This window comes from Toxotes jaculatrix, chromosome 17 (genome assembly GCF_017976425.1).
Source record: "Toxotes jaculatrix isolate fToxJac2 chromosome 17, fToxJac2.pri, whole genome shotgun sequence".
NCBI lineage: Eukaryota > Metazoa > Chordata > Actinopteri > Toxotidae > Toxotes > Toxotes jaculatrix.
Window position 1 is genome coordinate 12,618,578 of NC_054410.1, and position 285,999 is coordinate 12,904,576.

The window sequence follows — 285,999 nt, forward strand, 5'->3', positions numbered from 1 at the left end:
ATATGTGGCAATCAAAGAACAGAACAGACCTTTATCACAGCAGTCTTGTCATAGCAGAAAAAGCACAAGTGCTATGTAATGATAACATTAATTATGGCTCTCTTCTATTCAAGTGTTTCAGTCAGCCATGACAAGCTGCATAATACCATGTTGAAAGCAGATCAGTTAAGTAATGAAGATTCAGTTGTCATTAATTTTATTATTTCCACCTGGGCTTTTCCTGCTGATTTATGTCAAATTGTTGTCTTCACACTTTAACTATATTTTGCTGATAATACTTCTATACTTTAACTGAAATTACGTTTTGAATGCAGGACTTTTACTTGTAACAGAATATTTTAGAGTGGCGTTGCCACTTTTTCTTAGGATCTGAGTACTTCTTACACCACAGTGGTACAGTTACTTGCTTTTGACCATGTGGACAGGCAGTGATAAAACAAACCACAAATAATAAAAATAATAATAATTAAATTCAATGCGAATGGACTCAAAGAATACACACAGAAACCCATGCTGAAGAAATATTAAGTGAAGAAGTGATGCAGTGCACCAGCCCAGGATGGTTACATAATTTTCTCCTTTTATTTTCATACTTACAAATATTTACATATCTCTTGTTACGTTTATGTATGGATGAACCCGTTCATCTCTATGATTCATCCTATGGCCAGACCACACCTGTGTCAGTGCTTCTGGGCATTTTATTTCCCTGGGTATAGACTTTCAGGTGACACTTTATTTAAAACTGCGTGCCCTTTCTGCAAGCCCCAGAATTGATTGGTTGTCTGTAATGCTGATTAATTAGATATTACAGTAATGTGCACATATGAGTGGGTGAGGACGCGCGATGTGGACGGAGAAACTCTACCTGACAGGTGAAAATGAGGGTAAAAATGTACTCACGAAAACTGCTGTCTGAACTGCTTGTGACGTACTCTACGGTCTCCTTTCCAAGGGGTTCTAGATTCTTCTGTTATCGATTGGTTGTCGCACCAATCACGTAAGGACAAGGGGCGCGATGCAGCCAATCAGAGACGTGTGTGGGCGGGCTTGAGGAGCATCCATCTGTCAGAGCCGCTGGGTGATGTTAGGGCCGCCTAGGAGTAGGAGAATCCGCTGTGGACATCACTGCTGCCCGGGATTACTCTGAATGAGTTTGCTATAAACAGCTTGACTTACATAACAGCTAGTAATTCAGTTAGTGCACTCTCAGGTAGCTGTCTCGTGTATTTCCAAAGCAAAGGACACGCTGAATTACATTTTATTTTGGAATAGACCGCCATTGTATAAATATATATATATATATTTTTTTCTTTTTCATAGGTTTCAAGTGCGGTCGTTGCGGAGCATAACTTGCAAGAGGTGCATTTAGGAGCGCTCATTATGTCAGTGGTAGGCATTGATCTGGGTTTTCAAAATTGTTACATCGCTGTTGCCAGGAGCGGTGGCATTGAAACCATTGCCAATGAATACAGTGACAGATGCACACCGTAAGTATAAATATTGACAGACATCGTCACCGTGTAATGTGGTCTGCTTGTGAGTTTGTTACGCAATGTTTGCGACTGGGGGCGCATTGGCTGAGCGGTGATGGGGTATAGAGGCCGCAGGGATGGTGGTGGTGGTGGTTATGGTGATGGTGGTAGTGATGAGGCCTGTAACTACTAGTTTATTCACCGTCACAGCAGGTTACCGTAGGTCAAAATGTCGCATGTAGTTTTCTGAAAGGACCCTCTCGTGTTACAGACAGTTGTCACGTCTCCTGACAGACACCACGGTGCTGCGCAGTGCGCCTCAAAGTTGACCGTGATAAGCAACTTCAAGAAGACAGGATGTTATTCAGGCCATGTAGCTGTTTATTATGTGACTATACTGTGTGCTCTAGAAGGAAATACATCGGTTTTGACATGACATGGCGATAGTGCGTCTCTTATGGCCCGTATACAAGCTACATCCTTGCTGTCTTGCAGGACCAGCATAGGATGTATCTTAATAATGACATACTTTTATTTATAGAGGATATAATGGGTCAGATTAATGGGACATTTCAGTTTCTACAGGGACATTTTGCATACAAATGCATTTGCTGCAGCATCCTGCAAACAGGGATCTGGAGCTGGGAAGGAGAAGGAGCATTGCACCTTTAAGTGATAAAGGATATTTTTGTGGCAAGGTGAATCCAGGGAGTGACTTGTCACTGCCAGCCAATGTGAAATGGATCCTTAAAACTCTGTGTGAAAAGAGGCATTCATCTTTGTCAGTGAACACAGTGATTTGCTGTTCGTCTCCTAATAGACAAATTAAATGGAGTTAAATGAGATTTGGAGGTGATGCTTTTTAATTATTTATTTTTTTGGCCAGGATGAGCCTACTTTTGAAGGTGAACTGTTCCGTTTCACTGCCCTAGTTTGTGGCTCTGCCTCAGACTCCCTTGTGAAATTTCCCTGATTGAAATCTGCCTCTCAGCGCTCGACATGTGATTCTGTCTGCAGCAGTCAGTCAATTACAGTTCTGCTTCGTCTGCCACATCTGTTAACAGGATTATTCCTGTTGTAGCCTTCCTAATTTGCTGATGTGTTTTTTGTCTTTCATCAAGGGCTTGTGTGTCTTTGGCCTCCAAAAACCGCATAATTGGAAATGCAGCCAAGAGTCAAGTAAGACCATCCTTTTTTCAGCAATCAGCAATTTTTCTCATGTCTGTAATAAAAGCAACATTACACATTAAAATTGCAAGAAATGTCTCTGTATTCCACTATTCATACAATTGACATAACATGTATAAAACATGTCTTTATGAAATGTGTTTTCTTACTACAGGTGATAACAAACTTCAAAAATACAGTTCATGGCTTCAAAAAGTTCCACGGCAGAGCATTTGATGACCCATTTGTTCAAGTGGAAAAACCCAAACTGCCTTACAGCTTACATAGACTGGCCAATGGAAACACTGGAATTAAGGTAAAGCACTGTACAAACTTCTAGCATGTTCTTTTTTTTACTGCTCTCTGTTTTCATGCCTTTCTCTCTGACCCCAACCATTTTCTGCTGTCACTGCACACCTTTGTTCTTTTACTTCAGCTGTGATGAATGGCCGAATTAAATGGCTTGAAGGTCCTAATTGTATCATGTTTACAGGTGCGTTATTTGGACGAGGACAAAGTGTTCACAGTCGAGCAGATCACAGGGATGCTGCTCAATAAGCTGAAGGAGACGTCAGAGAGCGCCCTGAAGAAGCCGGTGGTTGACTGTGTCATCTCTGTGAGTGATGGAAGACTGAAGATCATCAGCTGAATTCACAAAGTGGTTCAGTGACACATATTGACTTGTGGTCTGTCTTACAGGTCCCGAGTTTCTTCACAGATGCAGAAAGACGATCGGTGTTGGACGCAACTCAAATCGCAGGGCTGAACTGTTTGCGGCTAATTAATGACACCACTGCAGGTCAGGGTTCTTGGATAAATTGGTGAAAGTGAAATTTCTGGAATGGGTGTATGGGACTGAGGCGTAAGGATCCACAGCTTTTGTGTTCTTTTGCTGAGGTCATATCATAATTGTAAAATATGCAGGTGCACAGTTTAGACGGTACCTCAGCTTGGATTTACCCCACTGTTTCTTGTGAGCAGTGGCTTTGGCCTATGGGATCTACAAACAGGACCTTCCTACTCCAGAAGAGCGGCCTAGAAACGTGGTATTTGTGGACATGGGGCATTCATCATTCCAGGTCTCAATCACAGCTTTCAACAAAGGCAAACTCAAGGTTAACATTTGATCTTTTTTTCCATCTACTTCTATTGTCAACACCTGTAACTTCAAACTCTGAGCTCAGTGTCAATCTGATCTGTCAGGTCCTTGCCACAGCCTTTGACCCCTACCTTGGTGGGCGCAATTTCGACGAGGCGTTGGTGGATTACTTCTGCGAGGAGTTTAAGGGCAAGTACAAGCTCAACGTGAAGGACAATCCCAGGGCTCTGCTGCGGCTGCACCAGGAGTGCGAGAAGCTGAAGAAGCTCATGAGTGCCAACTCCTCCGACCTGCCTCTCAACATAGAGTGCTTCATGAATGACATTGACATTTCCAGCAGGATGAACAGGTATAAATGTCTTCGGTTCTTTTCCTCTTTAATGCTTGTATCACTATTGTGCAGATTTTTGCAAACTATTGTGTGGCATTGTAATTGCTATTTTTCCTTCACTTGTAACCTACAGGGGTCATTTTGAAGACATGTGCGCTCAGTATCTGATGAGAGTAGAAATGCCACTGAAAGCAGTCCTTGAACAATCAAGTACGTCGCTCAAGTTTGGTTGAATTTATCGGTGTGAGTGATATGTGAAAAACAAATCGACTTACTCTTGTGCGTGTCTTGTGGCAGAGCTCAGCCGGGATGATATCTATGCAGTGGAAATAGTTGGAGGCGCCACGAGAATCCCGGCTATCAAAGAGAGGATCTCCAAGTTTTTCTGCAAAGACATCAGTACCACACTCAATGCAGACGAAGCTGTAGCAAGAGGCTGTGCACTTCAGGTACAATTCTTCTAACACGAGCAGCTAATATTTTTGCTCTAATATACTGTACACACATAGTTCACAATATATAATGCAGTAAATGTGTGTTTATTTGTGTGATGTGTGTGCTGATTGTATGGGTGTAGTGTGCCATTTTGTCTCCAGCGTTTAAGGTGCGTGAATTCTCCATCACTGATGTGGTTCCCTTTCCCATTACACTTCGCTGGAAATCACCAACAGAGGATGGACAAGGGTAAAGACATTTCACCTTTCTTCATGAGCCATATAAGGCAGTAACACAACTTAAAACAAGACACTATACTTCTCTGTAGTCATTCTTGTACTTGTCTTCTCGTACTAAATCCAGCTGGGTCAGCCAGCCTTAAGATGCAGTATGTGCTGACTCTGTTGACTTCCCACAACCTGACTTTGCTTTTTCTTTTGCTGCATTTTTTTTTTCCACAGAGACTGTGAAGTGTTCACTAAGAATCATGCGGCTCCGTTTTCCAAAGTGATCACCTTCCACAAGAAGGAGCCCTTTGACCTTGAAGCCGTCTACAGTAACCCCCAAGATTTCTCATACCCAGACCACAGGATAGGTACTGGTTCCCATTCTGGCCTCTGAAAGTAAAAAACGCCTGTTAGTAACCCACTAATTAGTCCCCTGTAACTTCTGCCCACACAGAGGCAGAGCCACAGATTTTAGGATGTAAAACTATGAAGTTATCTGTGTTTTACCTGCTACACATGCCTGCAGCAAGAAAGGTGATTGATGCATGTCCCCTATGACTTACTGTGGCTGAGTCCCTATAGGGATCTACAACCTGTACCTGGTAATTAGGAATCAGGCACAGTTTCCCACAGATGGGTCCTGTCTGTGTGTGCACTTGTGTGCAGGGCATGCACTCTCAGGTGGATTACGAGTTTGTAATTTGCCATCACCAGCCTTCTGCCTGTCTGTTAAGGGAATATGTCGAGGTCCTGTAATCAAGGCATTTTAACAGACCACCCATTTTTGTTTCCATCTGTTACCAGGATGTTTTTCGGTACAGAATGTGGTTCCCCAGCCAGATGGAGACAGCTCTAAAGTAAAGGTCAAAGTGCGGGTCAATGTCCATGGCATCTTCAGTGTATCCAGCGCTTCTCTGATTGAGAAGCAGAAAGGAGAGGGAGAGGACATGCAAATTGACTCTGAGCCAATGGTGCAGAATGAAGGCAGAGCAGAGGATCAGGTATGGTGATTTTTGCCAAAGTTGCTTTAGTGATGGCAAAGTCAGTGTGTTGGTCCCACAGTTTGATCCACAGAGAAATATTTTCCTCCACATCTTCATATCCATGATTTCCAGACTGTTTCACTGCAATTTTAGTAAAAGCAGGTGTATGTGTCTTGAACACAAGTGGATTCAGAAGATAATTCCTTGACATTTATCTAAAGTACAGTAACTGTTTTGAATGCGTGTAAAGATATAATCCAAAAAATCCAAATACTGTATTATTTACATGCATTCTGGCTTGAATTAAATTAGCTGAATGTGTGTTGTGTCTCAGACCAAAATGCAGGTGGATCAGGAAGGCCAAAGCCAGGGGGATCAGCAAAATGAGGAAAACAGCTCCAGCACTAAGGTCAGCAAGGCTTGAATTTAGGGATGTGTTGCTATTTCTGAAGCCAATACCAGTATTCTGTATTTTCCTGTCTGAATCAGACCTTGTTAAACAAAAAAAGACACCTTTTCACTTTTTAGACATGCCTTTCTTGAGATGATTGTCCTTACAAAATTACTTTTATTTTGTTGCAGCTTCGCAAATTGGAAATTGCAAATTGGAATTACATAGAATCATACTCATTTGTCTGAAAAATAAGAAAATGGGCTGTAGAATTACAAAATATGTTATATTAGGCCTGCAGCTAAATAGTCTGGTTGGGTTTTCTGGTTTCCAAATCCAGGAGGGTGCCTCCGGGGAAAAGCAGGAACCAGCAGCAGGGGGAAGCAAGCCCAAAGTCAAGGTGAAGAGTATTGATCTGCCCATCATCGCCACCAACATTCGACAGCTTGACAGTGATGTCCTTAACAGCTTTGTGGAGCATGAGGTGAGTGTTACTGGTGTCCTTTAGAAAAGCTGAGTCATGGTCTGATTGAAATGCTGATTACCTGAGCATCAATGTATAGAGTGGAATTAAAACTATTGTGGTCTCTGATTGTTTCTCATGGTGGCTCATACTTGTTGTTGCTCTTTTTTCATTAGTACATAATATTACAAATCTATAACCTGTCATTTAATTGGTATCCTGGTGTAAAATACTACTACTCCCTGTCAGAAAGGTGCCAGTTAAACTCTGAGATCATTTTTGATGGCATAGGTTTGTTTTAATTGTATTATTTTATGTTAATTCTGAGATTGTTACCATGCCTTATATTTTGGCCCTTGCAGCGTCAGATGGTTATACAGGACAAACTGGTGAAAGAGCTGAACGATGCTAAAAATGCTGTTGAGGAGTATGTATACGATCTGCGGGACAAACTTTGTGGCATCTATGAAAAGTATATCACGGAGGAGGTAAGTGGCTCTTTCTTACATACCTTCATGATACCAGTCATAATACTTAGTTTTACTACTGGTGGACTATTAGCCATTAGCAAAGGCTAGTGTGATTAAGAAGATGTACCAAGCAAATGATCTCCTTGTTTAATGTTTGGCCTTAACTAACAGGACAGCAACCGGTTGACACTGATGCTGGAGGACACAGAGAACTGGCTGTATGAGGATGGAGAGGACCAACCAAAACAAGTCTATGAGGAGAAACTAGATGCTCTCAAGGTTTGGTTTTATTTATTGTAAGGGAATTTCTTGGATATATGTTTTTTAAATGACAGAAACTATTAACATTAACATAAACTGTGTTGTTTTCCAGAGGTTGGGTCAGCCCATTCAAGATCGGCACAGAGAGCACGAGGACAGACCGAGGGCTTTTGAGGAGCTGGGAAAGAAACTGCAGCTCTACATGAAGTTTGTGGATTCCTATAGGCAGAAGGTAAATCATTTTTATCTACTGATACTCTGCCTTGTAATAAAAAAAATATTTTAAAATTAGAAAGGTAACGGCACGTTTTAAAGATTGTTTTCTCAAAGTGTCACTGTACAAATCTGTTCCAGCTTTCTAAATATTTGTGTCATATTAATTGTGTCACACTTTCTGCAGTTACTTAGGTTTCATATATAGAAACATAAAGTTGAATTTACTGATGATTAATGTTGTAGTAATTAATGAAGTAGGGACCTATAAAATAAATTCCTGGTCTCTTGTCTCCTTCCCAGGATGAGCGATACCTACATTTGAGTGCAGAGGAAATGAGCACTGTGGAGAAGTGTGTGAATGAAAGCATGGGCTGGATGAACAGCAAGATGAATGCACAGAGCAAACTTACTATAACTCAAGACCCCACTGTTAAAGTAGCAGACATCATTGCCAAAATACAGGTATGTGACTGACTATTTAAGATGTAATTCTTTCTTCCTTTAGCAGCGATGATCCTTTTCCAACACACTCCACACTTATTACTCAACAGGAACTGGATAACGTATGTAACCCAGTGATCAGCAGGCCAAAGCCCACAGTGGAGGAGGCCCCTGAAGGGAATGACCAAAACAGCGGAGCTCATAATGGCCCAACAGCCAAGCAAGGAGCAGAAGGGAAGGGAGACGCAAAGGGAAGCCAGCAGACAAAGCCTGGCACAAAAGAGATGGAGGTGGACTGAGGTCAGCGTCTGAGAAGCAAACTCTGCAACCATCACCACGTTTACCATCACTGACCATTTAGACAGTAGAAACACCAACACATGGGACCATTTCTGAATCCTTACCAGCCTCTTTCATGCATTTGTTTTTTGTGCCCCCCCACCCCATTGGACTTTACCTCTTGAGGTTTTTGTTTTCACCCTTCCATCCTTATGTGTGACAGTGGTGTGCTTTATTCTCTCAAAGGTTTGACATACTTAATAAATGAAAGAATGATGCAATAGATTAAACTCGGATTCTGACGCAAAACTGTTTCCTCTGTACCGCACAGTGAAGTCCACTTTGTGTTTGCATTCCAAGTGTCTCAGAAACATCCAGTATCAGCAGTAAGTCCTCTCACTCATAGGAAATAGTAAGTGCTGTCCGAACAGTGGCTATTGCGGGACTATTAGTTTGTATGCAATAATACAAATTATATATATTTGTATTCAATGAGAATGAAATGATGTCCATGTTTAGAAACTGTAAATACTATTTTAGTAAATAAAAACAGCCAGCATATATATGTACATAAAGAACACATTCCTAGTGTTAACAATGGCAATGCTTGATACACCAGATCTCTTTAGTAAGTGATTGGTTGCCTCTTTCCTCTTTTGTTCTCTTGCTTCTTTCCATATTTAAGTCATGGGATTTAAAGATGGCAAAATAAATACGTTTGTCTGTGAGACAAAATTTCGTTACCCTGATATTTGATTTTCAGCAGCTGAACTTGAAAGAAATTGGCCTAATCTATGCTGTATCACATGTCTAAGTACTGGATGAGGCAGCTTAAAAAAAATGACATTCTTTGACACCCAGCTGGTAAAATTAAGCTTGAAGGCCTAATGTGTATGGACCCCAAAGTGTTCAAAATTAAATAAATTTATTAGACACTAAGAAATTAGCAATTGTGTGATTAACAACAGATAAAATGTTTAATGCAACCAGGAAATTATAAAATGATCCAATACATTAATAAAACTAAGCTTCTTTATTGTGATGATAATATGGCAATTCATCCAGTTTCTTTTAACAATATGAGAGTTTGTTGCTGGTCATTTTTATTTCATTTCATGTTTTATTTCACAGTGCCATTTTTTTTCCAGTGACTTTCATATCATGATGCCAATTTTCAAGTTTTTGTTTATCAAGACAAACATGGCAGAGCAAATTATGCGAATTTGACTAATATGATTAGAGGCGCAATATTTTGCCAAGCAATTATTTTGGTATTCCATTACTCATTAAGGTAATTTCTGATAGCAGAAATGTCAAACATTCTCTGGTTTGAGCACCTTGAACATTTTTCTGCTTTTTCATTGTATAGCATTATAAAATGATTATCTTTGGGTTTTGGACTGTGGGACACACCAAGCAATTCATAGACGTCACCTTGGACTCTGGGAACTCATGTTTTTGATTAGTTTTGTACATTTAATAAGACCAAATGATTAATATATATCGGTTAATATAATAGGTTAATCAATAAAATAATCATAAGATTAATAAATGAAAATAAGCATTAGTTACATGTCAAGTTGAAATAACATTTCATTAGAATGAGATGAGTTTCAAAATTCTATTGGACAATTTCACCACATCATGATTATATTAAAGATTTTGTCCATATGTGCTCATCTCATTACGTACTTCATGATATATTATTTACTTATTTAATTTTGAACACTTTGAGTCTCCCTATAATGAATGAGCAACCTGTTTCAAAAACTAAGCCTGCAAGCACACACCTGGGTGAATACTGTACATACAATACACAAAGCTTTAGAGATGTAAACTGAAACGTGCAAACTCACTAAACTAAGATAGGTATAAAAGTTTAAGCACACTTACATAACTGATTCAATACATAACTTATTCAATACAGATTTGTTAGTCCCTCGGGGGCCACGTGCGGAGCCCTTAAAGGGGGCGTGCCAAATCCGGATTGTTTTCATGTGACGTAGACGACGTGACGTAGGCACAGGACTAACGGGCGCATATATTCAAAATGGAAGAAATGGCAAAGTTTTGGAGGGCAACACAAGATCAACATTTATTCACCCTCTGAGAACTCCTGTACCGACGATCAATGCACCGTGCCGATCGAGGAACATTAACACAAACCTGCAAGCCGAAAATCAGACACGATGAGTGTTTCGATCGGAGATAAAATTGAGGTGAGCTCCTTTTTTAGGCTAACGCCCACAAGCTAACTTCAAACTTGTTAGCTAACTGAGTCTGGTATCCAGCGTTATATTTACGCTTGTTGTTAATGCTAGCTGTTAAATTAGCTGGTTAGCCGTGGGTTAAACGTCGTTTGTCGCTGCATAATAATATTATGTGTGCAAAGTTTAATACATTTAACTGAAATGTACTAAGCCTTTAACTACGATACGAACGCCATTTAATTAGCAACGTTAGCATTACATTGGTTTACGTTTCTTCTTGTTTGTTGTTGCATGTCTTGAAAATGGTCGTTTTTTTTTTAACTTAAGCATTTGCAAGTAGTATCAGTATCATTACTATAAGTGTTGGCCGTGTTATCAGCAGCCTGGGTGTCTGGGTGTGTAACCTTACCCCTCCTCTCTCGGGACAAACAATGTCGTTCCTCCTCAGTGCATCAGTTTGGTAAGCCAACATGCTGCTTGGAAACGGCTACAAGTGGTCCCCGTTAGCGGGAGGACAGCCGGGATAATTAAAGGTTTTGGTTGGCCATATGACGGCGTCAGGTGTTGGTGGCTTGTTTGACAGTTAACGTTTGCTGTGGGAGGATTTCTCCTATGCGAGGTCGTTAGTGGCCGGATTGTCTGTTTTATTGTACACACAGCATGTCGCAGGCTAGAGGGACGATGTTTGATCAAGTTATAGACTATTTCTTCCAAAACCTTTCTGCTGACCCCCAAACCAGCACAGATGAGGAGAAATGTTTATCTTATGCTCAGGAGTTCAGGATCGAGGTATCATGCTTTTTCTTTTTTTTTCTTTTTTTTTTTTTTAAAGATCTTGTCTGTTTTGGGGTCAAAACTGAATTATTTTCTTTCTTGCCTGAAATCGCAGTTACATTTCTCTGCAAGAGTAATTTATCATTTATAAAACTAGATGTTTATTTTTCTTTCCTCTTATGTAGGATTTTAAAGTCCTCACCCTCCTTGGCAAGGGGTCCTTTGCATGTGTTTACCGGGCAAAATCAGTGAAGACTGGTCTGGAGGTTGCTATCAAAACGGTAAGAATCCCTCACCCACCATTTATGTCTTTGTCAGTAATAAGAGGTAATTATAGCACGCTTTACCTATAACGTAGACAATCAGTAGGGACTGACAGCTGAAGTGTGAACTGGATTATTAGACCTTAGTTGCCTCCCATGGGATTCTTGTGGTCCCTTGACTCCCCACAAATGAGCTCTGAATAGCTCAGTGACTTTGAGGGAGATCTGACCTGACGGTTGGCTGCACCTTACCTGATGATCCGATGGGTGGCAGGTGTATAATTATCTCTGTTGTTCCCTGTCTGCAGATTGACAAAAAAGCAATGCACAAAGCTGGTATGGTCCAGCGTGTGACAAACGAGGTGGAGATTCACTGCCGATTGAAACATCCTTCAATACTTGAGGTACTTGTTAGCTGGAGTCAACAAATTTCATGTTACTTTTGGTTATTATTTCACTAAATAAACTCACCCTGTATTTTCTGAGGAATTGCTTTTAAGATTTTTTTTTATCTCTGTAAAAAGTACAATAAAAACAGACCTCACTCCATAATGTAACAAAGTTTTGGAGCATGAAAAAAAGTTTACATTTACAGTGTAATATGTGTTTGAGTTGAGTCTGTGTATATCAGCTTTGTGTTTTTGTTGTCATGGTTATTTATTGTTCTTTGTTCAGTGTTATTGTCACTCTTCCAGTTTTTTTAGTAGTCCCATGGTTTTTTTTGGGCTACGGCAGTACAGTATTTCAGACTCAAATCCAGTCACATATTTTCTAGATTTTGTGTCCTCTCACTTTGATGTAATAATGAATGTTGTATTACATGTCATGTCTTTAAGTTGTACAACTACTTTGAGGATAGCAACTATGTGTACTTGGTGTTGGAGATGTGCCACAATGGAGAGATGAGTCGTTACCTTAAAGAGCGGAAGATGTCTTTCTCTGAGGACGAAGGTCAGGAAAAAGAATTTTACTTAGAAGATTAATTATGAATTATATTGTAGTAAATGGTTCGTCAGTTTTGCAAACTCCCTGTTTTTAAAAATGGTTTGTTTTTGTTCCACAGCAAGACACTTCATGCATCAAATAGTGAAAGGAATGCTGTATTTACACACTCATGGCATCTTGCATCGAGACCTGACCTTGTCCAACCTTTTGCTGACCAGCAACATGAACATTAAGATAGCAGACTTTGGCCTGGCGACTCAGCTCAAACTCCCGAATGAAAAGCACTTCACCATGTGTGGAACACCCAACTACATCTCCCCGGAGGTGGCCACTCGCAGCGCTCATGGTCTGGAATCAGATGTCTGGTCACTGGGGTGCATGTTCTACGCCTTCCTGATGGGGCGCCCTCCGTTTGACACAGACACAGTCAAGCACACCTTGTCTAAAGTGGTTCTTGGGGAATATGAGATGCCAAGCCATGTTTCTCTAGAGGCTCAGGACCTGATCCATCAGCTCCTGCAGAAGGACCCTGCCCAGAGGCCCAGCCTCTCTGCAGTGCTGGATCACCCATTCATGACCCAGAGCCTGCTGGTCAGGACCAAGGAGCTGGGGATGGGGGATGAAGGATCCATGGACAGCGGCATCGCCACTATCTCCACAGCCTGCACCTCCTCCGCCTCAGCCAGCAGCAGCACCCGTCTCCAGAGGAGAACCAAGCACATGATTGGTTCTGCCCTGCCTAATCGCATGACTCCGATCCCATGTCTTCCGCGCCAACCCGTCAGCGCCTGTTTTGAGGACGAAGAGCAGTGGCAAAAGCAGGTCCTGCCAGACAGATTTCACAGAGAGGGCAGGAGCAGGGCGGCTCATGGTGGAGAGAGCGGACAGCCACATTCTCGATACCTGAGGAGGGCTCACTCTTCAGATCGCTCCGGCTCCTGTGCATCAGGTCAAGGGTCAAGTCATGAGCTGGGGAGATGCCACTCCGAGGAGACTTTGACAGGTGTAGGAAGACCAGTCTTCCCCATGTCCTCCACTCAGCACCCATTTTCAGAGCATGGGAGGCTCCCATCTCCTCCTGTCAAACAGTCAGCAAAGTAAGCAGTCTCTCTGCTCATTTTCTAATCACATTTTCACATTTAACCTGACACTAAGCAGATTTCATTTAACTGTTTTTCAGTTCTGGGTATTCATTATCAACGCAGACGGCACATCCACCAAGCCTGCAGTTTCAAGACCTGGAGGGAGTCACTAATTGGCTCAATAATGATGGTAAATTAAATGTTTGTGTTTTGATTATCTGTGCCTATGTGATAGATTTGAGTTAGCTAATTTTCAGCACCTTGACTGGGAAAGCTTTTAAATAACAAATGCCTGTGAATGATCCCTGCTTATTAGCAGATTTAACCTGAGATACAGGGACTAGTCCAGTGACCTTTTTAAACCTGAAGGGGTTTAAAAGTGATAAATGAACCTTTAAGCTCTCTGAACACAATTTAAAACCATCTGCTAAAACATTGCAAATTTTTTTTTTTCATTCTCAGGTTCTGGACAGAGGCCTGCAGACAGCAGCACACACAGCAGCAGTAGCAGCTTCCACAGCAGCAGAGGACCTTTAGGGGCTCACAATTCCTGGACAGACAAACCTGTGGGCCGAGGTGTGAATCCTCACCACAACCAGCACCACCTGCACCACCAGCTTTCCTCCAACCCTGACTCATACAGGGAGAACATACCTGGAGCAGAGTTCCAGCTTCCTCACGGCAGGGAGTTAAAGCTCTCTTCAGCCAAACCCAGCACAGATAAGGAGAAGAAAACACTCAGAGACGTAGTCCCGCCTCTGTGCGCATCCAGACTGAAGCCTATCAGACAGAAGACCAAAAATGCCGTTGTAAGATATTGTTGCTCATATTTTTCAATCATCTGTAAACGTTCACTGTGTGAACAGCTTAGGCATTTCGATAACATCTAATTTTATGTTTCTTTTTGTCTTTCATACAGGTGAGCATCCAGGACACAGGTGAAGTGTGTATGGAGTTGTTAAAATGCCACAGCGGTCAAGAGAGAGTCAAAGAAGTTCTTCGGATTTCTTGTGATGGTTCAATGGTGAGCTCACCATATGTCACTGAATATTTCTCTAAATCGTACTATACTAGATGTTACCTGTAGAGGGCAGCATAACATAATCCTACATTTTGACAAAATACAATCTGTATTTTAATAATTATTACTTATGTAAACTGTATCTTATTATTATTATTGTCTCTTGTAGGTGACGATATACCAGCCTAATGATGGAAAGGGCTTTCCTGTGCTGGACTGCCCTCCCGCTCCTCCGGAAGATATTCTCATTTGCAGCTATGAGGACCTTCCAGGTACTGTTACAGACACTTAACACCCAATAACACCAGCTAGCTGTAAAATTAGAAATTTTAATTGATGTTGGTTTTTTTGGTCATAGAAAAATACTGGAAGAAATACCAATACGCATCCAAGTTTGTGCAGCTTGTGAAATCCAAGACTCCTAAAGTGACCCTTTACACCAAGTATGCTAAGGTCATGCTGATGGAGAACTCTCCCAATGCAGACCTGGAGGTTTGCTTTTATGATGGTGAGTGAAAATGTTTGGTGGAACATGGGGGGGAACACGCACTGAGTCCGTGTTTAATGCTTCATAAACACGTTGCTTGTAGGAGCAAAGACCCACAAAACGTCAGAGCTGGTGCGAGTGGTGGAGAAGAGCGGGAAGTCGTACACGGTCAAGGGGGAGGTGGGGCTGAGCGGCCTGAGCCCAGAGAGCAGGCTGTATGTGGAGCTGTCCGATGAGGGCCACAGCATGTGTCTGTCGCTCGAGGCCGCCATCACAGCAGAGGAGCAGCGCAGCGCCAAGAACGTGCCTTTCTTCCCCATAACTATTGGCAGGTGAGAGGAGAATTCTGTCAATCATACGCTCCATGTTGCATTCTTCTTTTTTCCGTCACCTTTTGAAGGTTAATGTTTGTTTTACATGTTATTCTTCATAGGAGACCTGCCAACCCAGACTTGCCGGGCTTGTCGTCCCTGCCCTCCCACCCGTTGCCTCCTGATACAGCTTCGCCTCCTCAGCCTCCACAGATCACTCCTTCAGTAAGTGTCTCACCTTACTCTGCTGGATGGATGAACGGACGGCTCGGAGGCTTTAACAGCAAGACTAGACTGAGGTTTTTCAAAATTCTATTTTCAGATGATCTCCTACGATGGGTCTGATTTCACCACAGCCAGCCTGAGTAAGAAAAGCTCCCCGGTGCGACAGGACCTGGTACAAAGCACAGGAAAAGTGGTAAAGTCAATATTTGTGCCCAACGTTGGATGGGCATCACAGGTAATTGGTATATAAATGAACCTCATATTATATAATCAGCAAAGGAACTGCCTTTGTAATTTATAGAGTCTGTTTTTGTTTCTGTAGCTTACGAATGGAGAGGTGTGGGTGCAGTTCAACGACGGGTCTCAGCTGGTGGTTCAGGCTGGAGTTTCCTGCATCACCTACACATCTCCAGAGGGGAAGATCACCAGGTATGAAACATGCTGCACATATGTTCTGTCACTTGATGGGCTTATCAGCTTTATCATTAAGGCAGTGGGAACTGGGGTACATCTGATTATATTTCACAATGAAAATCTTTCCTAAACTGCAGTGCTTACTGGAGCCTCAACAGGATTTTAAGTTGAAAATGAGACCCACAATCAACAGTTACAAAAATAGAATCACAAGGGAAAAAAAACTTTCATACAATGTAAAATTATCTTGTGAGGTACAGTAACTAATAAAGGATTGCTGATAAATGTTTGCTGAAACTGAAAATGAAATGTCTACCTTTTTCGCAGGTATAAGGAGAACGAAAAGTTGCCAGACCACGTCAAGGAGAAGCTTCACTGTCTCTCCACCATCCTCGGGCTGTTGGCGAACCCAACAGCACATCACCTACAACCTCAGTAACATTTGCTGGTTAAAACAAACAAACAAACAAACACAGCCCAACATAACAGAGGCCTGGCAGGGAACTGAAGTAGCATTAGAAACCTTTACTGTCTTTTGTCTGGTGTTGTTGTAAATATACTTTTGTCCTTGTTTTTTTTTTTACATGTACAGAAGACTAAGATTATGAAAAGATATATTTTTATTTTAATAAGAAAACGTTTTGTATAGAGTCAATTGGCCTACTTAAAATGTTTATATTTGTCTGTCTTTTTTTTACTGTCTCCAATTCTATGAAATGTTTGATTCATAAATGCTGAAGCAATAAACATCTGGAGGCTGGGTGGAGAACTGCTGCACTTTGTTTTACAGTCTTCTCTTTGCACTTCATGGACTATGGAAACAGAATTAACACCCAAAACCACATATTATATGTGAAGAATATTTCAAAGAAATAAGAACAAAGACCATTTAGTTATAATTTATCGACTAAGAAAACAGCTGAATAAAATAGTCAGATGAGGTTTCATATGTTTATTTTCCCCTGTTGGTTTTGGCCATTTTAATTAAAAAAATGTCACAAAATTGTGGATTCCTCTCAATTACAGAACTGATACAAAACAACATACTGTACGGATGTAAGCCTAGGCATATATACACGTACTGTACAAGACACCCAAGAAGTAAACATTCAGGTGGAAGCTGGGAGTAGGATGACACTGTCTTGGTTGTGGAAATGATCAAGGATAGGATTTAACCATTTATTTCCCATTTAGAAGCACAATTAGGATTACAAGATAGGACACAGTATAGTGATGTACACAGATATCCGCCTTTCCAACCTAAACAGGAACCCGCCCTCAACTCTGCCCCTATTTGTAGGTGAGGAAACGCTTAGATCAAGGGAAAAGGATGTCAAAGTTTCCCCTGAACCTGTTGCAATGCCTTAACATTTTGAAGTCACTGTTGCTTCAGTCTACACTCAAATTGTGGGGAATTAAACCGGGACACTAACTGTGTTATCTCACAATATGGTGTGTCTAGTGAAAAATCTATTTCCAGAATGCCACTGGTGTTCTTTTTGTCCCAGAGAGATGCTGGTGAGATGGCTGTAGTGACGCGATTATTTCCGAAGACAAAGCGAGAAGACGGTCGGTTCTCTCGGACGCTGATGGGAAAGAAATAAAACAGCTTGGAGGAGCTCTCTGGGACAAGAGAAGAAGAAGAAGAAGAAGCAGGCTCGGGGGGAATGCAATAATCTGTATGCGCTGCAGGTTGGTGCTCGCTCCCACTAGATGCTAGAGGGAGACAACAGCATCAACCACGAGCTCCTCTGTCCCTTTGACAACCAGATCCAGCATTTTACTATTCTTCTAGTAAATGATCACTGTTTGTTCAAAAACATCACGTGCTTTCATTTCATTTATATAAAACATTTTTTCCCCATAAAATCTCAATAAAATAAAGTTGCTCTTAGTAGATGTAAGGACAAACGATATTAACAAAATTGAAGTTAAAAAAAAAAAAAAAAAAAATCTCACAGTGAACACTGGGAACAAGAGCTGGACCTCCTCCCACCACTTCCCCTCCAAATGATTTTTAACGTGACACAAAATACAGCAGCTGGAACAGACGACGGGTCGGAGTATTAAGCTCGAAGCAAACAAACCAACTGGACTGAGAGATTCATTAAACTGCATTTTGTAAGAAGTGCTGTTAGAGTGTAATCAAATCGAGACAACAAAGCTGAACAAATGCCTCAATTATTTCAAAGATGGTAGCAAAAAAGATAACACCCAATTTAGGTGAGAATTCAAACACACATTTTAACTTACTTTTAGTGGAATAATTACTTTTCCAATTAACAATTCAATGAAAAGTGACAGCAGCCCCAAGTCCGTTCTGATAGGTCAAGTAAGCCTCAGGTGAGTAGTTTGCTCACATTACAGATAAAAAAAAAAACATAGCACTGAAGACATGTGGAGAGTCTGCTTAAGGAGACTGCAAAACCATGAAGTGATGTGAGAAATCTCACAAGATCCCACTGGAATTCGGAAGAAATCATGGAATTCTCTGAAAACGTCCACAAAACACAAAGAGGAATGTGATCCTTGTCTTCCTGCAACTGGGGCGACTCACAACTGGGACTCAAAACAAGTGTGGTTTGTTTGTTGAACACCCAACAACATCCGGGATCTGACGTACAGTAAAACACTCAAAGACCTATAAACATTGGTGCAACAACAATCATTTAAAAAGGGAAAAAAAAAAAAAAAAGAACGACAACAAAAACTTGGTCACGCGTTAATGGAGATTCACTTTTCGTCTTTTTAAACCTTTGGAAAATCTTGTGTTTTCTGAAGGCGTCCTCCCTACACTTAAAGTGAATTTGATGGCACTCACTGAAAGGTAAACGGCTTACCCGTTTGTATAATCTAACCCAAAACTACCTCACGTTCATTCATGTTCGGACTCAGTGTGTCCTCTGCCGTCGGTTGGCCACAGTAACATAGCAGCCCAGGATCTGTGGGGTAGTGTTCAAATGCCCAGTCACCTCTTCTCCCCACCGCCCTCCCTCACTTTGTGCCGAGGAGTCAGTGGTATTGACCAGAATAAAAACACACATCACTGGCACGGTCCGTCGCAATGTAAGCGTACCTGTGTATGTATGTGTGCGTGTGTGTGTGTGAGATTCAAGGGATCAAACATTGCACATTTAGTGGCACATCTTTCTCCAGTCCTGATTCGGCCGTTCCCGTTAGCTACCTCATCTGGACCCTTTCATTACAGACAACTCACACGAGAGAGAAAAATAAAATCAGCTATTAGGCAAAAAAGTTCCCAAAAGTTCACATTACAGTACTGTTAAGTCTCATTAGACAAAACGAAAAATACAAAAAGGCAGAGAGAAAAAAGCTTACACCCAATCACCATCATTTTCAATAACTATATAGGAAAAGGTTTGTTTTTTGATTAGATATATTATCATCATTAACATCATAATTATTATGATTATTATTCATTATTATTGTCACCATTGTCATCCGTTTTTTTTTTTTGTTCAGGGATCAAACGGAGTCAGGGGGGCGGGGGCTGGGAATCAGTCACTGGGAGGAAGCCTTGGTGGCTATCGTGGAGACACAGTGCTGCTGGAAGTTGGGGGACATGGCCGAGTTGCAGCCCAGTCTCTGACGTGGGCCCTTCAGGCCTCCGTCGCTCTCTACGATCCAGGGGCTGCCGCTGGCATCTTTGCCCAGCATGCTGCAGCAGCCTGGGGCCGGCGGGACGGCGTTAGGTACCGTGGTGCTCACCGGCAGGCCTTTGGGCTGCTCGGTGCCGGGGGCAAAGTCGGGGTTGTGGCTCTGAAGCACGCTGCTGATGTGGTTCAGGAGGTCATTGAAAAACTCGGGGACGCCCTCATAACCTGGAAACATTTATATTTAGACAAGAGCTCTGCTACTGACTACACAGCATACTGGATGAAGAGTATTCCACTAACAGTTCACATGGGTTGCTTATAGAACTTCATATCCTGTTTACGAGTTATGAAACACAGCCTGATTAATGAGCGAGGATGTCTCCCCTCCACCACACAGTATGTTAACAATATCAGAGTTTATGTCCAGTTATCAACCCTGGACCTCCGGTTAAATTATTATGGGTCCAGTATTCCAGGTCTTCATGTCGTACAATGGCAAAAGTTTTTGGGGTTAATATTAATAGAAAATGGGGATATTGGCAGACGACTGCTCTCTGTGTTAACACAGCGACTGAGACCTGGTGCATGTTTTGAGCAGAGAGAGGAAACGGTTTGGGATTACTGAGGCATTTACTTTAAAACAACTGGTTGCATAAAAAAAAAAAAACAACATCTGTGTGACTCTTTTCATGCGACTCGTTTCCACGAAGAGTGACACCTGACAAAGGAGTCACCGTGGACAGACGTCTCTGTCAGAACTGAAACATTTATTCCACCTAGTGTTCAGTTAATACGAACAAAATGACTTCAAGTCAAATACAAACCACCCCTGTGGAAGAGATGCTTCACCTACCAGGGAATGCATTGATGTCAATGACGGCATGTTGGCCTGTTTGGTTGTTGATGATGACGTCGATGCCAAACAGGGACACGCCCAGCGCCTCCCGCAAGGACCTGGACAGCTCTCTGATGACATCATCACTGGGTGGCTGAGACACTCCCTCTACGTTCTCTCTCTGAGATAAAGACGGAAAAAAAAAATCAGCAAACAAACTCGTTCTAAAAATCTCGTGGGATTACAGCCGCTGACATTTTTTGGACGTACCGAGGTCAAGTCTGAGGACGACTCTGGCTTGGAGACATTGTGGCTGTTGAAGAAAATGGCTTTCCTGTCTGAAAAGGAGACAGAGCAAAAATAAAAAAAGTTAAGCAGGTTTTTACAGCTATGTTGCATTCACACCATCTCCCAACAGTCATCTGTTTATAGTTCCTGTCTGAGGCACTAGGTGGCAGCAAAGCTCAACAGGTTGCTCAGAGCAGCCAGGCCTAAATTAATGTCTTTATTTAGTGATTTCAGCACCTGCCGTAAAGAAACAGAAACCTAAAACTAAACCACCCTAGTGTGAAGTCTCTGAACCTTTACACCTTTCATCCATAACTGTATCTATAACAACATATAACCTGTTTGCCTCAGGCGAGGGTTTTTCTCTGAGGCAGTCATAAATGTGACAGGATTTATTGCCCTCTTTTTTTTCTTTGTTATCATTGTAATGATTAACATTAGAGAGTGTGAGAGGGAAGAAAGGGGGACGGGTGGGGGAGTGGAGGGAACAAGTAAATTCCATCACTGTCCAAATAAATATGCCCCCTCGGCTCGTAGAGGGTCGTGGTAATGAAGTGTTAGGCAGACGGGGGCCTTTCATTCCCCGGCTGGATGAACAAAACGTCAATTTAACTCTGACTGCAGCAGGAGAAGAAAGGCTGGATGGGACAGAACCTCTCTCACACCTTTATTTTTAAGTTCTTTCCAAACACTAAACCCTACCTCTCTCTGTCGTCATACCTCCCCTCGTTCATCCACACTTTTCCCCCTCTTTGTGGATACAAGTTAGAATGTAGAGCTTCGGGGTGCAGAGCACAATGATCTGAACGCTGTGAAATGTAACGCTGTGTTTTTTTTTTCTTTTTTTAGCTTTGTGTGTTTGACAGGGGCCGATGCTTTTCTGCCGTGCCGCTCAGCATTCCAGGCTGAAAGCAACTGTTCTCTCTCGCACTGTTACACAAAGCAGACTACTACACTGGTGATTGAGGCTGCTTTGCATGAGGGCCTCTACTGTATCACATGCAAATGCTGGAGTCATTTGTATCGGGCAGGGGACAACCCTGTATTCAAAGTCACATCGCGGGTGAAGCTCCTGACATGTTTATGGAGAAAAAAAAAAAAACGCCGCTCCTCTTGTTTATTTTCAACAGCATGTACCAACAGGGCAAAACTCAACCACACTCTGCTGCGCCCCTTAAAAGGGTGAATAGGTCCAATCACAGGGACTATAAAGCCATTTTATGAGATCTTTTATTGGGTAATTTGGAGAAGCCGAGCAACTTGTGCAGTCTGGCCAGTGTGGCTGTTAGCAGCCCTTGGACTTCCGCGCCTGTCTCTTTCCCCCGCCTGCTTGTCTCCCTGTCTCCTCACCTGCTGGTCCAGCAGGGAAGTTCTTCAGTGAGGGTCTCTCCACCACAGTGTAGGAGTCTCCCACCACAAACACCTTGTAGAGCACTGCGTTGTGGTTGATGAAGCTCTGGATCACGCACGGAGGCTTCACGTCCTTCAGGTCCTCTTCGCTGAAGATAATGGCCATCTGTGGACACGAAGACACAAAGCAAATGGAAAGAAAAAATAAAAAATTGAGCCACAAGTGTAGTTAAACCATAACTTCAATTCAATGCAGTGAGTGTGGAAGAATGAGGACTATTTGGCGAGCCTGAAGGGGGTATTGATTTCAGCTGACACAAGAGATAGATGAGGTACAAGACTTTATCTGATTTTGTTGTTTGAACTCGAGTTAAATGACAAACCCCGGGCAGGACAGGGGTGTTACTGCTTACACTAAGCAAACTGTGGAGGGTGTGAGTGACCTCTGAGCCCTGTGGCCTCTTACCTCGTGGGAGTTGGTGCCGTGAGCCACCCGTGTTTTGCAAACTGAGGAAGAAATAAAGGCGAGGAAAAGCAAACAGAGAGTTAACAAGGTGACCTAACTTGATGACATCCTGTAAAGCATGAGTCCGAAACCATCTGTAGGCACTCCTCAAGATCTATAACATGATTGAGGCAGAGGCAGATACATACTGAAGGGGAATGTGAGTCCTTGCCTCCTGATCTGCTCCAGCACATCTGGGCTGCACTCAGTGTTCAGGACCATGAATGGAGGAGAGCAAATCCTCTCATCTAATAAAAAGAGAAGTAAAAGAACAAAGGAGGAGATTGTTGAGTTAAGAGACAGAGAGAAAAGACCTCAAAGAAGTTATTAAAGTGTGGCCTCGTAGGAAACATTACTCTAGGGCTGCAATTATTTGTTTGTCTAGTATACAAAACTGAATCTCTGATTTGGTTTAACGATCACTGCTGGTTTTTCAGCATTTATTCCATTTGTAGTTCACTGTCAGTCTTTGCTGCTCTCTGTTAAACAGCTCTGGTAGATAGTGAGTTCACGTTAATACACACTGTCTCACCTGTTCAAAATGCCTAAAGCAACATGAACAGGCTTTTTTTTTTTCAGCTCTCAGAAAAGCAGCGCTTGAAGCTACAGTTTCTGTTATCTTGCATAGCCGTCTTAGGCGTCCTATCATAGTCTGAGCAAAAATACTTTAGACCTGTTTGACATGAAGAGCAGATGAGCCACTAACACACGCAGACGCACCTTATTTAACTTAATTGGGCCCATACGTTATATTTATATTCCATCCTTGTGATAAGTTTAGGCAACAAACACAGCAGAGGCCATCTGATGCCCAGAGGGCCAAATGACTCCTGTTCAAATAAATAAAGCAGAAAGCTGCCAGGCCCTTCTGCTCCTCCCAAACAAGACACACACAAACACACACACATATACACACACATACACACACACACACACACACACACACACACACACACACACACACACACACACACACACACACACACACACACACACACACACACACACACACACACACACACACACACACACACACAAAACAAAAATGCTGAAATACAGGAAGACACAAAATCTCATGAGGAACTACAGACAAGTCAAACCAGCAGAGGACCTTACAGAGTCAGATACATCACCTGACTGAGTGACAGGCGTGACTGAGAGGACACTAGTTGCCCAACAGCAGTTTCACAGAGCTAACTGAATATAACTGAAACCGGGACAAACATCTAGCCTCTTTCTCACCTGCCTCCACCATGTCTCCATATAATATTTGTTTACATCATGTTTGATGACATCAGGTTTTTACATCACATCCTGTAGCCGCAGGGCGGTCAGTTCCGATAAGACTGAAAATAACAAACATCCTGCAGCCCCGCCATACTTCACCATATCAGGACTCAGGACGCATATATATTAATGTTCTGCCTTCTGTAATTTCCCCTCTACAATAGGTACACGGGGGTGATAAGCCAGCTGGTTGGAGATATCACCACAGGAAGTCAGTGAGGGGGCCAAACCAAGAGCTGGCAAATTGCTAATGACAAAAACACAATAGAAACACGCCGGTCTTTGTGTGCTGTGGGCCTCAGCGGTGGCAGCGCTCTCCGCTCCCGCTAGTGCTGAGGTCAGGAGAATCTCATTTGCCTACATTAACTCCAGTGCTGAGTGTTGAACTCTGGATGTACACGGGGCCCCACAGACTTCAGCAACTCCCACAGCAGACAGACAGTGCAGATACACACAATAACTTTTGGAGGGAAAAAAAAAAACGCACGAGACCAACAGAGATTTTTAAAAGCTTGAACGTTATCACAGAAACTACTTCAGTGGCATCAAGTTGTAAACCAGGTTCCAAGAAAATCAGCAAAAACAGGCTGCAGCTGTGTGAGGAGATAAGGCAGCACATACAGTTGTCCACCATCCAGAGTCCTCTGTTACTGTAATAGTACAGAGTTTTATGGACAAAATAATTAACAGATAAACAGACAATTAACTGGCATGTTGTAACATTGTCGCAGCCCTACACTGTTCTCACCTAACTGCTGAGATTTGGACCTCACTATGTTTTACTTTATCTATATATATTTTCTCTTTTTCATTTTATTTCATTATGTATATGTCAATACTATGTACACACAGTGCTGGCTCTTATCTTATCAAACTGTACATACAGTTTATAGAACATCCAGGTTCAACAGTTTTTCTGTCAAGTGAGGCATTTTTACTGACACTTCAGTTGCTTTCTGTTTTACCTCTAAATAAAGAGGTTTGGATAATCTGACTCAGCTGCTGGCTGGTTTATAACCTGTCTGACTCTGCTGTCACAGAGGTGCCGTGTTTCCATATCTCAGCAGTGACTTTGGAGAGTACAATGTTATCACGACTGATAGAAATTATGCTCACAGCTATGAAAATAAGGCCTTACACATAACAACCTGGAATAATCCTTTAAGTATCCACCTTGTGATGTGTCCTTGAAAAAAAACATTAAATTGCCTCAAGCTCCTGGATTGCTCCACTGCAGCTGAACATGTGCTCTGACCACTAAGTACAAAACTAATTTCCTAATAGGAACACGCTAAAAAGAATGAATCCGCATCACTGAAGCAAACCAAAACAGACCTAGCATGGTTAAAATTTTTCGGTTTCGTTGAAGTTACGTGACAGCTGAGCAAAGGATACTCCTATTCTCCCTCACAGACAGACACTGGGTCTGTGCTCTATGACCTTTCCCTGTACAGCTGGGCCTATTCCAGTGTTGGCTCTGTAACCAGTCAGTTTTGGGAGCGGGAAGCCTGGAGGGTTAACTATCAGTCATCTCTGCTACAACCACGCTCGTCATACTGATGTTATTTTAACAGGACAGAAATAGCAGCCTAATGTCTTTCAGAAAACAGTCTGGCAGCGAAAAAATATTCCCATTACATCACTGAGTTCCCAAAGACTGATGGTGCTAAATTTTGTCAAACAAAAACCATCGAAAGACCTAAACCTTGTCAAATGGAAAACATTTCAAGTTCCAAGTTAGGGATTTATAATAAAGAGACCAAGAATGGTGGATAAGAGCGTGTGGCCAAGTTTGTAATAGCGTGCATGCTTGGCTTTGGTTGACAATTTAGGGATAAGGGGGTGGAGGGGAGGGTGGGGAGGATCAATCTCTGGCTCTGTCTAAACACTGCGTGCTCGCAGCAGACCCAGTGGAGCCGAGGATGATGTTTACGGGACTCCTCGATGGGATGCTTTTTAAATGTCATTATCCAGTTCCACTGCTTTTATTGTTTCTCTTCTTCTTTTATCTCATCGGGTCATCCTCTGCATTTTCTCATCTGTCCGTGCTGTTCCACTGTATTCACACATGCAAATAAATAAACTCCGATCTTACAGGCAATGACTGGTGTGCCTGAGAATGAACAAAGAAGAAATTCCTCAGCAGACCTGTTATAACACCTAAGAACCAGATCATGTATTCCCTCTGGTTTGAGGCATTAGGTGCAGGGAATAACAGAAAGCCAAGTTACATTAAGCTTCATAAAGTGCGGTGCTGTTTACGTGGAAGGCTGAACTCTCCTGTTGCTATTTAGAGCTCGTTTCCTAGAAACCCCAGCATCCTCTCTCACTGCTCTCCCTGCATCCCTCCGAGGCAAAGCAGCAGGATTTTCAATATTTTAAATTGAACTCCAAACACGGCTATGCCCTGAGAGTAATGCAATTCTCAATATCGCGCTCTAAGAGGCTTACGCTCCAATTACAATTACGGGTCGCTTATTCTGAGATGAAAAATTGGATTGCTTTCTCACGAAAGGTAAATCCCACACTCCTTTGATGAGACATCCATCATCTAATGATGTGACAAAGTACAGTCATAGCTGACGGGCAGGAATCCTGTCTGCTCATTGGCTCACTGGACTTGGATGAGTGTTTGGGTCTTAAAGTGTCACGCAGTGTTTGTCTTTCTCATGCTGCAACTATAATTAAATATTGATCACTTTCATAAATGGGACACTTGCTGTGCTGGTCCTTACAGAGGTCTGGATTAATGCTAGCACAGCGACCTCAGCGAGTCTACTTAATACACAAATAGTGCAGGAAGGTTTCCGTCTGATCCCAAGGAACGTGCCCGTATTCAGGAGAATTCTTTTATCTTAAGCTGGATGAAGCTTAAGACGTTGAGTGAGTCTTTCGTTTTATAGAAGAGTTGACTTGACAACGGTTTCTGTCTATAAAAACAGTCCAAGATATCAAAACTCATGTATACACAGGAACCAGTGGATTCCACTGAGTAACATAAACAGTTACCTTGCTCTGGCTCACATAGGAAACACAAAACCAAGCTGGACAACAGAGCAGCGCCAGAGCTCCAACAAGCAGAACTATGAATCAGTGACACTGATCCATTAGTGCTCGTGTGGCTCTTGTCTGGCTATTTTCTATTAAACATAACATTAAGATGAGCTAATTCTTGTACTTGAGTTTATATCATTTTAAACAATTCAGAGCAGAACAGCTAAATGTACTGTGACTGAGGCCAGTTAACACTGAGAGACCACTCAAGTAATAAAATAATGTTCGCTTTTCCAGAGAAAGCACCAGCACACCTCAAGTGCTTCCTCCTATTGAGTCCTATTCTGAGTCATGCAGGCTGTGAAGCATGGCAGGCTCTCCATGGCCTTTTAGTCCTGGGTTGCCTTGGCAGCTGCTCCAGGACTCCATGGTCTCTGCTGATAAGGAGGAGGAAGTGCCTGTGCCTAAGAAACCAAGGTAGACTTTCCACACTCTCACATTATTTTCTCACCTCTATTTTACTCTAACCTTAACCCAGTTCTCAGTCACTTTTTCTTTTTTTACTGACAGAAGGAAGTACATTCATCCTTGGTCACATGCTGTTTTTTTTGCCATAATCATGGTGGTATGGTCTAGGATTATAATGGCTTACACTCTACGCTTGTGTCTAAACTGACTACAATTGTCAAGGAGGTTTGGTATGCAGGTCTAAGTGTGAGCAGAGAGAACCACTTGCATTAATGGAGGAAGAGTGGGTGGGGAGAGGGGGGGGGGGGCTTCCAATAAATGCAGCTAGTAAGCCATCGTCGTCTTCAATCCAAACACACATAGCGAGACAGAGTGATGCAGCTTATACTGTTAGTTACGTAACAGCCATCATGTCTGTTTGGATAAAAAGACGTCTTCTTGTGTTTCTATTTTAAGAAACCACTGACACTGCCGACATGCTGAAACGCCTCTGATCCGCTGCGGACCCCTCGCGGAGTCATGGAGACTCAGTGAAGTAGTACTTAAAAGGTTTACGTACCCTGCCATGTATGGGGGTAAAGGAAATGTGGATGAGTCACAGGTGTGTTTACAGTGCGTGGGTAGGGAATGTGCTCCTGTCGTCACTGCATTTTTTTCAGCCCTTGGCCAGAAAGATGTTGCCCGTTGATTACCTTATGGGCTTTGCGACAGGGGAGCGTGTTGCTGGAGTGACTTGAAGGCAAGTTCTAATCCATCAGTGAGAAAGGCACAGTTCATGCCGGGTTCAGACAGGGGGGAAATGGAGAGGTCCTTATGTCGCGTGAAAGGGAGGAGAGGAATTATGATATCGGCTCTGCCGGCAAGAATTAAACATTTGCTGGGAAGCATGGAGTAACATAACTCAAGCGAGGGTCGAAAGCACTGTCATATGTTATCCATGTGTCGCCTCTGGAAGTGAAGAGGAAAGGCAGAGATCCTCCACTTAGCACAACTCTTAATAATATTAGACATGTTAAGTAAGGTAGACAGAGACACTAATGGTGTTTACTTGATTTGAACCCGTGACACACTGTGTAGTGATTCTATTCACAGAGTAAGAGCTTGATCACACTGACACAGCAAAATAAATTTGTATGTTTCCGCTTGTGACATAAGAACTACTCTAAACAGACTTATTACAACTGCTTATTTTCAAGGTAATGTACTGCCGGCAAACAATGCAGCATGTCCTCTGGAGAGAAATTATGTACAAAAACACAAAAAAACAAAAAAACACACACACATTTGAGCAAATCCAGTATTCATCGTGATTAGGTCTGGAATTTCTCTATTATAAATACCGGTCCTCGACCTCAGTGTCTTACCTTGCATACACCTCTCTATCCTGTGTATGAGCTGGTAGGACTTGCAGCGGTCCAGCAGAGTTCGGATAGCTGGAAGGGGGTCCAGCACGATGGTCTCAGGGTGGGCATCAATATAGTCCTGAAACACAGAGACACAAACGTCTTAAAAACGTTTTTCTTTACTTATTTTCTGTACATTTTCACAATGTTCACATAGAAAAAACAAACAGAGAAATAAACAACAGAATATAAGACAAAATTCTGTTGTGCTGTCATGGAAAAATGAAAAAAGGTTTATTGTCATTTCGATTCCACATTTACATGAGAATAAAAACGAAATTGGGTACTGAGAGCCTGGTAAAGTCAAGTAAAGCTATAATACATTAACACAATATCTGAAGATTTTTTTAGACTAAAGAATGAATCAACTCATCAAAAAAAAAACAACTGACAGATAAATCAATAATGGAAATAGTAAGTTGCACCCCTGTGTGTGTGTGTTAGCACAACAAACTGTAGTGTGTTCCTAATTGTGTAAAAAGGCAAACCACAGACTGAGGCTACACACCATGTGAAATCATCTGCCATGACACATGACACACACAAAAACATATACCTACTGATTAGAAATGTTAAACAAACAAAATGAAGTGAGCAAATTACAAATACAAACACTGAGTTGAAAGGCCAACATGCCCGACTCTGTGTGTGTGTGTGCGTCTGTGTAGGTTACATCACTACATCTCTGCATGGCCGGCTGCTGGGTCAGCCTGAGGTTTGCTATTTTACATAACTGCACTCCCCTCCTCTCCTCTGACTCTGTCCCTACACCACCTCCTCTGTGCAGCTCTCCACATTTCCATCTCTGCTCTGTGGATTTCTCTGCCAACCGTTCCTTCCGAGCAATTTTTACTGACTCACAGACGCTGTCAGGTGGAGCTGGCTGGCCTGCACATTACACAAACAGCCTGCCTGCTCACATCACGGCTCTTTAAAAACACCACAGCTCCGCTGTCATACACATTCACATGAAATTAAACACGCGCGGAGTGTCAGACATCAAACACACGTACAGTGGAAAAAACGCCCATTTGTGAACTGCCTCTTACTATACACACGAGTACTGATGCACACATGTAAACAAATGCTTTTGTGCTGACATGGAGGACCCATGTGTAGGATTTTCTAGGATCTATCGGGCAACGCTGATCAAAGCCAGTGGAGTGGTTATATAAGTCAGACATGCTGCTGCCAAAAAATAAATCCAAATTAATCTTCCAGGAGTTAAGAGGAATACTCTGATAATAGGACTGTCACTCGCTGATTTCTGCATCTCAGAAGAAGTGCAGTTAAACACAGACAGAAGGGAGAAGTGAGACAGAGATGATCACTGGCGAGCAGGTGTTAAGAGCGAGGAAGAGCCAGACGTATGTCAGTGTGGGTGTAAGAGAGTGGGCGTCAGGGCTGCACATTTTCTGCTCATTTTTCAGGGCAGATCTGCTTCCACAGGGAAAAGCGGTTTCTCAGAAAATATGGCCAGTAGAGGATCTAATCTGTGCCACTGGTTGGGAGCCATGCCTGTGCCGCCAAAGGCATCAAACCTGAGGGGGAAAATAATTTTTAGCACTTACACAAACCACAACCAGATGGGCGTGATTTACCACATCAGCTTGAATCTTCTAAGCTGTCGATCACACAGAATCCCACCAGACCTAATTTATGTTTGTAACAATCTATTTGGCAGCAAGGTAAGCAAAAAAATTGCTTGCACAAGTGTTTATGACTGTTAATAACTGTTTACAATTGCAATTTTACCTTCCAAATAGTAATAACAGTTGGTAAAAACTTTCAGGTAGCTGATATCAAAGATGTCAACAAAAGATATAAAGGTCAGCACATTAATTTAGTTCCTTAAATCTCAGTCTTCTACACAGATTCTTACTAATGATCTACTAAAAAAAAAAAGGATTATCACATCCATAATCATGGAGCCCTGGGGAAAAATTGTGTAAATGATATTTGTCTCAGGTCTCTTGTGCGCTCGGCTCACACCTCAGGCCACTGAATCACCAGAGCGCATCCCAGTTTGACATTTTGTTTTAAATATAGAACTATTTTAGAGAGGAAGGCTTATTCCCTCCGCCACACAAAAGTTTATTTATGATCACAGCTAGGTGTTATTAGAAATGCGCCAACGCTTATATTTCCAATGGCAATGTAATCACAGATGACAGCTGTGTTCAGGTAAATAGTCAGAACTGAGGAGGTACAGACAGGACTGAGCCACAAAACGGAGCTTTTGATTTAGCAGCTAATGTTTGAGTCAACCTGCATCTATGGTCACAGGCTTTAGCAAGTAGCTAGGTGAATGACAACCATGTCAAACTTCTGTTCCTTTGCTCAGAGAAAAGCCAGCAGAGGCAGTTTGGACACTTGGTATTAATGCTTACAGAGTGCCATCCTTTAGAGATGTAATGTACACAAGCTGACTGGGAGGAGACCTTTGGTTTGGACCAGGACACACTGGGAGCCTGGGGATCTCGTACAGAGGGCTGAAAGAGGAGAGTGGGAAAGAAGGAATTCTATGCTACTCTGTAATGATCACTGTGAACTGGATTTGTTTCAGAAAACTGGGAGAATAAGAGATCAGCTCAGAGATCAACAAAATGAGCTCTATTATTAAGAAGGACCTGGAACAATTAGGTAAAGGGTCTTCCAAAAAAGTTACCACTGTCCTAAACCACAGTGCCTTTGAATTGGGGCTGTGACATATTAATTAATTTTATTATTAATAATAAATTATTATTGATTATTATTAATAATAAAGACAAAAATGAAAATTAGAAAGAAGGTGATGACTTCTTCAAACAGCTTATTTTTACAAATTGTTGTAAATAAAACATTTACAAGCATAAAAAGCAACAAATGGTTCCATTTGAGAAGCTGGAAATGGCAAATGTTTGTCATTTTTACTTGATAACTGACTTTCTCTGAACAAATAATTGTGTCAGCACTTCTTTGTCTTTGTGAGTCTCTCGTGTGTGCTTGTGTTAGGTGAGGCTGTGGGTGTATTCGTCAAAGTTCACCTCTAATGTGCGTGAGAGAAAACTTGCTGCTGGAAAAGAACAGGATACTTTTTTTCTGTTATTATACAACACCGGACAAATAAAGTTATGATGCTGCTTGTGGATGGACACCAAGTTAAACCAGTGACAACTGGCACGTATCCTCTGCTTTCTCAAAAATGACTGAATAACATGGAGGTAAGTGGAAAAGTGTGTTGTCTTTTGTACCAACTATAGTGGAAAAAACTCATATTTCTATTTGTATATAATTCTGAAGAACAGTGGAAAAATCTTCACTGTTATAATTGTACACAATCACTACTGCTGCTGCATTCAGAAGGTGCACTTTACCCAGTGCTCTTATCTAGTTTTTTTGTCACAGTGCTTCACCAAAAAAACAAGGTGTGTGCATTTGTTTCAAAATGGCCCTGTCTACCATAAAAGTGTGCAAATGCAGCCGTGTGTTAATATTGACCAAGTTCTGCTGTTTCAGTGATTGCTCCACACTGACATCCTGTTTGTCCTCCCTAATTGAGCAGTCAGGAACATGTTGACAAAACTGTGTGATGCTGGTCATGATTACAGCTCCTCTGACTCATACAGAGAGAGAGAGAGAGGCAGAGAGAGAAACGGAGTGGGAGCTGGTGGAATAAAATTAATTTTCGCACCATCTATAGCACTGACAGATTAATAAACACACAGACAGACACATAAACACACCAATTTTCTGAAGTGTGTTCACAGTGCCACATTTGGAGCTGTGACCTGCTGTCCATGTGAGATGTTTCTCACTTCAGGAAGAATGAGAAAAAAAAAAACTTTTTAAGAACTTTCAGTGACATATCTCAGGTTTTATGAGTCACAAGCTCAAATATAGCTGCTAATGTCCTTAATGTTCCTGTAACTGAGTCATGGATCATTGGCCCATCTGTCTGACCCCTCGAACACATCTGATTCCTTGAACTGGGACATTTATAACTGTACATAGAAAACACATCCATAAATGTTTATTGCCCATAGCAGTTGAACTATGTTGTAATACTAGTGTGTAATAAACCATACCATCCAGAGTTTCTAAACTGTGTATGGAGAGCTTACTCAATACTCCATATCATTCACGCTGACAGTGGCTGGGCCATATGATCAATGAGTCATTTACATGAGGTCGAACATTACTGTTCAAAAGGTCAAGAATCAACTTCCACATAAAACCATTAAAAATGACAAGGAATGGAGCAAGTCTAACCATTTTTTTCGTGATTAGAAATGTACTGGAAGTGAATAAAGATATGTTTCATACATTTCCAAAGTTATGAGCACAAACCCCAGGCTTTTCTACAAGTGCCACATTCCTAGACTCTTCATCAAATTCTGAACTGTCAGGGGATAAGATGGAAAACAAAGATGCACACCTGTACTCTCTGAACGAGCAGCACGGCCTGTGAATCATTCTGGTCAGCCTCCAGGATGAGGTCAGTCAGTTTGTGGATGATGACATCCAGGGGACCCTGCTCCTCCAGAGGCTGGCTGAGGTCCAGCTACGGAGAAAAGAGAACAACCGTGGGTCAAGGATTAATGTGCAAACAGGGCCGTCATACACTCAGGCATTCATTTACCACATTTAGAAATGGCATACTTCAGCAGTCATCACTGAAAAGCTTTTTCTCCCCAGGCCTGCTGAGAGGTAATGATTTGATACGGAGTGGTCTCTGACTGCAAAGAACTGCCTTTTGTGACTTACTGCTTCGAAAAAAAACGGCAGTGATTCATCATTGCAATACAAAAGTGCAAGCACTCAATATAAGCCTGATTCTTGGTCAATGCCATTTTATTAACAATTAAATAAATCACTATGTCAGAGCTTCAACTGTCATGATTGTCTCTTTAGACTCTGATAGAGGAGAAGATGGGGAGAACAGTAAAACCAGCAGTATACTGTACTTCACACAAAATCTTAATCAGCATGTTCTCACAAGCAGCATGACAGGTTTTCATACTACTTTCATAAACCCTATCCAAAAAAAAAAAAAATCCTCTCAGTTTACTCAGGCTTCAAGTCTGACCTTGTTTCCATAACTGCCCCCAAAAGCCCTGCTGCCTGCAGCTGGTTAACAAATCCATATAATTTCCATTTTTTTTTACATGTGACCTTCAGGTGAAATGTTCCTGTTTTACCTACTGTTTACTCGCACCACTCCCACCTTATTTGCACGCTAAAAAAATGCAAAAAGGGAAGTCTATCATATGTGCTGGACTTCTAAATTATAGGTAACACTTATACATGCACCATTTCACTGACCAGGCAGTCTAGGTAGGCGGAAATAGTGGTGATGAAGTCTGGGATGTACAGAAACCTGCAATTACCATATGTATGAGCCTGAACCGTGGCTGCGCTTGACTGCCCTGTTATCCAAAACAATCAGTTTCATATGCAGTGGGGACTAGAAAAACTACACTATACACAGTAAACTGCAGAAATAACAAAAATGTGGCATTTCCAATGAATTTCATTTTGTTGTCAAAAAAAAAAGTACAACAGAAAAGTTCCTTTACTGCTTTTTCAGTGTTGTGGGTTTCTTTCTGAACAAGATGGATGCGAGGGTATTTTTAAGAAAAGGTTAAGTAATTTTGGGATGTCATTAATCTGCCATTGGCCTCCTCATTTATGCTGCCAGTCTTTTTCTAGATCTCTCCATCCCCTCTCATAGTTCTGCTCTAGGAAACAAACATACATTTTCTTCTCTGCTTTTTTGGTTATAAAACAGGATCAAGACTGTTCCTTCTAAGACTTCTAAGTCATCTTCTTCCTCTTTTATTTATAGCTGCAACTTTGGTGCAGCCATAGTTTATGTTGTATTTGTTTTGAATTACACCATCAGGATTTACTTCCAGTGTCATCTATTTTACTATGAGTTACAAACTATCTCCCTCTGGCCAGCTCTACAGTCTCGCTGAGCGCATTCGACGGCCTCTGAGAAAACGCCAAATTAGCATTCGTTTGAAGTTCACTGCAGCTGAAAGACTGAGTGCACTGGCCAAGTAGTTCACAAGTAGTCCAACCAGCTCTCCAAGTGAGATAAGACTTATGTGGGTCAGTGCTTGCACGCACACACACACACACACACAAATGTAGGGACATCACAGGAGATGCTAGGTTGCAGCAATGTTGATTCCTCTGCTGTCCATTTCACAAGATGCCTTGATTCTGGCTGAATGTGTTCAGACTGTAGTGACAAAAGGAGCCGAGTGAGGCCTGTCTATGACAGGCAACTTTTAAAGTTAGAAAACTTAAGACAGACAGCAGTTTTTAATATGTGGATGGACACAGTAATTGAAGAAAAAGACCACAGAGGAATAAAAATCTATTCTGAGACAATCTAATCATCAGATTTCTCTGGCTACTTGTTCTCTCATAGCAGTAATTCAACTGTGGCAGTCTTAATTTTGTTTATTATTCTAAGACAAAAACTGACAAATAATTTAACAGCACATTATGACTCCTTGACTGTGTAAAATGAAAATATTGGGCTGTAGGAGACAGTCCAAATGAAACCAGTACAAACACATCAACACTGCACCCCGAGCTGGTTGCAGGGCTGCTGCTACGTAACGTAGCCGTACACTTAACTCATTAGTGTATTAGCAGATAGGGATCACCTGACCATTACAAACAAAGGATAATTCAGAAACACCTGTGCAAATAAGCCAGAGCCTGGCAGGACCCCACTGTCCTTTGTTCTGTTCAGACAGTACGCAAACCGAGAGTGAATACAGTTTAGTCACACGGGTGTGGATCAATGCAAGAATTGTAAAACTGTACAGGGTATCAGTTGGTTTAGGGTTGGCCACGGTCCGAGCCATAATTTTCTGGTTAATGATTCTGAGATGTGTGATAGATGGATGACTAATTACAGTAGGCTTGGTCCTGCCCTGAAAAGTCAACTGCATAGAGTGGTAAATCTGTCAGCAGATTTAGACATTATATACTTTACACAGGTTTCACCACAGGGAACAAAAAATTCACTTATAGTTTAGCTCCTACTCAAGTTAAGCAAGACACTGTTTTGACAGAGATATGGTTTCCCTGTCTCAGTCTGACAGGGACTATGAGTTTTTTTTTATGTTTAGGAAGCGAAACCTATCCTACACATCGTGCAGTGTGTACCCAGCATGCCAACATGCAAAGAAATGCCACCATACTCTGTAGTGTTCCAGTCAAGCTGTATTCCCTTAAGAGCTCATTATGCTACATCAACATGGAGTTTTCCTTCTCTGTCCATTTCAACGCTGCTGGATCTCATTCTCCTCCACACTCCATTTCTCCTGCCTGTAGAAGCACGCCCTACAGCTCAAACATAACATGCCAACACGAGCTGCAAAAAAATGTATACAAGCCAATGAGACAGAACGTGTCCAGTGACTCTAGGAGGTTTGTTTGAACTGACACATAACTGGCATTGTCAAATCTATTGTAGCTGCATGAGTGTGGACATGAGCTAAGGGAGGGTTGAGGCTAAGGTTGAGCAATACAGTTGAAATCCTACATCATGGTTTATGTAACTTTATTTCACCATATTGATACAAATACTGTGGTATAATAAGTTTTCTGGAAAACCAATTGAGAAATTGACAATATATAAGATAACCAGAGGGGAATGTCTGTCTAACATACCAGAGACGTTAAAGGAATAGATATCACAGTATAAACCATACGGCAAAATTTCTATGGTATACACTACATCATCATATCATCCACACCAAGCTAAGGTGGCTCCAAAATCTGATGAGTGCACAAACTCTCTGCCACAATGCAATAAGCAACAGAGGCTGGTGTAAAAGACAATATCTTGTTAGAATCAAACAGTACGACTGTCTATATACTGTCTGACTATATACTTATATCATATCATTATATGCTATAATGATATGGTCCAGGTTCAAAAACATACTGCAGAGGTTCTGGCGATTTAGTGTCTCAGCAGTCCAGCTGGTTTATCCGGACTTGTGGTTGAGAGACACATAGACACAGAGGTGTGAGCATATGGCAGATACATGAAACAAATAAACATGCTGCTATGACCTTAATAGCACTGTGTTGGTAAGTCAACACTCATAAAATGTGTTGTCACCTGTGGATAAACCATCACTGGGTATATAACACTTGCTGCTGTGAGCAGCAGTGGTGACAGGGCCTCAGCAGTGGTGTGAGGTACAGCAGGTCGCTTAAAAACTGAGGCGGTCGCTCTTGTTTTCTGCCTAGCTAGCAGTGTCAGTGCGACAGTGCTGGACGGATGGGAATTTGCCTGTACTCCGATGAGGCACGGCTTTTAATCTCTTGCTTACACAACACAGAGGGCCCATCCACCGCCTGGCCCCTCAACAAAAACAGGACTCTACATCATGGGGGTCAACACCCACTGGCAAAGACACATCGCAGAGGATGAAGCTCTCCTTTCCCTGTGCGTAGACAGAGCGACCCTGCTTTAGAGCTTATCCAAAAACCCAGCAGTAAAGTCACTGATGTCCTGCTAAATGCTAAAAGCAGAAATGTCAGCTGACGTCTTTGCGAGTCCCTCTGGGACTGAGTGCTAGCAGTGGGCCATGGTAGTGATGGACAGCACAGAAAACATGCTGGATCCTGGAGGGAGAGGGTAGGTCAGGGCCAATATATTTTCAGCTTTGATGTAGCTTCACAGTGGGGCTAAGCTATACCCCTGGGAAATCTAAGAACGGTGATTTTGAGCAAACAGTGAGGACAGAGCTTACAGTGCACTTCAGTTTTCAACACAATTCCACTGAACTACAAAGAATACTCCACTGTTTGGAGCCGTTTTCTGTCTCTGTGCTTCTGCTTTATCCTTCAGACATCTCTTTCTCACTGCTCTCAGCTGGATCAAATCTCACCTGGCTTTCGCTTTGTTGTCAGACTAGCCCAGAGCGAGACTATGTGTAGGGCGCAGACAGACGTGATGAATGATTTATTCTGTGTGCTGTGTGGCACTTGACACCCTAGTGTAAGAGAAACATATGTCTCTGAGATAAACTGTGGCTGCTGGCTGCACCTCATATGAAGTACAAGACTAAACATGAGAGGGGATCAACACGAAGGTGAATCGCCAAGGGTCAAACTGGGAGCTCATTAGGCTAATGACTTGCAAATAAGGCAGGATTAAAATGACCATCTCCAACGATGTTTTGAAGCCCAATGGAGAAATAAAGGGACCTCTACCAGGCCTGCTGAGAAGGGCTGAGGATTGTTAGGGAGGTAAAGAAGTCATTGTGAAATTGATCATGATCAAACTGATAAATATCTCATTCATCATCACCCCTACCCTGAACTCCCAGACTGCTCAGAAACACCCACACGTGGTTTCCGAAACTTGAGAAAAATCATTTAAAATTAATAATTTATATGTAAATCATAAATACTTTGGTAAACGCACATTTTGGCTTTGTTGTAATGAGTTGCAAACCTCTGTGCTGATGCTCTCTGTGCATTTCTAATCTTTTGCTCCATCTTAACTTATGTGACTAGATGCTAACTCCCAATAATGGCCACCAATCAGCTGTCTTTGGATCGATAGATACCTTCAGAAGACAATCTCTTGTTTGTCAGCTTCCACAAATTCAATATGTGGGTGAGATACAGTAGCATGGCGGAAATTACGTTTAAATTCCTAAGCACTTACCATACAATAAAAAGGGTAACTCAATATCTTTGCTTGGACAGCCCACTCAAACGATGGCCATTTGTTGTGATGGGTTCCCTCTCTCTCAGAGTGAATATTGGCTTCCTCAAGGCCGAGCCTGGTGCGTTAATCTCATCAGCTCTGTGATACAGACAGGCTAATGTACAGAGTACTGGGAGGACGGGTTTCATGAGCTCAGGCCGAAGGGGTCAGTATTGACGAGCTGGTGCAAAATCACTCGGACGAGGGAAAAGCAGACACAAGGTGAGTGTGATAATGGGCTACTTAAAAAAAAAAAAAAAGACCTAGAGTGGAAAGCTGCTAGAGGCTAAAGGAGCAATGATAAAAAGTCAAACAAAAGAACCTTCTGTTCTCTTTCAGTCCTGTCAGTCCTGATGGGTATACATGTAGATCGTTTTCCCACACTAGAAATGGAAATATAAAATTAACTCCCTGGGGCTGCCAGATTTAGCAAAGATCTGTTCACACAGCGTGCCGTCATAAGCAGTGTCAACCATCTGTCAGCCTCTAGGTGGCTCAGTGGAACTGCAGTGTGAATTATCTACACAACATTTCCTGCAACTAACAATTATTTGCATTAATGATTAATTATTTTCTTGGGTGAAAATAGTGCAAAATGCAGATTTTCAACTATCCCAGAAACAGTCCAAAACCCACAGTGAGTTTATGATCACATAAGATAAAGAAATGCAGCAAATAAAACCAGAGAATATTTCGAATTTTTGCTTAAAAACAATTGCACTTGCTCTGTTGATCCATGAATGAACTAATTGTTTCAGCTCAGCTACACTGTTACTCCAGCTAATCTGTGGTTGTGACACACAACGAATAAGTGAATTAACTCGTATTTATTTCGTAAACAACATGAGTAATGGCTTATTCTGCTAGAAAAAAAAGGCTAGGATTAATTTATCCTTGGATATCCAAGGTTGAGTTGTTATCACCAGGATCAGCTAGTCTGTCACACCACAGGGACAAGGTTAAGCGATTAAACTGGCTGTAAGAGATAAATCTGAAGCTTTATTCTAGTCTAGCCTTCTAGAGAAGGTTAAACACACTTGATATTTATAAAACAGCAATACTCCACCCACCCTCAAGGCTTCAAAAACACAAATGAATAAAACATAAACAAAACAAGCTGAACGCTTTGTCTGCAGAGAAACATCATTTTCATTTTGAAGGATTAGTTTTAGGGTTAAACATTTTCCTTGTGATGTACCACGACGTCCAGCACCCTTCACATGCTTTATTTATTTGATGTGGAAACTTGTCTTAGGATTTAGCATGATTGGGCCTAAAATAAACCAACAACATTTCAGGACTTTAAGTGCAAGAAAATATATAGAACAACACATAATTTGCAATTAGAAATTGAATCACTGATTGCAAAATAACAGTCTAAAGGAAGGTCTGAGAGTTGCTGTGCTCAGAATTCACTGGTGCAATAGGAGAAGACAGCTTTGTACACAGACTTGTATAACAAGGCCAAAGCATTACAATGGTTTCCATTATCTGCGTTTGTGATGCAGTCATGACAATACCGGCACTGGCTGGCATCGGGTGCATCCCGGGCCGCAGAATCACCGGTGTGAACTGAAAAACACCTCTGGGTGTCTGAGTAAATTGACCTTCCTCAATTGGCAGCGACAGCCCAGCTAAAAATAAAGAGCGTTTTTGTTGAAATGTAGGAAGTAAAAGAAAAAGCTTAGTGGACAACAGGTAGTCCTGCAAAAAGATAAACTGGGAAGGCTAGAGGGCTGTTGAAGTCCCTGGGTACCCCTAGCTGAGGGTCTGCTCTCTCCCAGGAGGGCCTGAATGCACAGTGGGAAACAAAGCCCTGCTTACTTTGGGACTATTCCCAGGACATGGCTCTTTCTGGGTGTGCTGATATCGTCAGCACAGTGAAAGGAAAATAATAACCTTAGAGTGTGTGTGGGGAGGGGGGGGGGCACCTCCCATGAAGACGAGACAACATTAAGAAAGAGAAAAAGACAGGATAATTTCCTCTTCAATGGCAGAGAGCACTTTAACTGACAAGTACTTTTCAGCACTGAGCTCCCAGGACTTAGTCACAATTGTAACTATGCTGCTGTATGTGCTGTGTTTACTTACAGAGTCTAGTATACTCCGCAATATCCATTAATGACAGCAGACTACACTTCCCCGGGGCCTGCATTTACCTGAACATAACTCAGCACCTATCCTTTAGTAGAGCTAAGTAATTATTAGACAGACCATTTTTTAGCCTCATTCACATGAGGCATTAAAAGTGACTATAATTACTAATAATACGCAGCTGCTCACGCTTATTGTTTTGTTGTGTAATTTTATTTTCTAAAAAATATAACTCTTGGCATCCGCAACTGATGCCAGATAGTACAACGACTTCTGTAACTACTACCATGCATTTCAGAGATTTAGCTTCTCGCACACAAACACACGTACACTAAAAATGACTAGCCACATAAGTAGCTTCCTTTGACGTCCAACAGACTTAACAGAGCTGAGGTCAGGTGTTGAAATATCGTGCTGGGATGAGTTGCATCACTGCTTAACAATGAACATGGTCTGGTCTGGTGGACTGTGACTGATGATGCTCGCAGAGTGAAAATAGCAAGACTGTGAAGCAACTACATCAGGTATGTAGGAGGTAACAAAGTCACAGTAGTTTACAGTAGAAATCTGAAAAATGTACATGTAGAAAATGTTGGGTTTCAACTCTACCGCAAGACAGTGAATCCGAAAAAAAACATCCTCTTAGCAGGGATACAAATTTAAGATTTCCCAACTAAAACAATAAATAACTGCTCAATTTTATTTTGTTACAGTAACAGACAAAAAATGTTGTCTTCTTACCTGAACAACTTCTATTCCTCTTTTCCTGAAAAAGAAGATGAAAGTAACACTCAGTAATTTGATCAAAAATAAAGTGATCAGTCATAAACACACATTGTCATGCGCCGAAAGAACCTATAAGATACCAGACATGTTATGTAAATGTACGTCAGGCACTGTAGGTGAGGATGTCTGCTGTCTTTTCAGTGTCTAAAAACAACGTCTCAGGTATGTAGGCTCAAAGGCTTCAATGAAGCAACAGAATGTAAAGAAAGAAGTCTAACACAAAGCTAAGTGATTCAACAAGTACTGAAAGTGACTGAAAGCAAACTCTTATTTCTGGCTCTTTATTTTTTTTACCCTCACATTATGTAACTAAGCTGTGTAGAGCACTTTTTTTCCATCTGTCACTCTCACTGGATTTCTTTCCTTTATAATATGAAGGTCAGTTTTACTCTTTATGTAAATATATATCAAAATAGTTCCTCTCCAGAAGAGAATTAAACAGACACTCACAAAGCTCGTCAACAGTTTGACTGCATGGACAGTAAAGAGACATGAGCTACTGACACATAAGCCTATCTGCACCTGGACAACAAAAATAAATGAAGAATGATTTGTCTGATAAGCAAGACAGCTAAATAGGATCATCGCAGCCAAATTAACAAGTCCGTCTCCAGAGCCGGAAATATTCTACTTTTCAGAAACGGCACAGAAATACTCGTCTTTGGATAAAAAATTGGTTGCTTGGCAACCAGCAGACCCCTACAAGAGTGGAGTTGTTGGTAGAGGTGGCTATCATGATGGGTACACCACTGTTCACACGAGGAACCTCTTCTCACTGGACACATCTCCTCTCTTTACCTCTGACAGAACTGGACTATTCGATTATTAGTACTAATATTTGAATAAATTACCATTTGTGCATAAATGTGAATATGAAATGACTTGTTCTCTATTTTTTTTCTCTAGGACTCTCTCAGAGATCACAGATGATGTTTAAAACCGCTCGATTTATATTAGTCCTAACTTCTCCACTGAGAGAAAAACAAGCGCCCCAAACAGAGAGTAGAAAAGAGGGCATTTGCACATTTTTGGTCGTGCTAGCTTGTCAAGTGTCCTCTCCAGCTCAATGCCTCAAATTAGCCAAAGAGATTCAGCAAAAAAAAAAAGAAAAAAAAAAAAGAAAGCATAAGTAAAACTCAAACGGCCAAAACAACCAACTCCTAGTCGGGGGAAATTTACGATGGGGACTAAATCAGTCCAGTATTACCACCAACTCAGCCTGCCCAGGCCAGTTGTTTTTGAGGTTACAGCCCCATGGTAACAGCAGCGCAGCCATTCACTGCTTCACAACAATGTGGATATTTAATACTGCAGCTGGTGTGTTTCATGTGGTGTGAATGGGGCCTTTAGTTTCGTCCCCATCTCAGATATGGAGATCGCTTGCTCTCCTATATTGTTACAGGGCCAGTAGAATAAAAGGGGTGACGGAGAAGACCCCGTGAGAGAAGCAGGACGGGGTCAGAACTTTTTGAATAAGCTTGACACACAAGAACGTGGAGGTGTAAAGGAAAACACGATCCTCATTTTTTTAAGACTGACTGGCTTTAGGAGTGACAGATGCAATGAATGCAAGAAACTATAGTGATTATTTTAAAACACTATGAATTAATAAGATTTACTGCACAGTCTATGATTTACTGCGGCTTTCATTTGGATAACACTGGGTGGACACAGGTAAAGCAGGCCAACCAGTTGAAGCAGACTTTCCTGATTAGGGTGTTAATCTGTTGCTATCAGTTCCTTTAAAAAATTGACGCAATCCCTTCTTTGCGTGTCAATAGATTTGAGAGTGATACTCACCACAGATTTTAAATAATCACAGTCTTCTAATCACCATAGTAAATTGTCTCATTTGAATGAAAGACAACTTACAAGCAAATAATAGATGCTCAAGGAAATCTCATCACACTTGTTGTCCTAGAGAGCAGTGGCCTTGCCTTGAGAGGATGAAGTGACTACATTTTCATATTATCCAATGACCGTTTTCAAGGGCATTGCATTTTTCTATACCAGATATATGTGAGTTAGCAGGAAGCCTCTAAATTGCTGTGCAAGCTCATGGGACACAAACATGAACTCGAGTGGCTCTGACCAGCAGGAACCATTAAAGTCCAGCTGCATGAGACAGGGCAGACTTCACACTGAAGCACTCGCCGTGTCAGCTGCATGCCACATGATGAGAGATAGAAAACCTGGTCAGTCACTGTTAGAGTGCAATACTGGCACATGATTTACCTTTGATAATATAGGCTGACAAGTCTAAACCCTGCATATATCTGTCTGTAAGATGAAATCAAGTTGCATGAAATTAAATTCAAAGAACGTGCCAAGGAAGTCAGTTACAGAAATGACTGACACACCCTTCGAGTGTTGCGTCTCTAGGGAAGACACAACACCTTGTTAAAAACACGGATGAAGAGCCCCACATTGTAAGGCTATCTTAGTTGCATCTTTTCCTTCCTCTTGAAGATGACTTTTGCTTTCCAACATGCTATAATAATAGGGGAAATATGTCAGGAAAAGGAGAACTAGAAGTTTAAGTGAGTGGGCAAAAGAAGTCAGGAGGCCATTATATACGTGATATATCTACATGCACTTTGTGGCTCTTTTCCATTTGACTGTACCATTCTATTTGTACTGACCATTTGGCTTGTATTTGTTGTTGTCCTTGTAGAAAAGCTGTTAATGTGACCTGATCTTCTTGATCTTCTGTCACAAACACCACTTCTTAATACTCAGGCCCCGCCCCTCATATTAAACAGCCCACAGTCCAGCTCTGAGGGAAGAAGGGTGAGCCAGATGCAGGGACAGGGAGGGGGGGTTGCTTGGAGGTTTATAAAGCGATTAAAAATGTTTTGTGGATTACAGAATGGTAATCTGCGGTGGCTCAACCAGGTCGCTTCGTGAGGCAACGACTCTTGGAAAAGGTGAAAAAGCAATTGCCTGCTAGTCTGCTCACTGAGCACATACCTGACCTATCGAGGTACATTCTTGCTCAAATCAAATGACTGAGGACTTTAACATGTTTTCTCCGTTCTCTCTCGCTTTCAGCTGCTGTCACTTTAACATCTGTGTTTTCAGGATAACTGCAGCCCTCATAAAGCACAGGCAACCAGGCAATGTTGCAATGGGAAATGATAAGGGTGCTGTCATACCTTGGAAGGAGCCCTTCCCAAAGCCAATATACTATATAGCAGCTATTGTAAATCACTAAGGGAGAGTTCACCTTTCCTTAAGTCATGTTTGCTAAGAAAATCCACGCCCTACTTTATAACAACTTACATAACATTTCGACTCAACTGGAGATGGATAAGCTACAACAAGATAACATACAACACCCATATAGCCCCCCCCCCCACGACAGAGCTGGAGAATCAGTACAAATCCTTGCCACAGCTGAAACACACCCCTGAACAAATTCATGTTATGGCTATGTACTTGGACAAATAAAGTCTATTTTATCTAGAGACAGAAACACTAGTCTCTGTGGTGTAATGGTCACAGATTAACTTTGTATAATAAGAACACATCCTCTAATTTAGATTTGTTAACGACACAAGGGGCATTCATTTTCTCAGTCCACACACAGCTGCCTTTAAGTTTCATGCTTCAGCAAAATCAGCTAAATAATAACACCTGTTCAAGCTGCTTGTCCTGTTACACATGCACCTTAGGCCACGATCAACAGTCTTACCTACACACATTCCCTCCTCGCTCCTTGTCTCAACAAGCACTGACTCGAGACATAACAAACAAAACCTACTACACTAAAAAAAGAGGAAAAAAAAGTCAAGCTAAGAGCTAGACTTGCTGTTTATACATAATGTTTTACAAAATGTCTTTGCAATATAGCATAGAGTAAAAAAAGCAGAGCAGCTGCAGGCCTTATCAACTTAAGATACTACACAGACATAAGAAAAGAAGCCCCTGATGCTGTGTGTCAGCATGAAAGAGAAAGTTACAATGAGACTGCAAAAGGACTATTCCCTGTAAGAGGAGAAGAGGAGATTATCAGTCCCATTTGTCAGTGTCATTGACTGTACTGTCTGACAACACACCTCTTAATTCACTGTAACTGTCATAAATTGTTAATGATGTAGGCCTGCAGCGTGAATGCATGTGCAGCTGTTTCTGTTAGATGCACTGAAAAGTAAAAACCAGTTGACATGGGTGCATGAAATTGGTGTTGTAGCCACACACCTGCACAAATCAGCAAAGGCCTGAAAATTCAGCTTCTTCATCTTCTTCTCGCTGAGCCAGTAGCCGACTCTCCGGCCTTTCAGAAAGGTCTGCATCTCTGCTGTGCTCCTGTTACTTCTCTGGAGGTAACTGGTGTGACTGAAGACTCAACCTGGACAAGCGAAAACAGGAAACCACCGTTTAACGTTAGTCATGCAACGGCCAACCAGGGCAATGAGGGAAACACTCAAGTTGACGACTCGGTTTGTCACACGTTACTCAAACACACACACAAGTGTCGCTTTCTCCTTGTCTGTCTCTTGGACCTTAACGCCCTCGTGGTTAGCATGATCCTGTGTCCAAACGTGATATTACAGGGAATGTGATTCAGCATCAGCGAACCACCACACTCACACACTCGGTGTGTGCTAACCTCAACTGCTAACGTTAGCTGGCTAGCTGGGTAGTGACAGTCTGCATAGCTAACCGATGGCATGCAACTGGGAAACATAAGCTAGCCTGCTAACAAGGCTGACTAGCGTTAAATGGCTGAGCAGATTCGTACCACTTCCATTTGTCCAACGAGTTAACTAGCGACGGCTGGTTAGCTAAAAGATGAGGTAACTGACTTAACTACGAATAAAAGCTGGCAGCCAGACGCTGTGTAGAGAGCTAACTAACCTGGTAGTTCTAGCACAGTTCCCCCCTGAATGTGTGTCCTCTTCAGAAACTAGCTCGGATAGTTTCCCATTCTCGGTCCGTCCGGTGGAGGAAGAGTAGAAGTTTTCAAACAAGGTGACAGATGACAGGCACAGCTGGACTCACGTTGAGAGGTTCCTGGTGTTTTCTCCCTCAGTCTCTGAGCTGAACTGACTGCACACACCCAGGATCCTGGAGACTGGTGCTGCTTTCAGGAACTCCTCGGAAAGTACCACTCCCGAGTGATGAATTACTCGTGATTTCACTGGCAGTTGTGACTTCCTCATGGATTAACTTGCACATTATTTTATCGACTTTTCGTTACATCTGTAAAAAGACAGATAATTATGAACACAATTGTCCTTCACAACACAACTACATACGTTGTCTGTTCAATAGATCGAACCCGAAAGATATTTAATTATAAACGCATAAAAATAGCACAGATAGGCTGGAGCAAGATTTTTTTTTTTTTTTTTTTTTTTTTTTTTTTTTTGCATTTTAGCTTAAAAAATTCCTCAGACAATAAACTGATTCGCTGCTGCTTAATTTTGGTGATCGACATAAACCAGTAACAAAACATACCATGCCCTGTTCAACAGAGCATGAAGAGGATGAGGGTAATAGCCTGAAGAATATGAATATGAATCGGACATTTGGTTAATATTTACATTAATTTATTAATGGGATGTTGTTTACTGGACCACTTAAAGAAATAGGTTGTATCATTTGTTTATTTTCTCCTCTCGGGCCCCGGAGTCCCTTGTCTTGTCCCTTCACATTTACCACTTCTCTGGGCCTTTCACGGTTGCTCGGCAATATTTCCGACAGCCTTTAAAGCCCCCCGGGATGCGGTCAGAGAAGTTCAATCTCAGCCTCGAGAACATTTAAGCAAGTTATTAAATTTTTTAAGAAACCAGCTGCTGTTTGCATAATGAACTGATCTTGAACTGATCTTTTATTCGCATCTTGAGAGCTCATCATGCAATGTCGAGCAATAGTCTGCTCTCCTCTGTGCAGCGATGTGCACATATTTTCGGCGGGCTCCCACGCAGACAAACATGTCACAGTCGCGCCATCCATTGGAAAAGTAGTGTAACATACAACATTTATTGTATTTATAGATTTGTTTAATTTTCAGATTTACAGGCAACCAAGCACACAAGTACAGCTCAAGAATATTTTTTTAATAATCAGGCCTATATTATTATTTAGCCTGTAATTCGTATGTTTACGACAATCCCCATTTGTCCTGCTTTCATTAATGAAAAAATATAATCATTATTATTTGTGGAGTTCTATTTGTCAGTATATGTAAATGAATTAATTAAATAGGATTTAAAAGAAGATTCTGAACGCGTAAAAAATGGCCATGACGTTCTGGAGAACAAAACAGGACAAAACAAAACAAAACAAAAATACACAGCACCACAGACACTGCTGGAGGCTGTGTGGAGGACCGACCACCCATTTCCAGTCCTTCTCCGGACCTCTATCCACCACCAGGGCAGGTATGTAACAACCCAGAACTTGAGACTTTTTAATATCACTTCTTGTTTGGACTGAAAAAAAAATTTTTTTTCAGTTGTGTTGTTCATTAGTGTGGGTTGCTAAGTTTTTTTTCACCCAAAAAAGACAAATAGTTTTCAGCTTATTGTAAATGTTCACCATAATATATAACCACAGTAATGTAAAGTGCAACCTGTTTCTGTCAGGCATCTGACTAATTGTTAACTTCATGCCACCATGACAAGGACATGCTTTATTCAGGCACATTATATAAGTTAGTCTACTTAAAGCCAAAGTTTGATACAATCAATGTATCAGATCTATACTTCATAAATTCAATCTGTGAGAATACAGATACAGTTTTGGTTGATATGCCCTGGCCTCAGGCTTCATAATGTTACCTGTGTGAACTAAAGTCATTGCTGAAAAAAATATGATTATAACAACACGTTTTGGGTTACCAGGTTGTAAATGTCTTTGACTTGTGTTAATGTTTTCTGCCTGGTAATAATGCTGCTATAAGTGTTTTCACAGCCTGACATCCCAGAGTTGTTCTTATTAGGAGCTCATAACTGATCCAGAAATCATTAATAAATAATTCATTAACCAGTAATTAATAGTTGTAACTTGGAAACACTTTATAACCTAAGTAAATCTATGTAAACCTTTGATAAAATAAATAGTAATTGTATTTTTTGATAGCAGCAGGTAATGATATGTGTTGCTTGCGTCACTTCCTCCACGTGGTCTCGGCCCAAACTCCCGCCCGGAACAGTCGTTTGTCAACTCCTTTTTGCCGCTGAGGCTCCAGTTGCCTCTGTGTGTGTCTTTGTGTGTCCTCCTCTCTCTTCACTCACTTTTCCCCAGAATGGCAGCAAACAAAGAGGACTCCGACCTCGACGATGTTCTTGCCAACGCGGAGGAGCTGGAGAGGGCTCTGTGTGTGCTGGCTGGAAGCGACCCAGAAAACTGCTCCTACTCCCGTGTAAGAAAATCTCACTGCACCGCATCTCTGCAGCCATCGCCTTTATCCCTCTACCTCCTCACACCGTATTGTGTGCTTTTCAGTATTGAGAGCTTTGTTTGTATAGTTTTGTTGTGTGTTATTACATTTTTTTCCCAAATGGATTTTTAGTTTTTGAGGGATACTCAAGCGAAATTATAGTGAAATTATATTGTAGTCCATTTGCATGGTATCACTGCAGTATTTTTATTTACCCTGATAGCTGGAAACTTTCTATTAGAGAATATTAAAGAATGACTATAGTCCTTTAATACATGATGGCATAAATAACGTGCATGCTGCTGTGTCTTTCTGCTTTCTGTGTTTATTGTTGCAGGGCTATGTGAAGAGACAGGCTGTGTTCGCCTGCAACACCTGCACTCCCAGTGCTGCAGAGCCTGCTGGGATTTGTCTGGCCTGTGCCAATAAGTGCCACGACGGACACGATATCTTTGAACTCTATACCAAAAGGTATTTTTAAAAAAGAAAAAGTTTCTGTGTGTTGTACTGATGAAACAAATGTTATCCCACAGTTTGCTTTATTATGGAAGTCCTTGTCACAATTCACCCATTTTTTTTTTCTCTTCTGTAGAAATTTTCGCTGTGATTGTGGAAATAGCAAGTTTCGGGATTTCCAGTGTCAGTTGATTACTGTGAGTCAGCTGCTTTTAAACTGCATCAGTATCATCAGCTTGTATGCTGTGCCCATTCTGATTGTTGAAGTTATTCCACTTCTTCTTGTATTCACAGGCCAAAGACGAGGAAAACGTTAAAAATCACTACAATCACAACTTCAATGGCTTCTACTGCACATGCAACCGGCCGTACCCAGACACAGATGATCAGGTATTCCTCTTATTTTAATCTCCTGTAATTCAGATTATTTGGGTGAATTATAATGTTTATGTTTGTCTCTCATCTGTCACTACACAAAACACCCTTTTCAATTACCCAACAGGACAATGATGAGATGATTCAGTGTGTCATCTGTGAGGACTGGTTTCATAGTAGGGTGAGCACAAGTCAGGTTATTAATATGAAAGGATTTTTTTGTGCGCTTCTTTCATTTTTGATTTACATTGTAACACCACTATAAGTCTCCTGCTCTTCATGTAAGTCACTTTGTCTTTTACAGCACCTGGGCTGCACAACTGTGGAACCTGAGGAGCTGCAAGAGATGGTATGCGAAGCCTGCATGAACAAGGCTCCTTTCTTGTGGACGTATGCCACTCACTTTGCAGGTAAGTAATTCTCCTGAGCTTCTTGTCAAAGGCAGCAAAAACCAATTTGAGTGTCTGACTTTGCAAACATTCAGTAATAAATTTCAGAGAGAAATGTTTCCCCTTCAGTGCCACCTGTGATCAGTGTCAGTCGCCCTGAGGAGGAGGTAGAGGTTGATGTCAAGGAAGGAGGAGAAAAGGAAGAAGCCGCTGAGTCCAGTCAAAGTGGGGATGAGGAACCGTCCACCAGTGCTGAGCACAGAGAGGAGGAGGTAAGAAACAGTGCAAATATTATAACTTAAAGGCACATCTTAAAACATATTCAGCACTGCTTATACAGTACAAGAGTTTTCTATGATTCAGTAGTTTACTATACAGTGAGCGATAAGTTGAGAGTTTGGACACTTATGAAACTTATGAATCATCATTTTGTGTTATCACTGACAGGTGCAGAGTTGCATAACCGTAATTTTCGCGTCTATGAAATGAAGGGCTAGAGGGAAGTGATCTATTAGAAACGTATTGCATGCACCGACAGCGTTTGATTGTTCACTGTAATAATTCCCTGTGGCAGCTGTTGGGTTTTTGTTGCCAGTCTGCCACTAGATGGGGCTAGAGGGTAATGAGCAGATTATAGTCCAGAGAGCAGGCTCCGGCTCCCCTTATCGTGCTTTCCCCTCCTCTGGGTAATTAGAGGAGAAATGACCCATGAGGCACTGCTTCTCCTGCTCTGCAGACGGCTTTGGCCAGGCTTCACAGAACAGCTTACTGTAAACTGGTGATTTTCATCGCCCAATCATTTCATCGTGTCGCTCGCCTTGAGACTTCCCTGGATGAGTCTGCGGTTCTGCGTGCGACGACGCTTTACAAATCCCAGGTGTTCTCCCAGGTGTACATCCTCCCAACTCAGTAACTCACCCTGCTCTCACTGTTATTATTTGCATCTTAGGGAGTGGCAAATCGGAGTTCCCCTTGCAAACGGACCCACGAACAAATGACAGGCAGCCCCGGAAAGGCCACAACCAAAACTGTGGCCTGCAGGCTGAAAGAGCTGCAGGCCAAGGGGCTGGAGAGGCCGAGACAGGGAGCAGTGTTCTGGCCTTACGGTTGGCGCGCCGAGCTTTGCACCTGCACAGACTGCAAGGTGGGTCACAGATAATAGCTTAGGTCAGACGTGACCAAACTGTTCCACAAAGGGCTGGTGTGGCTGCAGGTTTTTGTTCCAACCAAGCAGCAGCAGCACACCAGACTTGACTCATTTAATCAACTGATCTTCTTCAGACAGTTGATTGGTCACACTGTGTGCTCTTCATTGGTTGGAACAAAAACCTGCAGCCACACCGGCCCTTTGTGGAACAGTTTGGACACCACTGGCTTAGGTTATAATGCAGGCTTTGACAAAGGGCATCAGAAAGACACATGCAAGTGTTAATCCTGGTTAATGTAATTATATGACACACTTGAGCATCTTTTTAAATGAATGTCTCTTCACACATTGGTGCACAGAGGGCCTACGTGGCTGCTAAGGTGCAGTTTCTCATGGATCAGTCTGACACCATCCTGGCCTATGAGAACAAAGGCTTGGATGAGCCTTTCGGGCAGCACCCGCTGATGGCACTGACGAGCTCAATGGACCGTGTGCAGCAGCTGGAGGTCATTTACGGTGAGCGTGGGGAGGGCAGTGGGGAAGATGTGAGGTCGGTTTTCCTCTTAGGATGTAATCGTGTACAGTGAAATTTATGGGAGAGGTGACTGATTGAGACTTGATGTGGACTCATTAATCTTGCGTTCTTCCCTCAGGTTTCAACGAGCTGGCAACTTCGATCAGCGCATTTTTAGACCAGTGTGTCGCTGAAGGAAAGGTGAGAAATGGATGTCTCAGTGCAAATATAATCTGGACACTATTTACTTAATTACCCACGGGCAGTGTGTCATTTTACATGGCAAATGTGCAGTGTTGCAGTCATGCTTGGTGGACACTGCTCCTTTTTGTGTTCTTTTTTTTTTTTTTTCTCCAAATTTCAGATCTGACTCATTCCTTCCTCATTTCTATCAGACGGTCACAGTCGAAGCTGTACATCAATTCTTTGAGGAGCTGCGGGCTAGAAAGAAACGCAAAACCAATGCAGGATACCAGTAACAAGGAGGCCATGCTGCTACCATCATATGGCAGGTTCATATGGTGCTGTGAATGAATGAGCGTGTCGTTTGGAAGGTGACCCTTTTTTCTCTGTTGAATAAAGGGCTTTTTGCTGTAACCAATGTGATCCTTAAGCTTGAACATTTAGTGCAGAGAGTACTGATTTCCACATATTGCTGTAAAATGCTACTCCTAGATCTCCTTACTAGGGTGAAGATTGTGAAATTTGGCGTTAATTTTTGTTGTTTTTATTGAATAGCAGATGCCTTAACTTTGAAGCTCATTATAAAAGTTTGTTACTTGAAACATTCATTGCTGTTGATGCACACTGATACATTTTTATGAACAAAAGAAATTTTGTTTCAGCATTATGCTTTAAAAAAAAAAAAAAAGTCTGGCTGAGTGTGTGTGTGTGTGTGTGTAAGTGGTTATGAGGGCATTTCACACGAACATGATGCTGCCGTGTACATTCTTGTGAACACGTCCGGTCATTCTGACTGTGGCTACATACCAGTGTGTTAACACTGAGGTTTAAGGTTAAGAGGTTCTTGTGGTGGCGACCAGTTACGACAAACTCGTTTGTTAAAGTGATGTGAAGGAATATCACTGTTGTGTATATGTACGTGAATTAATGTTTGTAATAAAGTTATTACATATTTCTAGTGTGCAAACAACCCAAATGAGATCCAGTGAATTCCGTAATATCAAACCAGTTTATTTTGAGGATGCACAAGTTGACCACTGTTATGCACCTTTTGAGGTGACAGTAGAAAAATAGATTCAGTGAAACTAAATGCAACTTAATATCAATCTACAAACATGTTTTCTAGGATACCATACAAGTACAATGTACCTGGTATAATTCAACACAAGCAATCACACATTTCCGATGGTTCAGTTTCAAAAGGTGCTAAATAACACTATGTACACAAAACGAGCTACATGAGATTTTAAAGAACTATTTGATGCAGGCTGGTAAGCTGGTAGAAAAGAGCTTGCATAGACATCAAAGTCACTTCTCCAATAAAAGCCCAGCCGCAGGCGGGGGAAGGCACTGACTCCTCTACAGCAAAGAGCAAAACAAGGACTTTTATTCAATGGAACATTGTCCTGGAAAATAAAACAACTACCCAACATGAACATGGGGAGGAATCTGGAGTTTTGCATTTTTTCCCCATGAAGCAACCTAGATGGAAAAATGATTTTTCTGCTTGGCAACTTCATTACTGCTAAGCAGAGACCTAATGTCCTCAGATCCTCTATGTATTCCTGTTACTTCTGAAGTAAAGGAAGATAGAGGAGGGGGGGAAAAAAACATCTCTACAAACATGGTAATCCACACCACCTACAATATTGAACAGACTGCCCTAAGTTTGTAACATTTAAGAACGAAATAGATTCTGAGACACAATCTTTATGTTTTATACCACACATTCTTAGTGAGATTTCATGACAAAGACAAATACACAGTGTTGTCCACTACAGTAAAAACACAAACCTTCAACAACCACTAAAATGTGATAGAAACCATTAAAAATTCATCAGAACATGTGGAACTAAATTCATTATATACAATTTCCATTGGAGATATGAGCCCGCAATCGCCAACTTTTCTTCAATATAAGATTCCTTTTTGTTCGAAATTCATTTGTTCCTCTTCCCTTCAGCCAATAAACAGGTGGCTCCTACAGTGCAATGATACGCTTATGTGAGGTTGTATGCCATCTGTTGGCTGTAACAGGCTTTAATGCGTGTACTTGCACGGTTGTGGAGCTACAGCTGCTGCGGCTCTTTAACTGTATATTTAACAGTATCAACAATGACTATGCAGGTCCACAATCTCCCGTGAGGTGGTGAGATGGAGGCCTGATGTATATACATGGTTTTAGCGTTTGGGTTTAGTGAAATCCACCTCTACCACCCAGATCAACTGCAGTGAATGTGTCCGTAGTGAACAGAACAGTCAAATAAGCAATTAACAGGGGTTGCGATACAATGACATCATACTAAATTGAATAAAGGTAGCTAAAACTGAATATTCCAAGCACTGATTAAGGCTTTAGATTTGATTACTTGATGCTATTGGGTTAAACAGAATAAGAGGGAGCTCTAGCACACTGACCACCACTCTCTGTGCCAAAGACTCTGGTTAATCATCTCAGACTCTGATATGTACAAACAGACCTGACTAAAGATGGGAGTGTACAGTACTGAGATTGTCTAAACACCTGTGTGTATCAAAGTTATCCTTGCTCACACACACACAAGCACGCACGCACGCGCACACACACATGCACACAACTGTTCCAGCTGCAAAACCAACAAGCCCATTCCGCGCCGCCGCCCCCCGCCGCACTCCATTTGATCACTGTACGTCAGTTGCCATGGTACCCCTATATTTTCTATTGTATCTCAGTAATGAACCCGCCTGCAATCATCCTGCCCCACCCGCCCAAAAAAACGCCAGGCCTCTGCCTCTAAGCTAGACACTGAGAGGCTGTGATAGTTTAAGCCTCACACAATTATCAGACTGGGTTACTGGAGAATGACGAGCTCTGCTGACCTGCTTCCTGTCGGATCCAATTCCTGCTTTGTGTGACCGAGCCTTGGCCTATTGCTCATCAGCACTGCAGGTCCATGGCCAGGAGGGGAAAACTAGTCAGGTGGGTTGTTATAGGCATGCTACAGGAAGAAATGGAAATACAAGTCATGGGAGGAAAGAATACAGCCAGACGTATTTACATATGATTTTATCACCATACTCTGTCCCAGGCTGTGTGCCATTGTTTGCTTGTGTAAACTGAGATTCCTATCCAGCCATTTCTCCATTCTATCCTGAAAATAATCAAGAGACGGCAGAGCTAATGAATATAGTCTTTGTTAAACCATCAGTTCATAACTGAGCTACATCTAATGTTGAGACATTCTCACGCAGGATTCACACAGCATAGAGCCAGCCTTTCTTTTACAGTCAAACTCAAGAGACCAATCCATCCCAGTAGAGCCTGAGTCATCCTCTAAACCAGCAGGACTAGGCAGGCTTGCAGAGATCAATTACAAGCATTGACAGTTAACCTACAGCTCTTACTCCTTCCATACTCTGACTGTGTGATGGATGGCACAGTGTGATAGAGGTAGGACAAAAGAACAGATCCTATAAATAGCAACCATTGACCACCCCTTGTCCCTGCTCCTGTCAAACACACACATATACGCAGGCACACATTTAGTGCTTTGCCATCCGTTTTGATGAACAGCTACTCGTCACGTTTTCCCTTTTCTTAACTCAACCCCTGGCCCTCAACTGGGGTTAAAGTGCAGATTTCTTGTAAGGGTAATCAGGCTTGCTGGGCGACCTGCGGTCTCTGGCGATCTCCTCGCTGACACTGTTCCTGTGAGGCTGCTGGAGGGGACCGGGGCCCGATGATTCTCCAGCTAGAACCATCTCTTCCGGCACGTCTCTAGGTCCCGTATGCCTCTCCTCATAGCTGTCCATGTTTCCACTGGGGGACCGTAAATGGCCTAAGCCATGAGTCAGGTCTGTCTCATTTGATCGCCCCCTTGGGATATGTCCCATTCTAGGCTGCGCCCCAGAAGGACTGGCAAGGACTCCGTCATGCCTCTGAGAGGTCATACTGAGGACATCCAGCCTTAGTGGGTCTGGGGCAGTCCGTCCCTGCAGGTGGCCCTGGGACTGAGAGTCAGAAATGTAAGGGGGTGGATAGGAGCTGGAGGGGGTGCAGTTGTGGCTGTAAAGGTCTGGTCCTGCAAAGGAGGGCAGAGGGTGAGTGGATGTTGGGGTTGCAGGTCGGCAGGAGAAGTCATACAGGTCAGGGAACTCAGCTTGAGCCTCCAGCTTGGGTTCAGGAGCATGTCTCTTGCAGGAGTGGCCATGCCCAGGACCATGGCCGTGGCTGATGCGGGCAGAAGGGCAGGGCACATGGGGCACATGGTGGCCAGAGGGGCCCATGGGGCTGTGAGGGCCATCTCTGTCCATCTCTACCATGTGCTGCTCCCTCAGGGTCATGACAGAGACACCCAGAGCAATGTCAGGCATGAACTCCCTCATGACAGGCTCCATGCTCATCTATCAGAGTATCAGGGAACAGATAACAGACAACTATGTGATTACCTGACAACTGAGAAAACAATGATCCAAGGCACAAACCATGAAACTACATTTGAATAAACAAAACAGCACAAGGACTCTAGGAAGTAACACACACACACACACACACTCACCGCTTGCTGGTCTGAAAGCAAAGCTCGGCCCATGGCCTGTGGGTTGGTGCAGTCTGGGGGCTGGGGCCTGGGCACAGAGGAGTACTCTGAGCTGCCATGCTTGGCAGCCACATGGCGCTGGATCAGGGTGCGGTTGCAGGGATAGGAGAAGGAACGGGTGGGGGTCGGCATGGGCACACGAGGTCGCCAAGCACCCTTGAGCTGAGCATGGCTGGGTGTGGCAGGGGGGTGGTATGGGGGAGGTGGAGGAGGTAGGGGTGGGTGGAAGCCCGCTATCCCTTCCAGCTCTGTGAACATGCTATCCATGGCTGGGCTGCTGTTTACCCGACAACGACCCACCTGGCGCAGAGCCAGAATTGGACTCTCATCTCCAAACCGTTCATCAGGGAAGAACTTGTATGGGTTCTGAAAAAAAAAAAAACAGAAAAAAACAAAATAGGAGCTTAAGAGATCCATATCGATTGTAGTGCTGGAAAAGCAAACAATGCTTTAAGATTTTTTACAGATTTATCTGCCTGGGCTTGTTCAAGGTCTGCATCTGCTGTGTTACTGAGCTCTGTCAGTGTCCTCAGCCTTTTCATCCCTGTTAGTGTCCCCGTTTTAGCAATCTCAATGCTCACAAAAATTCTCTGCTTTCTGCTAACCTGCAGTAGCTCAGTGGCTCCGTCTGCCAGACCAAACTCCCTCAGCACCCGCAGCTGCAGCTCATAGCTGACGGTGGCTCCTTCGCCACAGTTGAGGGCATAAGCTCTCTGGACTTGCTCTGTGTGTCTCAGCTCCTGCAGCCTCCGGATCATCTCCTTCACCACTGGCAGCTGAGGCACTGAAAGATGCAAACAATACAAACACAGACTTTCTCTTTTTCACTTGATAATAGATGTGTTTATCTAATAGAATAAGCCACAGAACAACATTGTGGTTAATGACAGTTTGGATATTCATGACTGCTATGTCTGTTGCCATTTGGTCATACCTGAACAATTTTCTTACCTGGAATTTCATTGGCCACAACTGATGGAGCTGTGGTTGAATTGCTTGCCATTTGCTGGTGGTTGATCATGTGACAGCACTGAGGCACAGCATTGTTGACCATATAGAGCGTGTCTGGGACGTTGGACATGCGCACTAGTCGCAAACGCACCAGGTCTGTCTGCTCCACCATCATTTCATCAAGTACAGACTGAGGACGGATAGACAGGAGAGGGCGAGTGAGACCAGAAATTCAAAAATAAGCAAATAAATAAATAAATGTTCTATGTGAAACTCAAGGACATGGAAAGGGTTTGCAAATTAGCTCCACATGATTGACACTTAATCTAGTAATGACTCTCTCTGGTCTGTGGATATGTTCATAAATATTCATGGCCCTGGGAAGCCCTATAAGTTATTAGGAAAGTGTGCAAATGGACATAAAATTAATTTCAAGACTAAACCACTAACTGTTAAAAATGGTGAGTATGCATTGCAACAACTGGGCATGGATGGTTTTAGCACATCTGAGCTGTGACCAGGTTCGCAAATTTTCCTAAGGGTATTAATGCTTAGCCTGTCCTCTTCACAGAACCTCTATTCTCTTTGATGATAGCTCTATTGGACAAAGATAATCCACTACCTCCTGCGCCGTGTGGAATCTCCATTAATCAGATGTGAATGAGCCTTACCTTAGCCTCTTCCACGTAAGGAGAGAAGAGGCGGGGACGCACATAGATGCCTGCGTTCTTCTGCCGTAACCAGGCATTAGCTTTTCCCCCCTCAGCGGTGGGCAGCATGTCTGAGGGAGGGGTGCTTATCAAACCCCTTTTAAGCTGTGAAGAGGGTAAAGAATGTGGATCAATGCTTTGTTTAAGCAGGTCACAATGACTAAGGTGCATACTCATACAACTGGCAGCTGAAAAAAAATAAAGGCAGACTGGGAGTACTGACCGCGTCGGCGAGGACATCACTGTTGGGAGGTAAGATGTGCTCAGTTCGGATGAAGGGCAGGAGGGGAGACAGGATCTCTTTTAGCTCCTCCACATCCAGGTCTCTCCTTTTCACCCCCCTCTTGTTTACGCTGTGAGCTGTGCCACTCAACAGGTTAGGCTCTGGGTAAATGAGGACAGGAACAGCCTTTAGCAGCTTTTTAATATAATGCATATGACTGTGACTATTTATGCAACTATGATTATGCTTTTAATGCTTTTAAGTCAACCTGCTGGCTATTTTTCCACATTGTTCAGAGAAGTTCAATTTAGCAAATTATGGATAAATACTGCATTGCCTGCTGTGTGTTTCAGCTTTATAAAGAAGGTTGCTAGTCCTTACAATATGATGACTAATAACCTTGACCATAAACCCAACAGAAGACAGTTGCCTACTAGGCCAGAGCACACAGTGACATGGCCAATCGGTATGAAGCCACTTCTGCTGACTTCATTTTGAGGCTAAAGTTTGGCTCCTTTTTGTAATGCTTTTAAGTGTATTCTGGAGGCTCTGGTGAGTGGGTAATTTCCTCAGGGCCATTAGGGGGGCTGCTCAGAGGGTAATTATAGAGTGTATTATCTTACCCCTGTCTGCCATCCTCTTAATAAGCTGCTGCTCGCCCCACTTAACAACATACTTGAGAATGTCCTGTTCACTCGCCTGTGAATGAGAACAAGGTACAGAGAGAGACAGAGAGTGAGATATAGGACAAGGTTAGATATTGTCAAGAACAAAACAAAAGCTTTTACACGAGGATAAGGTGAAAATACAGTGTGTTCAGGCTGCTTCCCCGCAAAGCTCAGGCCTGCGTGATTTGTTTGTGTAGCTGGATTACAACACTTCACCTAAACCATCTGGTCTGATGCCCAAGTAGTTTGGCAGAGCAGATGACAGCTCAGCTTTGATTAGGTTCTGGGTTTGAAAGCATTTCCCTCCAGGGAATGGTGTTATTCAACTCTGGAGACCCTGAGTGTGTGTGTATGTGTGATTAAGACAGAGGCTGTGTTAGTGCATCTGTGTGTGTACGTGTTTTCTGTATTTTCACTATACAATCTCTGGTCAGACACCTATTACTGAAACTTTACACCAGAAAATGTATCTTCCACAGTATGAAATGTAATAGAGGGTGACAACAGATTGACAGGCGATGTTCTGTTTCCTTACCTGCAGGTAGTCAGACTGAATTGCACTGAGTAGATGCTCTTTACTGAGCTCGTAGAGAACATCTGAAGTGACAACCTGACTGAACTCTTCGCAGAGGAAGTGCATGGCCTGCCTGTGGACCCACTTAGAGCCATACGGCTGAGAGCTCCACTTCAAGATGGGGACGAGTGAATCCAGAGACAAGCTTTCCACGACAATGTCCTCACAGCCTGGGAGAGACAATGAGATAGACCAGCAATTTAAAACCAATATTTAATCAGATCTCTTTAGAGGCCAAAATATATACTTGTCCAAAAACAAACCTGTAGTATAACATTTATTAATAACCCAACAAGAATTGGAATACAAGATGTAATTCTTCAGTCACTGCCAGACCATCAGTAGTTTTGACGCGTATTCGCTGACCCAGGGAGTCTACCTCTAGTCTCCCCACATCCTCCTTACTGCATTTCCTAAATCAGAGCACATACCAGAACAGCAGGCAGTGGTTTAACTCTGTAACACACCAACCCACAGAAATGCCTTTGATACCTTGATGTGTTTCAGTCTCAAGCTGCCTCCTTTTAACCGTGATAAGTAAACACAGCAGCCTGAGGAAATGTGCTCCCAGTGCACAAGCACACACACTTTGCAAATGTGTACACACTTGTGTGCATAAATCACAAATGCAATAAAAAGCCACAGAAAGCTCAGGGAATTATGTACCTGCTGCTCTGGCCATTTAAAAAAAAAAAAAAAAAAGAGCTAAGTTTTGAAATTTCAGGTCTACACTGGCACTCGAGACTCTCAGACACTTATTCTAGAAGGGATCCATTTAGGCAGAATTAAACCCCGTAACATCCACTCACATTAACATATGATTGGTTCAGTCAGGCTATCCATGCCAATCCCCAGCACGGCAGAGCTTCAATGGCTTTTACTCTTAGTCTTTGTCTGATCAATGATGTTTAATACAAAACGGACATCCGTGAAGATAAAGCCAGACTGACTGACGTCCAGTTAGAGCTGCTCTGAACTGAAATACAAGCTTGCCAACTTCCTCATTCCAGGCCATCCTGTCCATCAGCTCTTGGTTGGGGCAGTAGCAACACTCCTCTGGGAAACTCTTATCTTAAACTAGAAGATCTAAGCTGCCTCTCCACCCCCAAACCACCACTTTGAACATCCACTCTGGGAAATTGGACACCAGACTCGAGAGTGATGACTCCAGTGATGCTTTTGCTTTCGAATTTGAGGCTTCAAGCACAGCTCACACATTTTAAAGATAAAAACATCCAACCCATATAAGCAATAATATACGTGCACATACACATACAAGCATGCACGCACACACGTAAGATGCACTTCCCCTTTTGGGTGTCTTTAGTTGTAATAGCAAGTTTGAAAAATGCAAAGCAGGCACCCGCAGTGTTTTAAACGAAGGGTGGAAATCCTGCATCGTTAAGAAGACAGATGAAGTTGAAATGTGGACCCAGGCACTTTGCCTTTTTTTTATCTGCTATAAACACACTGGAAGAGGGGATGGATTCCCAACATCTGTGCCTCCGTCTCATTCGTGCCTGTCTTCTAGAAAATGCTTTAGCTAGTTTCAGTCTTTCACCTTTGCATCTTTGCCCTCTCCTAAAAGCAAGCTCACAGGCACAAAGGCATACAATTCCCCACTTGGGACCAGCGGCACAGGAAAGCAAACAGCTCTGCTCTGTGTTAGCCCATTAGAATTCACAGTGACAGCCAGTCTTTTAAAACGCAGCACTTTTATTATGAGCTGGAGATTAGACTCAGCATTATATCTAATGCTTCTCCCTTCTCTCCACAGGTGGCAAACCACATTCACTGGAGCGATGTTCTTCACTGACAAGAATATCAACACAGCAGCAGGAACAGCAACAGCCAGCTCCACACTACGCTAACTTTGGAGGACGTATGCATTTTGTCTTGCTGTTATTATTTGGAGCTCTCTGTTTATGGAGCGCACAGTCTCCAAAGCCACTTAAAACATCAACTGCACTCAATGGCCTGTAAACAAGCCTGTGGATGTAAATCATGCCTGATGATCACTCAAGGACTAGGCCTTCAGTCAACACACTCCAAACACAAGATAGGGCACTGAAAGCACTGGTCATTCAGTGAGCATGGAGGGAGAGATGGTACTACAGTGCACACACTGAAAACACACCAACTGGCTATCATCTCTCTGGTGCACTTGAAAAATTAATGAGGCTTTTAATACTGGTTGCCATTTGAGTGAGATGGAGTCATAAAGGGATACACAACTTGAGAGTTAATAAGGAAGAATGACAGAGAGCTCAACCGCTCTGCAAAAGCCTCCATGGGCCAAAACTTCACACAGCCAGAGGGCAGCAGTGGAGGAGTACACAAGGGGGAAGACAGTGTGACAGATGAGAGGGCTCTCTCCACACGAAACTCCTGACATAAGCCTCTCTGCTGCCTCCTGAAGATACATGGCAGCTACTGAAGTCTCCAGTGGTGGGATGGACTTAGACAAATTTCTCATTTCATCATCAACCCACAGATGCCAGGATTATTTGACACTTTGGAGTGTGCAAGGTTCAAAATCTGGGGAAAAAAAAAAAACCGTGGAAGAGAGATCTCAAGAAAGGGTAATAACAGGAAGTTGCAGAATAGACAAAGAGACTTGGATAAAATAACACCGGGTCAGCCTCAACCATCTCACCACATTCCACACTGAGGTTTCATGGGAACTGTTTAGAACTGTGCTACACAGTGGGAGAGGGAGGAGAGGGGATAAAAATACTCTCCAGTAGGGGCTTGTCGAAAGGGGGGATGGGAGGGAAGAGGAGGTGATGGTGTGTGGGGATGATACTATTTGCCTGCTTGCAGGCTTAAGCTGCCAAAGTGACCCTGAGAGTGACACTACTGCTTGGGGGCGTGAGATGGCGTCTAACCAGCTGTGTGTATGGTGTTAGTGTACAGTGCTATTCAAATCACTGCAAAGGTCTTAAAGAGGTGATTGATTCTTGGCTCTTTAGTCAATACAGCAATTCAGCAGCTGCAGTGAAGTAATCCTGTGCTTTTTAAAAAAAATTATACAACATCATTTATTACTGTCAAGTCTATTGTGTCCCAATAATATGTTATGTTGTTCTTATACCTTTATCTTTGGACAGGATACATTTGGTTTTCAAGCTTAAATATTCATAACCATTAAGGCTGCATGATATACTAAATTTGTAATAAAACGGCAGCCCAAAAAATCACAGTGTAAAGGTCTGTAATATCCGCTTACTGAAGGCAAAAAGCAAGGAGTTATCACTGGAGGGCTTTTACTGTGAAACAGCTTCACTGAAGTGTTTTGACTCACAACAAGTATGCTTAATAATACTGTAACGGTAATACTGTTTGGTCATGTTCATTCAAAAGAACAAATCACACTGAACTGAGTCACTTCCTGAAGCGATCTGTCCATTTCTCAGTTCAGTTGCGCTCTCAGTCAGCTGCGAGCGAACATTCAGGAATACGCTCATTCACTGAGGGAGCAGTTCAAGTCTTTGGACCTGTCCCTGCGAACGTGATTCGCTCACTCACTCAGTGAAGGCGTGTATCCTTGTAAATGTGATTTGTTCGCGCAGGGATACACTCATTCACTGAGAGACTGGTTCAAGTAATTTTGTTTGCAGGAGGAATGGGATGTCTTAAAGTATAGGTAGGTACTTTATTGATCCCAGAGGGAAATTACTGTGCTGCAATTACAATTACAGCAGAAACAAACATGCAAAACAACATCTCACAAGTAGCTTATAGAAGCAAGTTGTGCCATTCTCTCGTACTATGAGGGAACAGTGCGTGATCAGTGGTTTGTTCACTGAACGTACTGCACAGTGACAGTCAGCGGCTCAAACTGCTGGAATCAGGCCGAGCAAGTTCAAGAGTAATGCCAAACTGTAGATCAGTTAAACAAGACTTCAAAGATGTAAAAACTAAGAATTATAAACAGAGTTTGGCAAGTTTGTCAAAGCGACACCAATTCTGGTTCTGAAAGCCGGGGATCATGAGGAGTATACACCGTTTGGCTCTGTTTCAGTTCAATGACTGGGACTATGAAGTCCGAAAACTGAGTGATTTGGCAAACAAATCTTTTAAACTAATCTTTTTAATGAACTGATTCAGGACACTGCTATGCAAATCACTAATAATGTTTTGATGTCATTACACAGCACAAGGCAGTGACACTGCATGCTTAAATCATTTAAAGCATCTCATACCACACCATTTCAGTATCTGACAAATTAATTCCCATCATCGTGGCTTTATCAAAGATAAGATGGTTATGGGATCATAGTCATACATCCTCTCTCTGAATCCACACAGTCAAGACAGTGGAGTCAAAATGTAAGACTTTTTGAGTGCATTTGAAATAGTCTGCTTCAAGCATTGCACGCTGAAAAGGTTGTTATGATTGAAAAGGAGCTTTGTTACAAGTGTTGGAAACTGGACAGCACTCAGACATGCCACTCAGGAGGAAGTGAGACTGACAAAGTGACCGGCTCATGTCAAACAATGGCTGCAACCTTTGGCATGTTACTGGGGCCATTCTGAAACAGTGGCAAGAGTCAAAAGAGCACTGTCATTAGAGTAAAGATAGACCAGTGATGAAGCAGACAACCAATGATGGGGTGTTGACAGAAACTCAGATGCACTGCATGTATCAGACAGTAAGCTGTCTGCCCTTGGAGACACAGACAAACCCTCCAGCCTGCATCAATCTGCTACTGGCAGCCGCAGCTCTAACACCCATCACAGTCAGCCAAGCAGTGTAACACTAGCCTGATCTGCACAGCCATATTCTAACATAAGCATAATGCTAACATATGCATAACATTTGCATAATACAGTTTTAAACAGAGGGTAGAACATTAAGACAGAGTGTGAGACATATATATATGACTGTATGGAGAGAGAGAGATTAAAGTAGACTGGCGTCTTGCGAAGCATTACTTCACAAAAAAATCCAACTCCTATTATCGAGCCCATGGAAACAGACACTATAATTATGACAGCCCAGACTTACAAATTAACTTTGAAATTCACGACAAAGGCTATTTAACTACATTATTACAGCACATATTGAAGGGTTTTAAGCAATTTGCCATAGCTGAGACCCTAGCAGCACTGAGGCTCTTGTAGTCAGTGGACAGTTTATTAAGGAATGAAATATGACTGAATTGTGAGATGGGTTTTGCTCCATAAGTAGAGCTGACAAAGAAATAAATTTACTAAAACCTTATCAATCTCTACAGTACTCATATCACTATTTTAAATAAAAGTCTATTAAATGACAAAAGCGTCTTAAAGAATTAGGCTACAAGTTCTACCAGCAGTTCAGCAATTTTAATTTATCTTTAACTGTAATTTAAAGACAAACATATCAGAAGTGAGCCAGCATGAGAGAGGAAGTCCATGCACTGACTGTATTGAATTTTAAAGGTACCTCTAATAACACATCTTGATATAAATCAGTGGTTATATTGCCCAGCTATGCTCACAATTTGTCATGTGCTGCTGTTTGTGCGTTATAAATGTGTCTGATCATAACTTACCTTGAGCCAGCATACTGAACTCCAAGAACAGAGCGATGTGGTACAGCTCCATGGCCTCCTCGGTTCGTGTGCTGGCCCCACGGCCCCCTGACACGAGGGCTTGCACCTCACCAAGGCTGCTTGCTGAGGGGCTGCCCCGCAGCACCAACCCAAGCTCCACCACATCTGTGTACATGCAGTGGAGAATAACCTGCACATATTTCCGTGGGATGATGGACTCATCCAGAACTATTCTGGTGGGTGTCTGCAATGTGCGCTCTGTCATCTCCTCTCCTGTGCGGATACGTCTCTGCAAAAGATTCCTAAAGAACGGAGAACGTGCTGAGAGGATCGCCTTATGTGCCCTAAGGTCCTCGTCTGGGGTCCTGGGCACCCCATTGCCTGCTGAACCCCCTGCTGATGCTGCAGCCACAGCCCCTCTCTCATTACAGCTCTCTACCATCTCAGAGTCTGATGAGAAGCTGAGCAGAGCATCATAGTAACACATGTAGTCAAACAAGCCCTTCATATCTGCCTCCAGGGAGTTGGGTGTACCAAACTCCTCACTGAGCTGCACCAGTACATCCACGTTCTGAAGCCTGGTGTCCTCTGCTCCACCCACCCCAAACTCCCCAGTGTACAAGTAGTGAAGCAGGGCAGAGAACATGGGCACATCAATGCCAGCTGTCTCAACGTCCATGAGAACCTCTGCTCCATAGCCAGGGGACGAGGACAGCAGAGTCTTGAAAAAGGGGCAGCGGGCAGCCAGGATGGCCCGGTGAGCTGGGAAGCAAGTGCCTTGGAAGATGAGGTCCACATCTGTGCAGTACTTGTGCTGGTAGAGGGCAGCAAGATCCCGCTGCAAGCTGGGAGCCTCGGCACGTGCCAGGCTGGCCTGGAAGCTCAGCTCCTTGAGGGCTGCTGTGCCCTCATACTCCTCCACCAGGGCGTTTGTGTCACGGACATCCCATCCAGACAAAAGTTCGCGCATTTGCCGCGCATGATCTGCTGAGCGGCTGGACTTCCTCCTTTTGATGAACCTCCGTTTGAGGGTCGCTAGACCAAGGCTCTTCTTCTTCCTGTCAGTGGGCCGCTCATGGCCGTGCTCCAGGCTGTATAGCTTAGACTCCCAGCCATATCCCTGCTGAGAGTAGGATGAGGTCCCTGGAATGAAAACACAAGCATGTTAGCTTCACAAGAATTTTAGTTTGTGCATGAACACACAAAACTGTAACACAGAATGTAAATAAACTGTTCACATTATTCTAAAACTATGGTAATTTTGATGATATCTGCTCCCAGATATTTCATCTCTAAAATAGTCTTCCACTGAGACATGAAACCTCCTAACCTGAACACCATTTCACTCTTCAGGCCAGACTACTAGCAATACAATCTGTCTCTGGCACCTATGTGGTGTGGTCAGCTCTGTGTAAAGCATTTGGATCTAGTTCAATAGTAGAAAAAAAACAGAATCCCTTTATTTTGTTTTAGATCGCTAAAAACAAATTAGCTGAAAGAAGACTTTGTCCTGTTTTGCTCTTCTCCGTGAACTTCAGTCCATTCGCATATTTGGGTCCCATCAATTACACTGAATAGCAGTTGTCTTTGGCTTGAGAGACAGGACTCGTACGTCAGAGGAGGTTCTGCCAAGGAGATCCTCTCTGCCTGCCCTTCTCTCAGCATCCATCAGTGTGACCCAAATAGTAATCATTCTAACACTGTGAATCATCTGTGGCCCAGGCCAGCTGAACCAAGCAAGTACAGAGCCCACAGCAAACCTCAGAGGTCTCTGGGGCTGCTGAGATAATTTGGCTCCTTTAACAATACTTTAAAGTAGAAGTCTGCAAAAACCTCAGACCGAAGTCATTTTGAAACTGAAATTAACAACGTTTTTTGTTAAGGACGGATTTATTTGAATCCACGTATGAAGCAGTTCTCCAAACCCTCTGGAACTGAGGACTGCAGAGAAAGATTTAAGGACTATAAAACAGAAAGACTCCAATCACTGGTTTAGGGGTATCAAAGATGTCTCCTAACATGCCTCAGAACAGAGAGCCTCATAACAACCAATCAAGAGCACTACTTAAGTATATGTAATGCAGTATGTATTATGTATAGCGTAATATATATATATAGAAGTAACACATAAACTAATATGTCAGACTGGTCCAGTGTGCTTCACAAAGGAAACAAACAACAGTAAAAAAACAAAAACAAAAAAAAAAACAAAAACTGTGAAACACTGTGAAAAATGTCTACGAATTCAAACAGAAATATTCTAGCTGTAGTATCACTGACACTGACATCAAAGCTGCTGTTAATGCCAGTCAGTAGAAAAATGTGACAGTCTAACAAGCAGTCTACACCAAATACTGACTACTCAGTATGGCCAAGAAACATGGGTGTGAGTCATTTGTATCAGTTAATGGCCCAGTTCAAGAGCTCTAACGCACAAAAATATGCACCTCTTGCACCATTAGTTGTCATGGAAGCAGGTTAATCGAATCTAAAGTGTGAGTTTGGCCATGCTAGACCCCCATTATGTGTTTGCAGCAGGAGCGCATTGGGCCAAATTTGGTTCAGGATTATAGTTTTGACACTTCATTTCAGAAGAGAGTAGGAAAATCATGTTTTTGACTAAGAGAGTTTTTTTTTTTTTATCATATGCTAACAGAAAATACAGAATGATTTACCAGAATTGACTGGACGAACCATGCAACCAATCACAACACAAGTAATTAAGCCACAGATAAAATACCTACCTATAAAAGTCTGCTGTGTCTGTGCATTTCCCCCTATGCGTGGGGAGCATGAGTGCGGATAGCTGGATCCATTGGCACCCATCCTCACTTCTCTTCACTTGCTATCTGGGGGTCCCCCCTCTTGCTGAGTCATTCTGCTCAGACAACGTATTCCTCTCAATCCTCAGCCGTGGGCCAGGCACGGATCCTCTGCAGCGTCCTCAGAGCCCCAGGCCCAGCCTGCCATGCCTGGAGGAAGGAAGAGGAAAGAGGACAGAAAGAAGAGTAAGGGAGATGTTTAAGCCAAAGAGTGATTGCATTTAAATGTTGCTGACTAACACCTCACAGGGATTCCAACATGATGTGTTTGGACAGTCTGGACTTTGTCAAAGATAACAAGCGGCCACGGCGTCAATGTTAATGAAGCTAAACAGAGGGACATCTATTGCTATCCATTACACTGTTTCGGCAACAATGATTACAGAGCGAACAACAATCATAGCTGCCTTGGCAAATTTACAGGGCTTAAATGTAAAAATTGTGTTGAGAAGGCCTTTTTTTTCTTTTTTAGAGAGACAGTCTTCATCTGAAGACTGTGTTTTCAGGCTCCTATCTATAATCTTCAACAGCAACTTAGCTTAACAAGGACTTCCTCTGCTTAGCCCTCAGGAAACTCCAACTGGCAGTCAACAACAAATCTAATGCAGATGTACGTTGATTTTTGTAGGGAGGCACAACCCACTCTGCCTTTGCCTATCTTTTCCATTTTTGTAGTTTAAATATGTAGTCTAAAGAATAATTTGGATGTTTTTCCCAGTTCAGTGTGTGTGTATATCTATGCTGTGTATAATTACACTGTAATTTTAAAGACAATTCATTGACCAAGGCTCAATTAGAGCCAAGCAGTTAAAGTTTATGTCTAAGCTGTTCAGTTCATACCAGTACAGACATACTCAACTAAGCACTGTGTCACAGCTGTGATGACTCGAAAAATTTCAGTGAAATTCGATGCTTAACATCATTGTTTTTATGAGAAATGTCATGTTTGAATGCAATCTTAGAGCATGATGCGACACAAGGGTGGGCAATACAGTGAGATACACTGTGAGATGATACAAATTAGTCTACATACAGTTGGAGCTTTCCCTTTTCTGGTTTTACTGCGCCATTGTGGACGATGTTGCAATAGGCAGGACAGCTGGCAATACTGGAATTTTATATTAGTTCATTGCTTTAGCCAGAAATATTTCTGTCTGGTTATTTTGTCCTTTGACAGTTTCTCAGTAGGTCATACATTCCATTTAGCTTCTTCAGTGTCAGGGTCCTGCTATTGTGCATGCTGGCTCACTGTTACACTATCATGGTTTACAGCGACACTTGAACAGAATGGAGCCATTATTGGTGTATTTAGTGACAGGCTTTTCTAATAAGTCAACATATCTGCTGTGAAAAAGGCCAACTGAGCTTAAATTGACGATATCTAGATATAGTCTATCTAATGTATCTCTGTCATGTCGAAGTCTTAACAGTACAGTGAATTTTTCCATATTTCACACCCCTAATGTGACACTAGTTCTATAGGACATGAGATTTGATTATGTAGGTGGTAGTTCATTTATGTGGTTGGGTCACCAAAACAAAATTCAAAGACAGAAGAAACACTGTTCAAGATTGGGACAGGCGACCAACTGCAAATAGCTCCATATGGTCATTTTACCACTCACCCAAGTCCTGCCAGCCATGGCACCAGCCAAGGCTCTCCCAGTAGCTTTTCCGCTCTCTCCTTTGAACTGTCACTGGTTATCAACTAGCAGAAAACAGGGCACCTCATTAACTAAGCACACTGTCAACCAATCGGGCTATTAATTACAAACTGTGTATAACTGAATTCATTTCTACAAACAAATAGACTGGTGATCAAAATGATTTTGATTATTTTCCAAACCAGAAGACACAGCTGCTCCAATTTCCGTGGCACTTACATCCTGGGTAGCATTGCATAAATATACCCTTTTATAAACATTATTAAGAGACTTGGAAATGTAATTCTCATTGCTCTGGACCTTTATATGTATATATCCTCATTTCTTCTCTCTTCTGTGTGAAACCAGACAGAGAACTGGAGTGTGATGGGAGATCTGTTTTATCTCAGACTGCTAGTTTTTCCTGCCTACCATACTAATAAATCATTGTGTCTGTCCCTGTAGAGCAGCACTCCAAAGCCTCCCAAGGGTTCAGTGGAAAACCACAGCCTTTTACTCCACACACTCAAATAGTCACCAAGAAGTCACACTGGAGCACTCCAATAAAAATGTTAGTTGATCTTTATTTCATTAGACTGCTTTAAATAAGCCCCATCTTCACAGGGAATTCATTTGGACAAAATTAGAAATTGAATTTGAATATGTAGGAGAGGAGGAAGCCCTTGAGATATATACTGTCTTGTTTACAAAAGGGGGTGGAGGGGTAGGGGGTCCTCAAAGGAGCACAGCAGAGGCAGAATAAAACAAAGCAACCAACACATCAATTGAACAATATGCTGACTCCCAGCTAGGAAGACTCCCAGCTTCAAATCATTCAAAAGAGTGAACCAAATTTAACTGCAGCTGCAGTGCAGAATTCTAAAAGCATAATTTAGGGCAGCTATTTCCTTGAGACCTGACTCACACTGTTCAATAAAAAGCATCTCTGCCATAATCTCTCTGATGCCGAACATTAAGACACTTCTCTGCAGTTAAGACTGAAACAGTGTACGGCTCTGTTGTGCTCAGGTTGGGAGCAGAGGAGGGCAGTGCCACAGACGGGGGAAGGCAGACGCCGGCCGAGCTGGACTATGCGTCCCTAATGAGAGGTGACAGGAGGCACTCCCTGCCCCCACCTATCTCCCTCTGCACACACACATTCACACACCAGCATAAGCACCGTTTCAAACGGCTCACCTTGCGTCAGTCATCTGGATTATTTTATTTTATTTAAATCAGCCTCTTGCAGAGGTTTAAAAGACGGAATCCCAGCCTGCCACAGAACATTACCATACAAAAATGCCTGGCACAAGAACAGGATCGATGTATTATTCAAATGACAGTCGGGGCACTTTATCAATCATTCATGTAGATTTCCTCATCATGGCTAGAGTAGAGGTAAGAAGCAGGTATATGGGTCTCCTTTCCGGTATGTCACCCCAAATTTGGATGTTCTCATTATTTCAGTGCAGACTTTTACAAGTCATCCCCCTAAAACTAAAGCTCGGTTAATGCAAAGCACGACGTCAACAATTTGAATCAAAGTGACAGATGTAATGAAGCTAGGATGACATGTCAAGACCAACAATCAAAAATGATGTGAAGAATTACTTAGGCAGTGTAGGACATGATTAACAAATGTCTATTTTTGCATCTCTGGTTATTCTATAGTAGTTTATTAATCTAAAAACATCCATTGTTATCCTAAAATGGTACAAAGAAACCTGGTTGCTGTGTACTTCACTGGTCCTGCTGTGAATTCTATGAATGAAATGATGAAATCATCACCTTTAGAGAGTCATCTTTGTTAGGCTCAATGACCTAATCTTCTTAAGCTGAGCATTCACCGTGACAAAGTCACAGCCAGGCCTGAATGAAAGGACAGCAACAGCAGGAACACTGTCTAAAATAACACAGTACATGCAAAGTGCTCTTAATGTGTCAAAGCTGTGAAATACACAGCGAATTTCATCAGCAGAGATTTTTTTATGAGTCCATTCCTGGCATTTTATCATCTCATGAAGTCCTGTCACACTGATGCCAGAAAAAACACAGATAATTTACTTTCTTGCCTCGCATACAGCAAACAAGAGAGACGCAGTCTTGTCCAATTACAAGCAAATTATGTCAACTAATAATGTGTTATAATTGCAGTGTGTAGTGCATTTAGGAGAATATAACAGTTTTGCTGTCACAAAATCTTTTAAATGACCTATGGGGAGAGTTGGCCATTATGTGCTTTGCTAACCAAGCTGGACCAAAATACTGCTGCAGACAGTAATTATAGACTGTTTGACTCTTTGGATATTTGATACAATCAGAGGTGCTCTAAAAGGGTAATAATAAGCAATGCTGCGGTGAGCAGAAACCAGAACTTTCTAACACAGTGACCTCTACGATATTGATGCGTCTGCACACATAACACAGTTGGATGTGCAAGTGGCACACGGACCGCAGGTGGAACACAATGAAGGATAAATTACTTTCTCTAGATTAATAATTTCATATTTTGACTGAACTGATAGCCAGAGAGACAACGTTCAGAGGCAGAGCAGACTGCCTACCTCTGCAGTATTTCTGCTAATCAGGTCAATCAGTATGACAGTGAATCAGGCCACTGGACTTATTACAGACTCTGCCAGGAGAGCTACAGGAAACTACAGGAATCAGAACAGGCTGGAAAACAGCAACAAACTGAAAAGACAGAGACAGACAGCGGAAACAAAAGTGCCCACAATGATGACTCATGGTGGGCAGCCTCTGGATTAGCCTGTGTCAACCAACAATATGAACCATGGTGCTGCATATTTGACATTTCACTGGCGATGTTGTCAGCTGATTCCCCCCCCAGGCCATGACACAAAAACAATGCAGTGAATATCACACATGTTATTTAAACATGATAAACATATTCTTCTTTTAGACATCTGAGTGAAAACATCATGATACCTAAAGTGACAAAGGCTGAATGGATGAATGCCATTCTCTAGGTCTGCTTACACAACCAACACTGAACAGGGCCATCTTTTCAATAAAGAAATGTTTGTGCACACACTAATGACTATACAAACACAGCCTGGCAGTCAATCTCCAGAGAGTGAATGGCAACTCAGGAAACAATGAGTGCTTATTTTAAGTGAGTTGTCAATGCTCCTTGTTGAGTTCTCCATCCAACTGGCCAGGGTAAACAGCATTCAGGCCAAAGTCCAGCTCATTCAGTTACTCTGTGGCAAGTACTTGCAAGCTCACAGTCTTTCACGGCAGTCATGAACTTCTGAGCATGTAACTCCAATAATTACATGTCATTATATCGCCCTAAGCACTGACACAAATACTTAACCTTGTAAATGGAGAAACCCAAATACTGAAGAGTGCAGTAAACACACCTTTTCCAAACCAAAAGAAGAAAGAAATACACAGGCTGTCTTTCAGAGGAAGACAGAGTGTACAGAATGCTGAGTCCAACCAGAATTTCAGCGGGATTACTATAGGATTATCACACTGTGTGCATATGGCTCCTCACCACTTAAATAGATGGTCCCACCAACAAATGTCACACACATTGATAGTGAACCCACTTTGAACAGCTAGACAACATATTATTTGGGTGAGCTAGGCAAATAGTACTGGAGACTGTGAATAAGAGAAGATGTCTACAAACTGCAAAAAGGATACCTGCAAATATGCAAAACTTACTGATCTTTAAATTCATAACGGATATTGTTTTTCAATTGAAAATGACTATATGGTTTTGATACACCTGGAAACTCTTATTCACAAGTAAGATACAGATTGAAATAGATGACAAGCTGTATTGTTGCCACAGCACATCCCATCAACAACTATTTGACACAGAGACAATAAACAGCAACATGTAGCCTGATCCGCAAAGTAAAAATACATCATCCCATCCTAAACTTTCTTACCGATTCGGGTCTCACAAACAGGAAAGAAGTGTTTCCTTTCGTAAAGAAATCCATCATTTGCAACGGCTTTGTTAGCCTAACGTTAACGCGGAGCTATTGTTGGTCTTTGGGCTACTGGTAGGCTACCGCTGTTCAGCGGAAGCCTGGGTTAAAAGTGCTTGTAAGAGCAAAAAACAAGTGGGCTGCTTGTCCCAGCTGATAAAAATGGGAAGTAATGTCCAAATATTTCGCTACAGCCTAGCGAGAGGAGTCACATTCACCACAGCCCTGTAATTAGTAGCATATCCTAAGAGGCTAGGGTAAGCTATCTCTGCTGTGTCGCTTTGACTTCACCCCTCGGAAACAGCAATTTACTTAGGGCAGGATGCGATGCAACTGTTGAAAGCGAGCGGTCGATGTATTTACCAGAAAGTGGAGAGCTTCGTGGCCGTTATTTTTCTTCGTATCACCCCGTAGTTTAGTCAGTACTCCGACCCAAGTTGTCCCTGGTAGAGAGAGAAAAAATGCGGCTCAACACCTTCTTTTTCCAACTCTGCTCATTACGCACGGCTCGACGTCAACGTCCACATTTGATCCCTAATATGCGACCATTCCCACTTGCATCGACTTTCCGGCAGATTTTCAGCATTTACCTCGACTATAAACTAAACAGAAAACCGTTTTTTCACTCTTGGTTCGATTCGGTATTTCTCCATAGTAGCACAACGCCTTGTTGGGTGGTTGTTATGGCCTATCCAACGCTACCCCCCTCAAGCTGGCAAGAATAACAAAATACAGCTTCCGGTTGTGACTTTCAAAATAAAACCTGAATGCGTTTCAAATTTGCACACGGGACGTTTGTGTAATGAAAAAATATGAGCGATTAAAGCAGTTTCAAAATTCATTTTAGCTTTTCTACTTTGAAAAGTAACTTCAACTGTGATCCGTTGGAAAATAATGTGCACACCCATCAAATCAGGCACGCTAATAATTTGGAAGCAAAACAACCTTCTTTCCTCTGTTCTGTTTAACTTGATAAACTCCCAATGCTTTACGCCGACTGGTCAAGAGGCCCGTCAGGTTGTGCAATAATAAATTTGCGAGTGCCCTCTAGCGATATGCTTGGGACAGTGAGGATGATGAAAGCTACGTACGTGTCAAGATGTTTTATCAACCTTCCTTTATGTTGTCCCTTGAAAGAGAATATCAGTAATTTTGTAACAGTCTAAATATCCGGTTGGAAAGGAAGATGTAGGCCTGTGTTAAAGCTAAAAACCATCAGATCTATGTACTTTGTGCAATGTTTGTACGCAGCTGGGGGAGCCCCACGACACTGTTTGAATTTGTGTTATATCTATTTTTTTTGTATGATATAACGGTTTCTCGAGGAAGCTACACGAGTAATTGCTGAGTTCATTATTTTAAAAGTTTTTTTTTTTTACTCCTAAAGGCTTAAAGGTTAAAAGTTTGGTTGCTGTTCGTTTGGCTTCCTGTTGAGGGCGACACAATACATCTAATGAAGGCCAAAACCTCTGGCATAACACAGTATAGTATAGTTTTTCTTTTCTTTCTTTCTTTTTTTAAAACCATAATCTATGGACTTATGTTTTTCCTTTCTGAAAAAGCTTTTGCACTTTTTAAGCTTTTTAAAAAGATGTTTTTCTGTTAGTGATAGCGTTGGTGCTTACTGCCAAAAAACAACAACTTCTTTCTTCATGATGAGTCATTCATACAGTTATTAAAAGTTGTTCCTTCTTAGTTAATATTATGAGATCAATCCTGATTACAAGAATTGCAAAAAGAATGGCATCTGTATTGGTCTGTGTTACTTGTAGGTTTAAAAGAGCAACATTTTGTAGAAATGCTGGCTCAGTGATTGTTGTTAGCCAAACTAAGGCCTTATCAGTCTTCATCCAGTTGCCATTCAGTTAGCTTTAAACTTCAAGGCCAGATTTCTTGACCTGATGAGAACTTGGCCAGTGTGTTTACATGAGTGTCTTTGGCCCACAGAAGTAACTCCTCCCAGGAACAGTGATGGGAATTAGATAAAAGTAGTGACTATCTGTTCACATCTCACAGGATATGAGGAGAAATTTCCACAGAAACATTTCATTACAGTAGAGGAGAGTCACTGTGTGCGCTGGACTAAGCAGAAGGATGTTTTTTGTTCTTAGGAGACCCGGACTGACCAGGTCTGCGTTGATGAAAGCCATTCAGCAGAATCACAGGTCAACCATCTACAGCAAGCCACCAAAGGAAAAGATCGGCCCAGTGGTAGGACTGATAATCTTTGCTAGTAGTTGTATAGTAGAAGTTCAATAGGCAGGCATCACATATTTTTTGAAAGCATTCTGCAACCTCAGGAACTCGATCAATGCTTTTGCCTGTGAGTAGCAACAGGGTGCTAAATTACAATTAATCAAACTTTAAAGACAATATTCAGTCTTGGGAGGTCAGTATTGTGATACTTCACTTTATTGCCCCTAATGTGAGGAATTCAAGCGAACTACATTCCCCAGCCTGCAGAGTGGGAGAGATGTTTTATTCATTTCTTATCCATAAGTCAGTGTGAAGCCCTGGCCTCTGAAAAGGGATCCTATGATGGCACTGCAACATAGCGGACAGTGTTTATGCCACGATAAATCTGCTGATCTGTCCTCAGGGACATGCACAGGGGCTTTTACAAAGCTTGGCTCACGTTAGGAATACCAGAGTGCAGAGGGAAAAAGGGAATATCATGGTAGGAAGATATAAATGGGACTGCTTATATCACCTGATGAGTCACTGAGATCAGAACCCTTTCTGGTGGACACAGGTGTTCACCCCCCCCCCCCCCCCCCCCTAAATATTATTCTTCATGCAAAATAAAATTATAATAAATAATATTCTTATGATTTAATTCTATTCCGAAGAACATAATATCTGTTAATAATGAATTTATCTTAATGTTCTCATTTACTTTCTTACAGCAATCTGTCTTTGCCATGTGTGTGTTTACTGTGGCTCTCCTGGCCCCAGCTGGATGGATCATGCATCACATCCCAGACTACCGGCAGAGATCGCCTCCACAGCCGTGACTTCTGCAAGAACTCTGAATTCATGCGGACACCCATGCACTCTTATTGTGTCACTCTCTCCAATCTGTAAAATATCAGGAAATGAAGTAAAACCTTGGTCAAGTTTAAATCATGCTGAAACTATATAAAGCTTTGATTTGATGTCTGTTATATTTTGTTTGATTTCCAAATAAACATATAAAAAAAGAAATCTAATTTGAAGGCTGACTTCAAAACTATAATGCTTTAAAAAAAAAAACTTAATATGTGCTTCAGCACACTTTGTGAAGTAGCATAAATAGCAGTAACAAGCAGAGGGGTCATTCCAGGTGCACACTGCCATTACAGGATGTTACTCCTCCTCAGCTGGAGATGTGATGGAAATACTCCAACAGATTTTGGCACAAACCATAATGGGAAGGGTCTGTCAGTGCTTCAGACCGTGAAGTCTGTTTATCTTTCAGTTCTGCGCCTAGTAAAGGGTTCAGAACTTAATGCAAAAAATGATGCTTAATGCAAAAATGATAATTTAAGCACAGGTTTACAGAATGCAGTAGGCCTATAAACACATTTTAAACTAAATAAAGGAGATTAAATGATAGTTTACTCTTTCAGGGTTTTGGGTGACAATAGATATCAATATTAGTCTAAATATGGAGAATTAGCTTATTTACTTATAGTAACCAAAAATTAGGAAACACCGCCAAAAACAAGCTAATAAAATATCTAAATTTGCCTTGTAAAAACAAACAGTACGTGAACATATGATTTTCCTCCAAGGCACGTCATGGTTATGACAATGTGACAACCATCTGTTGCATGTTCACCCTTTTTAATATGCTGCACCGAGACAAAAATGCAAAGACACATTGAGGCAAACACGCTGAGGTGCTTGGTGTTTCCCCTCCTATAATCAGCTCAAAGAGGACTGAGGGGGTTGTTGGAATTCTTGAATGACAATTTCTCAAAGCTGGATCAGTCCATTTGGAAAGGTATGCTGCGGGGAGGTGGATATCAACATTCCTCTCCGCCATGAAAGAGTAAAATTCTTAAAATTATAAAACAGCCTCACAAAATGGTTCCTCGTTTTAATTCCACTAAAAGCTCGCGAAAACGACCGCACCACCGCCACAAAAAAAACCCCCTCAGTGTATAAATCCATCGCGCAGAGTGGTACAATCAAGCCGAGCCTGGGCTGCAAGGGGGGTATATTCACTTTTTCACGACTGAGGGAAACACAACGCCGGGGAGGAAAAAAAACACACTAAAACAACTGACAGTCTGGGTTTTATGTTTCCCCAAGTGTCTGCGAAATGTCTACGAAGGCAGAGCAGTGTAAGTACGACTGTGTCTGTGTGTGTTTTTTTTTTTTTTTGCCTGTCTTGTCATGGTCTTTTTTTTCGGAAACTGGAAATGTGATTTTTGTTTTAACCAAGAAAACGAATGAGGGGAGCTGTCCTTGGTGATGAAACCGCGGTTGCCAAGGCAGGTTGCAACACGTCCTCTCACTGCAGAGGATGGCTGGAGGGCTCAGTGTGCACACAGGAAGCCACCGTATCTCCCTGTATTTCTCTGCATGTTAAAACAATTTCGTTGCTAGATCTCACAGTCGTCACGTAATTTATTTATTTATTTATTTTTGATTGACGTGGCCGGATGAGGTGCGTGCGAAAAAAAAAGCGAGGTGTAGTGCTTGGTCTCAAGGTCGACCTGACAGATTCTTTACTGGACAATATGGTGGCATTAGACTGATCAATAACGTGCTTTGATCACATCGCCCTGAAGGCTGTTGATCATTTCCTCCTCATCCTTCCGATCGCTTTTGAACAGGTGGAAACCAGGCTCCACCTTCAGGTTCTCTCCCATATCACTGAATGATCTTTGCACACTTTTAACCAGCCGTTGCTCGCGTTAAACATATGATGGACGTAAAATGTGGGGTCAAACTTGGTGTTCGTGGCTTCCATTCCAGTTGGCTAAAAGTTGTGCGTGGCTGATATCGTTTAGTAGCCAATATATGGAGGAATCAATCAGGCTAATATCAGCAATGTTGAGTAACATATTGGCAGCTGTTTACATCTCTATCTTTATATATTTATTAGGTTGCTTTTGTTATAAACATGTTTCAAAAAATATATAATCATTTATCCCTTAAGATGTTTAAAATTAGAGAAGAGAGAAGCATGCATACAATATTGTATTGCATCACAGGCTTTGGCCACACATGCCCAAAGCCTGCAGCTGTTATTTTTATTTTGGGGTTTGCCATTTACAGGTCAGGGAGGAAGCTAAACACTACAGCCCAAAGTCACAGAAAATGGGTCAGCAATCACCCACTCCAACTTATTTTAACTCTTATTTAACCAGGCAAAAACAAATAATGCATTCATACCTAATACAGTGACATAGAGGGGAGTAGTTCAACATAGTGAGCAGCAAGGATTCATTGCTGAAATGTCCATCAGTTTTATTTGTTAAGGGGTGAGTACGCATGTTCACCCTTGACCACATTTTCCCAGCTTGTCTTGGGACTTGAACTGGCAACCTTTTGTACATAAGCTTGTTTCTGTAAGCAATAGGTTGCTGACTCCCCTTGGGCGTCCTGCAACCTCACTGCTATACCAGAAAGGTCACCTGGTGAAGGCCAGAGAGCCATGGGAACAGAGACTCTTTGTCAACAAAACAACAACAGATATATATATATATACTGTAGATTCATGCATGTTTAACCGTTTGCCTGAACTTTGTGCTCAGATTAATACTTTAACAATATATGATAGTCTCACTAGTGTTGATTTCCTTGTTACTCTGCTTTTTATTTTGTCTAGTTGCCTCTAAGATACGATACTTGCAAGAGTATCACAACCGTGTGCAACACAATATTTACCCTGTGCCCTCCGGAACAGACATTGCAAACACACTGAAATACTTTTCCCAAACCCTGCTCAGGTAAGTACCCTGCTCTGGAGCCAACAGGTGAAGTAACAGACTGTAGAATGTTTGATATTTAGCTTCCTTCGTGATCAGACAAGTTTACTTACTGTAGGTTTTTCTGACACATTTTCTGAAAGGGATGACAGTGACACCATTAAATGGCTGTAAGTTAGGGAAGCAGCCAACTCCGTCTACTGCCTTGGCTGTCCTGCTTTGAGGCTGCAGCAGATTTTCTATGGAGTTAGGGTGTTGTGGTAAAGCAGCAGCAGAGATAAACGGCTCAGTGATGTTTATTGACTCAGTGGTCGACTACCAGATGAAGGCTTCCCAGGGGCGGTGTGCTGTGTCCTTCCCAGAGGGGCAGGAGGGCAGGTCCTCCAGCTCTGCAGTTGCAGGGTCAGTCTGCTCCCCAGGGTGCTGTGAAAGCCTGAGGAAGGAACAACATGTTATTTCCTTCTCCAACACAGGTCAAGTAGGCAGCCATTTTGGACACATCGAATTTAATTATGTGTCATTTCCCTTTTCTTTTTTTCCATCTCAAACTTCTTTCCATATCAAAATAGAGTGCAGTGATAGGACACTTTTTTGTGTCATATGGTTGATTTAGTCTTACTGCCCCGCTGGCTTCATAGAAAATAGTAGTCCTGCCCTAAGTTATTAACTAATTTACAAAACGGGTGGGATTACTGAAGGCTGAACTTGTGTGCCCCACTTTTATCATTATTAACAGCTTAGGGGGCAATCTATTTGAGATTGGCAGCTGGCCTCAATTCTACACTTTATGCCTCAGCCCCATAAGGATTATTCCTACGCTGAGTGATGCTCACAGAGTATCCCGAATTCTTTGTGCTTTGCTGAAGGGCACCAGCAGCTACGGTGCACGCTGTTTTAAACATGGCCTCTCCTACGTTTAGATGGATTATGACAGGGGCTGCATCTGCGGGAATCTGCATTAACTCAAGTGACGATTTTGCCTCTCAGGGGCAGTGTCATCTGAGTGTGAATACAATCACTCACTATGATGCCACTGTTAGCTCTTGCTTGATATGTTCCCGAAGCACAGCCTCTTAGCCTCTGATATGCAGAACAAATCATTCTCCCCACCATTAGAGAGGCCTGCTTTCCTCAGCAGGGACTCCAGGATTATCTATACACCTGTGCCTTCCAAAGCCCGGGGTGAAGAAAAAGAGAAAGAGGAAAATGTGAGAGGGTGAGAGAGAGTGAGAAAGTGGGCGTAGTGAGCCTTGAAAAGTAGAGCAGGCATGTGTTGTGTTCCTGGAAAGAAAAAAGTGAAACGGCCAAAGGAGGTGTTTGCTGATTCATACACCAATTTGAGGTTCAGCACAGGTCAGATGCAGAACAGAAAATAGAGAAGGGTTAAACTTTTCTATTTACTGACAATTATACGTGCCTCCTTAAAGATGAGGCATGGCTTTGTCATGTTTCTCCAAGTCAAACTGAGCTCTGTGCATCAGTGAGCTTCGCTGACTTCATGCCAAAATGTATCACTCATGAGAATGAGTGAAGGGAGCAGGGATCATCCAGCACTGTTTAGACACTGGTTCAGATGTAGCTCAGTTTTGTTTTTACCTCACACACCTGAAAACATGTTACTTCAATAAGTCTGATTGTGCTTTGAATTACTGATACACGCATAGCCAATGATTTTGTATTGACAGTGCAGGGTTTGACAGTAAATGTATGTCATGTGTCTGTACCAGTGCATTTCTACATGTGTTTTATGTGTCGTATATGTTTGTAATTTTTGTGTTGTTTGTACGTGTGTATGTGTGCACATATGTGTGTGTCTTTGTGTGTATATGTTAAATGTATGTGTGTGAGTGTGTCTGTTTATGTCTATGTTCATTGTTCAAATTAATGATGTTTTCTATATGAGAAACTGGCAGTGAAAAAGTCATACTCTGAGATAAAGTCTGTTGTTGTGTATAAGTCCTGTTTGAGTTTATGCTGTGTACTAACACAGCTTTATGAATGAATCTACACTGACTAAAATCTTACAGAGTATAACTTTGAGGGGATCAGTCGGAAAATGTTACATTCTGCTGCTGTTTACATATAAACTCAACGTTATGCATCTAATGTTGTGTAAAAAAAATCTTTATCAAATCCCCTTTCTCACTCGCCAAGAATGCTGTAACTCTACTTTTTTTGAGTGACCTTTTAAAAAAAAAAAGGAAAAAACAATACATCAGCATTTTATAATCTGGGCTCTCATGATAAATCCCAATCATTTGCCTGATAGAACAGCTTAGCTCTTTAATAATGTGCAGTAAAAAGAGCAATGCTCTCTGGCCCCCCCCTTCCCCCTCCTCCACCCTAGACGCTCCACACTCAACCCAACTAGTTTTTGCTTTTGTTTTTCCTCTCTTAAAATTGAATATGTCTACCACCTTCCCCAGGGGACAGCAAACACAATTGTCCATCCTGCATTAGCTCACAAACATAATGCTACCAGTCATCTCCCCCGATACAACCTATTCCTTTGTCATTATAGTTTCTCCTCTACCGTAGATTAGTTGTTACATTTATTTTAGAAACCTGAATCCATATGCCTGTTGGATCTCATTATTTCTCCTGATGATACTGGTACAGTATCATAACGTATGCATACGGACATTATTTCTCTGGTGCAATAAACATGTGCTGTGACCTAGGAGCACTTGATCTAACCTCACACACATGTTTATTACTGGCTGAAGCATGTTTCAAAAGTGTCACCTCTGTATTTTCCCGAACCAATTTGGTGTCACTCCCATCTTTGACAGCCCCACTAAAGACAAGGAAATTTCTTTTTAAAATAAATTCCACGGCTCATTGGCCCTTTTGCATGGTAGCCACTGACCTTGCTGATTGGATGATGGCAGCCATCGAGGGACAGTCGAGGGACTGTCCCTTTTTGGAGAAGTATGGGGTTGCCACTGAAAACATGCCATTTTTTATATTTTTGCTCCTTGTCACCAGATACGCATGAGATGCAGTGATCATTGCAGTTTGTGCTCATGTTTTTTTTGTTTTTCAAGTGCAAAGATAGATAAAACGAGATAAATTGAATTAAAGTCACTCTGAACAGACAAAGCAGGGAAAAATTGCCCGTGCCTTCAGTGATACAGTCAAATAGTGAGACACTGCATCCTATGTGGGGTTTATCTGGGTTTGTTTTTTTCTATTTACGCTGTCTCTGTAGTGCCATTTCAATGTAATGTGCTGTTTTTTTGTGTCTTTGTTGTCTCTTTTTTTCCCTTGTTCCCCTCCCCTACCCTCCCTCCCCTCCCCTCCCGCCCCGGAGCAGCATTCTGTCCCGCACAGGCAGGAAGGAGAACCAGGAAGCTTCCAATTTGGCCGTGCCCATGACCATGTGTCTTTTTCCTGTGCCATTCCCACTCACCCCATCTCTAAGACCACAAGTCAGTTCCATCAACCCTACAGTTACTCGCTCCCTCCTTTACAGCGTTCTGCGCGATGCCCCGTCAGACCGCGGGGGGCAGGGGCAGCAGAGTCGGGACGCTCAGCTCTCAGAGTACCCCTCTCTGGACTATCAGGGCCTCTATGTGACCCTCGTGACCCTGCTTGACCTGGTGCCCCTGCTGCAGCACGGTCAGCATGGTGAGTCAAGGCCCAGTGCACCACTGTTTGTCATCATCATCCCTGAGCCGTCTGGCCTGCATGAAGCCACTGCTGCTTTTTTGGCCTCTTTTGTAACGGGAAGAGAGAAGTCCTGCTGAGGATCTTGAGGGATGCATGGGGTGATTGGGAGCACGCTGGATCCTGTCAACTTAATCGTTCATAAGCCATTGGATACACCAGACATAGGCCTTCTCTTCTGTGTATCATACTTGACTGCATGTTTATGTAAAGTGGGAGAAATGTTTTACTTATGTTGTCATGTGCAAATATATAAGTTGAATGGAAAGCACACATAGGCAAATGTAATTTTTTTTTTTTCTTGGATATATTTAGTATACATCTGAGAATGACTTATTTCCACACTGTTTTTCATGGGCCCAAGTCTGCATCACAGTCAGTGCTCTTATTTTTCATGAATATTTTACCACTGTTAAAAAAAGCTCAAAAGCATGAAAACCCATCTCCTTGACTAGAATGCTCTACTTTTCCTGAGGGCAAATTTTACTTTGGTGGCTTTTAAAAGAAAGCTCACTGCCCTCAACAGAAGCTCATATTCCAAATGTTCTCTTTTTTTTTAACTGTTAAACTGTTAAATGACTGAATTATCATGTACATTTGACATCTGTGGCTGCATACAGTATGTGAATACTGTATGTACAGTTTATTGAATGAGTGTCTGTGTATCTTTGTCTTTTTTTGCCTTTTCCCTTTCTCATCAGATCTGGGACAGTCCATATTTTATACAACAACTTGCCTCCTGCCCTTTCTCAGTGATGATATTCTCAGCACTTTGCCCTATACTATGATCTCCACTTTAGCCACTTTCCCCCCTTTCCTCCACAAAGACATCATTGAGTACCTGAGCACCTCTTTCCTCCCCATGGCTATATGTAAGTATGATCTGTCACAGGATAATTAACCCAACATATTCACCTCCTGTAAAAATGAAACCCAACCTGTAATTGGTATTATGTATAGCAAATTGAACAAAACACCATGAAATTGCAGCTTCTGGGCAATTTAAGCTTTGAAAACCACCCAAACACCCTCTGAATTACATAAACCAATGCTTCAATCTCCACTGCTACCTTGAAGAGAACTGAAAGCAATCTTTCAAGTTGTTCTCATTCTTTCTTTTTCTCTCCCTTGCTTGTCTGTAGTGGGCTCCACTAGGAGGGAGGGGGGCGTCCCGGCCTATGTCAATCTGTCTGCCTCCTCTATGCTCATGATTGCAATGCAGTACACCTCAAATCCAGGTAAAACCATCATACTGGCTGCTTTTGAAGCATGCATGCAAATATGACTTGCACTGAAATGAAATGTAATAATGGCTCTCGACTTAAGCTGGTCTCTGCTTTTTTCTAGTATATCACTGTCAATTGTTGGAGTGTCTAATGAAGCACAAACAGGAAGTGTGGAAGGTAAAGCACAATGGATGAGTTTCATTCCAAATTTAGATATATTATTTTAGAAAAATGTGATTCACTGTTTGACTTTTTGAACATTGACACCACTCTCATGTCTGTATGCTACAGCCAGTAGACTGTTAGCTTAGCCTGGCATAAAGAATAGAAACAGGAGAAACACCAAGACTGCCTTTGTTCAAAGGCAAAAAAAAATCTCCTACTAGCTAAAGCTCACTAATTAACACATTATATCTTGTATGTGAAGAAAAAAACTGCGATTAAAAACCTATAAAACCGCAACTTGCTTTTACCCTTTAAGCTAGCTGTTTCCCCCTGCTCCCAGTCTTTGTGTCAAGCTAAGCTAATGGTCTGCTAGTGCTAGCTTCAGAGTTGGCATACAGACGAACTGTAAACAATAATAAATAAATTTGAATAGAAAATTCAATATACAAACGGTCATCATAGTTTTAAAAGCAATGTAGTCTCTACAAATGAATCTAATTTATCTTGGAGTGAAAATCAAATTAAATCAATCAAGATATTTGAACATTAATGAATGAAAAGAAATTAGCTTAAACTAGTTTCTTTTCATTCACTAATGTTCAAATATCTTCAAATGTTGTTGCTCTTTAATAACTGTTTATGTTTTCTCTGTATGCAGGATCTCCTTTATGTAATATCTTATGGACCATCCCAAGTAAAGCCTCCAGCTGTGCAGATGCTGTTTCACTACTGGCCCAACCTGAAGCCACCAGGAGCCATCAGTGAATACAGGGGGCTGCAGTACACAGGTCAGATAATGTCACATCTGCTGCTTTATCTGTCCTTGAACTGACTAAAGGTCTAATCTAATCCATTTTTCTCCTTCCCTACTGCCAATCTTCTGTCTCTCTTCCTCGATCAGCCTGGAATCCAATCCACTGTCAACATATTGAGTGCCACAATGCCATTAATAAACCTGCTGTCAAGGTAACTTCAGTCTTAAACATATCTGGTACATTTATGGTTGTTGGATGCATAAAAAAAGATTCCACATCCCTTTTGTCTACAATGCCTTGTAAGTTATAGAAGAAAGATTAGCAGTTTGCTCTGTATTCAAAAGCTGCCTCCCTTGAGATGTTCTTTGGGAATGCATGGGGCATGTGCCAGATTTCCTTGCCGAGTTCAACCATGTGTGACGGTGTTTTTGGTTTTGCGGGCCCCTCAGTAAATAAATCTGCATGCCCAGACAGCTGCACGAGTAGGGCAATGATATCAGCTTCTGTGGTACTTTACACCGGTCTCTGCTGCTCTGCTTTATCTGTTCCGCCTGCCTTTACTCAACTGTGCTCAAAACTGACAAATAGAGTAGGAGCAGGGGCATGGACAGGGGCCGGATTTCAATTACCAGGAGCAGGGAGGGGGTACGGGTGGAGGGGGGCTTAATTGGAAGCGGTGACCCCACGCAGCCCTTGAGGATAGGGTGGCATCAAGTGAGCACAGTAAATTACAGTGCACCATCTGAACATTGAGGCCATGAGCAATGGGGTTTAGCACAGGGCCAGGCACAGGTTGCGAGAGAGCGGAGTGCAGCATATGCACGCAGCCATGCACACAGAGGCGTGGGGAGACAGGTATAGGTGTGAAGTCATTTCTTGGTCAAAATCATGATTGTGCTACTCCTATGGAGTACTATGTGAGAGGGACATGTGGAAAATATATGATACTCTATTCTAAAAGACTGTATGAAAATCATGAAATGAAAATCTTTAAAAGGGGATTTGTGATTTTTTCTTTTTGCTGAGTTTAGTAAATTTTTTGGGAGAGTGGGAGAGAGTCTTTAGTGACTGACTGAGAGAGCACATACTGTATATTATTACTTTCCCACAGCAGTTCCCACCCTGATTTTTTTCTGCATCTGTACAGAAAACAGAACTATAGTAAGATGGCAAGTTAAAAGTGTCAGAAAAATCCAAATGTGTCATATAAAGTGGCATATTAAGTTTCAAATGTGTACTTTTGGTCATAAATGACAAAATAAATTGTACCAGTTCCACAGAGTTATATTACTAACATAATGTTAATTCCCCCTCCCCACCCCCATGTTTTATTACTGTCCTTAAATGAGTAGCAATTGTTTCTTTCCCTTTTGTTTGCATGAAAATAAAACATCAAAGTATCACAATGTTTATTGTAAATACTACATGCATATTCTGACTCTACCTCTATCACTTTTGCAGATGTGTATAGATCCTACTCTTTCTGTTGCCCTGGGAGACAAGCCCCCTCCTCTTTATATATGTGAGGAGTGCAGCCAGAGGATAGCAGGGTATGCATCTGTTTCACCTCTTTTCCTCCCCCTGCTTCAATAAGGTGCCATTCCAAACATACATCACCCACTGCCTGCCTCATTACTCCTCTCTTTAACCCAGGGGAAATACATTGCCATGGTTACGTAATTCCCTTGCGCCAATAATGAGATCATCATCACAAAACCACGCAGCCAATTGTTTCTCTTTTCTCCAGTGTGTAGCATATTATAATTGCATGGCTCCACAGTTTTGTATTTTCACTGATATAGTGAGAAGATATTTTGTGTTCCAGCTCTGTTTGGAAGTTGAGACTGCTGTATATGCACCAGGTGGACATATACGTAGGCTCTGGGTAGCACTTTACCTTTAAATCATTTATTGTTCATACATTTTGTTGACCTTTTCAGAGACCACGCTGAATGGCTCGTTGATGTACTGCTGCCCCAAGGTGAGCGCACACAACAAGAAGCAGTTTGAATATTCATTGTTTCAATCTGTCCTGCTTTCACAAAGACATACACAGTAAATAGAATATAGGATATACATAGTGTACAGATGTTCAGTACCTGCAATAAACTAAAGCAAGGTTTTTGGTACATGATACAGAGGCACAGATTTGATACAGAGACTAACACAGATAAGCATGAGCTATTGGTAATTTAAGTTGTATGTAATGTATAGAAGTTGCTTTGTGCTGTATGTAAATTTTATTTATATTTTGCAATGAAAAATATGACTAATTCAAAAAAGCTGCTTCTGTTGTCTGCAAATTCATTTTTGCTGATTTGTCTTTACAGCAGAGATATCTGCCATTTGCCAAAAGAAGGTAAGATATATATATACAGCAACATGAAACTAATCTGTCTGCTGTCTGTGATGTTCCCTGCTGCATACAGCATGATATAATACTGTACCCTACCAATTGTTCTATATTTAGAACAATTTAACCTATGCAGGCAGTTGTTGTCATTACTGATTTACTTCTGTGCTTCGTCAGAATAATGAAATTCTGCTTTAAACTGCTGAACCCAACTAAAATGTGTCACCACAAATCAAACAGTACACTTTTTCAGTGTTTTATCACTGAAAACATGAACAAATTGAATCTGTCAACCTTGGCAATATTTCATAAAATACATTAATACCTCTGATCCATAGCAAGGTCATTTATTTATGAACCTGAAATACTTTCCCCATTGCGGAGTCCATTCATTGAAGTGGCTCAGTAAAAGCCAAGTCATTTCAAATGAAGCTGCTGGGGCGTGATGTTTGTTCGCTGCTGCTGAATGCACTGCCGAGGGCACAAGTGCTCCCTGCTGGTTTCCAGGGCGACACTGGGAAAACTGAGTGTGAGATGATCTCAGGTATTCCAGTCAGGCCGAGCTGCTGACTGATGTTGTCAGGGGACAGCTGGCCTCTATCCTGGTTATAATCCACAACCTTCCTTTCTGATCAGGCTTTGTACCACCTATTCCAGAAAGCTCTTTAAACTCCCACCTGGGTTTAGACCAGATTTGTCATTATTAACTTAGACAGCACTCTTCATCTGAGAGTAGCTACTTATAAATACACCATGAAAACCAAGATGGAACATACTTTAAACAACAACAACAACATCAAAAGTGTTTTTCTTGTTGATGAAAGCTGGATGGATGAATGCGAGAACTCACCATCAGAGGACAGATATGTTAATTTGATAGGGAGCACTGCATCCCTCTAATGGCACAAGATTAGAGGCTGATCAGATTAGGATGCTTCTCTAGTGCCATGCTTTTTATTTTTAGAAACCTGAGATACCATGGGGACACACAGACTTTTTCTATTGCTGAAGATGTAGACAGATCAACTTCTCCAAAGAAATGCATATTGGAGAGGGAGATACGAATTGTGAGAGTAGTTAGCTGTTTTTGAGACCTGGAAATACATTTATTTTTAGAGGCTTGCCATGAGATATTATTGACTGGTTTACTGTGATTGTTGCATGTCCATACTTCATTGCCTGCTGCCAAGAAAAGAAAGAAAATGATCTCTCCTCCTCCTCTTCCTCCTTCTTTCTCTTATTTCTCGGCTTGTTTCTGTAGAACTGTAGCTCTCATGTTAGGAGGGCTGTGGTCACCTGCTTCTCGGCTGGCTGCTGTGGGCGCCATGGCAACCGGCCTGTCCGCTACTGCAAGCGTTGCCATGTCAACCACCACAGCAGCGAGGTGGGGGCTGCGGCGGAGACCCATCTGTACCAGACCTCGCCCCCTCCCATCAACACCCGGGAGTGCGGAGCGGAGGAGCTGGTGTGCACTGTGGAAGCTGTTATAAGGTACATTCACAGTGTTTACACTGACATATCACAACCACAGTTACAGGGCATAAGCCTGTAATGTTGTAAAACATTACAGGCTGCAAAAATGTTTTTACATGAATATGTAGACAACAATATGGCATGAAATTAGATTATTAATATATATCCAGCGTCAGGATAATTTATGTTGGTGTTTTTATTTCACTTTTGCACTGTCAGGGTCAATATGGCTCAGTTTTGTCTTCCCTTTGCATTTGTGTGTCCTCTCATCCTCTACACATCCATCCAGCCTTCTCAAGGAGGCAGAAATTCATGCAGAACAGCGTGAGTTTGAGCTGAACAGGCGTCGTCAGATGGGCCTCTCCGCCTCCCACCACTCTCTGGACAACATCGAGTTTGATAACAAGGAGGACGACCAGCACGACCAGCGCCTCCTCAGTCAGTTCGGCATCTGGTTCCTGGTGTGTAATCACAAGCTGTTGCTGTGTCTGTCAATAAAAGGGAGGGGTGAGATAAGAACGTGTACAGTACATGGCCTCTTATCACTACTCTGCTGAATTCATGGTTTCCTGACTGATTAGTTTACATCTCTGACCGTCTCTGACACGTGTGCAGGTGAGCCTGTGTACCCCGAATGAGAACACTCCTACAGAGAGTCTGGCTCGGCTGGTCAGCATGGTCTTCCAGTGGTTCCATTCCACTGCCTATATGATGGACGATGAGGTTGGAAGCCTGGTGGAAAAGCTAAAGCCTCAATTTGTCACCAAGTGGCTAAAGACTGTGTGTGAAGTGCGCTTTGACGTCATGGTCATGTGTCTGCTGCCCAAACCTGTTGAATTTGCCAGGGTAAGGTGAAAACCAAGGTAAACTAAGCAGACATGACATGGTTAAGGATGTACACAGTACTGGTACAGGCTACAAGAAAAAGACAAAATCAGGATCTCACTGATTGAAGTGTATTAGAATTATTCAGGGCAGGCCAGCTGATCTAAGCCGATCTGTGTTAACGTTTCCCCAGGTGGGAGGTTACTGGGACAAGTCATGTAGCACGGTGACCCAGCTGAAGGAGGGCCTGAACCGCATCCTGTGTCTGATACCTTACAATGTCATCAGTCAACCTCTGTGGGAGTGCTTCATGCCTGAGTGGCTGGAGGCCATCCGCACTGAGGTGCCCGACCACCAGCTCAAAGAGTTCCGGGAAGTGCTCAGGTACATCCGCCTCCTTGGAGTGTTTGCATATTAGTTTCACTCACTATTCACCAAGAAAAATAAAACTACACCTTGTCGTTTTTAGATTCTGCTAGTGGACAGATTAAACAAACATACTACTAGCTGTTGATATAGATGTAATGAAGAAAGCAGAGCTTGCTGTTTCCCTTTCTTCAAGTCTTTATACTAAGCTAAGCTACTGTTACACTAGCTACAGCAGTAGCTGTAGCTAGTGTCTTCCACCTTTACATGATTCTGGAAAATGTGTGCATAAATGAAACCGCCAGATGAAGAGGAAACAGAGTAAAGGCACTGTGAGGACAATGAAACTACATCATCACTTCATGAAACAATATTGAAAATGACAAAGATGATTGTGTAACAGTATCTGAGGATGATTTTGGTCCTGCCTCTTTGTATAAATGAATTTACATAAACATTATTCTCATCTGCCTTCTCCCTACAGCAAAATGTTTGATATTGAGCTGTGCCCCCTGCCTTTCTCCATGGAGGAAATGTTCGGCTTCATCAGCTGCAGATTCTCTGGCTATCCAGCATCTGTGCAAGAGCAGGCTCTGCTGTGGCTGCATGTAAGCACATGTACACACACACATGCTGTCTTGTGTCCAGTTCACATCCTGCGGTTCTGTCCACAGCGAGTGTGAAGTGAACAGGCTGTCATAGAGTGTGCGAGTCTGGGCACGAGCCCTGCTGAATATGGATCTGGGTCGCAGAACGACACTGAGAGAGATAGGAGGGATTTTTGCCTTTCATCCCATTTGCACTCACAGCTTGCTGCCCCATATACATGGATCAATTTCAAGTTTTCTGTCACAACTGTGATCAAGAGATTGCATTAATTCACCCTCAGTAAACAGGTCACATTCAAATCAGGCAGAGAAGTGATGCCCAGTTTGACCCAAATCATAAAGTACTTATTCCAGTCATATCTAGTGATGCTTGCAGCTTTAATGTCTTTTGCCCAGGTTTTGAGGTATCTGTCATTCAACGAACCTTATACAAATGGATGTGAATAGAATTTAGTTTTTTTTTCTGAAACATTTGAAAACTACAGTTTTCATTATTCTCCTTTAGAAAAAAAGTTCCTGATAAAATCTGTCCACAGCCTGATCTGTAAATTACTCTAAGTAACTAAGACTGACAATTCTGGAAAGGCACATTACTATTAATGTGTTTTTCAGAGGTAATTATTTAATGCTTTGATCATCATCAACAGAAATTAATACAACCAAAACAATTCGCATGGTAAGTCGAAAAATATGTTTTTTGGTGATTTTGGTAAACTGACACTGTGTGTGTTTTGTTTGGACGTAGGTGCTGTCAGAGCTGGACATTGTGGTTCCTCTTCAGCTGCTGATTGGGATGTTCTCTGATGGAGTGAACTCTTTGAAGGAGCTGGCCAATCAGAGGAAGACACGTGCCTCAGATCTGACTGGCAACACTGGGGCCCGCAGGGTGAGGAGGACTGCAATGCCAAAAATACTCCCAAAAAATGAAAGATATCAGGGCTCAATAACAATCTTCACTTGTTTTCACTTCCCTGTAAATGTCACATCACTAATAAGCCCAGTCACAGAGTATATTTAAAAAAACCCACCTCGTTCTACTCAAATTATCACCAATGTTTTCTGTTCTGTCAGACTGTCAGATCCCTGTTTAGGATTAGGATGTACACATTTCTACTCGTCTACTCTTCTGTTTTCTGCCATTCATTGGAGTCTGCTGTATGTTGCCATGGTAACTTGTAATGTCTAAATTTAGATTCCTTATAGGGCTTAATTAAACTTGGCTGTGATGTAGATTCATCATTGAGATTTATAGAAGAACAACTCTGCAGTCACGGATCATAATAACTCGGAGTAACAGAGGGACTTGACTGGAGATTAAAAGACTGTTGAGAGCATAAGTGCTTTGACTTTTAAGTGAAAGATATATATTTTACTTAATTTAATAACATGCTCTTTGCTCATAGGTGAGTGTGGTATCAGATCCAGGACGCCGTGGGCAGCACAACACCCTCAGCCCATTCCCCAGCCCCTTCAGGAGCCCGTTCCGCAGCCCCTTGCGCTGCAGCCCCTTCAAAAACCTGGGTCACGCCACTGGCCACTGTGCCCTGGATCTGGACTGTGACGATGATGACATGAACCTCGGCTGCTTCATCCTCATGTTTGACCTCATCCTAAAGCAGGTGACCTTACTGTACCAACCTGATGAAAAATCACTAAAAGATTTTTCTATCATAGATCTAGGGAGGGACTAATGGTCTGTTTCTGATGCTATTTTAATATTTATAATCTTATGAGGATTTAGTTTGTTTCTAGGTATTTCTATGGGAGCAACAAAACATCTTAACACAAACCTGCAACACGGTATCATCAAATGTTATTCAAACAATATACAACATAGTTTACTCATTCATATTGAGAAAAGTGACACATTCAGTGCAGTCACAACAATGCACTCAGGTGGGATCTTGAGATTTGTGCATCGTGCTCCACTTTTTGTTCCCCTGTTTTTACGGTTGTCTCCCCCGCTGTCCCAGATGGAGCTCCAGGATGATGGTGTGATGCTGGGTCTAGACAGCAGCCTGGGGAAGGATATCGTGGGCATTATCAACAATGTCTTCCAGGCCCCATGGGGGGGCTCACACACCTGCCAGAAGGATGAGAAGGCCCTAGAGTGCAGCCTGTGCCAATCCAGCATCCTGTGCTACCAGCTGGGCTGTGAGCTCCTGGAGAGGCTGACCCCCCGAGAAGAGATACGCCTGGTGGTGAGACACACAGCATGAATTTTTATGCACCAAATATAAATTAACCCTGTGCATTAAATGTCATGCAATAATCCTCTCCCAAACCGCAGTGCCAAAAACACCACTGTGTGCCTGGCTGAGCCAGTGTTGTGGTAGATGACATAAATCATGTTCATAAAACATGTTAATGTCTGTCTCTCTTTGTTTTTGTGAACTTAGAAATTTAATATGAAGGGAATGTTTTAAGAATGCGTCGTTCTTCTGCAGGAACCCACGGACAGTTTGGAGGAAACTTTGCTCTTACCTCAAACAGATTTTTCCCTCGGGATGGAAAATGGAAGTGAGGAAGGGGACAACCCAAGTGGCACACACACTGACAACCCCAGTAACCACTCTCCTGATAACGCATGTATGTATCAGTTCTGTGCACAATGTTAATGTCAAGAACTGAACAAAAAATCATTAAATGTGTCAGCCAAAAGAAATTATAATTTCATTCAGCTTTTACTGCCATAAGAATACCAATAATTCTGTACAGAATACTCCTAATTTGGTTTCGCTAATCTAAACTATAAGCTAAACTAACAGTTAGCCAGTTAGCTTGCCAAGAAGACAGGTTAACTGGGAAACAGTTAACCTGTCTCTGTCCAAAGCAACAAAGTCTGCCTACCAGCACCTGTATCGCTCACTAATTAAAACATTATGTCTTGTTTGTTTAATCTGAACAAAAACTCAAATAGCCGATTCCCTTTATGCTAAGCTAACTGGCTACGGTCTCCAGCTACATATTTAGTGAGTAATATCAATTTCAGGCTCATCACTGTATCCCTGTGTTTTGTACTAGTCATCTGCATCTGCTTTACTATATTTATAATAACTCATAAGTTGAACTTTTTTAACACTACAGTCTTTTTCCTTTCAGCCATGAAGAATAACACCGATAAGAAATTCTCCTATCAGCAGCTCCCTGTGTCTTTGAAGCTTATATACACCATCCTGCAGGTACTTTTCTTTCTGAATAACTGAATGAGAAAACCAAGGCACAAAGTGGATGAAAGCATTCAAGAATGTTTCTTGTGATTTATGACTGTACAAACGCCACACTGTGACTCAGTATCTTCTTTATATTCAGGAAATGTCCAAGTTTGAGGAGCCTGACATCTTGTTCAACATGCTGAACTGTCTGAAGATCCTGTGTCTCCATGGAGAGTGTTTGTACCTTGCCTCCAAGGATCACCCCCAGTTTTTGGCTTACATCCAGGAGAAGATGCTCATCCCGAGGTGTGTGCTCATAACTTCCTCTCTGTCACCGAAAATGATCATATGGGTGGAAATATCCGTTTCCAGTTGTCGATTTACCAAGCTAACTTCTTGATGGTCATTCGTGCATGTGTCTGCTTTGGTGTTTGTGTTTCAGTCTGTGGTCCATGCTGAAGTCAGAGTTTTGCCAGTTAGCCTCTCTGGCTGTGCCTCAGCTCCTCCACGCCCTCTCTTTATCCCATGGGGCCGACATCTTCTGGAACCTCATCAACTCGAACTTCAACAGCAAAGACTGGAAAATACGATTTGAAGCAGGTGAGGGACAGAGAATAGGTGGCTTACAATAATGTGTGAAATAAAATACTGCATATGATATCTGCAGTTGCTGACATCCAAATGATTGTATACGTAGCCTCATTCTAAGGTATAAACACAGCATCAAGCTCATCATGACGTGACTTAACCATCCTCAATGGGCTTTTACTTTCAGTGAAGTGGTTGTGGTTGTATGAATAAATTGTTAGAGGAAGACCCCACTTTGCTTACATAATATGCTTCCTAAACCACCTCCTGCTCACATCTCTCCCTTATGTTGCCATGGTTACCATGTGGCTCAAACAGGCAGCAAAGGGGAATTGTGGGATTAATAAGGTTTTTCTCGCCTTGTGATTGGCAGAGAGGAGCTGTATGACCTTGAGACAGAGGCAGAGGACAGGTCCTCTGACTCCATGTATGGATGTAGTGAAACAGGACAGCAACTGAACTGATGGTTGCCCTAAACACACAGTAAATATTTCTTAGAAGGTTTAAAGTTATTAGCCTATTGTGGATACAGATAGGTTAGGAAATAAAATAAATTCAGTTATTTGGTCGTCCCACCCAGTAAAATGTTGCATCATAATGTCAGGCTGAAAGGCTGTTGATCTATATCATGAACATAAGCACCTTTAATAATATTATTTCCTGTTATTAGCACTGTTGAAACATATAATTGTATAGTTGTGGTTGTAAACCATTCTTGCATGGTTTACAACTGGCTCTCCCTGCTCTGGCCTGTCTCTTCACTCCCACACTGACACCTAGTGGTCAACACTGGGTGCTACCCATCAGCACAGATATGGGACATTGTGTTGTCAGAGTGGGTGTATGTAACCACCTCCTTGCGAACACAATAACATTATATTGTAGAATCTGTATTCTTGCACTTCACCCACAGAGTAGATGCCCAGTGAGACTTGTTGTGTACCTTTCTTCATAAATTTGCACATCAGTGATACACAGTATAGTGATACATGTAATTTAGACAGATTATAAGTAAACTGTATATTGTTCATACATATATCATGTAATTTCTTATTTCTTTAGCAAACAAAACAAATAATGATACATCCATGCATTATGTGAAGGCAAATATGATGACATAGAAAGAGTATCCAAGTAATATATTAACTTATCTTCATCAGTGATCTCATTGCAGGGTCTGTTTATGATATCACGGTAATTATGGCAGGACATCTGGCAGCTCAGTTGCCTCATCTTATTGGGAAATCTGTCTCTGTTGCTGATGATGTTCCCCTTCACTGTTTATTCTCATGAAAACTACCAGTTGAGAAGGTAGCGGTGCTGTGTCGGTTCCTGGACATTGGCGCAGTGACGAAGAACCACTTGCTCAAGTATTCCCTGGCCCATGCTTTCTGCTGCTTCCTGGCTTCTGTGGAGGACGTCAACCCAGCCGTGGCCACACGAGCCAGACTGCTACTGGACACCATCAAGAGGCCAGCCCTGCAGGTGACCTGCTCACACAGTCATACAGCTCAGAGGACAAAAACGTTTGTCAGAAACAGATGTATGCCAGATGAAATGGATATACATAATATGGATCTACTATTATTGGAGAAATATTGGAGAAAAGCACATTATTGTAATTCTTAAAACCCTCATTGCTTTTTAAATCTGACCTACAGTCCAAAGGCCAAATGTTTTTCCTTAACTGTAAAGTAAGACAGGAAAAACTTGCAGATTTGAGAGACTGGAACCATAAAAAACTATTTAGACAATTAATCATTTATCAAAATAGATGCTAATTAATTTACATTCACTTGACTAACTAAGCGTCGTGTGTGTAAAATCCTGTGTGTTTATGCACCTACATGTTCTGTGTTGTGTATTTTGCAGGGCTTGTGTCTGTGCCTGGATTTCCAGTTTGACACTGTTGTGAGGGATCGACCAGTCATCCTCAGCAAACTCCTGCTGCTGCACTTCCTGAAGAAAGACATTCCTGCGCTTAGCTGGGAGTTTTTTGTCAACCGCTTTGAAACATTATCTCTGGAGGCCCAGTTACACCTGGACTGCAACAAGGAGTTCCCTTTCCCTACAAGTATGTTTTGTCTGTGTCCCCATTCAAATTTTTACACCTGCTTCTCCTCCACTGCCCTTGGCATAATATTTGTTGTAACAAAAACCTCACAGCCTAATAGTGCTCCAAATTTAGTTGTTATTATAACCTTTCCTTTTTACAGCCATCACAGCCGTACGAACCAATGTAGCCAACCTCAGTGATGCAGCATTGTGGAAGATACGAAGGGCCCGTTTCGCCAGGAATCGGCAGAAGAGTGTGCGTTCGCTCCGTGACAGTGTGAAGGGAGGCCCGGCGGAGTCTAAACGGGCATTTTCTCTCCCTGAGTCACTGAGCAACCGACTTCGTGAGTAACACAGATCAGCCAGTTTGTCTCCCTTTTGAATCTTAACCTGTGTCGCTTTCATTCAGTCTGTGGTCAAACAGTGCTTGCAAATACCTTTTGAAATTTGTTTAAGTGCCTCCTTAGAGGGAACATTAAACATGACATTACAAACACAAACCATGACTATGTATCGTTCCTGTTCAGAGAGTCACCTGACGCTGCACATTTTCTAGTACTTGTGGGTGAAACCAATAATAATTTTATTTGCAAGTGCTATTTGACCAAAGTCTGGCCCCATTTTCCTAATGTTTCTCTCCTCACTCGTTTGGACATCACTCATTCACTTCACTTGAATGTCTAAACACCACTTTGTTTTATGAAAGGAGGAACTCCCTACCATGTCATTCTTTGGCTCTGCACAGAAGGCTGTCTGAGTTTCTGGGAAGATGTTTCTTGTGTTGGCTTCAAACATGATGTGGTTGTTGGATATGTGCGATCATCCCAAATGCCTTCAATCTTGGGAACACTTGGATTTTGTACTGTTTTGAGGCCGTGTAGTTGGTGGATTTTGTGTGTGTGTTTGTGTGTGGACGTGTCGGTTGACGATGAAGCTCAGACGTGTCCTGTGCTACCTCCCCTGTGCGTTCTCCTAAATTGTGTTCTTCATATGTGGTTTTTAGCGCTAAGGCTTACGAGGCAAGAGCAGTCTGCCCCGACACTGGGAGATATGATAGAGAAAGTCCTGCCAGGTAAATAACAACCCAAATCTGAAACATACAATATTACTCTTCATAATCACATCATATTGGAGGAGATGTATCGCTATCAGTGAAGCTTATATATGGAAATATAAAATGGAATATGAAAAAGCAATGTTTGCTCTGTGATGACAGTCATTGTTTTTTCATCCTGCCTTCAGGCTTACACTAATTCTGACATTGGAAAGAGTGAAAAGAAAAAAACACTCTTGCTAACAGCTAGCAGGTCATGTTCTGTGTTTACCCTGTTTACATATTCCATGAACACGTTGCACTTGATGTATGTCACTGCATGATGATGTCTCCAACTCTCTGGACAGAGAAGTGGACAGGAGAGTTGACGCCCCCCCTCCAACTCTGTGTTGTTACTCCTCCTGCTCCTGCACCCTTCCCTCTCCCCTATCTGCAGCACGTTTCCTCCCTCACTTTAACCCTGACGCTTCAGACCCTCTTGTAGGCCAAACCCCGTCTCCCGAGGACGACACCATCATCAGAGACCTGCTTCCTGAGGACGCTGGCATAGATCACCAGACAGTTCACCAGCTGATCATGGTGCTCATGAAATTTATGGCCAAAGACCAGAGCAGCGCCGAGGCCGACATTGGCAGCGCCAAGGCTTTCAACACTGTGAAGCGTCACCTGTACGTGCTGCTGGGTTATGACCAACAAGAGGGCTGCTTCATGATCGCACCTCAGAAGATGCGCACCTCTACCTGCTTCAATGCCTTCATCGCTGGCATCTCACAAGTGACTAAAATATAAGCTTTTTATCTCTTTGATATTCTGTGTATATTCCTGGAGCTTTACTGATACTGTTTAGTGGTTTGTTCTGAGGAACCTATCTGAATAATAGGCATGCTAATGAATTGAAGTGCTCCTTCCTTCAGGTGATGGACTACAATATTAGTTTGGGGAAGCAGCTGCTCCCTCTGGTGGTCCAGGTGTTGAAGTACTGCACATGTCCACAGCTGAGACACTATTTCCAGCAGCCGCCTCGATGCTCTCTCTGGGCCCTGAGGCCACACATCAGACAGATGTGGCTCAAAGCCCTGCTAGTTATCCTGTATAAGGTACTCTTTGAATTGCCATGTGTCAGTGTGATTTCATTGCATGCAGTTTTATTCATTGAGTATCACAGATAACAGCAGTCTTGCTGTGACATATTTTCTTCTTGATGATATACATACATTATGATTTACATAGAGAATGACAGTTATGCATCATAAGCTTATAATATATTTCTGTGATCCACAGTACCCTTACAGAGACATGGATGGCAGTAAAGTGGTCCTCCATCTAATCCACATCACTATCAACACACTCAATGCCCAGTATCACAGCTGTCGTCCACATGCTACAGCAGGACCCCTCTACAGCGACAATTCCAACATGAGCCGCTACAGTGAGAAGGAAAAAGGTGATGCAAAATAACAAATTTTTCACAAGTTTTTCTCAGCAGACGTCTGTAATGGCTGTAATTTGCTGAATAGAGCACAAATGCTCAATTCACTATTTAATCTGTTGCTTGTGTGTTGCCATGACGTGATGGTGTGAATTTTTACAGCAATCCTAAGACTTTTGCTTTAAAAAAAACATTTTGAAGTGCTCCTTAACTTAGGTGGAATTATTTTACTTATACATCTTGTGAATGTAAATTAGAATAGTAGAAGAATAGTAGTAGAAGCCCACTCTATATCTAAATAACTTATAGATGACAATATTCAGATAAGATCAAAAAGATACACAGTCAGGTTGAGACATTCTACATGCAAAATAATTAACAGTGCTGATGTTAATTCTCCATATGTTTCTCCATTTTAGAAGAGGACAGTGTATTTGATGAGTCAGACGTCCATGACACTCCCACTGGTGCTGCTAACAAGGAATCACAGACCTTCTTTGCCCGCCTAAAGAGGATTGGTGGCAGCAAGTCTGTGAAGTACCAGCCGGTAGAGCTGAATGCCAAAAAAAGTAAGAAGCAGAGGCTTTCAAAGTCAAGTGTAGTATTACAGCTCATCGACTGAACCTTTTTCAGCACACCATATTTTTTTGTGATTGCAGGAGGCTTGTTGTGTTTCGCTGGGGTAAAGTCTCATTTTTCTTCTATGTACCAGGTGAAATTGAGCTGTCAGAGTACCGTGAAGCCAGCGCCCTTCAGGACAGCATTCTGCACTGTGTGAGGGAGGAGAGCACGAGGAAGAAGAGGCTGCAGGCCATGCACAAGCAGAAGTCTCTGGACATTTCCAACACGGACTCCATCCTCTTCAATCTCGATGAGCACAGACGCAAGTCCTGCATCGATCGCTGCGACATGCAGGTGCCCCCTGTGGTCCTGCCCCCGTCCTTGGCCATGTCCCACAGTAGGCATCACGGCAAAGGATCCTCGGATTGCTCTTCGTTTCGGGTGGAGGCCAGCGATCCCGTGGACAGGCGAGGCTCTCGAGGGGGCCAGTCTGACATCTCCAAACCTGTCATCCCTGAGGTCCGCCTCAGCTGCATGGAGACCTTTGAGGACAAGTTGGACCAGGGCTCCTTAGTGGGATCAGCTCAGGGAAAAGAGGACCAAGATCTCATTGACCTCTCTTCTGACTGCACCTCTATTCCGGAGAAACACTCACTGCTCTCCATGTCCGACAGCGATTCCTTGGTCTTTGAACCGTTGCCTCCTTTGAGGATTGTGGAGAGCGATGAGGAATTCGACCTAAACACTGTCATAAGCTCCAAGTTCAATGGGAGTCCAAAGGTCTCTGCTTCCCCTGCCAGCAGTAACACCCTACGACTGTCTCCGGTGGTTCAGGTGAGTGTGGAGGACTGCTCCAGTGACAAAAAGACCCCAGATTTGTTGGCGGGAGGTCGAGGCTCAGAAAAACCATTTGTAGAAAAGAAGCCAAGCCTTGTGACTCCCAGCACCTCGCTGGATCTTCCTGATCGGCTGGAAAATGTCTGCCACGAAAGCCCCATGACCCTGAAGCAGAAAAGAGACCTGCTGAGGAAGACCCCACATGTCCCTGACACCTCGTTAGATGACACATTTGTAGCCCCTGAAGAGGTGAAGACTGGGACAAGTCCCTGTAGTAGGACCATCTTCTTGGACATCCCAGAAGATAAAGCAGAGCCTCTTTCCTCACCAGAGAAAAGCAAGAGTAACAGCAACGATGAAGAAGAGTATGGTGACGATGAAGACGATGACGACATGGGTGACGACGCGGACAGCGACCTCAAACCTGACAATGCAGATGACAATGACGAGGCAGAGTTTAAAATCCAGATTGTTCCCCGACAACGGAAGCAGAGGAAGATAGCCGTGAGCGCCATCCAGAGGGAGTACCTGGACATTTCGTTTAACACGTTTGACAAGCTGGGCGGCGAGCAGTCCACAGAAACCGGTAAGGGGGAAGGGCAGATAAACAACATACTAGAAGTTAAAGTAATCAGTTCCCATTACCTGATCTTGTTGCATGAGCTCATTGAGGCAAATATCTACTTTACCGTTACCGGCTGTTCATGTTATGTGTAATTTATTTCCAAATATGTTCAGGTGACGTCTAAGATTTGAGAAGGCTTATTCAATGCTTCTCAAAAGTACAAAATAAAGATTGTTCTAAATTGGTTGAAAGTGTATATTCGAGCTATAGTTATTTTTTGGGGGCATTTATTACAAACTGTGTAGTTTATATCACAGTAAATCACTACAATATGAAAATCAATTAACAGACTTATTAAAATGAAAGTGAGGACTGCCCGCAATCTGCAATTAAATCACACTGCCGTACTATTATAATGTCACACTGACAAAAATGTATGCACACTTTGAAAAATGTATCCAGTGTTTCATAGTGTGCATTCAGTCATTTACAACATAAATGTAAAGTATGTAGGATTTGTTGTTAGGAACTAAAACTTGTTAAAACAATGATGTACTTCTTTTAGATTCTGGGATAGAAATGCACTGTAAAACATGTGCAACTGCCTCAAATCTTTACCCAACTAACCACTCCAGCCTTGTGGTGTCCTGTGGTGTGTTTTCTATGTATGTGTTCATTTTTGCCATTATACAAAACAAACACAAGCAACAAGTATTTCAAAGGAGAAAATTAATACTTGGCAGTAGTTTAAAGGAAGCTGAAGAGCAAGGCAGAATTTAACTTCATATTTGAAAACCGCAAATCAGTGATTTTCTGATTTGTAAACTGTGGTGAATTTATGTAACAAAGCACAAAATTTCACAGATCAAACTGTAAGTAAATTAGCACTAAATAGACTATAACTATTGTTAACTCCTGATGGTAGACATTTCTGCCACATTATTGTTGATTATTATTGGAAAACCACTGGCATATAACGGCATATATTCTGATGCCAGTGCCCTGCCAGTCATTCACCCATATTGCCTTGCAGATCACAAAGTTCTGTCTACTTTGGAAAAACCACGAGAATCTGCCTCAGCCCCAACGCTTGAAGCTGCTATGCCTGAAACAAGCCACCGCTCTTCAGTATCAAGTAGGATGCAAATACTTTGTTACATAATGTCTTTATGATCTTTGATATATTTTTATATATTATATACTTGTGTGCAGTCTGATAATTTACCTGTAGTTTCTGTATTTTTCCCATTTTTTAAAATTCTAAATTGGATCTGGAAATATTAAATAAATATCACACAATATAATTTCCTCTGATTTGTTAAAACCAATAAAATTTATAAGAACAGAGAAAATACCCATTCAATGATTAATAAATTATTTTCACTTTAAAGTATTGTTATAACAATTTAGTTCCCCTTCATCCTCTTTGCCCTTGTGATATAATATAAATGACACTAACCATCTCTAATCATGTGAGTGTCTTTCCAATTTCCATGTAACCATACACACACTTGTTGTTGCTAAAGTTGGAATGAGTTTAGCAGGTACTTTAACACAGGTGTTGTTCTCTGTATCTGACCTTTAGCTCAGTACCGTCAGGTGAAGCGAGGCTCTCTGGGAGCTCTGACCATGAGCCAGCTAATGAAGAGACAGCTGGAGCATCAGTCCAGCGCACCACACAACATCAGCACCTGGGAGACGGGTCAGTTGCCTCAGACTTCCATTTATTCTTACTTTTAGTATTAAATAACTGTTCAGATTTAAAGAATGCTTGGACTAATTCCATAGTATTCCCTGATTGATAAATCTTTTTCTCTCATCTTTAAAATCAGGACAGACTAATGAATAATGGCAAACTTGATAAAATACAGTTTTGGAACGTAGTCAAGAACCCTAAATATGTCTTCCTAGGAATTGTTAGATGATGACTAGTGTATTTGAATTTAGAAGTAAACTAAAAAAGATAGTTTTCAAAAACAAATCCGTGTTTTGCATGTTTTTTTTCTTATTGACCTCATTCAGCATCTGATAACTGAGTCTTACCAAAAGCCTGCTGTTCTTTCATTACCAATAATCTTCCTCCGCAGGTCCTACGAAAACCAGTCTGCTCTCTGCACCAAGCACAGTGAGCATGTTTGTCCCTGCGCCTGAAGAGTTCATTGATGAGCAGCCTACCACAATGTCTGACAGGTGACCGAATCAATCAATCAATAGCTATTAATGTCATGAAACAAGTCACCTTGATGCTCAAACCAGCCTGGTACAATTCTATGTGATGTCCCAGGTGTCGTGACTGTGCTGCAGTGCTGGAGGAATACGACGAGGAGACTCTCAGCCTCGCAGTGGTCGTTCTCTCCATGTTCATCCACCTCAGCCCTGATTTGGCTGCTCCAATGCTTCTCGACATCATGCAGTCTGTGGGCAGGTACAGCCGCTCCAGTAACCGGTCCTGCAATTTCCATCCACACAGCACTTCACCGTTAAATGAAGTTTCATAACTCGCCCATAGAACTCATGCATAATTCATCCTAGAATCCTAATCCACTGCTTTAACTTCTTTCAGGTTGGCATCCAGTGCCAATTTTTCTGGACAAGCTGAGAGGTATGAGACATTAAAGCCGTCACACTAGCGCGCTCAGATATTCACTGTGCTTATAGATGAGTTTAATAATAGATGTGAGGTGTGACTGCCTGTCCAGCTCAGACATTCTCCCTGTGATGTTTTGCAGTATGTTGATCCCAGGGAATGTAGCAGGTGTAGCCAAGCAGTTCCTGCGCTGTATGTTTCACCAGCTGGCCCCTAATGGCATCCTGCCCCAACTCTTCCAAAGTAACATCAAAGGTCTGCTCATACCACTGACTGCTAAACTCAAAACTCCTGAATTTTTACCTGTACTACTTCCATAGAGACTTACCACATGTCTCAGCTGCTCATTTCCGTGTGTTTTCACCTTGTTGTTCTATATTTTTTAGCCTATAGCAGATTCATATTTTTCTGATTATTTAATGTTTTTAATGGGTTTTTTTTTCAAATAATGGTAGGACTAAATAGGTTTCCACTGGACATACTGTCACCTTCAATTCTTTGGTGTCTATCTTTCTTTCTATGCAGATGGAAGTTTTCTGAGAACACTTGCGTCTTCGTTGATAGATTTCAATGAACTGAGTTCCGTAGCTGCCCTCAACATGCTGCTCGAGGTAGGATTTTCCTCCATGTGTCTGTGCTGAGGCATTTAACCAGCAGGAGGAGCTCTTGTCAAAGCAGTAGCTGTTGTGGCCCCAGCTACATGTAGAGCATAAGCCCATCTGAAACAACAAATCATGGGGGCATTCAAGAAAACCTGCGTTGCCCTGCACCACTGTACTAGTTTATTGTTATTCTAATGCTAAATAAATGACACAGATAAGAACCAACTGATGCACGAGCCCATCCAAGCAGTCATGTGTGTTTCAGTGTCCTAAATCCCCTGCTCAGGTCATGAGCATTGTGAGCATTGTTTAATTGATCGTTCAGGACTGAACGATCAATTAAATGGAAATGTCTTCGCTTATAGAATTTCATTATATAAGCTTGTCATGGTTTATGCCTCTGTGCCCTCAAGGGCTTGAACAACAAGAAGAGTCTGCCAGCAGGGGGCACAATGCTGCACTGCCTGGACAACATCGCCACCTTCATGGAGGCTCTCCCCATGGACTCTCCCAGCAACCTGTGGACGACCATCTGCAACCAGTTCCAGACCTTCCTCACAAAACTGCCCTCTGTGCTTCCTCTGAAGGTAGATATCCACTCTTCCGTTTACTTAGTTACGGTCTGATATGGTTTAATGTGATTATGGCTGGAGGAAAAAACATTTAGCAGTGTCCTTGTCGGGTTCAATGGGACAGAGTCTTAAAACTGTAAATGATTTGACTCTGATGCTTTTGACCTTAGAGGTTAAGTTAGAGTACACTAATAAATTTAACACAGCACACAAATTTAAAACACCAGGTCCAGGACTACGGATATTTTCAACTTTTGCACTTCGAAAGCCCACTGACAGTTTAGATTTCTCAACATTTTTTTGTGATCTGTTTGTTTCATTAGTGCCCCATGGACTCCAGCTTGAGGATTATCATTTGTCTGCTGAAAATCCCAACCACAAATGCTACCCGGGTAAGCCCAGAACAGAATTTTACACACTGATTTATCCAAATCCTGGTCCTTAATATCTAACCTTTTTTGTTCCTCTTCCATTCTACAGAGCCTCCTGGAGCCCTTCTCCAAGTTGCTGAGCTTTGTCATCCAGTATGGCATGTTCAGTCTCTCCTACCTCGTAGAACTGTGCGGACTGTGTTACAAAGCCTTCAACAAGGTACTCTAGAGTGTGTTTACATCTACGTCTTTTTGTTTAACAAACAGAGTTTCATATGTTGGAATAAAACGTGCTGACATCTGTTATTTATGCTGCCTTGAAAGAGTTAAACCTTTTAAACTAATCTGCAGTGTTAAAAATGTTGAGCTCCTTTTCGCAGGCCTCCCTCTCATCACTCTTTCCGTTCTACACCTACTTCCTTGGCTCTCTAGTCAGCCAGAAATGTGCCCATGTGTCACAGATGATTAAGTAGGCAATCAGCCAGTATTGATTAACATGATTAGTTGGTGTGCTAGTGCTGGGGATGTATGGTGTGTTTCAGAGTGGCTGTCTCAGACAGAAATGGAGCCAGGGCTGTCTGCACTGTTGGACCAGATGAATCCTCAGTCCTCCACCACTGTCAACGCTGCATGCTTTATGTTTCCTGCAGTATTGATTTTCTACACCCCCTTTAATTCCTCACCGTATAATATCCGCTTTTCAAAACCTGGAGTCACTATGAGCAATTGCTTTTGGAACCTGCCCTGTGCATTTGTTTTATGGTGAGGTTTCTGGGAAGCGCAGGGAGGATTTTTCAGCCGGTTCTGTTATCTTTGGAGGTCAGCTTTTAAGGACACAAAGTCAGGCTTTCCAGACCTACTAAAGTTTGTCACACTACACACTACACACTATTTGTCACAGTGCACTACACACCCCGTGCGACTGGGACCTCCAGCTTAAGAACAGTCTATGATTTGCTATTTACCAAATGGACATGCTCCATTAACTTTTAATTATGAGAGTGCTGCTACAGGTATGTGCATTAACAAGCCACACAGTGAGAAATGTCAGGAGCAGCTCTGCATTCTGTAGCCGTGGAGGAGCATATGCCTGCACCTAACATAAGCAAACATGACTGCATAGAGAAAGAGAGGCAAAGAGGAAGCCAGAAGATGACAGTGTGGTTTGTAAACAGGCAGCTGGGCTTTGTGTGGAAGGGATGAACAAAGAGAGCAGCCTGTCCTCAGGGAGGGAGAAGGCAGCCTGACAGCCTCATCTGAGCTGCCTGGGACTCTGGGAGGAGAGATCTGGACTGGCCTAAATCTACTCCTCAGCTTCACTATTCTCTGTCTATTCTCTGTCTCCCTGCCTCCCCTCCCTCCCCTCTCGCTGCCTGTCCTTCTCCCTCTATTCAGGCTACAGAGTTTATGCTCTCCTCGCAGCATGAGTAAGGGAGAGTGATAATAGAAAAAGGCAGTCTTGCTGCATCAGTACATTTACTCCACTCTCTATCTCCTCGCATCCAGGAGAGAGATAAGTTCTACATGTCCCGCATTGTGGTGTTAGAGCTTCTGCAGGCTCTCAAGTTCAAGTCTCCTCTGCCTGACACAAACTTGTTACTGCTGGTCCAGGTAAAAATCCTGTCTTTTATACATTCGAGTTTTACACGAGCCAAATACATCACAGTGTTCGCTCCCTAAATGCAGTACTAAAACCTGTGTCGTGGAATTTGTCAGTTCGTTTGTGCAGATATCGGTACACGGCTCGCAGAATCCACCATCATCCAAAAGCACATGATCTCTACGCTGCCGGGGGTAAGACTTTAGTCGCTTTGTGTTTGGATCGTATTAAAATCTGCCTCGTAAAACAGCAGGACATAAAGACATACCCCAGTGTGATTCCTCCTAAAGGATAAACTGTTTTTGTTCTCAACAGTGCACAACTGCAGCAATGGAATGCATGAGGCAATACATAAGTGAGCTCCTGGACTTCATTGCAGATATGCACACTCTAACCAAACTTAAGGTAAGTCTTGTTCTTTTTTTTCTACCTTTAGCCGCCTGCGTGTTTTTCAGCATGATCTCTCTCTCTTACTCCATATCTGGTATCCAGAGCCATATGAAGGCTTGCTGTCAGCCTCTGCATGAGGACACTTTCGGGGGGAACCTGAAAGTGGGCTTGGCACAAGTCGCCGCCATGGAAATCAGCAAAGGCAATCATCGTGATAACAAAGCTGTGGTCCGTTATCTTCCCTGGCTTTATCATCCTCCATCCACCATGCAACAAGGGTAAGAATGACAAAACCACAGACAAGTTTAGTAATGATTCTGTGACTTAAAGGGGCAGTTCACTTAATAATAAACACACAGTGACTCGGATTTTCTCACTTATCTCTAGTTGTATCGAACCTTAAAGATAGTTTCGGCTTTATTTTTAGACACTGGGAGATATCTGATCGGATGGAATTTGGTTTATGGTTTTTTTAGAACTGAAAAAACAGAACCATCTTTTTCCATAATAAATGTCTCATATTCTCTGAATAATTCACAGAACGTTGTTGTGAACAGTTTTCATTTGAACTACTTTAACAAAACAAATGGTCCAGAAAATAAGCAGAAATCTACCAAGCAAACCAGAAGTGTCTTGATGGCTAAACACAATACCAGTAGAGAGAAGAGAGGAAAGATTTTTTTAAATAATTTTGGTGAATCTGCCTTTTAAATACTAGCTAATGGTGAGACATTGTGTATAATCCTCAGAAATATGGTGGTAGTATTTTGGAGAATATATTGTGAGCCAATCTGTAAAACTGAATTTCACCCTTTTTTCTCTGCAGGCCTAAAGAATTCATCGAGTGCGTGTCCCACATCCGTCAGCTGTCCTGGCTTCTTTTGGGCTCCTTGACACATTTTGCCCTGCACCAGGGTTCCACCTCCTGCATGCCCATCCCTCTTGATGCTGGCTCCCACATCGCAGATCATCTTATTGTCATCCTCATTGGCTTCCCAGAACAGTCCAAGGTCTGGCAGATACAAATCTCTTCTACTGATCCCACCTAAAAACGTGTTAATATAATCTATAACCACCTCACTGGTCTTTTCTGTTCTGGTCCTGATCTCCCCAGACGTCAGTGCTGCACATGTGTTCTCTGTTCCACGCCTTCATGTTCGCCCAGCTGTGGACCATTTACTGCGAGCAGGCAGCTGCAGCTCCGTCCCTGCAGAACCAGAACCAGACAGAGTTTTCCTCCAGTGCCATCCTCACTGGCCTAGAGTTCTGGAGTCGGGTTACACCAAGCATCCTGCAGCTCATGGCCCACAATAAAGTGGTGAGTGTCTTCTCCTCTTCCTCCAGGGATATAGCTAAGGTGGGAATAGAGGCCTGGAAATGGGTTGGGCTGTTTTTATATGCGGAATTTGAAATATGAAATGAGCAGATTCATTTCCTTCGAGTTGTATATGAATTTAATTTTTGATTCTTTTCTCTCAGATGGTAGAGATGGTGTGTCTCCATGTCATTAGTCTGATGGAAGCCTTGCAGGAGTGCAACTCAACCATATTTGTCAAGGTTCGCTATAACTCTAGTTATTTTTCCATAATATATGATCACCTCAACACTCTCGCCTAACTCAACTTCTCCTTGTTCATTCCTCTCTTTAGTTAATTCCTATGTGGCTTCCCATGATTCAGTCAAACCTTAAGGTGAGGCCTTTAAAATCTTTCTTCCATTATTGACACAGATTAACAACACGCAAGTAACTATCAACTTTTCTGATGATTTCAAACTAAGATGCTGTCATCTTTCCTTCCTGCCTATGTTAGCATCTGTCTGCGGGGCTACAGTTGCGTCTCCAGGCCATTCAGAACAGGGTGAACCACCAGTGTCTGCAGGGCCAGACATCCGGAGCCCCTCCATTCGCTCTGCGCAAGTGGCTGCAGTGCACCCAGTTCAAGATGGCTCAGGTGGAGATCCAGTCGTCTGAGGCCGCCTCACAGTTCTACCCCATGTGATGGGGTCACATCGGGGTCGTCTGGGTCTTCAGACCTGCATGTACCTGTTCCGGCTGAACCAAAAAAAAACAAAAAGAAAAGGACTCTGATGTAAACTGATACTGTGGGATTCATTTGGACTGAATCATTCAGCACCTTTAGTATAATATCTATATATGTACAGTAAATCTATACTATTTTAAAGTACTAGCACTGGAACTGATAATTTATGGTTTGGTAGGGTTGTGTTGGATTATTGTATCAGGTGCCTATTCAACAGATTTGAAGGGCCAGTAGATGACTAAGAGAATTTCTATAGACCCATGTTAGTAATAGTATGAGTCTGAAAGCAAATGCTTGTTGAACCTTAGATATAATCACTCTGTGACATTCAGATTCTATTACTTTTTAAGTTGCTTGGTTGCAAGCCGAATAATAAAAGTATGTTTTTTTTCTAAACAGTGGGACACTGTCATTTCAGATGAATTGCAGACCCCTTCAAAATTCAAATGTGACATTTACTGCCCTTTGATGTCCCGACTGATGTGGAAAATGTCCGGTTTACCATAATGCAGATGGCAGAGCGATAAAATCAGCACTGTTTCTTTTTTTTTCTTACTCTTTTGGACGAGAAACTGAAGCTCAGGTGTCTCCGGGAAAATAACATGACATGCATTACCCAGCTCCCGTCTGAGATCCTTGTCAGGCTGTCAGTTATGCTGCCTCTCGCCATCAGAGCTCAAATCGATCAGAGGCCAATCTGAGTTGCAGCAGCAGCTTTGTAACTCGATAAGGTGGAGCCAGACATTGGAGGTAAACAAGACTATTTTGGTTGTGCCCCCCTCCCCGCCCCAAAGTGAAAAGCACCCCCCCACGCCCCCCACCCCTCTTTCTCCATCCCACTTCATTGGCAGCAGCGAAACAGATTGGCCCACGCATATACCAAGCAAACACAATTACCTTTGGCCTAATGTGGTTTGTTGTGATTAAGCATTGTTGTGAGGTCTAACCGCATTACCACGAAGCTCTTGTCTGAGAATAACAGATGACATGACAGCAGGGCTAGAAAGCCGAACAGCACATTAATCTTTGTTTTGATCTTCACTGCTGCAAGGATTTCATTATCAAGCTTTAAGATGAATTCAATCTGATGACATAAATGTATTCTGCATAAAGAAATGAGTTCATTGGACAAAAATATGCCAAATAAGCCAAATTTGATTTGCGTGTATGTTTTAAAAAACTCAGAAATATGCTTTTTAGCCAGTGCATGTGAAAGAGGACCCATGTTGAGCGGTGTGTGCCAAATGAGTCACTAATATAATGATACTGCACAATGTGACTAATGAACACACAGATACAGTTACACACACACACACACACTCCCTGGTGACCCCAAGCCAGCTGAATCAGGCTGCAGTGCCCCTTCTCATCAACCTCTAGTCTTGGCTCATCAAAGAGCCCCTCTCCTGCTGTGTGCCTCTGTGTGTGCGAGTGTGTATTAAAGTGATGCTGGATTCAGGTGCGTATGTGCATGTGTCCCTGCATGTGCACAGGAGTGTGTGTGTGTGTGTGTTTGTGTATGTGTTTAATCAAGTCCCCCTTGCACTGGGGTTGCATCTGTCAGCCACTGCCACCGTTGTGATCGTTTGAACTCGCAGCCCTTTTCGAAAGAACCTCTCTCATTAGCAGCAGCTTATGTAATCAGTGTCCCACAGGTATCCAGCACTTTCCCCGCCCCTGCCTGCCTGCCTGCTGCCTCCTGGAGGACCATATGGGAGCGCTGACCTGATGAGCAGGCAGCTGGAGGTACTGAGGGTAATTAACACTGACCAAAGGCCTCTCAGGCAGAGAGGGTGTGAGTGGGTCCTCAAAGATTGTGAAGGTCAGCTTTGAAAGGACTGTGTGAGCTCTCTCTCCCTCACACACACAGACACATACTGTACACACTCACAATTTGTCAGCAGGTGTATGCATTGATGGCATTCCTTGATTAAAGAGCAGACTGAGTGAGGTTGTCTCACACAGGCTGCAGCAGATCAAAATAACAGCCCAAATGTACGGCCCAAATATTTACAGCCCAAATTTGAAAGAATCTGTATATCAGCATCCTTTTCTCTCTATGGAAATACCTTCTGAGAGCCTCGTAAAGCTTGTTGAGACAGTGACAATCCCTGCCCCCCACCCCTCCCCACCTAGTGCTGTCACATTGCTTTTATTACAGTGAAATCCTCAGCGCCCTGGCTGGACAATGCATGAATGTTTAAATTGCTCAGAGTGTCCATTGGCATTACCATCAAGTGCCACATCTAAAGCAGGAAAGGCAAAGTAGTCTATGGTCCTTCATTCACATTATAATTCCCTGACATTCCTCTTCAGTGCTCTTCTGCATTAGCTTGTATAGTGCAGGTTTGTCCCCCGTGCTTGTTTCACATCATTAGCTACGGTTAATGTATAATGTGCAAATTAAAATAGAAATGGGAAAATGTCCATATCATTTAATGTAACAATGGAGCCTCTTTCACAGAGGGGTTTTGATCGATTTGTTTCTTTTAACTTCCTTTAAAATCCTATAATTTTTCTTATAGCAACAAGGGATTTCTGCAGCAACTGTGTTGCTGCAGAAATCCCTTGTCACACTCATGGCCATGATTTTTTTTTATGTGACATTATTATAGATCGCGCCCAGAGCCAAGACAATATGTGACCTATAAGTTGTCTTGTTTGCATCATTAAGCCCCATGGAGTGGAATACGCTTGATAATCGTAGTTCATTAAAGATGCACTGTGTGAGACAGACTGAGAACATGTCCTCCACTGCGGGGGGGCCCAGGAGACATGGCCAGCCCAGCTCTGCCCAAGACATGAATGGCACAACACAGCACACAGCAAACAGGATGGGCACAAGCTAAATATAGCAATCTCACTTTTATCACCTTCGCCACATATGGGCCAGTTTGTCTGCTATCACACGTCAATAGATTTATATCTGCACATACAGAATATGTCTTTAAACACAATAGACTGTAGGTATATTATTATGTACAGTTTTATTTACAACTGAAAAACTCAGCAATGAAATCAACTTATGCACATCTTTCTATCTGTTTGGTATAATGCATAAATTGTGTATGTACTATTGTTTGCCATATATACATTAATGGCTTGCTCCATCAACATGACAACACTGACATAATTCTAAATGGTAGCACATTGTTTAAGTTTTACTATGTATAAACGTATGTTCTGTTACACTGTACATGAATTAACAGTCCAGAAGGCAGATATTTAAATATCAATATTTACATTCATGCATCCATCATTTCTCTCATATAGGTACATGGTGGGGTATACTGTTAGCTAATACCTGTGCATGTTTAGATGCAAGCATGTGTTTTTCCAAATTTCCACAGTTTAGCCAATATCTATACTTAACCGACAGCCACAGAGCACAGCCCACTCTCACTGAGTACACTCATCTGCATGCACACTCACAGACAGACAGACAGACAGACAGACAGACAGACAGACAGACAGACAGACAGACAGACAGACACACACACACACACACACATACACTCAAATGCACACACATACGCACACATGCATGCACGCACAGACACGCAGATTTAATGTAAAAAAAATTAAAAACAAAAACAAAGACCAAGCAGAGCAGCGTTGAGTGATGCTCCAGTTCAGCTCAGTTGTGTTTTTCCAGCGGGGATGTGGAGGATGCCTGTGACAGCACTGAGTCACACACATCCCTGCTGAGGCCATCCTCTGTGCAACCTGATCTCTGGCTATTGGCTAAGTCTCCTGTCTCTCACCAGTCACAAGGTCAGCCCTGGGCTCATGTCCCCTGTTTCTATAGTGATGGGCTAAGCCCTTCTTGACAGATAGAAAAAGAAAAAAAAGATTGTCAAATCCAATCCACGAAACATGGAAGAAGGCATCTAGCTGACCCCAAGACTCTGAAACAACAAGATTTAACCAGATGACTTGTGATAGAGCATTTAACTTGTTGGGGGAGGGGGGGCTTGCATTGAGTTTAAAAAAATCCAAAAATGGGGACTGGCATATGATGCAGTACAGAAATAATGTTTGGAAAACACACATTCACATAGCACATCATAAAGACCCCTTACTTTTTAGCTGAGGTCTCAGGGAAACAGAGAAAAGCATATCAAACACCCAGAGACAAAACAACTGATACCAAAACTCTTTGCAGAGCAAGCGTGTTTTCTGCATCAGTGTCTCAACAAACTGACAGCAGGCTTAAAGCATCGGAGCATCACAAATGAATTATATGGTTTATAAATTATTCACTTAAAAAACAGAGCTATCAAGAAATAAAATGGATTCATCAAGATGTTCAAGAGTTTTCAAGATGTGAGTAACCTACAAGACAGTTTTTTTCTTTTAAGTAGAAAAATAAATTCAAAGGTAGATAAGTAAATAAATAGATGAATGACTGAAGTATATTACAATGAGCCTAAGCCTTCAGTGACATTTTTGGCATGGCAATCTAACCAGAACATCCCATGTTGATGCCGTTGCTCCTCTTCTTTTTAAATATGGATTTCTTTAAATTGCATAGTCAGATGAATCCACATCTCAGAGCCAGGCCCGACAGTAACATCATGCCTCTCACAAAGCATCTGTCTCAAAAATGGAGAACAAAAGATGAACAGTGTGAGGACTGGAATATAAAAAAATGTTGCATTCTCTGTAAAAACTGCATGCACGTTATTTTATTGTGTGTGAGGTGCTGTCCTGTCTGGCTGCCCATGGGACTGCAGGGCTGCTGTATTGTCTGTTGTTCCATTGCAGATGTCAACAGTGCGTGAGGTCTGGATCTGCGGCAGACTGGCAGACAGTCCCTCTCCAGTCGGCAGCCAACCAGCCTGTCAGCAACACTTGCTGTTACTAAGAGCATAATGTTCAGCCTGCTGTGCCACTTTCGACATCAGTTTCGACATTGGTTTGTGGATCTTTCTCTGTGTTTTTTTTTCCTTCCATCTTTTACAGCTCTTCTTGAGCTGAATGGTGTCTTCAGTCTGGACAACATGCCAAGCAAAGAGGGAAGGTTTACCTATTTGAAAACCTTGGGTTGAAAAAAAACCCCTGTTGCATTTTGGGTGAGAAAGGATTGTTGTATTCGGGGCAAGGTGAGAGATGTTAATGGTGATGTCGCTTCCTGTGTCAATCAGGAGACAGTCTATACCACAGTGTTGTTCGTACCCATGGCCTTTTTGTTCCGGATGCTCATGGCATACTCCCCACGACTTGTCCCGTTCTCCTCTTTTCGTAGTGGTTTCCTGTGAATAAACATTTTCATAAAGTGAGGATGAATTCCTTGTCAAGAGAGATTTGACGTTACATTTGCCCTCCGCAAAAGGCCATGTCATTAAACAGTTTCTGGACTGTTAACCTTTAGGCTGATTTGATTTCTCAAGCTGCTCTGGGTGGATACGCTGGTCTCAGCGATCCTTTCTAATAAGCTCAATGTTCAAAGGTCACTTTTGCAAGGAGACAGGAGGAAAGGATGCATTGCAACACAGGGGATAAGGCAATTACCTACTCTGACTGGTAGATGCAATCTTCCCGCTAAGTAATGAGTATGCGTGTGGCTGTCAAAACAACTTGGGAATAACATCAATACATAACCTTGTGAAATTCCCTCTCAACACTGGTTGCGCTGTAATACTCTGTCCTCTCTCAGAGTACCTTCTGGTGCAAAATAAAGCTGCAACACATGATCCCCTTGCTGCTACTGGCCTGTGAAGAGTAGTATCATTCAATGCCGCCTTTTTCATCCACTCCTCGGTGCCTTTGTGGTTATTATATTTGTCCAGTGTACTGTGGCTTCTGCACCGACCCCCTCAGCTGCTTTCCCCTGCTCGGGCTTATGTAACTCAGAGACAGATCTGAATACAGTTAGTACAGTCATTGTCCCACTCAACACTGTACAGTGCCTTCACTGGCACAGAGGACCCTTGAGTGACATCTTAGCTCAGTGTCTTCTCTCTTCTCCACTGAAAGCCCCGGCTGGCCAGTCCAACTTTGACGAACAGTCATTCTCAGTCCAGTCCAGCACAAATCGTTTTTCTTTCTCGAGCAACGTGCAGAGAGAGAATCCTTATAGTGTGAAATGAGCTGATTTCGCACTGACATAATCAGAATCACAAGCAGAAAAACGTTAAAAACTAATAATGCAATCCAATACAACAGCTCTGCAAGGAAAAAGTACAGTTCTGAAGTTCGTTACGTTTAGCTTTTGTTGAGATTATGCCAGAGAAGTGATGCTAGAAATTGTAATAGTATTTTTAAAGACAGTATGTGATTTTCATCAGAAGGAATAACATCATCCTCCTCTTATGAATGAAAAACTGAATTCATACACATGTTGCTGTGTTAGGTAACCGACATTAGGACTCTTCTCTGCTCTACTGTTACTTTACACTAAATTTTAGCAAATGTATCTTCCATTAATTGCCACTTGTGGCCAGCTTTAAGACATCTTTATGTAATGTACTTTTACTTCATCAGATACATGTATTAACATCAGTATTCCCCGTTGGTGTGTCAGTCTACTAAATGTTCAATCAGGACCTTTTCATGCACATGCACACCTTATTTATTCATAATTCCTGTGCTGTCAACTCAATTTGTCAGCTGTCTTTTTTTGGTTGATCCAGTGCACTTTAGCCAAGCTGACTTTGCCACACCTGTTAAACAACCACCTTGTTGCTGTCAGGATTTAAAACCGCTCCTGTCTCAGCTGTTTTCAGCTGTCATTTCAGTGCTGTGCATCAACTCTGTCCCTCCACCTCCTGTGTTCATCAGAGCTGCTCAGAAATCCTGCTCAGCTTGACTCCATCCAGTTTTTACAGCTGAAGACACACAAGAAAAGAACTTTCATCTGTCACTCCTCACTGGTAAACACGCTGTGTTTACCAGTCTTTAAAGGGTTTTGCCTCAATGCAAAAAAAAAAATCACAGTAGGGTCTAATAATAAACACTCTAGACATGCCTCAGCTGTAATTTTTAACCATGCAAGCAACATGGCTCTAGAAAAGTTTCAGTCTGTCCATCAGCCCACCACTTTGGTCCAGATTAAAACATATCATATAAAAACAATGACATTTTATACAGGCATTTATTTTCCCTACTGACATTAGTGGTCCCCTGACTTTTCCCCTAGCTCCACCATTAAGTTCACCTTTGTGGTTTTGAGTGAATTTTCCAAACAACTGTTGGATGGATTGCCATTAAATTTGGTACAGATATTCTCATTACCCTTGGCATGAACTCGAATAACAATGCTAACATTCTGATGCTAAGCAGGTGTAATGTTTACCATGTTCATTATATTAAGTTAACATGTTAGAGAGCTAACGTTTACTAATTAATAAATCTGGTTACTCCTTGACTTTGCATTTAGTGCCATCATTAAGTCAACATTTCAGTTTGTTTACAAGCTAATTAGCAAATGTTAACATGCTAACATGTTAACCCCAGATAACAAACAAGCAAGCTAAATATTACACCTGCTTAGCATGATCAGAATGTTAGCATGCTGTTGTTCGCATTTATCTCAAAGTACAGCATCACAGAGCTGTGGCTGTGGACTCTGAGACTTGCTACAATGTTATAAATAAAAATTCATATAAACAATACTAACTCTTCATTTATAAATTAAGCTTTACACTGTACATTGAGCTTTCTTTGGTGTTGTATAGTCTCAGACTGATAAGGATATTTGTGTTAATATTTTGGATTGTCAAGTACAATAAAGTTGATCACCAATAACTGTTGCCCAAAATAAATCCCAGGCTTTTTAGTAAACATTGCACACTCTACATTTAATTTATAGGAAGTAGTTAGGGGTTGTTGGAGGTGATGTGAGTCAATAGCTGTAGAAAAAAAGTTCTAAGACTTGCTAGGGGGCTGTCACCTGGGAGGGGTGGTATGGCTCAGGACACAAGGGATACATGCTGGCCATGTAGGACAGATGCTGCTTGCTGTGTCCCTGTGGGACCTGGGGAAAGCCTGAGAAAAGGAAACTGTTCAGCCCCGGGGTGGAAACACATTCTGCTGCAGGGTGGGTGATGCAGCTGCAGCTAAGGGAGTTGGAATATACCAAAATTTTCTCTAAGGGACAGATGGCTTTTTTTTTATAGCCAATCTAGGAATTCTTCTACTCTGAACAGAGTCAGAGAGGTTGCTATTCGTTTAACATTATGCAACGTCCCTGCAGCTTACCAATTATTTTAATTCTGAATATTTTTGACAAGACAGTATTTCATGTCATGTTGTAAAATTCTGTTTGACACTTGTGATCTCCAGCCTGCTGGAAGGTGCTTCAGCCCTGTTCATTTCTTCTAGAATGTAATCTCCACTTAGACTGACCATGTCATGCTGTTGACACATGGCAGATGGCAACACAACACTTCACAGGTTAGATGAATATTTCATATCAAAGCTGTGCAATCACAGCCCATATTCCTGTTTGAAGTTTGGGGAATGGATCATGGCGAAATTGGGACATGTGTTGAGCTGTTTACAATTACTCCAGCCATCTGGAAATTAGAGTAACATGCTATGGTTCAAAGAAAAAGTATTAAAAAACAGACTGTAGAAATCTGTCACCAGTTTTGATGGTGCTGGTAGAGTAATTTTGAAAATAAAACAGAGGAGATTAATAATGTATCAGTAACTATTGGATTTTAAACCATTTCGCCTGACAATGTTCCTTTTATTGTATCTCTGGTTGAGTATTTTGAATATAGTGAATTGCCCTTGGACAGGACCAGCTGTGATGTATTATCCGTCTTTGGACAAGCCTCCCTGAGCGGCAAGTGATTGGGAAAAGCATCTAGCTTCATTAGTCAGTTGGTCTGAGTTTTGTTTGTTTTGGCTTCTTGGATGGCTGACAGCCTGGACTGCAGCATCATGTCTTTTGCTTCGGATGGCACAGCAACACTGAAACGCAGCATGTGTCTGAATCCTCTTCTCTGTGCTTGCACACACCAGCCTCCCTGGTGCTATGGACTCTGAATAGAATTGTATGGAAGTGTTTTTTCTTTCCAGCCCCCTTTGCTTCTGACAGATGACTGGCAGACAAAGATTATAAAAAAATAACAAAAGGCCAGGAGGGCTGGGACCTGCAGAGCTAGCTTCTCTTCTGTCTGTGGTGCTCAGGCCTTGGCCCTCGGCCAGCTGATTTTCATTGGGAAAGCCCGGAGCACTGAGGGGCTGGAAGGGCTATATATAACTGGCTGTGTTTTTCTCACTGACAAACCCTCTCTCACATTGTTATTGACTAAGACGCTCAATTACTGCCTTTGCTTGCTTTGGTAGACAACATTTTATCTGTCCTTTTCGCTGTGTTGTTTCCTCTCCCTTCCTCTCAGGAACGATGGATGATTAGAGCATCCATGACAAATGTTAATGGAATCACATTTTTCCCTGGATTGCTCTTCTATTGGCTGGTAACTAATGAATGTGTAATGAGGCCAGTCTGGCTGGACCTGTGCATTTTCCCCTTCTCAGTCAGAGTGGAGGGCAGCTTGGCGTGGCACAAAGTCTGCAGTCTAGAGCCCACAGAGCTTCAGGACACGACCCGCTTGCATGTATAAAAGATGTGGCCTGTGACTGAATGACTGCGCAAATTAATTCATAAATAATGACTTGGGTTTGGGGCTAGAGCCCGTATTGCAACAACACTTTCCTACCACTGCTGCATTAAAAAAGGTGCCCCTTGGCTACACAGGGGGCTGGAGAATTGCCATAATGAATTCCTGAGCCAACTACCCATTACTTCCGCTGCCTGACTTTGCCTATTTGTTGTTTAAAGAAAGGAGAAATAGAGTTCTGCTGAGGGAAGCCATATCTGGCATGCAGGCTTGATACGGTCCCATAAATATAATAAGGTATGACAAAAAATCAATTTAAATACACATAAATAAAACATAGAAGTAGCTTCCTTATTTAGCACACACATCTGTGGCTGTTCTCATATGAATGTGTGAGAGTCAATGTTTATGCCACATTTTATAGAGTGTGTAAATATGCCAAGATGACCTATGTATGTATGTAAAGATGTTGTGTGTGTATGGATGGGTGCACACAAGTATCCTATGCGTGCCTCTCTGTGCTTGTGCAGCGCTTTGCATGATGTGTACGTGTGTATGTGTGTGGGTTTGTTAAATGTCTGGGAACATTACCGTGGATGTCAGAGTGCATGTGTGACACCGTGCTGCCTGAATGTCACACAGAGAATTGGGTCTGGGTTGTGCTGCAGGCTAAAACCTCACACAGCCTTTTCTCTAATAAGCCAAATGGGGGAAACTGTTCCCGCTGAAACAGCAGTGTCTTGGGATTCCTCCACTCGCCTCGTGCTATCATGTTTATGAATCCTGCTGCCATTCTAGGAGGGTTTAGACACTTACGCAAATTAAAAATCAGTGCAGCATCGTTATGTCAGGTCATCACGCACCTCAGTAAATTAATTTAGAATGTAGGATGTTTCTGCGTGACTCACTGTTGTGGATCTTCCTCAGTGACATTTACAACCCATTCCATTATCTAACCTCTGACCTTAGTGTGACCCAGCGGGGTGACGACAGGGTCATTGTAGCCTCTTGCGTCACTCTGACACAAAGCCAGGAGAGATAGTAAAGTCTCCCATGGGTCACATTGCATGTGATATGTTGAGTAACCTGCCTGAGACAGTTCCTGTTTCAATTGGTCATCACTTTAAAATATTTCAGAGAATCGTGGGAGTGAGATCAAACTGAAGAAAAGGGAAACGTGACATCCAACCTCTTGATGGCCTTGTAGCAGATGATGATGGCTGAGAGCAGGAAGACCACTGAGGCACAGCCCACCGTTCCAAGCACTATAATGTCCATCTCCATCCACCAGGGCCTCAACAAGGGCACCATGGGCTCTACCACTTAGAGAGACAGAGAGAAGATGTAGCAGGAGGAGAGAGAGATTTGGATACAGAAGCAGAGAACGAACAGAATGTATTTAACAATATAAATCAGAAAAATCAGACATCAAACATTTACTTTGATTTCAGTGCTGATCTCTTCAGCCACAACACTGACTTCAGTCATGTTATTAGATCCTTAGTGATTGTATTATACTATACAATAACAGAGCAGCATGGAGGTGATTTTCTCCCCCTGCTCTCCGAGTTGGGAAGTAGCCGTGTCCTCGTCTGTTCTGTAGGTCTTAGGTTCAATGTTCAAAGATATCTAACCCGACACCATGAATCATTTAAAGTCCCGTCAGCCTTCCTTACACCAGCACTCTTGTTCACACCAATTACGGTTGCAGGAACCTCCTGCTCTTTCCACATTAGATCTGTGGAGTAAGACCACTCACCAGGAATGTTATGTGCATCAGCAACTTCGAGTCTATAATGCAGAACTTGTCTCTTCTCTTTCTGCAGTGTTTGATGCCCCCCCCCACATCTATAAATCAGTTTAGTCATGTGCACATCAATCTATCTATGTGTGAATGCGGGTTTGTTCCAGTTTCATGCTCCTGAGAAAATACACTGCTCCGTATATACAACAGCAAACTCCCAACTCCTGCATGTGGCGTTATGTTGTTATGAATGAGACAAAGGGTTTACACCCTAGCAACAAATACGACTTAGTAATGCTTTAGACTGTTTTCCAACACAGCACATTTCTACAGAACAAATAACAAGGCACGGCTCTTCCCGGTACAGCACACCACATCATAAGTCACCACAAATTTAAAAGCTCCCTTCAGCCAAACTTCCATTTTAATCCTACATTTTGTCAACGGCTGTAGGATTTAATTCAGTGAGTGGTAAGGATCTACTTCATTGTGATAAAGCACACTCTTTTGAAGGGACTTCGGAAACCATTTTTAGCACACCGACGCTTACTTACAGTGCCAATTTCCCTATTTTTTTTTTAGACTTTTAGCAGATAGATAAGATCTCAGCCATTGTCCCAGTTTTTTTTAGCTATGCATATTCATTGCATTTTTAAAGACTACAGTTAAAAGCAAATTTTCAGCTCTAACCATTCTGCAAATTGGGCTACTGAAGGAATATCAAGATAATTATGCGCCTGTATAGATTAAATTGAAAACTGAAGAAAAAACTCCCTTTAAGTGAATTATTCATGGTGTCTCCACCCCCTGCAAACATGTCTGTGTAAAGTTAAAAAGGAATAAAAATTGGCCTGCTTATCATATTTATCATGGCATACTGCTGTTTGTGGAGGCACCAAACCCTGGTGGATGCAGAGCTCAGAGTTCCAGTCATGCATTAGCCATAATTGGGCATTCAAACCCCCACCTTGGTTTACAGTCAGATGGTCCTGGCAGCATTTATGCAGTGACCTTGACAACAATTACAGAAGGGTCTATAACTCTCGATTCATAGGTAGCTCACATGGTGAGTCAGGAGAAAAAGGAGGGCCATCTAAATTGACCAGAACAAAAAAAAAAAAAAAAATCTTTGGAACTGATTGATTAAAACCTTTCCACTGCTGTCTGTTGAGACTTTGAAGATTAAGTACTCCTCCCTACTCATAATATTAAGGGCTCAGGGTGAGTGATTCTAAAGAGTCACAGTAATAGCTCAGAATGGCTGCATCATCAGCAATGCCTGTCCCCATATTTCAGTGCTCTGTTCATTAAGGTGCTTGAGACGACATACAAATCATATCAACTTTCAGCGAGCGGGCTGGTGAAATATGTTCGCCTACCTGCCAGTGAATTTAGCATCTCAGAGTGGGACGAAAGAGGGAGTGTCGGGGGAAAACTGCCGCAACAGGCGCCAGATTTGCAGATACAGACGCTTGATGTATACACGGACTACCACACACAATACACACACCCTTATTGCCGGAAGCTCAACTTCAAAACGAAGTTGGAACTACTGGGCTGCTTCATTAGTCCCTTATCTATATCAAATTAAAGCTAATTTAATTAACTCATCTGTGTTTTAATCAGGGGTCCTCCGGGGGAAACCCTACCACTGAACCACTGAGCTTGGCAGCCCAGCAGGCATGGATTTCACAGGCAGCTGGGTACTCCCCAAGGTCAGACCCAGCATAAATTAGTCCTGTGTTCAGCTGTCAACATCCTGCTGGCTCTATCACACACACAGGCGCACAAATGTGCAACTGAGCAAAACTGTGCCCATGCACGGGCACTCACACACTAAATCTCAGGGGCCTGATGGTACATTTTTCCTCCTGTGCAAAAACACTTCACGTCAAAACAGTTTCTTCAGACTAGCCAGTTGCTTTGACACCTGCGTCTGGTTAGGAATGAGATCCGACTGTGAGGCAAGAGCAGACAGAGTGAGACAGGCAGACTTGGAGCGAGACAGGTGTGAAACCTGAAAGTGTGACCTGGGAGTCTTACCTGTGGTGCCCAGTAGCCGCGGAGGAGGTGGTGGAGGCGGCGGTGGAGGAAGGGGAGGGTATCTTCTACAGTGGCAAGCCAGCTGGCACTGTTCACTAACTTTCTCCGCCACAGTCCGTGAGCATGACCCCTGGAGTTCTCCCTTATGGTGAGGGAGAGAGACACAGCACAGAGAGACATTGAAATGACTGAGGCTCTGTCCTTCAGTGCTTTACTCAGAAGTACCATCAGCACGAGGCTGTGCAGCACAAATGGAGACTCTTGAACACTCAGCAGCCTCTTAGTTAGCAGCACTGTGGACATCCTCTCAGCCTTCTTTTCATATCACAGCTCCAATGTTGTTGTCACTGGCGCTGCTGTGTATGTAGTACATGCAGAATAGTATCACGTCTATGGCTGCAGCCCGCTCCCTGCAAGAAACCACCCACCAACAGAGTGGGCAGCAGGCTGCCCCGAGGAGTGTGCGTGGGTGGACTTGGAAACTCAAGCAGATCACATTACACATGAACCCTGGCAACACTGTGTGCGTGTGAACAACAGCTCACCACTATCTGTAGGCAGCAGCACGGGGCAGAGGTTAGAATACTCATCACTAACATATGCCTGCTGCAGGGATTCTGGTGGGATAACTGAATATTGTTATCATAAAAACACAGTTGGCTACTCCATGTTCCCACTACAAGAGAGAGCTGAGTGTCTGTGTGTGGTTGTGAGTGTACTTGTACGTAGATATAATTCTCATGCCTCACTGGAAACTCTGCACATGCATGTCTGTCAGTATTTCCTAAACACAGGTGTACCCTGGACTGGTGACCTCAACATCTGGTGTATACACACAGGCAACGTATTATATATTCATTATAAGTTAATGTACACATAAGTTACTTTTTAAAAAATTAACAATAATAATAATAAAATATATAAATATATATATATTCACAGTTCTTAACCACAGTCCATCAGTACATCAAACTCCAGTTACATCAATGTAACCTCTTCTCATGCGTAAACTGACAAGTGGAGCGCCTGACCATGATCCTTACCTGGCATGAGAGTAAAAACAGTGAGAGAAGGCAATGACCGAAGAAAAAAGGCCAGAAACTTAAAGTAAATGGCATTAGATCTTGGACCAGCATTCCTCTTGCGCTGTTCTCGAAGATACTAGGCAGCGTTTCCAACAAATGAATGCAGTATACATAGGCTTGAACTGTTTGGGAAATAACCATCCACCCTGTCCAGTTCAGCGGCGATATCTGTGACAGGCGTCTCCAGAAATAGTTTATGCCACAATCATTTTCCTCTTGAAATCCCGTTGTCGATAGCATAGGACAGGCGAGCCGGTGAATGAGCAGCAAATCTCGATAATTCACATCTCGAAAGTAGTTTTTGTTTCTCTTATTGGCACTCAGATAGCGACCTGAATCACGCCGCTACTCCGTGCAATGTGAGGGCGGTAGATGGCCCGTACCTTACATCGCTCCTCGGCTGCGAGCATGAGTGCAAATGGGCCACTCAAGCCATCGAAGTTGAAGAAAAAAAAAAAAAAAACGAACAGAGAGAGATCCTCAGGAATATCGTGCGGTAGGATTCCTCACAATGGGATCACACATCCCCTCAACTTATCTAGGCTGAACACTGTATGGGCGAGTCCCGAGGGCAGAGCCGAGGGTTAAACTGATGCATCCCCCTCTGTGCCAAAATACAGCGGGCTGTTTTATACCGGAGCATCACCGCCGCGCACTTGATGCAGCGCTCACATCAGCTCATCCTGACAGCGTGTGCTCAAACAAATTCACCCTCCGCTTCTCAAAAAGTCCCCCCTCCTCCTCCCCACCTCCTCCTCCCTCATCCAAAAAAATAAAAAATAAATAAGAAATACACACACACACACACACACACACACACACACACACACACACAAGGGGATGTGTTTACGTGGGCGTCGGTAATATCAGCAGCGCTTTGTTTTGTTTTGCTTGTTTATGTTTGTGTTTGATTTTTTTTTTTTATATAGTGGACCAGGCAGAAAGAAAGTATAGCCCACAATGCGTGGAGGCGAGTCCGTAAGGATGACGCTTACTAGACCGAATTAAAGTCAAGTGGAGAGAGAGGGAGAGAGAGTGCAAGACGCCTACCGACTGAAAACATTGCCATACCCATGTTTGATGTGCTGCGCGCCTGCTAGAACGCCCTGTAGGTCCAATGTCCCAAAGTAGGCTGAGATAAACAATACTGATATAACCTGGCATTTACTGCTAATACTCAACAACAAAGACATTTATGAGATATTTAGAAGCCGTTTATTTTTAAACCTAAACTTCATTTTTATCCACTCAACCTTTGGCACCACGCTGGTATAGTTTATAAGAGGAGATGCTGTAGGCCAGAGTGCAAAGAATCAGACTGCTATGAGTAGTTTTTAAGAGCAGAGTTGCATAATATTGTTGGTGGTCTTCACTAGGCACAGTTATGAAATTACCCCACAGCTCACAGCCATGTACATGCTACTAGAGAGACAACGTGACATTCACAGTTTACTGGGATTTACTAAAACAGTTGACTGACAGTGGAAATAAAACCTTAGTGCTCATCTTAATGTCAGTGACAACTACTGAGGCATATACACAGGAGCGTTTTTCTGGATGTGTGTACTGCATGTGTATTAAATAGCTAGTTGACATCACAACATTTATAAGAAATCCAGCTACTCACTAGTCTCAGTGCTTAAAGTACTAACAGTAAATAACTTGACTGATCACAGTTTTAGACCTGAAACAATTAGTTGATTGTATGAATAATTTTACAAGACAAAATACAAGCAATAACAATCAGTTTTCTTGCTTAAAGGCACTTCAGCAGAGGTTATGCTTGAACCCCAGATGTCTGTTTTGCGGGACAGTTTGTCCTGTCAGCACACAAACCTGCCGCCCATCCTGCATGTCACTTTCATTGCTTATTCATGTTTCATAAATCCACAATCATTTGCTGTACCCATATGACTCGTCCTCTGCTCGAAAATACTGCTTGTGGTTTAAATAACAGAAGTGACAGCCAATTGTGTCACAGCCTGCTTATTCCAAACAACACAAATAGCATCTAAGCCAACTATTCAAACAACTTTGGATTAAGATCAATGGATTCAGCATCTAGCCCTACAGCCTTTTGTTGCAGCTGAGCGTTTATCACATCTCTTGCCTATCAAAAAGCTCTTCATGGACACTAATGGGGTGAGCTCATGCACGAGAGCTGTGGATGACTTTTAGAGTGGAAAATCCGCAGCTGCTGTTAAACTGCATTTGCACATACAGTACAATGCAGAGATTTTCCTGAGTTTTTTAAGTATACATCAAGCCTGGGTTTGGCATGTGGTGTGCCCAGCAGTTCAGCTCATCCATCCTCTCCTACAGTCTGTCCCGGTATCGATTATCTGACAAGAGGAAAGCACTACATCCTCCTGGTTCCTTCCTGCTGCCTCACCTCATTCCAACAACCAGCAATCTACCACAACATACATCACAGCCCTTTTAAACTCAGATAAGGAAAGCTCTTAATAAAATTACTGTGGCCTTTCAGTGTTATTATTCCTGCCAAGAATAATCAGCAGCATCTCTGCAAACAAACAGAGCCCAAAAATATTACTAGCATCAAATAAAAAGAGATTTACAAACATCTGTCAAGTACTATTGACTATTAACGTTCAGAGAAAATTAACTCGCATGCATCTATCTTTATCTGTATTTCCCTTTTATTCTAACAGTCCAGCTGGGTTTTATCTCAGTGGAGGTGGATTGCCATCTAGTGGGAAAGTCTGGCAACACATGACAATAAGTTGCTCCTTGTAAAATCTAAGCTATTTTTTCTGTTGTTTTAATTTGAGAAGAACTGTCCTGGGTCATCTCTCTGTCTGCTAAGCAGATGGTTGTGTTTACTAACCAACTACTTTACTGAAAAGCGCTCTGAAAAGAACTTAAAAAGAAACACACACGTCTCCTCCCATTATTACGGGGAAACTGCAGTATTGAATATTTTTTACTACATTAATTCACATAAAGCACATTTATATACACTGGCAGAGTGTACACATTTTACAAAAAAAAAAGTGGGAAAAAAAACATCAACAAAGCATGGGAACCAAATAAGGAATACATTTCTCCCTCTAATGACTTTATGTCCACATTGTCATTGAATTTATCCAGATCCAGAGCTTGCTCATCTCAAATGTTCCTAAGAGTTAAAGATATATTCCCCCCAAAATATACGTTTATATTTTCACGTGACCAGAAGTCGTGGGAATGGTTAGCACTTGTGTGCCCACACAATCTCTAACAACACTGCTGTTGAGTATGGAGTGGTTTGTTTTTAAATGTGAGGTGCAGTGAAATAAAATGATTTCAAACAAATTCCCTCCATTTCCTGGAATTTGTAGACGTGCGTTGTGCTACACACTCTGATATTTCTAAATTTAGTTCTGAGGCTCCATTTTACTTTGACCTATTATAGATCTGGATCTGCACACCCTGATTTACCCTGATGGACAGCTTTTATTTTATTTTGGTATTCAGCTTAGCTCCCCATATGTTCCTTTACTTTGCTATGCTTTATCTTTCTTGTATCGCTGTCTGGTCTGTTTCTTGTGCTGCTCTAACACCAAATGCGCCCCCAGGGATCAATACAGTTTTATCTTATTGTTGCTATTTTTGAGCAAAGAAAAAAAAAGTGCCTGTACTTACCATATAAAGTTCCACTAATGGATGTATCCTGGGCAGCTTCTGCCAAGGAGATAGTTCAGACAGCATTTATAACATCACTGTAAGTCATTAAACAGGCCAAACACTTCCTGGCTGTGACCTTCTTTAAGTCCAGTTTGCATGTGCATCAAAGATCTGCAAGTTATCTTTGATGCACATGTGCAGCAGTTGAAGTGAGACTTTAACTTGTTTGTTGGTGTATCTGCATGTCTGTCTGTCTCAGGTGGATTTATGATGTGTGTAGTCAGACTCACACAACAATCTGAATTAAAGGGAATAGGTAAATACAGAAACGAGTGAAAATTGTCAATTGGGTGTTTTTCACAGGTTCCATAAATCAGCTCAGCCCACCACATGTCTGAAATGCACGACAAACATCCCATCCACCTGTCCTGGCACAAGAGCAGCAACACATTGTGCGATTTATGGATGCTATTATGCTTCCTCCTTCTCATTCTCCCGCACTTCAAAAGCACAGGAGTGGGGTGACAGGCCAGGGGAGGGGGAGCCCCATTGTTAATTGGCCTTTTCAGCTGAACAGAGAGGTGAAGGGAAGAAGAGAGGAGGACAATAGGGTCCCACTGCCTCTCCAGAACAAGAGGGATGCACCGCCTTCAAAGATAGACCAGCCAGAGCACATATAGACCTGCAGAGCTCTCCTCAGACAACCCCAACGAGTGAATGAGGCAATCAATCATGAAGCCTGCACTTCACGCTAAATAAATGGCCTGCAGCCTTGATATAGACTGCAGATTTTTCTTTTTCCAGAAAATTCTGTGTCCTGGTGCAGGGCTGATTCATGGTGTATGTTATGCTTTGAGGGCAGCATAGTGCACAAGCAAGAGGTGTTACTTATCAGACAAACAGTTTCCTCACATCTCATTCCACTGCTGCTGCGGTTCAATGGAACGATAGGTACTCTTTTTCCACATCAATAAGGGGATGAAGCTCAATTAGCATTTCACAACTCCCCTTTTCCTCCTCTATTGCAACCTTCCCTGCGGAGCCCATGCTTTCTCTGAGGATTGTCCTGTTTTGGGCCCTTGTTGCCGTTGGCAGGGTGACAGTATTCGAGTGTGCAAACTTGTGCTATTGTCCGCGGGCCAGAGGGAGCCATGGAGACCCCATAATATGACACAGGAAAATGTTTGCTGATGGCAATTCTATGGGCTTTGTCCGACTCTTTCTCCTTCATGACGACTCGATTTAAGTCTCTAAATGTTTGACTACAAATGCAGGAGTGCTATCCAGCTCCTTCCCCTTTGTCCCGCGAGGTTTGAATGAGTAATTCAGCCTTTGTGTCGCTCGATTGAGGGGGCAAACAGAAAGACAAGATTCTTGAGCGTTCAAGCCCCTTTCCATGGTTATGCACTCTTTAGATCCCCCCCACTCGCCCACCCTCACCAAATCCTACAGCTGACATCACTCTTGGGGAGGGTACGAGGGGTATCTATGTTAAAAACGCCACTTTAACAGCTCTAGAATAAAGTTAGAATCCATGCATATTTCAGCAGAATCCGTTCTCATTTCTATTCACGCACACTCCGGATTTTAGGAGATATCTGCCCACCGCGCAGAAATCACCGTGTAGGAGAAATATCGCATCCCCTCAGCGGCTTTTTAACACATCTCCATGACAACAATTTGCAATGGTGAAGAATTCGATACCAGGGCGCTTGGAGGTTGATTGGGGTGCATTGTGAGGGGCCTGGGGTCGCTGATTGGTTCAAGGAAAGCACCATAACTACAAGGAGTTTATATTCATTCAACTTGTTGAAGTGCTCCTACTGCAGCCTGGAGAGAAGTCTGTGCGTGAACTGCGACTTCCAGTCTGGATTCATCCAGGAGTGGTGAGTAAAGGGCTATTACTCTCTGGGAAAATATACATTAAGATGCATTACATTCAGTTTCGGCTTGGTTGCAGAAGTCCTACCGCGCGCAATTACGCAAATCCTAACTTCTTTCCTTTTTCTTTTCTTTTCTTTTTTTTTTTTTTTTTAAATCCAATTTCCCTTTAGATCCTGATGGCGAGCCACAAGCTCTAACATGGACTGATTTAATCAATTCTTGGTGGGAAAATGGCAAATGCAGACAGTGAGGTCAAAACGTTGCTGAATTTTGTAAATTTGGCATCCAGCGACATTAAGGCGGCCCTGGACAAGTCAGCTCCGTGCAGACGCTCCGTGGACCACAGGAAATATCTGCAGAAACAACTGAAGCGGTTCTCCCAGAAGTGCTCCAGGGTACCAAGGTGCCACACACACAGGCCTGCGGAATATGGATGCGGCAGGCAGGTGGGGACTGTTGACCACCAAAGTGTGAAGGTCGCAGAAAAGGCCAGCACTGATGCGCAAGATGTGGAGAACGTTGAGAGCGCGGTGGAGCAGGTGCCTATGAGGAAACGCCAGCTACCAGCCTCATTTTGGGAGGAACCCAAGCTGACCCAAACTAAGAGGGAGCACTCACATTTAGGATTGAAAAGGAGCCTTACGGGCTCATCGGAGGGCGGTGAAAATGAAAAGAGGAAACGGAGTTATGGTGATGATGCAAAGGCCACGCTGTCTGCGTCCGGTCGGCGCAGCTCAGCGGACAAAGAGACGCTTAAATTGGATCTGACCTCTCACCACTGTGTGAGTGTGTGCGGCTGCTGCCCCTTCCAGTACCACGGACACCAGGTCCTCCACAGTCACATTGTTGTCCCCCACCCGCCTTTGGCACTGTGGAGCAAGGCAGCAGGTACTGAGACAGAGAGACCTGAGCATCTCTATGGACAGAAAATTCACACACATGTTGTGGTCAAACCCATACCGACCAAACCCACCGTCCAGTCCCCGATCTTCAGTGTGTTTGGATTCATTTAAGTTCTCCACTACTGAACCCAACACACACACACACAAATGTAAATATGACTAATTATCTTCATTTTGTGTTCTACAGTCTCTTTCTCTTTCAACATTTTGAACACGAGACACTTCCTCAAGCACTTATTGGGACGCTTCATTATTTTTATTGCTTAAATCTAAAGGACTAAATTGCACTTGCAGAATAACTTCATCAGCTTTCCCCTTCATTCCAGTCTGATGCCGCCAAGTATCTGAAAATCGACAGTAAGTTAAAAGGTTTCTACTTTTAGGTTTCCACGGATACTGACTGTTCTTTTTAAAGTAGGAAGAAGCCATGCAAATGAATGAAAGCATCCTGTTTTAGTTTCCTCTTTCAACTATGAGAATAGAATGTGGGACATAGATTGCTTTTTGTTTGTCAAAGGCATGTTTGATAGGCACCTTTGAAACAATGACTTTTATTTTTAAATAAACGACTCAACCTCCCTCATGAAATCCCTTGGGCATGAGATCATTTTTACTTTTTCACTGAAGGTTTCTGTAAAAAAAAAAAAAAAAAAATCCTAAAGGACAGATTAAAGAATACTTATTGTCACATTACATATGCTATAAAGAGGTATTTTATACACAGACAGTTGCAGTTGCTTTGGACGACCATGTACAGATACAAGATTTCAGACGCAACTAAAAAAAGAACCACAAAAAGATAAATTTAGTCACATCTCTGATGCGTATATTACTTGAAGTTTATCTTACAGTCAGTCAGCCAGGCTCAGGTATCGGATCACTCTGTCTGGCAAAGGTAGACTTGTTAGAGATTTCAGTCTCTGTCTCCCCATTTGGGTCCGAATCCTTAATCTGCAGAGATGCAGGAGTGGACGAGGTGACACTGTAGACAAAAAGACAAGATAGAGAAGAGGACAGTTATTTGCATGTTTGAGGATCACGTTTTACTCACATGTGAGGAAATGAAAGGCAGAGACATGTTTGAATTAAGGAAGTGAGTAAATGATAAGATTTGGTTTGTAACCGACTTGACTTCCTCTTAACAGCGAGCCATTCTTCTCGGCTGTCCAGTAGTTCAGTGAGCTTGCTGCACAGCTGAACATGACCGACATGCTCCAGCAGCAGGTCTATGATTGGTCCTGCCCATTTACACATAACTGGTGTTGAGATCCACTCGCAGAACTGAAAAAAAAAATTCAGAACAAAAAAAGCTTAATTACATACAAAGAACATACAAATTTCCGTTAGTATGAAATCCATGACACTGTCTTTGCTTATTTTTCACACCTGTGTTGCTCTTTCTGTTGGCTCACAGCAGTTTAAAGGAAGTATACTGTCATTCTGTGAAACATATCCATTGCTGCTAACAGTTCTTATATGGGATCCTCCTGAAGTTGGGTGAGGGGCACTGCCGTATGTACAGGTAAAGCAGGAGAAGGCATCACAGCCATTGTCCAAAAGGCATTTGAGCAGAGGCAGATTGTTCATGCAAAGTGCAATGACAGCAGGGAACGTGGTGGCATAAGACGGGATTCTGGCGTTGACATCGGCCCCTCTCTCCAGCAGTAAAGACACGGTGCTGACACAGCCCTGACGTACAGCCATTAGCAGAGGGCTGACTGGGTCCAGGCTCACACTAGCGCCAGCGTTCAGCAGCACCTCTGCTGTCTTGGTGCTGCCGTTGGCAATAGCAAAGTAGAGGGCTGTTGCGCGTCGATCAGAGTATTGGATGGAGTGACTGTGGGCCAGTGTGGCATTTACATCCGCACCTGTCCTCAGAAGCACAGCTGCCACAGTGTGTCTGTTGTGCTCTGCTGCCAGGTGGAGGGGGCTGATCCAACTGTGCCGGAGCATGGCTCGACTCGTCACTGAGACAAGCAGGGACACGATCCTGAACACAACAGTGAGGATGTTACTAAAAGATATTTAAAGACAAGAACTAAAACACTAAAACAGAGTTTCTATAACTCTCATCATAACACCATATACAGTAACCACTCTACTGCACATTATAACCACAAATCTTGTATCTTAAAACAAAAATTACATTTATGTGACTAACTTTTTGTTTTTAATAAAAATAATTAAGTTATAGTAACTCAGCTTACTCGTGGTGTCCATGCTGGGCAGCAAGATGCAGGGGCAGCAGTCCTGAGTTGGTGGGTTTGTTGGCATCTGCGTTTTTTGTCAAGAGCACTGCTACGATTTCCTTGTGGCCATTTTTGCTGGCCTCATGCAGGGCTGTAACACCGTCACACGTCTGCATGTTCACATCTGCACCTGCAGAAAAGCATTCTTCCTTTATAACCTTTACATGGGGATCAGAAACGTGAAAAGTAGGACGCTTTAACACCGAAAGGTACCTTTTCCAATCAGGTAACACAGTGCCCTCATCTGTCCTTGCTGAGCTGCTACAGTGAGTGGTGTGATGCTGTAGGTATTAGGTGGATTGATTGCAGCCCCAGCTCTTGTTAACATCTCACAGATCTCTGTGTTGTTCCTGGATACAGCTTCATGAAGGGCTGTCCAGCCCTGACCACACCGCTGGTTCACAGTGGCCCCATAGAACAGAATAAGGCTCACCATGTCCACATTCTCCAACTCACATGCTACAGAGACAGACATGACACAGAGTCATTTCTACACAACACCTGGCTGGCTTATGGTTATCCATACTTCCAAAATGGTCCCGTCGTATACAATTGGTTTCACAGCTGTACCTTTGTACAAAGGGGTTTCTTTGTTCTTGCTGCTGATGTCGGGGTCAGCACCAGCCTCCAGAAGGCACCGCACACATGACAAATGTTCACAAGACACAGCGAGGAGCAAGGCCGTCTGCTCCTGCAAGGTACGTTTGTCTACTGAACCTGGATGTGCTTGAGCAGAAAATATACATATCACACAAACCAGTTGGGTGACTCATTTAGCATTTTGAGAATGTGCAAACAGTGCACCAAAACACCTCTTGGAACATACTGTATATGGGTTTTTCCTTCCTATATTGTGACACTGAGCCAAAACTGTGAACAAATGCACTGTGTGGGGAACATCAGTGATGCTTTCAGTGGCATACCCCTCAGCAGGGTCTTCAGGCACTCAGCCTGTCCACAGTAGGCAGCATCATGCAAAGGTATCCACCCATCTTTGTTCTCCTTCAGCAGGCTGTGAGGAGCAGAGGTTGCCAGATCATTAACAGCCTCCACATCCCCTCTCCTGATGGCAAAGACCACTGGGTCCACATCCCTTCAAAGGAGAGAGAGAGAAAAAACACACTTTGACTTACACTTAAATGCAGCAGAGTGTGATTCTAGACATCAGCAGTGTTTGAGGGATGTAGCTTTAATGCAACCATGAACCTTTTTTTTTTTAAATTTAGGTTATTATCCTGATCACTTTGGCTTTGTTTAACCTAAATAAGAAATCCTAACTGATATGTTGTTATTATACAAATCAAAAATAAAAACGACTTGTTCATACTCCTCTTTATTTACACAGAAGACCCTAGTCGCCTCACACAAAGACCCCCAAACACACACACACACACGAACACATGCAGCCTCTGTGTCTAACAGCCCCGCAATAAGGAAAGACTCACTCCAGCTCTGACGTTACGTCTCTCTGACCGTCTCCTGTCCCCCTGTCTCCTCTCAGTCGCGACAGAACATTATTGCATTTACCTCCCGCATTACGGAACTGAGATAAGTATTCAGAATAACAGAATTTCGTCATTACTGATGGCAGATTTCACGGCAGTGTTTCCCACACAGCGCGGCGGAGGTGGCGGCGGAGGCAGCGTGCAGCGCTGAGCGGGGCTCAGCTGTGCTCTCTCAGATTATTTTGGGACTGTATTGTCAGGCGGCAGGGTGACGGCTATATCCATATATGTCAAGAAGCTCAGACATCCAGAGATAAGGGCGAGCAGCGCTGAAGATAACGCAGTCTGAGCCGAGATGTCTGTCCTTGCATGCAGCCTTTATTTCATTGGCTGGTTTCCAAATAAAACAGCCAGGTAATAGGAAAGCACTAATCTTAAAGAGGGATTTGGAAGATCACAAAACAAAGACTAACAATGGCTGCAACAGAAGATAAAACATAGAAGCACCATAATTTATGAGGCTCTGTTCACTTTCTCACTTCTGAACGCATCGTTGTAGTCCAGTACAGTATGTGTCCACAGGGTCTGTCATCATTTGAATCTTACAGTCATAAGTCCTTTATTTTTGCTTAGAGGAAGTAGCTGAAGGTTCCTTTAACCAAATGGACAGTGAGCAGGGCCGTAGCCAGGACTGACAGGAGGAGAAAGACTGAGGTAATGGGTCCAAGTTTCCCTCTAATTCACAGAAGGTTTTGACTGGACATCAAAAAAGTTTGTGAAATTTACTGATCGAATAATTGATTTTTAAACTTTCCTTAGTTTTCTTTAACAACTCTTCTGTGCAACTATATATTTTTTAGTAAATATAGTTATAGTTATATTTTTTAGTAAATATAGAAATTACATTTTAGTAAATTTAATCTCTAATCTTTTTCATTTCAATACAGTTTTGCTTTCGGCATAAAAACAGTCAAATTTAAACATAGTCTAAAAAAAGTATTTGTCAATGAGCCTCAATGCACCACATCATTATGATCCATAGCTATGTTTTATTGTCAGGCAACCGCTAGCTGTAGACTGTAGTAATTTCAAAGGGAGTCAGATGATGTGTTATAATGAGCAACAAAGTTCATGTTGAGAACAGGAAGTTGGGGTTTGAAACTGAAAGTCACTGTTGGCTGTTTTAACCCTGAGCATGACCACAGGAGATGCTCCTCTGGGTACGGTCAGAGGGTGGTGAAAACAACCCATATGGTAGACTGCTGCACACGGTGGCAAAACTGTCCTTTTTCATTCGTCAAACATACGTAGATGCCAAGCATCTCATAATGGCTTGTAACTTACCCACTAATTCACATTTAGTGGGCTGCAGGTTCTCCACAAGAGGGTGGTGTTTTGTGATTGACAGAACACATGTATACCTGTCACATCTACAGGAAATAAAAACAAATAACCGCAGTTTAGACCTGCAAACATATCCATTTCAATGGCGCCTCCCTCAGATATATGAAATAACAGCTGCTGCACACTCACACTTCCAGGCAACAAGTATCACAGCTGTGGTGTTTTTCTTTCAGTCATTGCTCTCTTTGTGTGTGTATTTTTTTTTTAGTTTTGGAAATAAAACTTGTGCCCTAATAGCTGAAATAAAAATAAAAGAACAATAATGGAATATGATTTTGTCACAATATTCATAAGAACAGTATTTTTAACCATGATACTAGTTTAGATTTTTCATTCAAATTTAGATTTATTCAGGGGTGGTTTTATATACAATGTAATACAACACAACTTTATAAAATACCACTGAACTAAGTAATATCACATTTCCTCACCTGAGAAAGTTCACCATTGTGCTGGCTGCAGTGTGGAGACTCAAGGAGCTGGCAGCAAGTCGGTCTTTGATATCATTGTTTAGTCTCTGGTAAAGAGACCTGGATCTGCTGACTGCAAGCATCACAGGAGAAGATTCGTTGTCCGGTCCGAGGAACCCAACATCCAATGGTGCGCTGCTGTCTTCTTCCCAGACCAGTGATGAGGCTGATGATCCAGTAAGCAAAGGATTAGAAAACCAAAGTCAGAACATTAATAGCAGCAACTGGTATACAGGGCCCTAAAACAAAAGATAACACATCATGCATGGTATAATACACACATGCTATAGAGTCATACTGCCTGAATTAAAGACCTAGCCAGTTTGAAAGAGCTGAAATTTGCACCAGCAGAGATCAGGGAGCAGCAGCTCAGGGATATGAGGATAGATGCCTTTTAAGGGCATGTTCAACTGTGTTTGGTTCAACTTGATTCTGCAGCTCCAGAGGCAATGCTGATGTGAGGTTGTGTGCAGTGTTACAGAGAGTTAGAAAGATGGCATTAGAATAACAATTAAAGCTGGACTTACAGTTTATTTGCTCAAGTGTGACTATGATTAACGGATAAAGAAAATACTGCCCCCCCCCCCCCCCCCCACACACACACACACACAATATTTTTAAATGAAATTGAAATGCATTCAGACACACACAAAACTGTTGTTTAAAAAAAATGATCTTAGGCATTTTCAGAGATTTCAGCTCACCCTGTGACAGTGCTCCTAATCCTCATTCACAGCAGTTGCTTTTCAAGTGTGTTGATCCACCTCTCGAACAAGGACAACACTATCTAATATTCCTCTGTTGTATCAGCTCTTACTGTGACATGATGAAGCGTGGAAATGTGGTTTAAGAGCAACACAACAGTGACGGCAGATTTTTGTTTCACAATCACTTCTTCGGAAGTGTTGTGTGAAAAATGCTTCCTGCATCTACTGGATGTGGCACAAACAAGTGTTTCAGTGTATCTGTTTACAGGTGGAGGAACTGGACTAGACAAGGTCTGTTTCCAAATTTCTGAGAAGCCCCACATTTTAGGCAAGACAAACTTAGTTATTTAGCTAAGCTCTGGAAGATGACTTTGATCAGAGGCTACGCTACAAGACGGCCAACAAACACTTGTCTTGCATTGGAGCAAGCCTCTTTCAAAGCAGCATGGGTGAAATTAACACCGTTAATGTTGGGTCTGTTCCATAGAACTCTATCAGTGAGTCAGCATTAACAGTTGCCCTGGTCGTGAAACTAAAAACATTAAGTAAAAAATGTCTACTATGAAAATTGACAGAGTTATGTGCAGAGCTTGACAGTAGAAATCTGTTTTCATGTAAATCTGCTGAAGGAGGAAAGTTTCTTAGTGCTTACATCAAATCTCATGTGTGCGTACATGCATGATTCTGTGACATCAGAAACCTTTGGGAAACCAATCATGGTTCAATATGCAACTTACACAAGCATGATGTTGAAACTTCCACGCACGCACGCACGCGCGCGCGCACACATACACACACACACAATGAATGAAATTCGGAAATGAGCAATATTTGCCAATCAATACATTCATTTCAAGGAAATTTTTATTGAAAAAAAAACTTGATGGGACATATCTCACTCAAAAACAAAAAGAGCATCGCAACCCCCCCCCCCCCAACCCAAGACCTCAGAATCAACAAGCCTTGATTCTGGACTCAGAGAGAACTTAGTTCACTTTTCGCGGTATTTAGGAGGGAGTGAGAGCTCTTCGCTTTCTCCTCCTCTCAGTCTTAACGATCTCATTTCTATGCCTCTCATTCAGCCGGTAACGCAGAATCGCCACCCCGGCAGTTGCCATGACAACGGAGAAAACGATCCCGGCGCGTTCCCCGTTGTCTCGCCGGCGGTTCCCAGGCAACGGCTACACAAATCCAGGAAAAACATCCGGGAAAGAAACCTCGACTCTCAGACTGTCTGAACGTGGAATAACTTGTTTACTCATCAGGATTCCCGAACAGTAAATCTACGAAAAGATGACGACTTCTCCTCTTCCTGTCTTAGATAGCAGAGATCCCCGTCTGAAACTCAATGTGGAAAACAGAATCAGAAACATTTTTGTAACCCAGTCGGCGGACACCAGGTAGGCCCGTTCTTTTGTCATACAGTGGACGGCATGTCAGCTGCCTCTCTCTTTAACACCCATTCATAAAGGTTTTGACTGAATGGTGTTTTTACGGACAATCAATTGTCTCCTCAGACATAAAGAGGAGAAAGATGTCAACTACATACCTGTTGTAACAGAGGTGAGACTGAATAATCACGTTATTATTCACAACAATAAGAATGTGATTAAAACTATGGATTCAATTATTTATTGTCAACCTGCGCATTCACACAATATACATTATTATGCTTGGTTGTGTATGTTGTCATCTCTGTCTCTCTCCTTTTTCTCCCTCTTTTTCCTGTTCTAAAAGTTCTACATAAATTAAGTTTTTGCTTATTTTATCACATTGGAAGAGTTTCACTCTTCATGCTGGTTATGTTTTATTTGTAGACTTCAAGCAGAGTCCTTGAAGCCGGCGTGAACACTTTGCAAAAGACTCTGGTTCTGAAGAAACAGGCTGAGTTGGACGAGGTGGACAAGAAACTTGCACTCAAACGGAAAGAGTTTAAGAGCTGTGCGGAGGCTCTGGCGCAGAGAAAGTCTGAACTGGAGATAAAACAACAGCAGGTGAGCTGAAACCTCAACATGTGCTCCTACACCTACTTGGGTTCAAGTGTAATAATGAAGTAGATATAAGTCACTGATGCTGCCTGACATTGAAAATAACATTGTCCCAATACTGATGTCCTTGGGGTTTTGTATTTTCACCCAGACTAAAGAGAGGGCAATGAAATTTGAAAAGTTTGTGGCTGAAAATGAAATGAAGCGACGTAGAGCGCTGAAGAAGTATGAAGCAGGACGGGAGCAGAGCATTTTGAAGCAGAGAGAGATAGAAGATCTGACAGAACAGCTGAAACAACTTCGGGCTAGGTGAGAAACCAAGCCTTGATGTGGGAATACTATTAAGTCGCCTTTTTTAACCTCAGTGTTACCATATTTCAATTCACAGACAACAAGTTTTAAAAGAGAGAGTGACAAAGTACAAAATCTACGAAGACTACCTGACGAAAACACTAGATTATCTCCCCAGCAGTGAGTTCAAACCTGACTTTTATTGCTCTCCATGGGTGAACGTTTACAGGAACTTGTTGTGTTTACCCTAATAAGTTTATTACACACTGGCAGTAACATGGACCAAACTGTGCAATCTTTTTCAGCTTACCTTGGTAATGGGTCTGAATCTTTGGTTATGCCCATCATTCGACGTCACGAGACCCTGTCCATCACCAACCAGGAGCTGCTGCGACGTTTGGGGCGCCTGGAGGAGGAGGTGGAGGAGGGCCAACGACAACTGCAAACCATGAAGCAGGAGCACAGCATAAAGAAATTGGTCAGACTGATGCATTAAGACATTTAGTGCAATGTTTCTTCAACTGACAAGGCTTGAACGATGTTTTCATGATTGTTGCAGATGGTCAACAAAGAACTGTCTGAACTCCAGAGTGAGTTAGAAACCCTCAAAGAGAAGAACAAGCAAGCAGAGGCAAACCTGCTGATGGAGCAAGGCCTGTCCAGAAAGAAGGTACAATCCTGATGAGTTGGAAATAACCCATAGCTAATTTACAGATGGGAGTCTTTCATATGTACGTTATCTCCCAGGTTGAGGAAGTGGGAAGCTTGCTGATGGCCATCAACAACCTTGCGGAGCAGTGTTATATACCAGCATATGGACCTTTGGAAAATATGAACGTATTGATGATGATGGACATGGTGAAGGTAATATCCTCAGGGATGAGCTTGGTTATTAGTATTTGTGTAAGTTACGTGGTATTGTTGACTAACCCAGGGTTTGATTTCAGGAGTACATTCTGGACAAGGCAGACACGGAAAGGAGAGCGAGGAGACTGATGGAGTCTGGGTCTGCTATGACAAGCAGAACAGCCCTGACAGACAAAAGAGACAAGGGATCAATGAAAAGCATTGGCAGTAAAACACAAATCAAAAGTTCAAGTAAAGTCAGTAGAAAGAGTGAGACAGTGGATTTATGCAGAACTTCTACAACTTCTCATGGTGCTATTGCTGACAGCAATCTACATTTGTTGAGTATGAAAGTTCATTTCTGACAATGGAAACAGCAGCTTGACAAAAAGAAAACAGAAACTTTTCAACATGAGATGATGAAGACTGAGATGCAGTTAAAAACTCTGGAGAAAGAAAACCCTAATGAACTTTGTGTTAACAATTAAGAGAGGTTTGACTCTTTGATTTCTGAGTTTGTGTAACAGAGTTTCAGTGTTTGAAACTCTTGATGCAAAATGCTGTGCACATGTTTCACACTTAAATTTTCATATAGAATTTGGAGTCAAGGCGGGTGATCATGAGTATTCCAGCATCGTCACTTTAGAAATGATAAATGCATCTCTGGAATGTAATTGTTGCATTTTAAAATTTAATGTTTGCAATCAAATGATGCCATCAGACAGGAAGTAATACTCACCAAAACTGCAGTGGTATGTATGGCGTTTTCTCAGATTTAGATTACACAAACTGCAATGAGAAAAGATTTGCAATTTACAAGGAAGTGTTTTGTAAAGATTCTTTGCTGCCTTTGCCTGATCCATGTTGTCAGACAATCCTGTACATACAGGTTTTCTAACAGCTTTGTGTAATTTTTGTGATTTTAATTGACATTTTTTTTGTATCTCAATTAAAAAGAACACCTCTCATGCGCTGTCTCACTCTTTAACTTTCAGGCCTTCACAACCTTTGGTCAATACCCACTTATTCATAACCAATGGTGAAAAGTAACTAAATACGTTTAATCAAGTCTTGTACTTTGATGTACGTTACTCGAGTATTTTCAACTTATGCTATTTTATACTTCTACTCGACTACATTTAAGGTTATTACTCGCTTACAATATTGCGACTGATATAGTTACTTTGGAGATTCAGATTTTACATACAAAAACAACAAAAATACATTATTGTACATGAAGTAGCATGAAAAAACAGCCCCAACTCAACCAGATACATTAAAATAATGTTTATACATTAATTTACTAATTACTAGAATCTAATTATATAATAAATATAATTATATAAAAGGCTAAATTGGGTCCTTCTGAATTGTGAGTACTTTTATTTTGAAACTGTTAGTACAATTTCCTGATAAAACACAATTTCCCCTCTAAAATAGTATTTTTCTTGAACTGCAGTGTTGCTCATTTTATAATTAAGGGTTTAAGTACTGCGGGTGACTCTCATACCTGTCGACAGTACTGGAAACAGACAGGCTTACACAGGTTCCACTGGTTTCTATTTTTAAGGCTAATTTTTAGGTGACAAAAAAAGCATGTGGGGAAAACATGCCACTGGAACATCAGGCAAATCCTGTACTGTCGCTTTAACACAAGCACGTGGTATCTGCAAACATCCGGTTTTCAGAAAATGGAAATAAAATTGCGGCGGTGTTTTGACACAGTTTTTTGACGCACGGAATGTTGCTAAACTCTAATTACGTGTTTTCTTTTCATGGTTTCCGTGTTGTCGAAATATGAAGGTATGTAGTTCGGTCAGTCGACCTTTCAAACCGCTGTTTGCTCTCCCAGATAGTGAAGCTGTTTGTTTGCCCGCAGATGGAGGCTGGCAGCCTGGTTTCCTGCAGAGAGGACATTTCTTCGCTGTTTGCTGAGGAAAAGCCGGGTGCTAAACACAAAGTATGTTATTTAACAGGGGCGACGCGGTGTCAGCACCTTTTTACTCAACGGTTCCGCCGCATTATAACCAGAGCTGTTGTCCTTTGTTAGGATTTAAGCAGCCAGTTTTCCTCTGTGAGAAAAGTGCGCGGGGATGGAAACTGCTTCTACAGAGCCTTCTGCTTTGCACACATGGAGTCAGTGCTGCATAATGCCAGGGCTTTACAGAGGTCAGTTATCATTATCACCATCCTTGCTGCCATTCGCCCTAACTGAAGTCCCCCAAAATATAAGCTAATGAAATACTACATTATATAGGTGACTAAAGAGGCTTTGTTACTGGTTTTAATTTCAGATTCAAGGACAAAATAATTCAAAGCGGCAAAGTCTTGTCCTCTGCGGGATTTGATGAGAGCTCCTTCACGCACCACCTGAACACAGTAAACAATCCCTTTTACCAGCACACCATTTAAAAAAAAAAAAAAAAGTAAATGACCGAGGTACAAATTGTAATAAGACGCTGATGAGAACAGTTTTTATCCTTGTTAATAAATAAAAATAAATTATAACTAACACAATAAGTAACACATTTACATTTGGGGAGGAACCATTTAGAAATGATTGTCAGGTTATGGGACAAAGTGAGACTGAGACACTGGTACAGAACCAGTGGCAGAAAAAAAACTTCCACTTTGTGACCTATGACCTTCATCATTCCGGTTTAGGCCCTAAAGTCAGTTACCTTTTTCCCCATAATGTGTAATACGATCGGCATAACACATTTAAAGCATACAACTGAGGTCCTTGATTACACGATCCTTGCAGATCGTGTAATCAATACAAAGTTACCAACATATTACCATTTAATGGCAAGTGACTAAGCAGTGGAAAATCTCCAAATGTTCCTGTTAATGAAGTTTATCTTAAAGGAAAAGGAAATGAAAGTAATGTCCTACTAATGACTGAACTTGCTGGGACATCTTGAAAGGTTCAGTTAATTTTTTATCAGTTCTTCATTGGCATGAATAAAAATCATACATGAGTAGCACCATACTATTAATAAGCTCTTGGTGAAGCATAATTATTCTGCCGTGACACTTCTGTGCTTATTAAAAAGGTGCAGGGAGTGAAAGTAAAAGTACTTGAGCCTCTCTTTTTGTTTGTAAAACCAGTTTGTGAAAATGCCTGATTGTTTGGGTCCTCTTAAGGTTGTAAATGTCGTGGAGCAGTGCCAGGCTGATGAGCAGGAAGACACGCTGCTCAGGCTCTTCAATGAGCAGACCAGCTCTGACAGTGTGGTGCAGTATCTCAGGCTACTCACTTCAGCTCACTTGCAAAACAATGCAGACTTCTTCTGCAACTTTGTGGAGGCACCCAATCTACACGCCTACTGTCGTCAGGTTGGTAAAGTGTTGCTGCCATCTAGTGAAAAAAACGGAAGATAATCTGTTACTGTCAATTTTTTTTTAATGAAGTATACAGCTGCCAGGTTTGGTAATGTTTTGTTCTCTTCTTACAGGAAGTGGAGACTATGGCGATGGAATGTGATCACGTGGACATCCTGGCTCTGTCGGAGGCCCTGGACATTTGCATACATATCGTCTCTATGGAGGGTGATGAACAGCAGCTGGCTCACCATATCATTCCAGAGGGTGCTGAACCCTCTCTGCACCTCCTCTACCAAACATCACATTATAACATTCTCTATGCACGACCCCAGCACTGACCAGTGATGGACCACAACTCTGCTCAACTCAGGAATATTGACTTTGCTTGAATTAATCCCAACTGCGCTTTAAGACACTTGTGAAAACAGATTTTTATAAAATCTTGCAGTATACAGAGATTCAGCAACATCTGCAAATACAGTTATTCCACACTGTAGAATAACTGAATTTGACTGAACTGAATATTAAAAATTACATTTACATGACTCACAATTACATAAATCCTGTCAAAAGTGGACTTTTTAAATACACATTTTCGCTAACACGTCACTGCTGCTGCTTTTCCTCCTTTTCCCTTCTTTTGTTTTTTCTTCTGTGGTGGAACACCTTTCTTTAACTTCTGTTTCTTCTCCTGTACTGAAACCCTGGTTAGGGCACTTTCCATCCCTTCGTGATGCATGTGAGGCAGGGAGAGCTTTCCCATTTGAGTGGGGTACTTGGTCTTTATCACATTTTTGAACACGGGCTGAGAGATCAAACGCTTCAAATGCTTTTTCATACCCTTTACCATCTTCTGCTGCTCTCTGTCAGTTTCCTCATCCCTTGCTCTGCCTGTAGACATACATGGCATCTTCAGTTTTCTGTATTTGAACATTTTTCAATAGTCTTAACATGTTACTAGAGTTTTTTGTCACCAGTATAGTTACTTACCAAGTAAAAGATCATCATCCAGGTCAACCTCCAGGGCCTCTGCTGCTTGTCTGAACCAGGAGTTGTGCTGCTTCTCCCTGCTGTTGTGGAACTCAATCTTTTCTATGTTTCTGGCCAAGTTTACTCGTTCCTGTGGAGGGACACACTCGACAGTAAACAATGCAATATAATCTCTTTAAAATCACATATAGACAGGACCTTATGCTAGAGGATCTCACCTTGATTGCTTCCAGGCATTTTGTCTCTATGGGGAACATTGGAAGCTCCTCGTCCTTTCCAAGAGTCTTGTAAATCTTTCTGAAGTTCATCATGTCGTCTGGGCCTATTAGCAGCAAACTGAGACCCTCTTTAGTGGCTCTTGCTGTTCTGCCACTCCGGTGGACATAAGTCTCAGATGTCCGGGGAACCTGATGTACACAGGAGAACATAATTAAAAATCATCATATCAGGTATCAGCTGACCTCCTCTGTCTGCAAGTAGCAGTGTAACAACGAGTACAGCTTCTGTTCCACTACTGCTGTTAACAAAATGTTGTATTCTTTAAATAAACTACAATTACCACCTTAACGTTGTATACCTCCAACCAGTCAAGTTGCAGTTTACATCCCTGACTGTCGACATTCATATAAAATACATGTTATACATGTATTTGTACTGTATATCTATACACGTGGTAAAAACTGAAGGAATTTAATGAAAATGTTTTAAGTGTATTTTGTCATAATCAGTGTATGAATTCTCAAAGTCTAATCACTCCATCACTGAGTCTTAGTACTTAGTAGCACTTGAATCTAACATTTTTTCATTCTACAATTAAAGACAATAAATGAAAAAGAAACTTCTATGAGTAACACTCTTGAAAGTTTTATCAGAAATTCTTTTATTCTCATTTTCCTGTCAAGTAGCTTTATTGTCGTTTCAGCCATATACATAGTACACAGACGAAACGTTTCACCGGGAGCAATTAAAGCACAGCAGAGACAAGACAGATACAGTATAGTGCTCACACGCTATTTCAAACCACACGTGCACACATTGCGCACACACACAATCAATGAGATCACACATTTCTTCTTGCGCACACATGCACACTGACACACTGTATGACATCCACTGAGTCTCTCACAATATCCCTAACTTATTGTGAGTAGTGTATATGGTATGGGATATTAGCAGCAAGAAAAAGTACAAGAGTGCAGAGAGGTGCAGTGTATTAGTTTGCAGTGAGGACGATGAGCGCGGCAGTGAAGAGGAAGATGAGGATGAAAGGCTAGGATGTGGTCAAGTAATCGAAAATTCTGAGTTCAACTTTGACCCTGCCGCTAATTTGGCCTTAAAGGTCTCCTGCGCTATAGCTCAGGTTTGTGTGGTGGTTAGTGTTACGGCTAGTTGGTAACAATGCTCATCAAAGGAACCAAATCTGAGGAACTAGTTTGTAATCAAAGATAATAAAATCTGTGGACAACTGTCAAAAACGCTCACCTGGTAGTGAATAACATGTTGAACATTGGGGATGTCCAGTCCTCTTGCAGCGACGTCAGTAGTCAGAAGAACACAACTGTGAATGAAATCCAGGGTCAGTTCAGTAAAGCAAAGAATATATTGTATTTCTTGTGCAACTGTAGGATGGACCTACTCATATGAAACACAATCCAGGTGGTGATTAAACCCTTAAGCCTCTGTTTGCAGTTAACACATTTTTATATTTCATCATATTCATCCAATCACTGAATGAAGTCAACTGAAGGCAAACAAGTTCAGACTGCTACTGCAAGTGTGACGCTCACCTCTCCCTCTCAGCAAACCTTTCCAGGTTTTTGAGGCGTTGTTTCTGGTGCATGTTGGCATGTAGAGGCAGTGGAGTGCAGTCCAAGATAACCAGCAGGGAGTTCAGCCTCTTGATACAGTCTATGCTGTTGGCAAACACCATGGTGCGTCCGGGGTACTGGAGCAGGAAGTAATAAAGGTAGAAGTCCTTCTCCTCTTTTTGACAGTGGATCCGTGTCTCTGTCAGCGTCTCCACTGTTGCCTCCTTCCTGGTGAGGTCGATGATTTTGGGCTTGGACTTGATCCCTACTTTCTCCATGAGAATTTCCAGTTTACTCCTCTGGTCCAGATTCTTCTTCTTCTTCTGCTGGAGGCGGGTGGGCAGGCTGTGAGCCATGGTCAGTGTGGCAGAGAACACAAACGTTTGCCTCATGGGATTGAACTGCATGGTGTTCAGCATCTCCAGGAGACTCTCCAGCTCTGCAAAGTGGCCTCTTTCTACCATGCGATCTGCTTCATCAATGACCAGGCACCTGCAGAAAAACATAGTCCCCCGGGTAAAAAGACACACAACAGCGTTTAAACAAGCCCTCCTTCTACATCTGTATCATACAAATATTCTTCATCTTTATGTTGATCTTCAGTTCATCTCTCAAGGGACTATTTTCTGTTTTAAAGAGACCAGACTAAAACATATGCTGTGTTAATGCATGTTTAAGGGTTTTCTCCTGACTTGGCAGTATTCTTTAAAGAGATGAATACAGCCAAGTCAGCTGCCAGATGCACAGGCGATCCAACCCACTGGTCAGCATTTAGTGGTGTTTAAGTAAATGCAGAGCTGCATTCAGACCTGCCAAGTCAGGATACTACTGCAGATACAAGACCTGCCTAAATTCTGGAGGGCAGTCAAATTCAATAAAAAAGTCAGCGCCTGTGGTTTCTGTTTAGCTTTCAGGAAACATTCTGCTGTTGTTGTTGGCCTTTTGTTTGAAAATGATTACACAAGGACTCCTCCTGCAAACAGCAATAATGTGCATGCAGTCTACGCTAGGTCTCTTTTCTTTATTTATCATTCCACTGCTGGGATGTTAGGAAGTCAGTGGCTTGGATACCTTTCTCTTACACCCATTCGTGCACCAACTATTTCAGAGCATATAACATAAAGTGCCCTGAACAAAGCTTTAAGTTACATCCTGCATTTGGAAATTGGCTCTTGTGACCTTAACTATTTTCAAATAAAGTTAAAAATCGCTGCCTTTATGGAGTAATCCCTGTAACGGAGCCTGTCCTCTTTTCACATTATTTAATGTACTGTTCTTTGTAGCTGTAAACAGGCTGTTCCTGTAACAAAGCGTGCATGCTGAGCCGGCTGGGTCTTCTGAGACTTGTGTGATTGGTCTGTCATTTAGCACGGCTTCCACTTCACAGAACACAGTTTGAAGTCCCTCATCCTCCAAAGCCTGCTGTTTGAGGACAGAGGTGAGGACACTTTTAACCGACCGAATCAAACGTTCCCAAATGCCACCTTGATGGGAAGCTGCAGGTGTATTAAAGTGCCAGTTTATACCATCCTGCACCAAAGCACTTTCTTTCAGTTCTCAGCTGGCTCCAACAAAATTTGTGCCATTATCTGACCAGATAGAGGACACTGGACCACGTCTGCAGATAAATCTTCGTACTGCATTAATAGAGGAATCTGCATCCAGGGAATACGCCACCTCCAAGTGAACAGCACGGCTGGTAAGGCAAGTAAACAAAACAAAACTCCATACCTTTTAAGAAGACTCCTGCCTCTTTTTACATCAATAGGGACAAAATAATCAAATCCAACATCTGTAAAAGGAGCTTTATCTGACATCACTCTTTCTTGAGGCAAATCAGCTTTCTTTTGTTCAAGAAGCTTTCCTCTGTTGCGTCTGCAAACAACACAGATATAACCTTTCTAGCAGCGGAATTTGCATTCACAATCCAGTACTTTTGCCGTAATCTGGACAACATGTGGTTCCGTCCTGCATGTCCAAGCTTTTGGAGAATGTGACGCAGGATCAGTTTAGACACATGCTCATCTTTAGACAAGATGACTGGATACTTAGATTCGGCTGATAATGATGCTCTATTCAGTCGACCGCCAACTCGCAGAATTCCATCATCCAACACTGGGTCCAGTTTATAGAGCTGACTGTCTTTGGAGATGTGTTGAGAGCCATTCTTTAGCAAAGATATTTCAACTTTAAATCTTTGGTTTTGGCTGAACTGAATGGTGGACTGCTCTGCCTTAACAAGATCTCCAGAAGATAAAGACTGTCCTCTGAGTGTGGCTTTAAAGTGTTGCATTCTTTGTGGCACTTCTTGATCTTTGATTTCCAGAAAGTCCTTCCTCTTCTGTGCCAACAAGGTAAGGATTGCTTTCAACTTCAAGAACCAAGCCACAGATGTTTTCAGCTTTGGCCATGATAAAAAATAGCAAATGAAGCTGTTTGTGGCGTTTCCTATGTCCCTGACTATGACATTGGCTGTCACATCCCTCCTGACCTCTGGGTCATCTGGAGCAGTCAATCCGAGCTCCAGTCTAGGCCACTCTTCTTTTCACCTATAGAGAAATTCAGGACCTTTTATCCATTTGCTGTCCTTTGTGAAGGTGTCTGCTCTCATTCCTCTTGATGCGTCATCAGCTGGATTCTCCTCTGAGCTCACATATCTCCATTGTTTGACATCTGTGGCCTCTCTGATGATGGTGACTCTGTTGGCTACAAATATTTGAAATCTCTTTGTTTCATTGTTGATGTACTTGAGGACAGTGGTGCTGTCAGTCCAAAAGACTGAATCCTCCAGTTTGAGGTGCATCTCTTTCTGCAACAGTTTATCAACATGCACGGCCAAAACAGCTGCAATAAGCTCCAGCCGAGGAATGTTGATCTGTTTAAGAGGAGCGACTCTGCCCTTTCCCAAGAGAAAGGCCACATGTGTATTGTGTCCATTGTGTAACCTCAGATATGATACTGTACCATACCCAACTTGACTAGCATCAGCAAAATGGTGGAGCTGTGCTGTAACAGGAACAAAGTCTCTGGGTTTCATACAACGATTCACATGAAACTCTGCTATCTGTTTTAAGTCCTTTAGCCAGTCAGACCACTGTTTGGAGTAATGCTGTGGAATTTCTTCATCCCATCTCAGGTTTCTCCTGCAGAGCTCCTGTAACAACAGTTTGGCTGAAATAATGAACAGGGCCAGAAATCCTAAAGGATCAAACAGTGAGCTCACCACTGACAGAACACCTCTTCTGGTACATGGCTGTTCTGGAGGCAAGGTCTTAAAGTTAAACTTGTCAGTTTCAGTGCACCACTGCAGTCCTAAAGCCCATACTATTGGAAGCTGTTCGGAATCCAAGTCCAACTCCTGTATCTCTTTTGCCTTGATGTTCTCATCAATGGACTGCAATACTGTGCGACTGTTACTAAGCCACTTCCCGAGCTGGAACCCCCTCCTTTTCACAGAGAGCATTCAACCCATGGATCAGTTTTACAGCATCATCATCTGTGGGCAGGGATTTCAGACAGTCATCAACATAAAAATTGTGCTTAACTGTGCTGACCATTTCAGGTGGAAACTGCTGGACATTGTCGTCTGCTGTTTTCCTCAAAGCATAATTCGCACAACTTGGAGACGAAACAGCTCCAAACAGATGCACTGTCATGTGGTATTCTCTCAGCAACTGTGTAGTATCACCTTCAGGCCACCAGAGGAAGCGGAGGAAATCTCTGTGTTCATCAGGGACATGAACTTGATAAAACATTGCTTGGATATCAGCCATTAATGCAACTGGCTCCTGTCTAAATCGAAGCAGCACTCCAACAAGAGAGTTTGTTAGATCAGGTCCTTGCAAAAGCTGACAGTTATATATGTAGCTTTATATGTAGCTCCACAATCAAACACAACCCTCAGTTTGCCTTTTCTGGGATGATAATCCCGTGGTGAGGGATATACCACACAGTTCCATCATCAGACACCATTTCGGCATATCCTTGAAATATCATGTCATTTAGAAATGTCACATACTGATCCTTAAAGGTGCTGTTCTTGTTGAACTTTCTTATCAGGCTTTGGAGGTGTTGCTCTGCAATACAGCGATTGTTTGGCATGACCAGATTTTCCATTCTGAAAGGTAAGTCAATGCAGTAATGATTGCCACTCAGCTTAGCTGTACTGTCCATAATATTCATGAATTTAATATCTTCTCCAGACATTTCAGTTTGTTCTTGCAATGTTTTCTTATTAAAGTCATGATTATATTGTTGGACTAGCATCTGCTCAAGATGTTCCACAGCAGTCCTGTTAGCAGTTACAGCAGTGAAGCCATCCACACGCCTGCTCTTGCCTCGCAGCGGACCATTAATGACCCATCCAACCCTGGTTCGAACTGCACACGGTCCTTCATTTTGGCTGTTTCAGCTCCCAGGGTTCCATTACTTTTGGAGCATCAGTACCAATGAGCAAGTCCACGTCTGCATCAATGTCATGGAGCTTCACTTTCTGCAGATAAGGCCACATGTTAATCTCTTCCTGCTGAGGAACGTTGTGTTTTGAGACAGGTATGGTCTTTTGAGTCAAAACATCTGGTAATTCAATGAAATCATCATCAATAGAGGATGTTTCAAGTCCAGATACAAGGTGAGAACAATCTTCCTCTGACCCAAAGTTGTCAACAGAACACTCGTCTGTTTACCTTTCAGGTTTAATTTGCTCGCCAGGTTCTCAGTGCAGAAGGTGCTGGAGCTCCCAGGATCCAAAAATACATATGTCTGCACTGTCATGTTACTCTTTTGGCTCTTGATTTTGACTGCAACGATGGAAAAGATGTTACTGTCTTTACCATCGGCCCCAATATGGCCACAGGTCTGAGTCATGGTAGAAGAAACACTGACCGGCTGCTGACAAGTTTCTGAAGATGTTGATTTATCCTCATTTTTTATATGAAGGACTCCAGGGTGTTTTTGGTGACACACAAAACAGTCAAGACGACTCCTACATTTTTTACTTGTGTGGCCTATCTTGAGACAACCAAAACAAATTCCTTTTTCTTTAATAAAGTTGATCTTCTCCTGATGTGCCTTTACTTTAAACTGTGAACATTTGTCAAAGGTATGATTGCTTTGCATACAAAAGAGACAGTTATGAGTTGAGACTTTGGGCTTATTTTCAGTTACAGCTCCGTCCTTTACGACAGCGACATTAGTGGCAAAACTACTTCCTCTTTTCTTTTGTTTTACGTGACTGGTATTGGAGGTCTTGTAGGTGGAATGTTGTATGTCCTGAATGTTGCCAAACACTGGATAAGACACAGTTTTATCTTGTTTTTCAACAAAAGCAACAAGATCTGTGAACAAAGCTCTTTGTCCTCTTCTTTCTTGCAGTTCACAAGCCACGTTTCTCCATTTTGCTCTTAATTTTTATGGCAGTTTTAACACAATGCTTCTCATATTTGATGGCAAGTCCAGTTCTTTCATGTTTCTGTTCTGTCAAATTAGAACATGAGAAACAAGGCAAATGCCTGCAGTGCTTTAGTGTCCTCACTTTCAATTGGTGTCCAACTTTGAATTTTTTCCATGTAAGCATATGCAATTTTATGTTCATCTCCAAAATGCTCCTTCAGAAGACCTTTTGCCCTCAAGTATCCCTGCTCCGGAGGTAGGTGCTGGCAACTGTGCACAAGATCTTTTGACTGCCCCCTGGTGTACTGTTCTAGGAAGTGCAAGCAGTCACTCCAACTTCTCTTTTGTTCCACTCCATTTTCAAAAGCTCTAATAAAGGACTTATACTGGAGAGGATCGCCATCAAACACAGGGGTATTTTGTGGTGGCAAAGCTGAGCTCATATTTTGCTGAACCAACATTGCAGTGATGTCATTTTGCTTTTGCATTAAGTCCACAAGGTTGTTTGAATAACTGATTTGAGCATGAGGCAGAGATTGCATACTTTTCCTTTGTGTCCAATTGGAGATCGATGTTGAAAGGTGGACATTCAGATCCTGATGAGTTACATTATCAGTATGTGTGGCTTGGAAATTAACATTGCTTTCTTTAACTAAAGGATGCAAAGTTAGATTTTGCTTTTCATTAACAGCTTCGTCTGCAAAAACATCCAAGTCCAAATACATCTCTTTATCGTGAGATATTGATTGTTGCTTTGGCCTAACCACTGATGGCTGTATTTTAATGGAATCTGGCGCTTGAACTGAAGTGCGCTCTGGCACAAAAGCGTCGGCGCAGGGATCCAATTTGGACACATCTTTGCCATTTCTCTTCTCAAAATAAGAGTTCATGCCATTAGAACGTTTTGAACCACATCGAGATGGATTATTCAATACATCAGGCTTTGCCATTGCTGCGGCCAGCTCCGTCTCCAACTCCAATTGTTCCTTTGCTCTTTTCAACCTTAGCTCCTGCTCCTCAATACAATGTTTTTTCTTCAGCGCAGCGATACGCTCCATCAGCCCTGCCTTATCCGCTTCAGCCTTTAAACGTGCAGATGATGTTGTTGAAGCGTGTGAATGTTGGGAGTATTCCTTGTTAGCTTTATATTTCTTACATGACATATTTGAGGCACTGTCTTCAGGGTTTATGTCGTCTGCGGCACACTGTAGCTCAGTATCTGCATTTGCTTGCACGCATGATTGTGTTGCTTCAGACAGCCAACACTTCATGTTGTCTGCAAAATTACTAAAAGTGGTAATTTTTTCTTCAAACCACTTCCTTTGTTTGGCAGCTTCATCTAGTGGTAAAGGTAAGGCCATAAACGCTTCATGACTGGCGCTTGCATTGAACGAATTTAGTGAGCAGAGCATCCACCAAATTAGCATCTGAATTTCCTTTAATTAGCGCATTAATATCTTCCAGCAGTCTTTTTGCTTGTTTACATTTTGCATTTCTTTTGTCTTGATACATTTTTAGCTAATAACTCAAGCCAGTACTCGTAAGTTAAACAACTCTTTTGGATAAAACTAATGTCTTTTGTATTGACTGTAGACTGCTCCTTCAGTCCATTTGCAGGCAAACAACAATGAACAAGCCTGTCCGTGCTGCCTCTCCTGCTCTGATAAAAAACCATAAGCCCACCCAGGTGCATTCTGGGCCACTGACCTACCTGCTTACCTATATAACCTAGGTGCTCCTAGCGACAATAAATCCTAAATCTAAGTTAAGTAAAATAAACTAATTAATAACAAATTTAAGCATTCCAAATTAGCTGCTCCGGTCCTCTATCTGTATCAGCAGTGACCATAAATCGGCAATTAAGTCATAAGCCAGCAGCAAAATATGCTAATACAAGCTAATTAGTGCAAACATCCAGGTAAAATAGTGAGAAATTTACTTACCGAAAAAACTGCAACACAGACTCCTTCGACGGTCGGTTAGTACAGTCTACACTACAACAAGTCATATTGTCACAAAAACCTATCCAAACATTGGCAAACAAACACGGACACTGCAGCCCCTGTCAACTGATGGAGGAACATAACCACGCCCTAATATATGTAAGAATTTTAAGCCTAAATAACACTAAAACGGTTGTGGTACAAACCCCCCCCCCCCCCCCCCCCGTGTTCACGGAGGTAGAAACTATCAATAGAGACCAAAAACAAAAAATGTACCAGGCTGTAAATATGTTTTTTTAGGCTGTAAAGTTGGATATTTTATTTGTATTTGTCACTGCTGAAACCTACAACTCCCCCCTTGATAAATACTAAACAGAGGTGTGAACTGTAATTTACCTGAGCTGTCTGAGGTTCAGCAGATGTGGATGTCTCTCCTTGATTAAGTCCCACAGACGTCCTGGGGTAGCAATAACGATCTCTGGCCTGCGCTTCAGCATCCTCCTCTGTTTCTGTTGTGCCATTCCACCCACCACTATCGCTGTTTTGATATCTGCAACACAGTAACATCTTGAGTATCTTGACATTCATACAACTGTTGAGGGATGCACAATGTCAGATTAAATGACTCACCTGTGAATTTTGCGACAGCATCAATGTGATGTTTGACCTGAACAGCCAGCTCCCGGGTGGGAGTGAGAACCAGTCCGAGCAGAGGCTGACTGTTACTGCCAGCAGGTCTTTCTTCGGCTTCAGCGGTGGGGTCAAAGTTGAACTCAGCATTTTCGATTACTTGAACGCATCCTAGCCTTTCATCCTCATCTTCCTCTTCACTGCCGCGCTCATCGTCCTCAGTGGCATCTTCATCTGAGTCACCTTTGTCTTCATCTTCCTCAGCCTGCATGTCGTCCTCCTGTTCATCTTCTGTTATGGATTCTGCTGCATTTTCCGACTTTACACTCGGTAAATACAAACTCTCCACCTCTGTGGTTGGTTCACTGTTGTCATCAACAGGTTTGTCTGAGCCTTTTTTCCACTCCAGGATGGTGTGGATCATGGGAATGCCAAAAGCCAGTGTCTTACCACTTCCTGCAATTACAGTGCTCACATTAACTTCATATGTGGAATGGATATTTATGGTACAAAAGCTTTGACATAAAGCGTGACAGACATTTTAACTTACCTGTCTCAGCTGCCCCCAGTACATCCATACGATCCCTGATAGCTGAAGGTAATGCAAGGGCTTGAATCGGTGTGGGTGAACCAAATCCAAGGTTGCTCAGTGCCTTTAGCACAGGGGAGGGAACAAACAGGTCCTTCCAAGCACCCACATCCGTGTTTTTGTCATTAGAACCAGAAAGTGCAGCATTTGTCCAGTTCTTTGCTCGATTCTTAGAGGTTTTTGTCACCTTGTCTTGTGAAGATTCTTCTTTTCCCACAGCCTGAAGCTCAGATGAAGGCTCCAGGTCTGGCTGTTTCTCTGTATCCTTTTCTATCGGCTGCTTTTGTGTCTTTTTCTTCTTTTTGTTGCTCTTCTTTGCATTTTTTGATTGGACAGTATGCTCAGAGCTGGCAGATGAATCTTTTGAAGTGTCTTCTTTAGTCGTTTCATCATCTCCTCCCTCCTCATTTGCAGCTACATTCTTCTCTGACACTTCTGTAGAAATGTCCTCTTGTTGAACTGATTCCTTTACAGACTGTTTCTTATTTTTCTTCTTCTTTTTGGCTTTTTTCTTGGCTGGCTCAGCTATTTCCTCTCCCTCTTTGCTCTCCACATCAGGGTCCCCTCCACCCTCCTCTTCCTCGCCGGCTTTTCTTTTCTTTGCCTTTTTCTTCGTCTTCTTCTTCTCCTTCTTTTTCAGTTCTTTTGCTGCTTTGGCCGCTGCCTTTTCAGGGTCTATCAGACGGTAATTTGTCAGTTCTTCGAAACACACCAGACCCTCCATGCCCTCCTCGGAGAAGAGAGTGGGATCGAGCTCTATAGCTTTCCATTTGCCTTTCACATGAATGCTCCGCTTGGCTTGTTTCTGCTGCCCAGAGGACAGACGCCTGTTTTTCGGTTTCATCGTCTTTGTCTTCATTTTCCTACAAATACATAAACCAGCCGGGTTACACCAATATGTTGAACTGCCTCAAAGTTGTTACAATCGCATGTGCATCAGTTTACTGAAGTTATCGAGCGACTGCGCGCAGAAAGATCCGACTATAAAACATTACTCGTGAAATATATTTAGTTGTAGGCAACTACACAACAACTACAAGCAGTGACACTGGAAAAAAAACGTCTTACCTTGACCTTCCGTGCTTTCTGGAGACATCAAAATGTGGTTACAACTGCTGGCAACTACACATGGCACGAGGGCGCAGCCATGACAGAGTCGGTCACGTGGTTTGAAAAACTTTATTTGTCGAACAACAGGGACAGTGCGATCTAAAACCTCACGGATACTGGCAGTACTTTCTCGCAAGTCCACATTTTTCACTTTGAATCGATAAATCACCCATGAAGGCCCAATAAACTACAATTATGTTGATAATTTGTAATGATACAGTTTTTAATCACGAGTCTCGTCCTCTCTCTCATAAGCCTGCAGCAAATGTTTGTAAGTCATCTTCACGCAGTTATAAATAAGCCACTGATGAAGCGTTTTTACAGTAATTAAATCTACAGAGGTAAATATCAGTAAATCAATGTTTTTTTCCAGTGTCCTGCTGGTGGGGGTTAAACACCAAGGCAAATGTACTTGCATATTTGTATACCAGCCAGAGTTTTTTTCACAACCTGGCAACCCAGAAGCTGTTCTTACTCATGGTCATTTATCCGTCATCAGTGAAGTATTTATTAATCATTAATAGAGCCATTAGTCACAAATTTACCCCCCCCCCCCCCCCCCCCCCCCCCCCAAAAAAAAAAAATTACAAAAGTAATTTATTATTAAATTACAGTGGATGTCTCAGTTATGTACCCAGTGCCATGATTTGTTAATAATTTAATCCAAAAGGAAGGCACATCAATGTAAAGTCTTTATTAGTATTCATCACATATATGTGGGCTTTTACAGAGCTGACCAAAACAAGTATTTCGAACCATCGAGCCTTTTGGAAGCCTGAGTAAACACAATGTCATGTGTAAGCACTTCAGAACAGCTAGTTTTTGGTGGGGTCAATCACCCTACCCATGAACAGCAGACAGTTTGTGTCTTCATGATATATGAAGAAGAAAAACGGCCTGTTGATGATGAAGGTCCTGGGTAAGGAATATGGAGTAATGCCAATTGTCGTGGCAGCTGCTGCAGTGGTCCCTGTCTCATCCACCTCAATCACAGCTTTGTGCAGCACCTGTGATTTTAGAGTAGAGACAAAGGTCACGACCTGCAGCCTGGAGTGTTCTCATGTGTCGTTACACCATGGCAAAATTTAAAAACCAACCTCTGACACTTGGATTCTTGCGTTCTTACTCAGCCTTGTCAAATTGGCAGAATTACTGAAGATACTGGCCATGCCCATTTCTGGTAGAAGATTTTGCAGAGAATACGACTGCTCCATCTTGAACTTAGGCAGATTGACTTCCAGTTTGCTGTGAAGAAAACATGGACCGACATGCTGAGTATACTTGCTTGTTATCTTTTGCTGTATGTATTTGATATTATGCAGAATGATTTGCGCTTTTGTTGTTGGATACTTGTCACAGCACCTTTCTAGAGAGGAGGCCACAAAGGGCTTCACAATAATGGCTAAAATATAACAGAATATGTACAATAAAATGGTACTTACAGGCGTGTGTAAAACATATTCCCATGTAATATGTATCTACGCACTTACGTTTTTTGCAGCTTCCTGACCCAGCTGAGGAACTTCTCAGCACTGATCTCATCATCGATTACAGTGTAGTCCATGCCTTTGTTGGGTAGCAGGATAAGCATGGAAACCCCTTCCTGGTATGGTAACTTCAGCACTTTGGCTCCAAGAGAGATATCCTCCATAATGTGGAACTTATCCTCTTTAAACATCATTGGCACTTGCACAACATTGTAGTTGTCAATGTAGAAGGGTGCACTTTGAGTGAAATTGGCATCAAAAGGCATCTGCCAGGCTCCTGTGGAAGACATAATACTGCTTAATTTTATGGGAAGACATAAAAACACAATCACTAATCAATGCAGAGTAATCAATAACCCAAGGGGCAGTTCTAAAATATGCAAAAGTGATTCGTCTTACCCTGGAAGAAAATTGTATTGATTAACATGAGCTGGGTCAGTGGATCCAGGTCTGAAACCATCCCTGTCACTTTGTCCTCTGTCTTTTGCTTGATGTACTCATTGATGAGTCTGACACTTCCTTTTTTGTCTGCAAAGTCTACAGTTTTGATGTCAGCATCGAAAAACATCTTGATCTGGTTTTCAAATTTCTGCTCTACCTCAAACTGCCGCTGCACAAACAGGGCCATGCCTTCATCCAGTTTCAGTGTTCCGTTCTGTGTGATGTTCTCATGAAGGAGTTGGAAAAGTTTTGGGATAAGTTCTGGCTGGTTAGCTCTCTCCAGCTGCTCCAGGTTGAGACACTTGAGTAACTCTTCATGTGTGACGCCGTCAGAAGCCATTAAGAGAGCAGCAAAACTGGTAGAGATGCTCAGAGGTGAGAAAAAGATGTTCTTGTCATGGTAGCTGGATATTTTTCTGTAAAGGTTCATGGCAAAGTCCATATTTTTGAAGGAAAGATCTGAGAGGGTGGCATCTGGAAGTTGTGCTTGGTGGACAGGAGTGAGGAAGCACATGTAGGTTAAAATAAAAATAAATCCGATCTTCATTTTGTGTATCATCATAATTCGAGCCTGGGAAAGTTTGAGCCAACAACCTGAAACATGCAGACATGCAGATATCAAAAGACGTTAAAAAAAATCACAACAGTGACACAATAATTAATCAACCTACAAAAAAAATCTCCTGAATAACTTAATTTTTCTATATATGTTACCACCAAAACTACTATAAGAAATCAAAATTTAAAATGCAACAGGTAGTTGTCACCAAAATACATTTTAACCCACTGCCATACGTACCATTCGGCTTGGGAAAGATTGCTTCTGAAAGTTCCATCTATTATTTGGGGAAACAAAGTGCAAGTGTGCTCTGAGTGTTATATATTAACCACAACAGACACGTCAGTTGTGTTGATCCAGATGGAGTCAGAGCTGTTTGTTGAACATTCAAAACCTCTTCCTCTTACAAGAAACATCAATAACAGCACAGTAACATTAACACAACAAGAAATAAACAAGACATGGCAAACTTTAGGAGGAGTGAATATCACTTTAATCCTGGAACAAGAACTAATACATTAAATGAAAGAATGTGCTGTGGTAATGTGAAATATAACAAAGATGAATGAATTAGCACTTATTGTGAGAATGCAGTGAGTGGAAATAATGCAATGATAAAAAACCCAACTACCAACATTTTATACTCTTTCACAAGTGAATTTTAAATAAAAAAAAAGACCCTCAGAAGGAAATCAGAAGGAAAAAAACAAACAATAAGGAAATCATGGATTCTTCCTGGAAGTGAACCAGCACAAAAAGTCATGATATTCAATATTTCTGTGGAGGCATGAAGATATATGCACGCTGAAAGGTTCCAAAATACATGACAACTGTAAACAAATTTGGTTGTTTTAATGCTGAAATGTGGTTTATTCATTAACATTGTGCGCTGTAACCAGATTCTGTTTTTCAGGACTGAATGAAAGCTTGTAGAGAAAAATGCAGGAGATTTATGGTATTAAGTTATGGTAAGAATCAAACGCAAAAAAAACATACAATGAACTCTTCAAAGTGTATGCACGGTGACACATTTCTGATGTTTTGTTTCGTTCTTTGGGTTTTATACTATACAAATTATGGGATTAAATAACAGTCTCCCCTAATTCTTGCTATTAAACTGTTATTTCCAAAGGCCATCAATCAGCCACTGGCATCCATAGCTTTAAACCATGGCAACCTCAGTGCAAATGAATGTATCTTTGTACAACTAATGTGTACAACACTGCTCTAAGTATTACTGGAAAACAGGATAAGTCAATCAAGTGCAATTAAACAAGCATTTCAGGGACTGTAACTGTAAACTCTTTCTAACGGGTTGTCAAAGGGAATCATCATTTTAACATTTTTTTCTTTATAATAATTCCCTATTGAGTTTATGACAAATACTGATGAAGAGAGGTAACATACAAAGTCACAAACTAGGCCGGCTGGTTGGACATGTCAGAGTTTTTTTGGTTTTGAGTTGTCATCCTGTGCTGGAAAAATGAACAATGTATTTATCTATCAGCTGTAGTTTCATAAAGTTTACAGATTTCCTATTTGTTCCCCATTACATTACGACAAGATATAAAAAATATCCATCAGTCAAAAGCATCTTAGATTGAACAAATAGCTCTATAGAACTATTTTGTTCACTGTTCATCCAGACTGGACAAAACACCCCTAAATTGTGTTTGTAAGCATTGTAATCTTAAATTTCAATAGGCCTGCTTATAAGCTCAAAGGTAAAAACAAAGCCACAACATCAAACACATGTTGTTGTCTAAATACCTTGGGAGTTCACTTGTACATGTTCACAAGTAAAATGGTCAGTGATGCCAGGAATAAATGGCCCACACATGTCAGCGCTGCTGGCTAAAAGATGTATCAGTACACTGCAAAAAATAAACAATTTCAAAACCACACAGTTGTTCTGGTGGGGCAGGGAATTACATCTTTTATCCTACAAATTCCAATAAAAAGGTAGGAGGCTCTGTCACTATTTGTCAAGCTTTTATCTGTGGTCTAAACATTGGTCTCCTATGGCTTTCACAGAACACCCATCTCTGTATGGATTCTCCCCAAGCAAGTAAACACACCCTTTTATATGCTGAAGATTCCTTTCCATCTCTTCCAGAGAAAAACCAAGAATAAAAAACTGTATACAATAGAAATAGAAGGCGCCATGGTACAAAGGCAATTGCAAACTTGGATTAACTGCATCATGAGTTCTGTGGTCACCCTTTTCCCAGCCTCAGTGCCTCACTGAGTTAGATTAGACTAACTGCTGCCTTTTCTTTGTCATTGTTCTCTTCTCTGTGGCTTGTCAGCGAACTAACCAGGGGAAACGTGTCAGCCTTCTGACTGTCCTTATGTTCGCATGTGCAAAAGGTTAGAGGAAGGAGCAAAGCTACCCCTGGAGGGGGTTGCCAATCCAGGCAGCTGGTAAACAACACAGGCAAACCTTTCACAACTTCACTGGCTGGGCTTTTGTTGTTGGTCCTCCTCAGAGCCAGCATTTACTGATCCTAGATGAAGGACAGCACAGGCTAGTATCTTCCATAATGTTCTTGGACGGGCTTTTTAATACAATTTGTTAAACAATCGGAACTATATTTATGTTAATAATCAAATGTGCTCACCTGAGCCACCTGTTGATTTTGTGTCTGGTTGTTGAGGAATGTTTGTCTGAGCTTGTTGCTGCTGCCTAAACAGTCAACAGAGAGGATTTGTGTCAAATTCCATGCACTTGTTTCCCACTCACTTAAAGGTGGTTTATGTAATATCATCAATACTTTCATTTTACACCATAAAGCTGAACATCATACAATTCGCAAAGCATCAAACTGGATTTCTAGGTGTTTTTTTTTTCTAAGTGTTTTAGAATATTGTGTCCACCCCCCTCTACTGTGGGTTAGCAGGCATGCAGCTGAACCTACCGATCAAAGTAGGCTTGTCTCCTCTTCCGCAGTTCCTCGGCTGTGAGTGTCTCATTCCGGCCTTCTCCTTGTCCTCCTGCGGCACTTCCTGCTGCCTGACTGCCTGATTTCACATTTCCCACTTCAGACTCTGAAGACTTGTTGCTCATCACTGCTCCTGAAAAAAACCCAAAACAAAACAGAAGCAACTTTCAAAAAGTTGTTATTACTAAGTTCTGTAAAGCTAGAATAAAATTCATTCATCCATAGATAAGACCAGATTAATAGAGCAAATAATCTGAACAAACTAATGATATTAATATTTTTGATAACAATATTTTTTGTGTATTTTTGTTGTTTTAGGTTTTTTTTACTTATTTAAATTCATTATGGAGGAGACATTTCATCAATCGAGTGACTGAAAGATTGTGTTCACACTGCATAACAAATCTACATCTATTCACCTAGATAATAAGATATACATTACTTTTGCATAGTGACATTGAATGAGACACAAAAACAAACAGTATGAGTAAAATAGAAAAAGAACCCAAGATGATCACACCGGTGTGTCTCCTATGATCCTAATCATATGATAGAATATTTTAAAACCCTTGAATGACTCATCACTTACCTTGCATGCTGAGCTGTATGGCCCTGCGAAGATCAGCCTCCTCATCTTCCACATCTATGTCCTGTCTGCTGAGTGCCAGGGCTCTCTTCAGTTCTTCATCATCATCCACAACATCATCTTCAACACCAAAGCCCACCTCTGTCTGGCTCAGAGCTGCTGACCTGCTGCTCAAAGTAAAAGGCTTAATTAGGCACCGCATGTAAGTCAAAAGTAATAGTAATAAGCAATATGAAACATAAACTAACCACCCCTTTTGGAGTAATTTTTGGGTCCTCTACATTGTAAAGTCTGAAGATATAACACGTACCCTGCACTTGTCTGGGCCTCCTCCTCTCCAATGAGCCTAGGCCTTTGCTGCTGCTGCACCCTCATGATCCGGAGGATCTGCTCTGCTTCACACTCAGGGAGGTTTCCTCGGATCACAAATATGGAATAACCTGCACAAATACAACTTTTATAATCTTTTCTGCATTGCAAATTCTAAACATACTATAAATAAGTCAATATTATTTTACCTTCTTGTTGTAACTGAGCAAGGAAAAGGGCTAAATAGGTGTCCGAAATCAACTCTGGTCCAGTCAACAGTGAATTAAGGTTAAACCACTGCAAAGAAAACAAAACAGTGTTTTCAGTAAACCAAGCTGTATTCAAATAGTTGAAGACAAGTGCCTCATACCTGTTGTCCAAGTTTGCGTATAGTAAACCAATGCTCCTTGTAGTTGCAAATGAAGGCTTTCTCATTTCTGAAACATGAAAGCAAGAATAGCTGTTACAATCACCTCAAACTGTAAAGTGTTTATGCTATTACAGATTAAGCGATTACACAATAAGGTCTTGACAAAGAAACTTTACATTGGATTTATCATCAAGCTCTGGTACTCCCGGCTGTTGAAGAGGATTAGCTCCAAGCCCCACACTCTCAGAGCATTGCTAATTACCTAGGGGATTAGACAACAGAAAAGGGTATTGATCTTCCTGACTTATAATGATTATGGTTCTGTTTAGTAACAATAAAAAGGGACTTTTCTGAACTCACTTGTATTGAAAAGAACCCACTGTCATCCATGTTCCCAGATGGTTGCTAGAAACACATTCACAGGACACAACGTTAGAAACTGTTTGGTAACAGTTTGCATAAATAACCTGCTGCATCAACATTCACCTTCTGGGTTTCCTCACCTGTAAGAAGGTCCTGTACTCCTCACTGGCCATACCTCCCTCTGCCATCCTCATCCTCTCCTCTTCATCAAGCTGATGAGCGATGGAGGACAAATCCACAGGAGTGAAGTACTCACCCTGCAGGAGGTTGTTGAGGCAGTGCTGGGCGCACAGAGAGCCCTCTTGCTACAAAGAAAGGAGTAGTTATTGTTAAGATACCACGGCATATGACACATCTAACACAGCAGCATGATTAAATGATTTTCTTAACAGCTTATTCAGCTTTATGGACACTGGATTGCTTAATACTTAAACCTTATGGATTTAGTATTTCCCCACGATATGTCATACACTAGTTGAGCTACATATAGCAAGCTTAGCTAACGTAAACAACACAAACAACTGTCTTCTTACGATGTTAAATAGAACAGAGAGATATGTCAAGCCAGTTCGTTTTCTAGCTTGACAAAAATAACATCCCTGTGGCTATTATAAAGCTTTCTACTAGCTGAGAAGAAACTTTTCATTATCTCTAACTAGCAGGTGCAATTAGCATTTTAGCTGTCTGAACAACAATACTGACAAACACCACCACAAATCTCTTAGCACCGGCCAGATAGCGCCGGTAAACAAATATCCGCCATAAGGTCCAAGGTATTCCGAATAAACACGGCGTATTACTTGTGGCTAAATATTTTAAGTTAAACGTTTAAACTTACTTTCTCGTGAAATATGGAATCCATATTCAGCTTTCTGTCAAACATTCAACTCTGACCTCTAGCCCCGCTGCATTCATCACCATGGAGAGAAGGGACAATGTCGACCAGCGCCATCTAGTGGCTGGGTTCTACTCCAACGCCATCCCCATTCAAATCTCCATTGACGGTTTTATAGATTTATACGAGCACTATCATTGAAATGTCTGTGGAACACAGAGGCAGCGTTATTACTATACATGGGAACATCCAAAAGTGTCGTTATTAGACAGTTAGATTTTGCCCGTCATATAACAGCATTCAACAAAAAATACCTCTAGTTTACCACCAGAGGGCGAGTCAGAATTTTTCTTTTTGTTTACAAAATGTTTATTTTAACCAGAAGTATATTACTAATAGAAAAAACGGTCAGATTTTTCAAATGTCTTATTTGATCAATATACTAATGTGCGAGTGCTTAACTCCACCTAAATATATTTGACTATTTTATATAGTCTAAAAACGTCGCAAAAGGTTTTGCTTGCAAGGGGAACAGTTTCCTAGCGACACCCCGTTTACGGCAAATGGAATATGGCGGAGGGTGAGAAATTCCCAGACGGACTGGAGCTCAGCAAGGTATGATTTTTAAACAACTAATTCACCTGACAGTGGTCACTGTGGCTCAGGGACAAAACAAGGAAGTATAATATGTTTGTTCCTATGTACAATGTAGTTTTACGGCGCAGTGAAAGGACATAATACTTACCAAGCTAGCAGTCGTAGCTAGGTCCTATGCTAGATATGTAAATGGTTAAAATGTCTCTGCAAATCCTACGATACTTACTACTTGCCAACGGTGAGTCTGTGTTTTTGGCCATGGAGTCAGGACTTATTAGAAAAGACAAGGCGGTCGGGGAAAAGATGGCAATGTTCACCGTAGAGTCTTAATCTCCATCCGGTGGTATATTTGGTGGTCGCTTTTGTCCAAAGCGCCTCACCATGAGTTGGCCACGAATTTAACATTTTGAGCACCATGGCCCCAAGTTTTCCGACCTCAAACTCTTGCCGCTTTGTGTCAGTCGTAAACCGCTGTCCAACCGCTGGGGAAAGCGACTTGATGCAGTTTAGAAAACAAAACAGAAACGACAGGCATTGTTTTGTAGGAAACGTGGACTATTGAACCTTGGGTCAGCACTATAAAATATATAAATAATAATATAATATTATTTCCAGTTAGTTTTGTGTATTACCTTATACTGAATAGTATATAGATGATAATAATGTTTACAGTTCTTATGGCACAGATATCTATGTTCTGATGAACTTAAGCAGTAAAAACTAGGCTGACCACTTGGTCCTTATCATTCAGCTAATAGTCAGTACAGGAAGTGCAACAGCTTTTCATTCAGCAGGCACAAAGAGGAACTCCTGTGAGTAATGTCCTACCAACAGAGTACTTTCTAGAAATGACTGGTTATTCTCATTCTTTCTCCCTTAAGATTTTTCACTTTGACACCAGGTTGTCATGCAGCGGGCAACCGCTGCAGATTTCTAAAGGCAAAATAACATGAACACACCCATAGTAGTAGCATCAGCAGCCAACATCAAATCCATGTGGTTATGATGAAGACGTATGTGAGTCATTACAAAGCAAGTCGTGATCTTCTCTGTTGGCTTACAGGAATGGCTGGAGGCTGCAGACAGCAGGGCGGAGCTGCTCCGCTACCTGAGGGAGCATGTGCCTCAGATCTTCTGCCTGAAGAAAGTGTCCAGCCCTCAGGAGGAAGAGGAGATCGCACAGAGCCGACTCCTCCAACCTCTGGAGTGTTTCTTGTTTGGAGAAGATCCTGAAGAGGGTCTGGAGAAGCTCAAGCAGGGCAGCACCTCCTCCCAGCTCTGTGGACGTGTCTTCAAAGAGGGAGAGACTGTGTACTCCTGCAGGTCTGAGAGGACCCACTGATCTTCTGTAATAAATAAGTTATGACAGCAATAACAATAATAGTAGTTATTATAAAATACTATCAGTTAATTTGCTGTTATTAGTCATTTTGAGTACTTGGTGATTAATTTCAAGATGCAGATAAAAAATACTAAAATGTAGGCATAAAACCAGTGGACCAGTGGAATCTTGGGTTATAAAGCTACAGAATTCAAAGATATATGAATATGGAGGCTATTTGACATCATCAACTACTTCTAGCAAGAATAGATCGGCCTCAATAGTTTTAGTTCTACAATGATCTAATTACACGACAACACCACAGTATTTAGGCTAAGTGTTAGAGATGAATAGTTAATGAAAAGATTCTCTCAGGTTTCGGTATGGGGCCGTCCGTGAGTGAACCTGAATGATGTGAAATGTTGTGTTACTCACATAAATATAGACACCTGTTCCTTCATTCGTTTTACATTCTTACAAACTGTCCTAGGAGTTTTCTATCAGCATGGGTTGTATTAAAGAAATTACTGTTATATCCATGCATAATTAAAGTTGATAGATAGATAGACAGATAGGGTACTTTATTAATATACTTAATAAAAAGTATATTAATAGCAAATGCTTGGCACCCCATGGCAAATTATATAGTTTGTTCATATGCTTTAGGACAAAGAAAATTATTTTTAATAACTTGACAAATACAAAAAATAGCATAAATGATAAGTAACCTTTAAATAAAACAGCATAAAATACAAATAAAGTTCAAATGTTCATCAAGCTTACGCCATGGATGTTTACGTTGAAGTCCAGCAGAGTCTGGCGTGCAGTTTGGTTTGATCATCAACTTCAAATAAGACAATTTTGTTGGCAAGTAACGAATCCTCTTCTGCTAATTGCAGGGATTGTGCAATAGATCCCACTTGTGTCCTGTGCATGGATTGCTTCCTGAATAGTGTGCACAAAAGCCATCGTTACAAGGTTTGTGTCAATATAAATATCTATGCATTTTCATTAAATCTTAATTAACATGTTTTATTTGAGTACATAAATCAGTCAGCTGGGTCCCTCTTGGATAAATGGAAACGATGGAAAATGTCTCATCACTGCATTTCAGTTCTGAGATTTGACACCTCTGTATGTCAAAGCATCCTTACCTTTCCTTTGTATTGTCTCTGTGATTCACTTCTGAGCACAGTGTGCTATGATGTCAGCTTGATTAGCCTGCAGGCCTGTTTGGGAAAACACACAACATATTTCTAGTTACAGTAAGATCAATGATGGATTAATTCTAAATTATTATAGGCCTTTAAGCTTGGACCCAGTATTGCATAATAATACATTCCCACGGCTACATCAGTTGTATAGCTCAATTGCTGTCTGTGACAGTACAGTATGTGGTTTTTGGGTTTTTTTTCCCAGATGCATGCGTCATCGGGCGGGGGGTTCTGTGATTGTGGGGATGTAGAAGCCTGGAAGATCGGCCCCTGTTGCTCCAAACACGACCCAGGGGCAGCCACTGCCATGGTAACGGTGAGTTACATAATAGAGCGGAAAGAGGGACGTGGGAGGGGCGTACTTGTCCCATTCTGTGTCAGTGGACCCCAGAATGCTTATTTTCCCATCTTAGTCATGGAGGCTGCTCTCTTGGCTGTGGCTTTGGCCCCCGGAAATGAGAAAGAAAAGCACTCTGTTGACCTGCACTGACTGAGAAAATGTATAACTAGGTTAAGAGATCGAGAGGGTGATTAGAGTGCGAGCAAGCTTGTGGAAAACAGTTATGGGTGAGACCGGTTGAAAGCAGCCTTTCTGCGAATGCTTAAACCCTGCTGAACTGTGCAGAGATGTATTCAGGTTACAGCTTCTCCTACCAAACTGCAGCTGGGACACATTGTGATGATTGCTTGTTCAGTAGTTGTTTGTTTGGCCTTTCTTTGCTGAATGCAGTGTTTGGGCTTTCCTCTGATAAGATCATTCTCAGGGGCTTGGAGAGCACATACAGCTTGATGGCTCTGTGCCTTTTTCCGTAAACAGCAGGTGCTTCTATTAACAGAGGCATCACTGGCCCCTCTGGCAGGCTGCTTTGTGTTTTCTACACCAGATCAGAACCTGCGCTTAACAAGCGGTGACACATCACACCACTACAATAGAAACTCCACACTGAACATGAAAACACATCACGCTGTTTCAGACCTCTTGTTGTTTAGATCGCAGTAGATTCCAGTGCTTGTTCTCACACAGTGGTGTGATGTCGAGACTGATGTAAATACACAGACTCACTGTATGTTTTGTTTAGTTTGAGTGTTAAATGTCAGCCATTTGTATGAAATACTTAGCTGCTATGTGGAATGTTTGTTCTCAGGGGATTTGATATTACTGTTACCAGGCCAGTTGCCTGTTTTGCTGTTTGTAAGCAAAATATTCAGACCAGTTCCCTGTAACGTTATTGAGTTGTGGCTGGTGACATAAGAAATAGAGAATTAGTAAAGGTTATTACAGCAAACTTTGTTCACTGGCTACAGTTTCTGTAAAGGTGCATAAATGTTTGTGTATTAAAGTGTTTTTTTTTTTTTTACTGTACTAGAAAAAAAACTCTTTTAGAAATTTGACTTATAGAAACACCACTCCAGGTTCAATCTTGACATCATTAACAACTAACATTTTGTTTTCACAAAATGTGTGAGAATTGTTCCCAATAAGTCAGAGACACTATTTCAAGTATGTTATTTCTGGAGCAAGACACCTCCTGAGAATGTTCAACAGTGTGAGCTCTGTGTGATTCTCTCTGCATTTTGTGCAGGATGAGTGTGTGTTGGCGCCTGAGTTATATGAGCGTGCTGAGAAGCTGTTCCGGGTGCTGCTGCACTACGTCACAGATTTCCTGGTGTGGGAGGAGAACTTTGAGCTACCAGCTGAACTCCAGCCTCGGTATGGCCCGTCTCATCACATGCAAATACATAAATCTATATGCAAAGCACGCCACTTAACTTTGACAATGTATTTCTCCATCCATGCAGACAGAAAGAGAATGCATACTACTGTGTACTGTACAATGATGAGCACCACTCGTACGACCATGTGATCTACACCCTGCAGCGTTCTGTGAACTGTGATCAGGCTGAAGCACAGACACACACAGCACTTATTGATAAGGAGGTAATGTTTTTGGTTTTATATACTTATGACTTTTGCCTTACATTACTATCAAAAGGAATTTCATTGGAATCAGTTCCCATAATTGCACTCATCCAATCAATTGCAGATTATCCTGTTAAATAATTATTCTTACCTGTTTCACAGGGTCGGCGTGCAGTAAAGAGAGGAACCCTTCGCTCCTGCCAGCAAGCAAAAGACCTTATCAGGGTAAATACCATAGACTGACTCTGTTGAGTCTTGAATCTGAGATCTTCATCATTGTTCAGGTTTGCACGTCTCAGTCAACTATAACTCTTCCACTGATGTGTTGCAGTCCAACTCTGAGCACATTTCCCTGCAGCCGCTGAGGGTGGAGATCCTTCACGCAACCGTAATGGCTCATCAGACTTTTGCTTTGCGTCTCGGCTCCTGGTTCCAAAAGATCATCGGTCTCTCAGGTGCAGCCATTGTTGTCTCCATACCGTACACACCAAGTCACCATGCTACACCTTACTGCTCCGTTGTACATGTTCACTTGAATGTCATGTGACTGGGAACCTATGTGTTTCTTGTGCAGCTGGCTTCAGGCAGGCCTTCTGTCAGGTGGCACTAGAGCCAAACGCAGATCGAGACCGTCCTTGTCTCATCAGCAGACTCATGCTACACGATGCCAGGATGTATAAAGGCAAGTAGATCTGATCAGACTGATGTTAATCAGTTAATCTCAGCTCACTTCTTTATTACACTCACATACATTTTTTTTTCTTGTTTTCTGAAGGAGCTCGCAAGATAGTTCATGAGCTGATTTTCTGTAGCATGCTGATGGAGACAGAATTCAAGAGGCTTTTTGCTATCGAGTTCACAAAGGTAAACAAAAATTCAATAGTTTTAAAACTTCTTGCCAGTTATTTTACTATTTAAGTTAATATATTTCCCATCTTTGTCATTTCAGCACTACATGCAGTTGCAGAAGGACTTCATCAATGATGACCATGAAAGGAGCATATCCATCACCGCTCTGTCTGTTCAGATCTTCACTGTACCCACACTGGTGAGTCTTGTAGATATTGTATCGTTGTGTAAATATGGCACATCATTAATATTTGTTCGTTGTCTGTGTCATCACTTAACATCCACCTCTTCTCTAGGCCAGACATCTGATTGAAGAGGTCAATGTCATTAAGGTGGTAGTTGATACCGTTATGGAACTGCTGCGGGAACATCTGGATGACAACAATCGCTTCTTCTTCCTGGGCTACAACTCAGAGAAGTTTTCACGCATCCAGGTCATCTTCCACGACCTCAGGTGATTGAACAGGCTGCAGTTTTAACAAATCATTTTCTCTTAACTCTCTTCATCTTTGGCAAAGATGTAACTTCTGTCTCCCTCAGGTATATTCTGATCAGTAAACCTTCAATATGGACCGAAGAGCAGCGGAGACAGTTCCTAGAGGGTTTCAAAGTCTTTCTTGGGTTTCTCAAATGCATGCAGGTAATGCTGATCAAAACGCTGACTCATTCTTTGATTTAATCTGATAGCAGAACTATTACACCAAGTTATGACTACTAGACAAATCAGATTGTTTGATGACTCTTGGCCTTCTTTCACTTTCCTTATCAGGGCATGGAGGAGGTGAAGCGTCAGTTTGGGCAACACATTGCAGTAGAGCCAGAATGGGAAGCTGGCTTTTCTCTTCAGATCCAGCTCCGCCACATTCTTGCCATGTTTCAGGACTGGTGTTCCTCTGATGTGAGTTGTGTCCTTTATCCATCAAACAATACTGTTATCCCACAGAAAGAGGGATTTCATTCACAAGCATTATGTTTCTGGACTCATCAGTGATTGCCTCTGCCCCTTCAGGACGAGATCTTGCTGCTTGCATTTAAAGAGTGCCACGAGGTCCTGATGCAGTGCAATAATCAGTCCTTCAATAGGGCGGCCACTGACTACTACATGTGCAAGCACATCCTCCATGTTTGTCCGTACAAAGTGTCTCAGGAGCCTGTCAGCATACATCTGCCCATCTCCCGGCTTCTGGCTGGTAGGAGAGCTAGTATTTGAAACTCTCAGTAATTCATTCAGAATTTCTTTCATGTTAACTGTGAACTTACTACTCTGTATATTCTGATCCATAGGCCTGTATGTACATCTGTGCAGAACAGGGGCAATTGAACATCTGGAAAATCCTGTAAGTGACATGAAAAAAAAAAATCATGCTGCACCGACAGTACTGAATGAATAGTCTTAATTGCCACTGCAGGCATCAGAGAAAAATATTTTTTCTTTCTGATTCAGGAGAGTTATGACTACACTCAGCTGGCAGAACATCCTCTGCGCTGTGTGGTGCTGGCTGCTCAGGTCTCAGCAGAAATGTGGCGGAGAAACGGGCTTTCATTGGTCAGCCAGGTACGCTGCATTCTTTGGATGCACAAGGTGTTGTTTTCATTCTGCTCTGTTATTATTTTTTTAAAATGTATTGTTTGTTAATTGTTGTTTCACAGGTCTACTACTATCAGGACGTAAAATGCAGGGATGAGATGTACGACAAGGACATTCTCATGCTTCAGGTTGTTGGCAATCAGACATAAAATTCTTCTCCTACACACACACACACATACACACATACATACATATGTATGTATGTGTGTATGTATGTATGTATAATGATGACATATGACTCTCCCCACAAATTGCTTACAGATTGCTGCTTCCAAAATGGACGCCAACCACTTCCTCATGCTGATCTTGTTGAGATTTGAGCTCTTTGATTATTTTAACGGAAGTTGTTCAAGCAAAGACCAGGTAAGTAACACGTGAGCACTCATTCAGAAAAAAAGTTGTTGTTCCACCAAACGTTTTTCTTATTAATAAAACAAAACTACCATTACAGGATGAATTGATGCAGTGGAACCGACTGACAGAAGAGATGCTGTACCTCCTGATCGTCATCGTTGGTGCAGTGTCACATTTTACTAATTATACATGGTTACTTAATTGAATATGAAAACCACACTGTGGCGTCTAACCAGTGGTGTGTTTCCAGGTGAGCGCTATGTGCCCGGGATTAGTCAGGTGACCAGAGAGGACGTGACAATGAGGGAGGTTATTCACCTGTTGTGCATTGAGCCCATGGCTCACAGTAGCCTGGTCAAAGGCCTGCCAGAGAATGTAAGTTGCATAATGCAGAACACACAGTGAATCTTTGAGCTTTCTTTAAAGCAGGAACATTACAAACTAGTGTCAAATGTTTTCTCTGTAGGAAAGCCACGAAACAGGTCTGGAGTCAGTAATTACCAAAGTTGCCACCTTCAAGTACGTAAAGACTGTGGAAACAGCTCGTGAGTTTTATCTTGACAATGATGATTGTGTAGGTTTTAATTGGTCTCTTCTGCTCCTGTTTTTAGAAAACCTGGAGTATCAGGACATGGACTATATGAAGTAAAAAAAGAACGTCTGGTAGAATTTAACCCTTTCTTCTACCACTATTCGAGATCCCAGCATAGCAAGGTAACATTTCTCATCACAAGTTTTACATTAAATTGATTCAACATCTGTCGAATAGTCTTCAGTTCATTCTTATTTTTCACTTATTGTAGGCAGAAGAGTCTCAGAAGAAGAGGAGGACTCAGGAGGGCAATGATAAAGGTGACCGCCATCTTTGCTCTGCACAAGCTGCTGTCTTTCTCCCTGATGTGACAGTTTTCTGTACTCTGGCTGATAATGAATCAACTCTACTAACATTCCCTCTGTTTGTTTTTTTTTTGTTCTCAGCTCTTCGTCCTCCGGTGCCCCCAACCTTCTGCCCAGCTTTCTCCAACATAGTGCGTCTGCTCTGCTGTGACATTATCATCCACATCCTGAGACGCGTCCTGCAGAGAGCTGCGGAGGACCGGGCGACTCATTGGACAGAATCCATGATCCAGAGGGTACAAATTACATTCAGCTTGACAGTCTCTACCCTGCTCTGCTTTACTGTTTGTTTCTCAGGAAGACTTGTAACAACACACATACCTTTACCACACAGGCCCTGCACCTGATTGGTCAGGCATTGCTTGAAGAGAAAACACAGCTTGAGGACAGCACTGTGGAGGAAGTGACCTTCAATTTCAGCCTCAAAGCTCGAAGTGAGTAAAACTCAGTTATTATAGTTCTCAAATGTATGTACTAGTTAGATTTTAGTGACGTGAATGTCTCTTTCTTACAGGAATTGGTTCAGAACATGGCAAGTCCGTGTTCCTCTTGTTGTCCAAGATTAAGGCTCTTCCTTCCCTCGAAGCTCAGAAAGACATGGTCAAATGGGTTTTACAGGTAGGCTATTTTTGTTTTAAATATGAGTAAACATTCATTAATCAGCTTTTTTTGCCTGAAATTTTCCAGTTATTCTCAAATTTCACTTTAATGTTTTTCATCTAGATGTTTGAGATTGTCAAGTGCCTTAGAGAGAAGTCTAGTCCAACAGCTTTCATGAGCGTGGAGGCAACCAAGCCAGAAGAGGTAAAAAAAACCAAACAGAAACAGTGAATGATTTGTGAAACATTTGCAATTTCATGTCATATATATATATGTTTACATTGCTGCGTTGCTGTTTACATTAAATCTTACTCATTCAACAGTACAATGAAAGACCAAACTCTGCTGTGTTTAAATGAGACACAAAGCATTTCAGAAACATAACTGCATCACGTATCTTCTTCATACGGAGAAATCTTACCCGCTTGTTTTTGGTTGGTCCAGAGTGCTCAAGACAAAGAGAAAGCAGAGCGGAAAAGAAAGGCAGAGGCAGCCAAACTCCACCGTCAGAAGATTATGGCCCAAATGTCAGAGATGCAGAAGAACTTCATTGAGTCAAACAAGATGCTGTACGACAACATGCCTGACAGTGGGACGCAGGGAGAGCCTGTTACAACTACTAACAGGTGAGCCGGGCCGTTACAAAAAAACGCATGGGTTTGTTTTGTAGGCTAGAGGTGAAGATTTGCATCAAACGAATTCTCTTAATTCTAGTTTGGGTCATGTTTATTCCTCTAGCTGCACCATGGAGCAGAGGGAGCTGTGTGTAGCTGTTGGGCCCCACCGAGGGTCAACCCCGGCTGAGAGGGAGGTGCTGACCTGCATTCTTTGCCAGGAGGAGCAGGAAGTGGTGGCTCAGGCTCCAGCCATGGTACTGACTGCGTGTGTCCAGAGGTCCACAGTGCTGACACAGTGCAGAGGAAAGATACTGACCAGCAGAGCAGATGGTCAGGCCCCATTCAACAAACTTTTCATTTACATAGTGGCAGCTGCAAGTTTATGGGTAAAAACCTGACTCACATGTTCACTGCATTTATTCCTTAAAGGGTCAGGGACATATCCTCTGTTCATGCCTCCTGATCTGGCAGTGGGGACCCACACTGGCAGCTGTGGACATGTCATGCACGCCACATGTTGGCAGAAGTAAGCTATTACAAGAACAAATTTGGCTTTTTTTTTGTCAATTTAATTAAGAAATATTCTGACAGTACTACTCTTATACTTTATTTAGTCCACTAGATGGTAAACTTCTCTGTTAATGTGCTGTTTCACTGTTATTCTCTGCTATTTTTCAGGTATTTTGAGGCAATCCAGAATACGACCAGGAACCGGCTCCACGCTGAGCTGATCATAGACCTGGAGAATGGGGAGTACCTGTGTCCTTTGTGCAAGTCTCTCTGCAATACCGTTGTCCCTCTCATCCCATTGGAACCACTAACATTTAACTAGTAGGTCCAGTTTACCTTCTACAGGCCAATCCGCGGAGGACTGTTGGTTATACAAATGTATGTAAGTAATTTGGATGTCTATCTCCTGCGTGTAGTGAGAATGCAGAGATCATTGGACAGCATTTGACCATGCCTCGCTGGATCCAGATCCTCTCTGCAAGGATTAAAGGACTCAAGTCAGTCACTCAGGATAATGGTAAGAAAACATACTGAACATACAATAACCACATCTCTGTGGATGAACAGCAGTGACAGAGGAAAAGGCATTGATTTATTCAGCATCAGTTATGTGTGTTGGGGGTTTTAGGTTCAGGTACAGCTCTGTAAGTTGGCTCAGTTCTTTTACTTCAGTAGTGAGATAATTAACGGTTTTCATTCTGTCTTGCAGATTGCAACACAGAAGGCAATAGTGCTGACGGGGACACGATGGTCCTGTGTGGAGAGGGCCAGCCAGACTTTAGATCCATTCTCAGCTACGGAGTCCAAGAACCGTGAGTAAAACTCTCAGCTCTTTCAGTATTACTGAAATGACTGATTGTTTCCTGCAGCGCAGCGATCTGAATTCTCTGCTGCTCTTTGTTTTTAGGAGAAAGTTCTCAGACAGCATAGCAGAGATGCTGGTTGTGTGCGCCACCACGGTCCACAGGGTGGGACTGCAGACACCGCCCAATGACCTGTGTCCTCGTGTGCCCCTTATGGCCTGGAACACATGTGCCTTCACTATTCAGGCCATAGGTAAGACTTGGAATTTTATCATCTCTCTATCCCTTCATTCTTTGAAATACTTAAAATTTGCATGTCTCCACAGAAAACATTTTGCAGGAAGAGGACAAGTCACTCTTTGGGTCCTTACAAAACAGACAGGTTTGATGCCACATACTGACAAGTAAACAGCTGTCATATATTTACAAGTAACGGTCATGTTTGTGAAATTCTCCTTCTTCTCTATTTTAGCTTGCAGGTCTAAAGGCAATAGTTCAGTTTTCAGCATGCCAGAGACTTAAGAGCTCTCAGGCTGTAATCCAAAGGCACTTCACAGACATGCTGGGGGGTATGTGGTCCATCTAAGCATGCTAAATACATCATATGTGTTTATTAACTAGTTATGACTGTGCATTTGTTCTTGTTATCAAAACTGTGGTCTCTCTGCCCAGTCTTACTACCGGTCATGAGCAGAAAAAACACCCCTTCGCTTCTGGAAGTGGACTTCTTCCATCTTCTGGTAGGTTTCCTATAATGGGAGTAATCTTAATATTGGTTGTGTGTAAGAACCTTATAATAGTGCATGTAATAAATGTGTACTTGTGTGTTTTGCCAGGTGGGGTTGGTGTTGTCTGTACCTTCACTGTACCAGGAGGAGGCTGTAGAATTACAGCCGTCTGCTGTCAGCTCTGCCTACAACCACCTGCACATCTTGCATCTGGTCACCATGGCGCACATCGTGCAGGTCCTCCTGTCCTCTGCAGGTACAAACAGAAAGAAACCACACAACTCAGCTCAGCTCAACTCAGCTCAGCTCAACTCACACACATTCTGGTTTAACAATGCTACTACTAACGATACCACTACCATTTTCTGAACTAGTTCAGAATGCTGTAAAACATTGAGGATCATTATGCTGGTTTAATGATGGTTTCATTTCTGTGCAGATTTCAGTCCAGTGGCAGGTGGAGAGGAGACAGAGGAGGTGAGAGCAGCAGCAGAGCTGTACAACACAGTGTCACAACATACTGGAAGGTACATCATCCTATTATTTATCTGCCAAAATACTTTACACAGCCGATTTTTCTTTTTTAGTTTGACATTTGTATATGGATAAAAAATAATCAAGTGTGAATTAATGGAATTAATTTGATTTAATTTCAGTTATCATTTATTTGTATTGTGGTAAAATACAGTTTAGAGTTGAATTTTCATTTCTGTCACTCAGACCCAAAATGTCTGCTCATGACAAGAAAAAGAAAAATTAAACATTTATAAACCTGTGCCGTGGCTAAGGCTGGCCTTTTGGGGTTTAAGCCACACATCTTTATTTGGGGGATCATATTCTCCATGTCAGCTTTTATTAACAAAAAGGTATTCATTCAGACAATTTGACTGGGTGTGTGACCTGTTCTGTGGTTTGCTCATCAGGCTGGTTCCAGATGTGTCCGGCAGCTCTGTGGCAGAAAGAGTGAAGAGAGGAATTGAACCTTTCCTGCGCTGTGCTGCTCTCTTTCTCAATTGCCTTACAGGAGTCCATCCTCCAGAGGAGCTTTTTAATGCTCCTGGTAGGTCAAACCAAAGTATTTTATCAACATATTATACAGAATGCAATGATTTGTGAATTCAAGCTGATGTTTTGTCTATTGCAGTTTCCTCTCAAGGACAGATGGAGGCACTATGCAGTTACTTGGCACTACCCTCCAATGTGTTCCTTCTCTTCCAGGAGCACAGAGACACTGTTAATCCACTGATGCAGAGGTAGGTGGGCAACACTGAGACAAGGTCAGTGTATTTGATTATTGATCTTTTAGTATTCACTGAAGAGGGGAGCAGTTTTATGACAATGTTGTGTCTCCCTCAGGTGGTGTGGGAGCCCAGCTATAACCAAAGCCCTGAAAGACAAAACCCACACTGTCAGGTATTGTTTGGCTTCTCTATTAAGTCAGTCCCACTTTTATTTTAAAATAAAAGCATCTCCTTATGATCGATCGATAAACTCTTTCTCCAGATACCCCAGGAGAAGGAATCATTTGATTGATCTTCCTGAGGATTACAGTGCTCTCCTCAATCAAGCCAGCCATTTTCAGTAAGTGGGGAATCAAAGTGCTTTCACTCACCATCTCTTCATGGAAAATCTGCTGTAGGTGCCCAACCCTCTTGTCTCCTTTGTATTTTGTCCTCAGGTGTCCCAAGTCTACAGATGATGAGAGGAAGCATCCGACCCTGTGCCTGTTTTGTGGGGCCATGCTGTGCTCTCAGAGCTCCTGCTGTCTCAGCCAACTGGATGGGGAAGATGTGGGAGCATGCACCGCCCACACCGCCACCTGTGGTGCTGGCGTGGGAATGTTCCTCAGGTGGGCCGTTAATCCTGGACATTAGAGATTAAAGATATATATAAAGTTTTTGCCTTTCGATTTCACTGCATGTCAGTCTTTCTTGCATGAAATGTACGATATAAATGAAGTTTGATTTCATGTTGATAGGATAAGAGAGTGTGAAATTGTTCTGATGGCCAGTAAGACTCGAGGAAGCACCTACCCTGCTCCTTACCTGGATGATTATGGGGAGACTGATCCTCACCTTGGGTAAGTGTCATTGCTTCCTTTCCAGGTGCTGCGTTGTTATTACTTCTGCTCAGAAATGCAAATGTAAACATGTTGATATTGTCTCCTAAAGGCACAAAAAAAAAAAAGCAAATAGCTGCTTCAATTTAAATACTTCCTCCATCTGCAGACATTGGTGTTACAGTTGTCTTTAGAATTTGAGTATTTCCATTTCAGAAGAAAATTAACTTTTGGTTACTTTGAAGATCAAGATTTTACATACAAAACATATGATGACCTTATAAGATATGAAGCATTGTTACAGATAAACATATTATAGGAAATCACTAACCATATTTAATGACACAACACTCTTAAGGGCACGATGACTCCTTCTTTTGATACTTATAAGATATAAGGGAAGCGTTTACTTCAGCAAAACTGAGTATTTTTACATTTTGGAATTGCTAATTTTATTTAAGTCAAGGATTCTTAATATTTCTTCTACCACTGTACCACAGAGTGTAATGTCATCCAAGAAGGTTGCTACTGAAAAACTGTCACAAACAAACAAAAAACACAGAATGATTACTGCTTGTGAAACAGTCAGATGTATTTTGTGTTCTTTTGGACAAACCCTTGAATCATTTAGGTCTTCTGTGTTTTAATTTCTAGACGGGGCAATCCATTGCACCTTTGTCCAGAACGCTACAGGAAGCTGAACCAGCTGTGGCAGCAGCACTGCATCCTGGAAGAAATAGCCCGCAGCATGGAAGTGGTCAACGTGATGTTTGCCTTTGAGTGGCAGATGTTGTGATGATGTGTGCTCCTGAGGCGTGCACACACTCACACACATTACACATGCACACAAGCAAACAACCCTCCTACAATCAAAGGAGGCCCGAGCAGCCAATCCCTCCCTGACAAAACCCCTGCTGGAGTTCAGAGAGGTGGGACAGTCACAAGAGGAAGAAGAGGATAAACAATGGAGGTTAATAAGCAAACCCTAGTCGCCTTGTTTTAATTTGATTGTCTGCTGTCAGAATGAGTTTCTCCTCTGCTAATGTTATTTGAGGCTCATTCAAATAAAGACAAACATCAGTTAAACATGTTTCTGTTATCGGTTTATGTATTTGGTTTATCCCCTGAGTACTGCTGTGAATTTTTTTTTTTTGCTTTCTCTTTTTGTGTTAGAAACGATTTGTTATAAGTTATAATGTTGAATTATGCTGTTTTGGAGGGTACATTCATTTGGAAATGTGTAGGCTGGATCACACATCCTGCACAATTTGGTTTTATGTAGATGGTCCAAATAACAGAGCCATAACCTGCTATCACCCTTACTCATATATAGACACATATATTATGGATAAGACATTTATAGAATATACATTACTTTCAAAGTTGTATTAAAACCAATTCAGTAATCTAAGAAGTACACAGTTACCTGCTTCCATGGGTTTTGATATAGATAGACTAAGCAGTTAATGAGCAGCTATTAAAGTTTTCTGAATTGTATATTCAGCTATATTTTAATCAGAATATTAATTGGTTAAAAGATCTCACTAACCTTAAGAATCAGGGAGTGAATTATACGAACGTATTTCCTGAACACTATATACTATGAAATACTGTTTTACAAAAAAACCTATTAGGCCAAACTGATTATAATTATCAGATATTTACTTAATGTTTGTAATGGTTAAAACAGATTGAAGGGACCACTGTAAGACAAATTATTAGTAATATTTCACCATGTGGTGTTTAACACACAACTTAACAAAAATCAAATTTAAGAATTTTAAATTTAAAAAACTATTGCAATACTCTATTTAAGAAAGAACTGTACATTTTATTGAAAACAATCTAGTATATCAGTTTTTCCATTCATTATTTCTCATCCTTTTCAGAAACTGTTGTGTGGATACATCCTTTGTTTTGTTTTTTCCTTTTTGTGTTGTTTGACAGTACTACGTGAGACACTAGCCTCTCTACAGATGGACTGTTCCTGTGCCCTGAATAAATCAGAGAGCAATGGGGTCACAATTTCTATTATCTAAAATGTAAACTTCTACAAACCAATATAAAAGGACGAGCTCCGACATGGGATGTTTGAAATCGAATTGCCTCTTTTCTTGCTCGTATATGGAATAAATGAATGAGCTGTTCTTTGTCATTAACATTGCTTTGTCCATCATGTGAGATCCCCAGATGAGGCAGACAGGGAGAATGTTGAAGTTTCACAAGTCTTTGAATTGTACGTTTTAACACACACACAATACTGCACATGCTTTACTTTAGCAACCTCAAGTGACATGGCCCTGCCAGCAACCAATTAAGATGGACAAAGCAGCCCAGTTTTCAGTGAAATTCTATGAAGTCCTTATAAGACATTGACAGACAGTAAAGCCATGCCAAAATCAGCTCAAAAAGCTTCATTGTCAAGCTTTTGGTAGCTCATCCCAGCATAAGGTGTTTCATTTGACTATTAGACTATGGTGGCATTGCTGAGGCACATGAGATTCATTGTAGTGATCGCTTGAATTTTCTAGAAACTTTATCGTATCAATTACTCATAATTTCTGTCTGGTTATGTGCTTTTAACCAATATGAAAGCATGAACATACTGTATGTATTACACTGTTCGCTAACACATTTGAATTACATTTCCTGATGAAAATGCATCTCCTAGTAACATCTCCTGATCCTGAGAGGATCAGGAGATGATACTATTTTTTCCACAGACCTAGAACTAATGTAAAATTCATCATCATGCTCTTCCAGGTCCTAGAAAGCCTATTTAATTAGAGACTAAACCAATGGGTGCCTAATTCCTGGCAAAATAATTATAAAATCAAGCTTAATTTCAAGTTAATTTTGATTCCAGTGTTGGCAAGTAACAGGTCTATAAAATCATCCTGGACACCTGTTGCAAAACAACACACAGGCAACAAGATATCAATTGTAAACAACAGATTACAGTACAGCTGTGTACAGATGTGTACACATATATGGTGATTTAGGTCATAGTGTTTGCATCTATAAAAAAGGAGGGTATCTATATGGAAAGATTTTGATTGATTTCTGGTTGTAAAAAGTCAAAAAGGCATTATCTGCACTTCAGAAAAGGTTTCATTCAAGGAAATGTGGTATTTCCCACATTGTGTTTCATTTTCCACACACAAACACCTTTGTATAGGTGCTTCTAAGTTGTAATTCTTGACCAGACCCATTAACTCTTAGTCTGGGTAGATTGGCCTTCAGTGATGCGGTTCACTGAGGTCTTTTTGTTGGAGAAAGGTCAGCTGGCTTCAGCTGTCCTCTTTCGGTGGCACATTGTCTGGCCCGTAGTGTGCTTTAGACGTGGAGGGTACATTAATGTTGGGGTCTCCATTGTTGGCTGTGTCTATCTGGTTGCTCTTGCCCAGGCTCTTGATGATGTTCAGGTTGGTGCGGGCTGTTTCCATGAAGCTGTTTTCCAGCAGCCAGCCATCGGACTCGGAGTTGGGATCTCCCTGCCTCAGCACGTTTTCCAGGGAGGTTTGGAGGTAACGGACTCCTGTCAACACTGACAACTGAAACAAGACACATAGACCTTTATTTCCAGGAGCATCAAACATAAACTTGAACAACAATCATGATATGAAAAGTCAAATTTCTTCAAGCCAACACAAATGCAACTCTGTTTTTGGGAAGGTAGTCTCTTTAAAATCCCATAAAAAGTACCAAAATGGATGCAGCAGAACCATGTTTTCTTTTTTATTACACACAGTCTTCCTCATTCATCATGAACACCTGGCAACTGTCTAATCCACAATGCTACTTGACCTCTGACAGTTTGGTTGAAGGTTCAGGTGTGTTACGCCAGTAGGACTAGTGTAGTGCATTGACCAGCTAGCCTCATCAGGCCCTGTGCAGCTCTCTCTGCAGCCACAAAGAGCTTAATGCAACTTTTTTTCACATATCCAGTAGCGCTCCCTAATGTCTGTAAACGCACCATGATGTGTTAATTTTCTTCTGTTGGTACCAGCTTGTATTTTCTCACCTCAAACAGCCAGGTGATGAGGACTGCCAGGCCAATGGACTGCATGATGTAGTTGTAGTGCTCCAGCAGTGCCTGCCGACACCCTTTCATCCACAGGTTTAGCTCCTCCGTCTGGTGCTCGTAGTTGAAGTGGGCAGAGTTGTTGGTGATCTGCTGCTGGATGCAGGGCCGGGGGGAGTTGATGTTGCAGCAGCTGAAGGGGACTCCATCCATCAGGTACTTCCCCTCCACGTTACTCCGTAATCGGCTACACATCAGGGAAGAGAATTCAGAAGAGCTCAGGATCTGTGTTTATGAATTTGGTGCTACAGTGTGTTAGAGGTTATATCTTAGTGTGTCATTGTTTGGGACTGTTTAAAAATTATTAGTGGGGGATATTATATTGTGATAAGGTGTTGCAGCTCTTTCTCCCCATCAGTAATTTCTGTACAGTCCCTTTTCATGCCATTTTAAGTGTAAATCTAATCTTTGCAAATTCAGTGTCCTCATTCTGCAGTTTGTACTTACTCCACCACCTCTTTTTGAGACATGTCCAGGTAACGGCTGCTGATCCACTGGATTTGAAACCAGTCTTTATAGCCATTGTTGCCACAGCACTGGAACTCTATCTGCAGTACGTCCACAGTGCGCTTCAGGAAACACCGTCCTGGTGTGTCTGTGTCCTTATAGAACCTCATGGCCTCAGTCAGTCCCATGTTCAGAGATTCCTCCAGCTCCCCACGCATACTGTAACACATCAGAGCCCCCACCAGCACACAGAAGGTGAAGAAGAAGGTGCATATGATGTAGGGCAGCATGATCAGCTTCCAGCGCAAGAACTTGGTGGTGTCCACACAGTCATAGCAGATCTTCCCACCAAGGAAGTTGATGACACAGGCGATGAGGCCCACAGCTATGAGCATATTGGGAACATACTGGATGTTCCTCTCAGCCATCAGCTCCCCTCGCTTGTTGATCTCCACCTTGAGGAAGAGCCCCAGACTGAACAGGATGGCCCCCGTCACCACTGAGATCCAGTTGAGGATCCATAGCACCTGGGCCAACTTGTCCCTGTTGGTCTTCGTGAACTTCACTCTCAATACCGCCATCATGTATTAATCCTCTCAGTTTTTCTTTTAAGTCCAGGGGGAGATTAAGGGTGGGACACAGGTAGATCAGGGGAGAGGAACAGGTTATCATCCAGGGGGTGTTGGGGAATAATGGGAGTGGGATTGGTTGAACAGTTCTCGGAAGGTCCTCTCATAAGCAGCTTAGCCTGGTAGTCATGATCAATATCGTGTGGACGCTGCATTATGGCTACACTGTAGGTGCTGACAGCTCTGTGAAACTACAGAGTTGAGAGTGTGATTAATAAATATCCTCACATTAACAGCACAGTTTTTGAAATGGAAAACAGTTGAGGCAAAATGCAGTGACATATGATCACTTTTATGCAAACATGGAAAAATCTACATGTGTGAGAAAAACTGAGAAAAGATCAGCAACATATCATTTGGTTTAAAAAATGTAATAGCTGACATATTGAAAATATAAATCCAAGAAATCCACTGTACCTACCCTGATCTGGTCATTCACCTTGAAAATCTGACATCATTCTCCTCTGGTTTTCAGTTCCTTTTCTTGCTGACATCCTCAGACTTAGTCCTGTGTGAATAGCTTGGTCGTAGTGACACAGATAGTAAGAAGGCAGCCACAGCAGCATCAGAGTGAGACTAGTAGCCAAGTCCTGACCCTCCTCCTAATCCCCTTTAATCATTAATCAGCCCTGGGCCCCACGAGGGATTTGGACCCACCTTCTGCCACCTACGCAAATCTGACTGTCCGAGCACTGTGAAAGTAATGGCTGATCACACTGTGTGTGAGTTTGTGCGTGTGTTTTCATTTGAGTCAAAAGTAAAAGTAGTAACTGGACAGTTACAGTTAATCTCTGCAGCATCATAATGAGTAGACATTTGGATTGAGCCAGCTTGTAATGACAAAAAAATTACTTTATGTATTTTATGTACTTTTGTACTTAGAACAAAACAAGGATGTTTAATTTCTTAAGTAGTGAAATTTGTGCTAACGTGCTGTCCTCTGGTGCTTCTAGTGAAGACCACTCACATCTAGAGAAGTAAAGAGGTCACAAAGGGTGAGCCAAGGGCGAACACACACTGACACAATTTTAGAAGAAAACAAAACTGCTGCAGCACTGCTACTGGTGGAAACTTTCCAGTAAGGCTGCACCTAACAGTTCATTTCATTATTGATTAATCTGCGCATAACTTTCTAGATTAAAAGACTAATTGTGTTTATAAAATGCCTGAAATTTGTGAAAAATGGCTGCTATGATTTAACACAGCCCTAAATGACATCTTCAAATGTCTTGTTTTAATATTCAGTTCACCTGTCATGTCATGTATGAGAAAGAAATGCCTCAAATCCTCACATATGAGAAGCTACAACCAGCCAATGTTTGGGATATTTGCTTAGAAAATTGCTCAAACGATCACAGTAGCCAATTGATTTGATTAATCGACGAATTGTTGCAGGTCTACTTTCCAGGCATATGGTGCTTTTGGCCGCATCCCAGTGTGATGAGTCATTTTACCTTTGCCAAATCGTGAAAACACTTCTGACTGTCTGGTGTGCGGCCAAAAGGGCCAAATGCCTAAAAGATTCAAACTGTATAGAGAGCAGGGTAGTTTTCACCCTTCTGTCACTTAAGAAGTCATATTTAATCTCAAGCTATCATCTCACCCCTGCTGGTTTTACCGATTCTGTTTCCGATATTCGTTTCAACACGCACACATACACAAACATAAATACACCCACGCTGTAAATCAGCCAATGAACTGAGATTAGTGGATTAACGTGTACCAAAGTAGCTTGTGTAAGAAGAGAACGTTACTGTAGCCACTGGACCAGTCAGCAAATCCACAAGACAGACAGAGAACACACACACTCACTGCTGCCCAGACCGAAACTGCTGTGGACTATGTGGACCATGTCTCTTAGTAAGTACTGAGAATCTAACAAATCTTTACAGTTTTTCTGTGAAGGTGCTTCAGAATAATGACTACCATTTTCATGCTTAAATCTGTTCTTGAACAATCCATTTATCTGATTATGGAAACATGTCTAAGAGAGGTTTTTCTTAAGTGCACAAGTTGTCAAACCACTCGTTGAGACACACTAAGTACATTGCATAAGCTTTGGGTTGAATCATCTCTAGTGATTCAGTCTGTAAAGTAAGTAAATCAGAGATGTTTTTATAAATAACCACTGTTTTCTTTTGCTGTGATGAACCACAGGTGTCAGCAATAGTTTTCAGTAAAGATACCTTGATCCCACCATGTGAGGTTAGAGGGTCAAGCATCATGTTGGATAAAGAAGTCCAGTGGTCCGAGGCGCTGAACAGCAACAACATCAGAGCCATCATCCGCTGGCTACGGAAGCTTACAGCCGAAGGTACATCAGGGGCATTTGTATACCATGAAATTATGGCTCTGTCCATCACTTGCAAAAGCAGGTATCTTAAAAGTATTTGTTGTTGGATTCAACATTTTATCTCCAATAAGATGATGTTGACGTGGAGGAAATCCTACCGACCTTTAGCTGCTGGGTACAGAGGACGTCAGAGTTTGCTAAGAAGGAGTTATTAACCTTATGTAAGTAGCCAGTTTATTGTCAGTTTCAAGTTTGCAAGTGGGATCTTTGCATTTCTTTGTCTTGCTTCTTTCCTGCAGGTTTCAGTCGTTGCCAAGGTCTGTGGATGTTTCTGGATCGGAGCTCTTTCACTCGGGTGCACATGCTGCTCCAGAGACTGAGGAACCTGCTCACCCTGGCCCAGTGGGCGAGGCACCAGCTCACCTCAGCCCACCTCTGGCACGGTACACACTTCAGAACACATACAACATACAACCACAGCAGCATGATGGTTTGCAATCGTAATCCTATTTTGATGCTTGTAAGGCCTTACAGGAACTTGTACGTCTTTCACTCAGGTGTGGGGGTCCCATGTGTGGTCTGCAGAGGCACATTCGGCTCTTCAGACGTGAGACATGGCTGCTGGAGTCGAGAGCACAGGATTCTGAAGCAACACATCTGGCTGGGACGGCTGGTTCAGTGGTGGGGCATCATGGGCCTTCTGCCCAAATACCCTGGTACAGATGTCATCACACACTGTTTTATAGGCATGATGAAATGTTATCACACTTTTAAATGTTTTTCTGTTCTCTGCTGCTGCTGTCAGAGGCTCACGAGGTGAAGCGTATCTCTCAGATGTGGAAGGAAATGGAGCACAGCCACCAGAAATCTCATCTCAAGACATTTAGGTACTTCAGATGATTTTACTTGATGCTGGGGAATTTCAGACCATACCTATTTCTCTCCTGCTGAAGTTTCTCTCTTAATTTCCTTCCTGCTTTTCTGTGTCTTTACATTTGACTAGAAGGGAGGGGGCAGGCATGGAAAGATGGAGCTCTTTCATACAGGGTATGGTGGCTCAGCTGGACAAACAGCACGGGTGCTTTTGGACCTCTGAGGACTGCACGGACCAGTACTATCCTCCTCCTAATCTACAGGCCCTGCTGAAGCTCGTGCTGCTGCCTCGTATTGACAATATGTCAGCCCAGGCAATTGTATCCATTCCAATGCAGCATCAACAAAGCTCTCTGCAGAGCATGCTGTATGTGCTTTTGTCTTGCTTTCTACTCTGTTCTCTCTGGTCCAAGATGGATATTAAATACAGGTTATATAGTTCTTAACCCATATGTCGCAGCTCATGTACTTTATTCTGGACATGGCAAATTTCCTGCAGTGCAAAGACGACCTCCTCCAATCTTTCTGCCATGCTTTCACAATTCCTTCCAGCTTTTCTCAACAAATCAGGGCCTTCTGGATGCTTGATCATGGGAATGTCAAGGTATGTGACCATAAGACACCCAGGAAGCACAACTACTCTTATTCATCAGTGGAGTGACTTATTCTGACTTTGATCAAGTCATTATAATGAACAAGTACAATCTGGCTGTGATATTAAGCTTCAAGGGCCAGTTAACCATCCTGCTGATCAATGTCCTTGTTCCAGGGACCATAATGGTCTGCAGGTGACACTAATGGTCCACTTGAGTAGTATATATAATTACTGTAATACTCCACTGTGTCATTCATTAGTGATTCAACTGCAGTAGACCTTTCTTTCAATAGGGCAAATGCTTTAATGCATAGTAATATATTTGTCATCCCTGATGATAAGAGCAACTAGGATTTCCAAGAGTTTTCTTTCTTCCAACATTATCAACATTTATTCTATACATACCTAGGCCTCCATGGAGCTATTGCTGAGCCCCAGGGCTGCTGTTCCCTGGCTCCCCTGGCAGCATCGTTGCATCATCCATTGTCTCCTGTCAAGGAAGCAGCCTCGCTTGGCATTAAGGTACCTCCACTGGACCAGGCCTGCAATAGAGAGCACTGAAGATGCAAAGCTCTGTGCAGATGTACTACTTCAAAACAGGTACATTCTGGTACATTTAATACTTTCTTGTCACTACATTGATTATCTAGAATTTGGCTAATTACCTAAACGTGGTGATGCTGACGATATCTCTGGTCTCCAGTTGTGTTTCTGACGCCTGGGCTCTGCTGAAGAGAGGCCACACAGAAAGGGATGACATGGTCATGCACTTCATGCAGGCTTGTAGTGGATTCGGTCTGAGTGCAGAAGCTTTAAAGTACATTCCTGCAGGATGCAATGTAGGTGAATCTCTTGTAATACAACAACCGTACGTACAGAAGATATACAGCCATGAAAATGACTTTTTTTATTTGTTGAAAATCTTTATCAGGGTGTAAATGGGACTGAAACTACAGGGTCACAGTTGCCACTGATGAAGAAAGGTAAGGCAGACGATATTAAATAGTATCAGGACTGAATAAAGGTACAGAGACTGAGATTTCCTTTCAACAGACTGCTCAGCTGGAAGGCCACCATGTCCGCTGTCTGCCAAACTGTATCAGGCTCAGAAAGTGAACACACTGTCCCCAGAGGAACTTGTCAGACTAGTCAGAAAGGCTGTGATGGAAGTGAGAAATCCCCATCCCAAGATAAGGTACTGTGGTTGTCGATGGCATGTGGATGAAAGAGTTTGATGGTCAGTACCCAGGAGAACTCTGCAGGTAATTTCTTTATGTTCTTTATTCCAGTGAGGTGGTGTGGCCAGAGCACGCTGAAAGAAAATCGAACAGCAGAGAAATGTTTCTGTCAACCCAGGCTCTGCGTCATCTCACACCCAGCCCCTCCCCAGCGGACAGGACAGAAGACCAAACAGAGCAAACAGCACTAACAGATGAGCCAAATGAGGAACAGCCTAAACATAATGTATGCATTTTCATTGCTCCTGCTCAAAGATAACTGATTCTTACATCTGATTTTGACATAAAGTCCTTTCTGTCTTTCCTTGTCTCAGCACCAACGTGACACACACAGGCACATTTCTCCCTCTGAGGATCTGAGCTCCGTCTCCTCCTTCACCTCGGCCTCTTCCTTGCCTCTGTTGAGACGGGGCCGTCCTTACGTGTATGAAAGCACACTGACTCTGCAGAGGATCTCTTCTCTGCTCACTGATAGTGAGAACCAGAGCAGGGAGGATGAAGAAGGAGAAGAGAGCAGAGCCCCCTCATCTGTCGATATCTTGTCAGATTGCCCTCAGCTGATGCTGACACCAGATGGCGCCACAGACCCCATTTCCCTCAGCAACTTGAACAAAGACGTTTTGGTTGAGCTGGTGCTTTCTGCAGAAGGTAGGCTTTGAGCTGGGTTTTATTTGTACACCATTCACACGAAGAGTCAAAAGATAAAAACAAACTTCAACTCTTTTTTAGAGAGAGAAGAAGAAGTTAAGACCGGTGTTCACGCAAACAAGGACTTTCTCAGTGTTAATGCAGTTTCAGGACCTGATGAAACCCATTCTCTAAATAAGAGGTCAGAGGTCATCTTACTTCACACAATATTTAACGATGGTATGTAAATTAAAGCTCAGTGATATTTGTTTCTTCCAGTTTCAGGATGAATTACCCTCCTCAGCTGTGCAGTAGTGAGGTCAGCCAATCAGTGCCTTCCCTCTGTGAGCCCCTGGTGGAGAGTCACAGTTTCCTCTCACTTGACTTTGGTATGTGGCTACATTCAGCTAGAATATAGGTAATAATGGTAAAGTGGACGGTTTATGTTCCTTAATGCCACTGACTGAACTCTGATCTGCAGAGAAAAGAGAAGAGAGAAAAGAAATCGTTCATGGTCTCTCAGATGTCACTGACCTGTGGACCACTGTGCTGTCACAAGAGGGCCTGTCAGATTGCATCCCTCCTCAGATCTTTGGTTTGGAAGAGGAACTTCATCAGGTAAGCAATATCTCTGATTAGAGGTACACACTTCAGATTGACTATTATGGTAACTGATTGCCAAATGGGGCTTTTCATAATTAACATTTTACACCGTATGTGCTCAGAAAGCATGTGAGCATCACCAGCAAGAGGAAGCACTGCCATGCTTCACTCCAGATCTCTCCTGCTCCCTGCTGACTGACCTCCACCACAGCCTTCTGTTAGAGGAGCCTATAACCAGTGGCTCAGTGGCTTTAGCAAGGATGGGTGAGCAGGACAGCTCCCTCCTCACCCCTGTGCACAGCTTCATCTGCCACACACAGCTTCAGATCCCAGGTAGCTCTCTGACCTCCAGCCCAACATGCAACACCCAGACCAGCTCTGCTCCTCATGACACCACCAATGAGACTCCCCCCAAAGCCCAATTAAAGACGGATGAACCATGTGTCCAGAGCACCTCAGCCTGGCCTGATCATTGCAAATTGGACAGCTGGTGGAAACAGGACATTGAGACTAGTAGAGCCTCCCGTGGCCTCCTACATGCTACAGAGTCAGGAGCAGCTTTCACAGCAGGTGAAGATTTTTGGATTTTTTTTATATGTGCAAATCAACAGTAGTACATGTTTAAAGCCATATACAAGTCAATGTAACTACATGCTGCAAAGCGATCAGCAGAGATAGTGAAACATGTGCCATCAGTTACCTTTTTGATATTTACAGCTTTCAAAACATTACAAATAGTCAATAACGATATGCTAATTGAAAAATCCATTTTTATCATTACCAGCAATAGTCTAAGACTGAATAATCTATGTGTGTGTGTGTGTGTGTGTTTTGGCCAGACATAATTGAATGTCAGAGGTGCTGCTGTCCACTGCAGGGTGCACGATGCATGTGCATGTACCAAAGGCGGGGGGTCTTGGCTGCTAGGAGAGGGAGACTTGTGAGGAAGTGAAGTGTCAGAGATTGGTTCCTTTAACCTTGCTGCAGCAGTCACTCATCCATTAAACAACCCCCTCTCTCTCCCTCCCTTCCTCTCTCCCTCCCTCCCCCACTCCTTCCTTGGGAGGTGTACTGTCTACCACTGCAAAGCAGACCTCCCTCCATCTGCCATGTTGTGCTGATCACCACTGGGCCTTTGGGATCTACGGCCTATTGCCCCACACTGATGCCCCAACCTTGTCCCTGGGACAAGGGTTAAAGACAGAAAACAGTGGAGCAATGTTGCATAAAATTAAAAGAATAGTGTCAGATAGGCTCTTTCCCTGACATTTGTTTTTGTATGATGGTTCCTGTTATGGATCATTACAACTCAACTGAAATATCAAATAATACTGACAATGTTAACACTTATGTCTGTTTACTCACAGATAATAAGAGGCCTTCTCTTGCATTAAGTCAGCCATATCCCCACAGTCTGCTCAACTTTATGGACATCACTGCAAAGCAAACAGGAAAAAACAGAGATGACAAACAGGTACGTCCCTCTCATGACACACACTGTGCATTCATCAAAAGGAAGATAAAAGGCACACTGGTCAGTAGGGGTCACTATTGTTCCAGTTAAGATGCTTGACAGCATTTCTGATTTGGATGATCTCATTTCTGGTCCCTGAGGATTCTGCTTCATCACAACCCAGCAGGTGCCCTCTTTACTACCCTTCATCCCCCCCTTTCTCCTGTCCTCCAGCATAAACATCATTGCTTTTAAGATCTCCGCCTACAATGATGTCATTTTCCAAATATGAAAGCAGTGTTTCAGGGGATATGAATCCATTGTGTTGTATCTTGAAGTGCACAGTTGAATGTGGGTGAAATCCCCCAAAAATCAACTGTTATTTATTTGTCAAAAATACAACATTGGACACTGATGTAGTCATCTTTTAACATTACATAATTTTACTGCTTTCTTGTTCATTGACCTGAACATTACACTGCTAAGCATCATAGTCACTGCCAGGATATGACCAGGTAATTGTTTTACTGAGGTTTCATTAGATAATTGTTTAATTGGGATGCAGTCACCTAATTATTTTGTTCAGAACTGTGGACCATATGGAGCCTGGCAGGTGAAACGTAATTAGGCCATGTTAATTTATGATTATTATACCTTGGGCCTTAGTAGCCTATTCTGTACAGTGTGTGTCTATCATGGCCAATCTATTTTGGTTGTACAGTGAATGTTTGTAGTGATGGCATTACATTCATTATCTTGCAGACTCAGTGTGAGTGTGCGTGAGTTGTGGTTTTTTTTTTAAGGAGGGCTGTTAGTGTTATCTAATTGTTCATCCCTGCCAGAAATAATACTGCGTAGGATTTGCCTAATTAGCAGATAGAAAGATATTAATGAGTAATGTGCGAAAATGAGTTAAAGACAAATCCTTATTGGCTGCTCTGACTATCATCTGTTTAGTTCCAGAATGCTAACAAAAGCAGGATATTAAACACAGCTATTATTGTAAACTATGAATTTTGATCTCGTCCCAAATGACCTCATGCATGACTGTTTTTGATGATTATTGTGGCACAGTTATAGATGAGATATTCACACGGTGGTGAAAACAAAGTCATCAATCAACTTGTGGAAGCTCACTAAGAGATCATGCCCGCTTAAAAAGATATCACAACATGAAATATTATCGACTTTGCTGTCTTTATGAAAATACCAATATTTGCACAGGGAGAGGTGGGGAGCAGTAACGTTGGGTGATGCTGCACGTTGAAAACATTCAAGATTCAAGGGGAGATGAATGGCCTCTATTAGGAGCATTTAATCAGTGGCTGGCCCAGTGCTCCCAGTCTCCTGCACCCCCCGGGGGAAAGATTAATGGGTACAGGATATTTCATCAGACCCTCCACATCACTGCCCAGGATATGAGGCTGTAATTGTGTATGTTTTTGCTGTTGTTTTGTGTCACAGGCAGACAAAGAGGAGCCGGCAGGTTGGAGTAGTTTGAGGAGGGCTTCACAAGGTGCCATGAGAAGTGGAAGAACACGATCAAGGAAAGGAAAACGAGTGAAGAGAGCATAATATCAGCACACGGACAGCTGGACAAAGTGAGAAATAACAGAGATGTCCAGTCTTCTAACATCATGAATATTTCTCTTGATTCTGAAGCAGGATTTATTGATTAATGGACCTAATCCCAAAATGAACTAAGTGATCATATGAACTAAGTGATCATATTACAGGCTTGATGATCACTGCAAAGACTTTTCACCTTGATGTGGTCCATCTCTCCTTCCTCATCAATCACCTGGTTGGGTTGTTCTGACAGCGCCCACTGAGAATGTCCTGCCACGCCCTTTTCTGTCCACTGTAACAGCACATGTGTACGAACACTCACTCCTTAATAAATCTCTCAGGAATAATTGATGAAACTTGAATTATTAAATATTTTGCTAATTAAAACACTAGTAAAAAAAAAGATAACTCTGGGTTACATTATGTTATTTTACAATCTTTTGGCCAACATTACAAGAACGTTCATTTGAAGCCTAAATGCACAACATTTAAAATGCACAAATTGTCCTTGAAAATGATTCTTTACTTTACATTCTTCACTGGTTTCCTGCTCTTGAAAAAGGATGTTTGCTTTGCTGCCATTGCATCTCATGAAAATTAGATGACCTCCCTGTGCTTTCTGCTGCCCGTCGCTCCCCATATTTGCTCAGAGCTCAGGGACTGCATTTGGGTTAGCGTCCCCCTTCTGCTCTTCCTCCCTCCTTCCCCTCCCTCCTTCTGTGGCTTGTTCTGAGGGTGAATAACTTAACACATATTTCAGCTTGACACACTTCTGCTCTGGGTCTCCCTTGGGTGGTCAGTTCACGAGCCTACACATGCTCTATTATTTAAAAGTGGGCTTTGGAGTTCTTGCTGTGTGTGGATGTGCATGTAATCTCCTGTTTGTGTAAAGAGGAATGCCTCATGGAGTTGTTAGGCCTTTCCCCGTGACCTTGCAGGTGTGGCAGTACCTCTGATACCAGATGATGTCTCAGGTCTAGGCTTTTTGCTGTTCTGTGCCTTGATTTTTCTATTAGAAAAAGGAAAAGATGCATCAGAACACAGTTTGATTTATTATAGGAAATAGTAATCTGCACAATTTATCATACACCTAGGAATAAGGATCTGACACAGAAAAACTGCCCAGGGAGCATGAAACATAAGTAACCTAATACCTACCTAATGACGCTAAAAAGCAAACCAGCTCTGAGCGTCGGAATGAAATCAACTTTCAGGACAAGACCACACACACACTTGCACAAGCACAATAACTCAAGCTAATCCGAGAGCTGATAACATCATGGAAATCACAGAGCTGTGGTGCAGCAAAATGACACATAAATCATGTGCCAGGGAGAGGATGCAAAATACAGCAGTTTGTATGATGGATACAAATAGCCGCATAACGTCTGGAAAGCATTCATATAAATACCTGTCTTTCTGTTGCAGGGATGTGTCCCAGGAAACTACAAGATTATTAATATCTTCTGAGGGAAAATTACTCAGTGTGAGCCTTTTAAAGAAGCTGCTGTTTCACCTTGGTATTCAGTCACTGTTCAAAACGAGGGGTTTTGTAATTTCTAATCAATTTTTTTTGAGGCGATCGACAGTGCATCTTTCCCTCTCCACAGCCTGTGTCTGCAGGTTGTACATCAAAGCAATGAACATGCTTCAGATGGGAAACGAGGTGGGCCTGGACAATGCAGTAAGTTGGTGGCAGCAGCAGGTGCCTTGCCCAGTGGAGGGCGCTGTGAGCAGCACAGAGGCTGGGTGGCCGAGAGAGAGGAGAGACACCTTGGCCAGCTCACCAGATGGGCTCAGTGAAGCATGTCAGATGGCTGTGACAGCTACCTGCCCTTCCTTAAGGACTGTCACTGTCTATAAACAAACCATTACTCTAATTTGTGAGTGTGTTGCCTTATGTGTGCTCAAAATGTTAGTTAAGTTAACAAGGGCACTGATTGCACTGAACCCATCGAATGAACATTTCTAAATTGTTGGTGCCCCACAGTTTCTAGCCTACCTTTGTTGTTGTTGTTTTTAATATAAGGTATTTGTAAGTAATTACCCGGTTCCATTTAGCTTTTAAGCCTACCTTTGTTGTTGTTGTTTTTAATATAAGGTATTTGTAAGTAATTACCCGGTTCCATTTAGCTTTTAAACCTCAGTTGGTACAAAACACATGCTGTGCAGCCAGACTTGCCCCGAAGCCCTCCAGTGGCAATCACAGAGTTTCCAAAGATATCTAATATGTTTTTAAGCTCTGTATGAAGGCAACTGGACTCAAGCTTGTGGCTCTTGAAGATGTCTCACCTGTCATCTGAAAGGCTCTGATATGTTGTATCAAATGTGCTGAATTTTGGGGAAATGGTGCACTATTCATCTAGAATATTTCAATTTAACCGAACAGTACAACCATAAAAAGATGGAATCGAGGCTTTTGGTGATTTTTCTCATTGTGTACATCATAATTTCAATGAATGGCTGGAATGAGCTGATACAGTAATGTACAGGTGTCGAATTGTGGAATAAAATGGAGGAAAACTGTGTGTTAAGGGGTTAAATGTCTTAATTAACTGTTATATATACATACTTACTCTGTTGTTAATGGGAACACCAATGAAGAGGAATATCTCCACAGCCTGGATGTGGATAAGACGGAGAGCCCTGAAGGCCTCAGCCTGCTCATTAGTTTGCAGCAGACCGTGTCGTCGGATGCTGCTCATCTCTGCCTCCACTGCGCAGCCGCAGTTTCTCCAGGACGCAGAGAGCAGAAGAGGGAGACAGAAAAATGGCCCTCGATAATTTAATTTTCGCCCAGTGCATCCTTTATTTTTTAGCCTTCGTATTCGGTTTCATCGCCGTGGTGCCTCTGTCTGAAAACACGGAGGATTTCGGGGGGAAATGCCTGCTCTTCACGCGGGGTATGTGGCAAAATGAGAACATCACTGTGTCGAAGCAGCGCTTCATCGTGGAGGAGTGGGGACCCGAGTCCTCCTGCAGCTTCATCACTTTTGTCGGGATAGCGTCCCTCATTCTGTCCGCAGTGCAGGCATGGAGGCTGCTCTTCTTTCTGTGCAAAGGACACGATGAGTGAGTGACACTTCACTTGTGCTCGTTCAACACAATTCAACACCAGCTCCATAAAACGCTCAATAGGACAGGATAACCCACTCAGGTTTAACGGCTCAATGTTAATGTGTATTTTTTTTTTCCTCTGTCCATCTCCCACGCCCTTGACTGCGCGTTATTCTCACAGACTGCATGCGCTGTGAAATAACAGAAATCTATCATAGAATAAGCCCTATAAAAACGACCAGTCATCGTCGTCCTCCATTATAAAGATGGAGGCTTGTGTTGCCTCTGAAAGATCAAAATCATATATACTGTGGTATTTTGTAACATCGGTCCAGCCTGTGTCAGTGTTTTCATGTGTGACTCAGAGGCATCATTCATCGCAGAAAGGCTAATCATACTGTGCAATAGTCCCAACTGTGTTTCAGTGTCATAGGCTTTCATGACCCCCCCGCCCAAAAAAACCTGGAAATTACTAAAATGTGAAGCAGAGATGAGACAGTTTTTTCCCCCCATTTGTCTACAGCTCCATCTTCAATGCCTTCCTCAATCTGCTGATCAGCTCACTGGTGGTGTTCACGGTCTTCCTGTCCAGCACCATCATCAGTGTGGGTTTCAACCTGTGGTGCGATGCCATCACTGAGGGTGGGACCATGCCCAGCAGGTAAGAGAGCAACACGTCACCTCTACTTTTCAGAGAATGTCATTATACAGTGCAGTGGTTCTCATACATGCCTGTTTGTGTGTCTTTTTTTTTTTTGTTAGCTGTGAGGACCTGCAGGACACTGATCTAGAGCTTGGCCTGGACAACTCTGCTTTTTATGACCAGTTTGCTATAGCTCAGGTAGGTTATTTTTTGGTGGTATCATGCAGACAGTCTTACAAAATCTTGGCTCTCACTCATATTTGCTATGATTCCTCTGTTTCAGTTTGGCCTGTGGGCTGCCTGGCTCACCTGGCTCGGGATCGCAGTGATTGCCTTCCTGAAGGTCTACCACAACTACAGACAAGAGGACCTGCTGGACAGCCTGATCCACGAGAAGGAAATGCTCCTCGGCCGCTCCTCACGCCACAGCTCTGACCTCAAGACCGGCCTGATCTAGAAAATCAGAGGATGCACAAACACACACAGTCACTCACACCAAACTGTACAGTCCTCTCGCCTGCCATGAGAAACACCAGTGTTTGCCTATGTAGACAATCAAAATCAATTGGCTTTTGCTCCCATTGATCACCGATTGAATCAAAGTGTTGGTTTTAGCTTTGTTCTCCGGAGATGATTGATTTCCTCGTATAAAAAAATCTACCTAATGGTTGCTAATTCTTGAAGAGTCCTGCTTTGTCAAGTTTATTCATCCACTGTGTGCACGCCTCTTCAAGACACACAACCAAAACTAAGCTCTGATAGTATTAAAACCATTCAGTGGAAATGCGCACCCAGTTTTTTCAGTCTCCACTCATGAATTTCTATTTAGCAACACAGTATTTGTGGCTTGGACAGACTGGCCAATGGATCATGTTGTCTTTGTGAAATTTCTGCATGGACCTAATGCATGACAAAATAATAGGGTGGTTTTTAGATTTAAAGGGGTGTTCTTTTGTTTTATACACCAATAAATGTGTTCCTATAGGCTTTTTTTTTTTTCCTGGTAGGATGCGCACTGCGTGTTGGTGAAGTGAGAAATCTTTGCATGCTGCAGCAAAGTAAAATGATGTGTGCTTTGGCAGTGTATTCACACTTTTATCAACAGTGACATAAAGGTGTTTTATAAAAAAAAAAAAAAAAAAAAAGAGAGAAATCATAGTTCAAAATTTTCATGTATCAGGCAGCCAGTCCAAAAATGCTTTAAGCAATCTGTGTGAGATATAAAAAAGAACACAAAAATACTGATCCTATCTTGTGCCATATAGTAACTCAGGCTTCTCCCTCACACTTTATAGGCTATAAACCAATATACTGCATTACTGTGAATAGACGCACAAATGTACCTGCATGCTTCTCTCTCCCTGTTCCATTCGCATCACACACTCAGTTATTGTCAGAGGTTACGAGAAGAAAGCAAGTTGTCTGCTTGACTTTGATACGCAATGACAGTTTTATTGAAAACGACCGAAATCATAAAACGGTAGGAACTAAGAGAACCCTTCCATAAAAGGCACTTCTTTCAAAGTGACCATAAATGTTTGGACAGCTGTGAAATGCAGCTTCTAAGCTAAATGTGCATATACGGGACATGAGTTCACTGGGTATTGTTTTATTGCTAATGACAATTTAGTTTGACAGTACAGAGTTGAGAGTATTTCTTTCATCTATACAGGCGTTATTAGCCTTATATTGCTTTGACATTCAGATGTGAGATCTCAAAACTCCAATGCTTTTCCTTTGAACTCCCTGAAACCTGTTATATAAAGAACAATGTTTTACCGGAAACTATGTGATGTGTGTTATTGCTCACAATGAGAGGCTTGTGGGATGTGCATCACTGTGCCCTTTGATCCGTATAATCCATTTGTGTGGTGGTTTGGCTGTTTGAATTTTAATTGCTTCATTTGATAAAGGGACAATAACAGACAGTATCTGATTCTGTTATGTTTCTGTGTTTGGCCTCGAAAACAGTAACAAACTGGATCTAAGGAGCGCGACCTTATTTTTTTTTTTATGCACATATTTGTTGAGCCCACACCCTTCCATCCACGTGTCCAAAGCTTGATGAGCATTTGACATCATGATTAAAACCTGAATATTGTTGTTTTTAGATAGAAATGTAGCAGGTAACAAAAAGTTTTAAAAATTTTAAATGACTGAAAGTTGGATATTTGCGTAGATGCAGATATACAGTATAGAAGAATAAATAACATTTAGGATAAAAGATTTTGTGGGATTCAAGCAGATATAAAGAGAAACATTAGCATTCATTCTGTTTGAGTATATTCTCTTGGATGATAGATAATATTGTGCTGCAGATTTTCTCCTCAGTGGAACCAGGAATCAGCTGACAGTCAGCCATACAGACGAACAGACAGTCTGAAAAGAAACCTGTTAGTCATTCAACCTGTGAAGTGATGCAGCCCTGTGTTTACCTTCTCATGGATCATTATCGAACAGTTTGCACATTTGTGCTTCCATCCTCCTCCTCCTCCTCCTCCTCCGCCGCTCGAATGCGCGCTGTGCCAATCAAAGCCATTTCCAAACATCTCTACATTCATTTCTGTGCAAATACAAGGCTGAATATTGTGATAGTCCTTAGTACATTGATCCATATATACACATTCAGTTCTGTGTAATATCCGGCGTACACAAATCTTGTACTGTAACAAAATAAATATTTGCATTCCATGGAGACATTCACTCACATACAACAGACTGTGACGTGAACTGAAAAAAAAAAAAAAGTCACATGGTTGTGGTGATTAAGTGAGCGTTATATGTGAGCATCAACATTGCAGATGTGCAAAATGTCATTAAAACTTAAATAAGGTAGTGACATACCCACCACCTTAATACGTATATACATACAGACATGGAAGCTACATATTTCTGGGATCATATATTTTTCCCTTTATCACCGTGAGAGTAGTTCAACACCACAGACAGTGTACAGAGCCATGCCAAATGGCTGAGGTGTGTGTAGGCCTGGGCACCTTCAAAGATAGGAAAAAGAGGGGTCTGAAAAAAAGAAAAAGGAAAGAAAAAAGAAAGTAGGCTCTGTGTTGCCACCTGTGGTCAGTCTCAGTCACTGCATGGTCAGCCATATCCAGCAGCCCCACAGAAGCTGTTTCATATGCAGCAGGTAGACAGCCAAAGCGGCCTCTAGCTCCTCGCACACTCGCTGTGGGCGCCGGCGGTCTGTGCAGTACATGGCCACACCCAGGAATGACATCAGCAGGAAGAGGCAAGTGAACAGGGCGAGGTGGGGGCGGGACGGTGACGTCTCATAGGCTGTGCACAGAAAAACAGCACCAGTTTTTCACAGTTTTGATTTGTAAATGAGTACTGGAATGGCCACATGCAAATATCACTTTCTTTCAAGACCCGGGAAGAGGCAAGTTTTTTTTTTTTTTGAAAGGAGGATTTAATGTGACTACACATCTAGAAGGTAGTGGAGCTTTGTCACGCACACTTTCTGTGTCTCAAACATTATTATGAAAGAGGGGATAGTGAACTCCATACTGCATGGCAGTCAACAAAGTTAATCAAGAGTGAAATTTAACCCACTATTCATACCTAACAACTAACCTAAATCAACTTCCTTGATGCTTTTCCACACTTCATTAGACCCAGTATTAAAAAGTGCAGTGTTCTTTTCACTTCCTCATGCAAATTAAAATAGTGACTCTAAACACTTCCAGACAGACTTACCACCTAAACAGTCACAGTAAGGGATGTCTGTGAAGCCGACAGAAAAGAGGCCAGTCAGTCAACAAGAGGCAGCCTCTGTGATGTACAGCAGCTACAAACCAGCTGCTGTGCCCTCATGGACTCGACTATCTCTCTGGAACAGACTTCATGGTGCCTCATTTGCATGCATAATGAATTACAAAGAGTAAATCACTTACTCGTGTGTGGAGGTTTCTTGGCATTACATTATTTTTAAACATTACAGAATCCCCAAAGGGAAATAGTTTACGATGCAATCTAGGGATGTTTTAATGCTTTGTGCTCTCTCTCCTCACTGCTAAGTACATACACAACACTGTGACATGTGGGTTGAGGGCCCTCTACAAACTGGGACGACACAAATTTTCTAAAAAAGGAAAATTTTTATAACCAATTAAAATTAGTCATATTGCTGCAGTATCAATGCATTCCCGTATTTGTGTTTCTGTAAATGTAGAGCTGACGTGGCCAGGCTGCTGAAATTGTGTGTGATATTATACTACGTAGTTTGGTCGAGGTGTTGAAGCACCAGAGGGCAGCATGTTCTCTCCGACTGTACAAACATATCTGAGCGTTTCTGACTGAGCAGGACAGACTCGCTGCAGATTGTTTACTGGTGTGCTTTCTCACCATGTACTGTGGTCTCTGGCTCCCTGAATCGAACCCTCCGCTCGCCTTTCCGCCTGTGGTTGGGTTCTGTGTCTGACCCGTAGATGGGGCTTGGCCTCTTTAGAATGGAGGTGGGGACTTTGCCGTTGGTTACCTACATTAGATACAGTTCAGGACGGGTATACTCATTACAAGCTCCTGAGAAATTTCAAAGAGCAGCCACAAACAGCTGGGAGGCAGAGACATTTTACAAACAAGCTGCTCATATCCAGAGTAACTCTGCTGAACATGCCTGCAGGTGTTGTTTTCTTTACCTTAGGTTTCGGTGTGTCCTCCTGTTGGTGGTGGGTGTCCTTTCTGTGGCGGACCTCTGAGTGTTTCTCCCGGTGGGAATGAGGAAGACAGTTGACAGTGTCTCTGATGGACTCTGCAGCAGCGAAGCGTTTGGACAGTGCAGACACACACTGACCCAGGGAGTCTAGTAAGAGAACCATGACCATAAAGCACATGAGTAGTGACCTAGCACTGCTTCACACTGGTGGCCTGCAGTTTACTCAGAAGACAGAGAATGAGGTGAAGTTAAACATACAAAGTTAAACATGTAAATGTGACAGAGAAAAGACAGCAGAGTTAACTCTGTCAGTGCCAGATGGAGCTTTGTAGGTTGAAGTTATAAACACCAGCTTGCTTTTTCTCCCAGTATCTTTGCGGTAAAAAGCTTTGATATTTACTATTCTAGGACTTCAATAAAAACCTTCTGGTGATATTCACCAAATTTAGATACTGTACTGATCTCATTCCTTTTCTAAAAATAAACGTACCAATGCCCAGAATTTAAAAAAGAAAAAAAAAAAGACCATCTAGTTGCTTCTTCATTTGTATTGTCTGAATGTTTCCCATCTCTCCAACTAAATAAAAACACAATTTGTCAATCAAGTATTTTTAACCAATACAGCAAAACATGCATGTGACTGTTTTGCTTATCACTTTACCAACATTAACTAAAATTAAATTACAATGCTAAATTTGAAGAGATGCTCCAGCATTACACAGTTCATATCACAACAGAGAGTTTATTATTTTTAAGTGAATAAGGCATAGTTAAACTTATTCCATAAGAGACTGCATGAAAAATTATTTTCATGCAGGGACAAGAGGGAGACAAATAAGGGCAGAGCGTTATGTATTTTTTGTTTTGCTAAAAGGAGAGTAGTTGAACACTTGTGGAAGAGGAAGGGTGGGTCTCTTGAAATTCTCTCACCCCACATTTCTGTTTTAGTTTAGACTTCCTTTTGTCTGCACAGAGTTGCTCCCACTGCCTGGTTATTTATTGCCATAATTTCATTAGTGGAATTTTGTGGATATTGTGAAAATTATGGTAAATTAAATTCATTATGCACCTTACATTTTAACATTTAAACAAGTTGTACCAGTTCAACAAAGTTGTATTATTTTGAGAAATTAGGGGGGAGAGTGTTGCAAAGGGTGTATTGAAATTTTTAATAGAGCTGAGGAGGGACTAAAAAGTGAACCATAAGGTTTTAGACATTCTCAAAGTACATTGTTGTTTGGTTATTTATAAATTCAGTATATTACCAAATATTCCCCCATACTGCTACATAACATTCTAGAGTCTAAGTATAGCTGATACACTCTAATTCATCCATGCAAATTGTTTGTTAGCAGAGGGAGGGCGGCTGACCCAGTTTATAGTGAAGGGTATCTAGAGGACAAGAGCTGTAAACACTTAAACATGCCTCTGTTGAAGCAACTCACCGTGGGTCAAAGAGGAATCCTCTGTGTACAATACAAAATAAAAGGTCACAGGAAGCACTCACGTGTGTGCTGATCTGCAGCAACAACTGCAACCACTCTCTGACCCGTAACTCTTTCCCCATTTCACCAAACTTGTGTAAGACACGAGGTGAACAACAAGGAATAATTGTAAATCTTTGTCTTGCTCTACACAGCTGTCTTTATGTAGCCGGCTGTGTTCAGCACCACTGCCTCTGAAAGCTGACTCAACAACAAGGCTGGTTTCTCCGTCCTGCTTTTTTTTACGCCACAGCACAGCACAGCACAGCACAGCACAGCAGTCTTTACAGAAATGCAGAGTTCAGAGTCAGGCAGAGCGCCGCTTCCTCTTAATGCAAGCCAAGCAAACATACACACTGTACAACAGAACCGTGCCCTCAAACTGTCACAAAGCTACATTTCTTTTTTGCTCGGCATAAAACCACTCGTGTCCAACATGACTGCAAGTGTTTATTAATTCAACAGTTGTACGGACTGACATGGTTTAAAGGCTAACCGGACCACATCCACACTCTCCTGCGTGCTCTCTAAAGCAGAGGAGATAACTCGGTTTTGACATTAACATCACTGGTCTGGTATTGTCACATCTCACGGGACAGTATGGTCTTAACAAGTGTTAACGGTTTTAAATTGCTGAGAGAGATGTCCTCCACTAATCGTTTTCTGAATCATACATCCATGTTTGTCTTTCACTGGCTATTTTTTCCGGATGTTGTCATCCTCCCTATGTTGTAACATTACATCAGCGTGACAGTAGTGTTTGCTGTGCCACCCTGTGACCCTCCTCCCCGCTCAGTGTGTACCTGAATATTCAGTCTTGCCAATCTCAGCATAGACGGTGGCCATAAGCTCCAGGCTTCTGGCTGTAATTGGGTGATCGTTACCAAAGGCCCTCTGGTGGATCTTTGTAGCCTGCAAGAGGCAGAGACGAGAATTTAAAGCTTACTCTAGAGAACCATAAAATGTTTTATTTGTTCAAAAATCTGGAGAGGAAGCAAAGATAATGAAAGGAAATTTACATACCTTACCGCTGTATTCCAGGGCAAGGTGAGGTCTGAAAGGATAAGGAAAGGAGACTTTAAGAAACAGATGACTGAATTATCAGAGGAAATCTGTCTGCACATTCACTTGAAAAAACAAATACAGTAAATATTTCCAGAGACGATGACAACGCCTGACCTTCATCAAATGTAGCGGCCTGTGCTGCATTGTCAGGTGAGCGTATCTGTTTCAGTGTTTAGAATACAGCAGCATGACAAATCTAAACATGTGTGTGCTGTGACCGGACGCAGACAGCAGGGCTGCAGGCGCTCAGACACCTGATTTATCTGTGGAGGAAGTGGAAGCCTTCTATTTCTGCCAGCACTGACTGGCCCTGTCTGCTCTCCTGGGTGAATTACAGAGGGCATGGTGCTTACAGGTTGGTTTACTGACTCGTGCCCTTCCACCACTCTTCTGCTTAGTGCTAAGCTAGGTGAACACAATGTGGTACGTTGAGGATCTGCCAGCTGTTCCGCTCATATCTGACCTGGAAAACCAGCCAAGGACATTCATCACCTTCACACCCTCACGTGTGCCTATAGATGTAGAGCAAGCTCTGTTTAGTGTGACAGATGTCAGCTTCGCTGTTCCAGACCCACACTTCCATTCAATTAGTAATGGCCAGGTGTCAGTTTCCACTGCTTTAGAAGGTCCCTCTCAGGGGACACCTGATCGGTAAAGACAGAAAAGCCCTTCGCTGGCCCAAAGGACTTCCTACGACATCACTGAAAGATTCAGGAAGTATTACCACTTCCTGTCCGCAGGGAAAAAAATGACTGGGGCTGAAACTTTTGGTGGTGGGAATACCATAAGGGCTTTGGGGCTTTAAGATTATTGCCCTACTTAGGAAAAGCAAAGCCAGTTTGTGTTTTTTTATGTTCTATAACTTTTAAAGTCTTCACAAGACAAGTTTCTGAAATCTGCAACAGAAGACTGAAGGGCAGAATTAAATCAGGTATCACAATCAGTACCATCTCATTTAAGTTTAACTACTGTATGATCCTTATATTAATGAAGCACTGTGACCAGCCCTCCGCAGAGCAAACCTTCCACCCTCTGTCACCCTCTCTGGCAATCAGGTTAAATGACCGAATCTCAACAATGAAAACAGAGGCACAGAAAAAAGGTGCATGCTATGGCCTAACAAAGTACCCCTGCAACAGGAGACACCAGATCCAGTTAAGGTGTTCCTTCTGTAACACTCACGTAGAGTGCGGTGTCTCTTTTCTCTACATCTACAGGGAAATTCAACTCTGGCTAAAAAGACTTGGAGCTGGACTTTATCTAGTTCGAAAAATTTCCATTCCAAAGACGCCAATGTGTGGACGTGCAAGTGGACACGGGTATGCTTACAATTTTCTGTGTATAACCAAAAACGTCCCATTTGTCACAGGGTAGAAAGAATAATTTGACTGTTGTACCAAATCATTTACACATGACTCATAACTATGAAATGTTAAGAAAAGCAAAGATAAAAGTGGAGTTTTAAAACTGTCACACAAATTTACCCAAGCAAGGCAAATCATTAATTTTTGTTTCAGAGAAATATTTATCTCAAAATGATTTCTGTCCGATCTTGTAAACTAAGCTGAAGGTTTTCCTTTACAAACAAATGAGCTACTCATCTGTCATTACGCACTCAGCTGCTGCTTGCGTAACAAAAGTGATAACAAGCAAAAGTGTTTGCTTTGTTACACCTGAATCAGCTCCATTTTCACTTCAGCTCTGTGGAATGATGGAGTGCGTGTATATATATATACACACACACACACATACATGGATATATATATATATATATATATAAAAATGTGGACACATTAAGTGTATGCAAAACCGGCAGTAAAATGAACATAAAAGTGAATTTATGTAACTATAAATTCACTCTTGATGAGTCCACAGAAGATGTAACGCCCCATTAATTACACCACAACAGAAGCTACAGCAGGACAGTTTTACCTACTGTTTGCTCATGATGCAGAGCTGAGCCAGCCGTTCGAGGTGCTGAGCCTGGGAGGCCTGTTCCGAAAGCTCCTCTGGAGTTGTCCATCCTGCAGAGCCCAGAGTAGCCTCCTCCTGAGGCCCTGTTACACAAACACAGGGCATGGAATCACAGTCAGTCGGCCAACAAACCACTCAGTCTATCTATCCCTCTCTCCTTACTGTTCTTTCCTCTCTTAAACTCGCTACTACTACACAGTAATTTAAAAAATAAAGCCTGAAAAGCCAGGGTATCTGGCTATTAGCCTGTCTGGCACTGCTGCGGACTTTAAGCCTGAACAGCAGAGTGGAGCCAACTGAGGACTGGAGACAAGAGAGCAGAGATAAGGGCAGGAGAGAGCAGATAAGGGAGTCAAACAACACACTCACCACGCCCACTGGAACACTGAGACACACGCATGCACACGGTGACGAACCACAAACATACGGTATGTACTGTACACGCCAGGCACACTCTACACACCACACATACAATAATGGAAGTGGAAATGAGTTTGGCTTGTGATCCACAGCAAGAGAAAGTACAAATAAACCATTTTAACAGTTAAATACTTTTGTTTGCTTTAAAAAAAAGTGCACAATGACAATAATGTCAGCTGTCAGTGGGGAAATACAGACAAGGTACATTTGAAAAAGACACTGGGGAGTGAAAGGAAGCTTGTGAGCTGCAGCTACAGTGCCAACTCTGCCCCTGGAGAAGTCCAGCATTCAATCTGAGTGAGTGCTGAATCAGGGGCCGGCCTCAGTATTCTATAGCGACACATAGCTCCTAATGAGATAGTGCAAAGTGTGGCCATTTGTCTTCTACTATGCCTGTCCCCCCGACCTCCTCCTCCTCCGCTGTGCCCACGCTACACTGCGCTGCTGCCTCAGCAGCAGACAGAGAGGAAGAGGCAGACGTCTGGAGCAGCGGCAGCAGTAGGTGATGAATGAGTGGCCTTGCTGTGAATGCTCACGTAAAGCTCCACCAGGTACTTTGTAAACAAAGATGGACTCGGGTAAATCGGGACATTTCATTTCATCGTGGCTTAATGAGTTAACAGAACAACGTATTTGTGTGTATGTATTATTTGCTGGTTAGGTTGTAGTTGCAGGTTACACATTAGTCACTTTGGAAAGCTGCCTACCGCAAACACAGTCTGTCAGCCACAGAAAAGCTTCACTGTATTTGGTGCTTTGCTAACAGCCTCAAATGAAACATAAAATTGGATTCCACATAATTATGCATCACCCTGGACAACAAAAGTCAAGAGGAAAAAAAAAGGTTCACTTTTATTTCTTTGTTTGTGATTTTCTAATGATTTCCTAGTAATTTCTTGGCGTTTTCTGTAAAAATAACTATGTGATTTGACATTAATTAAATACTTAGTGCCAAATTATGGCACTAAGGAAATTAGGAAAAATAAAGCCTTATCAAGAAAAACACTAAAAAAAAAAAAACATACATACAGTACATACAATATATGCACTTATATTCCCAGGAAGTATTCATCAATACCATAATGTCAAAAGTACTTGCCTGTGCTCCCCTGAAGAGCCGTGAGCTCGATCAGTGCCACCTCATAGAACATTTTTTCAGCCTGGATGAACTGGAGGGCCTTTCCATCTGTTTATATGGGTGAAGGATCAGTCTCCGTTGTCAATAGGATTAGTCAGTTGTTGATGTTAAAATAGCCCGGCTGCCCAGCTCAACACCGCTATTTTTTTTTTTTTTCTCCCTCTTGAGAATGACCCCTTTGGGCAAACAGAATGTGTAGTAATCCAAAGCAGATTGCTGATCTCGAGGTCTGGATTTTGCAACACGGATTTCAACGGCTGGTGTCTGTGCCATTGTTTTTCTGTGCTGGTATCTGATGTTTTCAGGGCATTTTCTTTCAAATGGGGCAACTGTGATGCAAAACAAGTTTGCTGAGTCTCACGGTGTAGTTATATCTGATTACACCTCAGATCTCATCTCACATTCCTTTGTTTTTAATGTCTGGTTTTATCTTTTGTTGTGTTTTATACAGTCTCCTTTTGATAGATCTGAATTCCAGTTTTGTTTCCATGAAAAGACTCTCTATTTAAAGCATCCTAAAAATAGAGCCTGTTCATTTTGTCAAAAGCATTCTGCGTATGTAGTGTCCGTCCCACTGTAAAATGACACCATTGATGCTTGTCAGGTGAATTTAAAGACCAATGGGACGGAGAATACTTAAAATAAACACAGCGCTGCCCGTCTAAATGTCCTACTTAACACCAGATCTCTCATGTGTAAAACACTATAAATTCCATTCGAGGTATTTTACTTCTGATGACCACACCACTTGCCAGTTATACCATTCTTATACTGAGGTAGGAAAGATGGATAATAGTTTTCCACTCTCAAAGAACTGTTAAACTTTGGAGCTGAAAACCACAACAGCTGGTTTCCTTCATTTTGTCACCGGGAGAATAATGTCAACACTCTACACTATCGAAGGAACAAAACAGGCGAGCCACACACCAGGAAAACCGAGACGCAGTTAAAATCCAACCCTTACACCTTATCGTACAGAAAAATAAAAGATAGAACAATCTTTAAAAATGTTTACGTCTGTTGAGCACTCCAGAATCATACCGGAAAAGATGAGGGCTATTAGTGGATGCACATCTGAATAATTTAATCAACAGTACATTAAGAGATGACCTAACAACCCGTCATGAAAACTCAGCATTTTTAACAAAACTCCCTGAGATAACATTACTATTGCACACAATACTACTGCATTATGTGTGTCCCAGCTCCCTGGAGTCACCTGGCAGCGGGGGAATAAGGTGAGTATGAGGTGGACCATCTGGGAGGGAGGATTAGGGGAACAGCCTTCATCAAAGGTCAGAGCACTACGTCTGCCTGCTATTCTTAGCCTGGCTGGACCACAACAATGCCACAACAGGAACCTCACACAATCCTCTCCAGGGTATGGGCCCCACTCCACACACACACAACCTCCCATGAACTGGTAATTGGACTGCACTCCAAAACTTGACAGGAACTTGCATTAACACTGACACCTTCAAAGGCACATCTGATTGCACGTGCTGCGTAACTCTGCCTGGGGTGCACTGAAATAACCTCACAAAGTACACAATCAACTCCTCCCAGCAGGAATACACAGTTTCCTGGAGAGTTATACAAATTCTTTTCATTAGTATTCAAATAATAAATGTGATGCTACTACTTTGATTGTCTTGTGTCCTTACACTCCTTGTGACCATGAACTACTCTCCCTACTGCATATCCACTCAAAATGTAAATATAGGATATGAGCAGATTTTATTTGAGATTAAAGTCAATTTGTCCAGGTCAGTATACTTTCCAAGAAACACATATCAGTAAACACTCAGCAGCCAAAAGAGCTTTTGGCTTTGGACAAAGGTCACTTGAGCATACCGCCAGCTCTGATAACAATACATCAAACCTTGAGCGGTCATGGCACTGCCACTATCACTATCAACTGTACCTGACATAGTATATCTGTCTGGAATAAAGCCAGTACACCAGGATGAAATCTGTGAACTGAATATGAAAATTCAGCTTTGTTTACAAACCGCAGATTTGGTTATAAACAGAGACGGCATGTGAGGAGACACTGAAAATGCTGTGGTTGGAAACATTCTTGTGAAACAGCAAAGTTCTGCTCCCAGTTTGAGCATGACGACCCTTCACCTCTATCCCCAGAGAACCATCGCAAAGACCACAACATCACTCTTTCAGCTCTTAAGATGCTCATGAGAAATACTGAAAAAAAAAAAAAAACACTGAAGGAACGACTTTTATGGAAAATGACCAAATATTTTCACAAAACATAACAATCATTAACAGGCAATAATTCTAAAGACTTTTAATCCACACTGATCTAATTTATATACATTAGATTATATTCTTGCAGTATTATATATTTTTCCCCCATTTCAAATGATTCCTCTCCGCTATTGACCTCGTAAACAGTGTAAGATATGGTTACATTCTTGTGGCTGTAATCTTACACAAGCAAAAGAATATAACATGGTAACTCTACCATACATAAAAATGCTACAGTTGACACAACATGACGCCATTACTATTGATGATGTTATGTAATATTGGACCGTATGTCAAAAGATTTAACCCTGTCATGGTAGACGACCCTCTTAAGTAGCTCCCCTTTCATGCTGAGCGGAGCCGACTCTGATGGCTATTGATGAAGCTCAGCTCAGCAAATTGACCTATTTTGGAAAATAGACAGTGAGGGGTAGAGCCATACTGAGGTAGATAACCTGAGCTGGCAAGTTAAGTGTTGGAGTGTCTCAGTAACGGAGAGAGGAGCCATGGAGGTAATATATCCCGAAACGTAACACCTCTCTATTATCTCTGTCCTATACTGCTATAGTTTATAGAAGCAGGGAAGTGGCGATGCACAGGCTAGTCAGTGCAGATACAGGTTAATTAGTGCTCTCCCACTCTGTTGTGCAGAGATAAGAGCCTACAAATCCTCTTAAGAGACAGACACACAGCCTGAGCTACACACAAAATGTGTGGCATTCTGGGACAAATGTGTTATTATGAACTCGCCCCAAAGACATCCAGTCATCCCTCTCGGCTTACAGTCATTTCTATAAAGGGTCTACATCCTCCATTGTGCTGGAATTTGCCATACCCACCCCCTCTGACGATCCATTACACATTCACCTCACGGGAATGGAATGCTAGTTTTCTAGTTAGCTGCTTGCTAACTCTTACGGGACGGTGAAAGTAAAAGTGTGATGGGGAGCAGAGACAGATTCTTCTCTGATTTTGTTAGTAAAGGATACAGTTCTTTTCAGTGATGAAGAGCTCTGCAATCTGTAAAGCACATAAAACAACCAGGGAACATGATTAAGTGTTAAATTATGCATTTACATCATGATTCTTCTGTTTATGTGTGCGTGATATCATGGGCTGTCAAAACACATAATTCTGCTCTCCTCGCAGGACCACTGGCCTGGTCAACATCATGCCACTCGTTTCAAAGTTCTGGAGTAAAGGCTATGTTTTGACATCGGGGACGTTCTTTCAGGAGCCACTAAACAGAATTAAAATTGTAGCCTTGTCTTTGTAGGAGGGCCTTGTACAGTACCCCAGCATGTAATCTACTGAGACTCTGGCCTGGCTACACACTGCCAAAACATTAATGCCTGAGACTTCAAAAATAGCAAAACATATCCCACACAACAATGGGACAGACATTAACTGCATACAACAGTATATTTGTGCAACAGTAGGAGTTGTCTAACAACATTCTGACTGTATTTTAGTGCCACATCCGACACCTCATTTAGCAGCAAGCACACTATCAGTTCAGATGAGACACAAATGATCTCACAGTGTCAACACCGGGACACATGATGGACTGTGCTGTTAGATTTGACATTGGTGTTAGAGAGATATCAAGGTTGAATGTGTCCTGTGTGCGGTGTTGTGTGTGAGAGTTTATGATGCTCTAAAGGAGAAGTGATGCAAATGTGTCTAAACAGCCATGCAAATACATGAGACAGCAGATTTTGTGGATGCATGTAATGAATACATACATACATGCATGTTGGTATGTGTTTGCAAGACAAAGAAAGGTAGTGAGAAACAATACAGGTTGTGTGTGTGTGTGTGTGCGCCCATCCCTCATCTGGCTCACCTGGTGTAGGCAGTTGGGCAGAGAGGTGAAGCTCTGCACATGGGTCAGTCCCAACAGGCAGCTGAGGAAGCAGTGGAGGGCGGCCTGGTACTCCCCCTGCTGCTGGAGCTGCTGTCCCAGCTCAAACAGGCCCTCCCTCCCCCCGTTCAGCATCCCCAGTCCCAGCCAGAGCCAGCACTGCCTCCCATCTGAGCTCCACTGGCTGAGGACAAACGCTCCTCTCTTCACCACTCCAGTACAGCACCACAGGTAGAAAGAAACAGCCACACGCGAAGTGAAAGATAAAAACAAAAAAACAGAATGCAGCTGTTCACATAAACACAGACAGAAAGGTGCTCAGTGTGCAGCACAGCTTCCTCTCAGTCTCGTCTGTGCACAGTAAGTCAAGGACAGGTGGTAAGGAGCAGGCTAAGGGAGCTCTGGCGACTCACACAGAAAAGATCCATTCCCCTCCCTCCTCCCAGGCTGCACCAGGAAAGGAGGACAGAGGAAGTCGGAGAGTAGTTGCTGTTTGAGTGGCAGAGCTCTGGACCAATCCCTGCTATGCTCACATACAGTAGCTCCACCAGAGTGTGTTAGCACATTGGGTCTCCCTCCAATCCTCGAACAGGGAAATTGCAATGATGTATGTTTTGGTGATAGAAAGCAAATATAGTGTGTACATATTCTATTATGTATACCAAAAATGTAACGTGCAATAAAAATTTAAATTTCATCCAGTGTTCTGACCTAATCTTCCCTGCTATCGTGTGCTCAGAGAGCAGTGCATTATGTACAGTGCATTTACAGTATAGAATAGAATCATTTAAAGTCCTACTGCCCCACTTATGATTTATAAATGAGGAGTGCATGAGAAGTGTGCACCAACTGGAAAACCAGAATAAATGCTGTGTGAGCATGTTTCACATTACCACAGAAAAAAACAAGCTTTTGTAAATTCGCTCAAACAAAACCCACAATGAAGGAAAACCGTGTCATTAGGAACAGCCTCGGTACTGTACGAGAGAGAGAAAGCACTCCTCACTATCCAAACAAGGACAACAAATATTTATTCTCAAGGAGTACCTCCTCTGAATGTTTGATCACTTCCCTTCACACCCAGCTAATCAACATTAATGTGAGGCCAATCTGTGCCTGGGGAGAGGGTGAGGAGGAGAAGACATGAGGCCACAGCACTTGATCCACGGATGATCTAGGGGATCATGAATGCATCTCGACTTTGAGAGCAGCACTCCTCCCCACCCCTCACTCCATTTGGACACCGGCGCGGTGGCTGGAGGAAATGAATGGGGTAACACAAAGCAAATGGGCAGAGTCAGTCTCCATTAATGTCCGACGCACCTAGCTAAGCAAGATGGGATTTTAATGGTTGTGAACGCCAGTGGGCGGTGGATCAGAGAGCATTAAACTTCCACAGGCAGGTCAGACTCAGGGAACTGTGAACAGTGCTCATTTTAAACTAACAGCGGTGGGACTTGATTATGCTGATGCAGGCCACTTTATCCCCTCCATCCACAGGACTGGGAGCACAGACCAGTGATTGTGCTCACTTTACTGTGGTGTCAACAGAGTCAGAGTCAGAATGCAGTGAGAAAGTAAGCAAAGCCTCTGACATGATTGAGTTGGAGGGACACTGGCTGACTCTCAGTGCTAAATCCTAATTGAAAAAGAGTGGGCTCCATCTCCTCATCGCAGGCCGGTCAAGCCGAACAGAAACACATCAGATGTGAGGAGACGGCACTGGATGCTCTTGTCTTCATGTTAACAACATCTGACAACAACCATGGAACAAAGCGAAACCCACCCAAGCAAGACTGTAACCATTTCAAGATGAAAAAGTGCTTACTGTCTGATGCAACATAATATGATATCTGATATGATGACAACATAGCAACATGTAATATAATATAATCACTGCCTGACATGTTTGGTTATGATGGGGAGTAAGTAACATGAAAAAAGGCATTTGTTGGCTGTTTGCCATTTTGTAGGTTAGGTGAAGGTCTATTTTTTTTAAAGCATAGTTGCCGGTGGATCCATCAGATATTGGGAAGTAATATTTTTAACCTGTTTTTGTATGTACAGCATAGTTCAACAGACATGTGCATATTGAGGAAAGCACCAAATGCGTGAATAGAAAAATAAAAAAAGGAAAAGGAATCTACGATGGAGTTATTTTTCAGGAAGACCATGAATAAACCCCATTATGGGTTTTCTATTTATGTTCATAGTTAATTTTCCTACAGAAAAAATAAGTTGTGAATTTAATCTGAAGTTAAGTGGTTTCAAAAGCTGAATTCCATTTACATGCCTTCAGTTTCAGGGTCCTGGTATTGTGAATGCTGGCTCATTGGCCCATTGTCATAGTTTACTGAACACACAGAACGGAGCCATCATTCATGTTATTTGTATAACCTGTGCTTTCTCCTCTATGACAAGTCAAAATATCTGTGTGTGGGGAAAAACCAAAACAAAACAGCAGCCTTGTATATCAGAGGCTGGGGATCTGTTCAACTGAGCTGAAGATTTCCATTTTACCAACAGCTGTCTGGATTATGATATAATGATATGATATATATTCTAGTCTGGAGGATTGACTTATTTGACTTTTGGCACCAAAAGGCTGTAGATCATTTGCTCACATCCTGATCCAAACACCTTTTTCGTACGTATGCTGGCAATCATTTTGACAAAGATACTGACTGATGTTCACTATTCTACAGTGCAAGAATGGAAATCTACCTGTAATTGGAATATTGATTGCCTGTCTTGTGGAGTTGGTAGACAAATACATCAGTATGATCAGTAAACACTGTCCACAGCAAATGTTCCCAGGGAAGCCAATACACCAGACTAATGTAAATGAATGGTGAGCAGACCCTGCAACAGAATGCAAAGCAGAATGAAGCAGCGTCTTTCACAGATATAAATCTAACATCCGCTGTTTATTGCAGTGCAGTAAACCTCAATATATTCAATTAGTGTGAACGTTTTGTATAATCTGTATTTACAGTGTGGTACCATGGGTACATCTTGAATTGGTGCAAATACCTCTGTAAACCAACATAACTACAAAACTCTGCATGTTGCTGTAACACGTAACATGTCTCTTCTTTTTTTTCTGAAAAGTTCCACAACTCTAGTTTACAGAAAGTCTGACTATGTGGATATTTGTGCGTTCCTCCTCTTGCCTCACAATAAGGTCATAAATCTTAGATGATTTAATAAACCATTTGTTAGAATAATGCATTTTGCATTGTCCAGCAGGTTTGCGAAGGAACACTGCTTGTCTTGTGTCCTCGTGTCATTTCACAACACTGCGCATGGCCCTACATCAGCATATACTATTTATATTTCCTGCATTGTGCACATACAGTCACTCTATGCAATATTGCTGTAGCCCAGAGGCCTCTGGTATGGAATATTTTCCTCAGTGTGAGTGACAGCAGCTACGTCCCCCGCTACAGTATGCCAGCTCCAATGATGTGAGGAGAAAAGTATTCTGTTTGACACAAAGCACCATCGTGATGCTGCAGGACCACGTCAACATATACTGATGTAGAAGTTTTTGAAAAACACCACATGCACTGTTGCAGACATGAAACCTTGCCTCATTGCTAAGCCATCCATATTGTGTGTCTGTATAGTGGATGTTGGAGCCTGTAGTCTTGGCTCACAGTTAAAACCTCTCAACTCTCCTGCTAGTGCAGCTGCATCCCTCTAAGATTCAGGCTCTGGCAGTTTAATACGCTTGGACTGCACACCTCCAGCTACTGGGAGGCAGTTTATGACCTCCATGTAATCAGCAGTAAATGCTGCCACCATCTGTCTCTTTTTACTCAATTATCTGACCCACTGACTTTTACTGAACACTGTCCAGGTAAACACAGTAATGCAAATCTCCAAGTTAAGATAATGGCACGTTTAAATATCATAACAAACTCTTTATGATTTCTTTTCGGTCTGTTCTCATCCCAGCTGTGCTTCGAAAGTGAACACCATCCTTCAGTACTGAGCAGAAAATTCTTACAGTATCAGTCACCATTGACTCCATACAATTAAAGCTGTGAAGGCGTTGCTACCTCACTCATCATTACTGTTCCATTGTAAAAGGGCCACATACAGTCTGCACCACACACTCAGCATGACTAACACTGTCGAGCTAGAGTTTTATTTTAAAGTCCTTAAAGAAAACAGCCTCTTAACTGGGTTTATAATGATTCATCTCTGTCACAGTGTGTTAAAAATCAATTCATTAAGAATTGTTGATTAAAGGGAATGCCGAGTGCAGCACCGCCATAGGGCTTATTATCTTTTGCTCCACTCTGGCACCCCCTAATGGACAATCCATGGATGTTACACAGATGCTGAGACACTTGTTTCAATGCAACTTTGCAAACTGAGGACAGCAGTTTGTGTTTTTATTGTTAAAAAAAGTTTCACATACATTATGTCAAATTTTTCTTAAAGTAATTCAAGTGAGTCATCACTGGTGAAACAACGATAATGTTCGTTTCATTAGTATGACTGTTCATAAAAATAAAGGACTCAGCTCTATATGTAACAGAAATCAACATTCCAGTATTTAGACTGTGTTGCTTAATGCTGTTATAAGGCAGAAGAACTCTGTCTTTGTTCATGAATGTTTTGCAACAACACTTCAAGATGATGATTGAATGCTGTAACTCCTCACAGGCCTACATGTCTCACAGTCGTCCTCACTCATTCTGAGAACACAGAGCCATCTGTCGGCAAAAAAAGTTCTCAGGGTTTCTTTTCTTTACGTGGGCAGTTAGCTGAGAGAGACAACCATCAGCGTCAGAAGACAGGACTTATTTCTTACTGTATTTAATTGATATAATTATCAGATTAATTGAGTAATCTGATAATTACACACTGTCAGTCACTTGTGACAAGCCACTCAAACATAAGTGCTGGTTATTTGAGATTGTCAGCAACTCCCACACATTCTCTGATACTCCCTGATCTATTGCATTTATGAACACACGTCTTCTTCAAAGCTCTTTTTCTATTCTTCTCTCTTCTGTTCCTGCTTTTATCTCAGCCCTTTTAAATGCTTATGAGACAGGATTTGAGAGTGTAGGAACAGCGACACTCACAGCTGGCTACTCATTCTAACTGGGATGCCACAATGCTTACAGTCACAGGATATCTGCTAGACGTCATTAACATAACCCTGTACACACAACTTTACACTGCATGGTCACACTGCAAACAGGATCGTTATCAGCAAACACCTGGGCATCTTTTGTTTGCCATTTGTCCTCAGGAGGAAGGGAGATAATGAGAAAACCAAGCAGAAAAAAAAAATCATATTAAAAGGATCTGAGGTAAAATGTAATATAAATCTAATAATGAATATATAGGTGGAAAATTAATGCAAAAATACAAGCTAGAATGCACTGAAGCTACTGGCAGCAGATCAGCTGGGGATCAGTTGTCTGCTGCTCAGGATTTTATACTTACACAATTTATTGTCTGATGTCCAGCTAACATTTTGCTCATAGTTATTTCAGGATATAAAAGCCTTCTCCACACAGCATCAACTCACATGAGGTTGCCATGCCAACTGGTATCAGTCTAGTCAAGTGTCCTTCCTAGCTGTGAAACAGGTCACTGGGTTAATGTCTGAGAGGAATTCAAAATAGACCAAATGCCACCTGTCAACAAAGCTCAAGTGTTAACATGAAACCTGCAGCCTCACTGGCTTTGTTGCTACTCATCATTTGATCATTTCCAGTGTGATCATTGCAGGTGCTCCATCAAAATGTTTGCATTTGGATGGTTTCTCTCCTTCAGGGTGACTGGAAAAATAAAGATGAGATCCGGGAAGGATTTCAGATAAAAAAAAAAAAACACTAAAGCCCAGTGATTTCTCCAATATGAGCTGAGGACAAAGAGGCAGCTTCAGTTAGCAGAGCACTCCAGGACAGACAAGTGTCTACAGTGGAATTTGAGGCGAGAGGAAACAACAGCAAGAGCACAGCGACATCAACTGTTTTCAGTTTTCTCCACTAGGAGTCTAAACTGAGCCACAAAAAAACCATCACACACAACAGTCACAACAGAGCCAGCGTGGGATACCACATTAAAATGAGTAATGAACTGTATTATTGAGAGGATGCTCATATTCATAACATCACACTTAAGCCTTTTTCCACAATAAGTACAAATAGTGAAAGAGTTTTAGATGGCAACTGCCAAATCATAAGTAATTTGATATACAGTAAACAGATTTCTGCTTGTATATTATTGGAAGTCATTTGCAATGGGAATTAAGCCTCAAAGCAACCACACCCAAATATGTGGGACTAACAATATAACTACTGTAATTCTACCCTGACCAATTCTTGGTCGTAAAATACTTAATTAAAAGTTTTGACGATATAATCCTCTGTGCTTTTTATACAGCACAAGCCAATTTAATTAAGCCCAAATGTTTGTGCTATAATGTTTGCATTCTGACACGCTGAACTAAGCCAGGAAAACAGGATAAACTTTACACCTGCTAAACTTCAGCATGTAAGCATTGTAACTGTGAGCACGTTAGCATGCAGATGTTAGAGTTTAGCCCAAAGCACAGCTGTGGCTGAGCATAGCCTCACAGAGCTGCTAGTATGGCTGTAATTATTACAATTATTAGAAATTTGTACACTTATTTTCATCTTCTTTTTGTTTTTGTCGTAGCAGCTTTCCTAAGACAAGGACACAGAATGTAATAAAAAACAAAGCTAAAGCTCTCTGGGGAAGCCATTTCATCTTCACTTTTATTACATGCAGGTAAAATGGTAATTTGCGGGAAATTATACTGCTGATCAGAGTAGTAGTGTTTAGTGGACCAACACTATCAGGCAAAGCAGGACTCTGATAACAACTCCCACTTTTTAATGTAACGCTGAGGAAACCTTAATTCGATCTGTTCCTCCTGCATAACTTCGTATCACAAAAACAGCCACAAACATCTCTCAGGTTTAAAGGAACAGCAATGCTAAAATTAAAGGTTAGGCGTTCCAACATTCACTGACCCACAGATATGACCATGACAGAGTAGGGCTGCTGTCACAGGAGAAGCTATGGACAGCGTCACAGTCAATCAACCACTGATACAAGCTTCAGAGACACACACACCTGGCTTTATGATAACGCACTGAGGAGGAGTGGATTATTATGGCAGAGCAGAGAAGGCCAGTGGCGAGCAGGGACTGGCCACATGCAGTAAATGTTTATGTGTCATTATTCATCCTCCACGAGAAGCTCTCTACTTCAACTCTCAAATATCTTTTTATTTTGGTTCATTCAAAACCAGGATGAGAGGCTTTTAAATTTAATTGGCTGGAAAATTTGGTCGTTTTGTTTTCTGTGGCGAACTGGCGCTACTGTACATACTTAATCTCGGGAATTTTCAGCCGTTTTACATGCGAGTGGTTTGGAGAGAGTCAGGGAAATTGACTCATCGCTCAGTAGAGCTGTGAGGTTTCTGCTGATGACATTTCCATTAACAACAGGACATAATATGTTTATAGATCCCTGTTTGCTCGGGCCTTTAATTTCTCCCTCTACAACACAGTTTCTAACAGCTGCGTGGGCGTGAGGAGGGCGGACTTTATAGATTGTCCATACAGTGGATCTATAGGCAGTAAATTGTGCTGACAAAGCATGGTAAGGTGGCAGAAGTAGAAAAGTACATTTCACGGTGACTTACAGAACATAGAGGGCTTAATTAAGACGGTACATTGTGACTGCGGTACAGTAAGACACAGGTAATTATACACAATGTACAGTCTGGGAATTAAATAATGGTGTAGACTGCACTCTTGAACCCTACATTTGATGTACTTAATGACAACATTTTCAGATAATGATGATGGCATGATGAGGTAATTGTAAAAATTGATTTTCTAAATCTATGGAGGAACAAGAAGAAAATCACTAATGAAAGTTATTGTAGCCAGATTTCCTGTTTCTGTGTTACATCCCTGTTTTCAGTTGGCCTAGTGTTAACAGACGGCTTCGGCCACATGATGCCCATTAACAGTCAGTAGATTACATTAAATTCTGTGTGACCAGGTCTGCTTACTTAGTGTAACTGGATTTGCAAGGCCCTGACGATGTGCTCCTCTCATGGCGAGTGATTTCAATTTTTGATGCCAGAGAGGACATTTGTCTTGTAGCTGTTCAGTCAGGATCCCAATAAAACAGATAAATTGTGTGCCAAAGACAAGACCAAAAGAAACTTAAGCGACAGGATATTTTACAAGCAAAGCAGGAACTATTTCTGCTATTTCTTTATCTATTTACATACCATTATATCAACCTTATAATTACATTATTTTCATAATTATCATTATAATTATAATGACCTGAATAAAAAGTGACCTAAATGTCTAACCCCGAAATTTAGTTTAACTGAGGCTGAGATAAGGCTATATTTACATCTGTAACAAAAAAACCCCAAATAAATAAATCAAACAAAAATAAAGCATGCAAATAAGCTATGATTGAAATCTAGTTTTAGTGACAAAAAATAAATTCTTGTCATTTGCTGCCTTAGATTTGATTGCTGGCTAACTGTAGCATCTTTTTAAATCATAATCACCGTCATCTCTAAATCAAAATGTAATTTAAGACACAAGCACAGGAGCTTGTTATAGCTGTAAGGATTATTAGAAATGAGGGAGACATGTTCCTCCTCATCCCCACAGGAAATTACACCGTGAAACAGACGGACACAGTCCCTTTGGTTGCTGAATGGATGCAGGTGGTGTTCTTAACCCTCTTTGAAATGTTACAATATAAAAATCTGTAGTCCTAGACCTGGACAGCCACATCTGCCCTGTGATGATTACACAATAATAATTACACTGGCCACCTGAAGCCAAGAGCTACTGAACTGTTTATTTACGGAGTCATCAACCTCCGGACAATTTCATCATGGGAAATAAACAACCAGGGTCACGTCCTTCACGAGTGAAATATGTCAATTCGTCTGTGAGGCACCACCTTAATAAAACATTCTGGCACGGAGACATAAAACTCAAATATTAGGTGCACACTCACACATACTCACACAAGGTTTAGACTACACTGAGCCCCAGTTAAACCATCTCAAACCAGTGTAAAACAGTAAAATGAGAAGTTTCTGCTGACGTTTCAGTGCACCTAATTAACAGAATCCAGCTGGGATGGCAGCTTTGACATAGTTTGGATTTCCATTTAAGTGAGAGACAGCTAGAAATCTCAGAATGTGCATCCCGTACACAAGGAGCTCGACATCAAAGGAAATCTTCTATTCCAATAAAGTAAAATCTGAAAGATCATCCAAAAGTAAAGCAGACAATAAACAGTCTGACATCCTAAATGTGTAATATACATTTGATTCATATAATTACATGGCATAAAGCTGAAAGTGGAAAATCCACCTGATCCACATTACATTGTCCCTTCTGTAGAGTTAATGGATTAGCACCATGATACTATACACAAACTGTAAATGCTGTATCAGTGTTGTGATTCTGGTTTCCTTCCCACCCTACAGTAGCTCCCACTCCTTCGCCACCTTTCCCAGTGTTGTAGGTTTTGATGCATCAATCAGGAGATGGATTAAAATAAAATTTGAGCATAACTGCTTGTCTATGAAATCAATCAGGGCGCTTATTCAAAAGAATGACGGGCGTGATCGGCATGTCGATTTATAGCACATCCTTTCATTTGTGCAAATAACTGAGCGGAATCTAAGTCTCGCTCAACCCCTCAGCACAAACACACCTCTTTAAGAATGGTGTTTTAACTGTTTTCATCTGGCAGTGACACCCGTAAAGCATGTCCACTGAGGACGCTGTGTGGGGGCCCGGAGCTCTCATGGGAAATCTGGCAGTTTGTTTGGCGGGAAACAGGAGGCGTAAACAAATGGAAGGCCTTGGAGGATTTACTGCTTCCTGATGCATACATCTCCATGGTGGGACAGTCCCACCTGCTCAGCCATGGCTCATTCTGACAGGCTGCAAAGGGGCAGTCAGAGAAACTAACTGCTGCTCCTGTGAGTGCTAGGAAGTACTGCTGCTCCTCTCTTATCCAATATTGAGGTAAAATGTACTAAAACTGCAGAATTACCTTCCCTGCAGTAAATTCAACTGAGGCAAAACACGTGACTGGCTGGAAACAGCTGGTAGTAGATTTGTGTCTGCTATAAAGGTTTAAATAAATAGCCACAACTGCCCCTGTAGTTGGTTTAATGTGTATTTTTGGGGACATTCTTCACGATAACAAGTAAGCTGGTCTTTTCATTCAGTTCAGCATGATGCATAGCAGTAATTCGGTTTTAATGCAGCTCAGGAACCTTAACATGCCAATCCCTCCTTTGCCGCCCATCATCCCAGTCACATTAACAATAAAGATAACATGACAGTGTCTTAAGGAAGAGCAGTTACACATATCTTATTAAGTTCTGAAGACAATAAAAAAAACAAGATATCTCAATATTTTGAAAATGTAACGTGCATTTGTAAGGATAAACTATTTACAGAGTGAAATTAGCTTCATGAAAAAAGGGTAAATGGATCCCAAATTGTATTTATTTTATGCGTTATAAATTGATAGAATATAACTTCACAGTTCAGTTTCACTATTTATTTGCATCTTTTGTTTTGGGAATAACAAGTGTATCTTTTCCATACCATGCAATTTTTTTATGCTGAGACCTAGCAGGTCAGCATATGCACTGTGGGCCCATCTGGACATTAGTTATATCTGAAATATAAAACAAAGCATCTAACATCAAACAATATGACTACATACTGTATAATATGCATTCTGTTGCATATTACATTAGTATGCAACTGCTGATGCATTTATTTTTTTATTGCAGGTTCCCTTGACTATAAAAGCTGGGCTATTGCATTACATCTAAAATAGTAAGGCAGTGTTTTATTGTGAGCTAATAAAAAGCAAAATTCATCTGCAAATGCTTGACAGTTTCCCCTCCAGGAGAAATGCAGTGAGCATATTGTAAAAATCCATGATAATTATCTTGCAATATTGGTTTTATTACTGGAGGATGTATCCCAACCGCATGCTGCTTTCTGGTATAATTTCAATGCTTCACTGCCATATCATGAAGGGAGGATTATACCCACGAAGCAAATAGACAAAACTAACAAAAGACCGGTCTAGACTTTCCCTGTGTGGTATTGCTTATTGTACAGAAAAGCATGAAGTCATATTAACAATGTAAACACCGACTTCACTGTTATTGTGATAGGAGATGATGTATTATGTTCTAACAATGTGACGCATACCTCCCTTTCCTGCTGTTTCACAACTACTGAATTACTGTGAATTGGCCATAGTCTTGAGAATTCACAGCTGTAGGTTAACACTTTATATTCAGTCACAACAATCTCCTTGTTTGAAGCAGGACTTTCCAGGAAATCTCCACTCAGGTTCAATCTGTATGTGCTATATCTAAGTCTGCAGGCTGTTATAAAAACAAGGCTAAAAGTAGTAGTCAAGATTAGTTTATTCATTTTAGGCCAGCGCTAGATGCATTCCCTGGGTACCGAGTACATCTGTACCAAATTTCACATTATCCCATCATATAGTTGTTGACATACTTTTTATCACAAGAATTTGTCCAAGGCTGAAAAAGCTCATTTTATATCACAGTGTAGGATTCAGTTTCTGGGAGAACAACCCCCTTCAAAAGGCTTCCAAAAGCCATATATTGATCCACTTGAGGATCCAGCAGTACTCTACGTTTTTTTTTTTTTTTTTTACACAAGATTTCTTAGGATTGAAACATCTTGTGCACAATTTGTGTCAAGTATCCTTCTCACTTGATGTATTCTTTGTCTTATGCTGCTGTAGCATTGCCGGGGGGAGTCACCTCTGAGCCAGCACGGGGTTCACTAAAGCCAAACATTCATCTTTCAAATCAGTTCATCCCTGCTAACCAATATATAGGGTTAAGCATGCCTCTTGCCTGATTACCTTGCCTGAACAGGAAGGACACCACAGCACAACCTGGCCCTAACCCTCAGTGGAGAGCAATATGCTGTAGGACTCAATTCCTGATCCTCAACTTCCATCCTCTTGATATCATTCAACTGTAATGTATGTAAAAAAATCTCTGTACACGATCACACAGCTTACTGTCAAACCTCTGTCTGACCTAGCCTGAAGACTGTGTATAATCCTGATCAAACCCTGCTATTAAATTCCTCCAGGTCTGTGTGTAGGCCTGTCAATGAAAGAATGAGACATTTTCAGTTGTGCTTTACACGCTTGTAAGAAATCATGGAGGTATTGGGTTTCTATGTGTGAGGCTGTATTTCTGATTTGACAACCATTATTCCATTTTTGCCTTCTGACTTAGAATTTCAATTCAATCCTGAAGCAATTGGAAAGGGGTGAACCTCACAGTGCGCATGCAGCACAGTGTGGCGCTCCGCCTGGCTAAAAGCAGTCTGGCAGTGCAGTTCAGTAGGGCATTAGGCCTGTCATAATTGCATCCGCTGTCTGAGGTTGTAGAAGGCCAGCGAGTATTGCTCTGAATGTGTGTTACGGATGGAACCTTGTGGAGTGAGAGGAGCCCATTACTGCAAGTCCCAGACAAGAGTGAAAAATTAAATGGCTTTTCAAAAACTGGGCTGCTGTAACATTTTGGTGCCATATAGTGGTAGAGTAAGTGTGTCAGTTGCAGGCGAGGGGGGGTGGGGGGAGTTGGAGAGGAAGTGGGCAGCTCAACAGGCTCCGGGAAGATGGAATGATGTGAGAGCAAGGTGTAATTTCCTGGGAGTTCCCCAGAGAATCCCAGCCCCTGGATGGGAATTGTCACAAATTGTAGATGAGCGCGCACACATGCACGCACAGGCGCGCACACCCAGATCTGTTTTGCACTTCTTTTTTTTTTTTTTTTTTTTTTTACTGAGGGAATAATTGGCTCCAGCAGCAGCTACAGATGCTGGTGGGAAGAAATGGGGCAAATAAAACAAATCTAATTGCAAATAAGTTACCTGGTGAGTTCAGTTAGATATTCTGCTTCAGGGCTTCTGAGGGAGGAAAAAAATAAAACAAGGGGGAAAAAAGTAAGCCTACTGTGATACACCCAGTGCTGCACCTGCTACACCTGTTGGGTTAATTGGATTTTCTGACATTTAGAGAACACAGCGCTGAATTTGATCATCTACATTACACTGGCATTTTTAAATTTCCAAATTATTTCCAGGCCTGAAGAGGGCAGACGAGTCTTCTTGTAAACATGCAGGGTGGCAGTCCTTCAAATTCACACTGTGTTTTCCCCAAATGCAACAACTGACGTTTGTTAATTTGCACAACACTAACTCAATCTGTTCATGTGATATAAGGCATTTCAGCATACTTTGGATAACTGGTTTCATTTTTCCATTACCACGGACGTCATAAATCACTTAATAAAATTTAACACATGCAGCTACACACCAAAGCCACATAAACCTACACGTAGCAGCATTGTATTCAAATGTACGGGGGCTTGGCAAACACACTATCAGATCCATTAGTTCCACCAATGTAACAGTGACAATAGCATGATAACTGCCCAGCAGGCAACTGCACTCAGGTGAAATAGAAGTGTATATCTCTGTGACGTGAGCCATAAAAGGCATCCATCCAAAGTAGCGTGCGTGTGTTCAGACAAAAGCCAACACATGGCACAAGGCTGGAGAGCAGAGAAAACACCCGTCTTCTTATCTTTATGATTCTGCGGTGGTGGCTCTTCCCAAGGCTGAGGTTTTTTTTTTTTTTACTACAACAGGAGTTCCCCTCATTCAAGTCCTTTTGTTTTCTGTCCAGGAGTGTTAATGTCTGCGACTGTGTAGTTATCACATATGGGCACATTAAAATGAGCATGGAAGGTTTGACTGTGGAATATGCAGGGATACAAAGCCTCTTCACATAATTATGTTAATAGAATGTCCAGAACAATAAAATCTGATCTATAGTTCCATTCATGATCATTTTCATGCTATGGAAATAGAAAAAGTCACATTTTTATTGTGAAGGTTGCAGCCTTCATACACACCACTGGGAGCAATGAATGGCAAGGATCTACTGCTCATAACCTACAGATTTTGCTGATGAGAAAAAGTCTAATAAGGCATCTCCTGAAATCATAGTGGTTCTTTCATTAAGAACACGCTGGAAGGAGCAAAAACAGAACGCGGAAGAAGACCGTCCTTTAAAATGAAGGAGACAAGCTACTTAACTTACGAAATGGCCCCTTTATAGAAAATGAGGTTATTATGGAAAACAATATGGAGTAATTTGTGGTGCTGTAATAAGACAGAAATAAACAGTTTTTCCTCTGTAATCACATTTATGTATTGTTAAACCCCGTGGTGTGGGGCAGATGGATGTCATTACTGTGTGGTCACCTGATCCATCGCTCTCACTGTAATAGTCCATAAAATTCTAGTGCAATCATCTCTCTTAGTACAGTAATGTTGCAATGTCTTTGAGAAACAATGGGATGACTCACACAAGATGATATGTCTTTGAATCCTGCTCTGAGATTGGCTCGTCGCAGACCAAATAATGGCACTGGATGCTGCTCCGTCCTCCCTTTCACAGTGGAAATGAAAATGAATCAGGGCAAAAGATAAAAGCTTGACAAGCAACACAGTCAATCCTTCAGTTTAACAGCCAGAGAATTCACTACTGAACAAATGAAAGTGGGCTGCTGGGAGGAGTGGGAGGGAATAATATTATTGTGAAAGAGGATGGCACTGCAAAAGCTGAACAGTCTAATGTGTGCAAGTGCCTTTGTTGTCACACTGCACTTTCTCACTTACAGAGAGGGAGTGTGTGTGTACAGAGGATGTGGGCTTTGAACACAGGAGATGTCAGGCTCAGACCTTCCTCGGAGAGGGCAGGTTTGACCAAATAAACCGCCCTGGTTCTCTGAAGTCAGTTGCCCGTCTCTCTGAGGAAGCCGTTATATTATTCACTGCAGTTCAGCAAGCGTGTGCAGCTCTGCTTGCCAGCGATGCAGTGACTTATAATCGGTAAGTAACTCTAGCATCAGCATTTCGCAGCAGACATGTTGGTGTCTCTTGGGCCGCTGACCTAATCGCTGGAGCTAGCAATGAGCGGACTAATCCATCAATATGACATCACTGATCCCCACCATGCCCGCCGCTTTCACCACACACCTCTACGTACACACCTTGCCTCACTTCGTGGGTGTGGATGTAGAGGCACAGGAACAGAAGGCCAGAGTCTAAATGAACAAAAGATTTCTGCTTAGGTTGTGTATTGTAACAGAAGCAAAGCTTCAGTGTGGTGGTCTTGGGGGTTTTCATGCCTCTGTAAGGTACAGTGTCCTCCTTGCTAATCAGATCACTACATCTCTTGTGTGAGGTCCTGCAGGCTCCACTAATCTCATTACGAACCCCCTTGTGGAGGAGCTGCAGAGGAGGCCCTCAGATACCACACCTGCTCACACAACAGAGCCCCCGGACCACTGATCTAATCAGGTGGTATGCCTATCATTGATTTTCAGCTATAAAATTTTGAAAAGGATTGAAGTGAGTTGAGGCGAGGAGACAAGACAGGAGAAATGACAAGAAAAAAAAAAAAGAAATGGGACGGAGAGACCATCCACATAGAAATGAGAATGATGTGCGTGACGATGCAAGATCCACGGCTCATTCTGTCTGCTGTCATCTGCATATCCCCAGGGCTCAGATAGCAGCGGTCGGTACTGAAAAGTGACTTAAGATATGGAAAATCCTAAAATTATTTATCTTTACAAATCCTTTGATTTAATACTGAGTCTAAAAGTCTTTTTTCTTAAAGCTAATGACAAAATCTGCATGATGAATTGTGATAATTCCATTTTAGCCAATGGAAATCAACTACTTTTCTTGTATCATGTATTCTTTAAGAATTCGAGTGAAATTTCTTTTTTCAATTATTCAGTTTTTCACTTCAAGTTCAGCAGCAGGTGAAGTCACCTTGTGATTTTATGAAAGACGTGCATCAAGTGCTCTTGCATATCCACAGAGATTTAAATTATGGATAATGGCATTTAGAGGAATGATAAGCACAGATTACATTGTTTGCTGCATTTCGTCAACTCCAGCTCATTAATTCTCTCTCACTGTCGCTAGTCTTGTATTGTTGATTGGAGGGGTAGACACATGGCAGGTCTATGGGACAATGGGAGGATTAATGGGGAGTCCGCAGGCTGCTGATATGAGGTTCAAAGAGACAGAGGACTGGATCCCACTCCCAAGGGAGGGTTTAATGACAGACATTAAAAATAATTAGGAAAGACAAAACAGTCCTGCTTGAAATTAACCCTCCTTAAATCCAAGACATGTCCCTCTGTGAGCAGCACTGAAGCTGTTCAATTATAATTATCAGATATGTTTCTTCAAACATTATTAAACATGTATCCGTTTTCATGATGTGGTGTTTACGGTTTAGTATTCAGTGTGGATCTCAGCCAAAATAAGGATTTCCTAATTCTTTTTAGAAAGCAGATTTAAACTGGCAGATGCCAGGTATGCTTACTTAGTTTTGTAATTCTTCTGTGTTAAAGCCAATATACAATAAATGAGAAGTTATGGATTTGAAGCCGTAGTGTGCTTTCACAAATTTATGGAGAAGAAAAACAGCAATTAGGGTTTCACATTGGTTTAAAGAGGGAGATAGCAGAATGACCATGAACATTAGCCATCTTAGCCCAGGATATATATACTGTTTTAAATAATCAACTTTAATCACTGAGTTAAGGAGACTTTAATTTGCTTAAGCAAGTGCAAAGTACACTGCTTAGTATTTCACATGCTTATTAGTAACCCTGCAGATTTCATTTGGCAATCGTTGACCAGTATGAGTCTATGGATTTTCTTAATCTAATTTCATAATGCACATCTTGTTACCACAGATTTAATGGCCCTCATGTCTCCCCACTTCAATAAACAATATATCCTGCCAAGGCTATATTACACTTAAGCAATTCATCGTGGGAATGATGTCTGAAATGTCTAAACCAGTTACTTGTTGCATTCTTATCCAATTAACTCTTGGAATTAAGCGCAGTATAGGGGCACTAATAGATTTTTCAAACCCTACACACTTAATAGGAATGCAGAATACGAAATGAGTTGGGAAAAACAATAGCTTGTTGCTGAAATGAGACCAGCCTATTGTAATTTCACAGTAGAGGACTCCATAAAAAAGAAAAAGTCGAGAGTAACTGGAGAAGATGGGCTCAGGGAAGTGATTTGTGTGACTCTCAGAACCATATAATTTGTAGGCCGTTGGGGAGTGTTAGTTAGAGTTACACGTCCAGTGGACAGCAGCTTCATATTTCCATAAAGCCTCCTTTCAGATCCCATACTGGGTATGAATGTCAGAGACATCCGTCTGCTCTGCTCTGGGGAGGACTGGGGCGCTGCCAGAAGCGCAGTGGATCCCTGTTTGAGTCCTGTACCACAGACACAGAGAGAATGGGTGGGGTGGAAACCAGAGAGGGCTCCATTCCTCCCTCTTGGTCCCAAAAGAAGGGATGTATTGGCACCGGCAAGCTGCAGACCCCCTCAGATAATTAAAAGTGAGGTATAAATCAGTGTGTAAGCAGTAATCACACTAGCTCCTGCCAACTCCCCGCAACAATCATAAATCTAGAGGAAAACAAAGCTTCAGCACTAACAAAGGCTCTGCAATCCCCACTGATCTGGGGTTGGATATGCATTTCATAGAAACCACATTGCCCTTCTGTTGCTGAAACAATACATCTGTAATACTGAAGACATGGTTTTATGTTTAAATCGATTTAAATGGATCACGGAGCAGCAAAGGCTCTGTGAGAGATGACTTCATACTGGAGTTTTTTCATGAAAGCAAATGATCTTGTACAAAACTCTGGATTAAGAGCAATTTCATTTTTAATGCTCCCCCATGCAATCTTAAACTGCTTGGCCTGTGTTAAACATTTCTGTATAGAAAAAACCTTTACAAAAGAGAAGATGATACCACTTAACTTGACATCTTGACAGGAGCAAGAAGAAATCTGAATGGTCTCGTATTGGTGTGGCGATGGGGAGGTGGTAGGAGAACAACACATCATGCACCATATTGATTCCTGAAAAAAAAAAAAAAAAAAAATAGTGAAAAGTCTGAGACATGGAGAAACATTATTGATCCTTACTGAAATCATGCTGATTAAAGTCTGAGCAGAGAGGGAGGTCAATAATGGTTCACCAGTGAATGCATCCTGATAAGGTCAGTGCGAGCTACGACAATGCATTTTATGTGCAAAAAGAAAGAAGAAGAGGAGCTACAGTCACTGATTTGATCTATATTGCTTAGGTACCAGTTAGGGAAAAATGCGCAAAAGTTCCTTTCACATGCATAAAAACAGAATTTCTATAAGATACCACCTCCCCCCCCCCCCCCCCCAAGGCATGATTTCAGAACATGAAAGATGACGTCGAGATCACATAAGACGTGCCCACCATTTCTTTGTTCTTTAATTTTACCTTGTTTCTGAAAGAGAGTCAGGGACAAGGACCTCCAGGGTCAGGATCAAAGCTAGTCTCGTGCACTGAGCAGTCAACTGTAAAACACTGCGCCTGAGGATTTATCCAGGCTTTTAGTGGAGAAACGACTCCCTCTTGCTTCTGTCATGCAATGAAATCAAGATGAAAAGCTTACCATTTCAAACTTATGAAATGAGATTCAGGAGTTAGAGGAAACATCTGCAGAGAGTTACTAACTGGAAAACAAGGACCATTAATAAGCGATTGTCTCAACCTGCTGCAAAAATGCTATAATAAATTCCTCTGGAGGCCTGTTTTAATAAGCAGCCTATTTTTGGTGTCAGGGTATAAAACACCTAATCTGATCCATTACTTTACAAACCACACAGCCTGACCTCTAGCATTAAGCAAAATGGGATTTTATTACAGCTAAATAGAGAAAAACACATGAAAAACTTCACATCTAAGACCACTGGGCAATAGAGCAAAGACGGATTATAGCTTGTCTGAGCTATCGGAACAAACATGTTGTGTACTTATCCCTTTGTTAATCTGCAGGGATCAAAGCTTGTTACTGAGATTACCTGCTAATCAGCACAAAAAGCACAAGCAGATCCAGTGGACAATGATATTACTCTGTGGGTGTGTAGTATGTGTGTTCAAACCCCCATGTGATCAATAAGGTTGTAAGCGTGCGTTTAAATCACGTTGCCCTCTGTTCCTGGGCAAACATCCGTGTGAATGGGAAACACCGCTATGGTGCGGTCAGTGTTTTCTCAGTCAGGCCCCTGATTTTAAACAATAATGACTTTTTAATGTGGACCTGTGATTACATTGTCATGGTGAAATATGGGTGTTCTTGACTGCATTGGAAATGAGGGGCTAAACGTGAATTACTACAGCAGCACAGATTACGGCAGTGGGCCAGGTGAGGCAATCTTCATAAATTCAAATCTAATCTTAACAGAGCCAGCGGTGTCAGCCAGTGAGAGAAGGACTTTACCAAGGGGAGGCAGAACCAGAGGAGACGACGCCCAGAGCTCAGGCTACTTAAGCGGGCAGCTATGTGTAACTTGTTAAAAACTTATATACTTCTAACTTATATATTCTATTACTGAGCCCAATAATCACACATACAGAGTGACAGTCAGTCACTCTGTATGCCATTTAGATTTACAAAGACAGACAGAGGAACAGAGACAGTAATATGCAACAGGACAGTTATGTAGGGTCCTTGGCTGAAGTCATTACAGACAATTCACAATGCACTGCATGAAGATCCCCTAATTGTGCTGTATTATTATTTGTTGTTTCGTTGTCTAGGACATGTGTCAATCATATTTTATTCCCCCATGAAGTGGTGACACAATGGTGTCAGTGAGGTGACAAATCACAGGGATGCGATGGGGAGCAAAGCGGGGTATCTGTCAGCACCTTGTCAGGGGTTGCTGGCCTGGTTTATCTATCCTCTGCCTGCGACTACAAGTGATCACAGTTTGATGGCTCAAGCCACGCTCCTCACAAGGACATTTCTTATTCAAGTCACAATGCTGTCATTGACGTTTTAGAGCCTGTGGGGCGCTACGGTGATGATAGCACAGTTCCTATTAGCAGCAAGCATTCTGACATGCTGACAGAATTCTTATCATTGTGTCGACAGCATCAATATCTCACACCTCCAAGTACAAATCATATGTGAGGAGCCCCCTACGCTACGGGAATATCGTATGCTTTCCTGCTCTCATCTCCGCAGCTTTAATTCTCAATAGCCACTTCATACTTGGCATCGAGAGGTAAATACAATTGAGGATACAGAGGCCATCTTTCATTTCTTTATGTGAATTTGTAGATTTTAGCTATAACAAAATAAAGTTTGCATTAATGGCAAAAAAATTCATATGGTGTGTTTTTAAAGACTAATAGCAGCGTTTTTAGACTGAATTGGCAAATTCTAATATTGCCATATGCTTATTCACTTTCTTAACAAGAGTTACATAAGAAGATCAATAACACTCATATGTGTCTGTTAAATTTCAGGCTACAGGCAGCAGCCAGTTAGCTTAGCTTAGCATAAAGACCAGAAACAAAGGGAAGACGGAGAACCTGAATTTAGATTGTAATCAAGTGCATGAAGTCACTGTATTTAATGGATATGAGAGCTGCATTGACCATGTCAACTAACTCACTCACTCACGCTCATGAAAGTGAAGAACTGCCCATATTATGAAATTATTCCTTTAACGGTGCAAAGACCTGTGCAAACTGGCAGGTCATGTTGCACAAGCACAATGAGGATAAACTGGATTTGCAAATCATTTTAAATGACTGCATCATTTAACAATTCTCCAAAACAATACTGCTTACATGAGTGTTTTTTATTGTGCCTCTTGGCTCACACTTGAAAAAATATAAAGCTAAAACAACTGCAGACATTGCAAGACACATCATATCACATTTAAAACCAGATTTGAAAATCAAGGAACTTTTCCCCAGACGACTTGGAGAGAAAGCCATGATGCACGCAGCTGTTGCCCCAGATAACCCAGTGTTCTTGAACAAAGAGAGAACGTGAGAAAGACGACAAGAGAGATGAGTGGTGGGAACAAGAATGAAGCAAGTAAACTTTTTATTGTCTCAAGATTTGTCATTGTGAATCTGATGCCCTGTGCATCTCACAGTGTCACACATAAGCCAAAAAATTCTGGCTATAGCCTTAAAAATACTAATCTCTTGGAATAGTTTCTACTTGGTTGGTGTTGCTAACTGAATATGAAATCTAAATGCTCGTGCATTCCCCTAAGAAGGTATATCTATTATAAATTACCCTTTGCTCCACTGATACATCATACATTAACCTTTGCCAGCTGACAAGTCATTAACTGGCCTTGTTAACTGAGATGCATCAGCAGTCCGAGGCGCATTTACCAACCTTTAAATTCCAATATAACTTCACCTCCTTAAGGGTCTGTTACAGTGGTTTCACCGGGGGCTGGACATCTAAGAAATGAAAATAGTTGGGGGATTTTTGGCACTTTCATTGGCCTCTGGACCTAGAAAGGCATATATTTCTGCATCCATTCACTCGATGACAGTGACACGGTAAAAGGTCAAAGCCCCTGAGCGTACCACCAAGCTGGCAGAGGAATTAGAGGCCTGCTGAAAACCTGCAGTGCCCGCTTTCATGGCTCAGTGCTCTCTTCCCATGTTCTCCCCAAGCAAACAAATGCATTTGCATTTCATTCCCACCCTGCTGATGTGCCCTGTACAGAAATCCCAGAAAAAAAGAGATTATACAAGGGTGAGGTACAGCATTATCGCCTGTGCACATGTGTGTACAGTTAAGACAAAAGTAGATATTGGAAAGACATTAAAATAGGTCTGGTAATAAGTGAATCTGGGACTTTAACACGTCCACTGTACAGAATTACACCTAAAGTGCTCCCTCTCTCCATGTTAAGGTATATTGGAGGAAAGCATTTTGAGAATAGAGAATAGGGAATAAAGAGCAGTTGAGTGAAAATGCATCTCGTCTGAATCCCCGAAGCCCTCGAATGCAGCCATTATCCTTCTTGTGTATGATTCTCTGATGCCTCATATGCTCCGGTAAAGTGCTCCTCTCATTAAAAAACAATGTGATATCTCCAATTTCTAATTAAATAGGACATTATCTCAAAGACAAGCTGGAGTGGAATGAGGCCCTCAAACGAGTTATGAAAAAGACTAGCTGCTCATAGCCTAATCATGCTTATGTTGATCTCAATGGTGTCTTCGCACTCAGCTGATACTCAGGGATAAAGCGGGGTTATTACACAACTAATCTATCCAAGAGAATGGTTATGTTTTTTTTTTCCAAATCTATTGGTAATTTGAGAAGTGCTACTTTGCAGAAGATAAAACCCATGTGGTTTGAGGCATTTGATGGAAAATGAGCATGGTCTAAATAGGCCTTTGTTTTCTCCCCACACTTCAAATGGTTTTCATCTTTACACATTATCATCACACAGCGAGTGTTTTTCTGCAGCTCATACTTCATCGTATAAATGGCTCCAGCAGCAAGAAGAATAGCCTGTCATCTTTACTCAGGTCCAGATAAGGCCAAATAATAAGCAGGAAGGAGACAAAATACCTGTAGCAAAACAGATTAGAGGCGAAGAAAAACAAATGTGATGCACAACGATGCAATTCACAGCAAAGTGTGAATCAGACCTCACAGCTAAAATCTACCTGAACACTGGAAATACTGAGCAAAACCAGCCCTTACCAACCTTACACGCTCTCTTCCGCATCGTTTGCTGTTCTTATCCATTATTGATTTAATCTTTGTAAAAGAGCTTGTGTGTCTGTGTGTGTGTGTCAGTCAGTGCACACAGGGACGTCGATGATGTCATTTTTTCCCCTGCAACACAACCTGCTGTACTCATCTCCCAGTTTCCTTTTCCAGGACAGTGCACTAACGGCAGAGAAGGAGCATCCTGTTGCCACTGTTTCTCTGAGCTGATCACTGCCACAGTGCCTGATTGGCCTGAATATTCCTGCAAACAAGTGTTTCTCTGTCAGCTCACATCACATGCATCAAACATGATAGCTGCTTCCTGTGTGTGTGTGTGTGTGTGTGTGTGTGTGTGGTAATGGGTTAAATCAGCTGAACTGTCAGTTTGGGCAGACAGAGGCTATATTAAGATGCACAGGTATAACAGTGTGATGTCTGTGTTTACATCTGCTGCTCACAGACAGTGGCACAAAAAGTACTACACCTCCAACTGTTTTAAAAGGCATCCTTTGTGAAATGTCTTTTCTTTTTGTGGAAAAGAAGTATATAGAGCCAAGTAAAAAGCTACTCTGAGGTGGTTTAATGATGTGAACGAAGCCAGTGTAACGTTAAATTGTGCCACCTCGTATGCGTCAGTGATTTGACACTCTATAAAAAGAATAACTGCCCCAAAAGGCACCTTTCCTGTCGCAGTGCCATGGGGCCATGGCTGGCATCTCGGCTTCCCGGCCAGCGTGCCAGAGATGACAAGGACATAGCCCAGATGACTTTTTCCAGCGCCAGGGCTGCCTGGACCTGATAAAGACACATAATTACAAAGCTCCATTTATCTCTCAGGGTCAATCCCATCTCTACCTGATGATAGTGGGAACTCTCATGCACCGAACCTGTGAGTTCAATTTCAGATAACATTGTCTCCACCATTTCATTCAGCAGCTCGCTCACTGTAGATGCGTACGGCAGTGAACCTTAAAATAATGATGACAGAGAGGTTTCACATTGTCAGACTAGCTAACCTCCTGAAGGTAGATCAGCAAAGTCATCACCTCTTCCTGCAAATGATTTCTTTTGGGTTCATTTCTTACTGGAATAAAACCCAGTTACTGTTATTGCTGTATTATATATGTGCATCAGCCCAAATGTAAATAAATTAATACAAAAAAATTAATCAAAAACATCTCTTTGCAGAATTTCTTTATGACTACATAAGATTTAAATTCCAGGTAGTAGTTCTCTGTTTTACTCACACACAAAGGCAGAAAGCGGCAACTGAAAAAGCCGAATTTGAGAAATAAGGATCTGAAGTTTTCAGGCTGACTGGGAAAACTGTGCAGCTTGACAGATGGATAAGGTGATATATTTTTGGACAGATTATTATACAGAAATAAATAAATAAATCTTTGACATAGACTATAAATAAGACCTAAAAACTGCACTCTGCCTCTAGGAAAAAAAAACTTTCAAGGAATACTGAAGGGAATGAAGGGAAAACATAGTAGCAGCAAAAGGACGTCTTTCTTTCAGCTTCTAGCATAATACATACATAAATACAATTAATTATTTTACAGTATAATATTCTTAAATATATGTTTTAAAAGTCACTGAACCACAGCAAAGTGATTTCCACAAGAGTCAAACTACTGACCGTAACATACAGAAATCTAACGCCACCTAAACTCTTTCCTTTTGTCTGAATTCGTCGAAAGGAGAAGCACTCATAAGCAAAGACTGAATTATTGATAAAACCTAAACTGGTATTGATTGAGTCCAGATGAAGGTGGAAATAGGGGTGACAAGCCCTTTACATGCCATCAAGAGGTGTCAGAATCACAGCATGCCGAACGCACTTCCAGTCATTCTCCGTGGAGCGTAAACAATCACATTTCCTCTCAGTTCCCCAAATGTCTATTGGTGTTTCACTGTTTGTCCCTGGAGCAGAGACTTTATAGGAAGTCTGTGGGGAAGTTGCTGAGGGGAGATGGATATATCCTCAGCCATATGGCCACTGATGACTCTCTAAATGTCATGGGTTGAGCTGGAAATATACAATGAGGACAAGAGACTCAGCTCAGTACATCAACCAGAGATGTGATTGATGCAGAACATACAGGCTACTGTTTGATTAGGAAGCTGCTAATTTTCACCTTTAGCAATGGACATCTCACCTTTAAAGTAATATACAGCACGTAGTTAGGCAATATATTGACACGCTTTTCATGAGCAGTAACCTGTAACTTTCAGAATCGTGACCTGGATTGTAAATTTCACCTAAGCTGCAATTTATATTCATAGACCGTTAAAAAGCCTGTTACACCATGGGAGGCAGGTACTCAAGTCTTATGAACTCAGAGGGCTTAAGATCCCTTCACAGATTTTCATTTTTTGGGTGTTATTGTAAAAATGCACCTAAGAAGGAATAGCTGACTAACTGTCAAATCTGAATCCAATTTTAAAGATACACACCTGAAGCTGACAGTTTTATGTTCCTAAACGCAGAGTGAACTTCTGATGGCTTGGCTGTTCAAGTGCCAGTCACCAGCACAAGTGTTTGCTGATGTAGCACCTTTGAATACAGCAACCATAAGGTACATTTACCACCAGGTTTCTGTCTCCCGATGAAATGAGGCAGGGATCCCCTCCACACAAACAGGAAGCTCATCCTACACCATTAATTATGCAACAAAGATATCTGCCTGATCCAAACTCAAAACACCGGAATTTGCTCCAGGTGAGTGGTGGTGGGCGTGCGAATGTGCTTGTGTACGTCTTTGTGAATATGATTATTCAGATAGTCTATTGCGGCATGCAGATATTCACTTCTATGATCCTCATTCTCATTTTTGTAGCTTTTATGAAAAATACTGTGCTCTTCCTAAGATGTTTTTCTACAGAGATATGAATTTGTGTTTCACCTTGAGTTCGCAACATATGAATAAGAAAAACAAACCTGGATCAGGTAAAGTGAAACACTTAGTACAAGTACAGAACTCACAGAGCAGTCAGTAACTTTTCACCTCAGAGGAACAAACTTAGAGACAATCAAAAGTTTTTTGGAAAACTCAAAAGAGTCGACCTTCATTTCCATTCAGCAGCTGCCACTGTGTAATTTGTCCAATAGAGAAAGAAATGCATTAAGTATGTCACTGAGATTTTTTTCCTTCAACACAGGCGTGTGTGTACCACAATGAGGTGAAGTCATTATTCAAACCCTTTGAATCAAGGTTACAGAAGACAATGTCAAAGTGGGGAATAAGATCTTTTGTTCGAGGCAGTCATGAATTATGTGTATAAAAAAAATCTGAAAGTACTTTTTCTCAAATAAAAGGCTGTAAATCTACAGACGGTGCTCATAAATACTGCACCTCACTGCAGTGTTGGAGTGTATTATGGCACAGTACAGAAAATACTGTATGTCAACATAGTCAAAGAACAAAAGAGATGCACTTCCAACCTGTACAACATCGCCTTGTGTTTTCAGTCTGAACCTCAGACACATTGTTGTCTCAGCAGTTGCAGCAATAGGCACAGCAGGTCATGGATGCATCAGATTGGACTGACAGTGCGAGATCTCACTGTATGTCTGAGACGAAATGAAGGTGGGTTACAGTGCTGCCTGTGATAGATTAACAGAAAGTGGAGGTAGACTGCTGCACTTGTGTTCAGGTCTGAGACGGTCAGGTGTGAAATTAAACAGGAAACAGACATGGCCAAAGACTGTGCAATACAAAGATGGATCGACCCCCTGCATGTATAATTGATGAAAACATTTCTGGTGTGTGGTGCATCAAATGCAAGTGAATATGATGAATCAGTGAATTATAAAGTGAACTATGTCACCTAATGGCCCAGATTCATATTATTAAAAAAAAAAAAAAAAAAAAAAAACGAAATACAAATTTTGCCTGACGTTGCTATAAAGACAAAACATACACTTCAATTAGATCAACTCTCTGATCCCTGCGCTGGAAAATGAGAGAAATAGGAAAATGGGATTTATGTGCTTGTAGCCACTGGTAGCCATCACCACAGCTGAGGGAGATAAGGAGGAGAAAATTGTAGAGAGGAAACTAAATGTAATCTAAAACAAAATGTAGGGAAAGATACAAGTCAGCTGTCAGTAGGAAAATACATTTCCCACAAGCAACAATCACAATCCATATATCATACAACTGTGAAGCCATCGTGTGAGTGCATGTGCATGTCTGCTCATACTGTATGTGTGTGTATGTGTGTCAGTGTGTGTACCAAAGAGGAGAAAATGCAGAGCGTACTGAATTATTGAGTTGAATTTTCACGGGCTGAAGGTCAGTGAGCGAAGGGAGAAACACGCCTGATTAAAAATAGATGTTTTCTTATTGTCTGCCATGCCAAGTGCTGAAATATCAAAAACTGCAGAGATGATTATTCCCAGAGTCAACACTATCAAAACCATCTCCCATGAAAGAATAAACACGGACGAATATGAGCAGCAGGACTTGTACCGAAAATCTGAAATCAGTTTCAGACGAAGGGAAAGTCCATAAGAATAACACACATGACCGAACTGGGTAATATCACTCACTAAAAATATATGATTATTAAGCAATAATCATGATCACAGTGTCCATTAACACATCATAATTGATCTTTAAGAGCTTCTGAGATTTACACATCCTCTGTGCAGTGAAACTTTACTCCAATAACAAAGATTCCTCAACCCAGAGAAATCCATCGTGGACTAATTGGATTATCAGTGGAGAATTACAAAATGATCTCACGGCTTTGTCAGTGGTCGTCTTAATGAGCTCTGTCCTCATAAACGAAGCGTTGGCCTTCTCTTACAGTCTAATTGATATTTCATTAGAACCTTTCTATTTATGATTTTAATGGCTTGTGCTATCGCAGTACGAGGCAGGGTTGTTAGCAGGACTAGCCCGAGGTTCCCAGTTGGATATATTGTCAGCTTCAATGTGGTGAGGATGGGATATAATAAAAAAAAGCAGGATTTATGCTTTTACCCTTTGGATACTGGTTTACAAGAACATGGAGTCATTAAACCGGATCTTGATGCCCCTGTCCTTCAAGAACACAGTACAACATCCATGTACATGTATGGGATGTGTTGCATGCAGTATATTTTATTCCAGTCCTCATCCAGAACACAGACCTTGATATTTACAGTCACTACATCTGTAATCTGATTCTTTAGACTAATTCTGTACACAACTTTCTTGCACTATCTCAAGAAGGGATGCAAATTGACATTCTACAATTATTGTGGCCAAAAACATCATGGTAAATCATTAAATCATTCCTGAAATATTCCTGAAATATTGCTATTAGCACAAAAATTTTGTTGAATTACTTCGTCTTGGCTGTTAATAGTTGTGAAAGAACCAAAAAGTCTTACACACTCACTTGATTTGCCATCTGACCCTCAGACTTTCATAAGGTAAAAGTTGAATTTTAGCGCAGATTTTTTTTTTTTTTTTTTTGTACTTTCACACAGAGTTTATGATCCAAGGCACCTATAAAACTTTATGGAGTGCAAGAACTTTGAAATACATGTTACCTGCTGGGTGTTTATAGTTAATCTACCTTCACTTTAGTACATCAACTGGCTAATGTTAGGACAGAATGTCATGGCAAAAGTAGCTAGAGCTACACAGACGAGGACCCTGGTCCTGATATGGTTCCTCAGCCTCAGGTTTACTAAAGTCAGAAAGCATTCCCTGGTGGCTAATCACACAAAATCTGCTAGTGGCTATGATCACAGTATTGATGATATTAGAAATTGTAGATGGAGTATATCATCAACATTTTTCACCATGTTAAACTGGTATGCCAGCACATCTCTAATCTCCTCTGGCTCCTACTCGTTGGTCTTGCCTCATCATCACTTAATTTCCTGAAATGTATCTCCACCCTCATTAATGTGTTCAGCTGGACAAGTGATGACTCCCCCTGCCAGATAATGACACCACCTCCTGCTGCAGACGTCCGTCACTTCCTCTTTACAGCTTGATGAATGCTAATGGTGGGTGCAGAGCTTGTAGAGCTATGTAGTGGAGTCAGACGTGGTTGGTTGGGGTGTTGGTTAGGGTGCAGTGAGGGGTAACCGATAAACTTGTTAACAGATTTATTCTGCCAAAAAGGACCCTCTCCTCTCTCTCCGTCCCCCTGCACCTGTCCTGAGCCCCTGGACCGCTTGACAATTTGTCACACTCCTCTTTCCATTCTCCTTTAGTCTCATTTGCTCTGGGGACAACAAGATGGAGCGTAATGGCTCTGCAGCCGTTTGAAGAGGCTGTGGGTAGCTCTCTGATGCTGCAGGCCTCATTAAGTGTTCATCCATGGCAAAAAACTACAGTACAGTAAGCTCACAAATGTATAAGAATATACCCCTGCTATACTCTGTGGCTATTTGTTTTAAGACCTTGACGCGTGTTGCCTCACTTCTGACACAGCCAACGGTACGGAGACAGTCCATCACCGAGTAACAAGCTCTGCACTGAAGAAACATCATTACAAACAGTGGCCAGTCTTCTAATGACTCGAGTATACACAAACCCTTGTTTTGTTTGAACATGAAGACGTATGAGTGCGGTAGCTTACAGATATTGTTCCCAACTATAGTACAGTGGGGAGTAGAGAGCAAGACATGTGACAGAGGATCTGCTCTGATCAAAGGGATGGGACTTTGATGAATGCTGTTCATTAGACACACCCGCGTGGGTTTAAGGGGGAAGACTTAGGGACAGCAAGGAAGGGATAACACAGGGAGAGTTAGGGAAGGAGAGAAGAAGAGAAAATAAGATACAGTATTGAATGGTAAGATTAGTAATACTATGCAACGATATGGAAACGCGTCATCTTTACCGTCAAACTATTTCCAGTGCATCTTTGTACTGTGCTTCCTTTCAGTCTCCTGAGTGGCCACTGGGTGGAGACAGCTGTCTTGTGAGTAAATTCACCTTCTGCTTGATGACTCCACGCATTACCCTGACCTGTAGCATTTTCAGTATTCATTTTAAAATAAATGGGGTAGTGTGTCAGCGCAAGGGGATTATGTGTTAATCTGAGGGAATGAATAATGAGCAGCCATTAAAAAGCACAGCCACTCTGTGGGCAAAACCAACTGCCCTGCAAGTCCACCTGACTGATTGTTTTATGGATGGAGGCTGACACACACAAAATGGGGAATGACAGATGAAGTCATCCTCTACTCATTAATATCTACAACTGGATTATGAGTTTAAAGTCTGCTTCCTCTGTCTGTACTGAAGTTAGGCTCGGCTACAGATGAGTGCATGTATGTGCTTGTATGTATCACAGCACACGTGTGTTGCGTATTTTGTAGGAAATCTGGCTTGATGGGCTTAAGAGGCAGATTTTCTATGACTCTCAGAAGGAAGGAATGCCAAACAACAATCTGTCTCCTGTGTTTGCAGCGGAGGTGTACAAATTGATTTGGTATGCTGTCCGCCTACATCTTTTTTTGAAAAAAAAAAAAAAAAAAGAGGGAAAGAAGGAGATAAAGAGAGCCAGATGTCACAAGAAGTTTTCTGAGATACCTGAGATTCAATTCCGCAGATATGAATACCATTTTTGAATCCGGTGCTCTGAAATTAAATGGACAGACGGCAGCAAATAGGGAATCCGTGCTTTAGACTGTTATTTTAAAATTCTCTGCTCACAGGGGCTGCTCCCATATATTCAATTCAGTTCCGATGCAATTCAATTTCACTTTATTTCTCCGGGATAATCCACTCAGTTTCTATACCTCTGCCTAGGGAGACCTGGGCACATATATGAAAAACAACACAAGGCACAGGAGGACATAGGATCCAAAACAATTAAAAAATATATCAATAGCAATAAAAGTCTGCATAATATGCCTAGACGCATGCATTAATGAATGGATCTGAGTTTGGATGTGATTGCCTGCAGAATAATTTGTTCCTCTGCAGGCTTGTCCAACTGTTTTTAGATATCAACATCACATTGAAGCTGCTCTTAAAAGAAGCATTTCTAAGAAGATGTTGCAGCTATATCCTCTGCCTTAGTTTATAGGTGCTTTAGATGAGGCTAGAAGACAATATCTTACGTGATAATAGCAAACCAACTGTTACTTTAAGCTGCTGTGGCATAAGATCAAATATTGTTTTTTAAAAAGAAAAAAAAAGCTTGAAGACATGAAATTGCGAGACGGTCTCTCTTCAGGGTCTTCAAGAATGGAGGGCTGATGGGGAAAGAGATAGAAGTGAAATGTTTCATATCACGCTCCCGTTATGTGCACTGACCAGGTGATATTTTACCTCATTATGCAACATTTTTCATTAGCTTTCTCTGCCTCAGTTGACTCAAATCAGATGAGCGTTAAGCAAACAGACTGACAGGCAATTAGCTTCCCATGACTTCATCTAAATTACGTATCAATTATGTGATAATGAGAAATTAGACACATTCGTTCGTGATGATGCTAGAGGAATTAATGTGGAGTAAGATAAAGAAGTAGATATTCCAAACTCAGAAAATGTTGAAAAAACTTTGGTGCAAAACCAAAGTAGAGGTGCAGAAAATGACTACTACTTTAAAAAGCAGGCTTTGCTGTCGATGGATGCTCCTGGCCCACATCCTGACAAAACAATAAGTACTTTTGGTGAAATTACATTGTTATAGCACACATTTCATGGTGTATGGTCTTAGGTGTACTGGACTAAGAGCTACATTAAGCGTCAAAAAAGCCAACTGGCTCGATATCATTTTCACCACAAAGGCCCTCTGCTATTGCTTTCAAGATGGATCCTTTAAATAACAAAAAGGGAGGGCCAGAGCCACCTTCGAAGGATAACTCCGCACCTCTTCATTACTCTTTATACGCACAATTAATGGAGGGCCTTTTTTCTCCTTTCTTCTTAAAGGGCATCTCACGAGTGATAAACTCTGGATGCAAAATGGTTTTGAAATCTGCTGAAGTGGTTGGAGGGATGAAGGAGCATGGGGAGGGTGGGTCATAAACTGTGCAGAGAGCTAAATTTGGATGTGAGATAAAGACAGCCAGAGTGAGCAGGAAATAGAGACATCAAAGGTAGGAGGAAAAAAGGGAGAGAGGCTCTCTGAAGGTAGTTATTGTCTCTTGAGATGTACTCTCATCCCACTTTCAACCACAAGTCCTGTGTTTTTAATGTGGTGAACAAGCGTTCAAACTGTGTTTGACCCACTCATATCTGGCAGTCTCAGCTTAATTGCTGGTCAGCACCAGTTATACCAGTCTGCATCTGTCGGCCCACACACATCACTGCTTGTTTAGCTATATTTGCTAAACAGAGATGCTGCATACATTTAATTAAAATTCTTACAATATTTACAGTAAAGACTAACCCCACAGACAGTGCAGGCAGGTGGTCTGATTTTATGGGAGTTCTCTCTCTTTGGTCACTGTAACTCTAAAGGCTATGTTCAAGAAGCCAAGCCAAATGATCTGCATCAACCTGACAGTAAATCTGATCGCTGCTTCTGTCTGACAGGGGTTTTAATAGCCAGCACTCCACTTTAAAGTAAAACTCTGACATCTGGTGTAATACACGTGCTTGTTGTGTCTCTCAGAGTTAGATGGGAGGATCAATATCAGTTTCAGTACAAAGAGAGGTTGGGGACGTGTTTAGTCTAGCTTAGCAGTTAGCCAAGTTTCATCAAAGGAGCCTTACAACAGTGTCAAGCTTTTCATATCTGCAAGTAGCTCGTCTTGTGTGTGGAGAAATAATAAAAACCTCTTTTCTATCGAAAAATAGAATATAGTAAGTCACTGGCCAACATCTGATGCTACTGCACAGTACACTGCACTTGCATCAGATGTCACAGCAAACAAATTTGAGGTGTCTCCTGGACTCTTGAATTGGAGACTAGTTTTTGTGACCTTGTCACCAAAAAGAGACATGTTTAAATAACACAATTTTGGAGCTTGATGCTTATTGTACTTATTAGGCATTTGGTATAACCCCACTGCAAAATGAACTGTGATCAGATCAGCCTTAGGGTTTTGCAGTTCCAGGTATCCCTGGACATAGGTTTGTGTTCTGAATGAGGCATTTCATTTAACAACCTTAAAGGGGGCTTGTTTCTTTATTGATGGAAAACATAACAAACATTAGGTGTTACCTGCATGTCTCAGACTTACAAGGAAAACTATATGTAGAGTACTGAAGCACTGTCTTGTTTTCTGATGTAGTTTCCATTTCTGAAGCTTGTTCATTTACATATGTCTGAAAGATACCGCAGCTAAATCTGCAAATACAAATCTAGGATATACCAGGGAAAATATTTATGCTGATACCATAAAGTGTAAAACCTAAATCATGTTGTTTATTATATCCAGTCATATGCAGCTTCAACGCACTATGCAGGAGCTTTTACAACTAGCTGTCACTGTTCTTAATGAAATTTGACACCTGGCAACTGAAAACTACTTTGGTATTAAGGATAGTTTACATAGATTCCATAAACTGTGCAGAGTGCAGCACTGTATACTGTATGTTGTCACATGTTATTCTAAATAAATCAGTTAACTGCCTGTGACATTACTGATCTTAGAAAGAGGTTAATGTCTCATTCCTTCTGAGGAATTCAAAACAAATGTCAGAGTTTACATCATAAACAAATCCTAAATACCTAAACTCAACTTCAAGAACTAATTAATTATAAATACTAAAAACACTGCCCATCGTGTAAAAGGGAATTGTTAATACAGAGACTTCACACATTTATCCCTTGAGAAAAACATGTTTTATGCATGTTTGTTAGACACCAGTCTAAAATTTCAAAAATGTCTCAGTGTAACAGAGAACACCCCACTCCCCACCCCCCCCCCCCCCCCCCCCCTTCTTTGGCAAAGTTGTTCATCCCTGTATGGTTTTGGCAGTGAACACAAACTGAGTACACAGCAGCATAATTCAGAGCACTGGGTGCTGAATGCCATAGCTGCCATGTAAAGTGATGGGGAGTCCCTGTTAGATCCCAATATGCTGAATGTATTTGGTTTGCACAAGGCCTTCTAATTTATGATCCAAACATGAAGCTCATCTACAGAGGCAGGACACATGATGCCACACACTATTACACACAACACAATGAAGCAAACTTGCTCTCAAAACAAGACCATGACTATGTCGGACTATAGCTATGTTTGGAACCTAGTACTAGTAACCATGATATTTAACTGTTTTCTAATTATTACTATTGAATTCTAATGTCTTTCCTCTGTATTAGAAGTAATGTACAACCAAAGTAGCAGCGCGAGCCGCTACACATTTCCTTCATGAACTTCACCCTGGAAAACTGAGAGTGAAGGGCTTAAAACAAACAGACTGCAGGAACTTTCCCTGGAATAGTCTAAAACTTATACAAACCATATGAATGATGCTACAATCACATAAATATTCTACACCTAATGGCTTTAAGTAACATGTCTATTCTAAAATGAAGGTTACCAAAGTCTTTAGGTGACCTTTGAATTGCAATAAAATTTTTCATTTTATGAATGAAGGCAAAGATTGAACATTTATGTCTAATGAGGAGGTACTATATCATTTCAATTCTATCAAACGAGTGTAGATGCAGTATATTATGGTCATTTAATGCCATGGGCCAGTAGAAATCTGTGGTCATCAACCCTTTAACGCAAATGAAAGTACAGCTAATAGATGACCCAAACTGAGCAGAGCGATAATGTTGATGGTTTATCGATTGCTTTATAGACCTTAAATTCTAAGTTCTCTTGCCCCCCTACACAAGGCACTTACAGAGTGCAGAGTGGCTGAAACATAAAACCTTGGTGCAAGTGATTCACTTTTCAGGTCAAAAACACATCAGAGGAGAAGTTACAGAGGATTTTGAAACCAGATCCCACTGACTGGGTCAGTTTCCCTATTGACTGGGATTGTGACAGATATTTAAAGCACCCACAGATAATTTCACCAGGGAGTAAGATTATGAAAAAACCTGTCAGTCAGGATTATACATCTTGGAGACATGGTGTTCTCATTAAATAGGATGAGAGACCTCGATTAAGGCAAAATAGACGAGTGTGAATAACAGCAAGCAGTGCAGGTCCAACTGATACTAGATCAGCAGATATTTCATTGCAGCTCTATTGCTAAATCTCTGTTGTATAGTTCAGAGCTGAGCTGCCGGTATTGTGTCTGCACTCATTCATTGAAGCATAATCCCATATTGAGGAGTAATCCACAGGCTGAGCAGTCAAAGAGAGCTCTCCTTCTGTACTCAGCCAAGCCTAACTGAGGTGGCTGAGGGGATTCTGCAGTGCTCCCTGCTCTGTCTGCAGGGTCAGTGAGAGGTGAAAACAGACCGCACATTCACAAGGTCTATAAACTGGTTAAAATTCACACACATGTGAAGCACAATGTCAGATTTCAGGGACGGACATGGAGAAAGGTTGCAGCAAGACGCTGCAGGAATTTTGATTAGTTGGCATTTGTTGTGTGATCAGCAGAAAACTCTGGGAGCCACACTGGGTGCATGTACGTGTGATGCATACAAACACGCACATACTTATTTCAAGGCATATGGTAGACTGATTGACTTGTTCTGCATGCATCATTCATAATTCTGACTGTCTGCAAAAGATATATTCTTTTGGGGGGGGTGGAATTCCCCACATCAGCACTCTGCTGTAATTTCCTGCAACGCCCGGGACATGCCACAGTTGAATGGCAAGCTAAATTGCAGTAGGGAGCATTACCTCCGAAAGGTGCCTTGCTAGCTCTCAGACAGGGCTATTAGCACTGGAGTGAGCCCAATGATACGGCGGCCCCCAGGGAGCAGACGGAAGGAGAGGCTGTAATGATGACAGTCACCACCACCCTCCATCTCTCTGTGCTTCTGCTCAACTGAGTCGGTAATTGTAAGACACCAATCAAACAGAATTTATGTCCCTACTTTATTTCAACTGTGCTATTTTAAATATAATCTCTATCAGGTGAGTCCCATACCAGAGCAAACTATGAGTCAATATTATATGCTGCCATTAACCACAACAGGGGCTTTCACATTCATAATAGACCATATGGTATTTAACTAATTTAAATGTGAATTGACAAGTTAAAATTATCAATTTAAACTAATTGCAATTAGCAATGGATCAAATAAGTACTAATGTATATGGTAAAAGCTACTTCCAATGACAACACCTCTAGTGGCCATTTTAGCATCTTTCATCTCCTTGCTTTGGCTCAGGGGTTTACTGTTTTGATTCATTTCTTTATCTCATTTTTCACATGTAGCAGGTAAATGTTTCCCACAGTAGAGGCAGAAAAACAGAGCTAAAATAGTGGAAAATGTGAAATTCATCAGATGGACAGATACATGAAGGGTCACCTCAGCTTTAAAGCTTATTTCACTAAGCGCTGTTTTGTCAGTTAACACTAATTTTGTCTAACAACCCCACCCCCCCAAAAAATACAGACAAAAAAACCCAGAATATGCAAGTAAAAAAAGTTGATTATTTTTTTTTAAATTATCGACAGAGTACAACCTGTGGCACAATATTTCACTTGCTCCCATTTGTGTCTGCTCTGCCACAGAAGCCATCTCACCTTGTCTGGCAGTGCCTGGTACACCTGCAACATGCTCCCTCTGCCTTATCACCATTACCCAGACACCAACCGTAACAAACAACCTGTAATCCTCTTACAGCTGCAGAAAAACACTGGCTCCACAGACCCATATCACCATTTACAGAGTGAGACAAGAACTCTTGTTCTTTAACACAGTTAAATACACTACTTATTTCACTTGTTAACAAATTACCATTTCATTTGTTTTGGGTTTGTTTTTTTCCGTTTTTTTTCTTGTCTTAAGGATGGAAACTAGATCAAAGGGAATCAGAGTCTGCGGTCATTGAGGAATATTTTCAGCTACAATACTGTGACAGAGGAAAGGATGATGAATTTTTCAGGACCTGTTTGCTCTAAATTTGGAGTTAATTTCATGGTGTGAAACTGTGTCTTCACAAAGCTTTTCTCACAGGCTCATGAGACAGAGCCGCAGACACAACCTGCATGTGTTGGCATTCATGGCTCTGTGAGCATGTGTGTGTGTGTGTGTGTGCCACTAATGACCTTGAGTGCCTCCTGCACTAAGTGAGTGAGTGTCGCCTGCCACTGTCACCCGGCTGGCGCAGTCTTTGATTAGGAGTAATTAATGCCCTCACATCTGGTGGGAGCTCCCTCATCCCTTCTTAAATTTGGCCCCATCTCCATTTTCTCTCTGTACATCCCCCTTTTAAAATTCTATTTCTCTTTCCAAAACCATACAAACAACCATCGATTATATGATATGTGTTATGCTTCTGGGTGTTGAAGATATCCTCCATACCTCCCTCAGTTAAACTTAGCAGAGGTTTGTGTGTCAGTGTTGATATGAGCGAGTCTCTGTCATTGTCACCTTAGCTGTTGCCCGGCTTTTGATCTACTTTCCATGCGAACTCGCGCTGCTTCACTGTGCAAGAGATGAAACGGCTGCTTTCTGGCAACCTGAGCAAAGCAAGTCCCCCAGCAGTGATCCTTAACCAGTCTGGCCTCTCCCAGGAATTGCACATCACATGCTCACAGGAAAAAAAGAAATAGAGGAAAATAAACAGTTGGCTAGAGAACGTCTCCCTCCAATTACCAACAACAGATGTGAGTCGTGGTAAACGCAGGAGGGAAAACTGGAATAGCACTGCATGCTTACTTCATAGTTTAAGAAAATATATTATCTGTTTCAGTTTTAACAACCTGTATCTAAAAACTGATTGTTCATTAAGTCCTGCCCACATTAATTACTGTCGCTATGAATATAAAGATTTCTGTTCTTGCACCATGCATATACAGTTTACAGTGGGAACAGGAGCAGGAAGACCACTCAGATGGATCCTTGACTTCAAGCAGAAGAAGACAAAAGCAGACTCCTCATTTCTACCTGCAAACTGTTTTTTGTTGTCATTTTGTTGACTGAAATCAAAACTGTGGCTTGCAGATTTTAGCATCTGAAGCTAGCTAGAAAATTAAGCAGTAAACTTCATGAGTTTTTCATGTTTCCAACTTACTCATTTTAAAAAGAGTATTCTTACATATGCAATTGATAACCACACACATGATACTGTGCTAAAAGGCAAAAATACAGCATCCTTACAAGCAGGATTGTTATTGCATTGTCCCGAGGAATTCTAGTGACTAAAGATTGAGAAAAATGATTTTGCTTCTTTGCTGCTTCTTTTAAAACACAGCCTGTAACCCTGCAAAAATAATGCATTATGAAATGGTACTGGGAAATAATACTGGGTTAGATACTGTAAACAGTAAGCTAGTCTGCCAGATATACTAATGTTTGCGGCTTACATTAGGGTTTGGGAACATTCAACTGCTGCACCACAAACGTACATCAATTTTAACAGAATGTGTGACATTTATTACTATTTGACGTCACCTCTCTCTCTCACTGTACTGGGTCAGGTTACACAAGGTAAACCATAAGTGGTGACTCTGGGTTTTGTTCCTGGACAGAGACCAGCTGAGCTGTCAACACCAGCCCATTGACCGCTGTCCACAGAGCAACACACCCTGCAATGGTCCCCTGGCCCCCCTTCCATTTCCCTGGCTCAGGACAGAGAGCAGCTGACTGCCAGAAAGAGGGCCATGTCCAGCCATTATTACTCCCAGCATGGGGCCACATGCAGACAGGCAGGATGGGGGAACTCCAGGCGTGTTTATCTTTTGAAAGCACAGTCTTTTCTTTCTGTACTGCATATATTCCTGCTCCACATTCACTAGGAAAAAGCAGTTATCTTTCCAGGAGAGATTATTTATTAATTATCTGCAGCTATAGACTATATAGCTATGAAGATGAATTAAAACTGTAATTTAAGTGCCTTTGTTTGATGGTGCAAAAAAACAAAAACAACTAACTTTAGATCTAATCATGTTTTTGTTGTTAGTGATAAATTAAGAGCAGAGCTGAAAATCGGGGTGAGATTGCATCTGTGGATGAGTGTTGTAGAACGTGTGGATCAGTGTAGGAAGGAGGTCTTGGTGCCGGTCTGCGTGTATCTGGAGAGATCGCTGGAGCTGGGGGATGTGCAGAGATAAATATTCAACACAGATGCACACAGGTGAAAGGCCGTCAATGCATGACCGCATGAATAAACACCGTCCCCTGTTTCGATGCAATTACAGCCTGTGAGCAAGTGGTTGAAGTAATTGACGCCCCAAAATGCTCTCAGAGTCACTGGACCAAACTGCAAATTGGGTTTCCACCTACATGATAAGCAGTGATGGCTTGACCACTGGGCATATTCCCTTTCCTCCCTCTAATGGTCTGTTCCATTTGGGCTTTCATCCATGATGCTTGGCTCTGTGTGTGTGTGTTTGTGTGTGTGCAGTACCATTTATGCATTTATTTAATTTTTTGTGTATGAGTAAGTGTGTGATAAAATATTTTAGAGTTTAGAGTAGCTCTATATGACTGGATAATGATGAAAGAAGTTTTGACAGCAGATGTAAACTTTGCAGTTTTTAGTATTTACATAACCAGGCACCAGGGCTGCCGCCTCTGGGGTGTTTTACTCCTAGTCTTGTGTGTGCAGACTGTACTGTTTTAGACCAGACCCTGCAGGCCGAGCAGCAGTCCCAGTATGTGGGTGGCTGCAAGCCCACAGTGGCTCTGTGGCCCATGAACAGAGCTGCTAGGGCTGATAAGACCCAAATCTGCTGGGTCCCCTGGAACCAGAGCTGGCCCTCAACAGCCCTGACCTGCAGTAAAGTCACAAAAGAAAGCTGTGGGATGCACGGAGGGGGCACACTCAACTCTTCACCACAGCTTTTCTACAGATTCACAGAAAACTGTGTCGAAGATAAATCACAGGCATCACCCCTGAGGAGGATTGGATTTAATGAAGTGAGTCAGTTCAGAAAAGACTGAGGGATATTTTTTGCTGTAGCAACAGCATTTAAGTTTCATTAAAGAGTAGAGGTGATGATTCAATTTAGGAATCCAGTCTTTTCTCGATCACTGAATGAGAGCTAATACATCAATGAGTACGGTGAGTAATTAGGGGTTCTAGGCTATCTTTAGATGGTTCAAAACATTAGCAGCCACAGGCAAAGGAAATGAGCTGAGTCAAAATCATTTATATTGTTCAAACAAATTGAAGCTGAAAGCCGTCGTCCACAGCGCAGCTCTGCATTGTTCTGAATTCACGCAGTCAAATAAGACCTGCATTCCTATTCAGAACAATCCACAATCACCGGAATTTCACGGCACATTTAAATTGAATAAATAAGCCGGGGAAATTTAAAACTAATCAAGCCTGATGAATTATGCAGTGAGGTGTTCTGTGAGCTTGACATGACCAGCTATTCCAAAAGGGAAAAAAAAGGGATAGGGCAATTTTTCCATTCTCTGTGATTTATTTTATTATATAAAATGGAGGACAAAGGAGGAGCAGGCAATGGGCAGCTGCAGTATGGTAGCCACACATCTAAAGCCCTGATAGTCCCCTATGGAGACAGAGATAAAACCAGAGCATGCATTAGAATGCAACGTTAGTCATGTGGACTACAGCTTGCATAAGCATCTCTTGGCTTGAAAGAGCACGGCTCTACAGCACCATGTTCCACTACATGAATCTTTACAACAGATTATAAGGTCACTTTCTTTTGCCTAAATTTCTATGATGCAAAGTGTACAACATGCAGTTAGAATAGTTTCGCAGCTAATCTAAATGTTTCCTTTTGAACAAACATGATTAGAAGTAGTGTTTTCTCTTTGACAGGCTAATATGTAAAACTGAAGTGCATACCCACACGACCACATTACACTGCACGCTCATGTTTCATGTACGCTACAAGCACGTCCAGAAAATAGCGAAGCTAACAACTGATCAAAAGAGGAATAAGACACATACGTGTAGCCAGTCAGGAATACATCCACACGAGTATGCATATGCACAAAGCCAAAGTGTATATCATCCAACAAAGGAAAGACATCTCCCCGAGAGATTCTACTTCCAATTCCCAGATTACAGCCCCACTGGTTAAATGCTGATTGAAGATTATTTAATCATCTCCAAGAGAATGTCTGCGCATATCTTAGACCAGCAAAGATTGAAATAAGATTCTGGTCAGGGACTCTAATTATGGAAATCCTGAGGAGAAATATTGAACTAATCACTTGTCATTTACATCTTCAAAGGAAATTACAAGTTACATCCACTTGATTCAACTGGAACAGTATTAGGAATTTATTAACTGCCATGTATCAAAGCCTATATATTTTTCCACAGGTAGTGAGGAGTCTTTTAAAAGATAACAAAAGAAGAGCCTGTCTGTCTGTCTGCAGGCATGAATCTCAAACTCTGTGGCATGTTTGTGATGAGAAAAGTTGAGAAGTTGGTGATGACTAAATGAGACAGGTGTTAGATGCTCTATGCTAATGGTCTTGTTTGCTTGAGACCTGAGGCAGCGCTAATGTGCTCTGCCCAAATTGTAAAAAAAAAACAAAACACTTAAGTAATCTGAGCTGCAAATTTCTCCATATTTTTGCATTTCATTGACACATCGCTGCAGTCAAACTGGGTTTTTGTTCAACGTCTTCCAAATCGGAGGACTCCAGTGAAACACACGTATGTGACAAGTTCAAAGATACAACTTTTGAACAGGAATATGCAGCAGGTGGTGCATGCACAGACATGTGCCTTTTAGAATATTAACACATTACAATTCACAATTCCACGCCTGTGTCATGTTATGTTAACTGCCGAGGTTTTACATAAGAACTGCCCCAAGATGATAATGAAAAAAAATATACATTACACATAATCAGTTTAGTGGTCAAGGGTACAAATACAAGTACAATACATTGTACAAGTACAAACTCCATGCTGTATTATGTCTTCTGAGACTTCTAAGTCTGAGAAAATGACTCATGTGATGTCAGTGTCATCTCACTTTGTGGCTGAAGACTAGTAATTTTTCAGTGAACAGGTAAGTAAGTTAGTAAGTAACACAGATGTTATCGTGTTACTTTTGAGTTGTCTTATGCCAAGTGTAGGAGCCAGCTTCACCCATAATCAATGGCAGGACATGTTGGCTTCTGCCGCATCAATTTTCACCTTTTTTAAAAGGTGGTATCTTGGAAGTTCTCCAGATTTATCAAAGTGTAACACTAAATCACTAATCTTTTGGCAGTTAACAGTCAAAGTCATTGTCACTGAATGTAATCCAGACTTTCGCAGAATCATCCAAAATCAACACTGTGGTTAATACCATCTGTGTGTGTTTTTCACACTTTGGCTAAATGAAACTCCAGCAGTCAGTGGGTATGAAAATTTTTTCTGACAGGGTGTAAAAGAAATTAACATTTCAAAAACAATTCAAAAAAACTTTATACAGCTGCCTGTTCTACAAACAAAGCCTGGGGAAACCTCTGAATAACCCCTGTAACGCATTCTGTCCTTGAAAAGGCAACAGGATTAAAAAGAAAAAATGTCAACTCAAGACAGTTTTCTGACTATGTCCACAAGTTATGTCCATGGTCATAAACAGTGAACTGGTCGTCCATGAGCCACCGCATGAGGAGTAAAGATTGAGTCATTTCTGGGGAGTGTGGTCCATCTCTGAGACCAATCAATGTTTAATATTTGAGGTAGCTCAGGTGAGGAGAGGTGATGAAAGTGCACACAGATGGACAGACACACACACACACACACACACACACTCTATCACAACAAAGTTACTTAAATACACACATACTCACACATGCTGTAACACTATCATTTACACCTGCTTCCAACCATCTCTATGAAGCAATGAAAGTCACAGTCTAAAGGGAGAGAAAAGTAATAGGATTGCTCAATTAGGTGCCAAATGGCTTTCTGGGGGCCAGTATTTCATCTCCACTGCCACTGCAAGCAAAGTGGAAAGAGTAGCATAAGCTTCTGAAAGGTGAGAGCAGACATAAGCTGCATATTGGAGTGATTTTATTGCCTTTAAAATACAGGCCTTTTCCTTGCTACACTATTGGGACTTTCAAGGTCTATCACCCAAATTACCTGGATAACATGTACACTGATGACGTTCTGAAACAACCAAAGCATTCTCTAATGGTATAAAAGTAAGATTACACTTTCATGCAATGCTGTGCAATGCCGTTTTATTTGTATTTATGGTGGGAGTATAAGGTAGAAACAGTCTTGTGCATTGCTCTGTAGGCAAAGGCCTCTGACAGTAATGACCTCTCCTTGTTTCACTTCCTCCCTTTTGAATTAAATTCAATTGTCACTTTTAAATAACATTAACAACAGGGAGGCAAAAGTGGAAAAGGCAATTTAGAGATTTAAGCTTTCTTCTGTAATCACCTTCACACAGACTGATGTGTTATTTCCAAGAGCTAATCAGGGAGGACTGAAGCTAAAGGTTCAGTGTTGAACTTGGTGTCAGCCTGTGCTTTGCTTTTCAGAACTGCCAGTCCACCACACAGCAAAAAGGAAAACAGCAGTTTGGTATTTTTGGAAATATGTTTATTGGGTTTCTTTCCAAAAGTTAGAGGAGAAGATCAATATCAGTCTCATGTTTGTATGGCAAATATGAAGCTACTGGCAGACTGAAAAGAAGGCAACTAGCTAGCCTGGCTTTTCTTCTGACATACCCCAAACTGATGTGTTTACATTTTGGTTTCTGTATATGTACGAGACATAATGTGTAAATTAGTGAGCTTCAGAGGCGCCGATCAGTGGATTTTATTTGTACCTTTAGACAAAGACAGGCCAGATGTCTGCTAGATGTTTTGGGAAATATTTCCGTATTTCTGAAAATGTCAAACTGTGCCCTCACTGATGTACAATATTTCATAGCATCAAAAGATTTCATACTTAGGCAGATGAAATCCATGTTCATTCTCAGAAACAGGTAATTTCTGAAAACACAGTAATCTCAAAAATCTTTCTGAACAAAACACAGAGGCCAAGAGAGGCGGTAATACCAGCAATCCCTTGGTTACCCAGGAAATCCTAGATCAATAACATTCACAATGTGTTTGTTAGACCCCACAGATCCTCTCAACCTGAGTTTCTGTGACTTCAGGGCTTGGCATATTGGGATTTATTTACTGTATTACTAATTCAGGATGGCCTTGTTATCCCGGCCCTCTATGTGGCCTGCTCCTCCTGGGAAGCGCTGCCCTAATTGTGTTCAGCAGATCTGTGGGTGTAGAGTTGCTGAAATCCCTGACGGGGCAGAAATGAGAATATCAATAAAAAGAGACCCTGGATGATCTTTGCTTGTGGCAAAACGGCACTGCTGCACAGGACTGGATGGTGAGGATTGTAATTACATTCCCCTGAATAATTGAAACCACTGTCCTCCGGCTGTAAGTTCATCTAACTGAATGTTCAATATTACATCATTTTATATATCATATATTTTACATGCTGCCTCTGTGGCAGTGGTTCCTGGAGACATTTAAAATGTCAGAGTTGGCTCAGTGAGGAAACCTTAGGAGCACAGTCAACAGATGATGATGCCAACTTGGCCAAATAAGTACCACGGTCAGTCCACAGAGCTCTGTACGGGCTGTCACATAACATGTTTTCAACAGGCCCTTCTCATGTTAGCTGACACTACAGCCATGATCTGCAAGGTTGTGGTAGTTATCTGTGGAAGGGGGAGGTGTTCTGGTCACTCTGCACTCATAAATTGCCGCTGGGGTTTATGGCAGTGCAGTAGCAGAGCAGGTCTTGTCAGTTCATTATCACCGCAGTATAGCTTTCTGTTTTCACGATGTCTGCTCGCTCTGCAAAGATTTATCTCCAGCACTGTGGATATGTATATGTCACTGTGCCTTTCCTATCCAACAGAGAGCTAAGACACAACAGTGTTTCAATCATCAGCTTACACTAAGCAGGGATATTATTCACAGCTCAGCTCAGCTTTAACTGCAGAGGGCTTAGGTGCTTTGTTTGAAATTTGACGATTGCAGCAGTGGTGGTGAAACCATCTGTATATATCAGTGTGATGAAGCGATGTTTTCTATCCTCTGCTCCACAATGCTAACATTCTGCCTACATCAGTAGCATCAGATGCCGACCTTCACAGAAAAAAGTGTCTCTAATCTCCTTGCTTTGTTAGCTATCCATGTGTTTATCTAACACCTTTACAAGACTATAAATATGCATCATTATTGTCTTGGCATCAGATGTTGCGGGGGCTTAATATCTTCCTTATTTCTCATTAGCTTCAAATAATGGGATTTTATACACCACTGAGACAGACTGAAAGTGACTTTTCCTTAAAATGGAGGCTTAATAATGTTACTTCATTATCTACACATAGCTTAAATCAGCTAGATAAAAATGTGATGGAGGTATAGGGGTTTGAAAAAAGAATCTAATCCAAAATTTTCTAATTTGTCACATGGTTCAAATTTGTGAGCAGCATTCATGCAGGTGAGGGTAAAAATATAACTGGATGCAGCCTGAGAATCAAATACAGATTTGATTCTCAATCCAAACCTGGTTTGGTCTCTTAATATTTGGGCCAGAACTCTACATCAAACCGGGGGTGTCCACACACCACGCATTACATTTTTATGTCTCTTTTTCATAACAGAGATCATTTTTATTTCCCAGGAGTCTAATGGACAGTATCAGTAGCCTATTTATCACCCGTTTATTCCTTGGAAAAAAAAACACACACAATGGAAAGAAATCATACCTTCACATGAAACACTGATCAAAGCAACATTTATCCATTCACACATCTCAAAGTTCAGTGATGCAGTTGTGAAAGAGCAATTATCCTCGGCCAGTATCAGTGAGTGAGTTGCTGTCCATATGGAAATATAAACCTGACAATGAGAACCTACTGAAACATTTATGGCTGTAAATCTCATCACGTATGGGGAAACTGTGATATGGGAGCAACCCCATAGAAGTATTTATGAATTCCCACCACAGTTTAGCATGGAAACACCTCTGCTTAACTATGCATCAAATCACGACCAAGATATTAACTCAAGACAAAGCGGCAGGGACCTTCAAGACTGAAATATTAAAGCATAAGCTATGATTAACAACTGATGACACAATATATGTATACTGGCTTTAAATTGTGCAGTGCAACTTTGTAAAGGGAAATAAGAATGCTGTAAATGCCTGTAGAATAATGGTTATTTAGCTAATGCTCTACATTTATAAATGTCTTTCCAATGTCTTTTTTCCTTTCTCTAAAGCAATTATGAACACTGTGTCCTGTATGAAGTGCTAATCTCCAAACCAAATTATCCAGAATAATACTCTAATTCAATTGAAAGAAACAGCTCGGAGAAGACCCGCAGTTCACTTAATGACCTGACCGATGATTTACAGTCTGAATGTGATTCTAAGCCAGAGATTTAATCGCGCTCAGCAATTCCGAGAGAACATCCATTCCACATGCAGACCGCGTGTGCAGCATGTGTGACCTTGGTTAATATGCTCAGTCTCACACACATATGGTCTTTCTTTTCAATCACCTGAGGGATTGATTCCGCACTGTGACCCAGAGTTCAAAGGAGGGGATGATTGCTATTTTAAATATGTCTCATTATGTACAGAGGAATGTAATGTTCCTCACTAGCATAACTCTGAAGGCTAACCCTTCGTGCCCCACAGAGGCGATTCATTTTTTACAACCCCATCAGTCATTGGGTTGAGTGGAGACACACATCATCATCGCCAAATGGCTCTGACATCGGATTGGCAAAAACAACCAATGTCTCGCCAGTGGCAGTCCTATTATTACCTCAGAGTTACCTGAGTACCTGAACGCTGGAGGGTTTAAATGTTGGTTATAGCTGAATGCTCTGCACAAGGAAGCTGTGAAGCATTATGCAATCCCCTCACATGGTCAAACAGCTACAACCAACAGCTATACATCCCAGCAGGCGGTCTCTCCCTGTGGAGCTTTTCAGCTGCGTCCTCAGACGAAGCCTGTCCACAAACACGTACTGTAGCAATGCATGTAAACAAATGATGCAGGAGCATAAATCTACCAAAAAAACAGCTGAATGTAAATATCAAAAATCTTCTGATCCCATGGGTTTCCTCTCAAGATGCAGAAAGAACACACAGCTTTGGTCCCTCGCCACACACATGCACACACTCCTGCTTTGAATTGGGGAGGGAACTGCTGGTCACATCCTATAAGTAAGTTTGCACAATGTATTAGAAAACCAGAACTCATACATATTTTAAATCTCGCCTTGTGCTTTATAGTAAGGCACTTATTTTGTTATTCACACCAGGGGGATAAAAGGCAGCAATCTCATGCATCAAGCTGTTCTCCTCCGCTTCTCCGTTTGTGTGCTGGCTCTTGCTTTGCTGATCAGTGAATGGGCTCCAGTGCTGCCCACAAAGCCCCTCAGATAAAAGAGAGAGAAAACAGAGAGGAATAGGGATTACCTCCTTCAGGTGACCTTCCACAGAGACACAGAAAGAGAAAAAAAAAACGGGAAAGGCAGTGTGGAGAAAAAGACTCTGAAAGGCTAAGACATATAATCCTACTTTCTCTTACAGTGAGAGCAGGACCATCCTCGAATGGTGATGGATGCTGAGGGCATACACTGACTACAAAACTATACCTGTTATCTCCACTCAAAGATACTGTAGGATTGGATTGTGCCAGATTCAATCGGAGCAGGATTGAGGATCTCACACTCCTAACATCCAGGGAGGACAGAGCAGTTCTCAGGTGTAAAAACACACATGCGTATTGAGTGTTTTTCATCAAGAAGGTCATTATTTAACACTAACAAATGCATCAACACACACACAGACAAAATATATGCAGAATTCATTTCTCACTAAATCCAGTATTTTACAAAGGTCTTGACAATGATCTTTACTATATCAAGCCATGGGAATGAGCAAAATATAAACACATGGGACTGTGTAAGTCAAAGTAATTTATTGCATATCTGACAGCCAAGACATGTAGCTGACAAGACGTCAGGTTTACAAGACCTGTCTATGCATCAGACTATAGAAGACTGAGTGTCGGTGGGATTTGCATTCGCACTGAAACACTGTCTTCATTATCTGGGCCCAGCACTCCTTGCCTCCAACTCTCGGTTCAATAAATATGGATATGAGAAGAGATTTATTTACAAAAGTTGGTGAATAAAGCAGAGGTGCAGGAAATTGGCTATGAAATATTGCTACTCGGAAGAGCCGTGATGTCCTATTGCGAAAGACGTGATGAAATGATTTGTTCTGCCAAAGCAGGTCTATAGCCTAATTAGCCTGCTAATGCTGCCTTTATTACCCGGCTTTGTCTTAAGCCTGCTCCCACCAGGAAACACACAGACAGCTCTTGGAAAAACGAAAGCAATCATTTACAAGAAGAAGATGACCGCGCCGAGAGTCAAAACAAATTTAGGAGCATGTTATGGTGACTCTGCTCCATCGTTCACATACATTTGCAAGCCTTATTAGTGGAGAGGGACTACTAATGTAATTGTGCACACTGGCTGGGATCAGAACAGGTGGGTAATCTGAGGAGCGGGACAGGAGCCAGGGTTTCATCCATCCAGCCTCGACTCAGTGGAGCAAGTCTCCTCACTTTGTTCATCAGGCCCAAGAATAGCTATATTACAGGCAGCCCTGCAGGGTTCAAGATTAAAGTCTGGTTGCCCCAGCGAGTGACTGGAAGTGGACTTTTAACCTGACTTAAACACATCCATCCATCACAGAGAGCCAGCCAGAGCTTTAGAGGTTAGGTTGCAGTTACAGGGCTGACACGGAGACCAAAGACAACTCTGTGCAGCTGCGCCCTATAAATCTCCATGGCTGACAGCAGCCCAAAGCTTTTTCTCACTGGTTTCACTTCATATGTATACAAACTGCCCACTGTGGTACCAGACACACTATGTTATTCCAACATATAGTGTACTATAACTCACTGTAACTGGGCAAGAGCCAACTGAATTCCAGTTTAGCTTATCTCACTTAACTAAAACACGGCTGCTATTCCAATTACTCCATTTTCTGCATCATATTTGCCCTGACAGTATATCAATTACCTATCAATCAGCCCCTTCACTACCATCTCAAATGATAGTTCCATTCCCAGTAATCTTCAGTACCAGCCTCACTTGAGTAGAGCCCTACCAACCCTATACTTGTTGCCTACAGAATCTCATAATGTCCTCCTGCTTCAATGGCCACCTGTACCTGACAGCATGTTATTCTTCCATCCATCCTGAACAGTGAAACCACTCGCCTCCTGGTTGCCTGGAGCCTCCGATGAGTCTTTCATTAAGGCTACTGTCAGTTGTGTGGCCCATCTTTTCTCCCAGCCTTCTCAGGCTCTGAGGGCACTGCCAAATTGTTTAAGGATGGATGATCTGTCAGGAGGGTCCTGAGGAAATAGAAACATCCTTATCCATCACCAGGAGCCCAAGACACATGCACGCACGCACGCACACACGCACGCGAAAAAACACAAATGGAGACATACACCCAAAGAGAAGACATACATTCAGGCATGCATCCTGTGTGCATCTAGCATCGCTGTGCCTGCTGAGTTTCTCAGGCCCCGACCACTCTGCCAGGAACCTGGCTCTGTATTCATTGTATTGACTAGCAGAAGCTCAGCCTCATACAGCTCTCCACAGGGGCATCTTGGGCCTTTGTGCCAAGGTTCTACCACCTCTTGAGCAGTCATTAGACAAACTATTCATAGCAATAATGAATGAGCCTATTAAACAAACAGGGATTTGTCTGACACTCTGCAAAGAGCTACAATTGTAAAACAAAGATATAAATAATTAATAAGAAGTGCTGTAGAGTACACACAAAATTCTCCATGTGACTGAGCTGTTTGTAAAAATCAGCTCACTGAGAAATTATTACAACTTTTGAGTGTCAATATTTTTCCTTTGCTTAAACAAAGAGGTTCACAAAACAAAGCCCTCAGTAACCGTCTGCTGCACGGCTGTCCTGTGTCTTTGCATCTATATGTGTGTGTGTTGTAATGGTCAACCAGAGGGATGTTAAACAGGCTACAGAAAGAACTCCCTGCCTCCCAAGCTTTGATCTCCACTTCCTTTTCAAAGGCAACACCACACAGCACAACACCACAGCATGTCTCCAAACTGTAATTGATCTTTTTTCTCCCCACAAACATCCCCCATGCTGCAGGTTTCCATCACCCACTGGATCTTTGTTCTGGTAAAGTCCCTCCAGATTTCTAAACGAAATCAATCAAACTAATAATATGTGACTGTGAGGAAATGCCTGTCCTCATAATTTATTGCAATTTCTTAAAAGTTTCATTAGTTTAGATGGATAACATCCAATAGTAAACTATCAGTTACAAGTGTCAAATGCAAAACAGTAACAAGAAGTCCAAGCTCTACGTATGTCATGTGGTTACTCAATCTTTTAGCTATGAGAAATGACTGGCAGGGACACAGGCACGCCTTGCTGTGGTCCCCAAAGAGCGCTGTTATGTCTGAGGCCCAATCCACCATGACAGGTCAGGCGTGACCTTTAAACCTACAAGACATTACTGGAGCATCTGAGCATGTCAGTATAGGAGGATGGAGGCTAGTGGAATGTTTGGGGAAAGAGGAGGGAGGATGATGTGAAGGGACAGTCAAGGCTGGGGGGGGTTGGCTTGAGGAGGCGCTGTCTTTGGGGGACTCACAGAGGTCAAGCAGTACTGGTGGTTATTAAAGAAGCCCCCATAAAATGCTGTCCTGGTCCATGATTACACTGTCAGGCTCTAAGAGAGAGGATGCATGGGGGGGTGGAGATGCAGAGGGATATCTCACAGATAAAAGCCACATATTTTCTCTGAAGAGGTTCTCTGAATAAGTGTAAAGTGAAATTTGTGATTTAAGTTAAAACCATAATTCACATAACTGACAGATATTTAAGTCTTCCAATATGTGGAAGCAGTGGATAGATGGATAGAGTAACTATAACAGCAGCCCTGGCCTGCAGACTTTATTTACTGTACGCTCCCATTTGAAACCTGAAACAACATTCTTCTTGTCCATGTTGACAGATGAAAGTGTGACACATTCCCTCTCCAACAATCGTGAAGGACGTTGATAGGCAACCAAACCCTCAGGCAATAGACTGCTGATTTTTTTCTGTGAAATATAAATACATGCAATCTATTCTGCTGTCAAAGGCCCGTGATCCACGGAAGGCAGTTTGACATGGTCACTGGGAAAGGGCTTTAGGCAAACAACCACTGAGAGAAGCCATATGGACATGGAATTAAAGAGTTATTTTCCACTGCTACAATATGGGACAATGAGGAACACAAAGGAAATGAAATTTAAACCCAGGTAAGCTGTCAGTTCATTGAGCGTACATGTGTTTATTGATCAGAAATGTTTAGAACAGCAAAAACAGCCTGGTAATTATCAGATAAATACAGAAAACAGAAATTTTAACTGTGACAGCACAAACAGCTGACAACAGGATTTAGCCAAATGTCCTGACCTTCCCTCTAAACAAGTGTTGGCAAATGCAAATGAGTAGCAAGCCATGTTCCTTTGCTCATTTTTATATATTTTTATTTGCTGCTAATGAAGAAATCGCATGGGGTGCATCCTTAGAACCCCAAAACAGAAGATTTTGGTATGCAGTGGCTTACTCTTAGAGGAATACAAGAAAAGCAAGAGTGAGATCAGAAGAATGATGCCATTCTCATATCTCTCCATTAAATATAAAGATGGATACAGGAGACCGTTAGCTTACAGTACCAACAGTATGAATTTTAGTTTTACCCCCTGTAATCAGCCATTATTCAAAGGTGTGCTGTGCAGCATTCTTCTAAGGTTTCTTCGAGTCTCCAAGTGTCACAGAGTTCACAATGGGGAATGTGATATATCAGGGTCTGGCTGTGTGGTGGCACTGTGGGATGGGCTAGTGTTTCTGCAGATGTGAAGGGCAGTTTGAGGACAGCTAGTTTTCTGGTAGAAAACAGGCTATAAATACAGATGGAGCAAACAGAAGCCCAGACCGGGTCCACTGGGAGAGACACTCAACCTGTATGTGAGCACTTACAGTAGCAGAGACACAGTGCAAAAGCACCATGGCCAGAAATACTTCATTGTTTAACATTATTGGGCTTGTATTCATCTAAGTGCTCTGAAAATTCACAGAGTACTATGTCATATCCTGCATCTTTTACATTATTTATATACCCTACTGATGCTATAGTGTAGCCCGGACTTGCTTTTCACGCCACATTTTCTAGCTTTAATTAAGCTCAGAATTGTGGTCCGTGTAAAATCAATTTAGCATCACAGCAGTGCACCAGAACAGGCTCAGGAACATTTTTTAAAAATGCATTCACACTTGTAGGTGTGGCCGTGGGAGACTAATGGCAACAGCTTAGGCACATGGAGTTTGAAACCACACGACTTAGAAATTACAATGAAGGCCAACCACTGGTAGTGTTTTAATGATTATGCATTTTGAACACTCCAGGGAAAGGTGCATGTAGGCTCGTGGGCCAGCATCTAAAGGCTAGGGGAGAGAGGGGGTTTGAATGCTGAATTGACTTTTCACAGCACGCCCTCTGAAGTAATCAGTCATTTTGACTGGCAGTGTTTGTGTTAATGTTCACGCCTGTTCAGTGGCCTTCTGCCTCACGCATGTTCCACCAGCATGTTCCTTCCTGCCTGGAAATTATGTTGTGATCTCTCACTCCACCAACTGCCAAAGGAGACAGCGCCACAGAGTGATGCGTGTGGCCTCCTCTGCCATGGCGGCAAGGAACATAACTGTAACTGAATCCTCTAACCTGTGCTAGGCAACAGTGCACAAGAAGTCTTTGTCTCTACCAACACACGTATCGGTGTGTAATTTCCCAATATCGCATCCTCATTTGCTCAATAAGAGATTGATAGCAGAGTGTGAGTCTTTAGGATTGTGTGTCTTGTGATTGTGTGTGGTGGTTTTTAGGTAAATGAAAACATCCCCTTGCTTCCCTCTGTAAACTTAACTAAAAGAGGAAGAGTGTCTGGATGGAGGTTTCTCACCCACTCTCCCCCCAGGTTTCTTTGTGGCAGGTCATTCTATCTGCAGTGCCCGTGCACTCTCACTGACTCTTATCACTGCTCACTCCTCCCTCAAACAGGACCTGTCAACAAACAATCAGACCAGGAAGAGAGGAGGTCACCTACACCCACATACTGATGGCTCCCTGTGCCTCTGCCCTGGTAATGATATCCTAAAGAGAGAAATGGGCACGTAAAGAAGATAAAGCAGGCATATCCGAGACTTGCACTGCTATATCTATGGTGCTGTAAAAACAACATTATTTAGGCTCAGTGCAGCCATGAGATTAATGATAAAGCAGGAAAATAAAATTATGGTAGTAAAACAAAGGACAGAATAAATGGAGTTATGGAATTCCTCAATGTGATTTTTTACGATTCAATCATCATTCCCAACAACCTTTTTACCTCTACTACCTAGTGATGTCTTTGGTGGTTGGTTGACACTAAACACTCATATTGAAATGAAATTTTATGAGTTATTAATGCATTATACATAACCAAAAATGTTGTTACAATATATGCTAGCGGCTCTGTGAAGCTGTACTTAGGCACAGCAGTGCTTTGAGCAAAATGCTAATGTTAGGCAGCTAACATGCTCACAGTGACAAGGATAATAAGATGGATGAATCAGTAGCAGTGCTGACCATGTTCACCATGTTAGTTTAGTGTATTAGATTGCTAATAACTGCTATTCAGCACCAAACTCAAATTACAACTTAGGTCGATGGGAATGTCATTAGTTTCGCATGGGAACAGTCACTCAAACAAACAATGCTAGATTTTTGAGGCTACTTACTCATACTTATATCTGTGATGAACTAATATCAGCCTGGCCGATATTATCAGTCTGGCTGCAGCTTGTACAAAATTTCGTTGCAATCCATCCAAGTGGGTAGGCCACCAAAGTCATTAGGATTCATCATCTGTGAAGCATAAATGTCTGTACAAATTTCATGGCAATCCATCCAACAGTTGTTGAGACCAAAGAGGGGGCCTCAAACGATCGTTTGTTTTGATTGACATTGCCATCCTTTGAGCCACATCACGTTCATGGCTAAAAACGATAAAAATACAAAGGATGATAATATCTAAAGGCCTACCTGTTGTACAAAATAGAGTAGAGTCTCCTTTTCTGTTATATTTCCACAAACAATCAACTAACCATCAACAGCCAAGCCTTTGCCAGTCTTGGAAATGAGTACTGTCACCTAGAAAATGGTATGGCGACAGGCCATTACAGAAGAGTCACTTCATTCTGATGGCGTCACTGGCTGATCTATCTCAGCCTGGTTGGGTCGAGCCACTTGATTGACATGGCCAGCACAACGCTGATCTGCACCACTCGAAGCAGCTCTCTCCCACTCTGTCAAGGACAATTACAGGGCTCCACGGCTGCCATCCAGCAAAATGCTGCTACATGTATCCAATACAAACAAGCCCAGCATGGAGAGATGGCAAACCCCTAGAACAGAAAGAAGACACTCCAACAACTGAGTGTTTTCTGGCACACAGAAACATATTGCTGATTGGAGTCTAAATGACCATTTGGGGAAAGGATGTCGCAGTGCAGGAGGAGGGAACACATTTCATATGTTGAGATCCTTTGGCACTGTTGTAGTCATATTAAGTATCACGGGACAATCAAAAACACCTACACAAACCAAGCGGTGTTTGCACAAAAACTACAATGATTTTTCTCTCCCCAGTTTTCACAACTAATGCTTTGCTTATGTGGATAATTAAAAGTGAATTCATATATTTGGAATCCCCTTCACGGGTAAGATAAAGCTGGAGGATATGGTGACCCCTGGAGACCCCATATTTCCTGGCTCAATGGACATAAACCTTAAATTGATTTTCAATTTGTATGGCGACCTCACAATATATGATGCAGTTACTGAGTGCCTTTTCTACTTAACGTTCACATATTTAGCTCTATGTTCATTCTGTTATGCGGGTAATCACAGGGTAACTCACAGACGCAGTACTACAGCACAACACAACACTGCCCGTGATAACGATGGTAGAGTATTATGACGGAGAGACATTTCAGCGATATGCGATAAAGAGTGGACTGTAATTGAGAGTAAACATGCATAAACGCTGTTGATTCATCTGTCTCCCCAGAGGCATCTATGCATTACTGTTTACATGGGTTAGCTCTCAGCATGACCTTAAAAATGCAAAGGAACACTTCAGAAAGACGGAATCACTCATAGACTGGAGACATAAAAAATATCACTACATTACGAAATGCTTTCAATTTCATAAACAGTTTAGATGAGGCAGACAGAATGGGCCAAAGCGTATAAATTACATAGAAACCGAGCCTTTGTAAGAAAAACACAAACAGCTGCATGTCAAGAAGTGCCATCAGTAAAATATCAAACAGCCACAAACAGGCAAAAGAAGAGTTCAGAGTTGTAATGGCGCCTCTGCCTTAGTATCACTGCGGAAATACAAAACAAGAGACAAGTTGATTTATCCTATCCTTAATGTCAACCACGAACACATGCCTCAGTGGAAAAGATAAATATTAAGTGCTGAAAACTTTAAAACTCAAACACTCACTGTGTTTATTTACTGGTAAAACTCATTTGCATAAACTGTGAGTGGAGTACTCCTTAATTCATAAGAGAACATGTGTTACTTTCATGGTCCCAGATGGTCAACTCAGTATTCATGATTATGGAAAAATTTTAATAAACAGATTTAATAACTGGATCCGTTTCACTGTATTTAAAACTTTAAATTAGTTTTTACATCTGTGAAATTAATGCACTCATATTTTGAACAGTTTAACTGTTTAGCATGAGGGTTGATTCTTCATTATTTAACAGATTTTAATATAAACAAAATAATATAAACACAACAATAAATCCCTAGATAGATTTATTCATACAAACTAAACTGCTCTAGTGTACAGAGCGACTGATGAAATTCACTTTTTGCTCAGTCCCACTTTATTATGATTTTGCTTCCGGTACAAAGACAGGTCAGCAAGTTCATTTTCAGGAGGATCTGTAGTGTAGCTTCGCCTCCATGGCCTGGAGGAAGACTTTACCCTTTGTAAAAACTTTACCATATAAAAATACCTGCTGGGTTACAGAAAAAGTGTGATGGTTTGTATGAAAAGCAAGCTCATGCAATACATAATGATAGTCATGAATGATAATTACAAATGTGCCATCTTGTTAAGTTGTCATTGCCTGTGCAGCTTGTAACCTCAGGTCCTGTTCTATCATGCAGCGCCTCTCCCTCCACAGTTTGCGATGTTTGTACCTGTCCTCTATGAGAGGATCCTTTCACAGCAAGCTGGTACTTCCCTCCCAACCTGTACTCAACCCAAACCCAGATAGCTCAAACCGAGGCCCTGTAATCAAAGCCCCCGCAGTGTTTATGGCCCAGTGAATCAGGAGCATGGACAGATTTACCCATGGGCCTCTGAGGACCTGTTCCCAGCATCTCTCTGACAAGAACAGACACAACCCCCTGCTAATGACAGCTGAAGCAAGCATCAGTGATGGATGGCTTTTGTTAACAGCTGCACCTCACCTAACGTGCTGGAGTGTTGGCACCTCCTCTCATGATTTTAGCAATAATTGAGCAAATATTTTGATTTGGAGGCAGAGCACAGGGATTCCTGTAGCGTTAGCTTGGTATTAGAAGTCATGTCATCCTCAAGCAGCAGAGAGCAGACTTCTTGCCACCTGTTATGAGAGCGGTCCCACATGGTGCGTTTTGGCTGGTTGATGTTCACACTAGTCGTTGTGAGACTCTCTGCTCAGAAGTAGCGGACACCAACGCACACTCTTCCTGATCGATGCTCATTCTGTGTTTCACGAGGGAGTTGGAAGCTCTTTCCCTGCTCTTCACTCTTTTTTGCCTTCGTCTCTTTTTTCTTCCTCATCTCTCTTTATCTTAGCCTTTAGTCTCGACGGGTTCTTCCCATTAGCCACTCTGCTTGCTTTCCAGTCTGCAGAAGTCTCCTTTTAAATCAGACTGTGGGGTGAACATAGCCTGAGGGCCTTGAGGGACCACATCCTCACCATATCCATCTTCCACCTGGAAAACGGGAATAAAATGGCCTTGGAAGAAACTCATTACTGTAGTATTCCTCTGCGGCTCTAAATTGTGATTGGAGGGATTGTGAATTTCTCATCAAGTTTTCAACAGAGCAAAGAGGCATGGAGAGATGCATACCATGTCTCCTAGATTAATCTGGGCTCGGCTGATCCCAGCAAGTGACAGTGGCGGGCGTCTCCAAGACGCCAAGCGCTGCAGCTCAGAGGAGCTGATAAACACAGAATACGACGTACAGAGACTCTCACTGAGCTACAATATGGCAATGTTTACACTTGCTCCAAGCCATGTAATAGAAATCCTGCCCTGCATAATCAGTGCCTATCTGGAAGTTTAATTTAATTCCCTGTAGTGTGTATCACCTGAGAAAATTAGGATCCAGACAAGCAGAACAAACTGCAGCTGAATTTCGGTGCTATCATGAAAGTGAATGCCAATCGAATTTAATATCTGAAATGAATAGAATGATTAATGATGTAGAAACAAAGCTTAATATAAAAATATAAACAATTTTTAGGGGAATTCTAATTTAAAATGTTATAATTGTGAAGTAATTGAAGGACAAATCAGTCTCATGAATAATTTCTGGCTACTTTCGGAACAGTTTTTTGAATGTACAGGTGCAGGATATAGAGTAAAGAGGTATAATGCAGGAGAATACTCATATTATGCACCTGCCCAATGCACAGTAACTATGTCTGTGGACTTATGTGCATGTAATTAGACACTCAAATTCTCAAACTGCCCATTATGGATCTTCGAGCTGCAGGAGGTCACAGAGGTACCATGTAGTCCACTCAAGAATCCTAATGAGTGCTGTCTCAAACACATAAATTATATTCACATGTCAATCTGTGCTACAACAGGAGCGCTCCTTGTCCCTTCCACTCTCCATAACTAGTACGGGTGTCCAGCTGGAGGCAATTTGGTTTCCGATGCTACTAATCTTCCACAGGGTGCAGTCTCCTCTTGGAAGACAGCCAGTCCTCACCATTTCTAATTTACCTGACATTATTCAGTAGTTGAAGTCATTTCCTCATGACCCTCGAATGTCTTCAACTCCATGACATCTGACAACACGGCTGCAAAATTTAATTTCTAGACAACAGAGCATCCTGGCATGGGTGTTCAACAGATCCTATGAGGTCATACTATGGGAATAATATGTTGTGTTTCTGCACAGAGACAAACAGAAAGTCCTGAGGGATTATCTTCAGAAAGTTAAGATAGAGTTTGTTTATCTAAAGCATTGATGCAGTTGTACTACTTATGTTATGTGACAATACAAAAAAGATCTAGTGAGGGAGATACTGTACTGAATATATTTTCATGGATTACCAATCCTTGTATGAAAGAAAAACATGGATCTGAATGGAGCAATTGTTTAAAGAAATGTTCTCTGGAAATGCTGACTATCTAAAAGACTAAACTCAAATAAGAGACTCACAACTTTGTCTTTGTTTGCCCTGAAATTGGAAGCATATTGCATCTTGTTTTCCAAGAATCTTCCTAAAATCTATTAAGAATTATTACACAATCTATTACAAACCTGTAAGACAAAGTGTTACCATTGGCTGACTTTTAGTTTTGGAATCAATTATAGATTTAAAAAGGATAATTCATTCTGCATTCTTCAGAAATAACATGGAAACGTTAAATTAGCTTGGATTTACATGAAGTCACGTATTGTTTGCATTTTGATTCTACATATCACAGCTAAACAGAATACATTTGAATTTAAACTGAAATGGCTGCATAGCATTATTTTTTTCCCCTGTGCAGCCTGTTTAACTCTCGAGGGAAATCAGCCGGGAGAAAACAAGCCGAATAATCTGTCAATAATTGAGGATAATTTACAGCTAAAGTATGGACATTTCCAAACAATAAAACTATTTGCCTCTGTGCATTACAAACTATTTGTTATGTGGAGGCTCTCTCCCTAATTGGACCCAGCGTCTAATCGATGTGATTTCTGACCAATTGCCCATGAGTCATCATACAACAACAGTACTGGCAATCACAAATTTACAGGAGTGTCAATACACTTTCCTAAAATGATATATTTATTGTATTTACATACACATCAATTTTAACTCTGTTGATACAGTGTATTGATCCGTGTAAGCCCTGTGGAATATTAAAAGCCTCTTCCAGGTATGCGGATGTTGTCGTTTGGCCAAAAGCCCAAATGCTGTGTGACATCTGCCTGAGGAGGATACTGTGGTTTGAGATTCAGGGAAGTAATGCTGCCAACCTATTCATCTGAATCATATTATGGAAGTGTCCTTCCCATGAGAACCTGGTGCACGCTGTCATTCAGGATGCTCAGGTGTTGCTTCACTATCATTAGTGGTCAGTGTTTCTGGGAAGAACAGCCCAGGCAGCGGGGGAATGCAGGGATGGCGGTGGTGGTGAACTGAAGGGCTGCTGTTTGGAATGGCTCATGTTTTCCACCTCTTGGGTAATAGCTATGGATCGCTATGTAATCATCGCTCTTTGTTATGTGCTGCGACTTGGCTGCTGTGCTGTGATGGGGTGGGGGTTGGAAATGAGATGACAGTGCCAGTACATACTTAGACCACAGTCAGGTTGAAGAAAACCCAAAGGAAAATACAAGAATTGAATTGTATATCAAAGCGTTGGATGAGCTGGAAAATGAAAAAAAAAAAAGCTCCATCTGCATTTGAAGAGTTCCAGTGCACATTTTTAAGCAGCAGAACCATAATGGAGTCACAAATTAGTTGTTACTTTTAGATAGTCTCTTTGAACAACAAGCAAAAAGGCACAGGTGACCCAGAAATCAAAGTGGAGACTGACTAAAATAACTGAAAAAAAAAAAACATTAATTAAAATTGGGAAGGGGTGAATTCATGTCGAGGCATCTTGCACTTCTGTGCCAAAATATTATGATTATAATCTCAAAAGGGAGAAAAAAAAAAGCCCTACGAAGGAGCACTGGGTGCAAATGCAACTATTTTCTGACAGATTTATTAGAGGGCATGCACTCATAATGAAACAGAGAAGCTGCTTTTATTTACTTGCCATGTGATTTACAGCTTGGCATCTTTTCCAAAACTGTGTGCAATACATTCCCTTGCTTTTCTTTCCCCTTATGGCTGGCCAATTGACGACATGATGATTGATAAACGGTCAAGTAATTGTGACGATGGAAAAAATTCATTCACATACTCATTTGAATATCTAGGTCGTTTCTTTGGAAAAATTCTGCTATCACAAATTATATCAGTGCCCCTGCTGTTCTGAAGAGAAAATATATTTTATGTATAAGGCTGGTTTAGTCCAACACTACACCAAGGAAAACATCACAGACTGTAGTAAACCGATTTTAAAGTCGGTAAGTACCATAAATTATCTTACGAATCCTTGTAGAGAGCATTTTTACTGTTTAAAGCCTTAGAAAAAAAGGACAAGAAAATGTCTTGTTGAAAACGTAAAGAACTCTAATAACATAGCTGAGCAAGAGAAGAGGAGTCTGAGGATGCTGAAGCCAGGTCATCCTGATAACAATGCTATTACTCAGGGGAATACAAATATTTTCTGTAAAACACTTGTGATGTCCAGTAATGTGTCCTACTTAAATGAATCAAACATCTTACTGAAAGCAGCAAGATAAAATTAGAATTGAAAATTGGTAGGACGGCCTCACACAGGGAATTAAGCTAATAGTAAAATATTTCATTGAGTTCATGGCAAATTAGAAAAATGTTGACCTCAGGAAATATTGTTTGCACTACTTTTTAGACTGCTGCCATTCCTCAGATACCAGTATCAGCAGCTCATTGTACAGTTGGTGGTGGAATAGAGAGCAAAAGTTCATTGGTACAGCACAAGATGTGGCCTGTATCAAATGAAGGGCTGTAATGGAACAGCCACCGGTTTTAAGCAGTGTGCCCTCGCTCTGAACTTCACATTCATGATCCCTCAGTGTCCTCCGAAAATTTGGAAGCTTGTTGAATACAAAGTGCAAAGTGTATCATCAGACTGCAGATATTTAGCACAAATACAAAATTTCTTGGTAAAAAAAAAAAAAAAAAAGATCTAAAATCTAAAAGTCCACATCAACAGACATTCTAAATAACCAGTATGCATACTAATATAGCCATATAACACATAGCACCTAGCACTATAGCACACTGTGCATAAATGTCACAAGCAAATAAAGGAGCTTCACCACTTCCCTCTAGGATTATGGGAAAGCCTGTTCAAATATCTAAATGTCAACTGCGCATAAACACTTTCCAATTACGCTCTATGCAAGCAGCAGCTGGGGGTGGGGGTCACACATGCTTTGTCAAGCCTTCAATCCCCATTGGGGCTTGTTCACACCACACACACACACACACACACAGAATTCACAAACATATTACAGAACGGAAACATCTCATCATGCAACAATTAATGATTGAAAATAAGATGGAGCTCATGGTATAGTCTGTTAAATGTCAATATCACAGGAAAAAAAAAGGAATAAAAAGCCTCTAAGTTGTTTTTAAATGTTTATCTGCAGATTTAGGCAGTGACCCTGAAGATAAAAGCCTCATTTGTGACAGCGGGATCACAGCTCAGCCACCTTGTGTCCCCAGTATCGTCTCATGTGCGGTGGTGATGATGATGACGACTGCTGGCTGCCTGTCATCACTGCTCCACCAGCACACATGTCATTATTGTCACACCAGATGATGGGTCATTTGTGCCGCAACGGGTGCAACAGGCATCGCCGGACCTTTTCTGACCTGTCTCCTAATGACACCCTCAGGACACGAGAAGAGCCAATCAAGAGCAAGCCACTTGGATCAGTGTTGCCTGGAGGACCCCCTGTCTGATCAACAGTCAGATATGGTCTGGTCTGGTCAGATATGGAGGTCTGCCTTCAGACACGACCACAAAATCTCAGGAAGCAGATCAACAGCACTCCTACAGCTTAGAGACACACTTCAGAACTTGAAGAAACTCTGAGCACTGGCTTCTTGCGAGGTCAGTGTGTGTTTGTCACTTCATGTCTGCTGGTGAGCTGCCTGTGCAGCTAATGCAGATGAGGTCTTTTTAGTTGTTTCCAAAGGCTAATTGCCCAGGCTATTAGCATAAATAGCAACCCTTATGCCCCAGACTGGGAGGAAGAAATCCCTGCCCAATTATTACAGCCACTGCTATGGTGGCAGCATGTACTCCCAGCAGCCTGGTTAACACTAGAGTTAGCTAACAGTGTAGCTGTCAGCAACAGCTGATGGTCTGTTCTTCATGCAGACTTGTGAAACTGCAGAGAGAGATCTACAACTGTCAAGCAGTGCTCAAGATGGGGGTATATGTATGATATGATAGATCTTTGCTTTGCAGGGTTCTTGCCAAGAAAATACTGTAGCAATTGCTAGTGAACACTTAATATTATAGAAGAGTCTTGATTACATTTGATTTCACCCTACTTGACTTCTAGGACACCAAAATAACCACTTCTTTAGCTTCAGTAAATCCTTTGAAAGGCTGAGCGATAAATCAATATTATCATCGATGGACTTAGAACTGGATTAAGATGATATGAACTTTCTGTTGTTTAAGTGACTCCAAACACACTGTAACTAAAAACTTATGTTTAAAGGAACTTTGGAGGGCACTGTACAATGGGTAAACTTCACTCTGAGACACTGAATTCAGACACTCAAATAAAATGGCAGACAGTAAATATAGCACGCTGTAAAGTAAATACAGAGTAATCTGGGGCACAGCTCCCGGTTTAAATGATAAATGAGCAAGTTGTCCCACCTTAAGAGATGAAACGAAGCTAATGCGTGAGTCAACAGTGAGTCAATCAAAGAAGACGCCTAATCAGCTAAGGAGTGTGTAGTTACAGCATGGTCTTTAAAGTTTTACGTGCTGTGCACATGCACTGTACCTCTGCACTGACGCTGTCAAAGCACTATTCTACACTGACAAAACAAATACAAGGAATAAACATCCTTATGAATCGGTGTACAAAAGGTTTCTGTTGCACACACACTGGATTTCTTTCACCTTTTTTTTTTTTAAACACTGTATACAAATACCCCCCAGGTGTCAGCCAACATAAACATGTTTATAACTCTCCTAAGGTAAATTAGACACTTTTATATTGACAGTAAATTAGTCACTTTTCCTTTAGCAGAGTAAATCATATATTTACTTGCAGTAATACTACGGGTAAGTGCAAAAGCCTGCAGCAACAGAATGCTACTCTGGCTTTAAAGACTCTGCAGGGGGAGATATTTCAGTGGTGTGATCCATAGAGTAAACACTTTATTCTCTCATAACTCCACAGGTTCAGTTCGCTGCACAGAGATAGAGAGGAGGATATCACAAGATGATGCTCACAGATATTTCATTACTGAGTCATGATCAAGGCTAAATGGAAGGTAGGCTCTAAATAATTAGTTTGTATGGCAGAGATATCGAACCTGAGGTTAAGCTGGGGTCGATGGCACAATGTAGTCATCTGTATGTGAGTATTCTTCGTGGTAAAACAACAGCAACAGGTCGTCCAGGGTAACAAGAGGAGAGAGAATGCTGTCATTATATACACTCAGACCTTTTTGTCTTTATTTTTCTGTTTTGTTTTGGGTTTTTTTTTTTTTCCAATCTCCGTGTCCTGAGGCTGCTTAAGGTTCTGGCCCTGTGCCAGATCAGATACTGCTGAGCGTTTCTCATGTTTCTCCTGAAAACACGCTCAGAGTACAAATTATTCAGCACCCTTGTCCCCCCTACCAACCCACCCCAAAGTACTTTGTCAAGGAGGATCACTGAGCTGCAGAGAATGGGTAATAATAATAAGGCTGAGTACAAACATTCTTGGGAACCAACATGGGCCAAGAACAATAACCCAGGTTTGCCCGCATGACTGTTGTCATGTAAACACAACAGCTCCAACAACTGCTTTTTCCGCGCTGAGCACTATTTGACATCTTAATCCACATGAATCTTAGAGAAACAGCAATTATTTGCTGCATATTATGGGGACAAAATTAATTAAAGTGTTATTGTGAGGTTTATATAGCCAACACAAAATGTTGGAAGATACAAAAAAGGTGACACTGCATGTGTGCCTGGTTTCTTTCAGTAGCTTGGCTGCTGTGTGTTTGCCTAAGAAAGCATACAGCACGCTGTTATTGCATTTCCCATTTGACCTTTTTGGATTCATTACCTGTGACCGACGAAATAGTGTGCCATACACCACATCTCTCTTTTGTTCTTTTTGCAAGGTAGGAGGGTGTTAAACCAGACGAAGATGGAGAACTAAGGCAGTATCATTTAAAACTTAAGTTTATTAAAATAAACTACATAAAAATTTGCCTGTATGTGTTATCACAGTCTAGTGTGTCTATGGAAATTAATAATAAAGATGAAATGTCATCGTCATCTCCATTTCAATGAGGATTATATATTTTTTTCAAGCAGTCTGTTATATATTAAAAAACAAAAACAATTATTAGCTGTACCATAAGACAAAACAAAGTTTCCATATATGTATATGCTTACTGTGTAATTTATTAATGTTTACACCTGACTGATAAAAATAAAAATAAATAGATACTTTAAAAATCACTGTAGAAAAAAATACTTTTCCTCCCACACCACAACAATGTCCATTCATCTGTGATGAAACAATAAGTCTAACAAAACTTTTGTGACATTACGTCGGAGAAAACCAGCAGACTTGAAATCTCTTTCACTTTCTGACATTATTGTAATACAGCAGAACCAATGTACCAGATAAGATCGCTCATTCTGTACCATGTAGCTAAGCGTCCCAATCAGTCAAAGGACAATATATCTCCATGTGTCCAACTCTAATATTGCATTTGTAGGTCTGGACCATGTTTCTAAGACAATCTCAAGCCTACACATCTCTCTATCCTTCAGCTCTTTTTCATTTATCTGTTTCAATATCCTGTATCCTGATGAGTCTGGGAACGGGGTGTTGACCTGACGTTTAAATCCCAGGCGAGTCCATTATGGTAAGACAGCACAAAGTGCTGATGGAGGGGCGAGATACAGCTCAGAGGACAAAGAACATACACGGCCACCTGGCTTTACAGTCCAATAGGACAATGTTTGCCGTTGCGTATATACTGTTTTGATAGGCTATGTGTTTATGACTGTGTGTGTATGAGAGCGTATGTGTATTCCTGGGACTGTGGTGTGCTGTCTGAGCCATGGGGGTCACCAGAGTATACCATACAGAGAGTTATGGTCAGCTCCACTGTGCTGCCTCTATTTCCCAATGCAGCCAAATCTCTCCCAGCGGACCAAATCCTGTCAGATAAGAGCAGACAGCTATCGCTCCATTTCATCCACACAGACATGCCAGCTCCACGGTGGGGGAGATTACGCCAAAGGAGAGGGTGACAGCCCTATCTCTAGGCTTTGGGGATCTTTGTGGCAGTGTCTGGCTTATCAGACCTGCTCTGATGTGTCTTTACCAATGCATCAACAATGACAACAGACACTTGGAGAATCATGAAAATATTTATATCCACCAAATTTGAAGTTGCTGTTCATCCACAACAGCCCTGAGTCAATTTTAAATAAAGACAAGACACTGTGCCAAACATTGCAACAATAATCAGTGACCTATTCAAGACAGTTTATTTAAAATTTAAAAAAAAAAAATGTATACTATATATATATACTAAAAAAAAATATACTATATATATATAGTATAATTATACTATCTATCTATCTATCTATATCTATGTATATATATCTATATATATATATCTAGATATATCAGGGCACCAAAAAAACCTAATATCAGAATGTACTTTTTTATCCAAGAGCTGAATGAAGCAGATATCTGTCCAGTTTAAATTATGAATTAAAGTCGTGTATTCACCCTCATTAACTCTGAGGTTGCTGGAGCTCATAAAAGGACATATAGTGCAGAAGCCTTTTACTCGGTTTCGCATATTCATTAGTTTCAATTTTCAACAATAAATCTGACCTTGGAGCCACTGACCTATGGGCTTGTAAACATAAAGCAATTTCGAACATGCTCTTAAAATGAATACCAAATTAGTAGTAAAAAGCGCATACGGTAATGAAAAATATCTATTGGATATTTAGCCTTTAGCAGGCCTATTTAAAACAGTTACAAGAAACCTTTCATGTATTTTTGTAGAGCACTGCATTGAGCAGAGGAAGACAACAGAAAACTGGAAAGGAAATAAAATGAAATGAATGAAAAACTCATGGAACCACATAAACAGTAAGACAAAAACAAGAGTCAACTCTGAGTGGGTATTATACACACAGCAGCTCATATACTGAGTATCATCTACAGTGAACTAAAGCTACACTTGCAGTTATGAGTATATAAGCTGCACCTGAGCAATTTAATGTAATTCAATACAACATCCTGAAATAACGCGATCTGATTTTGTATGGCTCACAGTGTTGAGCTTTTGTTGACACAGTGTCAGTGAGGAATTGATGCTATGGACATTTTTGAGGTTGTGGTTTGTTGTGTTTTATTGGACTGAATTCGATCGCACCGAGGTATTTCTAATAAACAAAGTCAAAAACAACAGAAAATGTGCCCTGAACAGCCATATATTATTGACCTGAGGGAAACAGCAGACTTGTATTTCGGGAGAACCACATACTAGGGAGGACTACACCCCCTGCTCCTCCCTGCTCTGAGTGAATAACAGTGAATAATATCACCACTGCAACACTAGATCAATGTAGTCAGGCTTTACTGTGTTTTAATTATATTCCCCACTGTAACTATATTTACATTATCTCATTTACTTTGTGATATGAATGGTGGTGGGATGGCTCATTTATTAAATTACTTAAATGTGTTGATATTAACTGTGGAATGTCATTTAGTCACATTAAAATTCAAATTTAAGTAATTCTGAAACAATTTGTCAATATTGAATAAGAGATGAAGAGAGAAAACTGTGGAGCAGTCAGCAGTCACACTCGTACATATTCATTCAGTGGTGATGAAAAAAATGATAAACAGAGAAAACTGTAGTGTTTTTGAAAAACAGAGACGAGAACATGGCAAATGTGTTGTCTGTCATGAAACAAGCCCTGATCCTGCCCACACCAGCTGAGTGAACTAGCCCCCTGGAAGCTGGCAAAGTGCTGCAGTGCTGATGAAGGGGTGTGGTCCAGGCTAAAAATGTATGTATTTAAGTCCCTTTAACTCAAACATGCTTGTGAAAACAATGACCTCTTCATAATAGTACAATATACTAAGTCGGTAATTCACTCAAAAATATTATATATTTTTAAGTCATGTTTACTTAAACTGTTTAAGCTGAGACAAATTCCGTGCTAACAGTCCACGCTTTAGCTAGTTTAAGAATTGGGCTGAGGTGCAGTCAGAGAATCCTTTTCATGGCATTGTTTGTACTTGCCCAGCAGCTTCTTTCTTCAAAAGTCACGGTCCAATGAACACCCATAAATACGCACGCACACTGTTCCACATGTCAGATGACATTATTAAAATCCTTTCTTCCTCTAGCTGCTTTTGCACTAAAGAGAACTTCTCTTAATCTCCATGCTGCTAATTTATCAGAAGGCAAAGCAGGCAGTTCCCATTTGTGTTACATAGCTTTTTTTCAAAGCCATGGCTAGCAAGAACAGCAGCAGCATTCAGTGCAGCCTGAGGGGATTTCATTAAAAACACAGGATTCTCCACAAGCGAGCTGATGACTGGGTTAAATGCACAATGTTCTGTCAATCATTATTTTGCTTCACATTGTACATATTCCATTTACAGAGATAACGACATCTCACCGCCCCCAAAAGCACTGTAAAGTGGGCTTCATAGATGAAATCTCTGCACCACACAGGTATAATTGCAAGCTCTAATCCAACATTAAACCACTCAAAATGTATAATGTAATTTGTCCTTTTTCTTTGAGACCTATTTTAACCAAAAAAGGGCCATAAAAGCACTCTGCTTCACGAAACGCTGAAAAATAACACCAAAAAATGCCAAAGGATCCCAATTTTAACAATTTGCAAAAAGGGAAATGCATACTTATCCAAGGATGCAAAAAGTGATCTTTTTTTAAAAAGATGAAAAGCCAAAGTCAAAAACATGTAACGCCTGTTAGATGCTCTCTATAAATAAAATGCACATCTCACAATTACAGCCAATTACATCACTGTCAGACACTTTTTAGTGTTTCGTTTGATTCAAGGAAACTCACTTCCACGATTTGATCTTTAGATCACTACATACAACACGACAATCTATTAAAGGTGCTGATGGATTGTAGAAAATTACTAACATCTTACTGAAGTGAAGTACAGCAGGAGAAGTAAGGAAGCCTCAGTTTTCTTCATAAAGCCTGGAGGGCAGATCCTATCAGCCACTGGGGAACTCTTCCCTCATAGCTGATGTTTTATCACAGCAGAGCCAGGGGAATTGGGGAGAATAATCTACACAGAGTACTGTGGCACTCCCTTACTCAGCAGGGAAACCAAAGTGCTGCAGTGATCAGCATTCCCTGCCATTTAGGGCATCACTCAAAGGCAAAAAACATACTGTTGAGGTCGACATGCTTATTTTAAGGGGCGGCTTCTGTGTGGTTCCTAAACATGTACAGCATCTACTGGTACTGGTACATCTACACTGAGTACAATTATCAAATCTAAAAAGCAACAGTTATAATAACAAATCCCCCTTAATTGAGTAATTTTCCTTATGTTGGTGCTCATTGCAGTGAAAGAGGTGTACAGCAAAAGAAGGTGCAAATGTCATCTGAGATTGTTGAGTCATATTTAAAAGAAATTCACAATGTAGCAAGGTATGATACAGCCAAGCTTGATTTCAACGCAGAAAAACACAAACATGGCATGTAATGCCCTGAAATGTACTTCACTGGTACAGTCGATAAAAACAAGTGTGACCTGATGAACCATTACATGTGGACCGATATTTTGCCACAGCTGAGTACTGCAAATCTAGCATGTTTGGCCATTTTTATATTACACAAATGGAACTAAGAGTACTTTTGTAATTAAGAAAACAATAAGGATGCTTGTTTTAAAAGGACTTAATTTAACCATGGCAACAATTATTCACTTTCTGCAAAGGCAGGTGAACATTTTAGATGTAATTTATTTATAGTATGTTTCAAAGAGACGGTCTTTTCTAGAGTAGTGAGCTTCTTTAAACCTGCACACTGCCTTCTCCAGGGCCAAGTCATCACCTCCAGTAAAGGTCATGGGCGACCATGATGGATGGGCACTGCTGTGGATTTAATTTAAAATAAAGAGCAATAAACACAGGGCTCATGCTAGTGGCACAGGGGATGATGAAGGATCCATTAGTTAAGCAAAGGTCGCAGGCTCCTCCCCTGACTGTCGCTGTCACCGTGGCATCACAAACAGTGACATGGGATAAGGGGCCAAAGAGGGTCACAGGGCGACATCGGCTCCACAGGGGTTCCTCTCTGTCAGAGCTGTCCTGTTCATCAGGCATGTCAGAGAGGTTCAAGCACATATCTATTGGGTGGCAATAAGGGGATGACCTCGAGGAATCTCCGAGGTTGTTATGAATGTCAGACATTGTTGTTAAGATTCAGGAATTGAGGTGCACTTTAAATGTCAGTTCTTTAGGGATGTACCAGGGGTAACCTGTTAGCACTGTATGTAAAGTAGAGCAGGTATCCTGGCTTCTGTTTCAAAATAACTATGTAATTAATAGCAGCAGGAGTCCCTTGTGATTTTAAGTAAACTTTCTGTTTCCTGTATACACATGTCCAGTCAAGGCAGTTTTATTTATTTAGGACCAAATCATAACAGAAGTTATCTTACTTTTCATATAGTTTTGTGCACCATGCATAACTTCAACTAGTCTATACCAAAAGCTAAAGATATACAGTACTCACTGTTCACAATCCATGTCAAAGCAAATACTAATGCAGAAACCTGTGTAGCACATGTATAATTTGCTGCCATCAAATACTCCGCACTAATGACATTTAATAGGTTCCGTGGGCCAAAATTGTGACAGCATGATGTATTTGGCCAACGAGCCGAGCTAATGACTGCCATCAAATGTGATTTCTGTTTTCAGCCATGGTTATCTCAATGGAGCCCAATTTATTTAGTGTCACCTTTTAACTACAGCGTTTGGCATAGACACATGGCCAACGAAAACATGAGCGAAGGCTATCTCCTATTAGCGGTGCTGATTGGCTGGTGATGGAGGCATCTCAGGTTTGTTTGCAGTTTACAATATGGAGCCTAATGGTGCTATTTGCCGAAGGAGGTGGTGATAAATAGAAGAGGCGAGAGGGTCTAGACTCACAGTGACAGATGATGAAAATTTGGGTTTTGTATTTAAAAAACATAAAAAGAACTCACTTAAATAACTAATATCTAACAAAAGTACTCACATCTCTGTGAATGTCTGGCATACACACTTGCCTTCAAACACTTTTCACTGCAAAGTTAATTTATTAAAGTTTGTGAGATGTGACTAACACAGCCCCTTCTCTTCTCTTTGTAAACATCTGAGCAAACACACATTCTTTTTATTTTTGTGACAAATTCCTGAACCACAGCATATCCATTTTGCTCTTTTCCATTTGACTTTCACTTATCAGATGGCTTTTTAAAAGCAGACCCTTTTTTTCAGCACTCCCACAGTCACAAGCCTTTATCAGCTTACCATTCATTTACATGTATAATTATTACAGGCGCTTCAGGAGCCGTTTGCTAGAAAGCTTTATGCAAATTGTAATTAACGGTAATTAAAACCCAGGCTGCCTTGAATGGGAGCCACGGTACTAGTGCATCATTTACAAAACCAAATTGAATCTAATGACTTTACCGTGTGAAATCTGCAGGGGGTCTGAGACAAGGCTACGAATGTCCTGTCTGACATTAAGACCAAAGAACACAGCAGTGGAGTCACATTGCTACATATTTGGACACGAGCCAACTGTTGATGCTAATCTTTAAATGCCGTAATTATTCACACAAACAATTAAAGATCCATATTTGCAATATGTGAAGATGTGAAACTGAATGGCCTGGAGTCCTGGTTTAGGATTTTCCCTAAAACTAAAAACTGATTAGGGTAGTAAATTATCTAATAAGACGCATGCATGAGTGTGTGTTCATCTTGTAAATCTGTGTGTTCACTGTCTTCATAATAAGGCGTTTTCCTTCCTGTTTCACAATAAAGCTTCTAAAAGAGGACAGAAAGACAAAACTACAGAGTTGTGATTATAAATCACCATGTTCCCTCCTCTAATGTTGATTTCAAAAATGTGTGTAACACTTCAGATTCTCAGTGGAAATAAAATCTTGAGTGTCAGTATCAACAACAGTTGACTGCAGCCCAAAAGATTAGAAGCATACTGAAGTTTTTTTGTTGTTTTTCAGGCTTGCACACTTCAGCTAAGTTACACACACAGCTACACAGCTGCAGATGAACTGTTCATTCATAAGAACTACACAGACATGAAGAGGGTTAGCAGAGCACAACTGCAGCTCATTGTCTTCCTGGATCTCATCTTACACAAACACCACATTAATGTCAAATCAGAACAGCAAATATATGAACAAAACAATGCAGCTGATATGCCCTGATATTCTTTCAAGACTGCAGCAAAAAATAAAAGAGAAATCTCTTACACATCTTACAGAACTCACGGGTAGACTTCTGCTATTAAATAAAAACCTTAGCTATTGCATCAACAATGGTATGGTAGTTTGCCCTTACAATAAAGCTCACTGTACTTTCTCCCATAAGGGATCAAAGAAATAAAGCCAGTTAAAAAGCTAATAAACTTCAAAGGAAATTCTTTATGTAAACAATATGGGCCTCCAGTTGTGCTCGTTGAAGAGGACATGCTTTTAAATTGGTTACAGATTTGCTGCAGATAAATTCCCTCAAAGGCAAAAAAAAAAAAAAAAAAAGCACTGCACAGCATAATGGTTTTGTTACTCCTTAGTGTTGCAGAATCACACAAACATGTTCACATATACAGTAAAAGGTAACCACATAGCCACACATCCACACATATACTGTAGATGAAATATGGACGACAGGATGGGGTGATGCATCTAAAATGTAAACTCCAAATGTTTGACTGGCACTATCAAAACCACAGGCATTGTCATTTTTTGGACAAGTATACGCTCCTTATCTCATGGTGACGTGCACTTGCGATTAGACACGTGTTAGTCCAAAGCTGTCACTCAGTGTATGCTGGGCTGAAGAAAGATGCTGAGTGGCAATCTTAAACTATGCAAATCCCTTTTAAAACCCTTAAGTGTCAGTGCAGTCAAAATTGCATTTAGATGTCTATGTTAATGAGTGATTGTGGCTGCATTTTATGGAAACAGAAAAAGCTAGTCTGGCTCTGAACGAAGTTAGCAAAATCCACCTACCAGCACCTCTAAAGCTCACTGACACTGTACTTCTTATTAGTTTATTCTGTACAAAATCAAAGTGTATAAATGACAATTAGCGTTTCAGGAAGTGTATTTACGTCTGGACAGCACCAGGCCAGCCGAGGCCTTTTATTGTATAGACGTGAGTAGTGTCAACTTTCTCATCTAATCCTCAGCAACAAACCAAACTGCAAGAGTACTTCCCAAAATGTCAAACTATGCCTTTAATAAAATGACAGTTTCTCATAAATATGTGGAACGACCCTTTACAGACTATAACAAACAAGCATCCCTGCCAAATTTTGAGGAAGACGACGTATTGATCTTCTTCATTCTCTACATTCTTTTCTTTGCTCTGTCCTGAACTGAACCTGGCTGTAGGACTATAGAAGAGAATAACACATCTCACACATTTCAGACACATCCCTCATTCTTTTCAACCCTTTGCCATTGCTCATCTGTCGGTAAGCTGGGTATAGACATTAGCCCTCACTCTTTAGACTCTATACCCACATGTCTTAGGGCCATAAAACTGTCAGCCAGGATTTACTCAAGATGGGAGCAGAGAAAAGCCAAGAAATAATCTCCTCCTGCACATGTAAGTGGACAAAGAGAGAAGAAAGGGAGCGAGATGGAGGCATGAGTGTGAAGAAAAAATCTGGAGAGTAAATAACGTGTATAGTACCATGTGGCAAGAGCCTCCTGATGGTCGAGCTCGCTGCGGGAGATGATGATTACACGATGAAATTCAGCTACAAGGAGAACGAGGATTTTAGAAAAGAAAATGAAATACGAGAGATGATGGCTTGTTATTGCTCTTGCCATTAGCAAACATATCTGTGCCCCTTGTATTACTTAAAGCAGTGGTGCAGGGAGAGAAATTTTATTTTTTACGCCACATTAACTTTGAATTTTCTTTTAATTAAGACATTTTAAAAACATTCAGTTATGTCTCATAAAGTTTTCATTTAATTGTAAATCAGAAAAAAAATAAATCGGAACAATAAAATGACAAAACCAACAGGCAAATGATTTTCACCGTGGGTGAGTGCACAAGATTTGTCATTGGGAACGAAATGTTTCATGAGACATGTTTCAGAGTATGTAATTCTTGAAGGCCACAATAGAGTGAGACAGTGATGATGTTCTGATAAAGACGAGGGGTTTGTGGGACGGGGTGGCATGGAGGCTCTGATGCATTGTCAAACGTTTCTAGCTGAAAACGCTCAAAGATCGCACACACTGTCAGTTTATTCATAAACCTCCCTCTCACCAGAACACACGCAAGTAGTGGAACAAGGTGTGAAGGGACTGAATGAGGCCACGGATGTGGATATTGATGGCTCTATCAGGTACGGTGTAATACTACTCATAAGGCATCATCTGCTCACTTATGTGTGTAATACTGACAGCTAGAATAATAATAGCTGTCTCGCATCAGTGAAGGGACTGCTGGACCTTCACAGCCCAGAATGCATTGCACTTGTTTACCTTGCATATTTGCTTAAAAATGGTGGGTACTCACCAAACCTAAACCTGCTCATGAGAAGATGATATGCTCTGACATGACAGATGCTAATGGTTCCACATTTGCACACGCTATCACTGATTTTGGTGGTGGAAGCTGTCCTGATGCATGGCCCTGTGATGGCAGATAAAGGACTTCATATGACAGGTTGACAGGATTATTGCTGGCCTCATTGTAGTTAACTAATACTATTACCCATGGCCATGATAACTGAAATGATAATGAAATTATAACTACTATTTAAAGTGATTGTTGTCACATATTTGTCAGTTTGTAGACATTTTGTTGTTGTTTTTAACTTACTTACTACTACTTGTGGATTATTTGTATATCCCTCCTATCCGCTCCAGCAAAAGAAAACTTGCTCAGTCAGTTTTTCTAGGTTTCAATTCAACATGTCTCCTTCAGGATGTGCCTTTTTACATTACTGAATTTTGGATTTGCATCTGGCTGATAATATTACTTTCTTGTCATTCTGCTCTCTGGCTGGTCTGTCCTGCCAACCCCCCACTCTCCACTGCACTTACAGGTTTTAGACAACCTTTAAAAATCCTACCCGGTTCTCCAGAGCTTGAAATAGGACAGACAGACACACCTTTAGGCTCCTGATGTATTATGTGTTACAGTGCATTGTCAGCTTATCATATGGATAGCTAGGCATAGGCAGATTTAAGAAGATCAATCACTGTGGCAGTACACTGTTGCATGAAAGGAATTATGAAGGTCTGTAATTGTTATTCATGAAAAATACAACCTGACAAAGTAGGAATTTCCTATGTACCATACGCTCGCCAAGAGGTGGAGTGAAAGAACGCGCGGCTTTATTGACAGCTCAGGGGAACATGATTCCCTTCAATGAATATCATTTGGCATATCCCCATCCCACGCCTTCAATAATTTACAGTATTGATTTGAAACAAAGTCATACACTGTGAAGTGGATAGAGGACTACAGTGGTTTCATTTAATGCTTTAGTGATCTGTGGCCTCTGATTTGGTTCACAACAACCAACAACAATGAAGCATACATCTGAATTTGGCCTGTAGGGAGCGGTGGCACAGGCATCTGTCAAGGTGAAATAGAGACTAAGAGAAGAAGGATGATATTCAGCACTGATACTTCACATGTGAAATCCTGATACCACCTGATGAAATGCATTATGGGCCAAATAAAACGCAATATAAAAAGAAAACACTTAATCCACAGTTTTTGGAAAATCCTTCAAGTTATTAATGATATCCCCCCTCTTCTTTGACATTTCCAATCAATTACAGATTGTATCCAGGTGATTTAATTCGATTTCGTGTTGCAGTGGAGCGATTTTGGGATGCACGGCATTAATCAAAGAATTATGCGGAGTGAAACACAGGGGAGGCCTGTTGTCACTGTTAGAGCCAAATCAATCAGAATCCGCTGAGCCCCCCTCTGAACACACAGGCCATTTTTATTCTCCTGATACGTAGGTATCTCTATGATGCTCAAGCAACAAAAGGCTTTTCTGTTGCTTTGACAATTACTTTTTTTTTTTTTAAACACTGGGGAAATATTTAAAAAAAACAATAGATAAGTATGCAAATGTTACATTTTGATTCAAACAGGACAAGGCATTTTCAGAGGTAAAACTAATGCGTGGGGTCGTATGACATTATTCTATACCTGACATTTATGCACTGATTTTGTGACTACCTCATTCTTATCTATGAAGTACAGAGGACTTTTTGTATCATGTATTGTGTGAGTTACAGAGTGAGCTGCTTCTTCTATCCCCCCTGGCACTTCAGAATAAAAGGCTTATAGCATTTTTTCTTATTATTGGAATATTAAACATGTTATATCCCTTTTCCACAAG

General features: G+C 41.8%; 19 protein-coding genes across 24 annotated transcripts; 10 read left to right on the plus strand and 9 right to left on the minus strand.

Annotated features, from left to right (window-relative positions):
• The first annotated feature begins 1,383 nt into the window (after positions 1-1,383).
• hspa4l (heat shock protein 4 like) lies at positions 1,384-8,258 on the plus strand. Of its 2 annotated transcripts, none has more exons than XM_041061152.1 (19): positions 1,384-1,490; positions 2,597-2,654; positions 2,818-2,958; positions 3,136-3,258; positions 3,342-3,441; positions 3,624-3,757; positions 3,846-4,090; positions 4,206-4,282; positions 4,370-4,521; positions 4,650-4,756; positions 4,969-5,102; positions 5,539-5,735; positions 6,052-6,126; positions 6,449-6,592; positions 6,934-7,059; positions 7,213-7,320; positions 7,415-7,534; positions 7,819-7,980; positions 8,070-8,258. In XM_041061152.1, the coding sequence occupies exons 1-19, from the start codon at positions 1,384-1,386 to the stop codon at positions 8,256-8,258; spliced, it is 2,499 nt and encodes an 832-aa protein (XP_040917086.1). The 2 variants fall into 2 exon arrangements, with proteins under 2 accessions (XP_040917086.1, XP_040917087.1); XM_041061153.1 differs by having other exon boundaries at positions 6,452-6,592.
• A 2,023-nt stretch (positions 8,259-10,281) lies between these two features.
• Positions 10,282-16,731, plus strand: plk4 (polo-like kinase 4 (Drosophila)). Its single transcript, XM_041061151.1, has 15 exons — positions 10,282-10,457; positions 11,408-11,503; positions 11,794-11,889; positions 12,322-12,436; positions 12,549-13,527; positions 13,611-13,702; positions 13,975-14,321; positions 14,432-14,536; positions 14,703-14,805; positions 14,892-15,041; positions 15,124-15,352; positions 15,454-15,556; positions 15,654-15,791; positions 15,879-15,985; positions 16,298-16,731. Exons 1-15 carry the CDS (start codon positions 10,428-10,430, stop codon positions 16,407-16,409), a joined length of 2,802 nt encoding a protein of 933 aa, XP_040917085.1. The 5' UTR covers positions 10,282-10,427; the 3' UTR covers positions 16,410-16,731.
• Positions 16,732-16,907: 176 nt separating this feature from the next.
• itpk1b (inositol-tetrakisphosphate 1-kinase b) lies at positions 16,908-46,416 on the minus strand. Its single transcript, XM_041061088.1, has 11 exons — positions 46,194-46,416; positions 45,534-45,684; positions 41,289-41,313; positions 33,135-33,260; positions 28,679-28,796; positions 22,715-22,813; positions 22,527-22,567; positions 22,061-22,226; positions 20,693-20,760; positions 20,441-20,603; positions 16,908-19,812 (listed from the first exon to the last, which is right to left on the minus strand). Exons 2-11 carry the CDS (start codon positions 45,626-45,628, stop codon positions 19,493-19,495), a joined length of 1,221 nt encoding a protein of 406 aa, XP_040917022.1. The 5' UTR covers positions 45,629-45,684; positions 46,194-46,416; the 3' UTR covers positions 16,908-19,492.
• Positions 46,417-48,523: 2,107 nt separating this feature from the next.
• LOC121197048 (putative E3 ubiquitin-protein ligase UBR7) lies at positions 48,524-52,757 on the plus strand. The gene is made up of 11 exons (XM_041060406.1): positions 48,524-48,705; positions 49,061-49,194; positions 49,316-49,376; positions 49,474-49,569; positions 49,682-49,735; positions 49,859-49,964; positions 50,073-50,215; positions 50,893-51,087; positions 51,450-51,606; positions 51,744-51,805; positions 52,000-52,757. The coding sequence occupies exons 1-11, from the start codon at positions 48,589-48,591 to the stop codon at positions 52,081-52,083; spliced, it is 1,209 nt and encodes a 402-aa protein (XP_040916340.1). The 5' UTR covers positions 48,524-48,588; the 3' UTR covers positions 52,084-52,757.
• Positions 52,758-52,785: 28 nt separating this feature from the next.
• Positions 52,786-74,164, minus strand: btbd7 (BTB (POZ) domain containing 7). The gene is made up of 12 exons (XM_041060405.1): positions 73,827-74,164; positions 67,775-68,002; positions 65,031-66,173; positions 59,452-59,660; positions 58,872-58,947; positions 58,249-58,409; positions 57,987-58,130; positions 57,316-57,505; positions 56,970-57,148; positions 56,326-56,730; positions 55,440-56,170; positions 52,786-54,765 (listed from the first exon to the last, which is right to left on the minus strand). Exons 2-12 carry the CDS (start codon positions 67,854-67,856, stop codon positions 54,705-54,707), a joined length of 3,381 nt encoding a protein of 1,126 aa, XP_040916339.1. The 5' UTR covers positions 67,857-68,002; positions 73,827-74,164; the 3' UTR covers positions 52,786-54,704.
• A 1,329-nt stretch (positions 74,165-75,493) lies between these two features.
• On the plus strand, positions 75,494-76,666 carry si:dkey-85n7.8 (COX8 domain-containing protein). The gene is made up of 2 exons (XM_041061101.1): positions 75,494-75,674; positions 76,370-76,666. Exons 1-2 carry the CDS (start codon positions 75,558-75,560, stop codon positions 76,475-76,477), a joined length of 225 nt encoding a protein of 74 aa, XP_040917035.1. The 5' UTR covers positions 75,494-75,557; the 3' UTR covers positions 76,478-76,666.
• A 1,034-nt stretch (positions 76,667-77,700) lies between these two features.
• On the plus strand, positions 77,701-109,442 carry LOC121197355 (protein unc-79 homolog). The gene is given in 51 exon segments (XM_041060933.1): positions 77,701-77,791; positions 79,285-79,405; positions 82,701-83,014; positions 83,755-83,925; positions 84,196-84,291; positions 84,401-84,456; positions 85,103-85,232; positions 85,346-85,410; positions 86,661-86,749; positions 87,140-87,180; positions 87,530-87,558; positions 88,814-89,043; positions 89,315-89,486; positions 89,641-89,871; positions 90,044-90,234; positions 90,701-90,824; positions 91,570-91,710; positions 92,228-92,443; positions 92,798-93,025; positions 93,272-93,413; positions 93,927-94,006; positions 94,137-94,285; positions 94,422-94,579; positions 95,871-96,052; positions 96,440-96,641; positions 96,784-96,966; positions 98,161-98,450; positions 98,591-98,773; positions 98,958-99,120; positions 99,525-99,674; positions 99,818-100,908; positions 100,954-101,089; positions 102,102-102,203; positions 102,654-102,800; positions 103,105-103,258; positions 103,353-103,493; positions 103,632-103,670; positions 103,798-103,910; positions 104,181-104,266; positions 104,671-104,844; positions 105,153-105,221; positions 105,310-105,420; positions 106,707-106,811; positions 106,917-106,994; positions 107,116-107,205; positions 107,293-107,468; positions 108,017-108,200; positions 108,305-108,508; positions 108,670-108,747; positions 108,840-108,881; positions 109,002-109,442. Coding segments are annotated over 51 exon segments (8,058 nt in total). The 5' UTR covers positions 77,701-77,769; the 3' UTR covers positions 109,191-109,442.
• A 2,841-nt stretch (positions 109,443-112,283) lies between these two features.
• On the minus strand, positions 112,284-123,946 carry prima1 (proline rich membrane anchor 1). Its single transcript, XM_041061480.1, has 4 exons — positions 123,638-123,946; positions 122,595-122,736; positions 119,997-120,129; positions 112,284-114,487 (listed from the first exon to the last, which is right to left on the minus strand). The coding sequence occupies exons 1-4, from the start codon at positions 123,917-123,919 to the stop codon at positions 114,388-114,390; spliced, it is 657 nt and encodes a 218-aa protein (XP_040917414.1). The 5' UTR covers positions 123,920-123,946; the 3' UTR covers positions 112,284-114,387.
• A 5,474-nt stretch (positions 123,947-129,420) lies between these two features.
• LOC121197740 (protein FAM181A-like) lies at positions 129,421-130,203 on the plus strand. The gene has a single exon (XM_041061479.1). The coding sequence runs from the start codon at positions 129,421-129,423 to the stop codon at positions 130,201-130,203; it is 783 nt and encodes a 260-aa protein (XP_040917413.1).
• Positions 130,204-130,337: 134 nt separating this feature from the next.
• On the minus strand, positions 130,338-136,487 carry LOC121197739 (ankyrin repeat and SOCS box protein 2-like). Of its 4 annotated transcripts, none has more exons than XM_041061477.1 (9): positions 133,787-133,960; positions 133,265-133,434; positions 132,912-133,067; positions 132,555-132,800; positions 132,300-132,471; positions 131,479-132,082; positions 131,220-131,373; positions 130,942-131,074; positions 130,338-130,436 (listed from the first exon to the last, which is right to left on the minus strand). In XM_041061477.1, exons 1-8 carry the CDS (start codon positions 133,918-133,920, stop codon positions 130,944-130,946), a joined length of 1,767 nt encoding a protein of 588 aa, XP_040917411.1. In that variant the 5' UTR covers positions 133,921-133,960; the 3' UTR covers positions 130,338-130,436; positions 130,942-130,943. The 4 variants fall into 4 exon arrangements, with proteins under 4 accessions (XP_040917411.1, XP_040917410.1, XP_040917412.1 ...); XM_041061476.1 differs by lacking the exon at positions 130,338-130,436 and adding an exon at positions 130,609-130,723; XM_041061478.1 differs by lacking the exons at positions 130,338-130,436; positions 133,787-133,960 and adding exons at positions 135,622-135,826; positions 136,365-136,487 and having other exon boundaries at positions 130,760-131,074.
• Positions 136,488-137,567: 1,080 nt separating this feature from the next.
• On the plus strand, positions 137,568-140,392 carry si:ch1073-416d2.4 (coiled-coil domain-containing protein 42 homolog). The gene is given in 9 exon segments (XM_041061482.1): positions 137,568-137,775; positions 137,893-137,930; positions 138,185-138,361; positions 138,507-138,664; positions 138,744-138,826; positions 138,952-139,124; positions 139,206-139,316; positions 139,394-139,510; positions 139,594-140,392. Coding segments are annotated over 9 exon segments (1,236 nt in total). The 5' UTR covers positions 137,568-137,660; the 3' UTR covers positions 139,858-140,392.
• A 768-nt stretch (positions 140,393-141,160) lies between these two features.
• LOC121197204 (ubiquitin thioesterase OTUB2-like) lies at positions 141,161-143,364 on the plus strand. Its single transcript, XM_041060670.1, has 6 exons — positions 141,161-141,295; positions 141,372-141,452; positions 141,543-141,661; positions 141,787-141,871; positions 142,640-142,831; positions 142,951-143,364. Exons 1-6 carry the CDS (start codon positions 141,290-141,292, stop codon positions 143,155-143,157), a joined length of 690 nt encoding a protein of 229 aa, XP_040916604.1. The 5' UTR covers positions 141,161-141,289; the 3' UTR covers positions 143,158-143,364.
• On the minus strand, positions 143,233-155,331 carry ddx24 (DEAD (Asp-Glu-Ala-Asp) box helicase 24). Its single transcript, XM_041060669.1, is given in 10 exon segments — positions 143,233-143,456; positions 143,458-143,710; positions 143,810-143,939; positions 144,028-144,216; positions 145,292-145,367; positions 145,597-146,109; positions 153,348-153,501; positions 153,582-154,037; positions 154,132-155,033; positions 155,239-155,331. Coding segments are annotated over 9 exon segments (2,700 nt in total). The 5' UTR covers positions 155,030-155,033; positions 155,239-155,331; the 3' UTR covers positions 143,233-143,425.
• Positions 155,332-155,959: 628 nt separating this feature from the next.
• LOC121196922 (protein Z-dependent protease inhibitor-like) lies at positions 155,960-158,054 on the minus strand. The gene is made up of 5 exons (XM_041060149.1): positions 158,008-158,054; positions 157,167-157,802; positions 156,771-157,044; positions 156,378-156,525; positions 155,960-156,287 (listed from the first exon to the last, which is right to left on the minus strand). The coding sequence occupies exons 1-5, from the start codon at positions 158,042-158,044 to the stop codon at positions 156,096-156,098; spliced, it is 1,287 nt and encodes a 428-aa protein (XP_040916083.1). The 5' UTR covers positions 158,045-158,054; the 3' UTR covers positions 155,960-156,095.
• Positions 158,055-158,243: 189 nt separating this feature from the next.
• On the minus strand, positions 158,244-163,245 carry atxn3 (ataxin 3). Its single transcript, XM_041060150.1, has 11 exons — positions 163,176-163,245; positions 162,478-162,642; positions 162,335-162,379; positions 162,151-162,236; positions 161,975-162,041; positions 161,814-161,901; positions 161,606-161,735; positions 161,299-161,462; positions 160,686-160,842; positions 160,389-160,453; positions 158,244-160,274 (listed from the first exon to the last, which is right to left on the minus strand). The coding sequence occupies exons 1-11, from the start codon at positions 163,218-163,220 to the stop codon at positions 160,222-160,224; spliced, it is 1,065 nt and encodes a 354-aa protein (XP_040916084.1). The 5' UTR covers positions 163,221-163,245; the 3' UTR covers positions 158,244-160,221.
• A 471-nt stretch (positions 163,246-163,716) lies between these two features.
• On the plus strand, positions 163,717-179,377 carry ubr1 (ubiquitin protein ligase E3 component n-recognin 1). The gene is made up of 47 exons (XM_041060148.1): positions 163,717-163,787; positions 164,833-165,092; positions 165,990-166,068; positions 166,510-166,620; positions 167,888-168,015; positions 168,105-168,243; positions 168,388-168,450; positions 168,557-168,680; positions 168,800-168,907; positions 169,001-169,089; positions 169,175-169,273; positions 169,371-169,528; positions 169,615-169,714; positions 169,844-169,972; positions 170,084-170,264; positions 170,359-170,411; positions 170,519-170,629; positions 170,725-170,790; positions 170,924-171,025; positions 171,114-171,177; positions 171,267-171,391; positions 171,483-171,535; positions 171,628-171,730; positions 171,820-171,868; positions 171,995-172,149; positions 172,248-172,347; positions 172,428-172,531; positions 172,637-172,717; positions 172,958-173,139; positions 173,252-173,460; positions 173,560-173,656; positions 173,809-173,961; positions 174,057-174,157; positions 174,350-174,452; positions 174,548-174,696; positions 174,770-174,825; positions 174,916-175,012; positions 175,116-175,183; positions 175,280-175,427; positions 175,611-175,698; positions 176,095-176,231; positions 176,316-176,424; positions 176,528-176,584; positions 176,675-176,752; positions 176,850-177,020; positions 177,150-177,251; positions 177,885-179,377. Exons 1-47 carry the CDS (start codon positions 163,743-163,745, stop codon positions 178,024-178,026), a joined length of 5,226 nt encoding a protein of 1,741 aa, XP_040916082.1. The 5' UTR covers positions 163,717-163,742; the 3' UTR covers positions 178,027-179,377.
• A 1,143-nt stretch (positions 179,378-180,520) lies between these two features.
• LOC121197617 (photoreceptor outer segment membrane glycoprotein 2-like) lies at positions 180,521-182,344 on the minus strand. Its single transcript, XM_041061302.1, has 3 exons — positions 181,762-182,344; positions 181,255-181,501; positions 180,521-180,784 (listed from the first exon to the last, which is right to left on the minus strand). The coding sequence occupies exons 1-3, from the start codon at positions 182,340-182,342 to the stop codon at positions 180,521-180,523; spliced, it is 1,092 nt and encodes a 363-aa protein (XP_040917236.1). The 5' UTR covers positions 182,343-182,344.
• Positions 182,345-194,381: 12,037 nt separating this feature from the next.
• On the plus strand, positions 194,382-196,075 carry LOC121197164 (transmembrane protein 179). The gene is made up of 4 exons (XM_041060602.1): positions 194,382-194,713; positions 195,222-195,359; positions 195,461-195,539; positions 195,625-196,075. Exons 1-4 carry the CDS (start codon positions 194,412-194,414, stop codon positions 195,796-195,798), a joined length of 693 nt encoding a protein of 230 aa, XP_040916536.1. The 5' UTR covers positions 194,382-194,411; the 3' UTR covers positions 195,799-196,075.
• On the minus strand, positions 195,661-210,591 carry c17h14orf180 (chromosome 17 C14orf180 homolog). 2 transcript variants are annotated; one of them, XR_005896227.1, is made up of 10 exons: positions 210,206-210,591; positions 209,349-209,379; positions 206,056-206,142; positions 204,499-204,619; positions 202,521-202,551; positions 202,301-202,409; positions 199,997-200,160; positions 199,704-199,836; positions 197,777-198,635; positions 195,661-195,794 (listed from the first exon to the last, which is right to left on the minus strand). XR_005896227.1 is itself a non-coding variant. In XM_041060601.1 (9 exons), exons 1-9 carry the CDS (start codon positions 210,356-210,358, stop codon positions 198,430-198,432), a joined length of 1,035 nt encoding a protein of 344 aa, XP_040916535.1. In that variant the 5' UTR covers positions 210,359-210,591; the 3' UTR covers positions 197,476-198,429. The 2 variants fall into 2 exon arrangements, 1 of the variants encoding a protein (XP_040916535.1); XM_041060601.1 differs by lacking the exon at positions 195,661-195,794 and having other exon boundaries at positions 197,476-198,635.
• Between the last annotated feature and the right edge of the window lie 75,408 nt (positions 210,592-285,999).

Excerpts from the sequence above, each read along its gene's own strand:
- hspa4l (XM_041061152.1), top strand. The coding sequence starts at position 1,384 with ATGTCAGTGGTAGGCATTGATCTGGGTTTTCAAAATTGTTACATCGCT. Across the intron at positions 7,321-7,414 it reads AGAAACTAGATGCTCTCAAG|AGGTTGGGTCAGCCCATTCA; the intron begins GTTTGGTTTTAT and ends GTTGTTTTCCAG. Across the intron at positions 7,981-8,069 it reads ACATCATTGCCAAAATACAG|GAACTGGATAACGTATGTAA; the intron begins GTATGTGACTGA and ends ATTACTCAACAG.
- plk4 (XM_041061151.1), top strand. The coding sequence starts at position 10,428 with ATGAGTGTTTCGATCGGAGATAAAATTGAG. Across the intron at positions 13,528-13,610 it reads CCTGTCAAACAGTCAGCAAA|TTCTGGGTATTCATTATCAA; the intron begins GTAAGCAGTCTC and ends ACTGTTTTTCAG. Across the intron at positions 15,557-15,653 it reads CTCCACAGATCACTCCTTCA|ATGATCTCCTACGATGGGTC; the intron begins GTAAGTGTCTCA and ends TTCTATTTTCAG.
- itpk1b (XM_041061088.1), bottom strand. The coding sequence starts at position 45,628 with ATGCAGACCTTTCTGAAAGGCCGGAGAGTCGGCTACTGGCTCAGCGAG. Across the intron at positions 22,568-22,714 it reads AGGACTCACATTCCCCTTCA|TTTGCAAAACACGGGTGGCT; the intron begins GTATGTATCTGC and ends TTTCTTCCTCAG. Across the intron at positions 22,227-22,526 it reads ACGGCACCAACTCCCACGAG|ATGGCCATTATCTTCAGCGA; the intron begins GTAAGAGGCCAC and ends TCGTGTCCACAG.
- LOC121197048 (XM_041060406.1), top strand. The coding sequence starts at position 48,589 with ATGGCAGCAAACAAAGAGGACTCCGACCTCGACGATGTTCTTGCCAAC. Across the intron at positions 49,195-49,315 it reads TTTGAACTCTATACCAAAAG|AAATTTTCGCTGTGATTGTG; the intron begins GTATTTTTAAAA and ends TCTCTTCTGTAG. Across the intron at positions 49,377-49,473 it reads TCCAGTGTCAGTTGATTACT|GCCAAAGACGAGGAAAACGT; the intron begins GTGAGTCAGCTG and ends TTGTATTCACAG.
- btbd7 (XM_041060405.1), bottom strand. The coding sequence starts at position 67,856 with ATGGGTGCCAATGGATCCAGCTATCCGCACTCATGCTCCCCACGCATA. Across the intron at positions 59,661-65,030 it reads GTTCAGTATGCTGGCTCAAG|GCTGTGAGGACATTGTCGTG; the intron begins GTAAGTTATGAT and ends TGTCTCTCCCAG. Across the intron at positions 58,131-58,248 it reads GTGATGTCCTCGCCGACGCG|CTTAAAAGGGGTTTGATAAG; the intron begins GTCAGTACTCCC and ends CCCTCTTCACAG.
- si:dkey-85n7.8 (XM_041061101.1), top strand. The coding sequence starts at position 75,558 with ATGTTTTTTGTTCTTAGGAGACCCGGACTGACCAGGTCTGCGTTGATG. Across the intron at positions 75,675-76,369 it reads AGGAAAAGATCGGCCCAGTG|CAATCTGTCTTTGCCATGTG; the intron begins GTAGGACTGATA and ends ACTTTCTTACAG.
- prima1 (XM_041061480.1), bottom strand. The coding sequence starts at position 123,919 with ATGCTATCGACAACGGGATTTCAAGAGGAAAATGATTGTGGCATAAAC. Across the intron at positions 122,737-123,637 it reads TGTTTTTACTCTCATGCCAG|GGAGAACTCCAGGGGTCATG; the intron begins GTAAGGATCATG and ends CCTCACCATAAG. Across the intron at positions 120,130-122,594 it reads GCGGCTACTGGGCACCACAG|TGGTAGAGCCCATGGTGCCC; the intron begins GTAAGACTCCCA and ends TGTCTCTCTAAG.
- LOC121197740 (XM_041061479.1), top strand. The coding sequence starts at position 129,421 with ATGGCAAATGCAGACAGTGAGGTCAAAACGTTGCTGAATTTTGTAAAT.
- LOC121197739 (XM_041061477.1), bottom strand. The coding sequence starts at position 133,920 with ATGACGAAATTCTGTTATTCTGAATACTTATCTCAGTTCCGTAATGCG. Across the intron at positions 132,472-132,554 it reads GTGTTACCTGATTGGAAAAG|GTGCAGATGTGAACATGCAG; the intron begins GTACCTTTCGGT and ends GCTTTTCTGCAG. Across the intron at positions 131,374-131,478 it reads CAACAGAAAGAGCAACACAG|TTCTGCGAGTGGATCTCAAC; the intron begins GTGTGAAAAATA and ends TTTTTTTTTCAG.
- LOC121197204 (XM_041060670.1), top strand. Across the intron at positions 141,453-141,542 it reads AGCCGGGTGCTAAACACAAA|GATTTAAGCAGCCAGTTTTC; the intron begins GTATGTTATTTA and ends GTCCTTTGTTAG. Across the intron at positions 141,872-142,639 it reads TCACGCACCACCTGAACACA|GTTGTAAATGTCGTGGAGCA; the intron begins GTAAACAATCCC and ends GGTCCTCTTAAG.
- LOC121196922 (XM_041060149.1), bottom strand. The coding sequence starts at position 158,044 with ATGGAACTTTCAGAAGCAATCTTTCCCAAGCCGAATG. Across the intron at positions 157,045-157,166 it reads CAATACAATTTTCTTCCAGG|GAGCCTGGCAGATGCCTTTT; the intron begins GTAAGACGAATC and ends TGTCTTCCACAG. Across the intron at positions 156,288-156,377 it reads CAAGAATCCAAGTGTCAGAG|GTGCTGCACAAAGCTGTGAT; the intron begins GTTGGTTTTTAA and ends CTAAAATCACAG.
- atxn3 (XM_041060150.1), bottom strand. The coding sequence starts at position 163,220 with ATGTTTGACAGAAAGCTGAATATGGATTCCATATTTCACGAGAAA. Across the intron at positions 162,380-162,477 it reads AGTACAGGACCTTCTTACAG|CAACCATCTGGGAACATGGA; the intron begins GTGAGGAAACCC and ends ATGTGTTTCTAG. Across the intron at positions 160,275-160,388 it reads AAAATCAACAGGTGGCTCAG|GATCAGTAAATGCTGGCTCT; the intron begins GTGAGCACATTT and ends TCCTTCATCTAG.
- ubr1 (XM_041060148.1), top strand. The coding sequence starts at position 163,743 with ATGGCGGAGGGTGAGAAATTCCCAGACGGACTGGAGCTCAGCAAG. Across the intron at positions 171,731-171,819 it reads CGAGATCCCAGCATAGCAAG|GCAGAAGAGTCTCAGAAGAA; the intron begins GTAACATTTCTC and ends CACTTATTGTAG. Across the intron at positions 177,252-177,884 it reads GAGACTGATCCTCACCTTGG|ACGGGGCAATCCATTGCACC; the intron begins GTAAGTGTCATT and ends TTTAATTTCTAG.
- LOC121197617 (XM_041061302.1), bottom strand. The coding sequence starts at position 182,342 with ATGGCGGTATTGAGAGTGAAGTTCACGAAGACCAACAGGGACAAGTTG. Across the intron at positions 181,502-181,761 it reads TCTCAAAAAGAGGTGGTGGA|CCGATTACGGAGTAACGTGG; the intron begins GTAAGTACAAAC and ends CCTGATGTGTAG. Across the intron at positions 180,785-181,254 it reads TCATCACCTGGCTGTTTGAG|TTGTCAGTGTTGACAGGAGT; the intron begins GTGAGAAAATAC and ends GTCTTGTTTCAG.
- LOC121197164 (XM_041060602.1), top strand. The coding sequence starts at position 194,412 with ATGGCCCTCGATAATTTAATTTTCGCCCAGTGCATCCTTTATTTTTTA. Across the intron at positions 194,714-195,221 it reads CTGTGCAAAGGACACGATGA|CTCCATCTTCAATGCCTTCC; the intron begins GTGAGTGACACT and ends ATTTGTCTACAG. Across the intron at positions 195,360-195,460 it reads GGTGGGACCATGCCCAGCAG|CTGTGAGGACCTGCAGGACA; the intron begins GTAAGAGAGCAA and ends TTTTTTTGTTAG.
- c17h14orf180 (XM_041060601.1), bottom strand. The coding sequence starts at position 210,358 with ATGCTGAACGGGGGGAGGGAGGGCCTGTTTGAGCTGGGACAGCAGCTC. Across the intron at positions 204,620-206,055 it reads GGCTCTTCAGGGGAGCACAG|GGCCTCAGGAGGAGGCTACT; the intron begins GCAAGTACTTTT and ends TTTGTGTAACAG. Across the intron at positions 198,636-199,703 it reads GCCAGAGACCACAGTACATG|CCTATGAGACGTCACCGTCC; the intron begins GTGAGAAAGCAC and ends TTCTGTGCACAG.